We start from the raw sequence: 288,358 nt of genomic DNA, 5'->3' as shown, positions 1-288,358 counted from the left end.
TTCATATGACATGGGTTGATATAAATGCAATTAAGTTAAGGTACTGCAATAACAAGAACACTGGCACAAACAAGTTTGGGAAAGAAAACCACTGACTCTTGAATCAAGTTCAGGGTTGGACTACAGCAGGGCTGGCAAACCATTTCCTAAAGGGCTACATAGTAAATATTTGTCTCAGCTACTCAACTCTGCCTTGTAGCACAAAAGCAGCTGTAGGCTATAAGTAAACAAGTGAGTGTGGCTGTATTTCAATAAAACTTTATTCACAAAAACAAACAGCTGGCTCACAGACAAGAGTCTGACCATCCCTGGACTATAGCAGTGGTTCTCAAATATTAGCATGCATTAAAATCAATTGGAATTTTTGATTCAGTAGGTACAGCAAGACTTTTTTTTTTTTTTTTTTTTTTTGGTACAGCAAGACTTTTGCAAAGCCTAAGAATTTGTATTTCTAACAAATCCCTAGATGCTGCTGATACTGCTGGTCGAAGGACCACACCTTGGGAAACACCAGACTAGAGTTTAACTTATTACCTCTGGGTCTCCAGTATGCTGCGAGCAATGGTCGATATATTTAATGAAGGTGTTTTATCCCAGGTTCCCTTGAAAATTGAGCGTGAGGAAAAACATATTAGCTAATGCTTTGGGGAATGAAGAGGGAAAACCCAAAAATAAGGGGAAAAAGCAGTAATAGAGGAAATGAGAAAGCAAAAACATGGGGACGTGTTACTGTGCTGGCCACAGTCTCAGGACAAACACAGCTGGTTGCTCAATCGCGCCAGTTGTCTCCACGAAGCCTGTATAACTCCTATTTCTTGAAACAGTCCTTGATGAGGACGAAGGGCAAGAAATAGATCTGCTGCCTTCTTTCCTTCTTCCATATCTTATTGGTCAACAGCAGGGTCCAGCTTGTGTTCCTTGCTCCTCCGTGCAGCTGCAGATGTAACTGGAGTGGCCCCGTGTCCTCTCCCGCCACTGATCAGGGACAGGGGATGCCTTTTTATACCATCTCAGCCTGTACCTTAAAACCTCTGCCTCTTCTCACCCATTGAACGTAGCTATTCCCAAAATGTTATCTACACTTTGTAAAGGTGTTTTTACAGTGATGCCACCCATTCTCATGACTTCAAGCAGCACTGCTCTGTGAATTATTCAAATGACTATCTGTAGCCCTGATAACTTTCCCAAGTATATTATTAGCCAGAGCAAACCTCAGCATTTTGTCAGGCCCACATCACTTCTAAGGGAAACTGCCCTTGATGTTTAGGAGGTTATATTTTATGTCACATGAGCTTGCCACCTCTAGTCACAGCTGATGGAACAAAGGGCAGCACCTGACCCAAAGCAATCAATCCTTGGGCTGGCGGTGGCCTACGCCTTGTCCTGAAAAGAAAAGATGGGGTAATCAAGCAGATTCCTCCAAGGAATGTGAATATTAGATGCCCTGAAGCTGAGCAGTTGGCATCAGCTGTTGAAACTGAAAGGATCCAAAGAGATAAAGTCAAGATTACATCAACCCAAAGAGCAAGCTGAAGCGATGAAGGGAAAAGAAATGATGAGCAAGAAGAAAAAAAACCTGGCAATGCAGAAGGGAGAGGAGAGCAGAAGTACAAAGATGGGGAGGACAGTCTGGAGCACTCGGCCCAGTACCCACGAAGGCCAGTCACACCCCGTACACCATATGTGACTATTAGCTTTGCTTCCCTATGGGCACGGTCTCTATACTTATCCAAACGGCTTTCACTACTCTCCAGCAGGACACCCATCAGAACACATCATTCCCTAAATATAAACTGCCTCATGCTTTTGCTCATATGGTTTCCTCCGCCAGTGGTATCTTCCACCAAAACCCAAATGCCATCAATTGAAATTCTCCCCATCCTGATTAATGATGCTCCCTTCACTGTAACAACAGGAAGTAACTCCTCTCTGCCTCCCCTATGTTTTCATAAAATGGTTCTTATCAGGCACGTAAATCCCAAACATATTTATAACTTATATTTCTTAAAAATTGTAACATCCTTCAGGGCACAGACAAAATCTAAACATTTTTGACAAGCATGATGTCTCACACAATAGATTTTCAATTAATATTTGCTAAATATTTTATTAAGTAATTATATTAATTATTCTAATCCTTTTAGATATTAATTATATTCCTCCATACATCCCCAATACTATCCCATTTGATCATATTACTTATATGGTAACATGATTTGTCAGCACTGCTTTTTAGCACTTTAAATGTATTATATTATTTAGACCTCGTGATATAAGTACTATTATTGTACAATCCTCATTTTTTTGGCAAGGAAACTGAAGCACTTAGAGTTTAAATAACCTGGACAAGATAACACAGGAGCCCTGGGATTGGAGCCCAAGAAGCCAGGCACCAGCGTCTATACCTGTAGATACTATGCCATCATACCAGGTAGTAACCTAGGCTGCAATGAACAAAATATGGTCTTAGTTCACTTAAGAATTTGGGTCTGGTGTGAAACAGGGTACATTACTAACAGAGAGAAGACCCACAAGCCTAAATCAGATGAAATCTTTCAAATTTCAGCCTAAGTGCCAATAACCTGGTGATACACGCATGATACAGAAAGCAAAGACACAGATTAGAAGAGGCCCTGAGTCATAATTCTCCAGTTCCATACACAGAGGCGAGGGGAGCCCCACTGACCAGCTGCCCCCTAAAACCCAGTTCCTCTGGGGCTAGAGCAGTAGGAAACAATGTCTGAGTGGAGTAGATAACTGCAAAGTGTTTACTTTTTTTTCTTGTCAATAAGGATCAGAATATTATATCCAAATTTCCAACACCTTTTCATGTTTCCTTGGAAACAGTCCAGCCTAGGGAGGACTCAGGAGCAGCTGTGGACAGCAAATCACCTGGCACAGAGCAGTGTGCATAGAAATCTCTCCCACCACCCACCCTCCACACCTACTCCATCTTGGAGGGAGGATGGATACCCACACATGCATGACCATGAGCTCATCCTTCATTTTCTCCAAGTGCCTTGCTGACGATGCTGGAAACACCATCCAGCTGGTCAGCATGCTGTCAGAGCTCAGGCTCTGGAGTTGCCATTCTTGGGGTCAATCATAACTCTGCCCTTTACCAGCTCTTTAATCTGAAGTACACCATTTTATCCTTTCTGGCACTCAGTTTACATACTCATAAAATGCGGATAATAATCATACCTTTTTCAGTTGTGGGGACTGGACTTATACTAGTTAAATAATTCATTTTGTACAGCTCTTTTCTGGGACAGAAGAGGCTAATACGTGACAGCTATTTATTAAGTATCTAAAATGTCCAAGCTAACTCTGGTTGTATAAATTTGAACTTATTCAACTCCTCAAAGTTAGATTATTTATGTGTAAAGTAGAGATGACATCCACTGCTTATGGTGTAGGGAAACATTAAATGAAATCACATAAGTAAAACTATATCACTTGTTACCTGGTAGGCACTAAATTAATGTTAACTGACCCTAAATTCTTCTACACGTTTGCTCACAGACAAGACCTCCATGAAATTAGTCTACTCCTACCAATCTTTGTATCAAAGTCTCCAGTTTTGTACAGAAAATAAAAGTGTTTTGAATGAGTTTTCCTATTCTTGAGAGGCCTCCCAAAACAATGACTGCAATCTATGCAATAGGCTAGTCGAAAAAACTACTTACTGATCACTAATTTTTTACAAATATTTTGAGTCATAACTCAGTGCTACCAAAACTTTTTAAAATATCATCTGGCTAGATATTTCGTCTTATGTGTAGATCTCAAACAAAGAATTTAGAGCAAAAACTTTGAAGCAAAAGAAACTGAACAGTTAACAACTGGCGACTTGAAGATGGAGGGAAAAAAATCAGTGTTTGCTAACCAAGAGATACATCATTCTGCACAAAACTTCAGTTTGTCCTCAGAATATAAGGAAAAAAATTATCACCATGTTAGATTTTTAGACTTTGTTCATATTTAAACAAGCCCCACAATGTCCATTGATCTGCATTTAGACAAGGGCCAGCATCTGGGCGGAAATGAAGAGTCATGGAATAGTAAATTATATTTCCAAATTGCAAAACCTCTGTTCTTTGGGGCTCCAAACGAATACAGTGAGCAATTACATGCCCATCAGATGCTCAGATAATGGTAGATAACCAGAAATCAAGGAGATTAACTATTTTGTTGAATAAGATCAGACTCAGAAATTTATAAATGAAGGATAGAGATCAAGTCTTTGAAGAAATAAAAGAATACCATAAAAATCCTAAACCATTTAAAATATTTACGAATTTTTAGCTCTCTCTACAGGTACTTCAAGGTCATTTGAACAAAAACTAAAATAATGAAACTACAGCCTCAGTGTAAGAGCTTTATAGTATAAAACAGGATTTAAACGTGGGAACAACGATACCAAGACAGGAAGGTCATATTAAAACCCTACATAAAGGACAGCAGGGAAGTTGTGAGGGGAGAAGGAAGTGTGAAGTGTGGGAATTAATAACTATGCTTTTTCTCAGCCTCAAAGGCTCTGGCCTCAAAGTTAATTAGAAGATATAAAAATATAAAAATTCTTTGTGTATGGAACACACAGAGGCAAGATCAAAGCCTCCCGTGGGTCAGAAACAAAATCATTACAAACTGAATTTCTGGGCCATGATGCCTCCTGTCTTCCCAGCACAGAACCTCCTGTCACTGTCCACACCTTTGGACTCTTCCTTTAATATTCTCTTCAGGTGGAGAGCTCTCTTTTTCACCTTGGCCTCTGCATACGAGCAGCAACTTGTTTCAAAACTCAGAGTCAATGGTGATTTATGCATTGGCGGATATGCTAGAAGCCCTAACTCTGCACTGATCAAAATGCCTTGATGCTCCCCTTAGCTTGACTAAACCTCAGACAGGTTTCTTCCTGAATACAGGCCCCTGACCTCCCTTTTCTTACACCATTTACTTTAAAAAAAAACTTGTAAACACAAATTCTTTCTCTGCTCCTTTGAAATGTAGATAAATCTTCTTCCAGCCTCCTGCCAGTTTTATAACCCAGGAATTTCTTTTTCAAGGACCTGGAGGAGCATCTCTTTGAAATGTCATCATTAAGAAAAGATAGCACCCCTGTCTCCCAGTCTCTGTGGGAGGGGAGAAGACTAATTTGAAAAAGCGACAATTTGCCAACACAGATGGACTAATACCACTGACCAAACTTCCTTCTAATGCCCTCCAGTACTTTTCCAGTAGCTCACCTCAGAGCTTAAAAACCCTCTCACTTTTTGTTTCAGCAGAGTTGAGTTCACTCTCTCTCCCCTACTGCAATAGTCTAGAATAAAGTCTTCCTTGCCTGTTTAACTCTGGTGCAATTTTTCTTTGACATTGTACAGGATTTCTAATGAATCATTTTGAGGGCTTTTGTCCTAGTAAAAGATTCCACAATTAAGTAAAACAAAAAATATTTAAAATATATATGCAATAATATATTTCATGACAAAATTTTAAGAGACAATTACTTTAATAAATGTTTGAGAAAACTTACAATCATAGTGTAGCAGAGATGGTCAGTTGTCTATCAGAGAATAAAACAGTGTCCTGTCTGGAAAGCCAAGGGGTAGAGAAATTTTAGAAAGACAGAGTGGTCAACAGGGTCACATGTACAGAACTGTCCAGTAAGATAAGGCAGAAAATCACTGCTGGGTGATCTTTGCAAAAGTAATTCCAGTTAAATGGTGCCATTGAATATAATGCAGAAGAAAAAAGAAAGGAAAAAGAGGAATAAGGAAAACTAATGAGTTAATGATAAATCTAGTGTTTTTGTCCTCCGTCCCAAGCGTCTGAAGGATAGTGCCCAGAATATGACCCTCTCGTGGGTAAGCATAGCACACATTTCCAAATGTAGCACCTAATAATCAAAGTGCAATACTTTGTACTTTGTACTCTGCCTGCCAAGAATGTGTGCAAAGGACAGAGGTAACAAAACAATTGGTAAAATAGCTGAATGGGATGGAACTGGACATATCAAGAAAGGAACAGTGGCTTGGGTTATAGTGAAATTTTAACATATAACAGAGGAAAAAGGAAACTACTCAACTTTGTTGCTTACAAAGAGATTGATCTTCAGTGTGATACCATGGAACAGACATTGGCAAGAGAGAAATGAAGCTCATATTTGGTGAAGAGCTTGTTAGAGAATAGCTGAGAGTCAAATTCCTCTCGCCATGGAGCGACCCAACAGGAACCCACTGACGCTCCTATGGAGAGTACAAACGAACATTCTTGAAAAGTCACTAAAAGGAAACGTTGTGGAGAACACAAAGGTCTAATTTCAGAAAATGAGCAGACTTCAAAATATCACTCCACAAAGTAGTTTTTAAATACAAATAAATAAAGTTACCTTTACAGTGGAGAAAAACAAATTAAAATCACCAACAATGGGATAAATGATCATCACATGTCCCCTGATATAATACACTGAGCAGAACACATCCCCTATGTGGTATTTCTGCCAAAAATGTTTAATTAACCAGAATCTGATCATGAGGAAATGATCAGATGAACCCAAATTGAGAAACATTCTAAAAAATAACTGGATTGAACTCTTCAAAAATTTTCAATGTTGCAAAAGGTGCAAAAGGCAGGGTAACTTCCAGATTAGAGGAGACTAAAGAGGCATGAGAACTAAATGCAACATACCAGCCTTATTTGGATCTTGCTCTGAAGAACATCACTGTGATGATGGGGGAGATTTGAATATGAATTGAGTATCAGATAGCAGGTTGATGACAAATTTCTTGAGAGTGATAAACATAATGATAAAAAAGGTGCTTTGTGACTCTTCCTCATTCTCAGTTCCGCAAAAATTATACATATGTATATTATAGAGCATAATCTTAAGCAAGATTCTATTTAAAAATTAGTAAGAGCTTAGAAAAAGGAATCGTGTTTACTACAAGCCAGCTGCATGTTTACTAAATTAAGTTAGACTAATTTTTGAGAGCTTAGAAGACAAGATATTTCAGGGAAATGTAATAGGATTTATTTTTTCTTTTCAAAATTCAAAAAAGGCAATTAATGTCTATCTCGATATCATGTAGACAAACTAAAGAAATGTGAATTGAATGGTCATATGGCAAAGTGAATGCAATCTTATCTAAATGGGCATAATTCAGAGGGTTGACATCAGCCGGGAGGGAGCTCTCCAGTATTAAGATAAAGGATGCTAGCCATCAATTGGATAAGAACATGAATGGCACGCAAACGAAATTTGTTAGTGACATTGGCAAATATTCTCAGTGACACAGACACGAATCCCAAATATCCTGATGGACTAAATGGGTCAAAACCAACAAGATGATAATGAAAATTATTTTAAGTCCCATTATTATCAGTTAGTCATTATATGCATTTTGAACCTCTCTCAGGAACTGGGAATAGAAAGGTAAACAAAAAGGTCATAAACTCTTAATCTTGCATGAAAATTATGCATTTAAAATAATTTTGAGTGAGATAAGTTCATGAAGGTGGAAGCACAGAGCCTTGGAAGTATGGATTAGGGAGACCTAACATAGACAGAATATCAGGAAAGGCTGCCCACTTGACAACGTATACATGGAAAACATTAGGGTGTGCTGCAAATAACCAGTCAAATGGGAAGGCGTCACGCTAGAGGGGTGAGGGGAATTGGAGCAGGAAAAAGAACACTACACCAGCCTGGCAGAGGGAACAATTGTGTAAAAGCCCTACACAGATGTGGCCATGGCACAGTAACCAGCTGAGAGAAATCCAGTGTGGCTAGAGCACAGAAAGCAAGGGAACAGCCCCAAAGAAATGGAAGAAACAATCCTAACAGATGCATGAGTCGAAAAGGGTTACAGATCTAACTGACTCTCATTTCAATATGATTCAATAATGTAATGTAGTTCTTCAAAGGATACAATATCCAAGACAAGGGTGGTGAGGTCCTAGACTGTTCATTGCCAATCACACCCAACTTTAAATCTGTGCTTCGTTCAAACAAATTCAGAGCAATCTGTATGTTGGAGCCGATGGAAATCCCGACAAAGCACTGAAGGAATTGGAAAGAGGTCACCTAAAGAGAAGAAAAGGAAAGATTCCAGGAGGCATGATAACCATCTTCAAATATCCAAAGAGCCATCATATGAAACAGAAATAATAGCTGGTATGTATTTACCAAGAGTTAATGAATGGGCATCAGAACAATGCGTATTTAATTCAATCTTAGTTAGACTTTACTAATAGATCCTGGCTGGAGATGGAATGGCTGTCTGGAGAAAATGCTGAACCTCCCAGGCAAACTGATAAATAAGCAAAAAATTTATAGAGAGAATCCAAATCCTTGAACTAACTAATTAATAGGTCTTCTTCTAATCCTGATATTCCATAATTCTATGACAGTGCCATTTCCATTATATGGGCAACATATTAAAGAGCTATTCAGAATATTCTAGTAGGAAGAATTTGAATAGGACCAAGCTGATGAATTTATAGAAATAAAACCTATATCCAACATCTGTTCACAAAATTAAGACTGAATCTTAAAAGTAACTTAAAAAAATAAAACCTCGGGCTTCTCTCGTGGCACAGTGGTTAAGAATCCACCTGCCAATGCAGGGGACACGGGTTCGAGCCCTGGTCCGGGAAGATCCCACATGCCGCAGAGCAACTAAGCCCGTGCATCACAACTACTGAGACTGAGCTCTAGAATGTGTGAGCCACAACTACCGAAGCCCACGTGCCACAACTACTGAAGCCTGTGCGCCTAGAGTCCGTGCTCCGCAACAAGAGAAGCCAATGCAATGAGAAGCCCACGCACTGCAAAGAGTAGTCCCGGCTCACCGCAACCAGAGAAAAACCCACAAGCAGCAATGAAGACCCAACGCAGCCAGAAACAATAAATAAATTAAATTAAATAATAAATTTTAAAAAATAAAATCTCAAAATGTAAAATAAAGGCAAATCTCATTTTTGAGATGAAGGCAGCTGAATCATTAAATACTTGGACTTTGGAGTAGACCTGTGCGGCCCTGGGAAAATTCTTCAGCCTTTCTGCTTCTTAGTTCCTTATATACATAATAAAGATAATTTTTTAAAAAATACCTGGCTTATAGGATTATTGTGAGAGTTAGTGAGTCAACAAATTTGAAGTGCTCAGAACAGTGTCTGACACACAGTTAACCCTATAGAAACTTCTGATATCTGTGATCAATCTTAGTAGTTAGATAAGAGATCCTGGAGTCAGACAAGAGTTTACAAAACTTTGTGAGGAAGGGCTGGGGGAGCATGCTCTGGACCGAGTTTCAGGAGAGACACCAGTAGGACAATACCACACCACTGGTCCTCCATGGGAGTTGCTGTCTCTGCCACAATTTGGAATCAAGTGAATCAGGAAGCCACTGTCCCAACTACTAATCCCATGCCATTTCTGCTAGGATCTAGAAATCCAAAGCTGCTACCACATCTGTAGGCTTTCAGAACACATCACCAGACAATGGATGCTACACTCTACCTCTCTACAACCACCCTGTTATCACTGTTACATAACAACAAATGCCTCCACCGCAGACCCTGCAGAAGCAAAAGCATGTGGACTTCACCTCATGTCTGGATTCCAAATAGTATGGAGGCACATCAGTTCACACACAGACCTGAGTTATAAGGAAGTCTGAGAAATGTAGAATAAACTTTTCAGCTATAGCAGCAATTTAACATTTCTAAAAGGGAGAGAAAATGGAAATAAAAGTGCTAATCTATAATATCTATCATCCTATTTCTTATCACTAGGATAAGAATTAAATAGGATATAGTCCATATGCAGTACTTAGCCCTGAGTTTGGCAGACAGTAATCACTCAATAAATTACTAGTTGACTTCCATCATAAACATGGCTGAATAAGAATTATCTTTCCACATCTTATCATAAAAATCAAGAAAAAAAAAAAACAACTTAAAACTCTATTTTCAGTAAAACTAAAAGAAATTCATAATCTACTGACTCATAAACACATACATAAACCCTTTCAAAATTAGCAGAAATAAAACAAAAGCCACACAGGATGTCAGGCAGAAAGGAAATGCTAAGAGTGCTGACAGGGCACAATGATACAAATCCTATAAAGTATTGGGAAAAAATTAAAAAAAACAAAACTTCCTTAAAGTGAAACCACTGAAGCACAAAGGCTATATACCTGGTTTTTAAAAATGGGTGCGGAAGTAGAGGTGAGAAAGCTGACAAAATGAAGTCTCCTGGATGAGTTTTATTTCACTTTGAGAAACAGGGAAGAAGGCACCCCCCGTGATTCACTTTCAGGAACCACAGTTGTAGAAAGCAGTCCCCCTCTGTGAGCAGGGCAGAAGGGCGCCTTTGGAAGGCTACCAAGTACACATACCCACACCCACCCACCTCACCCCACATATACAGGCAGAGGTCCTAAACAGAAAGACAGTTCAGGAAAATTCAACTCATTCAATGAGTGATACATGAAATCAACATGAAAATAATATACGTAAAAAACATGAAGGAAAAAAAGTAAATTTTACCATTAGATGAAGAATATTTAATCAGAAAATGTAGTCAAAAAAGCAGATTAAAATGAAAACTAAATAATTTAACAAGAATTCAAAAAAGTAACACAGCAATCACCTGTTATGGGCTGAATTGCGTCCCCCTTAGCCCCCGCCAAATTCACACATAGAAGACCGAATTCCCAGTACCTCAGAATGTTACTGTATCTGGAGATAAGATCTTTAAAGTGGTAAAGCTAAATGAGGTCACTGGGGCGGGCCCTAATCCAATATGATGTCCTTATAAAAAGAAGATATAAAGACACAGACAACACAGAGGAAAGACTAGTGAAGACAGAGGGGGTAGATAGCCATCTATAAACTAAGGAAAGAGGCCTCAGAAGAAATCAACACCTTGATCTCAGAGTTCTAGCCTGAAGAAATGTGAGGAAGTAAATTTCAATTGTTTAAACCACTCAGTCTGTGGCACTTTGTTATGACAGCCCTAGCAAACTAACACATCACCTCTATGAAGAAAGATCACAAAGCAGAAATGCAAAACTCAGGTAGAAGAGTTACTTTTTAGGCAACAGAAGAAATTAAAATGTGAGCTGCCAGAATTCAGGAGATAAGTCGAAGGGAAGGGAAAAGCCATCAGTGGAACAACCAAAAATCACTGAAGAAATAAACGCTGTGGAAAACACTGTTAGGGACTTAAAGGACAGAAATAATAGAGTGAAAAAATGCACAGGAAATAAAGAAAACGTTTCAAAGGCCTAGAGGAAAAACGATTATGGAAAGTAATCAAAGCAAATGCAAAATATGCATAATTGGAGATGCTAAAGAATAATACTGAAACAATTCAAAAGAATAAATATTTAAGCACACAATTCAAGAAGAGTTTCCTGAATCTGCATACCAAAGGGTCCATCATGTGCCTGTCAGTATGGTTAACAACAAGACACATCCTGGTAAAGTTATTGTAGTATAAAGATAAAAACAGAATCTTAGAACAGCCAGGCATAAAGATTAAGTTGTTTACAAAGGGAAAAGTCACAAAGTGATCTCAAACGTCTCTACAGAAATATACAGTCCCAGAAGTGGGGCAATATGAAAATATATTCAAGAAAAGAAAGTGTAAGTCAAGGATTAAGTATGCAACCACTCATGGTAGCTTCAGATGCAAAGCTACAAACATTTGAACATGCAAGTATGCAAGGAGTATGATACTCATGGGTTCTTCTCCAGTACGCTGCTGGAAAACCAACTTTAGCCAACGAAGAAATACCTTGGGGAAGAAAAGGTAAAAGGACTGGCAGTGAGAATTGAACATAATTAATTATAAAACTAAGAACAGAACAAATGTGAAGATCAAGGTAATAAAAGAAATTGAAAATATTATATCTCCCCACAGTGTAGGAATCATACAACTATTTGGAGAAGAAAGAGGTTAATAGGTAGGATGTACAGGAAGATTATTATTTCACCTGTAGAGTTAATAGTCAAAGGATTTCAATAATATCATTAAAGTGATAAAATATAATCATAAGTTAGCAATACAAATATAAACACTAAGAAAATACTAATAATTAAAATTGAGTTGTAAAAAAGAGAAAGAAAATGGTAAAGGAAACATGGTTATATGCTGTAGAAATCAATAGCGATTGACTAAAGAAATATAAGACTAAGGCTATTATTATATAATAATTTAATTATAAAGATAACCACTAGGACAAAAATATAACCTCTAAATTCCATTTTAAAAAAACATACACACACACACAAACTAATAGACCAACAGGGAACACAGTTAAGACTTTAAAAACATTACAAAAACAGAAGATATTACATAAAATAATACGACACTACTAAGATCAAATACAACTTATGTGTCAAATCAGTAAATGTAAACAAGTTTAATTCTCTTAATAAAAAGGAAAAAAACCTTTTAACACTAGATCACAAAGGAACACCCAACTCTTGATTTTTATAAAAGATAAATTAAAACAAAGTGAGACGGAAAGATTGAAAAAAAACAGCAGGCAAAAGTATACTAGGAGATGAACTTCCAGTTGTGTCAGGGTGAAGTGGTCAGCAAATCATCTTCACACACACACACACACACACACACACACACACACACACAGTGCAAAGCTGGTCAAAATTGTCCAAAGCAACTATTATGGGACTCTGGAAATAGACCTAAAGCAGACAGCACATTATAAAGTAATTAATCTTGAAGAACTCCGATAAGAACAGAAAGAGGTCTATGGCCTTGTTGCCTGGGGTTAGTCACGTACCCAACCCCCAACTCAGCAGACAGGAGTGGTAGTCTTACCAGAGTAGGGATCGCTGGAAAACCAGCCACCCAAAAGGGCGCAATCTTTGTTTGGATTGCGGATGGGGGGAAGGGGTGACACATGGCTTTCTCACTAAAAATGATGGCCTCAGCAGGAAGCGATCAGGAAAAAACTACTTCTTTTCTAGCCTGAGATTGTGGTTACAGATGGGGTTAAGTGCTAACAAACGAGGGAGCTTCTAAACGGCTTTGAAAGCTCTCCATACATCCTTGGAATGCAAGACACATGCATGTGGTGGGGAATCCCAAGAAAGCCCAGTGGAAAAGAAAAAACCGAGACTTAAAACTCGCTGAATTTTGCACTTCCAACCTCAGCAGAGGGTTGAAGCCTTACAGGCTCACAAAGTGTTTGAGCCCAACCTCTGCCCAAGTCATTCACTGACCACTAAGCTATGAAGACATAGGAACAACCCTCATGAAGTTTAGCTAAAAAATACAAACAAAAATAGATAAACTGACCAGAGACTTTAGTGGCTACACACAATGGGGAAAACAAGATTCCACGGATTAAGTCCAGGTAATTTACCAAAAACATTATTTAAAAAAATCAGACTCCAGAGTTGTTACATAACATTAATTTAAATGTCCAGGATTCATTCAACCAAAAATTACAAGGCATGCAAAGAAACAAGAAAATGTGACCCATCCTCAGGGAAAAAAAATCATTTAATAAAAACTGACTCCAAGTGGACTGAGAGGTTGGATGCACCAGACAAAAAATTTCAAAGTATCTATTACAAATATGTTTGAAGAATTAAAATATGATTCCACAAAGAAGGATTCTCAATAGAGAAATAGAACCCATATTTTAAAAATGGAAATTTCAGGGTTGAAAAGTAGAATAACCCAAATGAAAAATTCACTATATGGGATCAATAGCAGATTGGAGATCAGAGAATAAAGCACAAGTAAACAACAGAATAATAAAAATTTCCCAGTCCAAAGAACAGAAAGGAAAACCACTGAAGGAAAATGAACAAAGCCTCAGAGAACTGAAGATCAAGGTTAAGCATCCCAACATATATGCAACGGGAAACCCAGAAATAGAAAAGAGATTAAAGGAACAGAAAAAATACTTGAAAAGTCGATGGCCTTCAACTTCTCAAATTTGATGGAAAACATTAATCTACACATCCAAGAAGGTCAACAAAATCCATGTAAGATAAACACAAACACAGCCACACGTAGACACATCATAATCAAACTGATGTGAGCCAAAGACAAAAAAAAATCTTGAAAGCAGGAAGAGAAAATCAACCTGTCATGTAGAGGGTGGAACAACATGAATAATGGCTGACTTCCATCAGACAGTATGGGACCAGAAGGCAGAGAGACCACATAATCAAAGTGCTAAAGGAGGAAAATCTATCAGCCAAGAATTCTATCTCCAGCAAAACTAACCTTGAAAAATGAATGTGAATAATGACATTCCCAGAACAAAATAAACATAATGTGAGATTTGTTGCAAGCAGAACTGCCCTACAAGATATACTAAAGGAAATACATCAGGCTTAGAGGAAATAATACCAGATAATAACTCCTGCCCACAGGAAGCAATGAAGAGCACTGGAAATGACATATATGTGAGTAAATACAAAAGAACAACCAGCCAGGAGAAACCTTAGCACCTGAATATCTGATGAGATTGAACCTGCAAGATTCCCCAAGAGCTACCTGAAGAGGCCGGTAATTCAACCCAGAAATGTAAGGGAGTTAATGTCCATGAGAGCACATCCCAACCAATGGGAAATGTGAGACAGAAGGAAGCAGGAAATAAATAGCTCACCTGTCTGCCCCCCTCACAAGGACTGTTCTGAGGTCTATAGCTGTAAATGCTGCCTCTCTTGCCAGCCCTGAAGAGCCAGTTGTGTTCTGGGGAAGCTTGTCTTACTTAGTAACACACCTCCTTGTATTTCTGCTGCTTCCTTCCCCACTTCACTTCCCTGTTTCCCTCATTTTTGCTTCTCTAGAATGACAACCCCCTCCAAATAAAGTCTCTTTTTTTATCTAAATCTAAGAGAGCTGGCCCTAGAAAGAGGGGCCCTAAAAAATCCAACACTCAGGATGGGATTTGGAGGGCTGAATTTGCAAGCTGTCTGGAAATAATAAGGAGCCATCTCTGGAAGTTAATGTGGTAATAATAATTATTATTACTATTAGTTGTTATTACCCATACCATGCTTTCTCACTTAACAATGTCTTTTAAATATCTTCAATATTAATATATAGGGAACTTTCTCATTCTAGTTTTTTGTTTCATTTTATTAACAGGAGTTAATTTCAAAATAACCAGAATTTTTATTTGTTTATCTATTTATTTATTTATTCATCCATCTAACAAACATTTACTGATTTCCCTCACTGTGTGCCAGGCACTGTGCTTAATATGAGAACTACCCAAATGGAAAAAAAAAAAACCAACTGCCTCCTGAAAAAAAAATGTCCTTATCTTCACAGACCTAACAGCATAGTAGGACTCTCCAATGGGATGACTGAAGCAATGATAATAATTCCTGGCATTCAATGGCACCACAATCTCTAACGTTTTACCTGTGGTTAATCGGGATGAGGTACAGGTGGAAAGTGAGGCACTGGGCTACTAGGGGGTTGCTGCTCTTAATGGGTCATCATGATAATGACAAGGATTGTGGAGAGAGAGTGCTGTCTGCTTTTAAAGGAATTGGAATCTTTGCCAAAAAAAAAAAAAAAAGAACCACAGTAGGTCCAGCAGTGCAAATAGTACAGACAATAAAAATGGAAAATAATAACAAAATCAGAAAAAAAGGCTCTTCCAACACATATACACACACATGTGTGCACATATAACAGGGGTTAGCTGATTCTAACACGAGGCAGTAACTTTGCCCATACATTTCAAGCCTCAAATGGATCCCAGCCTTCACTTCAGACTTCCATAACCTGCCACAAAGGAAAGAGAAGATTACTTAGAGTGCTCAGTACCACTACACGTTGTCCTGGCCTTCCAGAACCATGGAGAACAGATAAATTATTTAACTGGGTGGGTGTCTGGACCTACACACACACACACACACACACACACACAAACACAAACACATGTACACAATGGAAGTTCACCTGGGATTACAAGGGTGATAGTCAATACGTAACAACTCATAGCCATCAAAACTCTCACCACCTACAAAGTGCTTCCCAGATGAAAATTAACTTCACTGTTAATGTACTTCCTGCTTCAAGTTAACCTCTAAAAATCTCTTAGATTCCCAATAGTCAGAGTTACAGAAACTCTGTCCAACCGGAAGGAGTGGGCTGAGAGTCAGGGTCAGGATCGGAGCAGGCGGAAGAAAGGGAAGTCCAAGCTGATATCCTCCTGCTCCTCTTTCCTCCTTGAGCACTGCCTCTTCTGTAATTATGTTCCTCCTCTTTCCTTCAGCTCTAGGCATCATCCATTTCCCTAAGTGATGCCTTCAGTTCTCATTTTACTTTTGCTTCCCTTATTCTTCTTCACCTCAAAGATCTCACAGTCGGCTAAACAGGATTGTCCATGGAAAAGTTCCCTACCCAGACTGTCCTAGATTTAATGATGGAATCCAGGTATAAATATGCCAATTAAATTATGAGCAGAGGAGTGAAAGAGAAAATGGCTTCGGCCTAGAGGAGCAGAAAACAGATCCAGAAATTTTGCAAGGATGGTCTTTGTAGATTTAAGAGCTATATTTATTTATTTATTTTGGTTTTTTATTTTTAATTAATTTTTATTGGAGTATAGTCACTTTACAATGTTGTGTTAGCTTCCACTGCACAGCAAAATGAATCAGCCATAAAGAGTTATATTTATATGAACCTCAAAGTTATTTCCTACAATAGTTCCACAGATCATAACAAGCACTCTAAAAAATGAAGTAGCTGTTTTCTCATAGAAGAGCTATAACTTCCCAATATGGCTCTGGCTTCAGTTATTTATGTATTTAACCTGGGCTCTCTATAAATACTTGCTGAATGGTAAATGACTGGGTGAATGCTTGCAGTTTTGATTAGACAGATTATAGTAGTTGGTTCTTTCATGGCAGTTGAAAGAGATAACAATGTCGTTTTTAGTTATTTTAAGACTACATCACTGAAATTACTAATAGAGGAGTCTTCAAATATGATGTGTCAGAAGATTCCATGGAAGAATTGGGGTTAACTACTTTATTGAGGGCTTCCGCATCAGCGCTGGGTATGGCTGATGCTTAAAAATCAGAAAAGCAAAGGCGTGGACGGTTCTAGCCCTACTGTAGCCTCCATGACAATTCATACATACAACTTCCTCCTGGCTCCCCAAATAAACATACCTTATTCCTGAGCCTTCTGGGCTGGCCATTTTTCTCCTTTTTTCAGTTTTCTCTCCTCAAATGCATAGTTTACTTATTTCATTGTGAAAGTCTGCATCTTCTCTACCTTCTATCTTCTTAGGATCTTTGCTCTGCTCTAAGTCAGTCAAACATCTGTCCATCCTAATGGGGTTTTATTTTTATTATGCATTAATTGCATTAATGGCCCGAAGCTATGGGGTTTTGCTTAGGCCTCTGGCAGCTAGTCTTTCCCACGTAAGCTCTGGTGTGACTCCATGGTCAACAGGACTATTGGAAGCAAGACGTCCCTCTAACATAGTAAGAGGGCAATAACTGCATAGCACATGGATCCAAACGTCACACCATTCTACATGTAAAAATTCTGAGGAAAACACATACATCTAAACAAAAATTAAGAATGGATGGGACTTCCCTGCTGGCGCAGTGGTTAAGAATCTGCCTGCTAATGCAGGGGACATGGGTTCGAGCCCTGGTCCAGGAAGATCCCACATGCTGCGGAGCAACCAAGCCCATGCACCGCAACTACTGAGCCTGCGCTCTGAAGCCCATGAGCCACAACTGCTGAAGCCCACATGACTAGAGCCCGTGCTCCACAAGAGAAGCCACCGCAATGAGAAGCCCACACACCGCAACAAAGACTAGCCCCCACTCACCACAACTAGAGAAAGCCCATGCGTAGCAACAAAGACCCAACGCAGCCAAAAGTAAAGAAATTTTAAAAATTTGTTTAATTAAATAAAACTATTTTAAAAAAAGAGAATGGATTATAAAGCCTCATGCTAACAGTATAAAGTTTTACTTTTTGGGAAAATATCTGTAGATAAAATGTCTGTTGACAATAGACCCTGCCTTAGAAAACTTCAGTCTGCCAATGATCTACCAAAGATCTCTAACTTTTTTTTTCTATTTGACATCCATCACCACTCATAGTTATGAAAAAAATTTTTATTATAATAAGGATTTTTAAGATCTACTCTCTTAGCAACTTTCAAATATGCAATACGGTATTATTAACTATAGTCATCATGCTGTACATTACATCCCCAAAGACTTATAACTGGAACTTTGTACCTTTTGACCCCCTTCACCAGTGCACACTAGGAAGACAGAGATATGTAGTTCTCCAATGTTAACAGGACACCCGATATTTAGACTGAGAAAGAGTAGTAGGTTGTGTAGTAGGTAAGCATGCAAGCCTACACCCAGAACAAGGGATTGAATCCTAGCTCTGCCACTTACTTGGTGAAGTTGCTTAATTCTCTATGCCTCAGCTTCTCCAGCCATAAAATGGAGATACTAATAGCACCTACTTAAAAGTGTTTTTGTGCCATGTAAATGAATTAATACATGTACAGCAACTAGAACAGAGCATGGCACTCAATAATTATGGGAATCTGATTCCATTTAACAAACACTTATTAAGTATGTACTACAGAGCAGGCTCTGTGTGTTAGGAAATGGAAATATAATAATAAACAAGACACAACGTCTGTTCTCCAAAAGCTTGTAGTCTACTGGCTCCATAGGAGACCATTCTCATGTATTAAAATATCTAAACACCTGGCAATATGTCACAAACTCTATGACTATGCTCTAGGATAATCTGACCATGAAAAAAGGTGAGCTGAGATACTTTTCACAGAAAATCTTGAAAGCAAATGGGAAAATTGCAGTTATTATTTGGGGCCATCAATGAACTATATAATATTTCATTTAGACCAAAATGGCTTTCACCTGAGTCACTTGGAGAATTTTCTAAGTCCCTGCTTCCTGAGGCATGTATGAACCAAGCTCAGGGATTTAAACGCTACTTCTTTCCACTGCTGCCAAGCTCTCATTGCACCTAAACTTGCAAAAAACAGAATGCGATTGATATGTCAACCCAAAATTTGTGCAGGTATTGAAAAAAAGAGATAAAATTTCATATAATCTAGCCTCAATGGGAAAAATCCCTAGATTCAGACACAGATCCCTGTCTAACATAGTTATAGAAATAAAATTGCTAAGTTAAATTAGAGAGGATGACATGATTGAAACCTCTGAATCCAGCACTTCCCTCCTTGAAATTATAAAATTGTAATTATAAAAATGAAACCGACTCAAATCCATTTATCTTCAGGGATTGGTTTACACATCTCTTCATAACAGGCATACCAAATGATTACAGCAACTGAAGTTGAGACAAGGTAATATTAAATAGTCCTCCCACCTGAAATCTCCAGAGAGCTGAAAGAAATCTTGACCCTTTTCCATTTCTTTCAAATGTAATAATGTCCAAACTTGCTAAATGAGCCATAAACATTAGTATCTGAGGACCAGGTTAAAGAGAACACAAAATTTTAAAGAGAATAAATAAATTTGATATGACATGTTAGAAAGTCTCTTTCGTGGGAACTGTAAAAGCACATCCTCCTGCAGGACCAAGTCAGTGAGATGTTGTAACTGTGATGCTGCCACCAGCTCCAACCAGCTCGAACATTTCCTAAGGGAATTCAGTCAGCAGTAGAAATAGAGTCTGTAGCATAAAGGGAGAGTGTGGTGGCCTCAGGAGCAGAGAGGAAGGTGCACCTACCTCTCCAACATAAAGGGGTGGGAATCAAGAGAAACACTCAAGGGGACTGGGGATGAAGGAAGGACACCTGTTACTCCCAGGCTGAACATTTGCAGCACTGCCGAAGCCGGCTATCCCTCCCAGCTCTCTCATCACAGCAGAAAGCAGCATCTGGGTTCTTGAACAAACTTGCATGGACCCTCTGGAGTCTGGGCATATTTGAACACAGAGACACATGGATCCCCTTGTCTGGGAAATTGTGAAGTGAGGCAACAACCCATAACAACAAAACAGAAGCAGCATGCCTGACATGCCACAGTGTGTTGTGTATACAAGTACATATTATTATCATTTTTGTAGGTGGAAAGTTATTCAACACAATAGAAAAAAAAATGGGTTTCTCACGAGAATAAAGCAGTAGGCTTCACAAAGTGGGTCCAAATTCTCCTGGCGGGTAGCTCAACCCCGAAGTGAGGAAGGCTAGGGGAGGCCTTACAGCATACTGAAACTGCATCACATCTAGGTGTGACCACCACTCCTCTAACCCTAGCATGAGAGACCCAACATTTCTGGATACAAAACACTAACAGGACTCAGGCCATTAGGACACAATGGCAGCAACATACATTTTGGGTTAAACAAAACTAACCCACTAGACAGAAGGTGTTTTAAGGGCGATAGATGCCAGTCTAGACATCATAGGACAGCTGAATTCACTTTTAATGAGGTGCTCCTCATTATTCGGAGGAAAAATATGGATGCATTCTCTCCCATGAGGAAGGCAAGGAATGGGAATCAGCCTGAACATGACAAGGCTTTAGTGAAGGGGGTCAGGCTAACTCAACAAATAACGCTGGATAATGCTAAGACCCAGCATTGAGAAAGGGCTTGTATCCTGACCCACTAGAACCTCTTAACTGTTTCAATACAGATTGAGGCTGAAGTAGCCATGAGGCAATGGCCCTCCATTCAGCTGCTGAGATTTAAGGGGCACACCCAGAGGATCTTATGGATCTCCAAACCTAGGGAAGTTCTCTGGGGCAATTGTAATTTACATGGATGCACGCTCACTGCTCTTACCCCAAGAATAGATCAGAATAAGATATATCCCATGGTACATTTAGCAGGGACAGGAAATATTCTGAGTAACACTCATGTCCTCTCCACAGGAGGGAGTTGAGTTCGGCTATACAAGAGCACAAAATGGAAACGTGTCTCAGTACAGGACTTTGAACAGAGGTGAGGTAACTGGCTTTGTCCCCAGCTGACTTGGAACCCAGAAGTAACCAAACCATGGCCAGTTTTAATGATTCCTGCCCATGATAACATCTGGTATATGGGCAAGGGCCAATCTGTTGGGAAGACATAGAAAATATCTCTGTAATTCTTACTGACTAATTCTGTAATAAAACTAAATTGTACCATGACTATATTGCATTATGGTATAATACTGGCATTAACAGTAAGATTCAACTGCCTTATGTAAATAAGTTATATAATAATTCTCATATTGATCAAATATACAGGAAGATGGAGTTAAAGCCTCTTCAGAATGTAATACTGATGGAAAATGACTGAGGAAGAACTGGAAGCTAAGCCTCTGCTGATTTCTTTGCTAACTAGTTCTGCACAAGTTTATTACAAGGTACAAGTAACCAAATTAGTACAAATATATGAAAATGTATGTCATGTCATGCCTACACAGGATGAATTGGTTGCTTCTTTAAGTTTATCCCTACCCACACTGGATCCTCCAAATGTTAGGTATATTTATGCTAACAACTATTGCTATATCTGTTACATAAATGCTATCTAAATGTAGGTGCTCAGAAAAATATGAATACTTTAAGAACAGATCCTAGGTCAAGGGCTACGGGTCTGGAATTTGTGGGAAAGAGATAAATCAGCAGAGCTGGGTTACTCAAACCCTGCACATTCCCAAGAAATGCCTACTTCAGGATGGGCCCTTGGCCAGCTCCTGAGAATTAAGCTCTGAGCCTTTGGAATATTCTGCCTGATAAGAGTGCTTTTGTATGTCTGAAGCCTTGGGTCACCCAGTACCCATTTGCTCAGATAGTTTATGCTAACAGTGTGCTTTATGGTGAATGGCTATTTTTGCTCCGGGAGGCTGGAGTTCAAGTAGTCGAGGTCAGTCATGCCTATGTACTAAACCCTGATAAAAACTCTGGGCACCAAGGTGCAGGTGCACCTCCCTTGTGGGTACACTTTTCATGTGCTATCACACATCATTGCTGGGAGAATTAAGCACATCCATGTGATTTCCCTGGGAGAGGATACCTGGAAGCTTGCACCTGGTTTCTTCTGTATTTTGCCACATGTGCTTTGTTCCCTTTGCTTGTTTTAATCTGCATCCTTTCACTGTAATAAACTACAACCATGAGTATAATCACTTATTCTGATCCCTGTAAGTTCTTCTAGTGAAGCATGAAGCTTGAGAGTGGTCTTGGGGTCTCCCAACGTAAAGAGTAAGTAGGGAACAAAGGCTACGCGGCGGAGGTAGAATGTGAGCCGATACGTGAAAGATGGGTAGATATCCTAAGGAAGAACAGATAACGCAAAACAAGAGGCAAGTTGGACAGGTAGAAAGTCCTCTCCTGCAATTACGAATCTTGGAAGAAAATAAAGAATTTCATTTCACCTAGAAGTCTGTCTTATGGCTTCCTGGGAATCTCTTTATGACTACTTTCTAACCCTGGCAACAAATAATACAAAACTACATTTTTTATTTTCTAAATTATGTTCCGTAAGTTTGGAAGCTCATGAGGAACAACGCCCCAGTTCATTCATCCTCCCTAAAACAGCACTGAAACTTATTTCTATTTTGAATGTTGAAAAGTTGTGAATTTTGTCTTTCATGGAATCTTGTTCTTTTATTTTTACAGATGAAACCCATAAACACGGGCCTCTGTTGACTATCACTTTTTTTGAGAAAATTCACAAACTGTGCCACATGATAGAACATGTACTATAAAAAGTTATTCCACATTAGCTGTCACCAAAAGCATCTGAATTCCTTTTGTTCGGCCAAGGCTTTTTGCCAAGCAGCTAAAAATGTTCTATCATGGACACTTGATTTCCTAATAAAGCTTCTAGTTCATATCTATGAAAAAGCTGTGTAAATTATTTCCATTATCTGATCCAAGTTTTCCTGATGCTCTAATCATACCAAGTTCTACACCACAGAAAAAGCCTCCTTTGAGTGTTTCTTATCACCCCTGCCATTAGTCGTTTCTCTGACTGCCTCCTAGTTTGAAGAAATTCTTTCTTGGCTCTCTAGCTCCCCAGTCTAATACTCTGAGCTGTCAAAATGAAGACCTTCCAGAGATATTTCAGAAGGTTGTTTATTTTCTCTGAAACATCCGGCTATCTTCCCATAGATGTTTTTCTTCTGCATTAGATATGGAAAAATATAAAATAGGAGTGAAGGGGGAACGTAACACTATAGTAGGTAATCAACAGAAGAGTACTTCTCTTGAGAGAGTGCTGAGCTCAACCGATTCTGATTTGCTTTCTAGTTAAAATGTACCTCTCAAGGACCTAACAGTTCTCTTGAGTTCACAAAAGTAACAAGACTTGGAGGAACATAAGCCAGCTGGCTAAACAACAGACTGGAAACTCCAGAGCTATTAGTTCTCTTTCTTGTATTAAAATATTATAATCTGGCTCAAGTCCAACAACCTCCTTCTGCTTTTGTGTCCCCAGGTGTGAGATGGTGCCAGGACTAATAACCTATCTCACTGGGTTGCTTGAAAGATTATTAATAAGGGAAATTTCAAAGTGTTCTCCCAGCATAAAGCATTATACGAATGCTAAGTAAAAACACATGAATGATTTTTAAATACCATGGTGAAAGTGTGCTGTAGTAGAGACTCTCACATTTTGTGTTTACACTAGCAAGAATGATAATGTTGGCATATAGTCTTCGTGAAAGAGTCAGCCAAGGGCTTGTCTTGAATCTTCAAGCAAAGCAGTATGCCGTGGGTACTCTCAACTACAATCCGTCTCTCAGCCCAGCAGATACATTAAATTCATGTACGAATTAGTTGAAATGGAGTCAATTTTACCTGAGATTTTGCCTAATTGTGTGATTTGCTCTGTTCTTTAGGCACCTGGCACCTAACAGATTCTAATTTTAATATTCTAAAATCATCAGTAAGATTGCGTTACGCTTCAATTCCAAATGCCTTTAATCACGTGGTATAATCTGTCTCAACAATTTATTTTCTATTTTTAATAATTTTTGACTCTAAGGAATGAGTGAGAAGTAGCTTCTTTGCCCAACATTTATCTAGAGCTTCCTTCATGAGAAAGATATGAAACTTGAAATGAAGCAAGCAGAAGCAACTGCAGAAAACAAGAATCTGCCTCAAAAAAGAAATAAATAAAACCTAGTGAAAATATAGGATCAGATAATCTCTGTACAAGTCAAATTCTCCTTTAATGCCTCCTTCATAGTTTCTGAAACTTAACAAGTTCAGAAGGAGTTTGGTTCTGAACTATATCTTTACAGAGCATTGGGAATGATGCTCTCTTCAATCACACTCTTTAGAGTCCCTAAAATGACTCCATTCCATTCAGGGCTCAGTTTCCAAACTGCACCACTGAGGGCCTCAGCTGTGGTAGATAATCATGCGAACAATGTAAATGTAAAATTAAAAAGCAGCAAAGTGTCTGCACTCTTCCTGCTCTTTCTGCAGTTCCACCTCCTCCAAAAGGGGACATGTTCTGCTCATGCATCATTTACAACTCGCTGCAGGATCCAGAAAGTCAATAAAAGCTCCCACCCCAAAGGTGAAAAAAGGGAAACTGAATTCCCTCTAGTCTGTACACATGCACCAGTGCACACACACACACACACAGTATAAACATATTTGTTTAAACGTGAATATCTAAAAACAAAAATTGAAATTTAGTAAGAGAAGCAAGAATCTGAGCCAAAAGTGTAAGATTAACTATTACATTTCTGTCGAGGTTGGGGTACAGGAAGGATCCCATGGGGAAGAGGACACGGGTAGTAAGAAGAAAAAGGAGACAATTGGTGGGAGGCCTGTGAGCTCTTCATCCTGGATATAGTGCATCTGCCCAGAAAAGTTTGATGACACCTAAAAGCACAACTTAGCACTAATACAGAGTCCAATCCATTTTTGATATTTGGCTGCAGACAGCTTTCAAGCTCCACCAGCCCCTCTTCCACTTCTGCTCTACATCTAGGTAAGCTGGTAGGAAAGCCCAGATGCTCCTTCTCTGGTGCCAGCAAAAAGTTCAAGCATGCAATAAGCCCCAGCCCATGTGAGGGAAGCTTCACCTCAATCCCTGCCCCCAACCACAACTAAAGCCAAGCCAATCTCCTTTCCCTACTCTCTCACCCCATTTTCAGACCCGTTTGCAACCTCCCCTGTGCTCCCCAGAAAGCCTCAGTAGGTGAGTCATAGACCATTTCACACCCCCCTGGTGCACGTGTGGCATCATCAGTTACAACACCCGAACCAAACTTGGGGTGAATGGAAGAGTACACCCCGTCTCTGTGGGCGACCAGAACAAGCACCATCTAAGCTAAGCATGGTCGTTATTAGTTGGGTGAACTATTAGTAGTGTGAACTGAGGTTCGAGTCGTTTCTACTTCCGCTATTCAGTCCGGCATTTTATGTGTCAAGGACAAACCCATAACTAATGTTCCACAGCATCGTCCACGTAAAAGTGGTTGTAACCCTTTTTATCAGAAGTGACTGTGGGAATAAGGACCCTAATTTGTCTATGGGGATAGCACAAGTCCTTCAGTTCAAGCCCCCACTCAGATATCTAAAGCCTACTGGGCAGCCCAGCATTTTGGTACCAACTCCCCACACTGTAAAAACACAGGGAATAATGCATACAATAAAAGATTTGTTTTTTAAAATGAAAGTTTTAAATAAAATGTAAAACTAAGAAGTATTTTATCATATCATTCCACATCACAACCTACCATATAATATGTTCTGTACCAATTATTACATTATTTTTAAAGAATTGATGGACCTTGAGTAAACACAGAGATTATTTAGAGCTATTGAAAAAATCAAGGAAAATGAACTTTTATGAAAATCTCAATCTGTATAAAATCTAATAAAAGCAGAAAACACTGAAAAAGACCCAAGAGGAAATACTTATGAGACACACAGTAGTGCCTCCTGGACCTCCAGCTAAGAGTGTGTACAAAGAGGGGAGAATAAAAAGGCAGGGAGAAATTGGAAGGGCTGACCCCAGTGCTGTCTGTCCCCTCCTTGTGGAGGGCAAAGTTGCAGGCGTTACTGCCTTTTTCGAAAACCTGAGGTAATGGTGGTATTGAGTACATAAATCAGGATAGTAACACAGCTCATAGAGTTATAAGCATCATACAACTTTATGTACTGAAAGTGCTTCCTAAACCTGAACACTGCATAATTAAAAGTTCATCGTGACTGTGTCCATCTTTCCTACATCCTACACGAATCTCTTCAGAAGTCATGATAACTCAAGTCATAAGGGAAGTTTGGCTTGGTACAACTTCTTTTTACTACCTTTGCATTTGTCTTCTTGAATCCCTGTGCATGTTTGCAACAAGCAGATAAATGGAGCTAAAAACAATAAGTACAAAGTTTAAGGGCATCAATTTTAGCTAGCCATCAGAAAAGACTTTCTAATTAGAGGTGCTCTACAAGGAAACGGGCTTTCTCAGCAAAGGACTGAGCTTCCAGTCCCTGGAAATGCTCAAGTAGAAGCCATCTGCCGTGGGGCTGTAAACAGCATTTCTGCCCTGGGAGAAGGATTGGAATACTTGACTTGTGAGGTCCCCTTCCACTTCCATAATGTGATGATTGATTGATCACACGGAGAGAAAAACATGCTGTGAACTTGAAAATTATTTTGTCCTCTTAAAAAATTTTTTTGCAAAGCAAAAACTAACACACTATTGTAAAGCAATTATACTCCAATAAAGATGTTTACAAAAATTTTTTTTTTGCATCTCTTTTCCAAAATGACATTTCTAAGGAATGTGACGCTGATGGTCCCCTAGAGGAACACAAAGACAACTACCCAACCTTGATTTCTCCTCTCTAAAACATAATTTCTGATTAAGAGCTGGGGGTGGAGGGATGGTGGGGAAAACAAGGTAGGTAATAAACCTTACAGCACAGCTAGCATCATCAATCCACCAACAGCTACATACTGAGTAGCTATTATGTTGCAGGCATGGCAGGAGATAAAAGATGTGTCAAAGGTCCCTGGCTTCAATGTCCTAAAAATGTGTGGACAAATCAGACATTGAAAAGCAAATGATTATGAATAAATAAAAAGGTTGCAAATTAACTGCCAGGGACTAGGTCCAACTTGCATGCCTCATTTGGTCAACATACTGTTTTTAAAATTTTTTAATTGGAATGCCATTAGGCAGAATATGTACCTCACAATCACCATGTCACCACTCTTCCTCATATTACACAGGCCCAATTCACACATTTACATCAAATTCCTGACCCCTACAGGCAGTTGCATTTTTCACCTCCTAATGTACAATATAAATGATTAATAGCAGAAATATCATAACATGGTATGTATATGGTTACTTTTAAATAAATGTCACAAACATGAAAGACTAGAGGGGTTTAGAAGAGGAGAGCGGAAAGAAGAGGTAATGAATGACAGGAGTACAAGTTGGAGGTGGGGAAGCATGAATCATAATTGAGAAGATGTGTTGAGAACATGGAGACTAGAAGGAAGAGGTGAGGGTGAGAATTAAGATTTGATCACATTGTAGAAGGGTTGGAAAGCCAGGTCACATTAATCAGAAATCTTGACTGAAAGTGACAGAAACCCAAACCAAAATAGCTTTCTCAAAAACAGAAATTTATTTTTAAAAAAAAAAACTAGATATTTTTTGGCTTCCCCAATTGATAAGTAAAGGGTAAAGTTAAATTCAGATATGGCTGGATCCAAGAACTCAATGATATCAGCCCTTTTTCTCTCTTTCCTTTTCACTCTTCTCACTCTAGCAATCACTTCTGATGTTTTCTATGTATTGGGTTCTTTCTGTCTTATTGCAGATGGGCTATGACCAGGAGGCCAGGGATCTTGGCCTTTCAGGAGACTCAACTTCTCCAGTTTCACAACCCAGGAAAAAGAAAGAAACTCTCCAAAAATTCATTTATGGGTTCAAGGGAAGGACTCTGAGTCTGGGAAAATGGGTTCATGGATCATATGCTAACTATTGTGGTCAGAGGAAAGCAAGTCTCATAACAGTAATGATGTATGTGCACTGGACAGTCATAATAAAGGAAGGTGCTGAAATGGCTCGCCCAGGTGCTCTCAGGCTGTGGAAATCCACTGGAGGTTTTGTTTTGTTTTTTTGTGTGTGTGTGGTACGCGGGCCTCTCACTGTCGTGGCCTCTCCCATTGCGGAGCACAGGCTCCGGATGCGCAGGCTCAGCGGCCATGGCTCACGGGCCCAGCCGCTCTGCGGCACATGGGATCCTCCCCGACCGGGGCACGAACCCGCGTCCCCTGCATCGGCGGGTGGGTTCTCAACCACTGCGCCACCGGGGAAGCCCCCCACTGGAGGTTTTAAACCTCAAAACCACATGACCAAAATACTCTCTTAAGAAGTTTACATGATGAATTGGAGGGAGGGGAAAAGGAATATGGAGAAGTGAGTTAGGAGTCTCATCCAGGACCAAGGACATAAAGTTCAACTGAAACAGAGGACAATTAAAAATAGACAGATGCAAGAATTATTTAGGAATACAAATTAACAGAATAGGACTTCCCCAGTGGCTCAGTGGTTAAGAATCCACCTGCCAATGCAGGGAACACGGGTTCGAGCCCTGGTCCAGGAAGATCCCACATGTTGCAGAGCAACTAAGCCCATGCGCCACAACTACTGAGCCTGCACTCTAGAGCCCGTGAGCCACAACTACTGAGCCCGCGTGCCACAATTACTGAAGCCCATCTGCCTAGAGCCCATGCTCCGCAACAAGAGAAGCCACCGCAATGAGAAGCCCGCGCACCACAACGAAGAGTAGCCCCCACTCACCGCAACTAGAGAAAGTCCACATGCAGCAAGGAACACCCAATGCAGCCAAAAACAACTAAATAAATAAAATAAACTTCCATTAAAAAAATATTTTTAAAAATTAATATAATAAGGAAAATGATTGGATATGGGAGAGAGGTTTCAATTACAATTAATTAAATAAATATTCATAAGTGTCAGTTCTGTTTTAGATACTGGTTACACAGCAGACAAGACGTCTGCATCATACAGCCTGCACTCCTCTAAGGAATATGGAGGTGGAACATATAAACTGAGTAATAAGTAATATAATTTCAGTTCCTAATAAATGCTCTGAAGAAAAACAAAAATGTGTAGGTGGCATAAAGAGTGGTGAATGGAAGGTGCTATTTTATTTTATTTGTTTTTTTGTTTGTTTGTTTTTTGCAGTACGCGGGCCTCTCACTGCTGTGGCCTCTCCCGCTGCGGAGCACAGGCTCCGGACGCGCAGGCTCAGCGGCCATGGCTCACGGGCCCAGCCGCTCCGCGGCATGTGGGATCCTCCCGGACCGGGGCACGAACCCGCGTCCCCTGCACTGGCAGGCGGACCCTCAACCACTGCGCCACCAGGGAAGCCCCGAAGGTGCTATTTTAGATAAGGTAGTCTGAGAAGGTCTTTAAAGGAGGTGACAGTTATGCAGAAAGCTAAACTGTGAAAAGGAAGCAGCCACATAAGAACCTGGAAGAGAAGTGTTCAGGGAGAGGAACCAGCAAGTGAAAAGACTCCAGGACAGGAATCAGCTTGACTGAGAGCCAGAAAGAAGAGTGGACAAGGGCAGAATGAGAGGAGAGGAGATCAGCATCCGACAAGGGCCAGATTTGGTAGGGTCTCCTAAGCCATGGAAAGGAGATAGGATTTTATTCTAATTGCTATGGGATTTAGAGCAAGAGACATGATTTCATTTGGGCTTTACATAGACCACCCAGCTTGGGCCGTAGGCAAGAGTGAAGCAAGTTATCATGGTGGCCCAGACGAGGACATGGTGGCTTAGGCTGGGATGCTGGCAACAGAGATGGTGTTAGACAGTCAAAGAGATTCAACATGTTCTGCCTGAGTGAAATATAGCATTATTATGAAAAGAAAACTAGAAATGGTTGAAGAATTTTTTTCATACTTAAACCTGAATACATCTAGTACTCAGGCTATGTCTAAACCATTGGGTGATACTCCCTGTTCAAGAGCAAAGGCTCACGAGTGCTTCCTTCCAACTACATAGAGGGGGGAAACGTGTGCTTAAGAACTGCTTTTGCCTAAAAGTTTTAACCAACAGTGGAAGACTATTGACAATAGCTATTTCTGATATGGGAAAAGCCCTAAAGGATGCCCCAAAGAAAAAGAAAGGATGAGAAAGGAGTATAAAAAATAAATCAAGATGAAACTTTTAGAAGAATATTATTTCACAGAGGAATTCTTGAAAACGTCACAGAAAAAAAATGAGCTCCTTTGGCCTCTGGCTTTCATGAATTTTGTACAACAAAAAAGGCACGATTCCCTACCTCTTCTTCACTTTCTTCTTTCTATTAAATTTTTGGTGGTTTTTCAGAACAAAAAAATATTACAGAGACATTTCTGTATATAAAGAGTAAACGTCGGGCTTCCCTGGTGGCGCACTGGTTGAGAGTCCGCCTGCCGATGCAGGGGACACAGGTTCGTGCCCCGGTCCGGGAGGATCCCACATGCCGCGGAGTGGCTGGGCCCATGGGCCATGGCCGCTAAACCTGCATGTCTGGAGCCTGTGCTCTGTAACGGGAGAGGCCACAACAGTGAGAGGCCCGCGTACCACAAAAAAAAAAAAAAAGAGTAAACGTCTACAGATTTTCTGGAGGGGATTTTTGGCAGAATGTATAAAATAAAACATACTTATATGCTTTATTCATTCTACTAGTTAATTACAGAAATTTGTCCTATATAAACATAAATATGTAAAAATATTTCTGTAAAAAGGTATTAATTACATATATATTTTACCTGAGATATATATATTTAGTTAAGAATCTGAAATAATCTAAATAACTAATGACAAGGGATTGATATCAACACCATAGGTTAGTTTTCTGTATCCTTGTTGTGTTGGATTATAAACACATATGGGCAGGAGAGGAATCTGGAGAAATCTAACAGAAAGGCCCTTCTGGAGTTTCACTGGGTTAGGACTCTCACGGAAAAGGAAAATTTTTCATCTGGTACCTAGTTTATGACCTAGAGTGGGGTCACTGAATTGTGCAGTTCTGGCTTTGTCAGAAGAAATCCCTTGATCATTTGTTACTTCAGACCTCAAATTCCAGTACTGAAAGGCAAATAGCCAATAAAAAAAGAAAGAACCAGAAAATAAATTTTAAAATCCTGTGGAGCAATAGGTTCATCATTTTGGATTGAAGCCAGCAAATTAGCACCTTGAGAATGAAGATGTAGCAGTTCTGTCACCATATCTATTTACATTTTGATCTTGGAAACATCTGTATTTTGCAATGCTGCTTTTCTCAGGCATTCTTTGGCCCTACTAGATATCTATTGCTGTTTTGGTCCTTGACATGTCTAAAAGTTTTTAATCTCAGTCTTTATTCGGTTTAAAGAAGGGACCCCAGGGGCCACAACAAAGAGGATGCAAAGAACTAGTTGTCCCTGACTGCCTCCGTTTTATATTGAAAGAGAGAGAGAGAGAGAGAGACAGAGAGAGAAACAAAGGCGTGTAAAAATGAACAAGAACATTTTACAGTTACATCAGTGGCTGTCTGTGACACCAGCATCCTGTCTCCTTTGGGCCACCTCTGAATTATTTTTCACAATTAATGGGAGAACTGAAGAAACAAATGGCAGAAAATTTAAATTGCAGGTGCTAACCCTGAATACAATGCTTAAGGCAGAGAATTTAATCTGATGGCTTCATGTACAGAACCAAAATAGAAAGAAAACACCATGTGTTTATATTTTAATGATTTTCATTTTTAATTAGTGACTTCAAAGATTTTTAACAAACCTGAGTTTGGCCCTTCAAATACCATATAACATTAATTAGAGTCCAAATCCCTCCAGTATTTTAAATAATGCATTCAGGGCTTATTTCCCTTTGATTGACAAACATCTTAGTACCCTGTGACAAACTCCACTTTAGAACTTTTAAAAACACAAATGTGTTATAAATAAGATCTACATTTTGGTGACTCTGGTTTAAGATTTATTTAAAAGGTAACCACGTCCTCTTGGTTATGATGACATTTGTAGCACACTCATTTGGCAAAATGCTCCAGAGAGATCATTTATGTTTAACGAAACACAGTTGGTGCGATCAAAGCTGTATTTTAATGTCCTCATTTGCAGTATTTTCTCATGACATTGGCCTCTGCTTCGGACACTGAGAAAAAAGAAACACTCCACATCCTGTTTTTTTTCTGTTTCTTCTGACATTTAGTAGTGTGCCATGATTTCAAAATATGACTTTTCATTTCTTTACACATGATGGTGTAGGCTCTTGTCTGGAGACTTTTTACATCAGTGAGTTTCCCAGTCAAGAAAGAGTAAGAGGAAACTAACACTGCCATGGGAGTAGCCTCTGGGCCTGTCTAGGTGTTTGAAGGGAAATTTCCATCTTAATGACAGAAATGTATCCAATTCTTACATTAAAAGGAAGACTGGTGTAAAAGAGCCAAGTTCAGTGGGAACACAATCATCATTTAAGCTGTGTGAACAATTGCCACCAACATGATTGGTACACCACCAACGACCTCATTGGCTGAATAAACAATTACCCAAAGGTCATGTTGCTCCCACAGAATCATGATGGTCAAAACAATGAAAGTAATAGCCCAATGTGATAACAGTTTGACACTGAAACTCCCATAGCACCGCTTGAGAGAATTTAGTTTGAGAAATACAGTGGTGACTGACTGTGGCCATTAGCTTCTTCCTATTGTGTGAGATTAATTTGTGACTGAGATTTATTAGCCTAAAGGAGGCTGGGGTTGATGAGATTTTGCTGATATACTGCGTAGAACACAAATCAACTCAAAGAGAAAAGATGAAAAATTAAAATGATAAAGTTGCATTGCTAGCTTGTTGCTGAATTGAAGTGGCTTGTGTTGTGCTGTGCTGTGATGGGTAGAAATAAAATATGTACAAATTTATCTAGATGATCCTTCTGAAGAAATGAACTACAAAATGTTTTCCCTCTCTATTAACGTGTTAAGGAAATCTCCCAATTCTTTTTTGACAGTGATATTGAAGCAAAATGAAAAAGAAACCCATTCAGAATAAGCTCCAGAAGTGAAGCCAGCTATTTTCCATGGAAATAGGCATAAGGGTTAGCGTAGATAATTGAAATACGAGCATAATGTAAAAACAGCATTTTGTCTGTTAGGTGAAACCACAACTCCATATAATTTCTTTTTAACAGAACTGAAATAGAAAAATGAATTCAATTTTTTTAACCCACCAACTTCCCCTCTGATGGAGATTCTAATTATCAGTGAAATGCCTAAAAAATACATACAGACCAGAATATAAAAAAAGGAATAAAAAAAGCAAGGGCCATGACATTCATAAAGCACTAGAATATCAGCTCCACAAACACAGGGATCTTTAGCTCACAGACATGTTCTATGTGCCTGGGGTTGTACTGGCACATGAAAGGTGTCCAGTGGGTCTTTGCTGAACTAACAAAGTGCACACTCTTCTACTGCTGAGAACTGACCAGTTAGTGTGGATAAGACCACAAAACTTTCTTCACTTTGGAGAATCATCTGGCCAATAAATGTGTCACATGGAAATCTGGTGCTCTATGGAGTGTCCACCAGAATAGGACCCTGGATGGTGGACCACACCCCAAGTCTAGTGGGCATGGATTTTCCTTGAAGGCAGTGTGACTGGAGAAGTGACAATTCCCCCACACCCACCACCTCCAGAGTTGCAGGGCTTTCAGAGCTGGGAGACCTTCTCCCTCTGAAGCCCATGATGATATTCCAGGACTGTTCTACACCACCTCGATTCTTCAGTTCTTCAGTTACTCAAAGATGTAACACTGACCAGGTATTACAGGTCCTTCACAGAACTGAGCAAATGAGAGTCTAGCAAATGAGACATCATTGTCTTCTCCACCCTTCTTTTAACCTAGTATTCTCATGCAAGTGAAACAAGGTTCATATCAGCAAGAGGCCATAAGAGGGGAAAAAAAAAGCACAAAAAAAATTTTCAGGGAGATTTATAAAAGTGAAGGCAGGAACTGAGTGCATGTATGAGAATCCAGCTTTTGGAGGAGGCATGGGAAAGGTCTTTCTTGTACCAATGGGAATAATTTCCTCCCACTTCAGACTGCCCTCCACATGACCTTGACAGCAAACCAGCAGTCTCTATCCTCAAAGTGCGTTTACCTTCAATGCCCCAGGGAAAATTGTGACCTTAATCCTGAGAAGACTCTATCACCGTTTTAGTATCTATTTATTTCAGTTCTCCTCACAGGAGCCTGTGTTCCAAAGTGCACCCCGAACATTCTTCCCATTTCCTGAATGAAGACTCAGGTGGCATTATGGCCCTGCTCTCTCCCAAGACAGCCCCGATGACAACAGGGGTACCTAAGACCCTTCTCTGCATCAGTCTCTAGAAGGGCATCAAAGTCTCAAACTGCCCAAGACTAAAGAAGCTTCTCACCAACAGAGGAATGGCTAAGAGTGCCGGTTCTGGAAATTTATTAGCTGCGTGACCTTGGGCAAGTCACCTAATCATCGTGAGGCTTATTCTGTTCATATGTTAAGTGGAAATACAACAGGAACCCTTCTGAAGGTTTTTATGGTGATTAATTGTTAAGATACTTGGCACAAATAAAGTACTGATACATGCTACAACTTGGATGAGCCTTGAAAACATTAGGCTAAGTGAAAGACACCAGTCATAAAGGCCACACACTCTGATTCCATTCATATGAAGGTGCATTATACAGAAATCTGAACAGACAGAAAGTAGATTAGTGGTTGCTCAGGGCTGGTGGTTGGGATGGAGGGAGAGGATGGGATAGCTAAAGGGTACAGGATTTCTTTTGAGGTGATAAAAATGTTCTAAAATTGACTGTGGTGATGGTTGCACGTATCCAAGAAGAAACTAAAAACTGTTGAATTCTACACTTTAAATGGGAGAATTGTAAGTATATGAGTTATATTTCAATAAAGCTGTTTCTAAAAAGATACTTAGCACAGTGCCAGCCACATATCTAATATTTGAAAAAGTCAGTCATTATCATTTATTAATTCACTCAACAGATATTTATTAAGTTTCTAACATAACTCTGGCACTTCTAATATAACTCTGTTCTTGTTCTTGTTCTTCTTATCATTCGTATACCATTTTTACATTTGAAACTTTGCATGTGTGTGAAACATGCAAAGGTTTTAATAATGCAGGAAAAGCCCATAATGTTTTGTCTAATCTGCTTCCTTGAAAAGGTAAAATTAATTTAGATGAATAAAATGTTTTAGATGTAAAGTTTTTACCTGAGAAGTAGTCACTGAAATCCGGGAACCTTATAGGCACCTTGAGAATACCAACAAATAATGTCTTCATCTATTCAAAACTAGAGTTAATTTATTTATAGTCAACTTAGAAAGTTTTCTAAATGAGAAATACATAATTTAGTGACAGCAGAGCAGTTCTGTTTCTGTAGATTTTAGCATTTCATATTTAAAAACACAGAAATAAAATTCTGCATTGAATGGTTTAAGCCCAATAACAAACAAAATCTAAAAGCCATATTTGAATCTCAGAAGACATGAGACAATTATTCTAAGTAGCTCTACAAACTCCATCATCCTGCTGTATTTCCCATGACTTTCATAAAATAATCAAATTCTGCTTCCTCTTGCCCTTCTCTCCACCCGCAATCACTCTCACATCCATCTTCCACCAAAGACTGCAGGTAACGGGTAAAATTTGTAACCAAAAAAAATTAAAGAAAAGAGAAGGGAAAAAAGGGCTCTAAAAATCTGTGTCCAAATGGGAATTCTTTTACAAAAAACATTCGGATGTGCTTCGGCAAATGCAGAGATTTAAATGGTGCTGGGTTATTGCCAAGGTGGCACACATCCCTGCTCAAAGCTGGTTGTTTTAACCATAACTGGGGCCCTGAGCACAAAGGAGAACAAAGAAGCAAACTAAAAAGTCAAAGCAGCCAGCCGCCACATCTCCCCCTGTGAATCCTAACTCTATTTTTTATTTCAGATCAGATAGGCTGCTCACCAGAGCGCTCCCTCAACTTTCTAGTAAATTCTCAGAAGCCAGGGCCAAATGGAAAGCATTGAAGGCACCTGTAAAACCCAATTTCTCCCAGAGATTCACTGATACCTTGGCAGCTGCGGTCGGAACCCAGACGAAAAAGTAAGTCTGTGCTGGTGAAAGGTTTTTATGTTAAAATACTGCTCTCCGGGTGTCCTCGCTTTTTCCATAAACACTCCATGGGTTTGTCCCTTCACACTGTTTTCAAACCACCAAAAGCCACTGAAATAAGGAGGAAAATTGCCCTAAAAATATAGTATTCCAGGCAGTATTTTTTCCTTATGGACATATTCAGGATTCCTTCCCAAGCAGATTCTGAAGCAAAACAAAGTAAAGAAATTGAAAAGACTAAAAGAGTAGGAATTAACTCAAGGTCTATGGACAAACGTCCATGGGGTCACACTCATTTCTTTTCTCCCTGAACACATGGCTAACTTACTTTGCCTGCTATATTAATAACACAGTAAATTTAAATCATTAAAAAATTTTGAATTATTTATAGAAGAAAACTGATGGTTTCATTTTCATAGATAGACCAGTCTATATAAAACAAAATAATAATATAATAATAATAACAATAATAAGAGTGAGTTTTTCCTTCTATTAAGACAAATTTTTTTGATAAATTTCCTGTGTTACCAATATAATTATGTCCTTGTAAACAGAACTACATTTATCTTAATACACTTGTCAGGAATTCTTTTTTAATTGACGTATAGTTGACGTATAATATTATATAAATTACAGGTGTACAATATAGTGATTCACAATTTTTAAAGATAATACTCCATTTATAGTTATTATTAAATATTTGCTATATTCCACGTGTTGTACAATGTTCTTGACAAATGCCTTCTTCCTATGGTTTTAGCCTTATGATAGCTTGCTAGCTCAACCCTAAGTTTCTTGAGGAAAGTGACTGCTTTTTATTACTATTTATTTTTAATCCTCTTCCCTCACACAGTATCTGGCACATAGTATTCTTCAGAAATTGCTTCTGAAATAAGTGAATTATCATCTGAGTTACTGATGTATACTTGGCATCATTTTAGAGATCTATGATCAGTTAAGGCAACTTCTCTCAGAAAACGTCAGCTTAAACCATTACAAACTTTCATAGATTGATGCCCAAATTATGATTGAGAAGGAAGCTTTACTATGCTTCCCCTTTCACTAGGTCCTGACAGTCGCTGGGAAAGAGGAAAGTCATTGATGGTCATTTTATTCCATTTCAGCAAAATATTTCCTGTGACTTTGGGGGATTATAATGTGATAAGACTACTCTAGCTGGTCTGTTAACTTCCCTCAAAATTGTACTTGCCCACTATTTCCCATTTTACTCCCAGATCCAGAACCTCACTGTCAAAGGAACCCAGAACAGGGTAGATAGATATGCAAATACAGGCACTTCCTCTTTGCTTGCAATCGAAGCCGCTGGCAGTGAGCCTGGAATGAGTGAAGTGCGTGCCCAGGGCTCCTGACAATTGCCCACACTCTGTCTCTCTTTCTCTTTCACATGCTTCATTCTTTGCTTTCCGTTAAGGATATGTATTGACTTCGTGGAACCACTGCAGTGAGCTGTAAATGATGCTTATAATGAAAAATCCTTGCCTAGCACTCTGAAAGAGAACACAGCAACGCAGGGCAATCATTGCTGGGCAGTGATGGGTGTTGGAATATCACATTCATCAGTTTCACCGGCAAGACAGATGTACTGACTGGCAATATTTCAAGGTTGTGCAGCAAAAAATATTAACTAATATGTTAATCATATTCATTATTTGCTGTTTCTCCTGTCCCTATCATGGTAATCCTTTATTCTTTAAAGATTGGTGACTCTTTTGTCTGAATGCCCCAAATCCCATATCCCGAAAAGATGCACAAAAGGGTTTTGAGTGACTACTCTTCTGGAGGAATTATATTAAAATTTTGATTTCCACGGAGCTCTGTAGTTATTGCTACCATCCTTGTATTTCAACACTGAACTTCAAGTTATTGAAAAGACAATTTTTCTTCCAGTTTCTCTTTCTTTCTATTTCTCTCTTAAAAACAAACAAAATAGGGCTTCCCTGGTGGCGCAGTGGTTGAGAGTCCGCCTGCCGATGCAGGGCACACGGGTTCGTGCCCCGGTCCGGGAAGATCCCACATGCCGCGGAGCGGCTGGGCCCGTGAGCCACGGCCGCTGAGCCTGTGCGTCCGGAGCCTGTGCTCCGCAACGGGAGAGGCCACAGCAGTGAGAGGCCCGTGTAACGAAAAAACAAAACAAAACAAAAAACAAAACAAAAAAACAAAATAAACATGACTTGGCCTTTTCTGACAATGTCGGGAAGTACGATCTGAGTGACGAAGTCCAACTGAAAAAGGCACCTGATGGTGACAGAGAATCTGCGTGGCAAAGCCCGGTTTGAATGAGACTCGAGGTGCTCCCCAGGGCCCCGAGGCTCCTGCCCCATCCTCTACACCAACGGTGGAGGAACGTGCTGTCGCTGGATTTCACTTTCTCCGGGATGACCACACATAGTGCCCTGGAACGCTGAGCGCGCACTTCCGGTGGGAGCCTGACTCGCACCCACCAGCTGGTGTGTTAAGAGACGACCCCCGTTACTGAACAGCCCTGAGACAAGAAGGACAGGTGCAGCCAACAACCGCCGCAGGCTAACAGCCCAGGGCTCTTGCAGCTAGCTCTTCGTTGTCCTGCGGTCTGGTGAGCTGGAGCTCTGCAGGCTTGGGAAGAAGAGCTGGTTTTGTGATAAAAGCCTGCAGGTGCACATGCCAGCTCACCGCTGAGGGAGCAGGCGATCTCGTTGTCCCCCACGCTAGACAGAACTCACAAACGTACCAGTCACCTTGGGTTCATATTACCTGAGACTTGTCTTCCTGAAGACAGTACCTTCCTGTGATGCTCCAGTTTTCAATTACTTACTCTTCTCATGAACAGTCTGTCCAAACTGCAGCCCATTATTTGTTCTTAATTGACATTGCTATTCACTATATTAAGAAACAAACTTTCTAGAGGGCTTTTTTGGGCCTAATCCAACCACTAGAGCACATTTCCAAGTGAAGACAAAAATATTCTCTGTATGATACCTAAAGATTTGGCCGGTTTCATTGGGGGGAAAAAATTAGTGGACTGTGGTCTGGGGTCGTCGAAATGAAATAACTGGTTGACAGGATTTTGTTGTTGTTTGTTACTTTGGCTTGACACAGAGTATGAGTTATAGAAATGGTCACTCATTTTTTTCTATTTATGTCTAACTTTGACAGGTTTCCTGGAGTCTCCTGAATGGCATGCCGCATCTCCAGCCATCCTAGAGCATGCCTGCGTCTTCAGAGAAACCTACTTAAAACTGTGGTTAGAAAAATCTTACTTTTAACATATCTAATTGTAGAAATGTTATCATGTGGAGATCCATACAGGATGACTAGGATCCTTTTACATCCAAATCTCAGAGGATTCCTTGTGTTTATAATTTTTTAAATTGAAATAACTCCCTCAGTTTCCTATCACTGGATAAATTATAAAAATAATTCATATGTAATTTACAGATCTATATTTTTTCCAGAACTGCATTTCTAGAAATATGCTGCATCAATTTCTTACAAACTCAGTATGCTCATATTCTATTTAAGTCATCGCCTGGTTTATCTGCACTTCTCTATTTGTTTTACCCGTCTCACTAGCACTTCTGGGGTCCAACGCATCACTCACACTCTTCCACATTTAAGCCATACCAAGCTAAAGGGATGTTACCACCTCAAATGTTGTTTCCACGTATTGTACTTTCTCTTGAAAAAGAACCTTCTTTTGGTCACTCTACATGCCTCTTCTTTCCCTGATAATCTTGCCTGCTGGACTTGAAAATATTTTGCTGTGTGATACGTGGAGAGATGGGGTGTTGTTTTCGCTTCCTCCTGACACTTTTCCCAGGTGAACGGAATCTCCTCAGGAGCATTACGTTGGCTTTCTGCAGAAACCTGCTGCATGAAACACCTTCTATGACATCAATACTCTGCCCTCGTTTTTCTATTTCCTGAAGCTTTTTAAGGGTGATTTGAATGTTCTCACTCTAAATCCCTCAATTTCTGTCTTATAAGTACTAACCTTCTTTGACACTTCCTTGTGAAACTTTGCTGGTTTTCCCTGTAAGAAATTCAGCCTTTATCTCCCCACTGCATCGTCTCCCTTACCACATCCCTCTAGTTGCCTGTCTCTTCCTGCTTTCCAAAACATTTGTTCTCCTGCAGACATTCCTTTACGCAGGCAGGTAAAACAAGAAGTGGGCCCCCCAGTTATCACATTGCACTCCCCTAACAGAGAATCATACAAAATTCAGTAGCAACTCATCACTACTTGTAGCCTGTAGCAAAATGTGTCATTAAATTTGCCCAGATTTCCCATAGGGCTCAACATAAAATTTTCAAAAAACAAAATTAAATATGTGTTCTCTAATAATTGCTTGTGAATGTCCAATATTTTTTCTACATCTTTTTTCCAATTTCTATTTAATTTTGCCTCTTATATCACTCTAAACTGCATGCCCAAACTCTTACTATCCTTGCCCTGGTTGAAAGAATTTTCAATACTTTCCATTTTCTTACATTTTTAGGATTTATCTCTTTGAGGATCACACAGTCAGTTCTCCTGGCATAATTCTTACATTTCATATACTGACTCTTCTTTTTTCCTATTACTAATGGGACGTATGTTAATATGGGATTTAGGCTACCCAATACTTCTTTTCCACTTTTACAATCCATCAACCTTAAATGAGATAACTGGTTATCTCCCTGGCTTTTGCCTCTGAAAAAAATCCAGAATATGACAAGGGCTATAACACACCTCTAATTCTTGTAATTTTTTTCCTCTCTGCCGTTGAGAGTAAAGATGGATGCCTTTCACTTCTGTGTAGACTCTTCATACATTACAGTAACTTGGCTGGGACCCACAGCTTTGAGTGATCTTAAAGAAAAACTGTGTTTGCCGGATCCAAAAGTTGTTCTCAGTCTAAACCTAAAAGAATTCCTTCCTTTGGCACTTTCCCTTGTTTTTTTCCCTAAGACCAACATCAGTCATCTGTTTGCTGCCACATAAACAAGATCTGGAGAAGTGCTTAGAAACTTGTTTAACACTCTTTGGTATTGCCAAGCTTTACAGGAGACAGAATTTTCCCACAAATTCTGGGTCATCAGCATTGGAAATATCCATGAAATCACATTTTACTACCTGCCTTATCCTCCTTCTCTCTACAGATCATCTCACTTCCCTCCCGTGTGCCATGAAGAACTTTGAATGTTTGTTCTTCCCAGCTTCAAAAATGCAGAAAAAAACCATCTAAATTAGAATTGTTTGCCATCTCTAAGAACTTGATCATATTGCTAATTTGGAGCTGAGAGTAAATGATATTTCAAAAGACACTGTCAATAATGTTCTTTGCAGAACTGTTTCAATGGCAGGAAACTAACTGGCTTCCTTTAAAACATTCATACACACACACATACACACACACACACAAACACACACACACCCCTCCATACACTCAGATCCCCTTAGAACATTCTCTCTTGGTGATTATGCCTGTCCTCTAAGCCTAGAGTATCTGGGCTTGACTTTCTGAAGTAAGCTGGGTTTACCCAGTGAAAACAGTGGGGTGATGAGGAAAATCCCAAAAAGCGGGTGCCTCTCAAGAAAATGGAGTCAGGACAACAAGGTCCAGCTGACCCTCCTCTTATGGAGACTCTACCTCTTCCCCACTCTCAGAGCTTGAAGGTTTCTTTGCCATGAACTGCTTTACTTCTTTGGTCTTTCTTCCATCATTTCTCCACCACCTTTAATCTCAGAGTGTAGCTCTTCCTGCTCTGGAAACGGTTCTTAAAAGTACTTCATTATTCACATTACTAACTCTTTCAGCACCATTTAATCTATTTGTTTTCCTCTCCAGTCAAGCACCCCCTTCTCTGCTTTCAAATCAGATGGATTTGCCATTGCTTGACTTCTTTTCTTTCTCCATCAACTTCATCCTATATATAAATCTTCCTTTATTGCTCTTTGATTCCTGTTATTCATTCATGATCAATTTCTTCATTGCTTTCCTATACAAATAAATTTCTTCTTTGAAAGCCTTTAGTCTCATCCCGTCTTATAAACATCTGTCTCTCTTGCTGAATTAAGACATGTTCCACCCTTCTATGACTTTTAAAATAGAATTTCGGCTTATATTTTTAAATTTTAACATGTTCTAAAGTGAACTTATTCTTCTACCACAGATATTAACTAAATTTTCCAGATTCTTCAAATTAATTTGACTTTTATTTTTAAAATATAAGGAAAAATGCAGTATTCATTCAGAGGTTAGGAAATGTTTTTCAAAAACCCTTTATTTACTACCTATACCTAGTAGATACTGTACTAGATATTTGAGATAGTCAGATGATGGAAAGACCTACTGTCCACACCCTACTATGAAGCTAGATGTACAAAGAAACAACTGCATCCAGTGAAACACGATGGACCAGAGAGGTGGACCCAAGAGGTCTCCGTTAGTAGGAAGTGATCAAAGAGGTCTCAAAAGAAGAGGAGGTGAAGTGCTGAAGATGGAGCTGAAGTTTGCCAATCAGCTAGCCACAGAGAGAGTGGGAAAGTGGACAAGAGAGGGCCATCGGTGACTTAACTCTAACCCCAACCCTAGCCAGCCCATTCCTAGCCATAAACTTAATGCTACTGGCAAGCGTCACCAAACCACACGCCTAATTTCCTAGTGCGCAGGAACGCGCAGGCTGAGCGCTGCCCTTACCCCGCACCTGGCTAGCTCAGCCTCCGGCAGCTGCCCACCTACCTTACAGTTTCTGTAAAGGCATGCATGACTTTTCTTAGGTTCCTAAGGCTTCCCCCCTCTTCTTCTGTTTCTCCTCTCCTTTATTCTTATCTCGGGGATTAGGGTCCCATGTCCTACAGATTAATCATGCTCATTATCTTGGGTCTCCCACTCCCAGCTCATGACTGCCAAAGGTCTCTCTTTTCCTTTCTCCCATTGCTGACCTGTCCTTTCTGGAGCAGTGGATCCTCAGCTCCTTTGTTCAGCAGGAACTCTCTTACTGGCACTGTCCTTGACAGCTCTTCTGGCTCATCTTTATGGTATTCACTGCCCTTCCATGACTCTCTTCCCTCCCCATCAACCCTGTATTTTTTTTTCCCCTATTTTCTGTGGCCCCTAGTACTATCTCGCCTTCCACCTCTAGGTGGCGCTGTTGCATCGGTAAGGGCAGGTGGCACGAGCTCTGTCCTTTGCGGCTTCATTCCGGACTGCCCTCAGCTGCAGATAACACGCTTCTTCCTCACAAAGACTACACCATCTATATAAAGAGATCATTGCTGTGCCCTTGTGCGCCACACCTGAAAGACTTCTGCTAACAGTCTATTTACTGGAATAATTTCTTAAACTGCACCCATAATCCATTTGTCTTTGGACTCCGGTAAAATTAGTTAACCTCGCTAAGCCTCACTTTCCTCATCTATGGGGATAATAGTAGTAGACACCTTAAACTGTGATGATACAATTTAAATGATATAATGTATACAAATGTTAGGCACCATCTCTGTGCCACAGTAAACAAGCAATAAATGCTAGATATTATTATCATTGGTGTCATCGTCAGCATCATCAGCTCTGTCATATACAAACTGCAGTCCTTCTTTGTTCTGTAAGTGAAAAATTCCTGGAATGTCATTCTAATTCCCTCTTCCCTGGGGTTTGATTCTCTATCCCCAAATACTCTTTTTCTTTTCTAAAAATATCACCATCCCAAAAGAAGCCTCAATTGCTTCAATCTCACTGTTTTATTTCTGGAAAGAATGGTGAGAATTTTTAGTCCTAAACATGCTAAGTAAAATCACAACAAATTTCTCCTGAGTCCTGTCCCTTTTTCTCCTATAAGATCTCCAGAATAAATCCATATTCTCCATTGATCTAAAGCTCACATCAAACTTTTTATTGGGAAAAATTTGGTTTATTGAAAAGTATTTCCCTTGGGTTCATCCTAATTGAGCTGATAGTCAGGGTGCACAGCCATATAACCTCTTGTTGGACCGCTGTTCCCGCCCCTTGTTAAAAGAGTCCTTGCAACAAATGTACCTCTGATGCCATGTTTATGGTGCTCTCTTCCTCTTGCACAAACTTCCCAGATTTTCTCTACCTCTCTATTTATTCTATTCCTTTCTACCTATAATACATGAGAGGCAAAACAGACAAAGCATCCATTAGGAGTGCAATCATTCCCTTCCTTTTCCTCCTCATTCTCTTATTCCTCACCCTTCCTCACCCTCACCCAGCTCTTTCACATTCTGCTGTCTCCTCCTCTTCAAGTTCCCACTGTAATGGACTCTAATCTAGCTAAAAAGTCAGATCCAAAAGCCTCTGTTCCAAAACAGGGCACTCATGCAGACAACTGACCCCAAGAAGTTGTAAGCACAGGACCCACCGCAAGCTCTAACTGCCTTTGTCTACTCCTTAGGCCACTTCTGCAATTTTAGTAATATCTACAACCTCTTTCTGGTACATCTCTCACAGCTGAAACTGTTTTGAGCTCCTGACCACACTGGGAGGTAGTTTTATCAGATGTTAGATTTATAGATGAGAAAATGCAATCAAAAGAAAAGAAGAACTTTGCCTAAGTTCCATCTGATAATAGAAACAGCAATAAATTCATGATCCCACCACTTTTCCAGTAAGAAAAAAGGGGCCCTTTTCAAATATTCTCGGTGGGGTGGCTCAGTGCATGCTGCCCTCATGTGAAAAACATTCAATTTCCATTCTTTTGTCTCTCTCTCCCCTCTGTGTATCCCACACTGACAAAGCTTGCTCCTCCTTGCAAGAACAAGAATCAGACTGATTGGTTCTATAAAGTTGATTTGGTTCATGAATCCACATGAAAAGGAGAAATACCCTATATTCACATGGAGAGGAAAAATGGTGTGACTGGGCAAGTTCTTTCAACCCTCTCTACCTCAGTTTTCTCAATAATAAATGAGAGGGCTGAGTTCGACTGTCTCCAAGACCCCATGTATTGGAACATTCTGTGATATTATTATTTTAATAATGATACAAATGATACTGAAGACAATATTTCAATCTCCTTTCTTGACAAACATGATATTAAGTGGGATTTATCCTAGGGATGCAAGGATTCTTCAATGTATGCAAATCAATCAAAGTGATACACCACATTAACCAATTAAGGAATAAAAACCATATGATCATCTCAATAGATGCAGAAAACCTTTTCACAAAATTCAACACCCATTTATGATAAAAACTCTCCAGAAGATGGGCATAGAGGGAACCTATCTCAACATAATAAAGGCCATATATGACAAACCCACAGCAAGCATCATACTCAATGGTGAAAAACTGAAAGCATTTCCACTAAGATCAGGAACAGGGTTTCCCTGGTGGCGCAGTGATTGAGAGTCCACCTGCCGATGCAGGGGACACAGGTTTGTGCCCAGGGGTCCAGGAGGATCCCACGTGTCACGGAGCGGCTAGGCCTGTGAGCCATGGCCACTGAGCCTGCGCATCTGGAGCCTGTGCTCCGCAACGGGAGAGGCCACAACAGTGAGAGGCCCCTGTACCGCAAAAAAAAAAAAAAAAAAAAAAAAAAAAAATCAGGAACAAGACTAGGATGTCCACTCTCACCAGTCTTATTCAACATAGTTTTGGAAGTCCTAGCCAGCAATCAGAGAAGAAAAATAAATAAAAGGAATACAAATTAGAAAAGAAGAAGTAAAACTATCACTGTTTGCAGATGACATGATACTATACACAGAAAATCCTCAAGATGCCTCCAGAAAACTAGAACTAATCAACAAATTTGGTAAAGGTTCAGGATACAAAATTAATGCACAGAAATCTCTAGCATTCCCATCCACCAACAACAAAAAATCAGAAGGAGTAATTAAGGAAACACTCCCATTTACCACTGCAACAAAAAGAATAAAATACCTAGGAATAAACCTGCCAAAGGAGGTGAAAGAGTTGTACTCAGAAAACTATAAAACACTGATGAAAGAAATCAAAGATGACATAAACAGATGGAGAAATATAACACGTTCTTGGATGGGAAGAATCAATACTGTGAAATGACTATACCACCCAAAACAATCTACAGATTCAACGCAATCCCTATCAAACTAGGGATTTGATAGGGATTGCGTTGAATCTGTAGATTGTTTTTATTCAAATTCTTCACAGAATTAGAACAAAAAATTTTACAATTCGTATGGAAACACAAAAGACCCTGAATAGCCAAAGCAATCTTGAGAAACAAAAGAAGGAGCTGGAGGAATCAGGCTCCATGACTTCAGACTATACTACAAGGTCATCAGAACAGTATGGTACTGGCACAGAAACAGAAATATACATCAATGGTACAGGATAGAATGCCCAGAGACAAACCCACACACATATGAGCACCTAATTTTTGACAAAGGAGGCAAGAACATACAATGGAGAAAAGATAGCCTCTTCAATCAGTGGCACTCAGAAAACTGGACAGTTACAGGTAAAAGAATGAAATTAGAACATTAACTAACACCATACACAAAAATAAACTCAAAATGGATTAAAGACTTAAATGTAAGACCAGACACTATAAAACTCTTAGAGGAAAACATAGGAAAAACACTCTTTGACATAAACCACAGCAAGATCTTTTTTGACCCACCTCCTAGAGTAATGGAACTAAAAACAAAAATAAACAAATGGTACTTAATTAAACTTAAGAGCTTTTGCACAGCAAAGGAAACCATAAACAAGACAAAAAGACAACCCTCAAAAAGGGAGAAAATATTTGCAAATGAAACAACAGACAAAGAATTAAGCTCCAAAATATACAAACAGCTCATGGAGCCGAATAATCAAAAAAACAAACAATCCAGTTAAAAAATGGGTGGAAGACCTAAATAGACTTTTCACCAAGGAAGACATACAGATGGTCAAGAGACGCATGAAAAGATGCTCAACATCACTAATTATTAGAGAAATGCAAATCAAAACTACAATGAGGTATCACCTCACACCAGTTAGAATGGGCATCATCAAAAAATCTACAAACAGGGCTTCCCTGGTGGCGCAGTGGTTGAGAATCCGCCTGCCGATGCAGGGGACACGGGTTCGTGCCCTGGTCCGGGAAGATCCCACATGCCGCAGAGCGGCTGGGCCCGTGAGCCATGGCCGCTGAGCCTGCGCGTCCAGAGCCTGCGCTCCGCAATGGGAGAGGCCACAACAGTGAGAGGCCCGCGTACCACAAAAAAAAAAAAAAAAAAAAAATCTACAAACAATAAATGCTGGAAAAGGTGTGGAGAAAAGCGAACCCTCCTGCACTGTTGGTGGGAAGTAAATTGATACAACTATGGAGAACAGTATGGAGGTTCCTTAAAAAACTAAAAATGAACTACCATATGACCCATCAATCCCACTACTGGGCATATACTCTGAGAAAACCATAATTCAAAAAGAGACATGTACCACAATGTTCACTGCAGCACTATTTACAATAGCCAGAACATGGAACCAACCTAAATGTCCATTGACAGACGAATAGATAAAGATAAATATTTTTCATTAATAGGTAAATATTACTCAGCCATAAAAAGAAAAGAAATTGAGTTATTTGTAGTGAGGTGGATGGACCTAGAGTGAAGTCATACAGAGTGAAGTAAGTCAGAAAGAGAAAAACAAATACCATACACTAATGCATATATATGGAATCTAAAAAAAAGGTTCTGATGAACCTAGTTGCAGGGCAGGAATAAAGAGGTAGACATAGAAAATGGACTTGAGGACATAGGGTGGGAGGGCAAAGCTGGGGCGAAGTGAGAGTAGCATCGACATATATACATTACTGAATGTGAAATAGTTGGCTGGCGGGAAGCAGCAGCACAGCACAGGGAGATTGGCTTGGTGCTTTGCAGTGACCTAGAGGGGTAGGATAAGGAGGATGGGGGGGGGCTCAAGAGGGAGGGGATAGGGAGACGTGTATGCATATGGCTGATTCGCTTTGTTGTGCAACAGAAGCTAACACAGTATTGTGAAGCAATTATATTCCAATAAAGATCTATTTAAAAAAAAAAGAATGACACAGCCCAAAGACATGATATAAACTGATTAGAACCAAATGGGTCCAAGATGGCAGACAAGTCGACTTCCACTAGACCTTGAGCATCAGTAGACGCTCACTGTAACACATCAGCGAGCTAAATGACACGCCCACAGGCACCACGACAGTTCCAAGACACCAGAAGGATTAAAACGTGGGCGGTAGTCCAATTTGGGGGAAATCCCCGCCCCTTCCTGAAATAGATGGAATACTCCTTCCACTCATTAGCCTATAAAAACTGACAACCCCATACCCTGGTGCCTTTTCTCCCCTCTGAGGTGGCCCACACTCTTACCTGTGGAGTGTGTTTCTCTCTAAATAAATCCATTTCTTACCTATCAAAAAAAAAAAAGCATAGAAACACATGTATAACTCTTTTATTAATAATAGTGGGTCATCTTTAATGTATGCTTACTATGTGCCAAATTGTGTGTTAAACAATTTTTATGGGTTATCTAATTTAATCCTCATAAGAACCTTATGTAATTCTATTTATGCCCACTTTACAGATGAGGAAATGTAGGCACAAGAAGATTAAATAACTTGCTCAAGGTCACGGGCAAGTAGCCAAGCCAAGGTTCAAACTCAAACAGTGAGACTTCAAGGGCAGCCACCACATTCCACTGCTTTCACTTTCTTAACGCTTTTCAATGAAAGAAAAATATGTAATTAGTGACTATTAATTTTTTCAGATACAGCACTAATCCTCTAATTTAACTCATGTACAACTTTGCCTTTAGTAGGTTATCAATAAGCACTCTTAGACCTGTTACTTGCAATTATTTGTTGCGTAAGGACCTCAGAATAATGTCAAGAATAACAAATAGTTTTTACTTACAAAGGGGCTGGCAAATTGAGTTTCCTTCATCTGTAAAACCTCTCCACATAAAATTAGTCATCCTATTTTATACCTTATTTTTAGGCTGCTTTATGTTCTCTTAACATTTGGTGCAGTTGAATATCAAAAATCACAGCAATTCTATGTCTGGGGAGTTACTTACCAGAGGCTCATATTCAAATATTAATTTATAGTCCATGCTAATTTTAGGAATTAGTGCTTTTTTAAATAACATGCACCTTGCCAACTTTTAAAGGATTTGTTATGAATAAGGAGTGATCATTATGCATATGTGTCATGCTGAGTGTCCATGTGAGTTGAACAGTGAATATATTTTAAACATTTTTTTCTGCCATTTACTCTCTTCTTCGAAAAAGCATCAAAACTAAATGATAGGCCAAACCCATATGTTGCTAAAACACAGAAATCCCCACTCAGTTACTGAAAATTTATATTTTCTTACACGAAGATACAATGTTTAATATTATTACTACTATCATTTTTGAATTATTAAATCATCTCACATGACACTTGCAATACAAATAACAATAACGAAAGTAAAAAAGAAATCAAACACGTTCTTCCAAAAGACATGCCACTTGAAAGTGAACTATAAAAATGAAAAATTTTAAATGATTGTTTTGTTTCAGCAAAGCACAATTTGGGTGTCTCAGACAAGGTTATAAACACACACTATGATTTTTGTGCATTCATGCAGTGTTTCACAATGGGAGATGCTAGCGGCCCTTCTAGGAGTACTATCTGAGCGACTGCACAGAAAGCTTAATTTAAAACCACCAGCCTCTTCATTGTACACAGAATGACATAATCAAAGGACATACACTCTGCCTTCACACCGCTAAAGCCGTCACGAATATTATATTCAGGCCAAGATTTGGGATTTTATAACAAAACACATTTCTGTAGTTGAATCTTGGACATTACACAAACCATAACTCATGTAGTCTGGGACATCATGTACCCTAATATTTAATAATAAATCCAATATAGTAAGCATGCTGGTTATCCTTCTGTATTAGTTTTCTACTGATGCTATGACAAATTACCACAAGTTTAGGGACTTAAAACAGCACCAATTTATTATCTTACGGTTCTGGCGGTCAGAAGTCTCATGTGTCCCCGAGATAAAAATCAAGGTGTCAGCAGAGCTGTGCTCTCTGCAGGATCTCAGGGAAAATGTTTCCTTGCCTTTTTCAGCTTCTGGAGTCTACTCCCATTCCTTTGCTCTTGGCCCCTTCCACCATCTTCAAAGCCAGCAATGGCCAGTAGAGTCCCTCATATCACATTACTCTGCCTCTGCCTCTTCCGTCTCCCTTTTCTACTTTTAAGGTCACTTGTGATTACATTGAGCCCATCTGGATACCCCAGGATAATCCCCCTATTAAAATGTCAGCTGTTTAGCACACTGAATTTCCTTTGCCATGGAACCTAACATAGTCACAGGCTCTGGGGATTAGTGCTTGGACATCTTTGAGGGACCTTATTCTGTCCACCACACCTTCTAAAGAATTAAAAGGAAACCTTGATAAAATGTCCTGAAGTTCACATGAGAAGTTTTTTTCAGACCTCAGAGAGGAGACATATTCTAGGCATGAGGTTTTCCAGCTGTGCCAACCATCAGGTCCACCAAATTTTTGCATCTTCTCAGACATTTCTATAATCAGAAGTCATCTTCAACCCCAGACATGCTCTTTTTTCCAATGCCAATTAATAAGGGACACAGGAGAATTTTTGTAGTTTGCCTACCAAAATCCAGCACTAGCCAGGATCAATATTTTGCAATTCCTCATTTTCTCTGATGCCCCACATCAATTGTCTTTTATTCCATTCAGCAAATGATTATCTAATGCCAACAAAATGCCTGGCAGTGTGCTAGGTGCTGAAATATAAATACAAAGAGGAAAAACGCAAACCATACTCTTGAGGAGCTCACTGTGTGTATACTGCACATGCATATATGCATGCATGTGTGTACATGTATATGCAAGTGTGCCTATCTGTGTGCAGGTGTATATGTGGTTTGTGCTTACATGTGCATGTGCGTGTGTGGGAGAGAGAGAGAGTATTGTTGAGTGAGACCGGAGCATCCAGGACAGGCAGAAAAAACCCTTATTTCAATGTACTGTTGACACACACACACTATGATTCTTTTCTATCTCTACTTCCCTTTTCTGGTCCTGCTGCCACATGCCTGGTCCAGGCCATTATCACATCTTGCTTCAGCTACTGTGAGTCTCCCGGCTGGTCCCCATCCTTTCAGTCTCCCACCTCCAAAACGTTCCACACTCAAATATAAACACAGCTGTAGCTGTGTCACTCCCTGGCTCAAAAGTGACACCTTCTTCATTGTCTATGGGAAAAGATATACATTTCTCCACATGCTATCCAAGGCCCTCTGGGCTCCACCTGCGTTTCTCGTTTTATGTCCTCTTAATGTCATGCGTACTTGGGCTGACTGCAATCACAGCAGTCCCTCAAAATCATTCTGTGCTTTCCAAGGCCTCTCTCTACCTCTGACCATTGAAGGCCACTCTACCCTTTCCCCATATCCAAACATAATATCCATTCTTCAGAACCTAGACCTTCCATGGAACATTCTTCTGTCCCTTCTCCACTGAAAATAATCTCTCTACCTGGGGGCTCTGACAGCATTTCATTTTTTATTCTTTAATAAAAACTATCCATTTCTGCCTTAGATCTTTTACTTTGCTAAATATCAAGGCCCCTCTCCCAGATTATAACTTCCTGGAGAGGAGCCACTGGTTTTATGTCTCTTTGGAACATCTACAATAACTGGCACAGCACCTTGTCCATTGCAAGGACACTGTACTCAAGTTTGTCAGATTCCGCGTCATCTTCCAGAACGCTGTCACAAGCACTGAATGTTTCTATGGCTACTTCTCCTTGGAGGTGATGGTCGGTGGGTGCATTTTTCTCTATTATATTCACAAACACGGTGACACAGACAGGAATTGACAGACATCCACAGTGAGGGAACCAATTTCTTCTGAGAATGACTTAAAGTCACTGATTAACCTACAAATTCGAAGGCCAGAATGAATGTGTATGTTACACAAAAACAAAAGGTAACGCAGAACCTCAAATGGCCTTGTAAGTCGATCTAGAAGCATCACCTGATTTCTACATCAATGCTACAGAAAATAAAGAACGCATAGAACATATAGAATTAACAGGAATTCCTGATTTTGTGAATGTGCATTTGTGTCCAAAACAACCGTTTCATAATAAATATTTACGGTAAGACAGGCTATGAAGCCACGGAAGTGTTTTTAGTTGTCATTGTCATCAGTTCTACTACATAATTATCATCTCAAATCCAAAAATATCTTGAATGGGTAATACTGAATAATCTAGATCATGAAATTCCATTAGAAGGGTATTAGCTGACTCAAGAGACTAATTATAACAAGGTATTGAGCTGCTTATCCACTCTTCTCAATTGTAAAACCATAAACCACGCCGTATGGGCAGTGGCTGCCAATCAGGGTCATGTGGAACAGTGAAAAATAGCATCAAACAAGGTTCAGGCACCCCAGCTCTGTCATTAACTCTGTGACCTTGGGAGCCCTTAATAAAGATCACCCCATCGGAGAAAAGCAGATCCCTTCCTTAGAAAAATACAGCTATGCTAGCGGCTGACGCTGCTCATTCATAGAAAACACTCCTAAAACTGCAGAAACATTGCACACACACACACACATTCACTCACCTTTCTCAGACTAATACCTTCCTGCTTAATGGGCCAGTTTAGTACTACCATTAACCAGATGATTATAATCTGAGCAAATGTTATCCATCCATGTCCTAAATAACAGTAGCTGACAAAATTATCAAACTGCTTTCTCACCCATGGAGTTTATCAGACAGAGGTCAAGGCTAAAATTACTGTATTTATTTCCGAGTCTACCTTTTAATAATAATAATAATAAAATCATTACATGTTGTTTTTAAATTTCCAAGTCACCCGCCAATTATTTCATTTAATCCTAATAGCCCAGTAAAGTCAATGGGACACATTTTTGAAAGCAAGCATAACTGCCGTTCGTGGGCTTTCTGAGCACCTCCAACTAAGCTAAATTTGGGGAAACAAAAATGATTAAGACAAGGTTCCTGACTTCAGGTTGCTTTTGGTTAGTGGTAGAAACAAGACATTGTGTTCTAATTATTTCCTTATGCATCTTAGAAGTCCTAAGGGAGCACAAAGGAGGGGATTGTATTTCTACTGGAAAAAAGTGTGTGTGTGTGTATGTGTGTGTGCGCACAGCGGCAGAGGAGGGAGGGAGTTGGACAGAGAGAGATGTCAAAGATGGCTTCACTGAGAAGGTGACTTTGTCACTGGATTAACGTCCCTGTTCTATCTGTTCCTAGGAGAAGCTCTGAGTGTTACTGAATCTCTGTGTGCTTGAGATTCCTTCATCGATTAAATATAGATAACAGTGCTGAATTCATAGGGTTACCAGGAGGATGGACTGTTATAGCATACGGGAGAGCAATGTGTAAATATCAAAGCACCCAATATATACGGTATTATTATTTCCACCTGGCGGAGGCACCAACTAGGTCCACTCCAAAAGTGAATGGCTGGTCCAAGGTTGCTCCACCTCCTCTACCCAGTGCCAATGTCCCACTTCGGACTTTGGAGGTCCTTCCCTGAAACTGCCTGCTGCAACTCTGGAGCACATATAGAAAGCACTCATCCTATTAGCATTTTATGGGCCCTAAAATCATATTAACGTATTCATATAAGTAAACATTCCAACATCTGAAGACTCTTCTGTGAATTTTTGCCTCTAAATCCTAAGGGGATACTCTCCATAAAAGAAGGATCCAACAGAGCATTATAAGGGAGAAATCATGATAAGGAAAATCTTAAAAATTTAATACAGGGAAAAAACAGTATATACTTTTTTTAACAAAGGGTTTTGTTTGTTTTTTGTTTTTTGCGGTACGCGGGCCTCTCTCTCACTGTTGCGGCCTCCCCCGCTGCGGAGCACAGGCTTCGGACGCGCAAGCCCAGCAGCCATGGCTCACGGGCCCAGCCGCTCCGCGGCATGTGGGATCCTCCCGGACCGGGGCACGAACCCATGTCCCCTGCATCGGCAGGCGGACTCCCAACCACTGCGCCACCAGGGAAGCCCAACAAAGGGTTTTAAACTACCCAAAGTTTCAGAGAATAAAATACGGCAGATCCTCAACTGTTTTAAGTGATTTAACTGTGAACTTCAATAGAAAATATCTGAATAGAAATGTGCCTTGCATTTAACAGATACTCAACAACTGTTGAATTCAGAGATTTAACCTGGTCATTCTTACCCCTACATTTATAATAGTAAAAAATTTCCCCTCATATAACATCTATAAATCTTGTTTTAGGCCAATCTATTATAGTCCAATTTTCAGTTCTTCAAAGATAAAATTTTATTTAAATCTAATAGTCTCATCCATATATATAATTATTCCTCTCTTATTAATAATGTCTGGAAAATCTTAAGTAAAAAAAATGTATATTTATTGCACACTATGTACCAGACAATGTTTTGAGAGATGGAAATAGTCAGACATTCATGGGAATTTCACAAATAATAGCATTTACTGAATGTATCCATCTGTATTAGTCAGGGATCCCCAGAGAAACAGAGCCAGCAGGGGACAGATAATAAGGAATTGACTCATGCAGTTATGGAGGCTGGCAAGTCCAAAATCTGCAGAGCTGATGTCCCAGCTCCAAGCCCGTCAGGCAGGAGAATTCTCTTACTCAGGGGAGGGTCAACCATTTTGTTCTATTCAGGCCTTCAACTGATTGGATGAGGCCCACCCACACTGGGGAGGGCAGTCTGCTTTACTTAGTCAACCAATTTAAATGTTAATCTCATCCAAAAACATCCTCACAGAAACACCCAGTATAACGTTTGACCAGATATTGTAGCACCTTGTGGCCCAATCAAGTTGGCATGTAAAAATAACCATACCATCCAAAAAAACCCTCTTTTTTCCCCTCTAAATTTGGTAAGAAATTATCACCAAGGACAAGTCACTTCAACAAAACATCAACTGACTGGTTCTCTTTTTAGGTAAGGAGGCAGTAGAGGCTTCTGGTGACTTGAGGGCTCAAGCATATTAATTAGGCTGCTTTGGGTCAGAATTTGTCTCCACCACTTATGACCTATGTGACTTGGACACACGATTTACCTTTCTGAGCCTCACCTTCCTCATCTATTAAAATGATGGCTTCCCTGGTGGCACAGTGTTTAAGAATCCGCCTGCCAAGGCAGGGGACACGGGTTCAAGCCCTGGTGCGGGAAGATCCCACATGCTGCAGAGCAACTAAGCCCGTGTGCCACAACTACTGAGCCCGTGTGCCTAGAGCTGGCGCTTCACAAGAGAAGCCACCGCAATGAGAAGCCCGAGCACCGCAACGAAGAGTAGCCCTGCTCGCCACAACTAGAAAAAGCCCGTGCACAGCAACAAAGACCCAACACTGCCAAAATAAATAGATAAATAAATAAAATAAATTTATTAAAAATAAATTTATAAAGTCCCTTTTTTTTTTTTTTTTTTCTGCAGGCGCTTCCAGCGCTTTATATATAGTTCTCTCCCGGACAGAAGGACAGACAATGAGACCCGCACCGTCGGCCCGCATCATTAGTACCTTGGACACGGCACCAGGTCCAACCCAGTCCCTGGTACCCTTCCGGGAGAATTCTGGTCCGGCCTCAGATCAGCACCTCAGACAGCTCCCGGCCCAACCCGCCGGAAACAACCAAATAAATTAAAAGAAGTGGGGGTGGAGGGGGAAACAAAAACACCTAAGGATAAGGAAGAGGGGTGCCCCTCCCTCAGAGTAAGAAGAGTTTTCTGTCTCCTCCCACAAAATGGGGAAATAATAGTGTATATTGAACAGAGTAGTTGGAAAGATTAAACGAGGTGACTTGTCCAATGCATGTCACATACTAAGTAACTGGAAAACATTAGCTGCTCTAACATTAATAATTACTGTTATTACTGTGAGCTCCAATTCTAGGCCTTACTATTAAAATATGGCACAATTGCCTTAGCCAGGATATTTCTTTCTATTGGCATATGTGGGAATTCTATCAGTTACTCATACACACAGTTTTATCAGTTGTTTATGTACATAGATCATTTACTAACAATCAACTCAATCAAAATAACTTTCTGTATTTAGAAAATCGGTGGTGGGCGGGGGAAGGAAATCTTAAAACACCCGAAGATTATAGAGAGATTCGGATGCAGAAATTGGGCAAAGATTCCCCCTCTCCCACTGGCTAAACCCAAGTTGTAATCAATAACTGTGAAGGCCCTGGCATTCCAGGGTAGGAGGCAGGACAAGAGAGATCTTGCTCCTCCTGTCCACCTTATCTGCTTGACCCCAGACGGAGAAGCTTGGACCGTATTGGGAATTGCCTTCTAGAACTGCCCTGCCATAGTTACTGTGTGATTTGAGAGGCTCTCTCCATCCAAGTGTGCTCTCAGCTTCCTCCTCTGAAACTTCTGACCTTTAGGTACTTCTGCCCCATTCCTACTTCACCCAAAGGCTTAAAACTATGGTTTTGCTATGAGGACAAAGGAGGGCAATCTGAACATTTGGAGAAAGTCCTACAAGTAGATAACTGAGGTTTTCCTCTCCATTTGCCGACTCTCCCCACTCCTGTTGAAAAGTATTAGAGTTCTCAGCATCCTCAAGGTCAAAGTTAAACCCAGGTTGATACTCATCTCCCTTCCCACCCTGCTTGCCCATCTTTTACTGTTCACATCGACTGCCTCTTCCAGAATTCATAATCTATGCAGAATAAGTCATTTCAAGTTCAGGGGGAGTTTTGGGGGTAGAAGCGCCCCCTACGCCTGCTTACCCATTTCCTTTCCCCTCTCTCTCTCTTAACGTTTCCTTACTCTCTCAGCCAATAGAGAGGAGTTTAAACATGTAAATGCGGTTCTAAACTGCATTTAAAGAATTAACCCATTTTGCCCCTCACTGGTCTAAACCACAGGGTGCCAACCAGACGCTAATTGCTTTCTTCTGGTGGGGTTCCAGACTGCTCCTAGGAAGGAAGGAGCGCACACTCCTGGCACCAATTGGCTAATTCAATTTACTTCAACGGCATTAGCCTCTGTCAGAATATTCATGAGCAGGGGAATGAGGACCCGCGGCACAGGCAGGCGGCAGCCACTCGGGCTAAGGAAGGCGCGCGGGAGGGGAAGCGGACCGCGCGCTGTGCTCGGGGGACGGTGACCGCGACGAGCGGCTCTTCTCCTCGGCCGGGCGGAGCTCAGGGGACCGCGGCAGGGCGGGGCAGGGCATCGGCGGGGTTGGCGCGCCTGGCATCGCAGCTCAACTCCTGGCGACTGCGCGGAGACTTTGAGAAAGATCCGAAGGCAGAAAAGCTGTGACACTTTTGACGGAGTGGGTAGGGGGGTGGGGGGGGCGGGGGCAGCGCCGAGAGCGGGGACGAAGGGACCCAGCGGGACACGGCTGCCTGCTGGGGGAGGCAGCGATGTGAGCCGGACGTCTGCCCCGGAGGAGTCTGGACCGAACGTCCCCGGAGAATCGCGTGCCTGCCAGGTAAAGCGGAGAGCTCGGGTGGGGCCCCGCGCGTTTGTCCCTGGACTCCGAGCACTGGGCTGCGCAGGGCGCCGGAGCCCGTTCTCCCGGGAAGCTGACCCGGGCGCCGCGCGCGGTCCGGCTCCGCGCCGCTCTCTGCCCGCAACTACCCGCCGCCGCGGCCAGTTTGCGAGCGGGTCTGAGTTGGACTTGCTCGTACTTTGGGGGGAAGGGGATGTGAAGGTGCCTGGGCTGGGGAGCCGTTCTCTGAAAGCTAGAGCGCAGTGGGGCAGCCTGAGGGCGCGGCGCGCTGGCAGCCGGAGCTGAGCGCCCGGGTCACGGGGACCGGAGACCCAGGAGCGCGGCTCTGTGGGGCTCTTGACCCAGCCTTCGGCCTCGCTTGCCCCGGGGCGGCTGCGCCTCTCTCCAGCAGCGGGTGGGAGAGTGCTGGCCGCGTCCCCGGCTCGAGGATGCGCGCCGGGGACGGGGACCAGAGACCTAGGCTCCAGGGAGGATCGGGCGCCCGCGGGGCTGGTCCCAGTCCGCGCCTCGCGCGCCACGCACGCCCGAGTTCGTCCGTGGGAGGAGAATGTGGTGGTGACTCCTCGCGTCCCCGCCGCCTGCCGGACATCGCCAGCTCCTCGGATTTCCTGTCTCCGGGCCCTGACACTCCCAGGGAAAGCTCTGAATTGCGCGCGAGTTGTTTGGGCTTTGCTCCTTGTAGTTGCTGTGGAGGGACAGCCGGGGGTAAGGGGGCGGCGAGGGGTCAGATGGGGTGAAAGTTGCAGATTTGTAGAGGAAACAATATCGCGGAGCTGCAACGTGCCCTCATCAACAGGGAGAGACTGCGGGCTGGACTTACGCCGAAGCAAAAGCCTCTGCCTGGCTATCCACCTCGCGGCGGGGGGGAGGGGGGGAGGGTAGGGTGGAAGCTGGAACCTGGAGGGCAGCCCGGAGGCAGCGCCAGAGCTGTTTTTTTCTGCTCAGACCAGGCAGAGTCAAAGGGCTGGCAGCAGAGCACAGGGTGGGGGGGGTGGTCGCCTAGTAGATTCGGAGTGTACCGTGCCATTATTATTGCCCTTATTATTATTATTATTAATGCTGTTGTTACTGGCACGAATACCAGGAAGGATTTTTTTCTTCTGATTGTTATAGGTCTCCTGGAAACTAAGTCTGCCCCTCCCCCCCAAAATATGTCCCTTGACCGCACTCTAATCTCTGATGCTCCTCTCCACCAAGGAAAATTACTCCTCAGAGCTGTGGCGGAGCCAGGGACCCAGCTAAGGAATTGGATCTACCTAAGAACAACAGAAACAAAAAGTCGCAACTTCACAATGTGCTTGCACCAACGCTAAAGATGAATGTTCTATCTCTATGGGCTCCCCTTCCTCAGCCTCATCTGGCTCCGGAACGGTGGAGGTATTGCCAGTCTTGAACCCATACTTGACCCAGCTTTTTCTTTTCATGTATTTATACAATCTGTAAATTTATTTTTCTCTTGTCATGACCCTCGCAATCCCACTGGGCATGTTGCCTGGCAGGGGCAGACTCCAGTTCCCAACACCCGAGGCAGCCACAAGGGCACCTGCGGTCACCTCCTCTTGGCTTGGCCCTAGTCAGAGCTGCTCCAGGGTGCAGGCTTGGCCAGCTGATGACGCAGAAAACAGGGCAAGAGTGTGGGAGAACAGTGTGTCAGAGTTAAGCCAAGTACAGGAGATGAGGTCAAGCCTCCTTGCTGGCCACATCCCTTCCTGCCAGAGAAAAGAGAGAGACAAATGAAGAGCAAATGGGAAGTATTTTAAATCGGAACCAAGCTCTCAGAGTCTACTTTAGGCTGTTGCCATTGACTTTGGCATGACCTTTTCTTGCCAGTGCTTCTGATTTTCCCTGTTTGCCAATGCACGAGTAGCCATGCCTTTCTAATAGGACAGTTGTGGTGGTGAGATGATCTAATTTTGTATCCCAAAAATGCTTTGAGCATCCTGGGAAAGGACAGTCTATAAAATACTCAATTTTAATGTTTTGTGGAAAGTTTGCTACACTGCAGGTTACGGAGATACATTTTTAGCATGTGTGCCATGTGGCAGTGTAAAATTAAAATAGAAAAGGAAAGTACAAACATAAAAATGACAGCATTCTTGACTTTCTTGTGCATACTTGTAGAAAAAATTATCTTTCATTTGGGGAAAGTTGCCCAGGAATTTAATCAGTGTTTATACTACTGAAACGCCCCCTTCTACCTTTCTCCCCAGTAAAATTTTATGACCCAGTTCTCACAGGAAAGGCAATGGGAATGTAGTAAGTTCTGGGGGCTGAGAGGCAGGATGGAAGGGTTGTTAGGGGAACCATCACATAGGATTTGGAGACTGGAATGGGAAGAAAGATGCCATCATCCTTGCAGAGTGGGGAAATGTTCTTCTGGAAAAAAACAATTGAGCGGTATAGGGCAATAGACCCAGCACTGGCTGTTGTCTGCTCTCTATTTCAGGACTAGAACTTGATCAGATGTTCCAAAGAGGGCTAACCAAGGTGTTTTGCCCTCCTCCCTTTGGTAAAGGTATTGCCTTGCTCTTATCTTTCGATGGCTATTAACTTCTCTCTCCCTGCCTGTACAGTGCAATAGTTTCCCTTGCCTTTTCAAAGAGATTCAGATGTACTCTCTCAGTCCCTTATATATTTGTAAATATTCCCCAAGTTCTGAAGCTTCTCAGAGACGTGCAGCTGTTGGCAAATTTAAGTACATAGCTGGAAGTAATCAAGAGAGCCACTGAAAAGTGGGTATGTTTTCCCCTGGTGGAGAAGTTATTGAATGCCTTTTGAGCTAGAAAATTAGCAGTTTAGAAAAGCAGGGGGGATTTCCTTGACTTCCCTCTACTCATAAACCAGTAGTTGTATTTTTCTTTCCCTCATAGTAGTGAGCACTGTTTGGTTAAGCATTTTCTACAGTTTGGGACTTAAAATGGGGTTCTGCCTGATGGTGTTCTATGGAGAAAGGAAAAATGTAAAGAGATACGGAAGGAAGAGCTGCAGTAGCTAGAACATAAATCAGCCAGAATATATGGGGGGGTGATGAGAATAGGTCTTTTCAACCTTAAAAAAATATTCACTTTGGAAGAAAAAGAAGTCTGATTATTGGCAACCAAGGCTGAAACCAAGGCAGCTGATGCCGAGAGGAGCCAAAGGGCAGTTCTTCTTAGTTTAGAAACAGCAAGACAGCCTCTGCCAAAGATTGCTGTAAACACAGAATAAAGATTTCATTGTGGGCTGGTGTGACTAGAATAATTAGACAGTTAATTGTTCATTCTGATCTGGTGGTGTTGTAATCAGTAGGACAGAGCAGCGAAAATAAGAGCAAGGGGGAAATGGAAAAGTAACACATCACTTTTATCTTCATTTGTTTTACTCTGATGGTATTTAGGAAAATCCTGGTTAGGTTTTTTGTTTTTTTTTTTTAAAGTATATTCATATCCCCAGAACACTGAGAACACTGGCGATCTAAGATCCCTTGCTGCCATTTTTCCCGCTCTAGGTTCTACTCTGGTTATGGACAAAATTTCTCATCTTCTAAAATCAGCATGGGAAACTACAGTGGGAATGAGTGCCTTAGGTAACTCCAGTGTTAATTAATAGATTTATTATGTGCAAACCGTAGTGTCAGCTCAATCAAAATATATGCAAATAGCACTAGATTTTTGTGCTTCTCCAACACTTTTTTTCATAGACATATAAGGTTTAAGAAGTAAATATTCCATTTTTGACGTTTAATTATATTCTATTGTGAAATAAATTGCATAGTGATTAATCTTTCACATTTAATTGAAGAACTAGCCTCCTCTGTATTTTCATACTAATTTAGAGACAAAAGAAAATGTATTTTAAGTGATAAAGGTGATTTTAAGCAGCTGAGCATCTACAGTTATTACAGGCAGTAGACTGTGACTTACTGTTATTTACTAAAAGATGGCACTGTCATAAATCCCTTCTGAAATGACTTCTACAGTGAAGAAATGAGCAAGGGAATAGAGAGAATTAAGTACCTGGTGTCTGAGGTGGAGGAAAGGAAGAACCATGTATTCATTAAGTTCAAACCCTCCCTGAATCCCAATATTGACATAGAATATGGAGCAAATTCTCGTTATTTGAAATTTAAAAAGGAACATTTTTAAGTGTCGACATTAAGTATAATTGTTCTGGGAATAAAAGCACTATGTTACAAAGAAAGCACAATAAATTACATAAGGTCATAAAGTCTCATAAAGAGAAATACTTAGTTTCTCCAAGATATATTCATTTTGTCTCAGTTTAAGAGGTACAAAACTGTCCTTACTAACCTTTAGTTTCTTTTATCCATCAATGAATCAAAAGGGATTGCAAAGGAAGAAAACTTACTGAAGTGTTAAAAAAGCATAAGTGGTACAAAATTACGGAACTATCGAGTTCTCCGAAGACAGAATTCTACTTTACAAAATGCACTGTCTACAGAAATTAAAAATACAAAATCATATTGCCACATTAAATTATGGAAACAATCCATTTTAAAGAGAAATTTAGCCTTTTCTCATTTAATTGCTATTCATGGTTTGCTAAATAGTTTTTCAGAATAAACTGCCAATCTCCTGTTAACCAGGACTGTCTAGTTAAGAATATTCCTAATTACATATGGATTAACTTAATTTTAGAACCCTAAGAATATTCAAATCAAAGCATCACTCAAGTGCAGTGCAAAACAGAAATGGTCCAATTTGCCTCAAGGTATATATAATTATTTTTTAAGTTTAAGGAATCATAAAAGAACAAACATTTGGTGTGGGAGTACATCAATGAATAACCACAATAAAAGAGTAAGGAAAGCTATAAACTGTTAGATCTTTTAAATATATGCAAAGTAAAGTTATGGCAATACAGCTAATTTCTTCTTCCAAAGCAGTAAGGACTGGTCATGTAAATACCATGCAAAGTTCAAATGTCAAAGACATGCAGAGCATTGCCTGAAATGGGAGTATTTTTGCTATTTATAAGAATGTTTGACAATCTGATCAAAAGTTTAAAATTTATTCCAACAAATGCCATGACCACGTTAAGAGTAAAGAGGTATCTTACATGGAAGAGATATTTCTTTATAGCTCCATAGTTCCTAGCTGGAATCTTACACGTAGTAGATTCTCAATAAATATGTATTGATTTCATTCTTTATAAGGAAGATAAAATTGAATTAATGGAATTTCCAAGATAGATGAATTTATAATATGTCAAATAGTTGAATGGTCTTTGTTGCTTCAAATTCTTTCTCTCAACTGGCAAGATATGCCCGGGACCAGTAGTCATAATTATTGGCAATATTCTGGTCTGGGTATGAGGGAGGTAAAAAAAGAGGAAAAACTTAAAGGCTTTCCTTTTTTCTAGTTTTACCTAACTACTGAATGTGTTTATGTATACCTAAGTTGATAAAAATGCACAGTATCTCTTCGTAACAAAGATGGCATTTCACCAAATGGTTATTATTTACAAGAAGCCATCACCCAGATTCCACCTTTGAAGTACTATTAGACCGATTATGACTAAAAGGCTGCTATGGCAACTAATTAAAGGGTAGTTAATAAAATAATAATTTCATTCCAAGGCAATGGCTACCTCTGGTTGTCATAGAAGTTTGTTTGACATATGGCCAAATGGTCAAGCCCAATCATGCAACTGCAGCAGTGTTCAACCTCCCGCAGGAGGACAGAAACCTACAATATACTTACACTTATCTGCCCCTGCACCGGATCTACAACTAAAATAAGCTATGTTGACCTTCCATCAAAATGAAAAACAGGTGCCCATAAGGAACTGAAATGTCTATAGGTAAATCATCAGGCTGTTTTCTTTTTCTTTTAGGTCTGACCTTAGTTGAATGAACAAGATGGTCTTAGTGTTTTCCTAGAGAACAGAACATAGCGTAGTATGCTGGCATAATTGGGAGCTAACAGTCAAGAGAAAACCAGGCTAGAATTAGCATGAAGATTCAATTACCCCTTGTTCCCAGAGGCAGTTGTTTACCAGGATTGGTGCTAAGGTTGTGGTCAAAATAGGGTGGGAAGATGTGCAGTGCAGCTTGTTTGTTACCTAGCTGATATCCTTGGATGGAACCAAACTTTGGTTTCCACTTTCCATCAGTAAACTGAAACAGAGTTTATTAGATAGTAGCTGATGTAAATTGCTGGATACACATTTTAAGAGTACAGTTGAGCATAAGTATTTTAGATGTATTTATAAAAATTTGCGGTTAAAGATATTGTATACATAATATTTTTCTGAAGGAATAACGTATATTTTAGAACATATTCATTATTACTTTCTTTCATTTTATAAAGCTAATGACTTTGAATCCCTTATCAATTCCTAATATGGGGTTAATTTTCACATATTATAAATAATCAATGAACTTACCATAATTTGTTTTCAAAAACCAACAGAAGTAATTTCATTTAGCAATTTAATTAGAAATTGACTAAAGGAATTTCATTTAGATGTAATTTCTAAAGGCAACCAAATAGGTGTTTTTAATTTGAAAAATTATTAGCACTCTGATAAGAGTATCAAACAGATGGAAGTGAACACTCAATCTTCGCGTCTCATATCTTTTTCTATGCAAATGTTTTGAGTAGACATGTAGAAGGGGCAGTATCACCTACTTCCCACTTTTTAAGTTTGGGGGAAAACCAACTGAACATTACAGTCATCTCTGTGCCCACCGTTACACAGACCCAAAGGTTCCCTTATCTTCATTTTATTTGTATTTGTATGGACATATATACACTACCAAGCGTAAAATAGATAGCTAGTGGGAAGCAGCCGCATAGCACAGGGAGATCAGCTCGGTGCTCTGTGACCACCTAGAGGGGTGAGATAGGGAGGGTGGGAGGGAGGGAGACACAAGAGGGAGGGGATATGGGGATATATGTATGCATATGGCTGATTCACTTTGTTGTAAAGCAGAAACTAACACGCCATTGTAAAGCAATTATACTCCAATAAAGATGTTAAAAAAAAAAAGAAACAAGAAACAAGACAAGTTCCGGTATCTCTCTTTTTCAAATCACTTGATCCCCTGAATCAAAGGCCTCATCTGAAGTGTGCATTTGCAAAGGCGTCATCATCACATCATTGAAATAAGAAGCCACCCTTGAGAGCACTGTGTCTTGGAAGCTTTTCTTGGATATTAAATTAGACTCTAAATCTGTGCCATACTTTTTGCACAAACTGGCAAGAACTCCCAAGGATGCTCATCTTATAAATAAATATTAAATAAGATTTTTGTTATTATTTGCTATCGTTAATCTCACTACAAATTGTATTTAAAGCAAATAGAATATAGCAGTCAAAGCACATCTTCATTAAAGTTATAGTTTTGAAATGTTATAATTGTATCCTTAGGCTGTGCATTCATCTCAATAATACTGGGAACATTTATTCAGTCTAAAAATATGAGGCATACTCACATTTGGAAATAAAATCCTTGAGTAGTCATTAAAAAATTAATCCATTTAGCAGTTCAACACCTCAGTGTAATACTTCAGGCAGCTAAGCACAGAGGCTATCATCTAATTCATGGGGCTGGCGAACATTTGGAGATCAAATTGCTGAGGCTCGTTTCTTTAAACACAGGAAAACAACAGATTTCTTCATGATATAGAAATGCTGTCCATGTCTTCAGATACATCTATATAGTTCGCTTGTGTCGATTAAAATGTGTAGCATTCAGAGAGAAAGCAGAAAGGGCAATACAAATAACCACCATTTATTTAGTCCTTGTCTCTGTGCCAGACTCTGTGCTAAGTGCTTCAGATGCATGACCCCATTAATCTTCTTAGTGAAACCAGTATAGTTATCCACTTCATTTCGCAGATGCTGAAACTGAGGCATAGGATTAAGTGGTCACCCCAGGCAGATTTCAAGCCCAGGACTCTCTGGCTCCCAAGTTTGGAGTCCCAACCCCACACAGTTACACTGCTCTCCCTACAACAGGGTTTCTTAACCTTGGCACAAATGACATGTTGGGCCAGATAATTCTTAATTCTTGTGTGTGTGTGTGTGTGTGTGTGTGTTTTAACTTCACTGTTTTCTGTGGAGGTTTTTTTGTATTTATTTATTTTTAAACATCTTTATTGGAGTATAATTGCTTTACGATGGTGTGTTAGTTTCTACTTTATAACAAAGTGAATCAGTTATACATACACATATGTCCCCATGCTGCGGACCTGCCAGACGAAGAAGACCAAACCAACCAGAGCCAGAAGGGAAGGGGTAAGGAACTGAAACAGCGCCGACGAATGGGGTCAGAAGGACCAAGACAACTGATGGTTGCAGGGCAGATTTTATTGTGCTACAGCTGCAGGTTATATAGACTAGAAAAGGGAAGGTTGCCAGACGGTGGTTTACATTATCTAATGACTGTCTCAGCTCAAGGTTTACTTCCCTGGGAGAAAACCCATAAACCCAGAATCATCAAAAATAACCTGCACGTGCAGGGGGGAGACAGCTTTGCTTATCTCATTTCACATTCTTTCTGATCTCTGGGCCCTGGTGATTTATTTCCCATGGAATAGAACAAGGAGGGGAACAAGTAGGGACAGTCCCTTCGAGCAGCGGTGGAGCAGCAGTGGCATACCTGGCACGTCCGCAGCCTGCTCTCATGGCTGACAGCTTCCCACATCCCCATATCCCCTCCCTCCCTCTTGCGTCTCCCTCCCTCTCACCCTCCCTGTCCTACCCCTCTAGGTGGTCACAAAGCACAGTCATTCTTAATTCTTTATTGGAGGAGTGAAAAGGAGCTGTCCTGTGTGTTGTAGGACATTAGCAGCATCCTTGGTCTCTACCCACTAGATGCCAGTAGCATCCTCTCAGTCGTGAACACCAAAACTGTCTCCAGGCATTGTCACATGTCCCGGGGGGAGCAGCATCACCCCGATCAGGAGCCACGGCCACAGAGCAAAGTTCGACCTCCACGCATTGCTTATTTTGCACACATTTGCAACTTAAGGTTATAGGTCATTCATTTTCGAAATAATAATATAGGTATGTCTCATAGTTATGTTAGCCACATTATCGATTATTTGTTTTAAAAAAAATGAGACAAAACTTTGGGAGAAAAATTAAGTCAACATGCATTTATTAGTTGTTTATTACTTGTTTCCTTTGGAGCCCAAAGAGAGCCTTTGGATCAAAAGAGTGCCGTGATTATATTTTTGTACCAACGAAGATCAGTATAATGGTTGAAAAAGTTTTAAGCCATAGTACCCAGATGCCAATTAACGGATTGTCCAGTAGACTCCAGGTTCCAAGAGAACAGGGATGGGAACGCTCTTGTTCATCTTAATATCCCCTGAACCCAACAGTATACCTTGCACATAGTCAGTGCTCAATAAGTACTTCTTTAATAAATGACTGAAATTATGGTTAACCTAGTATAGGTTTCGGATGCTCTATCGCAGGCGTCTGTTTAGACTTGACAGGTATTACATTTTCCTTTAATTAGAGGCATTGATGTGCACCTGACAGTATGCTGACCATATTTATAACTTTAGTGAAACCAGAGGAATAGATAATATGTTACATGAAGAAATATGATCAAAAAGGCTGATTGGATGGGCTGTATCTAATAAGATGAAACTTACCGTGAACAATGCCAATGAGGAAAACAAACCATGTAGAGATCGAGTGGCCTGCCTAAGGCTTATCTCAGCTAAGGAAAAGCAGAGCTGGAACTCAAACTCAGGCCTCTTGAGACCCACATTTTCTAGGTATAAGTCGATCCTGTCTTTGCTTTGTCTTGGTCAGGGGCACCTGAGATGTCCTATTCTGTTCCATGCATCACGCTCTACCTGCATCATACCTATAGAAAATAGCCACTGGCCTCTGAGGGGCTCAAAAACATGCCTTTCAGATGAATGGCTGAAGGTCTTTAAAATGGCAGTCCTGACATAGAAAAGACTTAGAGGGGCCACAATAGTCATCTTCAAGTACCTGGAATATCTTCATGTGACAGAAAATAAATTTATTACACATTGTCATGGAGAACTGAACCAGGGCCCCTGAATGGAAACCATGGAGAAGCAAATGCTATTGCAGCATAATGATGAGCTTCCTAATGATGAATTGTCCTACACTGGAGGGAGCTCCCATGGGAAGTAGTGAGCTCTCAGTCCTCAGAGGGGAGCCTGCAGATGACTGGCCCATGGGAATTTGAGCCCAAACAGGTGGGAGAATGTACCAGACAGTCTCCAGCATTCCTTCTAGCCCTCAGTACATATGAATTCTTTCTTATAGGTTATTATTGACCTTGTAAATTACTATATGTAGTTCTGTTAATAAAGGCAAGATCTATGTTTTCTCTAATCTACTCTATTCAGAGTCATTGGAGTAAACAGAATAGAATGAGTAGGAGAGAGAATCTTACCACATGCCATAAAGAATAAGAATCACTTCCCACATGCCAAACACTGTGTAGAGCACGTCACCAGGATTATCCCATGTATTCCTGATAAGAACCTCATGAAGTGGGAACCTGTACAATCACTACTTTGTAACTGAGGAAACTGAATCACAGAGAAGGTACATAACTTGTCCAGGCTCACACAGCTAGTAATTCCAGCCTTACTACTTGAACCTGAGTCAGTCCAAAGTTACAAAGTCTGATTTATAACTACTGTAGCACGCCACCTCATCCTTTCAGAAGGAGTACACTATTTTGTTTGAAACGTTGGCAATTTCTAGAGTTTGAGACATGTGGCTAATTTAAACGCAAATATCTAAAACACCTTTCAAAGACTAAAATATGTCATTTAAAAAATTATTTGCTTTTTCTATTATCCATGATGTTGTTCCCTTCAAATAGTGCAATGCTACGAGTCAACTTTAAGTAAATAAGCAAATAGGGTTTTCGGGTTTGTTTGGGTTGTTTTTTAGATGTCTTTAGAAGAAAGATTGGTATTGGAATTTCAGACACTGTTCTGTAAATTAGCGAATTAGAACTCGGGTCTCCAGGCTGAAAGTACTAGTGTGAAAACGGGACTGTGAATTTCCATAAATGTGGAAATTCTAATGGTCAAGTTATTTGACCCAATTATATCATTAAAGATCATGCTCTCTTCTGATCACGATTATCTTGTTGGATGATCTTCTGTCTTACAATTATCTTATTGGATATTTCATAAAACCAAACTGATTTTAAAACTACTTTCTCTGCCTTTATTATTTTAGTGCCAAAATGATGGTGAAAAGCTCTAAAGCATTCCGCCAGAGAGCACTGGATTCAGCCCACTTGTAACTCAGATTTAGTTGAAGATAACTTCAACTTTGCAAATTAGATCTGGTGACTTCCTGTTCTGAGGCAGTGCTGCTTCATGCCCACGATTCCAGACAACAACTGGCTAAAGACTTAAAACACTCTTGTGCGTTTGCTTTCTAAACTTATTGTTACCCTAGTGCTTACATGACTTCAGCACTTATTGAAGTCCATAATTCTATATTTATCTTTCATGCAAAACATCAAGGCCATTGTAGGCAGGGGTCCCAGCACTTATAGAACTTAAAGTGGCATTTTAGGTAACTCTCTTCCGTGCAGCTGTTTTGCCAAAAGGAAGGAGGCTTCACTGAGCCCTGTGGCTTGCGGTGCCAAGAAGAGGATGATAGAAGTCTTCTGCTGATAATAAAATAGTCTTGTGCTGTATGTTCACAGCCCAGCAAGGCTCATGTCTAAAATAATTGCCTTGCTGAGCCTCTTACCATAACATATTCTCATCAGGGTGTCATTCTACCACGTCAAATTGGGGCTTGAAGAACATTTATATGACTTTGTGAAGTGGAATGGAGATTAGCGCACTGTTTTATTCACAAATTTCCCTGCAGGTTTTTACATTATTCCATAAAGGGAAACTCTTATAAATAAAAGAGTGTTCTCAATATACTTTATGTTGGGAAATATTCTAAATCAAGGACTAAGACGTCTCCTAAATGAACATGAGTCATGGGAAACATCTCTACAACTCAAAGAATTATGGAACAGAGAGTGAAACCATGAAACCATGTCTTCAATCATATGTGAGCTACCCAGAATGTAGGATCTTATAGGTTATTCAGGGGATTTGGACAGAAAAAAATTAGGAGGAACTGACCTGGGAAGGAGACATCAACAAGCACTGAAGAAGGTACCAGGCAAATGCTGCTGCCAGTACCTGACCCTGGACTTCAAGCTCCTTGAGTCAATGTGTGTCAAAAGCCAAATGGCATCAATCTGTACCCTCATTTACAGTTCTGAGAAGCATAGATGGCCTTAAGTCATGGCACCTTTAGAAGTCACTGGCTAAGGGATCTGAATAACTGGGCCAGGAGTAAAGGAAGTACAGAGGAGAAAAAGAGTGACTACAAAGGCATGGACTTATAATATCATAGGGTAGAGAGGAAATGTGTCATTTTAGGAGTTTGTTTCATTATAATATGCAGCCTTCAAGTTAAAAGAGATGTTACCTTCCCTTTCCTATCCCAACCCTACTACTATTCACATCCTACAGAAGATACCAAAGATAACTCTTGCACCTTTAAGAAAAAAGGAAAACTTTCATACATTTGGTGCTGGGTAAAATAAATATTTAAGCCAAATTAAAGACATCAAAAATAAGTGCATCGAAAAGTCACAGCCATATTGAACAATAAACAATTTATGGAAGGAGCCCAGAAAAATTGTTTTTGTTTTTTTTATAATAAATTGTTTTTTAAAATATTGAAAAGCATAGTCTCTGACTATGCATTTTATTTATGAGTGTAAGTAGAATTTTTCAAGGAACACAAAAATACTAAAATAAAATGTAAGTGTGACACATACATTTCTCTTTGAGGCTTGGCACAAAAGGGAAATCTAGGTAGATATGAGGTTAACTGCATAGTTTAATTCAATGACCATTAGCTACCCTAATTGAGAGAACAGGAGGTCAGGATTATGCGAAATTGTAAATGATTCAAAATCATTTATAGTTGACTAAAGAAGAGTTTTTGGCCTTTGACTTGAATACAGGTAAGCCTGGGGATCTAGCAATTCAGTTTTTAAAAAGATAAGGAAATCTCAACAGGAACACTGAAGATGATTTTTTTATGTATTCTTGAAGGAATAAATAAACTCATTTTACTTTAAAAAAATAAATAAATAAGCCTATATGGAAAAAAAAAAAAAAGATAAGGAAATCTCATAAGTGAAGTCTAGATGCCCAAGCTTAGACACTTCTCTTTTTCCCCCTCCTTTCTTAGCTCAGCTCCTCCCTACTTGTCCTGGGGTGCTTGTGGGCCATATTCACCAGACCTGAGCTGAGCTTACTTTCTGCTGAGTACGCCAGGTAACTGGATGGTTCACTGGTTGTATTCTTGCTCTTGCTTCCTATTCCCTTAGAGCTCCCGTGATTTTATAAATGTGTGGGTTGGAGGGCAAGAAATAGGAGGAGGTGCTGAGAGGGTTAACCCAGGAAGAGTTGCCCCAGTGACACAACCCCAAGTCTGACAGACCCCAGACTCTTTACCACTATCAAAAACACAAAAACAAAAACACCGTCTCTCTTAAATATTTCTCTGGTTCCAAGGCAAGTTGGAATACAAATTGTTTCAAAAGGATCCTGTGCATGCAAAGTGAACAGCTGTCAACAAAGCTATAATTAAGGAGATGAGATGCTGTCAATAAACTTGAAATAATGGTCTTCCTCGGAGCAGCCACAGTATGTCTTATCTCTTCTCTACCCTCTCCTCACATGGCCTCCCTCCAGGATAATCTAGAGTTTTCTCAATAACATTTAGAAGGGGAAACATAGCTTTTTAGAGACTTTGAGAAATTCCATAGACCATGTTTCTCTTCCTTTTCAGATGGACATGTTGCTAACGTTTCCTTAAAATTCACGGTGCATTTTTTTAGCCAATTATTATTATTTGTCATCCCTCCAGTGTTCTATGCATGTAAAGAACCCAATATAGTTTCATTAGCTGATGACTATAGCAATTAAGATACCTCCTGGGTGAAGAGAGTTTTGCCTTTGCAAATTAATTCCACATGTGCTAGTTCATGTTTTCAACACCATCTGCCAACAACCCTTCTCTTGGCTACAATCGATTTCATATTATTTCTTTGATCCACTGGAACATTTTAGGTCTCAACAAAAGTTTTTAAATGAAAATACAGAGCTTCCAAGCCAAAGAAGTCACTTTCCTTAATTTTCCTTCGGTCTCCTGTTTCTGCCACAGCCCTGCTCGTCACCCCCTCTTCTTGAAGAAACCACATTTTGGGGGACCTATGTCTGATCCTTTTTCCCAAAAGATGACTCAAAACTTATCTTCCTGAAGGAGACCACCATTAGCTATAGATTTTTCTGCCCCACCCCCAAGACTCTGTTGTTCTCCCCTACGCCAAATTACATTTCTGCACCACGTTTCATGCTGTTTTTACCAGTGATGGTTCTTGTCTCAAGTGTATATTTTCTCTCCCCCATAAGAGTCATAACTTCTTCAAAGGAGAGATGTGGTGTTTTCCTTTTCTACAGCACAGAGCTCCCTGCTCTGAACGGTGAGGGCTCATCAACACCAATGGCCTGGTGCTTTATGATATCCCTGAAACATTTTTTCTTTTCTACCTTGAAACATTCTCCTGTGCCAGCTCGATGCTGGGAATGTTCTAAGTCCACACTCCCCTCAGCTCATTGATCGACACAGCCACAGAAAGATGAGAACTCCAGAGGGTCATTGCCATTTCAGGAAAGGAGGAGCCGCAAGGGTAGAAGGTGAGGGGCACAAGAGTACAACTGGCACTAGGAGAGAAAAAGGAAAGTTAGGAAGGATGTTGAGAAGGAGCAGTAAAGTGGAATTGTGTGGAAAAGGGAAAGTTTTCAGCTTTTAAAAAATGCATGTGAATAATTACATTTACGTTTACTCCTTGGAAGACAGGTATAGCTTTGTGACACGCTGGTGAAAGAAAATTTATTTTTAAAATGCATGTGGGCTGTGCTTTAAAGGTTGAAGACTGCAAAAGTTGAAACATATGCTCTTTAGGCTTGGCTGTGAGAAACATCGGAATTACCAGAACAACTAGCCATGGTCTCCATCTCTGAATTCCAGGCACCAGGTGGCATTCTGGAAAATATGTTCTCTGTGTCCTACCAGGCAAAAAAATCTTCTGTTTGACCTTCACCATCTGCCTCCTACGAACAAATCCAACCCAAATCCAAAATGAGCAGGTGGATTTAGGTCCTGGAGATTGGCACTTCCCAGGGAAAACTGGAGAAATTTATTAACCATTAGCAGTTTGAAATACTCATTTACAAGTATTTCTCTGAATATGTCTTCCCAGGATGAGATGTCTGAATATGAGACATCCAGGAAAAAGGCTAATTTAGAAGGAATTTGAGTTCATAATGAGTGTTTCCTACAGATTCTGTAATGACTCCATTTGGTTTATGACCATGTAAAGAAGTATACCCTTTTCACTGTTGTTAGCATGCACTTTTTAGAGATTCGCTCCTACACAGTACAGTGACAATAATTTTTCCGTGGATATCTACAGATTCAGTACCTACAGGTTCTGCACCGAGAATTAGAACATGTTCATTCAAGGCACACCTCTCCAAACAAAGACTAAAAACCAAATGCAGCAACATCCCAAATAAGACCAAAGTGCTACATAAACTCCTAAATAGCCACATGCATGTGATAAAAGAAAATATCAAAATTGGATGTCTTGATCAATCTCACACCATAGCTTGCCACAATGTAATCTGGTTTATATCTTCACAAATGAACATGAGCTGATGATTTAAACGGATGACTAGAGAGTCAGGGCAAAGGTCACATATCAGACTGCTCAGGCTGCCATAACAAAATAGCACTGGCTGGGGGGTGAAAATGGAAGTCCAAGATCAGAGTGCCAGCAGAGTTGGTGTCTAGTGAGAGCTCTCCCTTGGAGACCTCTTCTTTGTGTGTGCATGCGTGTGTGTATGTGTCTAGAGACAGAGAGAAGTAGAGATAGAGATAGAGAAAAGTAGAGATAGAGATAGAGAGAGAGAAGGGAAGGGGAGGGGAGGGGAGAAGATGGGAGAGGAGGGGAGAGTTCCAATGTCTCTTCTTATAAGGACACTAATCCTATGGGATTAGGGCTCCACCCTTATGACCCCATTTAACCTACTTACTTCCTTATTCCAAATATAGCCACACTGGGTAGTTAGGGTTTCAACATATGAATCTGAGGCAGACATATACATTCAGTCCTTAAAAGTGACATTTTAACCAATAAAGCTTATTATTGTTCTGTCACATTTAGATTAACTCAAGCATTAAGGAATCCCTGAATGCTATTTGAACCCACTGAGTTTAAGTGACTTTCCCAGTGGTCACACAGTAGTTGACTAACCTGAGACTGGATTCCAGGACCACATGCCATTGGTCTTGCCAATACCATTCAGTGCCCCCTCCCCACTCCCTGCCAAAGTGCCTCTGTACTGCTTTATGTTCTCCATTCTACTGCTTTATGTTCTATCCCTTGTCATTTTTGTTTAAATTTCTAGCTTTAAATTATTGGTGGTCTCCATGCCGCTATTCTCGTCTTCTAGCAGGCCACTTAACTTTCTAATAAGACTGTACTCCTTTCAATAATCCCCTTGGTTCTAGAGCTGGACTCCCAGGCATCTCAAGCTGATATGTCAAGGTAGCTATGGAGTGGACAACTGAAGCTTGCTGTGCATTGGAAAGAGAAAGGGTGCAGTGTGAAGGCCCAAGGCCATTGCTGTAAGTAGTATTTAGGGTAATATCTGCTAGGTGCTATAACAAAAACACCAAATGTTAGTGATTTAACACAGTACTATTAACACAGTAATAGTCTATTTCTTACTCACATCACAGTTCAATTTCATGTCAGGTGGACCTTCTGAGTACTTTCTCTCCAAGCAGTGACTCAGAAACTCAGGCTGCTTGCATCTTGTAGCTCTGTCTCCCCTAGGGGGCAGAGAATTTTGCCCAAAGTTAGCAGAGAGGCAAAGACAAAGTGTGAAGGATGTTTCAGAATGTTTTCTAGTTAGTAATGAAAATGGTGATGCCACTTCCAGCTGCCTTTCTTTGGCCAGAACCCTGCCACAAAGATAACAGTTAGGGAGACTGGGAAATGGTACTCTTTCTGTGTGCCCAGGAAGAGGAAATGGTACTCATTAGCACTTGGTCAGTCTCTGACGTAGCTCACAACGCTTTCTTTACTACTAAGAAGGATTTTGGTGTTTAGGTGAACTCCCTGATTTGGTGGCACTGCAGAGGGGTAATTGTCAGTAATTCCACGTTACCTATACCATGAAATGCAAACTCCTTGATGACTCTCAGAAGATACAACATAGCAATGCTGTGTAATTATTAAGTGCATTGTCTCAGGAATCAGACAATCTGGGTACAGCTGATGCTCATGGTTCCAGGAACATACATCGAGAACCACTGACCACAACCCATCCCACATTCTGTGAATGGGGGTGTCCATCTCTCCATCTGATGATAAGCTCCTGCAGCATTGGTTGGAGGATTAGTCAATAGTGTTGGAGTCTGGTTGCTTTAAATCACTGTTCCTGACTCTCCCTGGACAAGTTACTTAAATTCCTGGACAAGTTAACTTCATCTTTCTGAGCAAGCTCACTCATTTGAAAACTGGGAGTAATAATGCCAATCTCCAAGGAATAATATTGAGTTATCTATATAAAGTATTTGCACCTTCACTAAAACACAGGAAACACAATACATGCTAACTGCAAATATTATCAGAAGGACATAGGGACTATGTGTAGTTTGCCTCTATACAATATCTAGCCAACAAAAATAGTATATTTTTCCATTTGTTTGTGTCATCTTTGATTTCTTTCATCAGCATCTTATAGTTTTAGTCTTTTGTTTCCTTAGGTAGGTTTATTCCTAGGTATTTTATTCTTTTTGATGTGATGGTAAATGGGATTGTTTCTTTACTTTCTCCTTCTGATCTTTCATTGTTAGTGTATAGAAATACAACAGATTTCTGTGTATTAACTTTGTATCCTGCACCTTTACCAAATTCATGGATGAGGTCTAGTAGTTTTCTGGTAGCATCTTTAGGATTTTCTATGTATGGTATCATGTTATCTGCAAACAGTGACAGTTTTACTTCTTCTTTTCCAGTTTAGATTCCGTTTATTTCTTTTTCTTCTCTGATTGCCATGGCTAGGACTTCCAAAATTATGTTGAATAAGAGTGGCAAGAGTGGACATCCTTGTCCTGTTCCTGATCTTAGAGGAAATGCTTTCAGCTTTTCAGCATTGGGTATGATGTTACCTGTACGTTTGTCATATATAGCCTTTATTATGTTGAGGTACGGTCTCTCTATTCCCACTTTCTGGAGAGTTTTTATGATATATGGGTGTTGAATTTTGTCGAAAGCTTTTTCTGCAACTATTGAGTTGATCATATGGTTTTTATTCTTCAATTTGTTGATGTAGTATATCATACTGATTGATTTACAGATTTTGAAAAATCCTTGCATCCCTTGGATAAATCCCACTTGATCATGGTGTATGATCCTTTTAGTGTATTGTTGGATTCAGATTGCTAGTATTTTGTGGAGGATTTTTGCGTCTATGTTCAGCAGTGATATGGGTCTGTAATTTTCTTTTTTTGTGGTGTCTTTGTCTGGTTTTGAAGAATCAACATTGTCAGAATGACTATACTGCCCAAGGAAATCTACAGACTCAATGCAATCCCTATCAAACTACCATTGGCATTTTTCACAGAACTAGAAGAAAAAAATCTTAAAATTTGTATGGAGACACAAAAGACCCCGAATAGCCAAAGCAATCTTGAGAAAGAAAAACGGAGCTGGAGGAATCAGGCTGTCTGACTTCAGACTATACTACAAGGCTACAGTCATCAAGAAAGTATGGTACTGACACAAAAACAGAAATATAGATCAATGGATCAGGATAGAAAGCCCAGAAATAAACCCATGAACCTATGGTCAATTAATCTGTGACAAAGGAGGCAAGACTATACAATGGAGGAAAGACGGTCTTTTCAATAAATGGTGCTGGGAAAACTGGGCAGTTACATGTAAAAAAAAAAATGAAATTAGAATATTCTTTAACACCATACACAAAAACAAACTCAAAATGGACTAAAGATCTAAATGTAAGACCAGATATTATAAAACTCTTGGAGGAAAACATAGGCAGGACACTCTTTGACATAAATCGCAGCAATATCTTTTCCAAGCTGTCTTCTAGAGTAATGGAAATAAAAACAAAAATAAATGAATGGGACCTAATTAAACCCAAAATATTTTTCACAGAAAAGGAAACCACAAGCAAAACAAAAACACAACCCACAGAATGGGAGAAAATATTTGCAAACGATGCAACCGACAAGGGATTAGTCTCCAAAATTTACGAACAGCTCATGTGACTCAATATCAAAAAAAACAAACAATGCAATCAAAAAATGGGCAGAAGACCTAAACAGACACTTCTCCAAAGAAGACATACAGATGGCCAAGAGGCACATGAAAAGATGTTCAACATCTCTAAGTATTAGAGAAATGCAAATCAAAACTACAATGAGATATCCCCTCACACCAGTCAGAATGGCCATCATCAAAAAATCTACAAATGCTGGAGAGGGTGTGGAGAAAAGGGAACCCTTCTACTCTGTTGGTGGGAATGTAAATTGGTACAGTCACTATAGAGAACAGTATGGAAGTTCCTTAAGAAACTAAAAATAGAGCTACCAAAAAAAAAAAAAAAATAGAGCTACCATATGATCTGGCAATCCCACTCCTAGGCATATATCTGGAGAAAAACATGGTTCAAAAAGATACATGCACCCCAGTGTTCATTGCAGCATTATTTACAATAGCCAAGACATGGAAGTAACCTAAATGTCCATCGACAGATGAATGGATAAAAAAGATGTGGTACATATACACAATGGAATATTACTCAGCCATTAAAAAGAATGAAATAATGCCATTTTGCAGCAACGTGGATGGACCTGGAGATTATCATAGTAAATGAAGTAAGTCAGATAGAAAGACAAATATCATATGATATTGCTTATATGAGGAATCTTTAAAAAAGATACAAATGAACTTATTTACAAAACAGAAACAGACTCACAGACTTAGGGGAGGAACTTATGGTTAGGGGGAAGGGTGGGGGGGAGGGATAGATTGGGATTTGGGGATTGACATGTACACACTGCTATATTTAAAACAGATTACCCATAAAGACCTACTGTATAGCACAGGGAGCTCTGCTCAATGTTCTGTAATAACCTAAATGGGAAAAGAATTTGAAAAAGAATAGATACATGTATATGTATAACTGAATTGCTTTGCTGTACACCTGAAACTAACACAACGTTGTTAATCAACTATGCTCCAATATAAAATAAAAATTGCTTTAAAAAACTGCAAAATTGAATTTTTAAAAAATGATTTTTTAGGTGGTATGGGTAGTTTAAAAAGCAGCCGTTTTGGAATGCCTAAATCTACGTACAAGCTGTGGACTTTGGCCAAGTAACTTGACATATCTTTCTTTAAAATACATTCCTATTATCTACGTCACAAGATTGAGGTCATGACTACCTACGTCATGAGATAACACATAAAAGCTTCTTAGCATAGTTCCTGTAACACAGTTGGTGCTCAATGCAGTTACCAAGTTCCACTCAAAATGGTTCTACAATGGAAAGTAATGTTTCAAACTATGTGAGTGAGAAAAAGCAATCTTAGACAGACATATTTTGGGAGAATTAAATGATTATAGTTTCAATCAGATGCTTATACCGGTGATTTTTTTTATCTTTGACCTTCAATCCCATCTGAGAACAGCTCCTCAATGCTTTTATTCAAATGATAATCACTATGCAAAAACTCAACATCTCTTCATTCGGGAACTTACAGTACCCATCTTAATAAACCACAATGAACTGAAGACGTGAAGAATAACTGGATAAACAGGCCTCTCTCTCCAGCTGTCAAGTCTGTTTGTGATAGCAACTGGTATTTCATTGTAAAAGATGCTAATTTCAATTGAGCTGTGGCAGTGTTGAGAGAAGCATAAAAGGAATTCTTGATTATCTATATCAGTAACTGTGGTCCCTGGGGATACACTTGGAAACTTCAGATCACATATGGCAAGAGTGCTGTGATAAAATATGCATCAATGAAGCTTCACGATTTATGATAATAAAGAAATGGATAGTTTTGTCCTCTATGATAACTATTTGTGGTATTTCTCTCTTTTTACTATTTCTGGAGGCTTTATAAATGACACTTGTACTAATTATTGTATCATTCTATACCTGGACCACCATTTCATTTCTGTAACTACCCTGTCAAATTCCTGGGGGCTTATTGTAATACTGTTTCAATAATAATGATTTTCCCAATCTAAATTTAAGAAATAGTAATTACCTTAGCTGCTGGACTGCATTAGCTGCCTCTCAGTGAAACAAACACTAATTATTTTTTCAACTTAAATATCACTGCTTGTTAGCATTAGCCAGACTACAGAGGAGAAGAGGGAGGTAGAAGTTCTCAGAAATGCACAGCATCATGGGAGGAAATGGGTGTAGGAGTGAAATCAGGGTAACCACTATTTTTTCTTGGGAATAAAGAATAAAAATTCTTTATTTTAAAATTATGTTCTTCCTATTTTGGGGGCCAGGGGGTGTTGCAATGTCCTTTCCTATCTTAAATAGTGATAATACCACATGCTTAGGTTGGGAAGAGTGTTTAATATCCTTACTTGGCAAAATTAAAACTTAGCAACTCTAACTCCTCCCTTTGCTGGTTTCGACCAGCCCTTGAAATCTCAAAATCTGGAAGCCAAATGGGACTCCTCCCTATAACATCCCAGCACAGTCTTCGGTGGCCAAGGGCTTACTCACCATTTTACAAGTTATCTGTTCCATTCATAGAAGTGCTCATTATTTACTCATTTTATTGATCCCAAATCTACCTTCATATTCCACAACCCTATCTCAGTCCTCCCATGCTACACAGAGTAATTCTCATCCCTTTTGCTATAACAGCTCTTCAAATACATAGAGAGAGGCAGCATGGTCTCCCAGTTGGCCTCCACTGAAGTAACTCTCATTTGCTGCCCATGGCTTTTACTCCATGGCTTTCTCACTTCCAATCACCTCCACGATGTGTGCATCTACAAAAGAAGGGTCTGATACATCCATTTAGAAACTTAGAAACATCCATTTAATTGTCTAGAGAACAAAGCCCAAAGTGTTTAGAGCAGCACTAGCATCTCCACCATGTGCTTCCAAACAAGCTTTCTCTCCCACAGCGTTCTCTATTGTACAACACACACCAGTACAAACGCTCTCTCCATTCCCATACTCTTTCTGACCCTGGGCCTCTGCTCATCGAAATGCTCATCTCTGTCTCTTTGACTACTTTTCAAAGCTCACCTCTTCCACAAAACCTTTTCAAATCCATAGGTTGGTATTCACTTCTCCATCCCCTGGGTTCCCTTAAAATGGGCGTTGTATTGCAATACCACCACTAGTGATTTTTTTACTTGTGTTCCTATTGGTTTCAGTAGGACATTACAAGATTTATAATTGTACAGACAACCTTACTTGCTTTTGAATACCCTATAGTGTCTACCACGGTGCTTTGCACATGGTTTAATGTTCATTAAAATGGTGTTCAGTTGAATTAAATGGTTCCTCAAATGCACACAAACTATCAAAAACCCTCTAGCCACTAGTCTCCAGTTTTCCAACCACAACCCCCACTGAGATCTCTCTTGATCTTGACCTATTCTGTCCAATACAGGAGCCACCAGACACATGTGGCTATTCAATTTTAAACTCGCATCAATGAAAGTTAAATGAAATTAAATCTTCCATTCCGCAGTCTTCCTAGGCACATTTCCAGAGCTCAATAGCCACATGTGCCTAGTAACTACCACACTGGGCAGCACAGATTTGGAACATTTCCATGACTGCAGACGGTTCTGTTGGAGACTGCAGGTCTGGGCACCATTCCTTGCTGTGTGACTCGCCGCATCACACTGTTGGCAAACAGCATGCAAGCCTCTGGCTAATTAGAAGCCCCAGATTTTTTTTAATGAACAGCTTTTAAGTTAAGGTCCCTTCATATTGTACTTAGATGATTACTTTTAGGGATCTAAAGGCAACCCCCTTCCCCTCATTAAACTCTAATACATTTTATATCTTCTGTTTTATCCCATCCATCTAGCTTATCGAGATATTCAATTTTTAACTCTGGCATCTTTTGAGATATCCTATCCTAAGTCTGAGTCACCTGCACATCTTTAAGTACTCCTGATTAAAGTGTTGTCTATAAATTGAGGGACTATATAATTTGCCATCCAAACCAGGACACTTTTCAGACTGAAGTGGAATGCTATAAAAATTATGCTGAGGCACAAGTATTAACTGGGACTATCCAAGGCTCACCGGGACGGATAGAACTTTGTCCATAAAAGATCACATCCAGAACTATTGCCCCATCACTAGATAACATCCCCCAGATTGACTGAGCTATTTTCAAAAATCTGGTAATATGTCGACTAAATTTTATATAATTTCAGACCATATTACTGCATTTAATTCGTGAGGCTATCATGAGAAGCAACAAATATCTTACTTAAGTTCAAATCATCTTACTGCTTTCAGCACTCAATAGATGGACCAATGCAGCAGTTTTTTAGTTCAGAAAAAGAAAACACAATACAAATGGAAATAAAATTTACGTATACATTATACAAATATGAGTAGAAAAAATGAGTTTACAAAATTTGGATATAGTATCTTTCTTATTGTTATATAAGGACTCCTTATTGTTATATATGGACTTTCTTATTGTTATATAAGAATGTTCACAAAAGTCTTCCTTGTACATGAAAAGCTCACAATGACTTGAAGCTCCATTTTAAGATTCCAACGAAAGGAAAGAATACATGTAGCAATTTTACTTGGGAAAGTTATTCAACATACATCACTTTATTTGTGAAAGTGTCAATTTGTAGGAAACCTACAGCTCCTAGTGGTCTTGAACTATCACCTGCCATTCATCTATGGCAACTGGGCCAACAAAATCCTTGTAAACTCTAAAACATAGAACATGAGCCCTTACTTTTTAAAAAAGGAAAGACAAAATCAAGTGCAGATGCTTAAAAAATGAAGATGATATTGTAGCACTGCCAAACCCATGTAAAAATAAAATAAAACAAAGATTTATGTGGAAGTCTGTTTTCATGGATTTTTATCTTCAGAAATACAAATAAATTTGGGCAAAAATCAGACCAAAAGTCCTATAAGTTAATGTAGCTAAAAATTAGATAAAGATCATAGTATAAGATTGAAAGAAAGAGATGAAAGAATAATATTAGACTGAAACCAGGAGACAGGGACCAAGTCTTGGCTCCACCTCTACCTAGCCCTGGAACCTTGGTCAAGTCCTTCCTGATCTCTGCACTTGTCTCTTCTTTCATCCAGGGAGCAATCTTTGTCCCTAGGGATGACTTGAGTGGGAGAAAGGAGTGACATGACTCCTCAAAGACTACACAGACAGACTGGAAGCCAAGAGTTCTCCAGCTTTAAAATTCTGTAATCCTAGATACAAGTTTAGAAGGAAATACTTAAGCTTCTCCTATTCATTGAAAATATAATTATCAATTATGATTGAAATAAACTCTTTCTGGAATTGTCATTTATTTCTTGAATCTCTACAATGTGTAGTAAGTGTATACCATCCACCTTCCACTTTTAAGACATTTTAAAGACACTCTATAATATTATCCTACTCATGTCTTCTGCTTATTTTTTCGTGTTTTTCTCATGTAGGTTATTTTTTCCTTAATCTTGAAATCAGATATTTGTAATTAGGCATTTATAAGTGAAATATTATTTCAATAAAATCTTACTTCTATTGACCTATCATAATAATACTAACATGAGGCATATATTATCTCTTAAGAAAATACTTATTTTCCTCTGCAGCCTAGATATATATGAAAAAAACAACTTTCTAATCCATAATTTGTGGGATTAATATATGTTATCATTTTATTTGAGGTCTTAATTCCCAAGCTCATAGCAATTCACAGGCAGTTAAGAAACCCAATTCGATCAATTTTCGAAGTTCCTTGTTTTTCATTAGGATGATCCTTAAGGCAGGTGGCCTTCAATTAGTTTGGCTGAAAGCTCTGGCTAATGTTTTAATGATCCCTAGCAAGGGAAACAAAAAAAGAGAAAAAAAAATAAGGAGATTTACAATGGTGAGGATAAGCTAGATCAGGCAGGGAGACAGAGTACATAACCACTGATTAACTCTCATCATTTAAACATCTGCAAGCCAAAAGGAGATATCCAAGTATCCCTGAACTGCTCACAAGTCCTTGAAGCATATGCTACAAAGAGTAGCCTCTAATCCTATATTCCCAGACACGCAGGAACCTGTCAAACAGCCTAGCTAATAATACTATTACAACATCTAATTTTTGAAGGTGTAACTATACCAAAATACTTGTCATAAAACAAATGGAAGGGACAACATCATCTCTTACTACAGCCTTCTAATTGTTCCCTCTGTTTCCATCTTGCCTCACTGCTGTCTAATTTATATACAGCAGATAGAATACTCTCCAAGAATAAACTAGATTATATCACTCTTTTGCTTAAAACTGTCTAAAGGCTTCCTGTTGCAATGAGAATAAAATGCAAAAGTATTTTCTGTGGCAAATAAACCCTACATGATCTGGCCCTCACCACTTATGCTTTTAGCTACATGAATTAAAAACCCAACTATAATGGCCTAAACACTGTAACACTTGGACAAGCAAGTGATGTAAGCACTTTACCCTTAACCAAGTAAGAGGTTTTTTTTTTTTTTCTCATGTAACAAAAAGTCTAGAGGTTGGCAGTGCAGGCCTGGTACAGCAGTTCAACGAAGTCATTAAGGAACCAAATTCTGACTTCCTGCTCTGCCATCCTTCGCATGTGGGCTTTTGTCCTCATAGTTACAAAACGGCTGCTCTATCTCCAGGCACTGTGTCTATATTCCAGGCAAGAAGGAAGAGAAACCGCAAAGAATGAAAGTACTGCATGCCAGCTGAGTCCGTCACTTTTTTTTTTCTTTTTCTTTTCTTTTTTTTTTTTTTCTGTGGTACGCAGGCCTCTCACTGCTGTGGCCTCTCCCGTTGCGGAGCACAGGCTCCGGACGCGCAGGCTCAGCGGCCATGGCTCACGGGCCCAGCCGCTCCGCGGCATGTGGGATCTTCCCAGACCTGGGCACAAACCCATGTATGTCCCCTGCATCAGCAGACAGACTCTCAACCACTGCGCCCCCAGGGAAGCCTGAGTCTGTCACTTTTAATGAGGAAAACAATCATTTTCCCAGAATGCCCACCCAGTAATCATCATCTTGTTTAGGACAATTTCACAAGGCTACTGCAACACAAGAAAATCAAGTGTTGTGGGATTTTTGTTACTTCATTTCCTAATCTCTTCACTCCATTCTCCATGCTCCAGCCATCCTAGCCTCTCTGTCTCTAAAATACCTCTTCCACATTCCTATCTCTTGATCTTAACACTTGTGGTTCCCTTTGCCTGACTGTTCTCCAAATGACTGCACGGGTCATACCTTCATATCATTCAGACCTCTACACTGAAGTCAACTCCTTCCGGCAGCTTGATCTGATCCCTCTAGCAAACATAGCTTTTACCCCATCTCCGGCTGCTCTCTTTCTCTTTATTTTGTTTTGTTTTTGTTGTTGGTATTACTTTATTTTCTTCATAGTATTTTTGTTATTTGAAATATTTTTTTGTTTTTGTTTTTGTACTTATTATCTACCCGCACTAGAACATAATCTCATAATTGTGAGGTTTTCTGTCTTTTGCCTGCTACATCCAGTGCCTTGAACATTGCCTAGCACAGGGTAGATGCTGAGTTAATAGTCTGATTCTGGCTTAACAAATGATCAGTGGTTTTCCTGACCTATCCTGAATTTTCAACCCTTCTCTTCACTGCATTCTTAGACACTCATCTTTGACTCTGAAATGAGTCATAGCATAATGCTGCTTGATTCTATCTGAATTTTTAAATTACATTTCATGTTTTCTTAAATTACTATATTGTTTAAGTTGGCTTTTGTAAGCATGATTTTCTTGGTCATAAAATGTATTTGAGAAAATTCTTTCCAATTGTTTTGTATATGCACTGGAACTTTGATTCTCCCGTCATTTATAAGCCTTCATTTACAAGCCTCTGCTTTTAATTATTCTAAATATTTGTGCCATGAACAATTCTTTCACATTTTCTGAGTGACTCTGTATTCTAGGGACTATTGGTCCTGCACCCTCTTCTGTCTTAAAGTCCAAGAGAATACACTACATAATTCTTCACAAACATCTCTAGATCCCTTATGAAGTAAACAGTTAAAACATTCAATTTCCACATCCTGCTGTCAAACAAATCTCTAAACCCTGGAATACAAATATGTTTGACTGTCTGATTTTTGTCCCTGATTCGAACTTGGTCGATATAATAAATGACTTTAATGTGAATTTTCTATTCTATCTCTTTTTTGCATCCCCCCATAATGCATTTTGCAGCATTACAGAAGGACTCAATTTTCCTTATCCCAAAGATTTAACACTTATTATGCGCAAAGCTTCTAAAGATTTTTTTGGTGTAGATTTTTCCTTTATATTCACTTGTCCCACTGCAGGGACAAAAAGCTAGGAGAGCAGGGGGAAAAAAAAGAAAAAGAAAAAATTGCACCAAGCTTAGAAATCTTTTTCCCTTTTCCTCATAGGCATAAATGAGAACCTTTCATAACCAATCTTCTAAGAATTCATGTTTCTTTTCACTCTAACTTCACTGAATAAGGGTGGGGAATATGGATTATCTGGGTAAAGCAGAAATAAAAATAGTGCTAAACTGAGATAGGTCCTTCTTGAGAAACCTGAGACGTAAATTTTTTTTTTTTAATCGTCCAGTTGTCCTAACCCTGGGGTTTCTTTCTAAAGAGACAAGAACATTCGGATATACTGAGAAGAATTAAACACGTGTGAAGACAAAGGCTGTTCCTTACAGGTGAACCAAAATTGATCTTTCTGGACATGGGTTCTAGTCACTGGTAATCAGGCATCATCCGTCATTACAGCTATTTCTCTGGCAGCGCCAACTCCATGGTAAGTGCTGGGCTGCCCTGTTGATGCCCTGAATTTAGTATCGGACCCTGGCTCCATCGCTATGCACATGCACAGAGTGACAACAGACACAGGCAGCTGTCCCTTGAGCAAGGTGAACTCTGCCAGAGATAATAGAATAATGGTTAACAACATCCCAAAGAAAGGAGTGCCTGTCAAATTTTAGAGGGTGCAAGAATCACCAAAAAGCTTGTTGAAAATGCAATCATTTTTTTCTTTTCACTCTACTCTCACTCAATAAGGGTGGCAGCACGGAAGCAGAAGTGAAAATGGTGGTGCTAAACTAAGATTGGCTATTCAATAGGCGGGATGTGGAACCTGGGCACGCACATTTAACAAGCACCCCAGGTAGTTTTGATATAGATGATCTGTAACCAACACTCTGAGAAAAGGTGCCCCAAACTATTTAAATGGGGAAAAGGGAGGGACATGGCTCATGCATGGAAAATTAAGCCTGTTCTCCAAATTTGATGATAATAGATGGGTGTATGAATAAATGAATGAATGAAATGCTTTATTCACTAACATTTATGAAGAGAATACAAAATGAAAGAAACAATGCTTGCCGTAGAAGTTCTCAGTCTCTTGAACGATGCACAAGCAGCCTCCACCCTCAGTAGCAAGCGTGTAATAGAGGAATGCAGAGCAGGGGCCATGGGGAGGAGGGCTAAGATTTATGGAGCAGGTAGCCTGTGCCAAGCATTTTGGAGACAGGTGCTTGGTGGCACTGAGTCAGGCCTCAGAAGAGAGAGAACATCTGAAGAATGAATAAGAATTTATCTGGTGATTAAGGTGGGAACGTTCCAGGGAGAAGGAGCAAAGAGTACCAATGCACATCCAGGCAAAAAAATCCAACACGTTTCCAACTCTGCTTGCCCCAGGGCTGGGTGCAGGCAGAGAAACGGCGGGAGACCATTTCCTTAAGCTGCCATCAAAACCATGAATGTTTTTCTACGTCCAAAACTCTCCCTTACCATGTCAGTTGCAACTTACAGAAATCACACTTATTTGCCACACTCACATTAGCAATGGAGAAGCTACCATGATTTGTGTCTCAGAATTTTCGAGCAAGTGTGCACGATAAATCTCAGTCTGGGCCCGTGGCACTAGATCATTAAGGTCTAAAGACAATTCATATGATTGTCATTCAGACTATTTCTCAGAATGTCTCTAACAAGCCCTGTATAGTGACTACAAGTGTTTCCATTAGTTTGCGAAAGCAAATCCCACTCACTTTTTCCCACTGCTTCGTGGTTATTACCCTTCTCCTTGGCTGGAAGCACGGTGGTAACAGAAGCCTATAGAAGAAGCTAAGGCGAAGGGGGTAAATATGTGTGCTTAAGGACATCCCCCAAGCATATTTAACAGATTCCAGCGTTGTCAGTCCTGTAGAATTGAATGAAATTTTTAAACTAAGGGGCAAATTGTCCTTCTAGAAGATTTTACAGGGTTTTTTTTTCTATTAGTACTTTTTTTCTTTTATCTATTTTTCAATTTACTTGACTTTTGTTTATGAATTTTATCATCTAAGTCAATTAGCCTCTTGAAATACCTGCATAAAGGAAAATCTAACAACCATTGAGCAGAAAGAAAGAGAAAGAAAAGAACAGAAAATAATATTAAATAAATAATATTGAATATTAATATTAAATAAATAATATTAAATATTAAATACAATACACTTATTGATCAGTCATTCATTGGTCACAGTAGTAAAACCAGAAGACTCATTAAAGGCCATCCAAATGGCAGCCAGCAATGGTTCATGACCACCTAAGTATAGAAATCGCGAGTGTTTATAAACATTTATAGCAATTTGACAGAGAAATATTTTGTGTATTAGCTCTAAAAATAAATTTTAAATTGGGGCTTGTATTTTCAATTTTTTTCCATTTCATTTTTCTATCGTCTCTTTCATTGTGTTATATCAAAGCATCAGAACACAATAGATTAGAAAATAAAAGCAACTGATCTAGCAGCACAGATAGTTCAAGATGCCCTAAGATAATCCTCAGACCTATAATAATAGTAATTACAATATTAATTTACAGTTGCACAGAGCTTTATGTTTTTCAAACATTCCCTTGGTCTTGAGTGCAACCTTTCTAATTGTTAATCTCCATTTTACAGAAGAAGAAATCCATCTCCAGAGGTTAAGTGAATCATTCAAAGGTCAGACAGCCAATCTGAGGTAGGCCTAGTACAAGGACCTGTGGCCCCTTACTCTAAGAAAGCTTTTTCTCTCTTTCCATAACTCAAAACCATCACTTTAAAAAAAAAAACGACATTTCAGAAAACTTAAGAAAATCTACCAACATGAGGAAGGAATATTTTTTTAAAATTTTAGGGCGTGGTTCAATTGTAGGGTTTAAGAATACTTTTCTATTTATGCATGACTTTCACGCCAGCAGAGATATTAAGTATCCATAACGTACACACCTCTCTTCCCATTACACAGAAGGGAAAAACAGAGACCTAAAAATACAGGTATCCCTGGCTTTTCAAAAGTTCTTTAAGCCATTTCACTTTTATGAAAGACCTACATTAGCATCTGTTTTCACTAACCTAAAAATATCCAAAGAGGATTTTTGCTTTTACAAAAAAAAGGTGAAAATCAGAAGTAGCATTCAGCATTTGTGTTGCAGCCAGCAGTTACAGAGGCATCATGCACCCTCAGCCGTCAGAACAGCACCACCAAGCTCCCTCCCCAGGAACTACACTCAGCATCTCAGCATCAAGCCGCAGTGGCTTTCAACTGTGTGAGCATCTGTGCTTTATCTCAATTTATTTTGCACATCTGCTGGCAGGATAAGTCTTAAGGTAATTGCTCCTCCGCTTTATGCCATTTCAGCTTACTAAAGGTTTCACAGGAACACTCTACTCTGGTATAGCAGGGGGCGGGCGGGGAGAACCTCTGTAAGTGCTATGTATCGATAAAGCCAAGGTTAGATGGATGCTGTATGTCTCCCAACCCTGTGTCCTTTCCACTTGTAAACACCGCCTCTTTCATTATTTACAGCACATATTTATTGAGCACCTACTGTGCACCAAGGGCTACCCTAGGTGTTAAGGATACAAACAAAAATTCCAACCCTCTAGTAGCTTACATTCTCATGGGGATGGACAAACGATAAATACAAAATAAGTCAACTAAATATGTTAGACAGTAATAAGCATTATGCAGATTAAAAGAGGAGGAAGAGGAGTGTGAGAGAGAGGGAAACAGCAATTTGAAGTAGAGTAATCATGGAAGACATCACAGAGTAATCTTTGCTCAAATATACATATAAATATAATATGTACATACATATATAATTTATCTATTCAGAGTTTCTCAAAATGTCATCAATTTTGACCAATGATGGAAGTGCATTAGGAGCAAAATCATAGTTCACCAGCCTTCACAGAAGGTAAAACCTTTGAGACAAGAGACTTTGAAGATGTGAATGCCCTGGAAAAGTTCTATGTCTTGTTCTTGCCTCGTCATGATCCAAGGGGCAGAAATGAAAGAAAGCAGATGCACCTTTTATGATTAATTAACGAGTGTTTATCCTGCTCCCCTAACATGCCCAGATCTGTGCTTGAATTGGGGAGAAAACAAAGATATGTGGCCTCCTCCCTCTTTGGGGAGTTTACAGTCCAGCTTGGGTGATCAGAAAGAACATACTTAAACCATTCCAAGAGTCATCTGGGATAAAGGTAAGCAGTAGTGGCTGTAAGACAGAGCAAGGCTGCCAGGCACATCCGGCAAGGTTTTTTACCAAAGCCCTGGGTTGGAATCTCTTTATTAAGTGGTGTACTTAAGTAAGTTACCTGTGTGCATTAATTTGGAGTCAGGCCTAATTATCTGGATCTTGAGGCCAAGATCCAAATTCTCGAACTAGGGAATTCTTCTCTCCGTCAAATAACAACGTAACAAGTAGGCTGTAATATCCTTTCCACTGTAGCTAATTTATAGGGGGCAGAACAGAATAGTATTTCTCAAAGTAAAGAATTAAGATTAGGAAAACATAAGAGACATCAGTAAAATAAAAACATAGCAGCCCTTAATGTATTATTTTAATTAACAAATGAAAAGGCATGCTTCAATACATTTCAACTACTTTCGTTCTTCTAGCTGAAAGACTGTAAATCTTGAATACTCATGTGGCTTAAGGTGATGCTTATTTTTCTGGGCTTGTGCTACATGTCACAGAGAGAATAACAACTTCTTGTGGATTTATGAAGAAGGTCTATAAAATTTTATTTTATCTTACTTAAATCAAGAGTCAGGGAATTTGTCCCACTGGATGGTAGTAACAGACTTTTATTACATCAAAGGTGGTAGTAGCTTACAGAGGAAAAATTGGCCTTCGATGGTATATAGCTTCATGATCTAAATGAAATGAGATGGATAGTCCTCCTCTGGGTGATTCTTTATTTTATTTTATTTTTGTTTTTGCGGTACGCGGGCCTCTCACTGCCGTGGCCTCTCCCGTTGCGGAGCACAGGCTCCGGACGCGCAGGCTTGGCGGCCATGGCTCACGGGCCCAGCCGCTCCGCGGCACGTGGGATCCTCCCGGACCGGGGCACGAACCCGTGTCCCCTGCATCGGCAGGCGGACTCTCAACCACTGCGCCACCAGGGGAGCCCCTTTATGTTGTTTTTTAAAACGAAAAGATAGAAAGAAAGAAGGAAAAGAAAGTACTAGTAAAGCTCATCTTCATACAAGGCAGTGTTATTGAGATTATACAGTGCAAGTGCCAAAGTGTGATTGTGTCAGAACGGCTTAGAACTGCACCTTTAAGTCCAACTCACAATGGTCAACTCTATAATTACTTTAAATTAATTAAAATGTCTTAAATTATATTTGTAACTTAACTATTAGGGGAAAAAACAAACCAACGAAAAAAACGTGATAAAGCTATGAGGACAGGAATGTCTGGGGAATGAGTCATTCTGAATAGCTAAGCAGGAGTTGACATTTTACATCCCTCTTTAATCTTTAAGCATCTAAACTATCTTTGTTATTTTAATTTGGATAGAAATCCCATTTCTTACTAGGGAAAGCCTGTGCTTCCATAGTATTTTGTCTCCACTTTCAGGGCACATAACCTTCTGTCTAGAAATTACTTCTTTTCACATCTGCCTGCCACCTCAGTACGTGGTACATAAGCTCCTCAGGAGCAGAAAGTATGTTTCATTCACCTTTGTTTAGCACAGAGGAAGTGATCAATAACCTTTGTGGAGTGAATCCGCAGTGCCATTACCATGACGACTGCAGTGCCTTCACAAAGATTCTCTCAGTGAAGAGTCAGACGCCATTTTGAACATCCATTATTGAGCTGGAGTACAAGACAGAGACTCCCTCGGGTTCTACTCAGGATTGCAGGACTGTTTGCCTCTAATAGCTGGTCCCACACGCTGTGCGTCTTTTAATCCCTATATCAAGTTTTGGAGTTTTAGCTATTTTTAATCTGCAGGGAAACCAGACCACCACACTTTTTTCAGATGCTTTGGCACAGTGATGGATTTCCAGTGATAGTCCCATGAGTAAAAAGGGTCCAGTGAGTAAAAATATGCGCTTTAATGAAAGAATTTTTTAAACTCTCTCCTGGCAACTCAGAATCACACACACCCCCACCTATTTTTTAAACTTATTTTTTGGTTCTCAAATATATATCAGAGAAAGGAGGTTGTTGATTACATAGTTGAGATGTTACATTTTCCGAACCTAAAAACTCCTGTAGTTATAGTCAGTTTACAGATTCCTGGAAATGGAGTTTCTTAGCAAGTAAATGTTTTCTTGGAACTCATGCTCTAAGCTACTTAAGTAGTGAAAGTCACACTTCAATGTGATACAATGTTGGACCACAGGCTAGATATCACAAATCTTCAACTCCTTACAAAATGGAATTGGCCTTGGAGGATTTATGTGTTTAATACTTATAAAGTATTTAAAACTCCTTAAGTAAAAACTTTCTGGTAGAAATATTGTTTTATTGTTACATTTATAACTTAAAAAACAAAACAACACTGCTTGAGACACTGCCCATTTTAAACCTCTTACAGTTTTCATGTACATGATCTAACTTGATCCTCACAGTGACCATTCAAAACTATAAATGACTGTGAGATCTGTATCAATGAATCTGTAATACTAAATTCTCAAATTTCATTTGGTTCTAAAACTAGCCTCCTGAATTTTCTTATCCTAGATATTATTCATTTCGTGTGTAAATGTCAGAGGCCAGAGAAAAATAAACCATTCTGCCATTTGGTATGAAGCAAGGAATCTAAACCAACATAATTAGTGTACTTAGCATTTATGGTAAGCACTTCAAATACTGAGGACGTTTTTTAAAGTTAGAAGGAAAGGGCTTCTGCTTCCCTTATGGCCTTCTTTTGACCATTTTAAGTTTCCTTAGACTTTATTAAAGTACATGAGTTATGTCATTAAGAAATTTTAAATTAATGTTTTAAATATGAATGTGGCATACGTTATTTCTCTAAGATACGCATCAAAGAACTGGACATGCCCATAGATTCTTGTGTTTTTTTTAATAACAGATATTTGATATTTTTTTAAAGAATGGCAACTGTCACTGCTGAGGGCCTGGGTTCGATCACTAGTCGGGAAACTAAGATCCTGCAAGCTGTGCGGCACGGCCAAAAAAACTTAAAAAAAAAAAAAGAATAGCAACTGGTATAGGTTACAACAATAATGGGAGTTGTATTTCTTAATTTTTAATGAAATTAGTCTATAATGAGTAGACAGCGTCTCTGATTTAGGCATGCCTTATTATAATTTTAAAGCTTTTGTTATACAGCTTTGTCTAGAAAAATGTGAATGCTATTTGGAAATTTATAACGTTGCTGCACACACACACACACACACACACACACACACACACACAACTTTTCATAATTTCTTTTTCTAATTTCATTTCCAATAGTGAAACAAAGCAGAAAGAGTGAAAAAAATCTCTTCTGGCATGCTTGTATTTTACCTGAAGATTATCTATTAACTGTTACTTTACACAATGCTAAATTACTGTGAAAAACTGTGGAATTACTGAAGAGGCTTGTGAGAATACAGGATGAATATATTAGGACTCAAACAGGTAAAATCAATTCCTAATTCTTAGTATACTAATGGCCATCTGTGGTGGGACTTGAGAGGTACATCAAGGATTGTAAAGTAATTTCAGAGAAGAAGAGAGGAATAAGAAAATGGGTCTATCGTGTGTCTTAGTATAAAGGGCTTCTCTAGCCTTTTTAGAAAAGGTGCACATTTTTAAAACATTTCCTGTTATGTACAGCAAGTGAACATCCTAAAAGAGTTTGCAATTCTTAAGAAATGACAAGAGAAGAGGCACGATGAGCTCCTTTAAAAATGTTTTACATGTTCTCCAAAATAGCAGACGGGGAAGAATGAGCAAGAGCCCAAAAGCTTTGAATCCACAAGAGACAAAACCAGAACAAAAGGAGGCCAAGCAGGATCCTAAGGAAATCAAATTTCACACTTAAGAGAAATTAAACTTATTCGCCGTGTAAGGTTTCTATGCTGCTGTAACAAATGACTACTTAGTGGCTTAAAACAGTGCACATTTACTATCTCACAGGTCTGTAGTTCAGAAGTCTAAATGGGTCTTGCTCGCCCAAAATAAAGGTGTCGGCAGAGCTGCCTTCATTCCTTTCTGGAGGCTCTATGATAGAATCCGTTTCCTGTCTTTTCCAGCTTCTAGAGGCTGCCTGCATTCTTGGTTCATGGCCCGTTCTATCTTCAAAGTCAGCAGTGGCTGGTCAAGTCTTCCCCACCTTGAATCACTCTATGACTCTTCTGCCTCTCTCTTCTGCATCTGAAGGAACTGAATTCGTTTGCAAGGGCTGCCATAACAAAGTACCACAGGCTGGTAACTAAAACGACAGAAATGTATTGTCTCCCAGTTCTGGAAGCCAGATGTCCAGGATCAAGGTGTTGGCAAAGTTTGTTCCTTTTGAGGGCCGTGAGGCGGATGACGTGAAGACACAGGGAGACAGGCCCATGCCTCTCTCCTCGGCTTGCAGATGAGTCCTCTCCCTGTGTCTTCACATCATCTTGCCTCTGTACCTGTGTCCAAATTTCCACTTTTTGTAAGGATACCAGTCGTATTCAATTAGAGCCCACTTCAATAACTTTATTTTAACTTGATTACCTCTGCAAAGGCCCTATTTCCAAAAAAGGTCATATTTTGAGGTAATGGGGGTTAGGACTTCAGCATATGAATTTGGGTGGGGCAGGGAGGATACAATTCAATCCGCAACAGGACCCTTGTGTTTACTATGGGCCTACGTGGGTATCCAGGATAATCATTTTATTTTAAGGCCAGCTGATTAACCACCTCAACTCCATCTGCTTCCTTAATTCCCCCTTTGCTATATATAATGTAACGTATTCAAATTCTGGGGATAAGGATGTGGACATCTTTGGCCAGGGAGTTGCGGTGGGGGGAGTTATTCTACTGATCATAATCACTTTCTCTTTTTTATTTAATGTCAAGTGTTTGTTAGGAAATCTGATATATTTGCTCTATGTTGATGCCTCAGATATTTTAAATAATTGATAATAGAAAGAACTGCTGTTTCAATGAGGAGTGAAGCAACTAGTAAAGATAATTAGAGCCAACATACATTTTTAGGGTTAAATAAGTGATTCTAGAAATTATAAAGATAGATGTAATATATATAATATTTTTTAAACAGTTAAAATTTTAAATATGTGTGGATATAGCAAAAAGTCCTAGAAGACTACTTTATGTTTTAGGTTAATACTATTACATCTAAAAACCAGATAATGTTAAAAAAAAATTTATTGTGCTAATATTACATATCTCTTAATAACAAATTAGTAACCAATTGCATTTAAAGTATAAGTTCACTGTGTAATAAACTTTACTTCCAGAACGTTCTTGTGGGGAAGAAGGCAAACCTTTCTTCAAATGTCAACAAGGAGGAAAAACTGATAACAAAGATGTGGAGTTCACACAAAGCCATCCTGGAAAAATAAAATAAAATAGGGACTAATTCTTTTCCAGGAAACAAGTAAGTTCCAAATTAGTTGGGAATTCTGTAAATTATGTTTTCCCATTCTATTAGTCCCACAGAAAAGCTGTGCCACACATTTAGTAATTTATAAGCCTAATTTATAATAATTCTACTGAAAATAAGTCATAAAATACAGGTAGTTCTTAGGACTTGAAAATGTTCTATAGAAACTATAATTTGTGGGTTGAATTCAAACAAAAAAGCAAGAGAAAAAAGTGAAGCAGCACCGCTTATTATGAAGGCCTACCAAGCATGAGATGGTACATATATTTCAAATAACAATGCTGTAAGGGTAGGTAGAATTTTTAAATGTGGAAACAGGCTCAGAGAAGCTGTATGATTTATCCAAGCTCAAATAACTTGTAGGGGCACAACTAGAATTCGAACTCAGGTTTGTTGACTGCAAAGCTCATGCTCAACTCCATGCCGCTTCCCTGAATCAGAAGAAAATATATTCTATGGATTTCTAATCTCTTTAGTTACAGGATAAACTTCTAATGTGAGTATATAACTCTTCACATAATATATATTCAAATTAAGTATTCTCTTTAAAAATATCCAGCTTATATGTTAGTGGTTATATGCTAAGTTTAGTAGTTTCAGGTAATATAGTTTAAAAGGGATATATGTCCTATGGTTTAAATTTTCATCTCCAAGAGATGTCTCTTAATTGTGAATTTGTGTAACTAAGGGTTTCTACTCTTATCAGGACAGTTAAAACTTTACAGAGTGCTTGTTCTGTTGTTTTGTTCTTTTGATTTTCTCAGTAAGTTCTTTGTGCTAAGGAAATAAAACACAAAGTCTCTCATCTTAAGTGTAGTGTATCTTATCTAAGGATGCCCTGAGATTGATAGGATGCTTGCTTCCTGGCATGTCCTTCTCCACAAGGTATTTGGAGTACTATTGATTTAGTAATTTCGATTGTTTTAAACTGCGTACATCTATGCTTCAGGTGCAGTTAAGTCTAATACCCTCTAAATGTAGGACAGTTTTCATAACTGATGTTATATGATCACCATATTACTTTTTTCTTCGCAATATTAGCTGCTCCAATAGTGCATCACCATCGAAAGTATCTTCTTTAAAATGTATAACTATTCAATAACAGATCAATTTTCAACTTGAAAACCATCATCAGGACATTCTTTTAAAATAACAGAGGAATCTTCTCCAATGAGAAAAATATTAGACAAGACAGGTAGCTCCAGCAGTAATTATTGATGGGTAATAAAATCTACTGAACAACAAAAACACCCTTTTTAATTCAACTCTATTTATAGGCCTATAATCTCATATCAGATCTTCTGGATTAAGAATGAATTTTAAGAACAAAAAATATTCATCAAAAAGAGACACCTTGCCTTGAATTTGTGTTTTCTAGGTTTGGGGGAAAAAAATGGGAATTAGTAACCTGCAATTAACTTTCTGTATTTGTGCACTTCTCATTAGTCAAAGTGCCTTCCACTGTAACCAATGAGACAGAGCAGAGGGCCAGTATTTCTTCATTAGTGCTGGTTGGCTTGTTCTGGGTTTTTGTTTCCTACTGAAAAAAAATTAACTGGTGATAATGAAATGGTTTCTGTCTTATTATAGGTGTTGTATAGTGAATCACTACAACCTTCGTCAGGATTGCCATCCGTATTATTGGAGCATGGCATTTACTGAATCGAGGAGGCTAGACTCAAGGAAATGAGGCCACACAGGTTGTGCAATCCATTTATACATGTGGATATAAAATATACATTTCCTTGGATATAAGGAGAAAAAAACCTTCTTTTTCTCTTTTCTAAAGAGAAAAATGAGGTATTTTCTTTCTTACCCATGCCCTATGTGTCATTATACAATAATGACTGACAGCTGCCCAGAGGGCTTAGGTTCAGGAAAGGCTAATAAATGGCCAAATGAAAATAGCTCATTAGGAGCTAGAAAGCAATGACTTTTTATATCCTACAGCTAAATTTGTGACAAATAAGATTATTGGCCTTACATTTTCCAAATGGTCTCCCTTCTTTCATTAAGGGATAGGAGTACACACTGCTGCAAGTCAACATGTCTAATAGATGATTCCAGTAGAGGATGCTGCCTGTAAACAGCATGGCTATTCAGAAATGTACTGACTACAAGAACAATATTTCAATTGTAGTCATTCCCTCCTCATACTTGAAGGTCATGTACTTAAAGTTCCCTGTGGGAATAAAATTGCAAGTTGAGAAACTATCACTGTAGATAAAAATGAGGCTGGAGGTCAGAGTCAGGAAAAAAAGTCTATAAGAGTCCTTACACTTTTCACTCACTAGATAGTTGTGCATGTGTAAAGATGTGTGTATATAAATAGTGCACACTAGATATAGTTAACAAAGATGTTTCACTTGTTTTAAAATTTCAAATAATGAGTATTATACTATTAATTTTCATTTGTCTTTCCTAGCTCTCCAGAATTTCTCAGGATCTCTTTTCCCCAAAATTTCAAAGTCCTAGATTTTGTTTTACTTTGCTGCACACACCCATGCTAAAACGTTTTCTATGTCTGTTGATCCATTAAAATGCTCAACTCATTTCTAATTTGATAATCCCTTATTAGTAAAATATTTTATAATAAAGTAGGATGTATTTCAATATGTAAATGTTCAGGAAAGACTTCACTAGAAGACCAAAAATGTCTCCTAAAATTTCCCAAGTGCTCCCAAAGGGATAATTACTCCCCAACAGGACTCTCTAATTTAGACCAGAGGCCCACTGCTTGTATTCATACACCCCACAAGCTTAAAATTGATTTTTCCATTTTTAAATGGTTGCAGTGGAAAAAAAAGAACAATATTCTCTGACATTAAAAAAATTATATGAAATCCAAACTTCAGTGTCCATAAATAAAGTTTTATTGGAACACAGCTACACTCACTCATTTATGGCTTGTGTATGGCTGCTTTTATGCTACAACTGCAGAGCTGAGTAGCTGTGATAGACTGACTGGCCTGCAAAGCCTAATGTACTTACTAACTGACCCTTTACAGAAAAGTTTGAGGTCCCCTGATTTAGACAGCAGTATCTTCCAATACATCAAGTCACATATTCTCAGCTCTGTCCATCATAAACACATGGCCAAATCAATCCCTCTTCATTCTAAGGCAGGACTTGACTTTGTCTTCTCTTCTTTTATCTCACCCCAACTCAACTCTGCTTTGGAGTTTGGGGGTTTTCTTTGTTTTTCTTTTGTTGTTTTGTGTGTTGTTTTAATTCTCTCCAGTAGGAATAACTTTTATTGTACATACAACCTATATATTCCTGACCCTAGCAGATTATACTTATTTTGTATCTAGTTACTATTGCATGAGACTCCTTCACCTAACTGCCAGAAATTAGACCCCATCATTTCTCAGACTGTTGCCCTCAAGAGCTCCCTAATGAACTTCTGTTCCACCACAGGGAGTGTCACTCTGCTGACCACGTTCCTTCCATGGTAACTGCTCTTCGAATTGTTGACTACTCTTCTCCTGGCTGCTCTTTCCAAAGCATGGGACAGACTCTGATTCCCCACTGCACAAATGAGATCAAGCCTTTAATAAAGGCTTAGGGATAACAGAAGAAAGTATAACACAAAACATAACTAAGAGTTGCTACTAGAATGACTATTTTAAAGCCTACCACCCTAAATCTGCTGGGACCAGAATCACCCATTTCCAGCAAATTACCACCCATCTCCTTGCCTTGGCATCTGGGGCCAAGTGAGCCCACGTCTGATGTGGAGGAAAATGTCTTCCCCAATCCAAAGCCCATTCATGTCTTAATCCATGTCTGGGGAGATGTCCTTACAACTTCAGATTTACGTCACTAGGTACCTATCCACACAAAGCAAGCACAGCTGAAAGGGTGCTATTTCCCTGGTCTATCCACTCTGGATATAACATCTTTTGTTATTATTTGTCAGTTTTGCCCACCCAATTTAGGTGATTTTAGCAATACTTAAAGAGGTTCTTTTAATGTGGACCCTTTATAAAGACAGCAAAAACATTAGGTTAGTTGAGAATGACTGAACCCCAAGTTTGGGATAAATACTGTATAATTTGGTAACAAATATTTATAAATATGTATAAATCAAGTCATATATAAATTGGTCATAAACCAATAAATATTTTCTCTAACTCTGTAGCCTCTTTTTTCAACAGGGAAGCAGTCTGACCTCAAATCAGACCCAGAGAAAGTAAGAAGGAGTTACCTATTGACCTAAGAGAAGTATCTGCTGAAAATATGAGTCATTTGATCATATAAGACCAATAAAATGCATATAAACATATTTTATTTTTTGACTTGAATTATGTCATCCATTGACTGAATATTTTTTAATATAATTAAGTTCTGGAATGCAGTTCTAGCTTGCAAATATTTTAAAAAGAAGCTTCATAATAGCACACTGGCATGTGCCTTCTGTCCCTAAAATAGAGTAGGGCCACCAATATTCTCTGTAGGCCCATCATGAGGTGTGAAACCAACTCACCTCCAAGTCTATTCCTGAAGATCCTGTTCATACATCAAATGAATGCATAGATCTATACACAGCAGTTTGTTCCTTATCCTGATTTTACTATCAAATGTATAAACGATACAAGGCAGCACTACTCAACTCTGTAAAAGCAGCATTTTTATAAACCAAACAGTTCCTTTCTAAAGAAAAAGAACTGGGGTTATATAGCCATGATGAATTTTTACATATACATTTTTATGAGACTTAGTTTACATTTGGATATAAAATATCATCATCTATTATTTTTCCATCAGAAAGTCCCTTTCCTCAAACTACCAGTAGTATTTTGGGTATTATCTAAGAGATAGATTTCTAGTATTAAATATGAAACACAAGGGACAGCTTCTTAGGTGTTGAAGCTCTTAAAAACTTCAAATTCTCTTAAAAACTGAAGTTTTCTAACCTGATCTTTCCTTTAAAAAGAATTGCCTCTTATTGGTTTTGTTATTAGCTGTTCTAATTCATTATTATTAAAATACCTACTCTGTGTGTGTGTGTGTGTGTGTGTGTGTGTGTGTGTGTGTGTATGTGTGTGTGAGAGAGAGAGACAGAAAGGCAGAGACAGAGATGAAAATGGAGACAAAGAAAGAGAGAATGAGAATAAGAAGAGAAAATAAACATGCTAAAAACCTTGAGCCTTGAACTTTACTGGTAAGAAAGGTTATTCTGCAGATGGTTTCTCTATGGGTAAAATACAGGTCTCAAATATCTCTTTGGAAGTTTAACTTTAACTTATTCACACATTTCTTTATATTACCAGCGAGCTATTTCAGGGTGTAACAGCACCCAAAAAGATCAGCAGAGAGATAATGGTTAGGAATAGGTGTATGCAAGCATGGAACTGGTTATTTATGGAGGAGAGGTATCAGAGGGGACAATGGCATAAACTTAGGGATTCCGCTAGTGTACCATTAACAAGGACTGTTAGCTGCTTTGGATAAAGACTAAGCTGATAAAACAGCAATAAAAATACAGAATAGAAGTTTACTTCTCTTTTGTAACGATTAGAAAGTAAGGCAGGACTGCTCCGTGAGGTCACTCAGACATGTGTTCCTTCCAACTTGGAACCCTTAGAATATACATAGTCAAAGTTCAGTTCCCCCCACATCCCTTTTCCAGTCTACGGTTCTCATAGGGAAAGTGGGAAAAGGAAATCTGCAACCAAGTAATTTCGTTCTAGGGAATTACTTGTAGAAGTCGCCTTTGGTACATCGATTTACATTTCACTGCAGAGAACTGAGTCTCGGGGACACATCTAGCTGCAAAGGAGTCTGCGGAATGTGTTATCTAGCGGGGCAATCATGTACCCAGATACACTCTATTACAAAGCAACAAGGGGAGAACAGCACTGGGTGAAAACCAGGTGCCTATTTGAGTACTTTATTATGGGTTCCCCAGTTACTGTCGTTCACCTGTTTTTTTTTAAACTGAAGTATAGTTGACTTACATTATTATATTAGTGTCACGTGTACAACACAGTGATTTGATCTTTTATAGATTATACTCCACTTAAAGTTATTATAAAACATGAGCTATATTCCTTGTGCTGTACATTCTATCCTTGTATCTTATTTTATTCCTAGTAGTTTGTACCTCTTAATTCCATCCCCTGTCTTGCCCTTCCCCGTACCCCTCTTTACCTGTTTGTACACTGTGGGGCAAAATTCCTCCTTTGAGGGAAAAAATTGTGTACTGGATCTCTGTTACTCTTCACCCCAGAGACCTGCACATATTACACCACTTACTATCTTTTGGATTAGACTGAGTCCCAGTCCCAACAAATAATGGGTTATTTAGTTCACATTTTTGAAATGTGAGGTCTCCCTTTAAGTAAAGGTCTGCCCAAGAAGGAGAAATGTGTACCTTTTGCCAAACTGAATATGTGTATGTGGAATCTATTCTACTCCTTTGATACCCCTGCCTTTCTTGCAGATTCTCAAGGGCCAGTAGAGCTCTCTTCACTTCAGAAAAGACTAAAATGCTAAATGGCAGATTGCCCACTACAGGTTCAATACACCAGGATCAGATTAAATACTTTTATAAGTATTCAAAGTTAAAACATAACACAATAGAACTATGACATGGCTTCATTGTCAAAATTATGTTGACTTTGGTTAGCTGACGTATTAGTCAGGGTTCTCCAGAGAAACCGAACCAATACGATATATATATATATATATATATATATATATATATATATATATATATATACATATATAGGCAGGTGAAGACCAATGTCAAAGCTCAAAGGCAGAGAGAATGAATCCCTCCTTACTCAGCCTTTTTGTTCTATTCAGGCCCTCAAGAAGAGTGGATGACAGCCCACATTGGGAAGGGCAATCTACTTTACCCAGTCCACTGATTCAAATGTTAGCTCATCCAGAAACACCCTCATAGACACACCCAGAATAATGTCTAACCAAATATCTGGGTACCCTGTAGCCCAGTCAAGTTAGCACATAAAATTAACCACCACTGCTGATGACTATCTTTATTCTCTTTAGCAAAAGCTCTGAATTAGATCAAGTATGACAAAAATATCAGGTAGAGTGCTTCCCTGGTGGCACAGTGGTTGAGTCCACCTGCCGATGCAGGGAACACGGGTTCGTGCCCCGGTCCGGGAAGATCCCACGTGCCGCAGAGCGGCTGGGCCCGTGAGCCACGGCTGCTGAGCCTGCGCGTCCGGAGCCTGTGCTCCGCAACGGGAGAGGCCACAACAGTGAGAGGCCCACGTATCGCACACACACACACACACAAAAATATCAGGTAGATAATGAGGAAAACAGTTTTGCTTTTTTTTTAAATTCTAAAGGACTGGCATTTGACACATTAGCTTAGGTGTGACTTGGGATATATTTTAAGGAAACAACCATACTCCAGGCACAATTAATATGAGACACTCAGGCTACTTACCAGGAATAGAATATATACTGCAAATAGTCTGAGAGAGAACATGCAGCAATTAAAGAAGATCTTGTGATAAATTTGGATAGTGGCCTTTTTCTCTCCCTCTCAGTAGTTTTCACATAATATTAAATACTTTCTGAGATACCTAGATAAATATGATATAAAATAAAAATTCAAGAATAACATCCACAGTTAGGTTTTTTTCCCTTTTAAAAACCGAATTTGCAAGATTTTAGGCTGTTTGTATCTCTTGAAATGATGTATAAAAATGATAATGACACAGACCGTAACACAATCAGATAATTCAGATAATTACAGCACAAGAGTGGATTTCTTTTATTTCAATTGGCTATTTTAATTGATCAGATAAGCCTAATAATCAAGCAATTTCTACTTAATTTGTGCTAGGCACATATAATTTCGGCAGCCTAGAAGCATCATTATGCTCCCTTTAAAAATTTGTTAAGGCTCTTTGGGAAACTGTAATGTCAAAATTTTAATGGCTTTATTGAGGGCACCAAATCTTAAAAGCATTAATAGAAAAATCCCCTCATAGTACTGCACTGGTTTCCTTGGCCTTAAGATATAGATAGAATACACAAACTTAGCAACCTTTCTCTTTCTATTCTTCAGGCTCACAGTATAGTTTAATAAGAGTAAGGAAAAACTTACAAAATATTCTTCAGGACCAAAGAGACAGAATGTCTATTATTAACTAATAGTTTTTGGTACTGGAAGATAGTTCCCAGTATGAAGCCCAAAGATATCAAAGTTTTTAGTGTTAATTAAGTAGCTAAGAAAACATCAGAGAGGAAACCTAGTCTGCAAAACTGGCCTTAAGATTTATAATCACCTCCCCCATCTAGTCTTAGTATATAAAGTGCTTATTGTTAGGGATGTTCTAATGTGAGTGACCAAGGGTTTTGCTTAAATGAGATAACTGCTACTTAAGAAGGCTGCCAAGATGGAGAAAGCAAGTAGGTTTGCTTTTCCTGATTGCATTTGAATTTCATTTTCATTTTAATGTCATGAACCAGTTGCAATCAGACTCCAGGCCTTGTTGGACCAAGGCAATGAGCAAAGTACTTCAAGGACTGCAGGCTCACAGTTGATACAAGCAAAGTATCCTTGTCAGGATTAATAATGCAGGCAGACAAGTGGATGTTTATTTTAGATCATTCATTCTGACAAGACTGTCGATTTGGAGCTGCTGCAACTGTTGAGTAAGGGAAGTACTGAAAGTGGCTGCAGGCAGAGAACACCCCTTAAGGGGGATTCTGGGGAGGAGGGTCAATATCCTGATGAAAAGTCTTCTTGGATTTATCCACAGTTAGCTTTGAGCTTGTAAAATCTAAAGTGAAATCAAAGTGTATTTCCAGGACTTGATGCAATAAAGAAGTAACCATGGCAATTGCCTGAACTGCATGGAGACTGAGGGAGGAAGTACAGTCTCAAACTTCATGTACATTAGAAATACCACAGGGCTTCCCTGGTGGTGCAGTGGTTGAGAGTCCGCCTGCCGATGCAGGGGACACGGGTTCGTGCCCCGGTCCAGGAAGATCCCACATGCTGTGGAGCAGCTGGGCCCGTGAGCCATGGCCACTGAGCCTGTGTGTCCGGAGCCTGTGCCCCGCAACGGGAGAGGCCACAACAGTGAGGCCCGCGTACAGCAAAAAAAAAAAAAAAAAAAAAAAAAAGAAATACCACAGAAAATTAAGTAGGAAAAGCCTTGGAAAAAGCAAAGTGTGTGAAGAAGAGATGACAAGATATTATTGGTTGCTTTGTTTGGTTCACACAAGTAGAAACTACAGTTAATTCATTTTTCCCTGTTTGAATTTCTGCAATATTTGTGGTAAGAATTAACAAGACTTGGGCTCAGGAAAAATCAACACAGAAGTACTTCTTGGTCAGTTAGTGGCACATATTGCTGAAGTAAGATAAATGGGTTCTGATTTTGAAGAGCAATTATTCTGCAGAAAGGATACAGCCGTCCCTCCCCTTACTGTGATGAACAATGTGTTTACTATAAAATGCTAATTAACCCTTAAAGTTATTAATGTAATTATTGTTCATCTAAGGACATAAATCTGACAGCCCCTGAGGACAAGGGCATTGCTCACTTAGAATAAGCAGGCTTAAAGCAGTTTTTGCTTCCCTATTTGCTTATTTTAAACTAAATCACTCTTCAAAGAAAGATGAAAATAAAATATCATCAAGTTGCCAGTCATTCAAAGAGGACAAAGATGCTTGGAGCTGAAATTCGAGGTTATGAGACACACTGACATTTGTGTTCACAAGTAAGGCATTATTTTTTAGGCCTAATAAGAGCAGATCATGGATTTAGAAGTATGTGCTATGAATGCCTGCCTCACTTAATCTCTGATAGGGCATCTTACTTTGAGTACGGTCTGGAAGAATCATTTGGGCAGGGAAGAAAATGAAAAATAGTATTGCTCTATTAAATAAATATAGAAGATTTTGAAAAGAGCCTGTTTATTTACATTTCTACGGAACTTCAAAGTTATGTGTCTCTAGGGCAATATTGCCAGCTTGTCCTCATTGCCTTCTTCAAATAGAGAGGTATCACTCTAGTTGTCTAGAGTAAATAAAATTTCCTTGCCACAAAGAGAAAAAGCATATTAGAAATTCGCCAGTCATGCTCAACACTCTTTAACTGAAAATGAGGTTTGTACTCCTCATTAGGATGGAAAGGAGTGGGCAGCCTCATTGCCCAAATTCCCAGCCCTTTTATTGTAAAAATTCTTCATATTGCATGTAACAGAAAATCCATGGCTTAAGCAAAAATAGAGAATGACTTTTCTTTTATAACCGGACACTCTGAAATATAACTAGCTTCAAGTATAGTTTGATCCAGAAGTTAACTGTGTATCAAGGCTCTCGCTGTTTTTCACTGTGGTTCTCACAACTGTGCCCTGCTCTGTGTGTTGTCTTTGTCCTCAGATGCACTCCCCTCAGCAGCAATACTGGCTGCAGCAGTTTTAGAAATCGGAGCCATATGTTAGATGGTCCAAAGAAAAAGAATGCTTTTAAGTCTCTTGGAAGAGCAAGGAAGTGGCTTGTAAGGAGGATGCCCCTGCAAAGGTCTACTTATGGCTTCCTGAGCCACACACTAAGTGCAACAGACTCTGTCACCTATCCAATAGTTATTACCACCTTCCTCCTTGGTAATAGAACCTCAATTTTGTTTAAGAATGGAGCAGCAATGTGCTCAGGGAAGTGGGCCACTTCTTCAGTCTTAAGGGATGAACCATAATTGGACTAAGTCAATCATGGTAATACTACTACTTTTTCCAGTGACTAGTTTAGGGCATGAGTGATTCTGGTCAACAGAATCTTTAGAGAAGTCTACTGGAAGCCTCTGGAAAAGATTTTCCTCTCTAATAATAGAGAGACATTTAGGTAGACATCTCTAATCTCTCTACCCTTCTTTGGATGTTAGTATATAAGGAAGTAATAGTTGGAGCTGTGGCAGCCATCTTGTGATTATGAGAATCTTAGAGAGGCTGATGCAGAAACTAACTTTGTTGAGTCATGGAAAAAACCTTGGAGCCACCCTATTCTAGAAATCTTTTTGTGGAGAGGGAAAATAACCTCCTGTTTCTTGTGACACTTTTAGTCAAATTTTCTGTTATTTGCTACCCAAAGCTTCCTAACAAAATCAATCCTGAGAAGTCAGGAGATGGATGTGGTGATGAGCTTAAGTCCTCCAGGCTTACCTACTGAGTGGTGGGTGGATTAGTCCTATTCAAAGAGCTCAGCTGAGGGCTTCCCTGGTGGCACAGTGGTTGGGAGTCCGCCTGCCGATGCAGGGGACGCGGGTTCATGCCCGGGTCCGGGAGGATCCCACATGCCGCAGAGCGGCTGGGCCCGTGAGCCATGGCCGCTGAGCCTGCGCGTCCGGAGCCTGTGCTCCGCTGCGGGAGAGGCCACAACAGTGAGAGGCCCACGTAACGCAAAGAAAAAAAAAAAAAAAAAAAAAAGCTCAGCTGAGAATGGAAAAGAGGAGTTCTCTAAAGGAAAATCTGAGTAATTTCAAGAAAGGCAAAGGGGAGAGAGGATGCAATCCACCTTCATCAAAAATACCATTCAAGTTGCTAATCAGGACCTCTGTTAACTGTAAAGATAATGAGATGATAGATCCTCATTTTCAGATGTCTGCCAAGCATTTCTTCCTAGATGTCCCACAAGTTCATTACACTCAAAATGTTTAAAATAAAACTCATCTTTCCCCTCAAAAGCTGTTCCATCTTTTACATTCCACATCTCAGGGTATAAAAATCTTTCACTAATTCAAATAAACTGGAAACTTCAAAGACATTCTTTTTTTTGTTTGTTTTGTTTTGTTTTTTGGCTGCACCTTGTGGCATGTGGGATCTTAGTTCCCTGACCAGGGATCAAACCCATGTCCCCTGCAGTGGAAGTGCAGAGTCCTAACCATTGGACCAACAGGGAAGTCCAAAAGATATTCCTGACTCTTCCTTCATCACCACCTCCTACTATGGTCGTAACTTCTGTTCCTTCCATATCCAAAATGTCTCTTGGCTTGGTCTCTTCCTCATTATTCCCATTTCCTTGCCTTAATCGATGTTTTATGCCCCATCACAATGGCTAGCTGGACTTCTAGGCTTTAGACACATCTAACCCCAATTCACCATCTCATTGCTATTAGAATTAAAAATACCATTGAATAATTTTAAAAACAACCCTTCAAAAATTTCTTATACTGTTCCTAATATAAAGCCCCTGACTACTTTGTTCCCTAAGTTCACACTTCCGAACATACTTCTAAATACACATAGTGATTAAGCTAACAATAAGCAAATTTACTTTCATAGAAATAATATTTGCTAAAGAAAATAGAGTAATACCTAGGGCAAAAGAATAGAATGAGAAAAGCAAGGGCTTTGGAGTCAGGAAGTCCTGGACCTGAATCTTAGCTTACTAGCTGAGTGAATTTGGTCAAGTCTCAACCTCTCGGAGTTCTACTTCCTGACTCTGTGAGTATGGGGAATATAGTCCCCACTTTAAGAGCTGGCAGGGGACTGAAATGAGGTAACAGAGGCTAAGTATTTAATGCAGAATGACAGTAGACACTCAACAAGTAACTATTATTGTTGTTCTTATTACTAGGCACTTACAAAATACTGGATTTTCTTCCTTATCCAGAGGAAGGCTATTGCAGAGATTTTTTTTTTTTTAATCCACAGATTCATGTACTAACGCTCACACACTTTTCACATAAAACAGCATACCAGGTTCTTACTCAGTGACAATGAGCAATTTTAATAAGCTTTTTTATTCTGATTTCCCAAGCCCAAATCCGATGAACAGTAGCAATTTGAAAGGCAGGAGAGTAAAAATGGAGAGAAATAGTAGATGACAGTAAGGAAGCTTAAAGAAATACCTTAACATACAGATTTAAGAACTCAAAGCGCACAGCAGCGGGGCAAATGTACTTTGCAACCCCAGAGGAAACCACCGTGAGAGGTGCAGAGAAAGAGCATTATGTGGTGGTTAAGAGCACAGTTTCTGGACTCTGCTGCATCGGTTTGAAGCTCAGCTCTACTGCGAGCTAGCTTATGGGCTCATCAAGTTTCTCAACCTCTCTGTGAAATGGAGACAATCATCGTACCTATGCCATAGAGTTGTATGTAAGTAAATGCAGAAGTAAATAACTAAATGCTCTAGGGCACTTAGAACAGTTCCAGACCCATAGCAAGTGACCACAGAAGCACAGCTTTTATTATTACAACATAGTACCATCAACAGTGCTTATTTGTAAGACTGAATCATCAAGTATTATCCCTGTATCGTCTGTTTTTAAAGAGCAATCACTTGAAAGGCAGGAGAGTGAAAATGGAGAGAAACAGTTGATGACAGCAAGGAAGCTTAAGCTTAATCACTTTCTCTTTGAGAACTGATGCAATCAAAAATGTTACGTTCTTAAACAGATATGGTGAGAAAATTTAGGTATCTGAAATATTTGTTATCTGCAATTCCACTGAGAGTAACAGAAAAATGACATATTACATTTAGATTCAGAATTTTTAAGTGAATGTTATTTTCAGTATATTAAAAGAAATCTTTTCTTCCACCATGCCTTCAGAATTGAAAAAAGAGAAAGGGAGAAAGTTCTTTTGAAAGGAGTTCTGCGCATAGCAGTGGGACAGCTCAGCCTAAGTGGAAGTTCCTGGGGTGAGGAAAACTTGGACACGATTCAGCTGTTTCTAAGTGATATAAAGACCCAGCTTTGCAGTTTGTGAAATTGCCAGATCTCTCTTGGAATAAGGCTTCCCTACCTTGCACACAAATGTGTCACAGATGTGTTTCTTCTCTTTACTGAAAAGAGACCACATAACAAATCTACTTATTCCTATTCCCTTAATCGAAAGAAGCAGGAGACAGTGGTTCTTTCATTTTTCTAAAAAATGAGTAAAAGCTGCTTACTAAATTTTTGTCAGTATATTGTCTCAAGCTAATAAGTATCTCTGCTTTAGAGATTTTTTTAAAATAGTAAATCACTCAGAAAATGTTGTGCTCAATTTTCAGTCTAAAAGCAGATTAAAATCATGTATCATCATCACTCATAACTTTTTCATTGTACCTCATCAGGAGAAAGAAAATAAGAGTTGTATTGATTAATGGTCCTAATTCAGTCTAATTTTGACAATAAGTTAATACAGTCGTCAATATTTCAATCTTTGTAATAAATCTTCTGAAGGTGGAAAGAAATGCCAGCCAGTGCCAAGAAAACGTAGGGTTAGTGCGCCCTCTCACAGTGTAGCACCTTTTCTCATTTAATCCCTCCCAATAACCCTTAGAGAATCTAAACAGAAGGGTTGCTAGGGCTTCGTGGTAAAGTAGACTGCCTGACATTATCCTTCAACTGCAGCTGTGTGGACTAAAAAAAATAGCTGACAGATAAGTCAATGAGATAATTTTATTTTCTTACGGAATCTTTTGGATTCTCTTAACATTTAGGGCTTAATTCCAAATAATAACCAATTGTTTAAGTAGGTAACTTCCAGCGGAGAATGGATTATTAAAAGCTCCCCATCAATATTTACTCTTGAAAAAACAACGAGAAGCAAATCAAATTTTGGAACATATAAAAATAACATTTTAGGGCTTCCCTGGTGGCGCAGTGGTTGAGAGTCCGCCTGCCGATGCAGGGGACACGGGTTCGTGCCCCGGTCCGGGAGGATCCCACATGCCGTGGAGCGGCTGGGCCCGTGAGCCATGGCCGCTGAGCCTGCGCGTCCGGAGCCTCTGCTCCGTAACGGGAGAGGCCACAGCAGTGAGAGGCCCGCGTACCGCAAAAAAATAAATAAATAAAACTAAAAATAAATAACATTCTACTGCAATCAAGTACTTTATCCCATCCATATAAGACTCTATTAGTAGACAAGAGATATATCCAATATGATTTGTTCAGTAAAAGAACAAAAGAAGTTTCATAAAATTCCCACCTTTTCCTAAGAACGGTGAAAATAATAGCCTCCTAAGCTCCAGGCTTTCTGCTGTGGTTGAGAATCATAATCGCTTTTAACCATCTCATCAACCCCATCCAGAAGATGGCATCACAGAACTCAATTTAAAACTCAAGACTTAGGGCTTCCCTGGTGGCGCAGTGGTTAAGAGTCCGCCTGCTGATGCAGGGGACACGGGTTTGTGCCCCGGTCCGGGAGGATCCCACATGCCGCGGAGCGGCTGGGCCCGTGAGCCATGGCCACTGAGCCTGCGTGTCCAGAGCCTGTGCCCCGCAACGGGAGAGGCCACAAAAATGAAAGGCCCGCGTCCGGCAAAAAAAACAACTCAAGGCTTAGAGACACTGAAGAATTTGTCTTATTTCCAAACCTGGGCTTTAATTCATCATAATATACTACTTATACTCTTAGTTAAAAAAGATTATAAGGCAACAGTCTTAATCTGATAAACTATATTTATCCTAAACCAACAGCCAATATCATACGAACGGCAAACAAGAAATCAATGCTTAAGAACCGTAAGACTGCACATGAAAGACATTAACAATTGATACAAAAAAACCCAAGTAGATACATATGTGGAAAAAATTATCAGCTTTACTAGTATGTGAAAGTGTAATTTTTGAAAGTGAGACACCCTTTATATTCACATTTATTTATTTTATTGGTCAAAATAGCAAACATTTCAAATATAATTCTTTAAGGATACACTGAAATAATTGTAGAAGGGCAAATGTCTCAACTTCTCTGGACAGAAATTTATCAATAAATATAGACTCAGACATTTCATATGCTTTGTTCAAATAATTCAAAACATTGTTCAAAACATTACATATTTACTAAGGAAATAATTAGAAATTTGAACAATTTATATGAAAAGCTATCCTTTGAAATGTTATATCTAACTTTGAAAAAATTGGAACCAGCCTAACTATTGAACAATAGAGGAATGGTTATATTAATTTTAGTTCATCCTTATTACAGAATATTAAGCTAACTCCTAAAATCCTGTTTGAATATTCAAAACTTAAAAACGATTTATATCAAAATATAAATAGCTAAAGCTAAATGAAAAAAAGGTAGCATAGTTTAAATATTATACAATCCTAATCACCTATTTATACAGTAATAGAAAATGACTAAAAGTAAATACATCAAAATGTTGACAATAGTTATCAACATAACTATTACGTTATGATAGCTATATGATTGATTTTGATCTACATTTTCATACGTTTCTGTATTTTTCAAAGTCCCTACAGGAAACTTGCATAAGTGTTATACTTTTTTTTTTGTTTTTTTTGTTTTTTGCGGTACGCGGGCCTCTCACTGTTGTGGCCTCTCCCGTTGCGGAGCACAGGCTCCGGACACGCAGGCTCAGCGGCCATGGCTCACGGGCCCAGCCGCTCCGCGGCATGTGGGATCCTCCCGGACCGGGGCACAAACTCTTGTCCCCTGCATCGGCAGGAGGACTCTCAACCACTGCGCCATCAGGGAAGCCCTATACTCCTTAAAAATGTTATTAAAAAAACATGATAGTCTCATATAATGGTATTCTATAGGTAAAAATTTCAAGACTGCCTCAATTTTTATCCACAAAGGGCTCCCGTATTAGTGACCTATTTTCATCGATACTTCTATTCAACTTTCACAAATAAAACAGCTCCTATCACATTGTTGATGCTCATAGAGTAAACGAACGCATGACCATCACTGTGGTCCCCTCAGCAAGCACACCTCTCCTGCTGTTCTGGAATCTGGCTTTTTTCTTTTTAAACATCTTTATTGGAGTATAATTGCTTTACAATGGTGTGTTAGCTTCTGCTGTATAACAAAGTGAATTGGCTATACATATACATATATCCCCATATCTCTTCCCTCTTGCGTCTCCCTCCCTCCCACCCTCCCCATCCCACCCCTCTAGGTGGTCACAAAGCACTGAGCTGATCTCCCTGTGCTATGCGGCTGCTTCCCACTAGCTATCTATTTTACATTTGGTAGTGTATATATGTCCATGCTACTCTCTCACTTTGTCACAGCTTACCCTTCCCCTCCCCATATCCTCAAGTCCATGCTCTAGTAAGTCTGTCTTTATTCCCATCTTACCCCTGGGTTCTTCATGACCTTTTTTTTTTTTTTCTTAGATTCCATATATATGTGTTAGCATTTGGTATTTGTTTTTCTCTTTCTGACTCACTTCACTCTGCATGACAGACTCTAGGTCCATCCACCTCACTACAAATAACTCAATTTCGTTTCTTTTTATGGCTGAGTAATATTCCATTGTATATATGTGCCACATCTTCTTTATCCATTCATCTGTTGATGGACACTTAGGTTGCTTCCATGTCCTTGCTATTGTAAATAGAGCTGCAATGAACATTTTGGTACGTGACTCTTTTCGAATTACGGTTTTCTCAGGGTATATGCCCAGTAGTGGGATTGCTGGGTCATATGGTAGTTCTATTTACGGTTTTTTAAGGAACCACCATACTGTTCTCCATAGTGGCTGTATCAATTTACATTCCCACCAACAGTGCAAGAGTCTTCCCTTTTCTCCACACTCTCTCCAGCATTTATTGTTTCTAGATTTTTTGATGATGGCCATTCTGACTGGTGTGAGATGATATCTCACTGCAGTTTTGATTTGCATTTCTCTAATGATTAATGATGTTGAGCATTCTTTCATGTGTTTGTTCGTAATCTGTATATCTTCTTTGGAGAAATGTCTATTTAGGTCTTCTGCCCATTTTTGGATTGGGTTGTTTGGTTTTTTTGTTATTGAGCTGCATGAGCTGCTTTTAAATTTTGGAGATTAATTCTTTGTCAATTGCTCCATTTGCAAATATTTTCTCCCATTCTAAGGGTTCTCTTTTGGTCTTGTTTATGGTTTCCTTTGCTGTGCAAAAGCTTTTAAGTTTCATTAGGTCCCATTTTTTTATTTTTGTTTTTATTTCCATTTCTCTAGGAGGTGGGTCAAAAAGGATATTGCTGTGATTTATGTCATAGAGTGTTCTGCCTACGTTTTCCTCTAAGAGTTTGATAGTGTCTGGCCTTACATTTAGGTCTTTAATCCATTTTGAGTTTATTTTTGTGTATGGTGTTAGGGAGTGTTCTAATTTCATACTTTTACATGTACTTAATTGTAGTACAAACTGTCAGTCCTGCCCAAAGAAGTAGGGAACAAGGAGTGGCAAGCCTGAGTTAAACAACTGCCAGGGTCTGCGCTTAAAGTGTAAGCAACCCACTCCTAAGTGTAATGATAAAACTGTCACTGAGTCCTGGGGTTCTTGTCCCCTATCACCTTCAGACCACTAACTATGAGAATCTATGGGGCAGGCTCCCCCTCTTTGGGATACATGTCCATTTGTTCAGTTCAAAGAAGAAGCAATTCTCACTTGACAAAAAGGTTGGAATTCCGTAAACTGCTAAATTTCTTCATGAGATTTCCAGAGTCAAGTGACTTCACGCAATAATTTCTAGGCAAGTTTGTCCATACTTTGAACAAATTCCCTCTTTATTCTAAATATCCATAGAATAATATATATATGCATAGACATCGACATAAATATGTCTTCCAGGTGCTGTACTGGAAATTGAGAGTCAGACAAGACAGAAAGGGATTTACAGTCTTCTAGCACCTTCCAGCATCAACAATGCCTACCCAACTAAATTCAACATTTATTTGTCCATGGTGGGGGGAACATTAGAATGAATTATTTCAGATTCTAAACATTGATTATATCAGGGCAATGGATCAATGAAATGATTCTTTTTCATTTTAACTTTTCATAATTTTTCCAAATTTTCTTTCATTGAGTATATATTACTTTTATAATGGAGAAAAAAACATTAAAATGCTTAATATTCTCTGCCCTTGCAGAAATTAACACCTGGCAAGGAGAGAGTTTTCAGACTAAGTATATGACAGTATAAAGAGTACTACCCTCACAATACAAAGTTTTGGGGAGCCCCAATGAGAGAAAAGATGAATTCTGTCCAGGAAGGAAGAGGAACCACACGTTGAGTGAACTTCACAGATGCAGCAGCTTCTGAAGCAGGCCTTGAAGTATGAGTAATATTTGTATCTGATGAAGAAGAACGTTCCAAGGAAGAAGTCAGCATGGAAAGCCTCAGACATGAAAGCCCAGAACATGCTAGGGAAAGGGCAGTTAATCTGGGGTCACAGCCCTTATTTGATGTGGCCGTCCCAACTGTCACCCTATCCCAACCCAATGTTCAATCTTGATTAACTTTTAATTCTTCAATACACATTTGGATTGTTTCTTATTTTAATATGTTTCACATTAAATGTGTCTATGTGTGTCATCTGTACCAATGTTAATATTATTTCAAAAGTGAAACTGATTTCAAACTTAAACAGATTTAAGTGTTCAGTCAATTCATTCGATTTGCATTTTAGATACTTCTCTTGAGAAATTATAATGGTTCCCCACAGCTCATTATTTCTTATCAATTTGATTAAAGGTTCTGTAACTTAGCTAACTCAGGTATAGAACAACATTTAGAAAAGCATATTTAACTGGTTTTATGACATATGTGAGGATGTGAACTATAATATAAGTATGCAGAATAGTTTCTGGCAGAAATCTTTTCAGACACTTCAACCAGAGACTCCACTTAATCAACATAAAGCCAGTTAGAGGAAATCATTTCACAGTGACAAAAGGAGTGTCCAAACAAGGAACAGAAGACTGGAGCTCTAATCCTAGTTCCTCTACTTACTAGCCATGAGATTACAGCAAGTGATAAAATCTGAACCTCAGTTTTCCCATTTGTGAAAGACATAATAATAAATACTATGTATTCCTTACTTCACAAGATTATTAAAATCACATCAGAATGTACATGTCAAAATAGATAACCAACAAGGACCTACTGTATAGCACAGAGAACTCTGCTCAATATTCTGTAATAATGAAATGGGAAAAGAATTTGAAAAAGAATAGATACATGTATATGTATAAAAATTAAATATTATGTTTTAAAAATGTACATGTCATTAGTTATGCAATTGTTAAAGACCTTAAAGATAATCTCATTAGGTTTCTAGATTTTGCTCCAAGAACACCACTCAGGGGCCCCTAACAAGATGTAGGAAGGGTGGAAACAGGATGAGAGGTATTGCTGCTGAATGGACAGTGTCCTCTCTCTCACACCCGCATTTTCAGCTGAGGAGTCCTAGATTATCTGCTTTACATACTGAGCTCCACAAAAGCTTCCATTTGAAGAAAATGCCCAATAGTTTCAAAGGATTGAAAACCACTGATTTATCCAACTGTCTCATATAACAATGAAAAAGTAAAACAGAGAGAAGCTAAATAACCACTCCGCCCCAGCTTTAAGTAACTATTATAAAGGGGCTGGGCAAATAATAAAATCCAAGCCTTCTGTTTCCAAGCCCAGTGCCTTTTATGACATACCACATGGAAGTGTTAAATAAATATGTGTACTGACACCAAAGTACTAAGAATCGGTACAAGTGTGTATAGGAGACATGACATCACCTGTACAGTATGAAAATTCTGTTCAGCAATATAGAACTATAGTTCATTCATTAACTTGCATATTTATTCAATAAATATTAAGTGTCAGATATGTGCCATTGTTCTAAGTACTGATTTCAACACTGTATACAATTCAATTTCAAAGAAGTTATGACGTCCAAGCTTAACACTGAAATACAACATTCCACTCTTTTATGGAATTGAATAATAGGTGGAGTATTATAAATTTAATTATTGCCCATACAAAAATACTCCTTTAATTTCAATAGTGAAATAAACACTAAGTTACTTGTATCTGGGCACACCTCACTGAATTTCCTCTTATTAATTTGCTCCTTCTATCAAAAGCTAACACTCCACTTGTGAAATACCTTCCATCTACTCTCACCTTCAAGGAATTGGAACATTCAGGCACCTCCCTTATCTTCTTTATATTTATTTTTCTCCCCTTCTGGTTACCATTCTGAAGGATGTAAATATGCTCTAATATCTCCCATATTGAAAACAAAACAAAACCCTTCTTTGCCCCCAGACCAACTGCCACCCAATTTCCTTTCTTTGTTTCAAAGCAAATATTTTTGGAAAGAGCTGTCTAAAGCCACGGTGTTTTTCCCATTCTTACCCCCGCCAGTATCTATAGTAGAAGGCAAGCTCCATTGTCTCTTCCCTCTAGTATGTGAGAGAAGGGATCCTGTTTGTTCACCAGCCCCAGCACTTGGAACATCACCTACCACATGCCTAACTCAGTAAATATTTGTAAAAATAAATCATCTAGAACCATACAGTGATTTAGTGAATTATGTATTACATAGCTTGCCAATTTCTCATATATTTCTGAAGGATGGCTCACAATATATGCTAAATCTTAACTGATCCCAAATTATATAAATTCCTTCAACCACTATTTGAAAAGATGTATAATGACCCATAATGCTAGAGTAAAGTTAATCTATAAATGAAATTTAATCCCTACCAAAATTGCAAAAAGGATAGTTTTTATATAACCAAGATAATTCTAAAATCCATTTTAAAGAACAAATATTTTTAAATAACTAGGAAGATCTGACGAAGAAGAATAATGTAGGTAAAATTGCACTATAAGATATAAAAACTGTTACAAAATAACAGTAATTAAAACAGCATGAATCTGGTACAGGAGGAGAACTCAGAAACAGATTACAGAGTTCAGAATTGAGCTCAAATATATTTGAGAATTTTGTAAATAAAAAAGATTGCACTTCAAATCAGGGAGGGACATAGTGGTTATTCGAGAAAAGGTCTTGGGACAACTGCCTACATACTTGCAAAATAAATAAGTAACCCTTCCTTACTCCTCACACTGAATTTGAAACAAATTCACAGTAGAAAATAAAGTACTGGAAAATAATTTTACAGCCTTGGAGTGAGGAAGGCCTTTTGAGTGTATCAACAAAACTAAAACCATAAAGAAAAACACTGACTGGAGACAAACTCAATGACAAACTTAAAAGTGAAAGAATGTATATGATAAAAACAACAACAAAAAAAACCCTAGAAAACACTGTCAATAAGATTAAAAGGCAAACAAAAAGCTAGCAAACATTTTTACATCACATATATGATAAAGGATTACAAAATCCTTGTTATCGTTAAATCAACTGGGAAAAGAACATTCCAATAGATAAATGGGCAAAGGAAATAGACAATTCACCAAAGAATAAATATAAATGGTCAGTAAACATTAAAAAGATAGCCAGTCTCATTACTAATCAAAAGAAGGTAAGTTAAAATATTAAATTTCCTTTACCTATTACCTTAGCCAGCTAAATTTAGAGTATGGGAACTACACTGGATTGGCAAGGGGATAGAAAACAGAACTCTTATGCACCTGTGACAGAGTAAACCAACACAAAGTTTGTGGGAGTTAGTCTGGTATCAAATGTAAAACATACAATAAGGGAATAGCCAGACAATTAATATATAAAGGGTATTCTTTGCAGAGTCATTTATAATTGAATAAAAGGCCATCAATAGATTATTGAAAATATCATTATCGATCCATACAAAGAACTACTATGGAGACCTACAGTTTTGAAATATAGAAAGATATCCATAATATGTCAAGTGGAAAATAAAAGATTACAGAGCTGTTCTACCTCCTAAATATTTCTGAATCAGTCCCCTTCTTTCATCTCCATCATTACTCTGGTGCAAGCGAACATCTTCTCTTTCCTGCACCCCCAGTTTCCTCTTGGGCCTTCCGCGGGTGGAATTTCCATGTGCAGCCATGCGGGTAGTTTTACAATGCTAGTATCTGATTATCTTACTCCTCGCTGAAAAAGTTCACTACCCTTTGCCTGATCTGAACCTCCTTATTCCTCTAGCTCTCTCTCTTGCCTCCCTCCCCCCTTGCTCTTGGTACCCCAACCCCCAGTGGCCTTCTTTCAGTTCTTCTGCTCCCCTAGATGCACTCTAACCTCAGTCCCTTGCACTTGTTCTCTGTCTGGAACCTTCTTGCCCACCCTGCACCACCCATCACCACATTATGTCTGTTGACACCTCTGCATCTTCCAACGCTCAGCACAGATGCCATTTCCTCAGGAAAGTCTTCCCAACCACAAAGCATAGACTGGAGCCCCCTTTATGTACCCTCATAGCTCTCTTTCTTTTTTCGTGATCACCTTATCACAGTTTGCAATTATATATTTGTGGATTACATCATAATGATCTATCTCCCTCCTCAGGCTGAGGACAAAAACAAGGACCATTTCTATTTTCTTCACTATTATGTATCACTGATACATATTAAACACAATTTAGAGACTGACATGTATCAGGCACTGAAATATCTTATAAGTGAAGGAAGGAAGGGAGGGCAAAAGGAAAGGAAAGAATAAGGATTTGGTACTCTGTTACTTGAAAATCAATAAGAACATCAAGACCCAAAATAACTTCTTGATTATTATTTTTAAAAATGAGTACATCCATCACAGATTTTTAACCATAAAAGCAATAAACAGTCACATCACCAAAGAAGATATACAGATGACAAATAAGCATATGAAGACATGTTCCATATCATATGTCATCAGGGAAATATAAATTAAAATAACGAGATACCACTACACACCTATTAAAATGACTGAAATCCAGAACACTGACAACACCAAATGCTGGCAAGGATCTAAAGCAACAGGAACTCTCTTTCCTGGTGAGAATGCAAAATGTACAACCATTTTGGAGGAAAGTTTGGTGATTTCTTACAAAACTAAATATACTCCTATCATACGATCTAGCAGTTGCCTTCCTTGGTATTTTTCCCCAGAAGATGAAAACTTAGGTCCACACAAAAACTGGCACACAGATGTTTATAATAGCTCTATTCGTAATTGACAAAGCTTGGAAACAACCATGATGTCCTTTAGTAACTGAATGGATAAACAAACTGTGTTACATCCAGACAATGGAATATTATCCAGTGCTAAAAGAAATTAGCTAACAAACCATGAACAGACATGAAGGAAACTTAAATGCATATTACTAAGTGAAAAAAGCCAATCTAAAAAGACTACATACTGTATGATCCCAACTACATGAATTCTGGAAAAGTCAAAACTATGGAGACAGTAAAAACATCAGTTGTTGTCAAGAGTTGGGGGGAGAGGGCTTCCCTGGTGGCGCAGTGGTTAAGAATCCGCCTGCCAATGCAGGGGACATGTGTGGCACACAAGCCTGTGTGCCACAACTACTGAGCCTGCGCTCTAGAGCCCGTGAGCCACAACTACTGAGCCCATGTGCCACAACTACTGAAGCCCACACGCCTAGAGCCCGTGCTCCACAAAAAGAGAAGCCATAGCAGTGAGAAGCCCACGCACTGCAACGAAGAGTAGCCCCCGCTCACCACAACTAGAGAAAGCCTGCACACAGCAATGAAAACCCAACGCAGCCAAAAACAAATGAATTTTTTAAAAAAAGAAGAGTTGCGGGGAGAGAGGGATGAATAGGCAGAGCACAAAGGATTTTAGAGCAGTAAAACTACTCTGTATCATACTATAATTGTGGATATATGCCATTATACATTTGTCCATATAATGCAAAGAGTGAACCATAACATAAACCAACATGGACTTTGGGAGATAATGATGCATCACTGTAGGTTCATCAATTATAACAAATACATCACTCTGGTGGGGAATGCTGATAAGAGCGGAGGCTGTGCAGTGTAGGGATAGGGGGTATATGGGAAATCTCTGGACTTTCTGCTTAATTTTGCTATGAACTTAAAAATGGTCTAAAAATAGTTCCTTAAAATAAGAAGTTTTTGTTTTTGTTTTTTACTATTTATTCTTCTCAAATCAGAGGATCAATGATGCATTGTCTGGTTATTGTTCCTCACTGCCATAAACAAGATGGACGATTCATCTCCTGTGGCAGGATCACTGTTTGCATCAAGTTTACAGGACCTCATGAATTCTGATGCCAAGAACCAGACCCATCTCTAACCCAGAGCCCTGATTTCCTAAGCATTGTCAATAACAAAGCCAGTTTTATTTTCCATTTGCTTACAGTAAATCAAAACTTCGATGTTGAATTGATGATTCCCGATTTCTACTTCTCAATCTGTCTTGCCATGGCCTTAAAATAATTCCACTTTCTTGGGGAAAGTTCATTATAAACCCAAAAGGGAAAGAACGATTTCCTCTTCATCCTCTCTTTTCCTAGGCTTTCCACACGACACACCACAAAGCCCATCAAATCCACCCCTGACCACCTATGAAACTCAGGGCAGACATTTTGCTCCCCATGATTATTAAGTTTCATTCCATGGATCCCAGTTCAACATTATATTTGTTAAATTTGAAATTGCAATAACCAATGTTTATCTGTCAACACAGTGAAGAATTCAGGCCTATTTGTAGAGCCCAGCCCATTTCTCCAAATTAGGTTTTTCTGATCTCACTTAGGAAAGTGAACGACATTAAGGGAGAAGACTATAGTGGTTGAAAGTGGCTTATGATTTTCTTTTTAAAGGATTCAAGAAATTCACTGTGTATTTTGGCATCAAATACATATTATATAAATTGTGTGTAACTATAGGCAGATTGGCACCTGTGGATAGTGGGTGGTTGAAGATTTACAGTCAATATTTAGTCAACAGCTCAGTCATTTTGTACTGGATATAAATGTCTGTGACTTCTTTTATACATTATTTTCCACGGTGCTCACAAGCTCATGTTATCTTTTTCTTGACCAGTTATACAAAATAATTTTTAAAATAATACATTTCAAAGACATTTGACATAACACAAAATAGGTCTGCAAGTGTGTTTATATACGTAGCGTAATTGAAAGAGCAGATTCACAGCTGGTAGACCTTCATCGGGTCATTCAACATTTCTGGAAGTGAGATTCCCTTACCTATATAATAAAAAATAAGCCACATGAACTCCAAGACCTCATTTGCCTTCTCAAATAATCTTTTAATTTATGTAAGAGCCTGCTTGTATCTCACTTACAACATTTATCAGATCCTACTTATGTTTTAGTTATCTGAGTTCTTCATACTCTATCCATTCCCCTTTACCTCCTCCAATTTCAGGTTCTTGAAGCCAGGGACTCTGTTTCATTCATCTGTATATTCCCTCTTCCAACTTGATAAATTAAAAAAAAAAAAATTCTCTGATCACAGCCTCCAATCCGTCCTGCTTACTTGTGCAAATGCTCTCGTAAAAATTCTACCACCTCCCATGACTTCCAATCCATAGATGCCACTCTCAGTACTCATCAATCTTCCCTTGTCTTCATTTGCCTCTAGCATTCTTCCTCTCCATGCCAGTACTCAACCAGGTTAACAATGCTGGATAAATTTATAAAGTCATATACATTGGTACAGTGGGTTCAACATTTTAAAATATTTCCCTCCCTCCCACTAGGTATCCATATAACAGTAAGGCTGTTCCTCTTAAATGTGTTAATAGGCAGTACTCTGTTGACCGTCACATAACTGGGTGTGTAAGTTGTTGTCTCTGGCTTCTGGTTCCCAGTCTAACCCCTAGTCATAGTCATTAACCGCAATGATAGATGTCTGTTTCAAGAGGCAAATGGGTACCCTCCAAGGCTTAGGTTCTTTCCTGAAACCCTGCTCCCCCTTACCAAACACCATTTTTGTCTTCATTGCCAGATATGGGATCTATTTATGGGGATATTCTATGACAAAATGTTCATTTCTTTTTACAAAAGCAACTCAAAAGAAATATTTAAAGGAGAATATGCATTTTCCCAATAATCTTAGAAACCATGCCCCTCTGAGTCCATGCACTAGCTTTGCAGTGAAGTCTGGTTCCCCACTCTCTCCACATACATAGTATCTTTACCCCTCTGTGTGTGTTTATGTGTGTATGTGGAAGGATACATCACTGGAAAATTAGGAGCAAGCACCATTGAAGGGATACTCAATTCATTTTTACCTTGATAGCCATTTCTTAGAGAGACTAAAGAAGAGTATGCTCACTATAGCTGGTACTGCGAAAAATGCCCTTTCTTTTCCTGAAATATTAGTTATTATCAACTAATAACTAATTATTAGTTCATTTAGAAAAATCACAGTCCAAATTAGGAGCTACAAAGATCATACTCAGAAACACACATATGGATCAACAGAACAGAATAGAGAGCCCAGAAATAAACCCACACACCTACGGTCAATTAATCTTTGACAAAGTAGGCAGGAATAAACAATGCGGAAAAGACAGTCTCTTTAGCAAGTGGTGTTGGGAAAGTTGGACAGCCGCATATAAAGCAGTGAAGTTAGAACACACCCTCACACCATACACAAAAATAAACTCAAATTGGCTTAAAAACTTAAATACAAGACATGACACCATAAAATTTCTAGGAGAGAACATAGGCAAAACATTCTCTGACATAAATTGTACCAATATTTTCTTAGGTCAGTCTTCCAAGGCAAGAGAAATAAAAGCAAAAATAAACAAATGGGACCTAATCAAACTTTTAAGCTTTTGCACAGCAAAGGAAACCATAAGCAAAACGAGAAAAGACAAGCTATAGACTGGAAGAAAATATTTGCGAATATTGCAAACGACAAGGGCTTAATTTCCAAAATATACAAACAGCTCATACAACTACAACAAAAAACACAAACAACCCAATCAAAGAATGGGCAGGAGACCTAAATAGACATTTCTCCAAAGAAGACATACAGATGGCCAATAGGCACATGAAAAGATGCTAGTCATCACGAATTATTAGAGAAATGCAAATCAAAACTACAATGAGGTACCACCTGACACCAGTCAGAATGGCCATCATTTTAAAAGTCTACAAATAGCAAATGCTGGAGAGGGTGTGGAGAAAAGGGAACCCTCCCACACTGTTGATGGGAAAGTAAATTGGTGCAGCCACCATGGAAAACAGTATGGAGGTTCTTCAAAAAAACTAGAAATAGAATTGCCATATGATCCAGCAATCCCACTCCTGGGCATAAAATCCAGAAAAAAAACTGTAATTTGAAAAGATAACATGCACCCCAATGCTCATAGCAGCACTATTTATAATAGCCAAGACATAGAAACAACCTAAATGTCCACTGACGGATGAATGGATAAAGAAGATTTGATATATATACACACACATAAAAAAGAATGAAATAATGCCATTTGCAGCAACATGGATGGACCTAGAGATTATCATGCTAAATGAAGTAAGTCAGAAAGAGAAAGACAAATACCATATGATATCACTTATATGTGGAATCTAAAATATGACACAAAAGAACTTATCTACGAAACAGAAACAGACTCACAGACATAGAGAACAGACTTGTGGTTGCCAAGGGGGTTGGGGGGTGGGTGGGGATGGATTGGGAGATTGGGATTAGCAGATCCGAACTATTATATATATAGAATGGATAAACAACAAGGCCCTACTGTATAGCACAGGATATATTCAATATCCTGTAATAAATGATAATGGAAAAGAATATATATGTATAACTGAATCACTTGGCTGTACAGCAGAAATTAACACATTGTAAATCAACTATATTTCAGTAAAATAAATTTTAAAAATCATATTCAGAACTCACCCTTTCTAGGTATTCTTCTAAAAATCAATAATTTAATTTACTAAAAATTTAAAACAAGTTTTTTAAGACTTCTAAGGGTACATTCACCTACTCTCTCTTTCTCCTGAAGACCACCTTGTTTTCTTCCCTGAAGGTTTAAAACATTCTCTTATACATTTTCAAACTCAGCCTCATCACAGTCCAGTGATATTTTCAAAATCAACAGTGACTTCTGAGAGTCAACCTCATTTCTGTTTGACAGTCCTCCCACAGTTTACACATTACCTTCAAATGACTTGGCTTTAGTTCTAGGGTTTGTACAAACTAGGGTTTGTAATTAACCCATGGTGTGACTATTTGATGCAGGTAAATTTTTACCAAACCTGGAAGGGGCCTCCACAAGAAGCAAGTAGGAGCCTCACTCCACAAACTCAGATGTGCAAGAGACCAGCTTTATTTTCCCATTATTCCACTTCCTTTCTGAGTCTCCATTCTGTGGGGTTAGTGGGCAGTGAATTCCCAGCAATCAGCAACTCCACTTTTCTGGAGGTTGGCCTAACTCTCTGAGGACAGGGGAGAGCTTTCATAGTAGCAAGACACTGATAAAGGGCATTTGCCATTCATCTACACGAAGCCTCCCAAGACATTCCCTTATGGCTGTCTGCATGATCCCGTCAAACCTGGCTGTTCTCTCCCCTATTTACATTCCTGGGGACCCAGGAACTGTCTGAGCTTTGGTACCACACTGGGGCACCAGAATCTCTGTGAAGCAATCCATGACCCCATTTGCCTAGCTCTAATTTACTGCCAGTTGTTGTTGCTTCTGTGGGCATCTACCCAGGATGCAGGAAACAGATCGCCCCCGATCTCAGCATCTTTGAGTTTCTTGATGGTTGGCTGTACCCCTAAGACTTTCTCTGGGACCCACCTACATCTCTGCCCTCCTTACTTCCCCTACATATACTTTCCCATCCCCATCCAAACTCCCCATATTCCAAGAAATATTTTTCTAATCTATAGAAAGCCCAGAGATAAACCCACACACCTATGGTCAACTAATCTATGACAAAGGAGGCAAGGATATACAATGGAGAAAAGACAGTCTCTTCAATAAGTGGTGCTGTGAAAACTGGACAGCTACATGTAAATGAATGAAATTAGAATACTCCCTAACACCATACACAAAAATAAACTCAAAATGGATTAAAGACCTAAATGTAAGACCGGACATTATAAAACTCTTAGAGGAAAACATAGGAAGAACACTCTTTGACATAAATCACAGCAAGATCTTTTTTGATCCATCTCCTAGAGTAATGGAAATAAAAACAAAAATAAACAAATGGGACCTAATGAAACATCAAAGCTTTTGCACAGCAAAGGAAACCATAAACAAGACGAAAAGACAACCCTCAGAATGGGAGAAAATATTCGCAAACGAATAAATGGACAAAGGATTAATCTCCAAAATATATAAACAGCTCATGCAGCTCAATATCAAAAAAACATACAACCCAATCCAAAAATGGGCAGAAGACCTAAATAGACATTTCTCCAAAGAAGACATACAGATGGCCAAGAAGCACATGAAAAGCTGCTCAACATCACTAATTATTAGAGAAATGCAAATCAAAACTACAATGAGGTATCACCTCACACCAGTTAGAATGGGCATCATCAGAAAATCTACAAACAACAAATGCTGCGGAGGGTGTGGAGAAAAGGGAACCCTCCTGCACTGTTGGTGGGCATGTAAATTGATACAGCCACTATGGAGAACAGTATGGAGGTTCCTTAAAAAACTAAAAATAGAATTATCATATGATCCAGCAATCCCACTACTGGGCATATACCCAGAGAAGACCATAATTCAAGAAGACACATACACCCAATGTTCATTGCAGCACTATTTACAAGAGCCAGGTCATGGAAGCAACCTAAATGCCCATCGACAGACAAATGGATAAAGAAATTGTGGTACATATATACAATGGAATATTACTCAGCCATAAAAAGGAACGAAATTGAGTCATTTGTTGAGACGTGGATGGATCTAGAGACTGTCATACAGAGTGAAGTAAGTCAGAAAGAGAAAAACAAATATCGTATATTAACACATGTATGTGGAACCTAGAAAAATGGTACAGATGAGCCGGTTTGCAGGGCAGAAGTTGAGACACAGATGTAGAGAACAAACATATGGACACCAAGGGGGGAAAACCACGGTGGGGTGGGGATGGTGGTGTGCTGAACTGGGCGATTGGGATTGACATGTATACACTGATGTGTATAAAGCTGATGACTAATAAGAACCTGCAGTATAAAAAAACAAACAAACATAAAAACAACTAATACTAAACTTTCTTTGGGTTATTTGTAAGGAAATATGTTAATATAAATGTTTCAGACATTACATGAAATTTCTAAAATTTCTAAAAATATGTTCTGGTATAATGTTATAAGTCATAAGTCTAGTTATTACTTTAAAATGTATATCTCAGAAATAACTAAAAATATATATATATATTTTTTCTCATCTAGAGGAATTGTTTTCTCTATCTCACGAAGTTTCTTCCAGGCATTTTGTCTGAAATCCTGTTCTGGCTCTCACTCGCCTCTTGAAGTGACAAGCACCCACCTGCATGCTCTAGCCTCCCTGGCCCCTATTGACTTTCTTAAGCACCCAACCTTCCCTTGGCCTGGATACTCTCTCAGTCCTGCATTTGGCTACCGCCTCCCCATCCTTCCTGCCTCAGTTTAAATGTCACCTCTTCAGTGAACTTTCCCTGATCACCCTATGCAGCCAGCCATTATCCTTTGTTACTGTTTGTTGCCTTCATAGACCTATCACAGCCCATTATTTTTTGTTTCTCTTTTGTTTACCTGTTTGTTGTCTGTATCCCCTCTGGACTGTAAGTTCTAGGACAGCAGAGACGATATCTGTCTTAAGGTTAAGAGCATGAACTTTGGAGCCAATGTGCCTGGGTTCTAATCTCAGCTCTATACTTACTAGCTGTGTGACCTTGGGCAAGTTACTCAACTTCTTTGTGACTCAGTTTCCTCATCTGTAAAATGTGGGAAACATAACTCATAGAGTTGTTATGACAATTAAATGAGTCAATACCTGGCACACAGTAAGTGCTATCAAGTGTTTATTAGACAAAGTATTGTACCTAATAATTGGTAAATGCCTAAATCATATGGGATGCTTAAACCAAATTTGTTGAATATAGAAATTAATAAAAGAATCAGTGAATGAATGAATGAATGAATACATACTACAAGTCCAAACACATATAGTCTTACATCTGTGACTCACTTGCCCTATTAGCTGAACCACAGTGCAACAAGATCAAGGTCATTTGCTTGAATCTTAAAAAGGGAAGCATAATTTATTGTTTCACAGCAACTAACTACATCTCTCAGCCTGTGTAGCTGCCTAGCAATTGAATACTGCTGTTTTCGTCTGGAATGCATAAATTCTGAATGAGTCAATGTTTGTTTGTCACAGTTAATATACAAATCATATACAGGACATATTTTATTTACTGTAGTTTCATAGTTTCACCTGCTTTATAAATGATAGCTCTCACTTTTAATCATCCTATGAAAACTGTGTAATTTTACCAACAATAATCCTAGAATCTGAGAAGAAAAATATAATAGCAACTTAATTCTGGTCTCCTTAAAATTATTTACATATGTATAAAATTAATAATTTTATTTAGAATTATTATATAATTTTATAATTTTAATACAAATTATTAAAAGTTTATAAAAATAATCTATAGGTACATATTTCCCTATATATCTGGTTATGTCCATCAAAATTCAAGTCAAGTATATGACTCAAGGACTAGTCCGTGGAAGTGTCTGAAAACCTTTCTGTTGATCCACATTTTGACATTGTTTTTAATGTCCAAAAAAAAGTAAAGGAAAAGCAAAAATATGTAAGAAGATACAAAGTGATAAAATGATCTTTAAAGATGAGTCATTACTATGAATTTAAGATAATCTCCACATCTAAAAGCACAAGCATTATTATTTTGTTTGCTTTGTGGGCTTCAAGGCTTCTGCTTATGTGCTTTTCTCTTTACTTTGCTTTTCCTCTGTCCATTCCAAGCCACTATAAAGGAGTCATTGGCATAAAGAGTTGGTCTATCACTGCCCAGTCAGAAGGAAGATTATTCTGGTATTAGAAAACAGAAATGAGTTTGAAGACTGTGCATACTACGGGAAAATCCAGCCGACGTAAGAATGTCCTAGGTGGCCAGCGCTCATCATCCAAGGAGGACAGGATGGTCCCCTGACTCCCTGATGAGGGGGAAAATTACTATTTTCCCAGACGCAATCCATTATCAGCGCTTGAGGAGAGCAGAGCTGTTATAGGTAAATACAAGTCCCTTAATCTGTTTGTTTATATAGTACAACTGAAATTTAGTCAAGCATGGGGAATATAAAACTTTTATCACAACTAATGGAATAAAGACATAGGTGGATGCATTTTGCAAGGACCAATCTATCAGTTCCTGACTCTTCAATCATTCAGTATTCACTGCTAATTCACGTTAGGTCCTCAGCTGCATTCCCAGAGCTCTGGCAATGTATCCACCCTACTGAGTAGAACATCTGAGAAATTTCCCCTGATTAATGTGCCTAACAACAAAATGTTCTACATCCCACCACTAATACATGACGTACTCAAGTAGCCTACTTTCTAACACTTACCTCTCTCTTGCTTTCCTTGGATGTCATGTCCCAATTTTAATATCTCTATGGATATAAGGTCATATATAGAAATGTTATCTCCCTGTTATACTCGATTTTGTGCCAATACCATGATTCATTTTATATAGGCAGCTCAATCTAGCACTTCCTCTCCAGCCTAAAATCTCATCGTGTTTTGTTCAGCTCACTGGATCAAAAATAATTGCCACATCATTTTCTCCACTGGAAAACATACTTACTACCATTATTTTTTTTTTCATGGAAATCAGCCTTTATCCTTTGCACAGTGCTGCTCATCTCTCCCACCAATGACTCTCTCCAGGCTACCCCTGCCTAAATTTTTTTTTATCATTCCAATAAACTGATATATTGGAATGGAAAAAATTTAGCTTCAGTCTCAGGGGTCAATTTATGATCATCTTAAATAAGTCTCTTTTTTCTTATTCTTTTTTATTTCTTTAATTTTTGGCTGCGTTGGGTACTCGTTGCTGCGTGCGGGCTTTCTCTAGTTGTGGCGAGCGGGGGCTACTCTTCGTTGCGGTGCACAGGCTTCTCATTGCGGTGGCTTCTCTTGTTGCGGAGCAGGGGCTCTAGGCGTGTGGGCTTCAGTAGTTGTGGCATGTGGGTTCAGTAGTTGTGGCTTGTGGGCTCTAGAGCGCAGGCTCAGTAGTTGTGGTGTACGGGCTTATTTGCTCCGCAGCATGTGGGATCTTCCCGGACCAGGGCTCGAACCCATGTCCCCTGCATCAGCAGGTGGATTCTTACCCACTGAGCCACCAGGGAAGCCCAAGCCTTTTTTTAATTGATCAGTCTACTGCAAATTGCATACTTCAGTTTACTCTGTAAGGAATACAGTTAAACTAAGGCAAAGCTGGTCATGACCCATGTATAATAAAATGAAAACAGTATCATCATTAAACACCAAATAAAGCCATTGATTCTGTGTATTATTCTGCCAGTTTTAATTGAATTGCATTTCCCCCCTTTTAGTTCTTAATTATGCAGTTCATGCTGAATCTTTATTTTTGTGCACAGAATGGAATAATGTTCTCTTCTTCCTTACCTTAGTGTCTAAAAATATAAGCCTATTGAGAACAGAAAAGTCTTTGTTGGTCTTATTTAAAGCAAAACACCTGCTTTTATCTTGGGAGCTGAATGTGTTGCTGTATGGAGGCTGTTACCAAGTGAGGGGACAATAGAGCTGCTTTCTGTTGCATGTCCTTCTCCCTGACCTGTGGTCTCAGCTCTTTCCAAATTCTATCAGAAGAAGAAAACCGTGACATCACATTACCCAGCCAAGAAGATCCAGGGGACCTCTCCAGCCTGCTAGTAAGCATTAACTCTATCTAGACTATCAAGTCTAGATAGTACAAAGTGAAGTAGATACTATTTAACATGGGGGTAGATATGGTTAGTAAGAAAATAATCTAAAAATTCATTCTTTTCTTCGGTTAACTTGTGGAAGATTTAAAGGCAAATGCCAGACTCTCTTCTCTGATATGTGCCACACAACTGAGATTATGTGCAAGTGAAAATGAACAACAGGAGATGGAATAAGCGTAGAAACCTAGATTTGAAGGAAAGCCTGTGATTACAGTGAAATTCCTTTAATTCAAAAGTGGTAAAGGGAACACAACCTCTACTCTTCTCTCTTCCCATGAGGTGTTGTCTATTTCTGAAGTGCTTCTGCCAGAGTAAAGTACATGCGTCACTCTCATACCAACACAGTTTTTATTTCTAAGACTCAATTCACAGGGGCCAGATGTTCTTGTCTAGAGGTATCAATGATAGCAAGTAATGGGCAAGTTATTTACCTTGGAGCATACAATAAAGGCAAAATTGTATATTTTCTGGTAGGACACTGTCCCAACAGAAACCTAGCTTGGTGAATATATCTCAGAATTGAGAATCAAGGGATGAACTGGAGTCAGTCTTTGACATCCCAATGACATTCAAAAGGAACTAAGTAAATAAAGACTGAAGACATCACCTCACACCGGTCAGAACGGCCATCATCACAAAATCAACAAACAATAAATGCTGGAGAGGGGGTAGAGAAAAGGGAACCTTCTTGCACTGTTGGTGGGAATGTACATTGATACAGCCACTATGGAGAACCGTATGGAGGTTTCTTAAAAAACTAAAAATAGAACTACCATGTGACCCAGCAATCCCACTACTGGGCATATACCCTGAGAAAACCATAATTCAAAAAGACACATGCAGGGACGTCCCTGGTGGCGCAGTAGTTAAGACTCTGCGCTCCCAATGCAGGGAGCCCGCGTTCAATACCTTGTCAGAGAACTAGATCCCACAGGCATGCCATAAGTAAGAGTTTGCATGCCACAACTAAGGAGCCCGTGTGCCACAACTAAGGAGCCCATGCGCCACAACTAAGGAGCCCATGAGTCGCAACTAAGAAGCCCGCCTGCCGAAACTAAGACCTGGCACAACCAAATACATAAATATTTTTTTAAAAAGACACATGCACCCCAATGTTCATTGCAGCACTATTTACAATAGCCAGGACATGGAAACAAACTAAATGTCCATCAACAGATGAATGGATAAAGAAGATGTGGTACATACATATATACAGTGGAATATTAGCCATAAAAAGGAATGAAATTGCGTCATCTGTAGAGACATGGATGGACCTAGGGACTGTCATACAGAGTGAAGTAAGTCAGAAAGAGAAAAACAAATATCGTATATTAACACATACATGTGGAATCTGAAAAAATTGGTACAGACGATCTTATTTACAAAGCAGAAATAGAGACACAGATGTAGAGAACAAACGTATGGATACCGAGGGGGAAAGGGGAGGGTGGGATGAATTGGGAGATTGGAATTGACATATATACACTGTTGATAATATGTATAAAATAGATAACTAATGGGAACCTACTGTATAGCTCAGGGAACTCTACTCAGTGCTCTGTGGTGACCTAAATGGGAAGGAAATCCAAAAAAGAGGGGATATATGTATATGTATAGCTGATTCACTTTGATGTACAGTAGAAACTAACACAACATTGTAAAGCAACTATATTCCAATAAAACTTTTTTAAAAAATAAAGACTGGAGGAATATTATCACAGTCTAGAAGCTCAGATGACCAGGGCCTGAGTCAAGGGAAGAGGAAGTGGCTGCCGTATCCTTGGACATATCCTGTTGAGGAATTGGCTTTCTGGGACTGAGAATATCTGTCATTGTTGAGGAACGGGGTCTCCCTGGAATTTCTCCTAGCTCTGGCATATCAGACTCTGCCAATCATGCGGCTGTATCACCAGTAGCCATGCTAATGGAGAAAGCTTTCTTGGAATGAGAAAAGGCACTAATTATTCTCATACTCGTTTTACCCATGTTGAAACTCATCTGCCAATAGTTCCTTGTATCATGTACTGCAAATCACTCTAATGAGCTTATTCCAATTCTATCTTTTTTATTCCCAACCTACCCTTTGATGGAAGAGAGGAGAGAAAGAAAAATGCCCAGTAAATGAAAAGGGGGCTGTAGGATATAGAACCCACATGCACTGAGTTCTTTCTATGTTACAGGTACTGTTTGATTTTTTTACATCAGTGACCAGTTTTGTTCGTTTTGGTTTTTTTTTAAACATCAGTGATCAGTTTTATTTAAATATCAATTAGGGTTAAAAGATTAAAAATGTCACTTAGATACTAGACAAATAAGCGTTAAATGTAAATTCAGAGCCATGGGTCTACATAGTTTATAACACTCCTGACTCTGATTCTATAGTAATAGGTAGATGGCAAGTCTATAAATAATTTTGTTGTTTTTTAACATCTTTATTGGAGTATAATTGCTTTGCAATGGTGTGTTAGTTTCTGCTTTAAAACAAAGTGTATCAGCTATATACATACACCTATATCCCCATATCTCCTCCCTCTTCTGTCTCCCTCCCACCCTCCCTAACCCACCCCTCTAGGTGGTTACAAACCACCCAGCTGATCTCCCTGTGCTATGCAGCTGCTTCCCATTAGCTATCTATTTTACATTTGGTAGTATACATAAGTCCATGACACTCTCTCACTTCATACCAGCTTACCCTTCCCACTCCTTGTGTCTTCAAGTCCATTCTCTACGTCTGTGTCTTTATTCCTGTCCTGCCCCTAGGTTCTTCAGAACCATTTTTTTTAAATTCCATATATATGTGTTAGCATATGGTATTTGTTTTTCTCTTTCTGACTCACTTCACTCTGTATGACAGACTCTAGGTCCATCCACCTCACTACAAGTAACTCAATTTTGTTTCTTTTTATGGCTGAGTAATATTCCACTGTATATATGTGTCACATCTTCTTTATCCATTCATCTGTAATAATGTTGATTTTTTATGTTCATTGTTCCTAAGGTTGTAAACTAATGCTCACACCACAGTAACATCTATTTCAAATCAATTTCCTGCAAATGCCTTTCACAACTATATTGTTTTTATTAAGAAATTAAAACACAGCATATTTGGGCAGTGTATTTTTTTTTGTTCCACACAAATTCACAGGGATCCAAAAAAGATTATAAAGGTGATAAAATTGTCATTTACAGAGACTCTCCTTCAGAAGTGTTTATGAAATTATTCTTTCACTATTCAAAATGGGAAATCATAAAACAAGGAGCCTATAACAAATCCTTGGCATAAATTCACATGAAGACTGCTTGCCAACATTTTAATTAAGGACAATAGGTTGGCTTATCAAATACAATTGAGAGAATATCGACCAAAGGTTGGTTTGTCTAAGGGGCAGTCAATGGAACATGAGATTCTAGGCACAGTCTCTCTCACATTTCCCCTTGACATCCTTCAGAAAGGAACATTCTCCTTCACCTGCCTTACAAGAACTGAAACGGTTAAATCAAAACACTCAGTTGGATCTGACAGCCAGGTTCTATGGAAGTATAGAACTTGGTGCTGAAGAAACTTTATGAAGGTAGTAATTCTATGCCTTTGGGGATCAAGTAGGGTTCCCGTGATGGAGGAGAGCTGATGCCTCCCACTGGCTGTAACTTGGCCCTCAACAAGGGTTCTGATAAGATTTGCTGAACTACTTCTGAGTGCAGAACAACACAGATTTACCCTGCCAGCAAACAGGAATAACGTCTTGAGATTTAAAAAAACAATATATTTTCAAGAAAAATGGAAATCAGCTGACAAAAATACCCTATGAAATACATCCCTTGATTCCTTAATGGCATCCTCTTTATAAGCCAGATTTTCTTATGCGCTAAACTGCTCCCTGATTGTAAATTAAGCTCTGTATAAATAACTTGCCTGATGGTATTCTAGTGATCTAAGGTTCATGTTTAACTATTAACAGGAAATAAGATTCCAGGTGCTGTGACCTGAGAAGAGTACCATTGGGGTACCACATAGCAAATTCTGTTTAAGTCTTATAATAAAGAAGTAACGTTTAAGCACTGGAAGAATGCAAGACAATGAAGAAACTGATGTGAAAAGAATTTATCCCCTGGGCTGGGGTATTTTATGTCTCAATATTGAAACTTGAACATTTTTTGCATCAGAAAAGTTATTCTTAGTTGTTGGCAGAGTAAATCCATGTTATCCTGCATTCTAAAGCAGTTCAGCTGAATCTAATTAGAACATCTGCAGATTTATGCAGCTTTCTGTATATTAAAGTCCCTACCCTTGTGAAATAAATATTTCTCCTCAATCCTTTATTTGTACCCATCTCAGTGTTAATCAGACTAATATGGTATAAATTTTAACAACCACTTTTATGATCCTAGGATGAATGGTACAATACAAGTCTAAAATATCAAGACCTTATAAATAGTGTCAGTGTGTACTGGATTTCAACGCCTTCCAACTCGCCATCAATTTTGGCTTAGAGAAAGGGAAACAATTATGAACTCAGTCATTTGTTTCTTGTTACTAGTTTTTCAGAGATTTTCGAGATGATCCATGCGTTTTGGGGATATTAAGGAGAACCTCTTTGGTCTTGGTTTCTCTTGATAGAGAATTCACTGACTCATGTAGGTAATTACACCAGAAAAAAAAAAAAAAAGGTCAATTTGTTTTTGCCACTTAAATAAATTACTCAGACTCATATAGAAAATGAGGTTTTTTTCTAGAGTTAACTTTAAAATAATCCAACCCTCTTGGGCAGCAAGTCCACTGCCTTTCTTGGGGAGCAAGGCGCCTAGATGCTATACTTCACATTAGGACTTTTTAAAAATCTTAACCAGCCTCTATGTCAGATCAGGCTAATCTCAAGGTCATGAGTAGTTTCTACCTTAGTGTTATAACACCTCAAGGTGTTTCCCATTAGTCTCAAGATAAAAATCAATTTGCATTTTCTCAGGCTGAGAAGCAGTGTAGTGAAAAGAGCCTAACCTGGAGTCAGATGGCCCTCTTGCAACTCCAGCTTTGTCACTGACCAGGTGTGAACCACTGGGCAGTAATCAGACTACCATGAAGCTCAAATTTTTCTTCGGTAAAATGGAGATAACACTTACCTTTGTATATGATTATAAGGATTAAATGAAATAATATGTGTAACAATACATGCTCAATAAGTAAGAGCGGAAATATAGAGATGGGGACCTGAAAAGGGAAGCGTGCAAAAAAGAGACAATTTTTAGGCAATTTTTAAAAAATCGTAACATTTGTTTAATTTTAAAAAGAAGGCACTGTCAACTCCTAACAGATTGTTTTAAACAAATTCCATCAGCTTCTTCAAGTCATGCTACAATTTAAAGCAATGATTCTCAAAGTGCTGCCGGGGCCAGCAATAGCAGCAACTCTTGGAAACGTCTTAGAAATGCAGATTCTTGGGTCCCACCCTGACCTACCAACTCAGAAACTTTGAGAATGGGCCCTAGCAACCTGTGTTGAGCCCTCCAGTGCATGCTCAAGTTTGAGGAACACTGTTTTCAGCCTTCCTTCAAATGTCAGTATAACCCCTAAAGCTTCCTCTATGAGGATGTGAAGATTCCCAGTAGCTTTGCTAAATGATCTAAATCCTCACTTCCTCCCTCTTGGCATTCCTCTCCTGCTCTTCATTCAGGACTAACGGATGTTCACACTGGCCAATTAGTCAGTGCTACAATTCAAATGGCCCCAGCTGTATCCAGAATTAACATGAAAAGTTTCCTAAAATATTTGAGTGGGTTTTTTAAAAAACATTGCAGATCTTCCTGTTTGAAAAACAAGCATTTGGACCTATTTTTATTCAAGTATGAGGTATATTCATGCATTGCATTCATGTGTTGCTTCCTCTATATAATTATTTTACATGTTCATCCAATACAAACACTGCTAAAAACTAGTTTGTTAAGACTTCTACAAGTTGAGATTATATCTGAGCTCAGTGCTAAAGAACGGAAGGAGTCGCTTAAACAAAGAGGTGGGGGAAGGTGGAGAATTTCAGGTGGAGGTTTGTTACAGCAAGCAACAGCTTGGTGTTTTTCAAAATGTGAAAGTAAGTCAATGGAGAAGTATTGGGAAAATATAATTTAAAACATATTTTTCTCCCAATCCAGGAAACCTCTCCACAAACATAGAAGAGAAAGAAAACAATTTTATTATTGAATCAGTGTTAAGCCAGAATGTGATACTCATCACAGCAATACACTAAGAGAGTATAAAGGCTGCAAAACATCTCACCCTTTCATAGAGCCAAGCAGATCAACCCTTTACAAACATGTTCTCAAGATAAACAATAACTAGTCAAGTAAGAGGACTTGACAGCACCACTTGCCACACACAGTTCTTCCTAAATTTACTTAGTAGTAAATTTAGGAAGAACTGTGTTAGCTAATTGGCTTTATCCAGAGGAAAAATTAACTTCTCTTTATGATAAGAGGTAGTTTCATAACTTGGAGCAAGGCACCACCAAAGTTAGGCTCCTACCCTCCCAGAGAAACTGGGCCGTGGAGGCTCCATCTTCCTGGATGATGCCATTTCAAAGAGACAGCAGAAAGAATTTAACAATTACAAGTTCTCTAAAGTAAATACTCTAAGAATAGAGAGTAGGAGGAAGTCTCTTCCCTTATTTTCAACAGGGAGAATTAAGCCTATTATTTTTCATTTGTATTCACCCTTGCAAGAGGCATGAATTAAAGTCCACAGAAGGGGCTTCCCTGGTGGTGTGGTGGTTAAGAATCTGCCTGCCAGTGTGGGGTACGTGGGTTTGAGCCCTGGTCTGGGAAGATCCCACATGCAGCAGAGCAACTAAGCCCGTGTGCCACAACTACTGAGCCTGCGCTCTAGAGCCCGCGAGCCACAACTACTGAGCCTACATGCCACAACTACTGAGCCTACATGCCACAACTACTAAAGCCCGCACACCTAGAGGCCGTGCTCTGCCATAAGAGAAGCCACTGCAATGAGAAGCCCACGCACCGCAACGAAGAGTAGCCCCTGCTCACCACAGCTAGAGAAAAGCCTGTGCGCAGCAACGAAGACCCAATGCAGCCAAAAAATAAATAAAATAAATAAAGTCCACAGGAGAGACTGGATTTTGCAGGGTCTTAGACTCTCAGAGAAACAGAACCCCACTGAAGGTCTGTGACATGATTTAATTTATATCTTTTTTTTTTTTTTTTTTTTTTGCGGTACACGGGCCTCTCACTGTTGTGGCCTCTCCGGTTGCAGAGCACAGGCTCCGGATGCGCAGGCTCAGCGGCCATGGCTCACGGGCCCAGCCACTCCACAGCATGTGGGATCCTCCTGGACCAGGGAACGAACCCGTACGAACCCGTGTCCCCTGCACTGGCAGGCAGACTCTCAACCACTGCGCCACCAGGGAAGCCCCCTAATTTATATCTTTAATGATACATTTAGCCTCCTTGATATGATATACTGAGAAGGGCAGGACATCACTTTTGTGATAATTCTTGCCAAAAATGCATAGCCTAAATCTAGCTGTAGAAGACAACAGACAAACCCAAATTGAGGGACAGTCTACAAAAGAACTGACCAGTACTTTTCAAAAATTCAAGGTCAAAAAAGACAAAGAAAGACTGAGGATGGAGACTTGACTACTAACTGTAATGTGGGATCCTGGATTGGATCCTAGACCAGAAACATTAGTGAGAAAACTGCTAAAAATTGAATAAAGTCTGTTACCTTAGTTAATAATATTGCATCAATGTTAATTCCCTTGTTTCCATAATTGGTTATGTAAGACATTAATGTTAGGGGAAGCTGGATGAAGGATATACGTGAACTCTCTGCACCATTTTTGGAACTTTTTTATAGGCCTAAAATTACTTCCAAATTAAATTTTTTTTATTTTAATATTTTTAAAATATCATTTAAGCTAGTGATATTTTGATTAGGGGAGTGGGGAAATGGTGGCAGCAAAGATGGAGAAAATTAGTAATCAAGGTGCATTTTTCAGACAGAACTGACAGTATTTGGAGACCTACTGAATGTGAGAACTGACAGTCAGGGATCATTTCTAGGAGTTTAGTGTGTAACTGTTGGGGTATGCCATTTGTTCAGATAGAGAGAACTAAGGGAGACAGAGGGTTATGGGCAAAATGATCTATAGTTCCAACCTCTCCTCTAAAATGTCATCTCATAATTCCAACTCCCAGTGAATGAGCAGAGGGCATTGATCAATGTTATAATGATCAATCAATGATTCTAATATTATTCCTCACAGAATTGGCTACAGACACTTCAAACCCCAGTTTAGACCTGTGTACGAAGTGCAACCTGCATGTGTAAGACTTGTTTCTTACCCATATTTAGCTTTGGATTCATTTTCTTCCTCTCTACTCCACCCAAATTACTCCTAAACCTTAGGCAGCAAACTAGCAAGAAATAAATAGATAACTAGAACCTTAGCTGAACCTTTTGGTCCTTTTATTTATCCAATTGTGGAAGCCAAAAGAAAATCACCACCTGTCTAATTTTTATTTAAAGAGTCCTACTGCAGCATGTGGACTTAGTTTTAACTAAACTTCACAAAATTGACAAGTGCAGATAAAAGAAAATAGTAGTAAGAAAAATGACATGCTCTGTGGTGACCTAAATGGGAAGGAAATCTAAAAAAGAGGGGATATATATATATATATATATATATATATATATATATATATATATGTATAACTGATTCACTTTGCTGTACAGCAGAAACACAACGTTGTAAAGCAACTATTCTCCAATTTTTAAAAAGTTAATAAAATAAAATAATAATTTTTTTTAAAAAAAGAAAAATGACAGAACTGACATTTCTAACCCTAGTATAGCTCTTCATCCACCACGTTAAAACTTAAAAGTAAGCACAATTAAATCGGATAAAGCAGTAACTTACTGCTCTGCATTTAAAAAAAAATAATTACAACCTACCCCTTCCCAGGTAAGGGTGCCTTTTTATGGAGACTATTACTACTTTTTACAAGACACTTATGCTATGCCTCCATAGCATTTTTTGCTCAGAAACATTTGAAGTGATTGCCTAGGAATTTTTAACGATACATGATTTTGTCACCAAAAACAATGTAAGTCTTCCTCACAGTTCTCAGCGTGGAGAAGTGATATTCAAAGCATTCTCACCTCCACTTCTACAAAGACTAAGACCTTTACTTTTAAAGAAATGGGCAACTGTTTCTGTCTTTGCTGGCCTGACCCTGGGGCAGACTCCTTCAGCATGAGTTCATGGCTGTCCTGGGGAAAGGACAGTGGCCTCAGGAGATGCTTTGAGGAAGCGTTTGGACTCCAAAGCCTCACTGCCTGGATTCACACTCTGGCTGGGCCACTTGCTAGCTATGTGGCCTTGGGCAAGTTTTCTATCTCCCTGAGCCCCAGTTTTTCATCAGAAAGCGGGGGTTCACATAATGCTTGCCTCATAGTGTTGCTGACAGGATTTAGTAAGTCAAGGAATAGAAAGCTTTTAGAACAGAGCAGAAAAAAGTTGGCTACTATTACCCTGTTTACCTAGAGGTAAGAAGTTCCTTAGTTCTTGGTTTCAGAATTGTCCTGCTCCTGGATAAACCATTATGTTCTCCTTAGTTAAGTCATGAGCTGTTACTAAAACATACAGATCCCCTAATATGAGCACATTAAACTGAACTGAAAATATTTTAAAAGAATTACAAAACTGAATAACTGTATGAGAAGATTTCAGCCTTACTAGTAATCAAAGATATGTTCAATAGTTTATTAGATACTGTTTGGCTATCAAGTTGGCTATTTAAAAAATATATATATATATAATATATGAAACACATATGTGCAAGTATTAGTAAGGTGAAATGAAATAAGTGTTTGCATTTACTGCTAGTAATGAGTGTAAACTGGTATGGCCTTCCTGGAGCCTTGAAACCATGCATAAAATCTGACCCAATAATTTTACTTGAGGAAGTAGGTAATGTTTTTTTCTTTCTTCCAAATGCAAAACACATTAAAGGGCTATAAAAATTAAAGCAGTATATTATTTGAATAAGAAACAGAATAGAGAAAAAATTGAAATAGATATGACTATTTAGTATCTTAAGTTGGTATTTGAAAGGAGTGGCAAAAGATGGTATGGAATAGAAATGATTTGGCAACAACTGGATATTCTTTGAGAAAGAAAGGAAGTTAGACCCTCCTCCTCATACCATTAAGCAAAAACTAATTTCAAATGGATTAAATATCTAAGCAGAATAGCCCTAGAAGAAAACATAGAAAACTATCTCATAAACTTCTTTTTAAAATTATTTTTCTATTTCTTTATTTTATTTCTTTTCTTTTTTTGGGGGGGGGGCTGTGTTGTGTCTTCATTGCTGCATGTGGGTTTTCTCTATTTAAATATTTTAAATATTATTACTCAGATATTTCTATATTTCTCTTCTAGGAAGATATATTATGTAAATACTCAACATGTACACAAAGATATATGTCCAAGGGTGATTATGGCAGTTTTGTTTATAATAGGGAAACAAACAAACAGGAATAGTTCAACAGTAAATCAACTGGGGAATATGGGATTCAGCTGAAAGGGGGTGTACAGTCAAAAAAAAATTTAATAGCAATAAATGAATAAAAATAACGTGTCATAACCAAGCTATTGCTTTAAAACTTACCGTTCATCTACAATGAAATACTTTAGTTTCATTAAAAATGACACTTTAGGGACCTTCCTCGTGGCACAGTGGTTAAGATTCTGCCTGCCAATGCAGGGGACACGGGTTCGAGCCCTGGTCCAGGAAGATTCCCCATGCCACGGAGCAACTAAGCCCGCGTGCCACAACTACTGAGCCTGTGCTCTAGAGCCTGTGAGACACAACTATTGAGCCCATGCGCCACAACTACTGAAGCCCACGCACCTAGAGCCTGTGCTGTGCAACGAGAAGCCACTGCAATGAGAAGCCTGCGCACCGCAACGAAGAGTAGCCCCCGCTCGTCGCAACTAGAGAAAGCCCATGCGCAGCAACAGACCCAACGCAGCCAAAAATAAATAAATAATTTTTTTTAAATGACACTTTAGAATATTTACTTAAATAGGAAAAGGTCCATGGCTTAGAGTGAGATTACAATATCACATGTTTAGTATGACCTATTTTTGCAACACATATACTCCAAAGGAAGGAACACATTAACAATGACATCTCTGGGTGAAGCAGGAAAAGGTGTTCCAAGGTAGTTTAATTTTTTCCCTTTATTTGTATTTTCCAATTTCTTCAATAATCACACCTGTCTTTTATAATTAGGGAAATAAAAGTTTAACGGGAACAACAAGATGAAGAATTGGGACAAGAAGAATTCCTGGAACTAAGGCAGAGTGCTTTATTTTCTTTCTCCCCAAACCTCAACCACCTAAAATGAAATGCTTTATGCTTATTTTGTACATCTAAATGCAAAATGTTTTCATTTCATCTCCAAAGCATCAATAATACCGTCCACACTCACATCTGTTAAACTGTTATGTTGGGGATTTTAGAATCTGTTATGGTGGGATCTATGAAGTCCACATTCTGCTGTCAATCTTAACACCAGGGGTTTTAGAAAGTAGCATGAATGAAATGTGCTAACCATAGCCTTGGGATACAATAATTTTACAAAACATGTTAATTTTTTTAACCAAAGAATTAATACACATTTCAGCTGCTATAATAAAAATATTCACTTTTCAACTTGAAAGCTCAGATGCAATGGGAAGAGAATATAATGCCTTGTAAGAAAATTTAAAGTTGTAAGATTGTGTGGCCACGCATAAAAACTCTGAAAAACTGTGGCCATCCAAGGATTGCTCTCTGAATGGGTCTTTTATACCAGTGAGTTGGCACAGTGAAAGATGCCCTGCATTGTTCTGACATCACACCAGGGTGAAAACACACATTTCTGTTGACATCAATACAATGCACTCCAATATATTTTTTATATCCTCTGTAGGTGTTCTGAAAGGACCCCATTGGTGGAAATGTTTTTTTAAAAAATTGCAGGAAAATCCCTGCAATGAATAGAGCACAAAAGCATTTCAATTTCCTAGGAAAAACTGGAGTCTACTTAGAAATGTAACAGTAACATTAAGCATACAAATAGAAAGAAATTTCAAAGGGAACATATAAAACACTTTTCCTGTGTCACAGTTCATTATGCAAACACTACACATCTTAGTATAATGTGGTATACTTCAGAAAATTAGTTTATCAGGAAACTTGTGCATAATAAAACTAAGCGGATCAAGAGAAACTTAATTTTGATGTAGACATGGTTTTATCTCTCCCTCAGCTCTTTTGCTCCCATGCTTCCTGATCTTAATCAAAATTATCTTTATTTGAATTCTTATAAATGAGTTTTCTTGTGGACTTTATAGCCCCTCTATCAAATTCCAGAAATCAAACTCTAAATTTTATCAGATGAAGGTGTGGATGGCAATATGGATAATATGGAAAGAAATTAAACCAGTGGGAAACCAGACAAATAAGGAACAGATGCAAAGTTTGGACTCCATGGGTCTTGGATATGGAATACTCAAGTGTAAGAAGAGCTCAGAATCTTGTTACATGCAGCTTGACTCAGAAACTGGAGAAGCACAAAAGAAGCTACTCACCAAAATCAATTCATCTCAGCCATATATATATATGTATCCGTCTCCTATGACTCTCACATTGGGCAAAACAATAGCCCCAAAAGAATTATAGCAATTAGGGTACTTAAACATTTGCTAGCTTAATTTGATGTTAATTATAGAAAGATATAGATAGATATTAAATGAAAATAGTATAATACAGTGTGCTTAAATTGATATGGGCTCCATTGAATAAAAGTGTCAAAATGAAGTGATTTAGGATTCTGTATGCTGTATCTGCTCTCTTGTATGAGCATATTCATATAGTACAATATCCATATAATAGTAATTCTGTCCTAAAACATGCAGAACACCCCACTCAAAGTAAAGGCACGAGTAAGAACGAAACCAGTCATTAATTAAAGCATTCTATTGAAAACAATTTGAGTTTTAATTTGCCAGAGAAGAGGAGGTAAGAAATTTTTTTTTTAATTTTTTAACTTGTGGTAAAATATAAATAAATATAAAATTGACCATTTTAACCATTTGTAAATGTACAGTTCGGCCACATTAAGTACATTCACGTCGTTGGGCTAACATTATCACCATTCATGTCCAGAGTTTTTTCATCTTCCCAAACTGAAATTCCACACTCATTAAACAATAACTACTCATAGTAAAAAATTTTAAATATAGGAAAAATATCAACAAATGTACAAAACATCATTTAGTTAAGTCAAACTTAGATTAAAGAAAATTGGTTTCAATGTGATGTTTCCCAAATGTAAAAACTCTTCTGTGATTTTTTTGCTATATTCTAGCACGTTTATTAACTAGTATTTTTATTAACTTCATATTTATTATCTGATTAGCTATTTATGCTTAACCCCCAGTACACTGGAAAAAATACTCATCACTGTTTATCATCTAGTCCAATGGATCCTTTTTATTTTTTTATGTGTTAAAGTCATTTTACAAATAAATTACAGAAGAATAAAGAGAAAATTTTAAAACTATTTAAAATTTCACAAGAATTTAAACATAAAAAACCTTATTTGATCACATAAATTTTGATGCACAAGCATCATAAAAGATGAAATACATGCTTTTTGTGAGTCTTGTCACAAAATATAGGCATATTGAAGTCCTTCCTAGTTGAACAACAAACTAGATGAGAATGACCTATTTTCTTTTGTGTCCTTAGAAATAAATTGTTCACTCAATGGTTTTTAAATTTGGGAAAATACATGCTAGACAGCTCCATCTGAAAACTAATAATCTCAAGTTTTGCTTATATGATCAATTTATGATCTGCCTCTTTGCATTTATCATTTGATTCATCCTATAATTTTGAACCAGTTTCCTCTATTTCTTCCCTTTGCCATTTTGAGCAGCAATGTAAAAATTCTGAATTCTCAAACTTTTCGATGAAAACTAAAAGCAGACCACAAAGATGATGTCTTCAGTCTTACACCATTCTTGAAACAATACTTTGGGCAACATAATAAGAAAGCTGAAGAATGATTTATTTTACTATTATATCATTTTCGGAGGACTTCAAATTTAGGGGATTCTATCATCCTTATTGATGAGTAATGATGAAATAATTCCTAAGATGATAAACTAGCACAATGTTCCAAGATATGAAAAGTAATGATAATAATAAGATCACTAAGATCTCATACCTTAGTGTTACAGAAGTGTTTAATGGACCCATACAGAAATTACAAGATTGAATGAGTTTTTTCCCTATTTAAAAGATATGGCAAATTTTCTCTTTGTTCTTTGGAAGGCTTTGAAGAAAGAATAAAAGTCATGAAGTACCAACTTACAAATAGCTAAACCTGTTCAAAAAATAAACTTCAAAACTAAAATTGGATCCAATGGATCCCAATGAAATAAATTACTGTAGAAGTAAACTCTGTATCACTAACATAATTAGAAAACCAATAATATTGATACTTGCTGTATCTGTTAGTACTGTGTTCCTTTATATAACCACTTAAACCAACAAATAAATCTCTCATGAAAAAGCAGTCAAGAGATAGCTATGGTAGTGCATTGGTTATCAGAGATCAGTATCCTTCTTATTTTTCTGCTTTGTCTTTCTTAGCATGAGTCCTTTGTTCTCAAGACTGTTTCATGATCTAATTCAACTGCTGTTGCTCCAGCCATCTCATCTATATGAGAAGCAAAGAATGGGGCTGGGGTAGAAAGTGTGCATCTCTCAGATCATCTCTCAGAATCAGCTCTCCTTAAGCATCCTTCCTGGATGTCACACATGGCACTTCTGCTCACCTCACTAGCCAGAACTAAGACACATGACCACACCTAGCTGCAAGGAAGGCTAGGCATTTTAGTCCTTCAGCTGGATATATTGCCACTACCAATAACAAAGAGCCTCCTTTAATAAAGAAGAAGGTAGTAATGAAAATAGGGTAGGTAACCAATATTTTGTGCCACAACTACCAAAACCCAGAAGGTAATCACAACCCACACAAGAAAAAATATTATAGATAGATAGATATTATTTTTTTTTTTTTTTAGATAGATATTATTGATAGCTGAAGTCCAAAGCCCAAAAACTTCTCTCACTTGGTTAAAAAGGGAAAATATCAAGTACTAGAAAAATGTTAGTGATTTTCTCCTCGACTTCAATCAGTACTGAAAAGGGCAATAACAATTTTCCACCAATGATTTGATTTAGTGATTCAGTATGATTAATGACACATTTATGTAACACTTAAAATCACCTCCTGAATGACCAGTAGTGTGCCTCCCACACTTTGGAAAAGTAAAAAACTGGTTGCTAGGTCAAGGAATTCTAAATTAGAATTTTGGAATTTATACCTCAACAGGTACTTAGACATTATCTACCCACAGAATCATAAACTCACAAAATTTAAAATTATTTTAGAAGTAATCTCTTCCCATTGAATAGGATGATTATTTTAAAAACATCTTTGGAGGCTAGTTATCTAAAACACTGTTTCAACTCTTCAAGGGCTGAACCATTGGAATGAAGATAGAGCCAAGAATTGGCAACCAATTCCATCTTAAAATCTTTCTAATCCTAAAAAATGCTTCCTTATACAATATTAAAATAAGCCTTCTAATACAACTTATCCTGTTTCCTCTCTGGAACTATATAGAAAAAGGAATTTAACCACTTTTCCATGTATAAATCCTCTAAAATTTTATTTATCTACTTTTATTCATTTATAACTTCCACTTATTCTTATTTAAAAGACCACTTGAATACATTTTTATGTAAAAATTAAAATTTATACAAATAAAGAGCCCCTTGACCCTCCCTGAATCCCACAGAGGGAAACATTATTATCAGCTTGTTATGAATTATTACAGATCTTTATCTCTTTATGCACATAGGGAAATGTATTGTTTTGTGGAGTTTTCCCATAAACTATAATACATACATATTATATACAACATTTTTTCACTTAATAAACCTTCATGATATTTTGCATGTCAGAATTTATGGATCTGCCTCCTTAATTTTAACCGCTGCATGGTATTCCATTGTTGTGTCAAGGTACAGCCTATGATAAATCTTTAGGATATTTCCAATTTGAGGCAATTAACAAAACTGCGAGGTAAAGAGCCTTGTAAATTTATTTGTATATGTACCTTTGTGCATATGCACTTGTGTACAAAATTTCTCTGAATCACCTACAAATGTGCATTTTTTAAAACTATACGTTTTAAAATGCGCATTTTTCAAAAATTGAGCATGCCAGGTTGGCATGCAACACAACTATACCATTTCAGACCCCAACAGATTATGAGAGTCTCCATGTCCTCACATTCTCACCAACACTGGATACGATCAGTATCTGGTGCCTTTTCCTAATCCAAAACAACCATTTTTTTTTTAAGTCATTTGCAATATTTCTAAAATCTTTTCTTTCCAAGCCTAGCCCTCCAGTTCCTTCAATCCTAGTTTTATAGGTTGTGGTTTTTACACCCTCCACTATCCTAGCTTGCCTCCTGGAGATGCTTCAGTTTATTACACCACTGGAGCTCTTCAAATGTATTTCCAAGAACTGATTATAATGGTATACAACTGTACTTTGATCTGACCTGTACACAAAATAGGACTGTTACCTATCTTCTTTCGAACTGGTAGGTCTTAATATTTTGTGAGTCACTATTCTCATTAAGAATCCAATAAAAAGTATGAACCTTTTCTCCTAAAAAAAAAAAAAAAGGTACACATACATGCAATATGCACACAATGTCAGAGGTTTCATGAAGATCCAAAGTTAATCATTTATTAATGCAGCTCCAAATCACATTTATATTTTAGTAGCCATATCACATTATTGTTGATTCACATTGAGTTTGCAGTCAACTAAATCTCAAGTCTAATTTACTTTATATATTTAACTACTGGAAAATTACATCTTTGTCCGCCTATATTTTTTATACTTTTTGAATTTAAGTGCTGAGCATCTGCATTATTCTTTTAATGTTTTATCTTTTCACTTTCTAGCTATTCTATCAGCCCATTGAGCTCTTTGTGAACTGTTTTAAGTCTGCTAATTTATGAATGTCTTCATTCATCTCAATGAAAATGATTTAAGTAGGAGCACAACATGCCATACAGCATCTCTCCAGAAGCTTTCAGTTTTTTTCAACAAATATTTTTTGAGTGACCACTGTGGTCCAGCCTCTGACGTAACTAAGCTGTGACCTAACACCTACCTGTCTCCCCCGCGAAAGATCCTAGTACAAATTCATCAACGTCTTGCTGAAATCCAGGTATAGTTTATGCATAGTATCACGCAGTCTACCAAATGAGTAACTTTAGGAACTGATATTAGCTAGCATTGCCCTGATTTGTTCGTATATTCTTTCACAAGATTTTTTGACCATATTCTAGGTAAGAGGTGCTGCCCCTGAGCTGGAACTACAATAGTGCACATGACAAAATGATGCCTCTCTTGCAGAGCTTATAGTCTGGTGAGCGATCACTGTGCTCATACTGGCTCCAAGTCCGCCACACCTCTTGCTGAGTGTTCCAAAGCTTCTATCGAATAATCCATTCTAAAAGTATGCCCACTATAAAAACAATGGGTCAGGGACTTTAACTTAATCTTTCCAAAAGTGAATAGCTAACTCATGATTAAGTTTGGCATAATTTGATCAACAGTAAGAGTGGTGAGTTACAAAAATGGTGTCTAAAAAAATATCAAGAATTTTTTGTAAGTAAATGAAGCGGAAAAGGACAACAGAGGACAGCAAGAAGATTACAACAAACTCAGAACACTGAAAAGTAGTGTAATATAATCTATTGAACTTGAAGATAAATTTCATTTAATGAAATTCATAGTATTCTCTCTTATTATCTTTGCAAATTCACTATCACCAGAGGCACATCCCCTACTTGCATATTCCAAAAAGGAAGTCCAGGATCTAAGTCTCTGAGTCTCTGGCAACCAACCTTAAAGATTTCACTGTTTAATCATGTAGTCCATATCTATGAAAATGCCCAGCTCTATTCCTAGATTTGTGGGTGTCTCAAAATTAACTATCATTAAGTATAGCTTCTTCAGGAGGGCACATGGTAACACAGAATTAACAATTCCACTGGAAAAGTTGAATTTGGTTTGTTTAGTGTCAATGAGCTTTTTTAAAGCAGTTTTCATCTGAATAGTCACAAATTCCATTTTCAGTAAAGTCCATATCATAAAACAAGCTCCTTTTCTAAGCTGCTTTAAAAAAATCTATATAAAACCACACTTACTGTGCTTAATATCTAAAATAACAAAAGAAGCATATTGATTTGGGATTAATATGGTTTTAAGACCATGTATTCATGACCTGAATCTGGATGTAACATAAAAAAAAAAAAAAAAAATTCATGAAGTGCATTGTTAAATTAACATCAGTAGTTCTTGAGCTCCATGGGATGGAAAAGTGATTTCCTACATAAGCTTAAAGCCATAATTAAACATATATTTCATTTTTCTTTTAAGAATATTCTTTTGAGCACATCTGATAACAGCTGCAGGGAAAGCAATTGGCAGTTTCCAGTCAAAAGGAAAACTACTGGTTCTTTATAAGCTACTTTATGGCTTTTCAAATTCTCTTTTTGTCTCTCCACCTCATGTTCCACTGCTTGATGTTATTTGTTGAATCAGAAATCAGTGTTTTGCTGGAAAAAATAATGTTGCTACAAGTGAAAAAAAATTAAACAGCCAAATTAATGAGAATTTCTCTAATTGCTTTCTAGTTAACCAGGCATTTCTGTTGACCCTTGCTCTGTGTCTGAGAAAAGCTGTTATTACAAGAAAACTACATAGTAATAACTGCAAATTACATTTTTTTAAAAACCCAAACTATTTCTATATCTCAGAGAAATATTACTACTCAGCATGGGAGCCAGGATTCTGAAAAAGACCATCACACTGTGAGCTTTTGATTACATGAGCTTTAATAGAAATTATTCATAGACTACACTATAAATAAGAATGAAAATATATATTTGTTATATGTTATATTTCTATGAATATGTAGTAAATATATAAATACATACATATGTATAAACATATGTCAAATATATGAATGTATTTCTAAATATATGTATTTTTATAAATAGCCATATTTCATAGGTATAACTAGTAAGTGTGAAGGGGCCTATAATTCATAAATAAAACTGCCCATGACTCATCTATTTAACATAAACTTATTCTATGAAACACTAGGGGAAATATGTTCCAATGACTATATTTTGCTCTTGATTGTTCTTTTGCACAGACAGCAACGTGTTTTTCTATTATTCTTGGTTACTTATTGTCCTGAGTCTATAAACATTAACAATTAGCAAAGGAGGAAATATTTTCTGTGAATTTAAAACATTTGCAACTCTTCTTTCCCTTCTAGGCAAGTTAACTTTCTCTGAAGCAGCAGGAGAGAAGAGAGGAAAAAAATTGTTAATTTTGTAACTTAGGGTAAGGCTTGTGAATAAGCAACCGGCTTACCTACTAACTAAAAACACAACTTTATAATTACCACCTGGTTTTATTGCTTCCTGTTCTTTCCCTTTATCCAACATCACAATAAGCATTAGCTACTACACATAATGGTTACCCACAGCATCCATCCTAAGCAAAATTATGAAATTGACAATCATGTTTTTACTTTAGAAAATATGTGAGTGAGCCAAAGCTTAGTAAGCTAGTCAGCTGTTAAAATTAAATCAAGCATGGAGGAAACGCAATGGCTTTGTCCAATGGGAGAAGTAGGAACAAGGGCAAATCCTGCGCAGGTCAAGAATCACATGAAGAGTGGGCCATGAAAGATGTAGTCAACAGACTCAGGCCAGCACCAAAGAAGCAGAGAATGAGTATTTAGAGCACAGGGAGAATAATTTTTGGAGGGGGCTGTATCCCCTTAGTGTCTCCCTTGTCAGCCCTGCCAGGGCAGAATCAATGACAGTGTTAATCATTAGATTCCAGAGCTTCTAAAATATCTCCCATTACTCCACAGTCCCTTTCCCTTTCTCTCCCTCCCCCTCCCCCTCCCCCTCCCCCTCTCTCCTTCCCTCCTGAAAACATCTTACTGAAAATGCAAGAGAAAACTGAGGATTATGTTTCTGAGAGGAAAGCCAAAATCCTCGAGATGCTCAGGTCAGACTGCAGGGTCTGTATTTACAATTTCCTCACCTTTTAAATTCAGATTTGTTCTCAGGCAGAGAAAGATGAACAGGAAGTGGTGGGAAGGTCCAGGAAAGATGCTGTCATTGCCCCAGAGAGTAGAAAGTGTAGTCCTCTACTCTCAGATGAGAGGAAGCTCGAAGGAAGGAGACAGAGAACGAGGAAGAAGGGGGCGCAGGACAGCTGGGGGGCAGTGGAATGAGGGGCGCCCCGCGCCTCCCTCACTGCCCCTCGGCCGGTGCTGCGCAGGTGACCCCAGCAAGGCCTGCCCCGCCCGGAGCACGTTCGCCCTGCCACTCACTGCACCGTCTGGGCCCCAACTTAAAATGGGAATACAGAGGAACTACTTCCCAGGGTGGCTGCCAGGATCAAACGAGTTAACATACAGAAAGCTCTTAGAAAAGGGCCTGGCACACAATAAGCCCTCACTAAATCATTTTATAAGAAATACAGCATGGCATACAAGAGGTCTAAAGACACAAAATTTCGAAAGGGTTTGAAGATGGTTTTTCAAAGCCTGGGCAAAGGAGAAGAACTATACGAGGAAAATGGCATTCTTTATCTTCTCGAAACACAGTATTTTTAATAGACCTAGAAAATGGGCGAGGGAGCAGTTTTTGTTTGCTTGTCTGCTTGTTTTGTTTTTTTGACCAAACATAAGTAAGACTCTCTAACCCCAGTCTCATAAGTAAATCAGTTCCTTCGTATGGGCAGAGTGTGAGGAAAATTAAAACATCTTGTCCACTGCCTCCCACTGTTCTTTCCATGACAGGTCAGTATCGCTTGTCCCACAAGGACTGGCTTAATGGCCTGCATCAGCAGCATACTGTGAGATTCATTTTCTTTGCAGGAAAGTCAGTCATCATTTTCATAAACATCTGCAGTCACGGCTCATCTTTGCTGCGGTGTTCCCTGTGACACATACTCGCTGTTTCATTAAGCAGCAGTCTTAACGAAAGACTGTCAGGACGTCGACCAGCCCTGCTGACCTCTGGGATGGCTCGAGCAGGGAAAAAGCCCCGAACACGGGAGAGCAATGATTTGGTCTGTGGTCACTTAGGCAGGGACCTGACGGAACCACAGTGATGAAACATGTTTTAAGAATAAACAGTGTGAAAGGGGCACAGAGCAAATTGGGGGTCAGAGCAGAGTGGGAGGAGAGCATCAAGAATTAGGAGAACAGTATTACTATTGGTACGAGGAGACTTGGGAAAAAGAGGCAACAGTGAGAAAGAAGAATCTGTTGAGATGTATGGGGATCTAGATCTCTCTTTGAGTAGCCATGTAACCTCAGGCAACTCTCTTCACTTCTCTGAGTCTGTTTTTCATCTGTAAAAATAACAGTGAGTATAACATTTACTATGTGGCAAGCCTTGTTCTAACTACCTTATATGTGTCAACTCATTCTATCATCACAACTATCGGATGAGGTAGGTACTAAAAATTTGTTATTATCCTAACCCATTCTACCGAAGAGGAAACTGGAGGAACAAAGATTAAGTAATTTGCCCAAAGTCACCCCCCTAGAAAGCAGAGGACCTAGAATTCCCACCCAGGTAGCCTAGCTCCGGGGCCCATGCACTCAACCACTATGCTACACTGCCTCTCTGAAGAGGTAGAGAACTGAACTACAAATGTGTCTCAAACTTTTCTTTGAAATGGACAAAAAGACAGACTTCTTTGTTTCTTTCATTTTCAACCCTTCATAAACCACTACTATTGTAATAGTAAAGTATTAGAAAAATGAGCACTGGATTGGATGTTCTTGCAATGTCAAATTACCATAAAAGTTTCTAAATGCACTCTATTTCTGTACTTTTATCACAGACCAGTTACAAATGGTTCCCAGACCAGCCTCAGTCCATTGACCATGTTACATGCAGCACTAAACTGACAGTCTCTAAATTCCAGCTCTGTGGTTCTAAGGGGCAAATTTTGAAACACTGTCCATGCTTCCCTCTTCTCTACAAAAACTCAATCCCAATACAGGTTAAAATCAAATCTAATAATAAAGTGGGCACCTAAAACAGTGCCCACGTTAGGTTAGAATCTTCCCTTCATTGACAAGCATTTGCTGAGCACCTGCTTCATTTCTGGTGTTGTATCAGGTGTCACAGACAGAAAGATAAAGATAGAGCCCCTTCCACAAACTCAGACTCTAGAAGGGAAGACAAAAACTACATTTTGGTGCTACAAGGCTGCCACAAGTGCTGATGACATTTAAAGCTATAAGAGCAAAAAGAAGAGATGTTCTTTCCTCTCTCACTTCAGCCCCTTTCGAGAAATAAATGGAATGAAAACTGTGATTCCCAAGCCATCCATTCTACCAGCTGAGTATAGCATGGGGAGGTGTCAGGGTGGCATAAAAATGGAATCTCCAGTCAAGTCACAGCATCAATTGGGCTTTGGCCTTTCCCATGCTACAGCAACCCTGGCCCTCTTCCTCCTTAATATTTCTACCAACGAGGTCTGGGTGCCCGCAAGATGTCTCATGTATACTCCATAACTACTCCCCTTGACACCCATGGGACATCATGGCTGTTTTCCTCCTACTTTGAGCTGGTTCACTGTGGTGATGTCTTCTCTTATGTATGTAGCTAAGTGATAGCTCAGCCACTGACCGCCACTAGAGTCTCCTGTGCTCAATAAGGAAGGGCCCACTATCTGGGTCAAGTTTTCCATTTCCTATCACCATGGAAGAACTCCATCAATGTCTCCATATCACAACTCTCCTAGAGTCTGTTTGTTCTTCCACTGTGCTTGCCTCATTTCTCTTGTACAGAACTGAAGTCTCAGTTCACAGGGTCCGGGTTGAAAGGACACCAACGGACTCTAGGTAGAATCACGCCTCTCAGACACTAGTGCAAGGCTCTCTGAGATGCGTACTTCACCTCTCCCTCTGAGATGAAATCATTCCAGTCTCCTTAGTTCTTTCAAGTAAAATGGACCCACCAGTCCTCAGACAGGCCTGATACAGGCTTAAGCTAGAACAACTGTTCAAGATTATGCTGGCAGCTCGACAATATGTCCCCTCTCCTTTCATTTTTAATGATCACCATTTGTCTATATGCCACGGTGATTCCAGGCTTCAATAAGCCTCCACAACACTACACCCAGTCATCTATTTAGAGCAGGCAGCAGTGGATTGTGTTATACGGGAATCTGGGGGGTGATGGGGCTTTTATCTGAATCTCTGGGCAATGTGGAGGTGTGCAGAGAATCACAAGCCTGTGACTTCTTTGCTATACACAGCAAACAAGGGAACTTTTTTGACAATCATCATGTGCTAGATTTTTAAATGCGAATTCACATATCTTTTGACATTTGTTTCTCCATTATTCTCCTTCCAAACACATACCATTGCACTGGGTGTTGATTCTGGAAATTTTGCAGAATACCTCCCACATCTTAGAGTCATATTTCCTCTCTCAGCTGTTCTAACTTACATAAAACTTGACTTTGGGATAAGATATGTTTTTTGTGTCTTGCCCTTTCAATTGTATATAACCTCCAAATAAACACCATTATTATGTTTGTTGTCTGAATAAATAGCAAGTCAATTCTATACATCAGGTGACTTCTGCTCGAAAGGGAAATCCCTGTTTTCAAATGCAGCCACAACTTAATTTTTTTTTTACCTTTTTTTCTGTATTTGACTTATCTTCTCCAAACCACCTGGAAGAAACACAGAGCACTCTTCCCTCCTCTCCTCTCCAGCACACCTGTTCGGCCTCTCCTCCCCTGATTCTCTCTAGCACAAAAGAGTTAAACCACCACGGCTATCCTTTCAAAGTCAGCAACGTGCCTATCACATCAAGAGCAGACAGAAGCTCTGGGGAGTTCATTATGAGAAGTAATTCTTCACTAAGCCCTTCTCAAATACACAGTGATGATTTACAGTTATTATTTCTTGTTTCAAATTATAGCTACCCTTCTCTCCCTTACTTCAGATTTATGTTCCTTTGTAGTTGATACTTTGAAAAAAAAAAAAAAAGACTCTAGAATCATTACACTTCAGCCCCTAAGTTTGTGTCACATATCATATGTGTAACTGTGAGGAAGCTGTAACTTCACAGGTGACCCACACTGGTGTGACAGCACAGGGCACCTGGAAGGATTCAATAATGACAGCAGAATTTTTGGCTCCCAATTTTGTCCCCTTATCCTAGGTAAGGTATCCTTTTTTTTTTATTTCCTTGCTTGTTTTTTAGGAAAATGCCTGAGCTGTTTTTACAGGTTGGTCATACTTACAAGCATAAATTTCACAGTACCTAGATTGTAAACTCTCTGGGAATAGCAGTATTTTTTTTTTTTCTTTCTTTCAAACAGTGATGGGTATAAAATGAGTTCTCAACAACTACCGGTCAGTTGTTTTCAAAGGTAAACCATGAACAATTCTCTTGGAAAATGTCAAGAAAACACATCTGATAAAGAACTGAATTTGTTGCATTCACCCACTAAATGTTTTGTATCGCCTTCATGGTCAGCTACAGGTCCCCAGGCAGGCTCTGATCAGAGGTGTTGCCTCTCACGTGAGTACGGGGTAAGATGAAGGCGACTGCGTCTGAATCTGTGAGCTGCCTCCCAGGTCTGCTGCTCTCCTCCCCACTGGGGAATCTGCTTCTGCTTTTCTTGCCTTTGTCCCTCTTGATTGGAGACTGGACTATTTGACCCTTTGACCAGTTTTGATACTTTTAAGGCTTCCGACACATTTTACTTAACTGCCTTCCACAAAGGAAGTGCACCAACACTCCCACCAACAGTGCAAGAGTGCCAATCTTCCAGCATTCTCACCAAAACTGAGCATAAGGCAATGGATGGCAGGTGGTAGAAATTTCTCACTGTTGGAATGAGAGGTTACAGATAAGCAAAGTGAGAAGTTAGACTGAACCACGCAATACCGGATGAGAATCAGAGACATAAGAATAGCTCATATTTAGCTTAATACAGACACAGATGGATATAGACACAGAAATAATTATATATATATATATATATATATATATATATATATATATACACTCATTAACATATACACATATATTTCCTGGCTCTGTCCCCTGGGAGGGCCAGAAGTAACAATACCCCAGTAGCATCGAGCATACCTAGGGCCCATATCTTGGTTTCTAATACCATTCACCAATAAAGTGAACCAGGAATCCTTGAAGAAATGGCCGATTAAGGGGCTGGGGCAGAAAACACACAAGATGAACCTGCAGCATCTTCTGGTGCCAGCAAGTAAGAACGTGCTCAGAAAACAAATGATGGGGGCATGTCAGAGACTCACAGGAGCCAGTCTGAAAGAGCCCCCAGTGGCTAACACTGGGACAATCTGAGCAATAAAATAAATAGCATAGTATTGAATTATAACCTGAAGTATGAGATAAATATCCATGAGTCCATACTAATAAAAATTAATGATTAAATAAGTAATTAAAAAGGGAGAAGAGACAAATCTCCATGCAGAAGAATTCCAAACAATTTATATAAATACTCCACCCTCAGCATGGTGGAACATAACTTCCCATTCCTTAATTGTGGGTTGCAAAGTAAGTTCCTTTCAAAGAGTACAGTATGGAAAGGGGGAGAAAGAGTCATTTATAGTGGAGAAGCCTGCAATACTACCTCAGCCAGGTGACCAAGGTTAACATCAACAGTGATAAGCTATGCTGATAGTATGTATACTGAATATGATGTGAGGAGAATGACACTTTACCTATACGATATTCTTCCCGCAAAACACATAATCCCTGTCTAATGAGGAAAACATTAGACAAACTGAGGGACATTCTACAAAATACCTGACCAGTACTTCTCAAAACCCAAGGTCATCAGAAGCAATGAAGTCTGAGAAACTAAGGGTACATGATGATTAAATATAATGTGATAGCCTGGATGGAATACAAGGACAGAAAGAGGACACTAGGTAAAACTTAAGAAAAGCCAAATGAAACCTGAACTTTAGTTAATAATAATGTATCAGTATTGATTCATTAGTTGTGACAAATGTACCATAGTAATATAACAGGAAACTGAGTACAGGTGAAACCATGCACCTCAGATTGGGACTTGAACCCATGTGCCAGGACTCGAACCCAGCCAAAACCCTGATTGGAACTCGAACCCACGTGGCCAGGACTCAAATCCAGCCAAAAGCCAGATCGGGACTTGAACCCACTCGGCTGGGCCTCGAACCCAGCCAATACCTTGATCGGGACTCAAGCCCGGCAAAAACCTACGGCCTTCCAACTGGGATCACACACCTGGTTTCAAGACTTAATGAAGCTCAGGTTCTTGATGTCTCATCGCAGAAAGAATTCCTTGAGAGACAAAGTGATAGGTAAGAAGTGGATTTATTTAGAGAGAAACACACTCCACAGACAGAGTGTGGGGCATCTCAGAAGGTGAGAAAGGCACCAGGGTATGGGGTTGTCAGTTCTTATAGGGCTGGGTAATTTCATAGGCTAATTCCAGCTATTTCAGGAAGGGGCTGGGATTTCCAGGAATTGGGCCACGGCCCACTTTTAGATCCTTATGGTCAGTCTTGGAACTGTTGTGGTGCCCGTGGGTGTGTCATTTAGCTTGCTGATGTGTTACAATGAGCATCTTGAGGCTCAAGGCCTACTGGAAGTCAACTTGTCCACCATCTTGGACCCATTTGGTTCTAATCCGTTTATGTCATGTTCCCGGGCTATGTCATCCTTTCAAAGGCTGTGCCCTGCCTCCTTCCACGTGTTTCACTGGGTATATGGTAACTCTCTGTAATATTCTTGCAATTTTTCTGTTAACCTAAAACTATTCTAAAATTAAAAGTTTATTACATGTTCTTTTTTAAAAGGCCTAGAAATTGCCTGGCATATATAAGCATTCAACATATGGTAGCTTCACTATTTTTTAAATGATTTTTGCCATTTTGAAAAGTAAAAGGAAACATTTTGTTGTTTTAATTTTAATTTCTTTGATTACTAATGAGGCTGGATTTTTTTTTAAGTTTTTCTTCTCTTCTTATATCCACGTCCTTTATCTGGTTCTGTAGGTTCTTGATTCTGCTGTTTATCTGGATTCTCTAGGGTGATCAAACCTCCCAGTTTATCAGGGACAGTCTTAATATATGTCTGCTGTCCCAGTTAATGATTAACGTGATCCCCTTTCATTTAGAAAGATAAATTATATGGTCACCAACTATGTCCTGCTGCTGCCCTCATGCATTTTGTGTGTTCTCACACATAACTGTACTACCATTCCAGATGCTAATCCTTACTCTGTCCCTTTCCACTGCCAGTGCCCAAAACATACCTTGACAATTACACAGGGTAAAATTGTTTGTAGCTAATAGTCTTCTGCCAAAATAACTCAAAACATTTTGCTAAATGACTAAGCTTTGTAGAAGATATGGTCTTCAATATAAATTACAACTCAGTTCAGTACTACAATACTCAAGTTTCCATAGCTGGAAAGAACACAGTGTTCTAAATGTGTGGGAGCCCCTTCCCTAAACCCTTGTGTTCTGAAGGACATTTTCCTCTGCTCCTGTCCTCTGTGCTGGACTGCATTCAGTGCCATTCCCAAGAGGAGGCATGATGGTACAGAGCTGTATACACACACCACCTTACAGCCAACTTAGGAAGACAGACTTCCTTCTCTCTCTTTCTTCCTTCCTCTCTTCCTCCCCCCCTTCCCTCCCCTTTTTCTTCCTTTCTTTTCTTATCTTACTTTCCCTTCATCTTTCCTTTCTCCCTTCACCTCCTGCTTTAATATGGAGGTTGTTTAAGGTTCAATTTATTTCCCTCCTTTATTTATTATGCAAATAAACTCATTGAAGAAAATTAGAAAATACAGATAAGCCAAAAGAAAAAAAAAATTCCACACCCACAGATAACATTTATTGACACTTTCATGTATCTTTCCCTATATCTGTTAGGGGCAGTGTATCAATGTACAGAGCACTGTTGGAGTCAAGAGCTTCCTGGCTCTCACACATACCGGCTGTGTGACTGTGAACAAGTTGCTTAACCTAAGTCTCAGTTTTCACATGTGTAAAATGGGGACAAATGATATATATTGTTAAAATATACTATATCATTATTTACGTAAGGATTAAACAAGATAATATATGTAAATCACTTAGGGCAGTGCCAAGAACAGAATGGATGCTCAGTGAATGGTAGGTGTTGCTAGTAACACCAATTTTTTCAAACATGAGATCATACCCACATTCTAAATTTGGTACCTGGTGTTTTGCTCAACAAAATACAAAACTCTTTATGATTAAATATAGATCTGCATTGTCATTTTTGATATTTCTTTGTGTTACATTTTTATTTTGAAATATAATGATGGAAAGTATATGTTAAAAAATAATTAATGAACATCGTATATTACCACTACTTTAGAAACTCCCTGAGGATTATAATTTCCTTCTGAATTATCACCATTCTCACACACAAAAACAGGGCCACTAAAAGTAAAAAGTCTGGGCCAATGATGTCTTTGGTAGCCCCTTGCTCTTATGAGCTCCAGATCCTCAGACCCAGATGCACCATCAGGGCCTGGGACTAAGCAAGAGGCTTAATGAGCTCCAAGGAACAACCTTGGAGTTGTATAGTATGGCTCAACAAAGTATGAATTTTGGATAGTGTTTTTGTAATTGTATTTGAGCAATTGCCTCTTTGGGGGGTTTATTGCTCTATTTGGGGGACTGTTGTTTGTTTGTCATTATTGTTTGTGTTGTTCAAGAGCAAGGATTCAGCTTGTATTGGCTTTCATAGTTGAGAAATAAGAAATCAGAAAACATAATTTCTGTTTACTCTTAGAAAACAGAACCTTAGAAACTACTTCAGGGGTAGAATCAATACAACACAAAGAACAAGTATTGAGTTCTCGAGTATTTGACTAGATTTTCCCTGGAGAAAAGTCTGGGAGGGCTAAATTTGGGGGGACACACATAGGCATATGTACTCTTTTAGAGCTCCAACATAATAGCAGTAATAGCCCTTTGCACTATGACATATGATATATTTCATAAGCAGTCCATATGTTTCTGAATACATTTTCATATAGCATTCTGTAAAAAACAATAAACATAATGTATATGAATCAGTTTAAGGAGGCTTCATGATACATAAATCTTCCTGTCAGTTAACTGGTCCATTTCATCTATTAGAAGTCCCTGACAAGGACAGGTAGTACATTCCCTGGCATTTCAGGCAATGATAAATACCTGTTGAACTGATTTTGAGGTAAACAGCTATAAAATATGGTATGGAACTCTGAATTTGGTTTATTGGTTACATGGAGAGTGTCTTCAAAGTATCCTTCAGCTTAAAGCACGTTTATTAGGGGCTTACTAAGCATGAGACATTGTAATAAGTGTTTTACATGCTCACCTCACTTCTCTGACAGACAGGAAAACTGAGGCCTTTAGAGGTCAGTCACCTGCCGAGGGACCACACAGCTAATAGGAGGCAGAGTGAGACTGACACACGAGCCCCACTTCTCTCCTTTGTGGTACTTGTCCTGGAGCCATCTATGCAGTGGTGCAGTGACACCAGGACCAAGTCCAGGCACCAGAATCAAACCCTCCTGAAGCTCATCAATTATTAAGTTAAGACTGATGAAAAGAATATAACACAAATCAAAGTCATAATGTATGTGGACATTTTGATCCATAAAGTGAATAGTAATTGAACTTATTCCAATTTTTGTACAATTTCACGGTTCTTTCAGAATACGTTCTCTCAGGTGTCTGAGATAAGGACTGAGAGAGAGAACACAGTACAGTTCCTATGTTTAAGCCCATTACTGTGACAGTGTCTGAGGACAGGACTCAAAGTCAAAATAATAATATAAAAGCAAAGGATTTTCACCATATTCCAGACAACTTTATATATATCTTCACAATTCTTAGAAGTAAGTATTTCTATCCTTTTTCTACAGAGCAGAAAATTAAGAAGCTTGCAGGAGAAAGATAGTTATGCAGGCCATCAAGCTGGGTTCACAGCCTGGCTCATTATACCATACTGCCTCCTGTGGTGCCACTATATACTACACACAGGCCAACCTCAGACAAAACTGTGACGTAGGCAGGATGCCCTCAGTACCTCCCGTTATCCCATACCCTGCTCTTTTCCCTCCTTTCAATGCACCCATTTCTCCCAGGTTCCCAAGAGACTCATCCTGTCCAGATTCTCCTTAGCAAAGAACACACAGTTCAGCCAGGGAAAGCAGGAGGGATGTCATTACCCAAGAACAAGGAAATAGGTAAAAATGGTTTTTTTTAATATACGTAACAGCTTTGTAGAGATATAATTTGCATGTCATATAATTCACCTGTTTAAAGTGGGTAGTCCAATGGTTTTTAACATATTCACAGAGTTGTGCAACCGTCGACACTATCAATTTTAGAACATTTTAAACACTCCCAAAAGAAATCCTGCACACGTTAGCCTCTCCATTTCCACATACCTCCTACACCAGCCCTAAGCAACTACTAATCTGCCTTCTGTACTTATAGATTTGCCTATTCTGGAGATTTTAAATAAATGGAATAATATAACATGTGGTGTTTTGTAGCACAGTGTTTTCAAGATTCATCCACGTTGTAGCACATATCAGTACTTCATTCCTTCTTATACTGAGTAACATTCCATTGTATGGATTTACCACACTTTGTTTTTCCAGTCATCAGTCGACCAACATTTGGGTTGTTTCCACCTTTTGACTATTATGAATAACACTGTTATGAACATTCATGTAAAAGTTTTTGTGAGGACATATGTTTTAAATTCTACTGAGAATATGCCTAGTAGTGGAATTGTTGAGTTAAATCTTTTGAGGAAATGACATGCTCTTTCTAAAGAAGCTGTACCATTTTCCATTCCCACTGGCAATGTACGAGGGCTCCAATTTCTCCATATTCTCATCAACACTTGTTATTGTCTGCCTTTTTATTCTGGCCATCCTAGGGAGTGTGAAGTGCAACTTATCTCATTGTGATTTTGATTTGCATTTCCCAATGACTAATGAAGTTCAGTTTTAGATACCTTGAATTTGAGATGCCTGGGAAACATCTAGAAAGCTTCTAAAAATGCAGCTTTAAGTTTAGTAGAAATTCTGAACTGGGGGTAGCTGCTGTATTTACACTTGGAAGTCATCAGTGTAATGATCTAAAAGAAAGCATTTCTATTTGTGGGATTTAGGCACTACAGCATTAAGTGGAAATTATTTGGAACATGGGATTCTCCCAAGAGTTACAAATTGCATCACATGAGTAACTACTAACTCTGTTCACACCCAACACTAGCCTTGGCTAAGGAAATTATAATCAGGCTCTTCCTGTTTTGTGTTATGTCTAGGGACTTTCTGATGGTGGGGAGGCTGTATAGCTAGGAATTAAACACCCTGCCTGTGGGTTTAAACCCTGACTTACACACTACATGCTGCTTGACTTGGGGACATTTTACTTACCCTCTCTAAGTCTGTTTCCTTTGCAGTAAATGAAGAGTAAACATGTATATCCACATCCTAAGGTTATTGTGAGGAATATAAAAGAAATAGAACGGGGCCTGGCACATAGTAGGCACTCAATAAATGAAGGCTGAATGACCGATTGAATGAATTCATTCGTTAATAGAAATCAATGAATGAACATGTGACTAGAAAGTACCTAGCACAGTGTCCTGCGCTCAGTTAAGTGTTCAACAGTTACTATTCATACTCAATACATGCAAGCAGTAAAAACTAATGTGCAGCAAGGGCAAACATTCCATTGCTACCAACATCCGTTGACCAGAACAAAATGTAAATGGTAGATGTCTTCATATGTTCTGCCCCATTGGCAGGCGGCTCCCTGTGGGCCTGTCAGACAGGCAGAATTCATGTCCACAGTCACTCAGCTCTTTCAGCTGAGGAAACATGATTTGTGAGCCACCGTGCTCATCATCCTCTTCCATCAGGCCATTTATGGCCCTTACAATTCCACTCCTGATGAGAATGCATAAAATATTCTTGGCCTTGTGTGCTTACTGTATAATGTACGGAACTTACAACGGACATTATTAAATAGTGTTAAATGAAGGGCTGAAGACGCGCACTAAAATGACCGCATGCTGAAAGGATTCGTTAACCCCACTGATGCCACAGCAGGTAACTGTCACATCTCCCTGATTTCTCCCTGCACAAAAATCATTGTTAAATGGTCCAAAGGGGCCATGCAGAAAGGAAGTTCTAGGTTAAGAGCATTGACCTCGGGGACAGAAGCCTGGGTTCAGATATTGGCTCTGGCATTCACATTACCTGGAGCAAGTCACTGTACTTCTCTGGACGTCAGTTTCAACTATAAAATGAGAGTTTGGACAATATAATGTCCAGGTTCCTTCCAAGCTTTGGCATTCTTTGAATCCATAAAGATATTCAGTGTAGAATTTACTTCTACTACTTTTTTTCCCCTCAGTGAATTCTCTATTCATTTTACCTGCACTGTGTTTCCAGGTTGGGTTGGATGAAACATTAAACACAAAGAATCTCAAGGAAGAATTGCCTAAATTGATTTTATTTGGCTCAGATACCCCAACCAAGTGTAGAAGAACTTGGGCAGTAGAGTGAAGTGCTGTGGATGACCACGAATAAATATTTTGAAGCTAGAAAGTGGGATCAATGGTATCTCAACAGGTGCACTTCAGCTCAGCTGACGGGTCACTACTGTTTCTACATTCAAACCCACTTATGTCTCTATTTCCACCCACTCCTTGTGCACTGGTCTCCCGCACTAGCTCTCTACCCTTTATTGCACTTCTGCCTGTTTCTCTTGCTTTCTTTCCCCTCAACTCCTCTGACATTGATTGGTCCCAAGGGACAGAACAGATTTCTTCCCTGGCATCATATGTGCCGAAGTGTGTGGACAGGGACAGGAAAAAGAGAGGGATTGACTCAGAGACGATAGGGGAAGTGGAGAATGGTTCTGGAGAGGGCCCTGACTCTCTCCAAAGCATATGTGCTCCTGCCACAGGTACCCCAACATATTTGACACAGGAAGACAGACAGACAGAGGTCGCCTTTAATGGACAAGTCCTTTGGGCAAACCAGCCAAAAACACAGAGAGTACTTCATTTTTTTTCAATATGTTATTTCAAATCAATTTTTTCTGATAAATGGTTATAGACACTGCATACTGGTATATATTCATTTTTAACAAAGAAAAATGATTTTTGACTGTCACACTTCCTAAATAATAAAGTGGCAGCGTGCAAGGGAAGACCTATCAATGAAAGAAGCAATGTTGACAGTCAACCACAAAAAGCCAAGTCTAGATTCTGAAACTCTCATAGAAGAGTGCAACATGCCATATATAATAGGGTTTAGAGCACTTTTCTGTGTAGTCTGTTATATACAAGATAGAATCCTGCATTTCTATAGGAGCATTAATTTATTCTCGTTTCATTGTTCCAATTCATTTTACAGTTCAATCTAAAAGGCATTTGAATAATTATAGTGCATATTAGCCTACACTCATATATATGACTTTTTGCTGGCTTCACAATTTCTTAGAGCAGAAGAAAGATATTTTCTTATTTTTACAACACTGTAAACCCAAGGAAACTTAAAAGTGGAGTAGATAAAATTATAAAACCAAGAGAAGGAGAAATATCACATAACCCCCAACTGTACTGAACATAAAGAGAAATAGGTGAGTTTACCAAGAAAAATGAAAATATTTTTCGCATATTCCTATTCCAGGTAATGTTTCCAAAAAAAACAAGTCTACAGTCACACTAGTATATTAACTGCCACCTGTCTTTAATAGGTTATTTTAGCTTTTACTGGGGCAAACTCTTTATTGCATTAATGAGTTTCATCAAGTATTTCAGAAAACAGTTTCCCCATTTTGCCTTCTGAATAATTCTCCCTGTGGTCAATTATTGTTCCTAATTTTTCATTTCTTTCCTATAATAAGATTACACATCATTTCCTTTGCCATGTGACTTCACAAAGCCCAGCAATATCAGTAAACTAAACTGCCACATTGACTTCTGGCTTAGATATGTGACTTTCTCTATCCAACAGAATGTTAGTGGGCACGATACAAACAAAGACTTTAAATTTGCTTGCATAAGTTGGCTTGACTCTTGTGTTTCTGCCATCTGTCATGAGGAAATCATGTCCTGGATAGCCCCTGATCCCAGAATGAAATATACATCAAAGAGTCCTAAACCCTACCATCAGCCTGAAACAGATATGAGGGAAATAAAAAAGAAAAATAAGTATTGTAAACCACTAAGATTTGGGAGTTGTTCGTTATATGGCTTTACTGCAGCCAAAGCTGATTGATACACTCCCTCTGTATCAGTTACCTATTGCCACAGTCATGCTGTGTAACAAAGCAACAAAAAAATATATGACTTATAATAACAACCACTCGTTGTTGCCAGTAACACTAAAACCATCTGGACAGTTCTGGTCTCAGCTGAGTTTGATGAAACTTACTCATGCCTCTGTATTCAGCTTCAAGCCAGCTAGGAACATTTTCTGATCTTGGCTACATTCTTCAACATATCTGAGAGCTTGGCTGAGACAGATGGGCTTATTCAGCTCTGCCTCACAAGGTCTCTCATCCTCTAGCAGACCAGGCTTGTTCTGAGCATACAAGGTATCCTGAGGCCTAGACTTTGAACTTCTTCTTGAGGCCACTGTCACTTCTGCTGCATTCTACTGACCAAAGCAGGTCACAAGACAACCCAGATTCAAAGTAGAGGAAGCCGACTCCACCTCTTAAGGAAAGAGCTGCAGTCACATTGCAGACGGTATAGATACAGGGAAGGTAGAACTTAAGAAAGAACCAAATTAAAGGCTGGAGCTCATCCAGGAATTGTCTTTTTGTTTTATTAGGTGAACCAAATAAGCAATAAATATAAACTCTGCACACAGAGGTATTCCATATATTGCACTGAAGATGGTGAAACAAAGAAACACTGAACGATTTTTGTGCCCATAAAATACAGTCATGCCGATAGCAATGGGATCTAGTACCTTTGGCAAAGCCACCTTCTTTTAAGCATTTAATAACACCCAACTTTGATTCCTCATTTATTGTGCGTCCCTTCAACATTCCCATATTCTGTTTATTCTGTAGAATATTTTACATTTTAATGGGAATGCTTTATTGTTCATTTATATACTTATATTCCCAAAGTATATGATCTAGACTGATTATAATGTGATTTTGAAGTCTTTTATGTAAACAACTCCACATTCTCTATTAAGCCATCTCCAATGAGGGTTCCTGTTTGTGTGGAGTTTACAAACTGTACTGTTTTTGTGTTCTCCCATCCACCATGCCTTGCTTAAAATTCTAAACTCAGCTGGCTTTAGATTGAGGAAGAGGTGACTCTCCACCCATTTTTCCTCCCATTCCTCTCATTTCAGGAGCCATAAAATCTTATAATATTTTGTATCAAGTAAACAAATAAAGACAAAGAAAATGCAAACAATACTCAGGAAGCACCAAGCAAAGTGCTGGTCATGGGGATTTGCCAGGTAGAGTATCTATCTTAGAACATCACAGTGGTTTTCCAGAACTTTACCCATGTCTGGCTAAATGAGGGCTACCCAAAATCAAGTGGTATGCAACACAAATACTCACTTATAATCTTCAATTTTAATTAATATACTTCATAAGGCACAGGAAAATATATTCAAGGCTTTAAACTGATGAAAAAATAGCATCAAGAAATCTGACTGAAACTAGAGACTATTGTGTGCTTTCAGAGACATCAGATCAAACACCATTTTGTAAAATTTGTAAGGATTAGAGGGAGCAGTGAAACGAGAATCTTTGTAACAAGAAGATCGCTGAACCATTAGAAAACCAAAAGGCACTTTCTAAAGCAGCACTTTGATATAACCTCCTCTCTTGAGAAGGTTAGTAGTAATTCATCTCTGAGCAGTTAGCAATGGTACGCAAGGCTGGCCTCTGAGACACCCTCTTACCCCTTGCCGATTTGCCCTCAGGTCTATGTATCTAATGGCTCCCCAGGTTCCGAGAAAAACAGTACTTAACAGATTGGAACTGTGACTTTGCTGTGCATGAAAGAACATATGCATATCACCTTTTCTCTCCCAATCTCAACAATGAGCAGGCTCGGTGCCATAAATTCTGAGTAACTTTATGATGGAGAGGGTACAAGAGAAGATGAATGGATGGAAGAATAAAGAAAGGAAGAGGAGGGGCATATTCTTAATCACACTCCAACCTAGTTCTTCTCCCTCCCAGGACTGAGCTACAATCTCATGACTGTTTCAGTGACCCCACCCCATGATTCTTAGGGGTTATGAAATCAAATGCCTCTAGGGAGTGGTAGACAACATAAATATACGAAGTGGGTTAAACGGGCCCACTGGTCTCCTTGAAGGTCCATGCCCTATATAAAAGAGACAGTCACTTCTCAGTTCCATCTGACTGTTGCCACGTAAGAATGTGGAACCCCCAAGACATGTGATGATGAAGGGACACAAAATAAAGGCGTGATTAAGAGGTTTTAGAAATAGGAAATTTTATGTGAAATCTTTCCATTTTAAAATGTTGAAAACAGTGGCAGGGCAAAGGAAAAAAAATCATTTATATATATATATATATATATATATATATATATATATATATATATATATATATATATCTGCAGGCCAGATGCAGCCACTTGGATCCCCAATTTGCAATATTCACTTTAGAACTGTGCTTCTCAAAGTGTGGCTCACAGATTGGCACCTGTCCACAAATTATTTCTTCCAATCTCCAGCAAGACAGGAAGCCAACACTAAACACTGTCTAGTTCAGCTGACGTCTTTTCCATAGTGAGATTTTCCTTACAGAAGACACAGGGCACTGATTTATATTCTGGCACAAGTTCCTTATCTCACTGTGGATGAAATTTTGGGGAGCACTACTCTAGAAAGGAACTTTCAGGGGCCCTTCTCATGACGCTATCTCAGCATTGAGAACCAGTACCTTGGCTCCTCGAGGCCCAGTACCCTGTGAGGGATGGGAAGGGGAAAGGAGGTAGAACTCCAGTAGGGTCTGGAAAATTGCTTGCGGAAGGCCCCAGACTAAGCCAGGGCATTAGGACCTGCCTGTACTCCAGTGCTTCCGAGTATACAATATGGGCAAGCAGCCCATCAGCCATCCAGAACCATTACTCTTTTCCTTCTCCCAGCATACCCAACACCTGTGCTCTCTCAGGCACCTAAGAGTTTGGGGCTCATAGTTGGGCGAGCTATATATTGCATGTTATGGATGTTCTTTCTAGTAGAACTTGTTCACTTGTTTATTGTCTATCTCCTCATTACTGCCACCCCCTCCCCAGCCTCACCGTACATTACAAGCTCCAGAAGGATAGGGTGTCTAGACCAGTGCCTAGTGCATAGCTGATTAACCTGTCTGAGGAAGTTCAGGAGAGATTCAGTCATTCACTAGAGGATTAGTGAATGACCTCACGTCCTGTGCAAGCTTATGTGTGTGGCTAATGTTACAGCATAGAACAGAGCTATGACCATGAGTTTATTGAATGACTGAGATTTAAATCTCCCTCTTCTTTACTTAAATTCCTAAAACTAAGCCTGCTTATCAGTCATACTACTTTTCTTTCAGCCTCTTGATCTCCCTTGTTCTCTCATAATTTCAGATCCATTATGTTGGAGTTTTGTGGCCTTTTCTAATATTTAGAAACTGATTATTTTTCTAATCTCCTTAGCCTATTTCCTCCTATTCTCAGTACTAGTAGAAGAAAGGGGTCACTCTAAATGCTTTTTGTAAGTCTTTATTCTACTCTCATCATTCAAAAGTTCCTTCTTTTGAAACATATCAATTATTGATATCATCCTTCCCAAAACTTCATCACCATCTTCTACTAGAACCTTCCTCCAACTGCCTCAAAGGCTTTGATGCTTGGCTCAGAATTTTCTAGTCTGCCCAACTCCTGCCAGTAGCCAAAAAAATTTCTGGGCTATAATAGTCATTATTATATTTACAATTATGATGTCTTCTATTTATTGAGTGCCTACCATGTGCTAGTCACTATGTTGTTTCTAATCTGTCTTACAGACACTGGTTCCAATCTATAACACCCCTAACAAGGTAGGTTTCATCCTCCATTTACACAAGAAGGATGTATGATTCAGAGAAGTTACATTACTTGCCAAAAATCATACAGTTAGCAACAGAACCAGAAGGTAAACACAAAATAACTGATGTCAAAGCCCAAGCTCCTTCCAAGCTTTCCTAACAATAACAAGGATGGCTACCATTTTCTGGATGACTATTACATAAGAGCCATTGCCTTTATACCGATTATTTCTAAATCACAAAACAATCCTCGAGGTCTATATCATTTTCACTTTAAAGATAGGAAAAGTGAGCCTCAGAAACGTTAAGTAACCTATTCCAAGTCACACTGGTGGTCAAAGATTTGAATTCAGATCACTCAAAGTGAAACATCTCTGTTGACTGCCTTGCTAAAACTCTATTCCAGTTTTCTGCACTGCATATAAACCACCCAGATTTAATGGCTTAAAACAATAATAGTCATGTATTTTCCTCTCAAATCTGCAAGTTAGGCAGGGCTCAGCAGGAAAGGCTCCTCTCTGCTACATGTGACATCAGCTGGGGTAGTTCAACCAAAGGTTTGAGGATCTGCTTCCCAATGGTTCACTTGCAGGACTGTCAAGTTGGTGCTGGATTTTGACTGGGAGCTCAGCCTGGGCTGAGGGTCATAGACCTAGTTGCCTCTCCATGTGGATCTCTCCACAAGGCCTATGCTTCCTCAAAACATAGTAGCTGGGTTCCAAAGACAAGCATTTCACAAGAGAGCCAGACAGAAGTTGTACCACCTTTGATGACCTAGTCCCAGAAGCCACATAGCATAATTTCACTGCATTTTGTTTGTTAGAAGTCAATCACAAAGCCTGGCTCATATTTAAGAGGAAGGGTATTAGACCACATCTCAAGGGAAGAATATCAAATAATCTGCAAAAATGTTACAAACTACCACACACACTTCTCCCACAATTTCTCACCAATTTCACCTCCATTCTGCTAACCTATCCATGAAAATAAAACCACATCAACTTACTCAGTATCACCAAAGAAAATATCAAACACAAGATTTTTGCCTCTGGTGCTCACCTTCTTTAAGTGTCCTGCTCTCACCTCTCTCACTACCTGCTCCTGAACTTGACCTTCTCCATCAAAAACTCTAATCCAGGACTTCCCTGGTGGCACAGTGGTTAAGAATCTTCCTGCCAATGCAGGGGACACAGGTTCAAGCCCTGGTCCAGGAAGACCCCACATGCCATGGAGCAACTAAGCCTGTGCGCCACAACTACTGAAGCCTGCACTCTAGATCCCGTGCTCCACAACAAGAGAAGCCACCGCAATGAGAAGCACGCGCACCGCAACAAAGAACAGCCCCCGCTCGCCACAACTAGAGAAAGCCCATGCGCAGCAACGAAGACCCAACACAACCAAAAATAAATAAATAAATAAGTTAAAGGGGGAAGAAAAAAAAACCACTAATCTCTTTCTCCGTATTCTTCAAGTCCTTCATCTCTCAGTTTGGGTTCCATGGTCATGAATTTCACTGCTGCCTTTTCTATCACCTTCACACTCTCTTCATTATCTATTCCCTTTTTATCACTTGTAGCCTGTCTCTCCCACAATTCCTCTCAAATTATTTACTCAGAAATTACCAAGTACCTCCTAATCATTACCTATTCTCATTTCTCACTCTCATTTCTGCATGATTCTATATGGTCCCTGTTCTGACTTTCTTTAAATTTCTCCCTTTTTTATATCCTGAGATATGTTTGTTCTTGCCTCAATTCACTTCACCTTAACACAGTAGCCTGAAACAAACTGACAGGAAGCCCAGTCCTCAAAGCAGATCAGAGTGTAAGCTATATGATGAATGATAGCACAGCAAAGCAAGTTGCCAAATATGTAGACCAAATAATCATGTTACCCCCACAAGGAGCAAGAGATTGAGATAAGAAGTCTTGCAACGGCCAACATTTCTGTCTGCACACAGGTATCTGCCCCCACCACTGGGGTCATGATTCACGGGAAAGCATTTTATCTCAGGAAGAATGTGCAGTAGTTCTAAACTTTTCTTGGGCCATGGAAGTTTTGAAGTATCTAATGAAAGCTCTAGACCCTCCCTTTGGAATAAAAATGGTTACAGAGAGACACAAATGTTTGAATACAGGGGCAAAGTTGCGGCATATTAGACTTATTGAATTTGAGGTGCCTATGGGACTCCAAAGTAGAGTTTGCCAGAAGACAGCTGAACATAAAGTGATTATGCTCAGAAGAGAAATTTAAAATGAACTAGAGATTGTGGAGGCAATACATATAGGTTAGCGAACACCATCGGATGGAGTTTATAGCCCCTAAGATATAAGTATGGTAGATTGCCACGTATGTTAAGGGTAGATTCTTGAGAAACCCTGGGAAGTCAAAGAGAAAGTAAAGTACATAAAGAGATTAATGAGGAGCAACCAGTGAGTGGGAAGGAAAACCTGGATGGTGTGGTTGCATAGATGTCAGAGAATTTCAAGAGGAAAGAAAGGGGTTTGTAACATTTAATACATTCATTAATTGCTTTTGTATTGTGGATTGAGAATACAGCAATGAAAAAAGTGAGCAAAATCCATGGGGTGAAGAGACAATTAGGCATTATGAGTGTGATGAGTTAAACCAACAATTCTCTTTTTAAATCTCAGTTCACATCATGACTTCAGCTTACTGTTCTCTGCTTTCGTACAAAGCCAGTCTGAAGCCATCTTACTGACTCTCTCACACACATAAGTCTACTCTTTGAGTCCCAGTGTGTTCATCCCAGTAACATTCTACCGCCTGCACTTATACTTCACTCCTGTCACTGCAACAGATGCCCTGAGCCGCCAATTTCTGCCCCTGGAAGCGCTCCTCTCAGCTGTCCTCTGTTATGCTATAGTGGACAAGGGCTCAAGGCTGGTTTAAATCCAAGCTCCACCACTTACGAGCTACATAACCCCGGACAAGTACTTCACCACTATGAATTTCAATTTTCTCATCTGTAAAATGAAAGTGATGCTACCTCCCTTCTATTGATATTGTGGGGCATTAAATCAGATAACATTTGTAAAGCACAGAACACAATGCTTGACTTAATGCTCATTAAATATCAAAAGGAAAAGGAAAAGAAAACTAGATATGTGTTTAGGACAATTCAACCTCCCTTGATTTAGAAGGGAGGCTATAGAAAGCCCATCCTTCACCCTGTGACACCAGTTAAGGGAACAATGGGAAACTGTGTATTTCAGAATAATTGTGAGAACCTCCTCCTCTCTCAAATACAGCAGAGAGGTCAAATAACAGAAGCCTAAAAAGTGTCGTGGACTGGGCAAGAACACCTTGGGTGAGTTTCAAAAGCCGTTTCAATCGATCAGAGAAGCAAAAGCCAGCTATCACTAGGTTGCAGAGTGAACGGGAAGTGAGAAAGTGAAAATGACATAAAGTTCGCTTTCGGGAAGTGTGGCTCTGGCAGGAAGTAGAGCGAGGCACTATTCAGTTATAATTAGCTAGTGCTCCTCTACAATCACCTGAACTTTCCCTGAGTAGAGCTGGGAAAGACCTAGTAGAGGTCTTTCCCTAGTAGAGCCAGGTCTTCTTGGCCTTATTTGAACAAAACCTCATATATTTTCTCTCAGATATAGAATGTATTAAGGTTGTTTTAAATATTCATCCTGGGGACTTCCCTGGTGGCGCAGTGGTTGGGAGTCCACCTGCCAATGCAGGGGACACGGGTTCGAGCCCTGGTCCGGGGGGAACCCACATGCCACGGAGCAACTGAGCCCGTGAGCCACAACTACTGAGACTGTGCTCTGGAGCCGGTGAGCCACAACTCCTGAGCCCACGTGCCAAACTACTGAAGCCCATGTGCCTAGAACCTGTGCTCCACAGCGGGAGAGGCCACAGCAATGAGAAGTCTGTGCACCACAGCGAAGAGTGGCCCCTGCTCTCCACAAGCAAAGAAAGCCTGCCCGTAGCAACGAAGACCCAATGCATCCATAAATAAATAAATAAATAAATTTATTTAAATAATAATAGTAATAAAATAAATAAATAAATATTCATCCTGTTCTAATCACCAGCTTTCTCTCTATCCTGCCAATTTGATGACATTTATGTATCAGGAGGAGTGGCTAAATCTCTTTCTGGGGGTGTTTAAGAAGTGGACAGACGTTATCCTTGAAAGGATTAAACTTTGGTTTATAGGACCTCTGAAGTCCCTTTCTCAATAGCAGAAGTTAATGCGCTTTGAGTTCCTCTATCTAAAATCAATTCTAAGTGCTCATATCAATCTCTCGACTGAGAAAGGACCCATATGTTCTTGCATACATTCCCTACCTGATATCAGATGTACACTCTGAATCCAGGTACTTAGGGAGGTTACTGATGGCTTTCAACTTCATTGCCCCATTTATACTTTGCTTTCTGCACCAAAAAAGTCAAGAGAACCATATTCACACAGCACTTTTCCCATCAAAGCCAAACATGAGTCTGAACCCCCCTCACATATCTTTAGCACTCAAACCAATAACGACCTCATTTAATTCCAGCACAGAACAATGTCTTTCACTTAAAATTAAAGTCTTGTCCACATAAAATTGAAATAAAGAATGCAGCCTTCCTGATGATAAGTAGAAAGTATAAAGGTGACTTATAAGGAGATAAATTTATTCTGTCAGGGAAGGAATAAAAACCTTTTGCTATTCACCTATGACTTGAACACTCCTAAGCAATGAGTTCTTCCCTTATTTGTAACTAAATATGAGGTGTCACTCAGCCTTCCTTTGCTGTCATGTGTTAAATTAAAATATATCATTAACACATACATCATTTCTGACCCTCACATGGTTAATGGCTCTGTACTAAAAGATCAGGCAGTGTGTTGACATCCGATAGGCATGCACACAAAATAATATACAAATGGATAGGTGGCAGGAACATGGCACTTTAAATTATTTAAAATAGCATAATTGTATCGCCTCCATTTACAGAGAATATCAAGTGAGGCAGTACAAATTGTTTTGAGTTAATGGAATAATAAAGAATTACAATGATCCAGTAGAGATTTCTGGAAATAAAATTATACACAAATATTTGTGTTGTTTAATACGACAGTCCAGATTTTGAAATAGGAACATATATTGGATAATTGAACAGAGAAAGGGCATTTTCTTCAATGAATCAAAATCAAGAGTCTTGCATTCAATCTTCTATTATCTAGTTACCAGATGTGACATGAGATAAATAAATTACATTGGCTATTCTCTCGAAGAAAACGTATTCAGGCTGTGTTTTTGTTACATTACTTCCAATGTAGATGCAACTAGCATTTGGTGAACACTTACTAGGTGTGAGTATTTTATTTAATTTAATCCCCACAACAAACCTTCCAGGTGTATTTTAGCATCATTGTCATCATCATCATCCCATTCTGCAGATAATGAGAATAATCAAAACTTGTTAAATACCAGGCACACATTTTAATTCATTTAATACAACGACTCTATGAGGTAGGTACAACTATTACCATCATCTCCATTATTACCATCATTCCCCCAGACAGAGAAACTAAACAACAGAACACTTAAGTAATTGGCTCAAAGTCGCCAGTGAGTAAAGAATACAGTCTATCCTGCCTCTCAGAAAGGACAACGAGGCTCAGAGCGGAAAGTTATCTCAATCAAGGTCACATAGCTAAAGAGAAATGAAACCGAAATTCAAACCTCTTTTTCTAAACTTTACTTTTAATTATGGGATTTTTCAAATAGATACGCAACTATAAAGAATGGTACTATGAACTCCAAGACTTTTAGTCCAAAGTCTAAAGTCTTTTTTCTAGAACATTTCATTTATGAGATGGATGTATTTATCACAACACTTTTTAAAGGAAAGAGTTTCAGTGTTATTTTTAATTTAAGAGGTAATACATGTTCATTATAAAACCATCTACACAGAATAGAAAGGTTTGCCTCTATAACTTGCTCAAATCCTTCCAGACTTTCTCTACACATATACATGCATGTATAGAGATATAATTATTTTTTACAAAATGGAATCATACTATATACACTTTTGTTTGTTTGGTTTGGGTTTTTTGTGTTTTTTTTTTTTTTTGCGGTACGCGGGCCTCTCACTGTTGTGGCCTCTCCCGTTGCGGAGCACAGGCTCCGGACGCGCAGGCTCAGCGGCCATGGCTCACGGGGGCCCAGCCGCTCCGCGGCACGCGGGATCCTCCTGGACCGGGGCACGAAACCGTGTTCCCTGCATCGTCAGGCAGACTCTCAACCACTGCGCCACCAGGGAAGCCCTATATACACTTTTAAAACCTGATGCTTTTTGCTCTTAAATTTACCATGAACATATTTCCCTTACAATGAACACTGATCTATAGCGTCATTCTTTTTTTTTTTTCTTTTAGATTGCTTTTTCCTTTTGTTTATTTAGATTAGTCTATTTCTCTCTATATTTACCTCATGGACTTTTGTCATTATAGCTTCATTCTTTATGTTTACGTTCACTCCATTATATCAATGAACCATCATTTACTTAACCAATCCCTTGTTGATGAATATTTATGTTTTTTCAATGCTTTGTTACCATAAAAACATTGTGGCAAATCTCCTATCTTACAGATCTTTATATGCTTGTAAAATTAATTCTTAGAAGTTCCTGCAACATAATAGGTACTCAATAAATGTGTTGAATTAATGGATGAATGAAAAGTGAAATGGCTTGATCAAAGAATTGGTAAATCTTATATGTTGTTATATATTGCTAAATTGCCCTCCAGAAAGGTAATTAATTCTGTTTCTGCATCTTATTTTTAAACTTTGTTTATAGTCTAAATATTTTAGTTTCATATATTTTACTTTGTGGTCCTGTCTTAGAGACAGTAATGTGTAGGATTAAGAGCCCAACAACTTCTGAAAGCCAACTGCCAAATTTTCAGGAATTTTGAGAATCAGTTGTAAAATGCAGCCATTATTTTAAAATTATATAAACTTACAATTAAATAAATTATATTTAAAACAAAAGCAATAAATACTCAAAGCACACTAATTCCTAGTTACTTTACTAAACGTTACTATTATCTATGCTTTTGAAGTCAGTTATGACTATCATATGCAGATAGTGGAAATAGCATACAGTGGTGTGCTACCCCACACCTCTTCCCACCTCCACATTTAGTGACATTGGTAGCTTAAAATTGGTCATGATAGGAGTATTTACACCATGGAAATCAGCAAGTGCTATAAATCAGGGCTTGATTTAATGTTGTAACTGAGTTTTTAGTTTAATAATTTATATGGGGATAAGAAGAAGTTTAATAAGCCACATATCAGATTTAATGACAATGCATTTATTGAGAAAAGAGTTAGCAGACTGAGATGCAACGCCATTTGTCAAATCATGGCTGAATATTGACTACAAATTCAAAATCAGAAAAAAAATCAAAAAAAGCATTCTGAAAAAAATCAATTGACTATATAGATTAACATTTATTTACAATAAAGAGTATTATGGATTTTTAATTTTTAAATTGTATGCTATGCATCCTCTAGATTTGTAAAATATATAATATTTATCTACATATATGTATATATATTTGCATACATTTTTTTCAAAGAGCTGATCAACATTTAATGGTACACTACTGTTTAGGGTTTATATTTTGAGAAACATTCTCTTTATAAAAGCTGAAATACCACATGTACTGTATTCTAAGTTCCTATGTGTAGCTGGCTATTTCTGAAATTTCTGTTCTCTTTCATTACGGCCTTAGTACTGTAAAGATTGAATTATTATAGTTTTAAAATGCATTTAGTATCTAAAAGGGCAAATACCACTCACCTCTTCTCTCACGCCACCCAGCTACACCAGATGAACTTAAAAACATCTCCCTCCCACGTAGTATTCCAGTAATATCTCCTCCTTTCATTCAGCTCTTATTTTATATTCATTGTTAGAATCTTATCATCTTCATATTTACACTACACATTTTTAGTCTTCAAAACTCTACATACTTTATATTACTGCTTTCATGTACCTTCTCTATGGGATTTTTTATATTTTCTTTTTAAAATATTATTATTTATCACAGATATTTTATCACTACGTAGAATTATAGCAAAACTCTTCCACCAAAAACCAAGTTAAAAAGAACAGTCGCAAACCATTTCCAACAAGAACGATGGCTAGGGGGCTTCCCTGGTGGCGCAGTGGTTGAGAATCCGCATGCCGATGCAGGGCACACGGGTTCGTGCCCTGGTCCGGGAAGATCCCACAGGCCGCGGAGCGGCTAGGCCTGTGAGCCATGGCCACTGAGCCTGCGCTTCCGGAGCCTGTGCTCCGCAACAGGAGAGGCCACAGCGGTGAGAGGCCTGCGTACCGCAAAAAAAAAAAAAAAAAAAAAGAATGATGTCTAGATCATTGTTCAATACCACAAAACACAAAGAAGACTCGGGAAACTGTCACAGGTTGAAGGAGATTAAGGAGACATGACGATTAAATGCAGTGTGGGATACTGGATTGAATCCTGGAATAGAAGATGGACATTAATGGAAAAATTGGAAAAATCTAAATAAAGTCTGTAGTTTAGTTAATTGAAAAGTATGACTGATGGGTAAAAGTTTTAATGGGACAGTTTGTAAGATAAAGGTTCTGGAGCCATTAATGAAATTATTTTTTGGAAAAGAGGTCAACTCTTCATATGTGAATATGCATAGTTAAATCATCTTACGATGACATGGTTTTTGAGTAATTTATTCCATGTTTTGAGTTTCTTCAATATGGCTAATTATAAAACCACTGGAAGTTCATATTGTTCTCTTAATAATGTTTTCTGACCACACTTTCGTCTTCTAAGAGATTCCACAAGCATACAATTATTTGCCAAATGTGGGAATGTGAAGATATTATGAGAACGGGAGTTAGACAAGCAAACAAAAAAACATAATTTACCATAAAGAACAACCACCATACAATTCTGTGCTAAATCGCATTGAAAAAATGACTATTTCATTTTACTTCAAATTAATATTTGTTATATATATTGAACAGTTAACATCATCTCCATGATGAGCACCCCTTTTAGAAAGAATTTTTAATAAGTTACTGAAAATGTTTTAACAGAGGCATTTAAGTTTAAATTCTGTACCCAGCTTCACTATAGAATTTCTCCTACGGAGTTCTAAAAAATGAACTCCCATGACTCTATCACTTAATAAGCTCACAGACTGGAGTGATCCCATTCCACAGTAAGTTGCCAACCTCAATCCTCTAACCTATAGTTTGGGTAGCCCCATTCCTCTTATTTGCTCCTAGGTAGGTATGAGATCCAAGGGACTGCTAAATAATAAATTTTAGCACAGTTGATGGTAACAGGCTCAAATTTTTTCCTTCCTCATTTCAGGTCATCAAATACAAAACATGACCTGGCCTAGATATTCTATGTTCTCCACATGGTTTGGTAGACACATGACAAGAAAGATCGAGCTATTTGGGTAGGAACTGAGTGCCTTCTAGAGTAAAACAAAACCAACACTGAAAACAGAGGAAGCTGAGGATTCTCCAGCCTCCTTGCCCCTTCCCCTTGTCTGTCCAATCAGGCCTGGAGCCTCCACTGCCATGGCCATCCACTGCCACTTCCTGGTCAGCGTCACACTGCTGCTGCCCCTCTTCTGTATGATGTATCTAATTTTAAAATGCAGATTCTCCAGTGAACAATCTGGGTCCTCAATTGACTCCTTTTATGAGCAAAGGAACTAGACTTCCTTCAAACACTTTTAAAACACACAGAGCACATCACAAGTGTTGAAACACCAGTGTCTTTCTGCTCTGTTATTTCCTCTGCCTCTGCATCTTCTCTCCATGACTACTTCTCCTTCCTTCTGTCTGCCTTGTTGTTGGTATGAGACCCCCTGCATTTGGTGCCTTCTCTCTTCTATAACCTCCTTTGCTCCTCCATCCTCTTTTAGCTTACCCTAAGTGGTTATTATATTGAACCAATATTTACTCTATATCAGAAGAGGGTTTTCCTTGGTTAAGGAGACTAGTGGAATATTCTAAATACCCATTTCCAAAAAGAAAGCCAAAATACCTTGAATTGTTCATGATTTATTTAGCCCTATTTATTAGGCCCATTCCTGCACTAGTCAGGAAGATAGCCTGACAAAGAGACATCTTGGAAAGTAACTCTTCTCCCATGAGGCCCATCATATCCCCCTCCCTTTCAGAGCCAGGCAGCTGGGTCTGAGCTCTGCCAGACGATAGGCAAGAAATTGTTCTCCTCAAACCTCTTTGATTCTGCATACATCAATATAGCCTCCCTCAGGGTTAGGGAATCAGGCTGAAAGGCTCATAATGTGTGCATCCTGTGATTCCTTTAGAAGCTGAAAAGAAGCTAAAGAGCCCGTACAAAGTAACTTAACTTGAAGGTAGACTGTGCTTAAGCGTCTGAGAGCAGAAGTCAGCCCTGCAATTGTATGTGAATTAATGAATGCAAATTAGCCTAGGATTTGTGTTTGTTGTGTGGGAAGGTGACGACAGAGTAAATCTTCTAAATTTAAGTATATTTTATGCTAATTGCATAAAGTAGCATAGATGTGTTGCTTTAAATCTCATCCACGGGAAGCTAGAATTGGGCTTGTTGATTTCTTGTATTATCCACTAAAAAGACTGCAGTCCTTGTTTGTATTTACTTGAGAAGCACAGATCTATTTCGAATAGCTTTACAACTTTAAGTGTTTTAAGAAACTTCTTTTTAATGCCATCTAGTTAATTGTACCATGATAGCTCCTAAGTGTAACATTATATCTATCAGTCTTAAGTGCCACTGGGGATATAATAGCTTGGGTCACAGTATTATAATCTCTTTTATTTAGAGCACTTGGAAACCTGAAAATTAAATATGCCTCAATATGTTATCATTCTGACTATTACTTACCTTAATGCTAAGTAAATACTAAAGAAACTATCACCTCTGGTAAAATTAAATTCTGAATTCTTTGATGGTAGAATATAGGTTCAATGTAGATACAAATCTTTCCTTGTTTTCCCTATCTCTACTCAGTTAAAAATGGCTTCTCTGTAATAGCAAGCTTCTGTGTGCACTGATTTTTGAACTCTCTATTAGTGCACTTAGTGGGGTAAAGAAATGGAATAAAGGGAAAGGTAAATGGTGAGATTACCTCCATGTGTGGGAGACATTTCTCAATGCTAAATCCTATATGCACTCAACATATATCAAGCCCAGAAATGGACAGGCTACAGGGGAGAGACTGAGCCAAGAAAGTGAGTCTGAAGCTAGATACTTCCAAAGTGGGCCACCCCTTGCCCCTCTAGATGTGGTTTACCAACTAGCAGCTCTTTACACCAACTAGGAGGTTTTTAGAAATGCAAAAGCTCAGACCCCACCCCAGGCTGACCTAATAAAATCTGCACAGTAACAAGACCCTCAGAGGATTCCTATGCACTTTCAAGTCGGAGTAGCCCTGTCTATACCTTGCCCAGAGCCTCCACTGGGAAGATGGGCAAGTCCGAAAGTCCGCCTTGATTAACCTCAGGAATTAAGTAGGAATACTCTAGTCACTCCCCTTAGCAGAGAATGGTGCTATAGAGACGATGGAAAGTAAAAAGGTTGTAAGTCTTTAAAAATTCAAATCAACCTTTGAGATCTGGTTGTAGGAGGCGGAGATACGGAAGAGAAGAAGTGTCACACCCTTAATTCCAACCAATGGTTGACACAAAAAGCTCTTGTTGGAACTATTTTACCCTCTTCTCTGTGTGATGTTATTGGATTTGATTTCCTTTCTTCTAAAGAAGGACACATTGGGGGAAAAATGACCTAAATACAGTATTCCATCCAGATGCTTTCAATTTGGCAGGCGGGAAGCAAGTTTTTACATAGAGACTGAGCTCACTGAAAGGAATTAAGAATTTTGAGCTGGAAATTCCAAAGGCATTTTTAAAGTCAAGAAACTGTTTAGGAAAAAATAAATACAAGTGACCTTGATGTAATTCTGCAATAATATTCACATCTCAGAGCCATTTCTGAGGCTCCTCTGGATACATATGTAACCAGTCTTCCTGGCATTGAGTTCAAAACAACAGACTTTAGGCAAATGACAAGAAGTGGGAGGTGTAGTAGGATCCAAACCACATCCAATTTAAGTGGAGGAGCTAATCACAGAAACCTCATGCAGGACAAGGAAGTCATAACATAAACGGGCAACCACCACCGCAAAGGCTGCACATACCCAGCTAATGGCGTCTCAGAATCGGCTGCTCTCTTTGCACTTTAACACAGTCCTGGACGTCCCACTCAGGGAAGACATCCATGGAAGTGACTGGCAGCTCCACCATCCTTTCCCGAAGGTGCTTCTCAGGATCAGGCTGACTCTGGTCTCAAAATAAATCTGATATTTTTGACATCCCTTGACCATATGTTGTATTTATTACATAAGCTGTTTTGCAGTTTCCTTTTTCCTTAGCCAGTTGTGTTTTCCTTATGTTTTTGCCATTTTGTTTTCAATAAGTAGAAATCCTAGACATCAGTAGCTACTAATGTCAAACATGTATTTCAATACTTTTTTCATTTATTTTTAAATAATTTACTGATTTAGGATTAAATATATCTTTCAGTATTTTTGAATCAGAATCTTATTTAGACTATATCAGGTAGTAAGTGCTAATGAATTATATCGCATTGTTATTTATATCTTTTTACTAAGATAATATAAAAGCAATTTTGGCATTTTGTGAAAAGGTAAATTTGAACCATAGTATATACAGATTATATAAAAATTATACAAGCGGCCTATACAAGTAGGGGATTTGAATTTAGTATTAATTCAGAAAATGTTTTAGTTTCTTTATAATGACCACACCATCTCAAACGGGAGTATACAAAACTAGTGAATTCAAAATTGGATCAAAATGATTACCAACTGTAGAAAAATAGCTAAGCATGGTATACTAGTTTCCTAGGCTGCCATAACAAAAGTACCATAAACTGGGTGGCTTAGAACAACAAAAATTTACCGTCTTACAGTTCTGGAAACTATAGTCCAAAGTCAGGATTTCGGCAGGGCCATGCTCCCTCCAAGCCATCAGGGGAGGATCCTTCCTTGCCTTCCAGCTTCTGGCAGCCCCAGGAGTTCCTTGGCTTTGGGGCAGGATCACTCCAACGTCCATCATCTCATGACCACCCTCCCACTGTGTCTCTGTCTTCCCCTCTTTTTATTAGGACATCAGTCATACTGGGTCAGGACTCACCCTAACAGCCTGATCTTAAATTGATTATATCTGCAAAGACCCTATTTCCAAATAAGGCCACTTTCATAGGTACCAGGGGCTAGGTTTTCAACATATCTTTTTTGGAGGGCACACAATTCAACCTATAACACGTGTCTAGCATTTTCTCAGTGATGGAATATAACCTGTAACATTACCAAAATGATAGTATTATTCTCTCTCTGATACAGAAATTATCATTTCTTTTTACTTGCCTTCTTCACAAAACAAAGGAACAGTTAGAAACCAAGCAACAGTTATTAATGTAACGTGTCCAACAAGTATGTGACAGAGGTTCTCTTAGAAAAGAGGAAAGGGCATCTAGGGCACGGCAATGAGAGCTGCTAATAGTAGGAGCTAATAACTCAAGATCCTTGAGATTTTCAAGTAAACCATCTACTTGGGTGGCTTATGGTTCAAGAAAACAAAGTAATAAGTTCAAAAGATTCATCCAAGGGAAGAGATAGAAGCCTGCCTAAACTAATTTACTCCATAAATATCATAAGTAACTTAGCATGACAATTCTTTGATACCAGCTGAATGTTTAGAAAACATAATTCACACTAAGTTATGTACCATTCATGATTTAACATACTGTAGTAAACAACTCTTTTTTGTTGTTACAATTCTGTGCCTGTATTTAAATACATCATTTTCTTCCCAGACTTACGACTTTCCCACCTTCCCCTTGGAGTACCACTTCCAGGGCCCCTTCCATTGTCTCTTTCCCCTCGTCCTGTCTGGGCTCCTTTTCTCTTCCTCTCAGGCACCCACAGGCACCTTCACGGGCACCCTCAGCACCACTCTCCTGGTTCTTGGCTTCCTCTAACCTCAACCCCAGCTCCCCGCTCCTATCAAAGTATCCTCAGTACACACCCATGCTCCTCAAACTCCAATGTGGGAGCTTGCAAAAATGCAGATGCCATTTAGTACATCTGGGGTGGGGTCTGCAATCCTGCATTTCTAACCAGCCCCTGGGTGATGCCCATGCGCTGTCCATGGACCACACTGCTAGTCTGTACCCCCTGACTGACTGTCCTCCAAGGCCTTCGGTATAAATAATCCCCACCACCTCCCCCCGTCGGGGCTCCCAAGGTCCCTTACTTCAAAATGATCTCTTACACTACCACCCGTCCATCTTCTCTCATCAGCTCCTGCTTCCTTAGGCATATCTCAGGTAAGCAAATGAATAAAACAACGCTACTAAAGAATAAATGGCTGATACACTCTCCTAACCCACCCTCCCCATCCTCCCAGGGGTTTTCTTTAGTGGTTTGTGTGAATCTCTAAATCAAGCAGTCTTCACCTGAAGTGTAAATACATTTTTCTGAGCAGTGGAGTCAAGATTGTTATCAGACTTTCAAAGAATTTCCTAATCCCATAAGATAAAAAGCCATAGTCTAAATAGTAAAAAGGTCAGGCACTATCAATAAACATGTTTTGAAGGGCATGAGAGGGGTAAAGGCGGAGAGGTCTCCTCTCAAAGCACAAGGCTTGCCTCTCTTCCTTTCCCTTTGTGTGGCTGTTCATGAGGGACGGGGAGAGAGCAGAGCTGGGGCTACAGCAGGGTTCCTACTCACATTCCCTCAAACTAAAGGAGGAGTTGCTTTGGGTTCTGCTTCCTTGTATTCAAACAAACTTCTGATCTGGAGGCTGGATCAGAAGAAGGCTGCCAGGTCAACTCCCAGCCCTTAGTAAAACTTGAAGGTAAGATCAATCAGATACCAAGGGGACAAGTTGTATCCTCACTGTGTCCAAGTGTGGCTAAGATTCCAGGGCCCAGGAAGTCCACACACCCAAACCTGGGAGAGGGCAAAGGTCCCCGAACCATCAGGAAAATGTGTGCCCCTGCCAAAGAAAAGAGAATCCTGGGTCTTCCAAAGGGCCTGGAAGTGTAACTTCTCCCTCCTTCACCCACATTGGACCCTGGAAATGCCTTGTTTAGCTACACATTAAATGAGATAACATATGTAAAGCACCCAGCATGGAGCCCAGCAGATATTAGGGATTCAATAAATAGTAGTTCCCTTCCCTATAAAAAGTAACACCAGCTGCCCTGTTTATGTGATTTGCTTGCTGTTATTACCATACAGCACAGTAAGAAGTGTGTGTGTAATTAAATATGTACCACTATGGTAATTCTGTTTTTAAATTTTATTGATAACATCATTATATGCTTTATGTAAGCTCAGAGTTTTTCTGCTTATGCAGCATGGTCATTGGTTCCTAACTTTCAAAAAAAAAAAAAAAATGCAAGAGAACATCTGAGGGAAGAACTGTTTAGTGGTATAACAAGGTAAAAAAAAAAGAAAGCTCATCTTCCGCAGCATGAGCTATCACTTGCCTCATTGTTCTTCCTGTTCTAACCCATTGGCACCCCTCAACTCTGATGCTCCCCACCAACCTCCCTCCTCTAGCCTCCACATAACACTCCCTCCGTTTTCCCTCATTACACTGCTAGCAAAGACCAGGCAATCCCCAGGAATATCCCCTTCCATCTGTTTCTGGAGGCTTTGAACTCACACACTGTTCAACCCAAGCAGTCTAGGAACACCAGCCATGGCAGGGTGTGTGCTACAGGAGCTGACAGCTGCCTGTCAAAACTATCCTCACCACAGAACCCCTGATCAAAACACTGGCTGGGAATGAATGTGGGCTGTGACTTGATGCCACAAGGGAGCTGAAAGCAACCACACCCATTGATCAATACCTGGGATTAGAGGGAAACATTAGCATCAGGGTGAAAAATAGCCAGACCTCTCCAACTTGAAAGCAGATATTAATGAACCAAGCACCGAGCTGAAGTTAAAGTTGAGGTTGTGGTGAAACCAGTTGGAACCCTCTGTCTTGTTCTGGACATGAAAATTCTTACTAAAAAAATCTATGGAGCCATTGAACATATTTGGAAAACCCTCAATGGTATTTATCACTGTATGACAACATCTTGATTCATCACTAACTTCAGGAAATGACAATATCCACAAATGGAATCAATTATTTCAAAATAAGCCTTGTAGGAGCAAACAACTTCAACTCCCAAGTAAATCCTTGAAAATATTTCAAACATGATCATCACAGGGCTCATTGGAAAGAAATTAGTTGGCCTGGTTGCCCACGAATATCCCCTGATACATTTTTTTAAGTGAAACTGAAAATAGGGTCAGTGTCAACAGGCACTGGGCACTCTTTACTTTCTACATGTGTATTCCTACAGCTACTAAAAAGAACAGCACCAAATCTATTAACTCTAGTCATTCTCTGGCCCCCTGGCCTCTGTCAATCATAACTTTGCATCCAGTGATTACAACTGCCACTTCTTACAAAGAATGGTCCCATTCCCATCTTCTAACTGTATGGACCCTTTGCTAGTAACATACACATTTCCCATCACATTGAAAAAAATAAAACAGAACTGGCAATAAGAATCCTGAAGTTGGTTAGAGTTGCCAGGTTTGCAAAAATAAATTGACATTTGATTTCTAAAACATTTTAAAACTTTCAAATTTTGGAAATAAAATGATTCTTAATTTTCAGGATGAATTAATGGTCTAGAATTTTTTTATCAAACCAGGTGAATTTTAATAACTCATTTTAAAAATGAACATTGAAATGAAACAAGAAGGTTAAACAGCATAGCAGACCAAAGCATCCAGAAAACAGAAGTGGATATTTGTGAGGGCAAAGTCAATAAAAACTATCCTCAGGAAGAGATATGGGAACATATGTATATGTATAACTCATTCACTTCGTTGTAAAGCAGAAACTAACACACTATTGTAAAACAGTTATACTCCAATAAAGATGTTAAAAAAATAATAAAGAACTGTTAGACAAAAACAAAAAAAAAAAACTATCCTCATTCTAATTCTACAGAAAACCTTAGGAACCCACTCAGATTCAGGGATCTGCCCTGGGAAGCAGGTGTACTTGTCACCTAAACAATATAAAGTTGAATGAAGCCATACTCCTGAGGAGAAGCAAATGACTTTTCACTGTTTGAAACACAGTCCAGCACTTTTTGGAATAAATACAAATGCAGGATTTACAATAGATAAGTAATTCTGAGTGATTCTCTACCACCTTCTTACAAAACAAGAAAATTCTACCTTAGTTATCCACAAATGTTCAAAGCTTATTTTCTAACATTTACAATAGAAACTTACTATTTCACTTAAATGCTGTTATCACAGAGAACTTCCTTAAAAATTAGTATTCGTAAATCTTCCCATGACCGCCATTTCTTCCAAGGCCATTCTTGTTATGACTCTACCTTCTGCAGTTCACCTTATTAATAAAGGTGTGTGAAACAATCTAGGGGTCAGGAGAGAGGAATAACTGTGAAAATCTTGCAACAATTTTTCCCTGAATCCACAACTTGAAGCCAGTCTTCCATGACATAGATATGACTCCTGCTGGTAAAGTTTTGGTCCAAGGGAACCAAAATTCTCTGAAGCTAGTTTTAAGAAAAAGAGAGAAATCAGTGCAGTTACACTGGTATCTCCCAGAATACGAGGGCAGGAAGCTCAGCCTAGCTTCTCGAGGGACAAAGGACAGGAGCTGGAAGGAAGAGCCTCTCTCCCCGTGCCCTCCCCTTAGGCGTCTCTCCATCCGACCTCCTCTGCACTGCCTCTGCAGAACGGAGCACCCCAGACATCCTTGCACATCCCAAGTCCGCACTGCCAGAAAACAGAACCTGCCTGGCCCAGCCTGACTCAGCTGGCCCCGCCTCTACTCCACGCAGCGTTGGCCTAAGGGAGAGGCAGAGTCCTCTGTTACAAATAAGGCTGTGGGGACCCATCCTTTGGGGGAGGGGGCATGTCGCAGACAAGACAGAAATATACTGCACAGATGCCCCAAAAAAAGTCTGGGACAGTTTCTAATAATATGCTACATACATAATGGATGAGTCTGCCATTGGGGAGACATGACGCTAAGATAGCCCCAGTCAGATTCTATCATTAAAATTATTTGCAAATTATTTTACTGGAAAATATGTTTCATATTTTTTTCTATATTTGGAAAGACTTATGCAGCTTAATTTTCCTTCCCCTCCTCTCGAGAATCTAACAATTTCCACATAATCACAATGAAAAAGCATGTTTGCAGCATTTCAGTCTGTTTATCCCCCCAGATATGTCAAAGAATAGTGTCCTTTTAACAAGCCAGGAGGAATTTTACATCCTTTTACTAACAAGCTTCCATTTCCCACTATCCACCAAACATAGGGTTTGCAACTTCAACATCTTCAGGGAAATCACCACTGCTGGCCAATAGTTGATATGAAATCCCAAGCTGGAAAGATTCATTCCCCCTCAAAAATGAAGGAAAATATCCAAATGATTATAAGAAAAGGCTAACATTATAGTTTACACCATAGGTGTATTGTTTCTTCTACTTTGGGAAAGAATTAAACTTTTAATGAGCACCTATTATGTTCCCCACACTATGCTCTGCCTGCTGTATACATGAGATGATTTCATCCTTAGAGCAACACTGCAACTCTGTGGACTGGGAAAAAAACTCTCAGAGCCTCAGAGAGATTAAATAATTTGCACCAAAAAAAAAAAAAAAAAAGGCACAGAAGTGGGATCTAAACCTGATTCTGCTCTGATCCCAAGGCCCATGGCGTTCCTTTCACTAGTGCTAACAGCTAGTATTTATGGAGCACCGACAGTGGGCCGAGGCCCAGTTCCCAGCGCTTCATGCATACTGACTATGCAGTAAATGTATTAACCAGCTACTATCGGCTCCACTTCCCAGATGTGAAAAGGGAAGCACAAAGAAGTTCAGTTTAAGCCTATAAACAGTAGAGCTAAGTTTAGGCCCCAGGCAATCCAGCTGCACGGCAGGTCAGGTTGCCTGCACTTGATTCTGTAGGCGGCACAGGGCCTTCTTGGTGACTGCTCTCATTATTGAGTCAATGTGCCTCAACTGCATCTGTGAAAGCAGCCATGATTCCATCACAGGGTCAAAGTGAAATCAGGTTAAAATTGCGTAGCTCGTCTTTTCACTGCATGTGTGGAGAACGGAAATGACAATCTTGGTAGCCAGGATTCTCAAATCCTTATTTCATCCTAAAACAGCTCTTCCTCCCTTTATCCCCTAAAGATTCAAGACATCAAGATATGCTAAGGGGCTTCCCTGGTGGCGCAGTGGTTGAGAGTCCGCCTGCCGGTGCAGGGAACGCGGGTTCGTGCCCCGGTCCGGGAAGATCCCACACGCCGCGGAGCGGCTGGGCCCGTGAGCCGTGGCCGCTGAGCCTGCGCGTCCGGAGCCTGTGCTCCGCAACGGGAGAGGCCACGGCAGTGAGAGGCCCGCGTACCGCAAAAAAATTAAAAAATAAATAAAAGATATGCTAAGGATGTTATAAGTGAGGGAACTCTCTTCATGACTAGTGTAGGTCTGTGAGTGTGTTTGGGGAGACGAAGGGCACAATATTAAAGAATACTGGTAGCTCTCTTCTAAGAATCTTCTTTTCCTTACCTCTCCTTTTAAGCATAAGCATATTTAGTCTCTCTTTGCTAGGAGACTTTTAATGGTCTGCTTAACTCTAGTATCTTTTTTTTCCCCTGCTTTCTCCATTAAAAGTCTTCCAATTTCAAACCGCTACAGCACCACAGGCTTAGATAATATAGTGTCATCCACTCCTCATACATTGTGTCCAGGGGACTCGCCTTACAGTAAGTGTCACTTCAGTTGCAGTAAGCTGGCCACAGGCCATGACCTATGGGGGCCCTTGTGGCCATTTATTGTGAACTATAGCTTGTGGGTGATGCTAATGAAGTTCTTCAAGAAGCCACACTTTCAAGACTTCATATTTTGCTGTGCCTCCTTTAAAACTGCTAATAAAAGACAGACGCATTCTTTATTCTGAATTTCTTCCTCCATTTTCTTCATCCCTTTCGGTTCAGGGGAAACCATTTCCATTCCTCCCACTACAACATATCCCTTCACGTCCACCAACACCCAAACACCTCCCCCCACAAACTGCGAAAAACCTAATGTGGTAACTGCCTCCAAATTTGGAGCTTTATATGCAACTGTTTACGACATTCACAAAACTGGAAAAGAACTGCAATAGCACTGTGCTTCTGGGAAGATGAAGCCAATTTCAGAATCCAATTTTCAAATGGAAATGCCATGTTTGTTTCACGTCAGCCTCTGCTTCAGATCAGAATGAAAAAAAAAAAAAAAAAAGAAAGAAAGAAAGAAAAGAAAACAGGAAAAAAAGCCAAACAAAGCAAAACCGTTGGTCTGGCTGGTTATTTCCCAGCAAAGCAGAGGGCAGATGGAAAGGCATTCAGTTAGCGCCATCTCGTCTAACCTCTAGCTGCTTTGGAAGCAGCTGAGCAAAGCTTAACCCCTGCTGAATGAGAATTCACACACACACACACGCACACGCACACACACACACACACTTCCAAATGTTTATTTAAATAATATTATTTTGAAAATATAGGCTGGGCTGTCGCATGGACAGGTAGTCTGGCTGCTCTAGCAGTACCGGTACACCAGGCCGGCGGCCCAGTTTGTCGAGCCATGCCTCCCGACCGCCCTGTAGCGACGACATGGTACACAGCCATGATTGTACATGTAACCCAACACGGTCTCTCATTAAGATGGAAGGATTTCTGGAAGTGAACCTGTGGCATTTTGTAGATTTAGAATTAACCTGTGGAGTGTGAATATATACAAAAGAGAGAAAATCACCTCTTCTATTGCAACTGTTTGCATTTACATATGTACATTATAGTTTCCAGCTGCCTACATACATGTGGTATTAATGATTAATAAAAACCTATAGTCACATATACATGTAAATATACAACAAACACAGAGAGGGATCTAGATGCACTGCCAGTGTCATATATGAAATATGTCAAATGACTCATAGAGATTCTGATTTTAAAAAAGTGTGTAGGAAAAAAATGTGATTGATTTTTAAATGGCTTTCTTTCCCCTGTACTCAGCTTTCTTACCAAAGACCATTTTTCTCATTGCTCTCTGGTGAAAACAATTTGAGTATTGCTTCCGCTGGTCTTCACCAGATGCAAAAAGAACACATGTGCCAAACAGTCACATGTATGTGTGCTCACCCCTGCTGGCTGCCTGTGCTGCTGGCTGCCTGTGTGGAAGTTCCACTAATCCCCCTGCCGACTGCTGTACATGCAGACAGTGTACACCGGGGTCCTCAGGCGTGTGGGGAGAATAAGGCTCGGTTAGCCTGGTGATTGTGATCGTGCGGGCGCATCTCATCATCCCTGTACACGATGTATCCCGTGATTGTCGTCTGCAACACGACTGGGTACTGGCTGTATCCAATCTGTTTCTAAACTATACTGTCATCGGTCAAAAATGGTCTTGTTCTCCCATTCCCTCCATTTTCCAACTGAAAAAGGAAAGGAACCGGTAAGCCTGAGCTCAATCTGTTCTGGCAATTATTGCAAAGTTCCTACTGTGAGGGAGGCCCTGCCCATCGGTGCGGAATGACACGTAGCCATCCAGGGTCCAGACAAAGGGAGACCCTGCTTTTCTCCAAGTGTATTCAGCCATGTATAGACATATTGGCCGAGATGCCTGCCCATTCACATCTTAATGGGAAAAAGAGAAAGAGAAGAACCCGATTTTTAAAAAAAGGAGAATGAAAGATTATCAAGTGACACCAGGCAACAAAACACGAACTTGGTTCAGAGGGAAGAAAGGAAACTATTTTGACCACAAGACAGTAAATCACTGATATAATGTAGATACATATGTTTTACTGCTATCCAGCTAAATTACGCTTTTATTACAGATAAAGGTTACTATAATAATCCTGAAATATGAAACTGAAGAAAGTTATCCCTGGAGGTTGGACTCTTCTATATTCTACTTCCTCTCTCTCTCTCTCTCTCTCTCTTCCCTTCACTAAGGGACACGTGCACATTAATTCGACCAAATGAAACTCTTAAGATAAAACACTACCAAGATGCATTCTAAAGAGTAATTTTTCTGAAACAAGTATGTAACTTTACTAAAAAACCAAAGTACCGGTTAAAACGGTGAAAAAATATATTACATTATGATGAAAAAGAGGTCATTTAAGAAAAGGCTGAAATAGCACTTCAATTTGAAATGGCATATGGAGGCTTTTATAACACTGAAAAAAAAGTGACTTTTTCTTAATATTTGTCCTTATTCTCTGCTCATGAATAGAAGGAAAATGTTTGAAGATAAGGTCACTTTAAATTCTAGGCCATGGCACATGTTCCTCTCTGGGGCCAAAAGCCCTCATCTTTTCCCTTTTCAACTATATCGAATGATAACTGTTCTACCGTCCAACACTCCGGTCTACTAGGAAAAGTTGACAAGCAATAATGTCAGTTACGTCTATGACATACCAGAAATCATTTCTCCAGCAAGTCACACATCTCAAAGAATAAGTAATGAAATGAACAGGAGAAAATTAAGCTAATTTTAAAATCTGTTATTAGTTGCTTCTCTTTACTCATAATGGAAGATAGGGGTAAAAATTACAGATTCAATAACAACAGGCACTTTTTCCATTACGAAGGATGGCTAATTCAATGGATGAATCATTAGAGAATGATCCCTCTGGCCTTATGGAACTCCAGACAAAGAAACCCAAAGGAAAAGTTTAAGATATAAAATATACCATAAAATTGTTGGGAAAAGTGAACTACAATCCCCAATGAAATGACCTCTCATGGCAATTAAGAGCCCGATTGTTAGAGCATTAACAGCCTCAGGCAAACTCAACAAGCCCATTCCTGGCTGCCGGTAATGACAGATTTCCTAGGGAGTATTATTTAATTAACAATAATTTGAAAGAGCAGCTCAGCTGAGATACTGCATTTACTTACTGGAAACACTAAGCAATGGTAAATGGAAAAGACGTGCAATTTGTTAGCCTTCCAATTATCTTCTGTTTCTGAAATGCATAAGTAGCTAATAGGTATTCGCCACCAGATATTTTCAGCTGTCTGTGAGACCAACATGTCCAAAGAACTTTAGCTCTTACTGTTCAAGGCTGCTAACAGTCTTTTGCCGTTTGATTCTGTTAAGAAATCCCCCAGGGCCTCAAATATTCAGGGATAGCATTCTTTGTCCTTCCCCCATCTAGACAAGGGCAACTGCCAGCCCCCCTTTCTTGTATACGCCAGGCTCCCTCCCACCCCCATACATCATTTGCCGCTAATCACCTAACATAAGTGACACCTTTTGTTCTCATTCCCTTCCCAAGTAGCTTTGGGTTGCATCAGCAATTTGGTAGCTGGCTGGTCTCACCTCCCCCCAGAGATGGACTCGACCCCGTGGCACTGGCAGAGAGGGATGAAGAGCCCTAGCCATGCGTAGCCTTCTCCCCTCAAAGTTACTGGACTAAATTCCCTACATCCGATGGCCTCCTTTAGAGCGGATTATAATTTAGTGACCAATTTCAAACTGGCAAAGGGAGGACCACTTTAAGTTGTTCTGACATACAATGGGAGCTGGCAGCATGAAGTGAACGCCACAACTAAAGTGACAAGCTCAGGAAAATGCAAAAATAGTGCACTCCGTGGAAGAAGGAGAAAAGTAAGTTATAAAACTTTTCATGTGAGCTGTTATTTCTATGACATATCGTCACAAAATTTGGTTTAAAATTGGTCCGTGGCGTAGAAAGATTGTCTTGGGAAATGAATGTGTCGATTTAGCTCCTGTGGGAGCCAAACAAAGCTAGCTAAGACAGTAACTCTAAATTATTATTGGGTGGCTGTTACTTGGAGTCACTTGTGTCCACTAAAATTCCTGCCAACAGAAAATCTTTATCTTGACTTGATTTCTGATAAGCTTAGAAATGAACACTACGTGTGGAACATGGTTACTAACCAAAACAAATTTCTGTTCATGACTTCTGAAAAGACAAATCTGAAATCCCAGCTAGTTAGCTCATGCTTATGTTTGGGAGCAGGTTAGGATGGGGTGTATACAGAGCACAGGCATCCACAGTGGATTAAGGTTGATTGCAGGAGCTAAAGATTTTTCTCTTTGAGTCTTTTGAATCCAAAGTAGCTTCTGCTCAAATAATATCAAAGGCATCTGATTATACACATCTCCCAGCAGGATTTTATCATAGGACATGCTTTACTGTGTACAGTATAATCAGACTGATATAATATGGCATCAGCCAGTGAATGTCTTGTTTTGAAACAACTTGTGGAAATAGATTTTTATCTCTTTCTTTAATCCTAATTTGATGCTATTAACAAATTCCATTATTTAAATCGACTATTAAGATTGGAATCAGTTTGATTTATCAGAATGAGTTTCCCATTAATAAGGCTTTCTTGTTACTCTCTATCTTTAGCTTTCACTTACTTTTAGTACTTTGAAGAAAAACATTTGCAAAATCTGTTTCCTTAACATGGATTAAAGCATATGCATTGTTTCCCGTTAAACTATCCTTAGCCTTAAAGTGTAAGAACAAACACTTTTAGAGTTTATATGGGTTTCTTTTAACGATACTTTACGGTATAGGAAAGACCAAAGGGATTATAGGAGAAAAATAATAAATTAAATTTTTCAAAGATACATAAGAGCATTTTCCATTCCAAAGAAACCCAATTCCTTTACTGACATAGAAAAAGAATATACAGGAATTTTAACGGCTAATGCAGTTTCCACTGGTAACATTTGAACATTTTGTGGCACTCCTATATGGTATTTAAATATCAGAAAGGGGGGAAAGTGTCAGCATAAAAGCAAGGGAGGCACACAATTTTTCCAGACAGAAGAGCTAACAATTCTATCTTGCCACAAATGTTACCTGAGATCAATGAGCAGGTCATTTTTAAAAATTCTTTTCTTTACTGATATTTTACAGCATGTAAAAGGAGAAATAGCTAGAATCAAGCATCATCATCAATTGATTGCTCTCTAGAGAAGGACCACAAATTCTTTCCACTGTATGCTTATAAATTCAACATTTCTCCTACACAAAAATGAGTGAAATGTTCTTCCTATGATGTAAAGTCAGCATTTGAAAATATCATTGACTTAAAGGACTTGTAAAAGACTTTATGGCCTTTCGCTTCCATCCCCAACTTTCGGCAGACCTAAACTTAAGTCAGTGGGAAACTTCTCCCCTGCAGTCTCCTGCCCCTATCTGCTCCCCACTGCCTCCCCCCCCCCCCAAAAAAAGGGCAGATTTCTTAATCTCCACAAACACTGTCCCAGTTTAAACTTCACTGTCAGAAAATCTGTCTTTGTTTAAATCTCTTCTGCTACTCAGGCCATGCTCCCTGCCCCTGATTCCTAGGAGATGCCTATCTTCAGTGAAGATGAATTTTTAAAATTTGGATGTTGTTATCGAGCTGAACTGTGGCTTTTTCTCCTCCAGCCTTAAAGATTTCTTTCCTCGGATACTGGAGGTTTCATCCTTAGGGTCTTGATGACTCCTCTGTACCTGCTCCAAGCTCCCATCTCACTCCCCGATCCTCTTTGAGTTGCAGCTCTCGGAAACTGACAAAGCTCTGGGGAAGATCCCAGTCCCACCTGGTGCTTCCTGGGGATCCTACTCTGTTAATATTGTCATACAAGTGCCAAGATTCTTTTTGAAATGAGAATGTTATATTGCTGAATCGTTGTTCACTTTTTATTTAATTCTATTCCATGTTTTATTATATTCCTGTTTGGTGCCGACACTGTGCTAATTCTGAAGATACAGAGGTGACAGTCACTACCCTCAGAGAATTCACAGGCTAGGGGGGAAAGCAGACCATGGGGGCTGTGCTGGCAGAATGGACAGAGCGGCAGGAGGGCACAAAAGGCAGGCCTGGTAATTAATAAATGCTCCCTGGAAGAGAGATTGCTAAGCAAAGAAGGGCCTGGGAAAGGCATTCATGTCTGAGCAAAAGCATGACAGTGTTCAAACATACAGTCTGTAGTTTATTTTGATGGACAAAAAAGTGAGGGGAGCAGGGATAGGAGATGAGCCTAGAATGGTAGCAGGAATCAGATCATGTAGATCCTTAAGTGCCTGTCAAGGAGTTCAGTTAAGAAATGAGGACCTACTAGAGACCTTTCAGCAGGTGAGTGGCCTGCTAAGATCCCTCTGGCTGATAAGAGAACAGATTAGAACAGGGACACCAGTTTTGAGGCTGCTGCAGTGGTGAAGATATGAAATTTAAAACACCAGAACTATGGCAAGTACAGCAGGAATGGAGAGGAAAGATGGATTTGAGAAAGACTTAGAAGGTAGAATTGGTAAAATTTGACAGGTCTAAGTAACCAGGTATGGGGAGTTGAGGACAGAAGGAATCTGACTTCTGAGTTTCTACTTGGATAGCTAGAAGTGCCATTCGTTCTCCAGGTTGGAAAAAAAAAGAGCAAGAGACTCAACAAAGAAAAAAGTTAGGAGTCAAACTGGGAAGAAATATCTACAATGACCCACCAATCTTACGTTTGTTCAGTGAGTTCTCATTTCCAGATGTTACTAGATTTTATTGTATTCATCATTGCTCTGTTTATATTCTAACACCTCTCCAAAAGAGTCACATGTCAAAAGCCAAGCTACATCCTTTACCACCATGATTTTCATTTGCTCGCTTCAGTAAAATCTCAGTGCTCAGTGACCATGACTTTAGATATCCTTAAAATTATGAATGAATATTAAACGCTTGATACAGAACTTACTCCTATATAATAGCACTTGCCAATGCACTAAAGTTCAGAATGATCCACTGATAACAATTCTCCAGACAGTACTGAACAGTAAGAACCATACCTTTTCATCTGTTATGCCTGAGTAAGACATAATCAAACGTTCTGTATGTACAGCTCACATAGAGCTCCCTCCTTTAGATGCACCCATCTCTGTACAACATATTCCAACCCTAAATGGAAATTAGGTCATTTGGACAGAATATGTTCTATATATGTTTTTTAAACCAAAGAATAATTATCCCCCCCACCACCAATCCCCTTCTAAATACAAAAACTTGCCTTTGCTATTCTGAGATTACAAAAGTTCTTCCATCTGAACTCAATGACCCTGAATGACCTGATTGACAATCCAGGTGTGGCAGACTGCGTTTCCTAAAAATGGCCACAATAATAGCTCCCATCCCACAGGCTCTTCTGGAGCTTTGCCGCTCCCCCATTAAGAGGTGGAGTCTCATTCCCTTCCCTTAGTGTGTGTGGACTTGCTAGTGGCTCATAACCAACAGAATGCGGCAGAAGTGAAGTGAGAGGATTTCCAGGCTGGGTCACGAACGGGGAAGTGGCTCCTGCTTTAAGAATGGGAGCATTAGCACCCAGTGGGAGCCCTGGCCTGAGAAATGCCACGCAGACCCACCCAGCTGACACACATCCAAATTCCTGACCCACGGAAACCACAAAAGCTAAGAAAATGCTGTTTTAAGCTACCCCGTTTTGAGGTGATTTGTTTCACAGCAATAGCTAGCCAGAAATCAGGAATTCGTGCCAAAATAATCCAGTACCACGTCAAATGATTGAAGATCAGAGGATCGGATCCCCCTTTCCTCACTGCATGAGACATTTGTGCCTCTTGATCCAGGTCTGAGACTAGCTAATGACCTTGATGCCAAAACTAGACTGGATTCTGATGAGCCTGAAAGGACTGAGACGATCCTGGATTCAAAACAATTCTCCCTCCTGAGAATGCTGGTCAATTCTGGATGACCCGACTTTGCTTGGAAGGACCTAGTTTTAGACCAGTTTGTCTTGGGCCATTTGGGGATCCCTTTTTTTATACATCACTTGTTAACATGGTAGAACTCCATAAAGAAGAATACAAACTTGGGTATATATTCAACAATCCTAACAGAGGCTAATGGGACTAGACTTTTGGGAAGTAGGGGGACTCTGTTCAGAGTCCAAATGAAGACCACCTCACATACTTGCTTGAAAGGTGATTCCAGTTACTGAGCTACAGAACACTACTGAAGAGCACTCAGGGAATAAAAATAGCCCAGAAAAATGAGGACATTTAACCAATCTATGCCCCATGATTGTATTACTATTATATAATTAGAGACAGGTTGCTGCTGCAACCTACAGATCAGATAACCACTCTTATCATATGTGTATGCCCAGCTGGTCATGGTCTGTTGGGGAGATCCAAGATACAAGTGATATCAAGGTGGAGAAGAGAATATTGAATCTCAGGCTTAGGGACAATGCTTTCTACAACTACCTTCTCAAAAGTTCATTGAGATCTATAGCTAGTGGACAACATCAGCCTAGGATCAGCTAATTCTAACATAACCTGACTTACTGTATTAGTTCATTTGAGGTATTTCTAGAGTAGATTTCTTCCTTTCTGATAAAACTGTGAAGTGGCTAAATTTTGTTTCTCCAATTGAAAGGTGCGTGGCAACATGTGTTAAGAAGTTGATAATAAATGGTGTTTTTCAGGACAGCTTTTAAACCAATTCTTGATCTTCTTTCAAAGGCAGAGTTCCATAGTGTCCCTTTGCATGGGATAGCATAATTTTTTAAATCATGTTGCTGGAAATCAAGATTAGTCTAGTTTTTGCTATAATAAAAATACTATAATAAATATAAATGCATTTAAATTCAAATAAAATATATATCATAATTCTTTCCTCAGGATCAAGTGCATATTCATTTTAAAGACACGACACATTGTAAAACTGCTTTCAAGAAAACTGTTGTCAGCCTACAATCCTTTCTGAAGTATACGAGAATGTGCAGTTCCCCACATTCTCAGAAACATTGCCGGCTTATTTTTTAATGTTTTTCAACTTAATTGGTTGAAAATGGCTTGTATCAACTTCAGCTAATTGTGAAAGTAAAATGTTTATCATATATTACAGGTCATGTTATTTCCTCTTTTATGAATTTCTCTTATTGTCATTTGATAATATTCTATTGTAATAACTCATTTTTAACACTGAACATAAAGATTCCTTAATATGCTAAGGATAATAAGCCTTTGTTTTCTCACTCATGCTGCCTAATATTTATACATAAAACTATAACAATTTCTAATAATTATTTAGTTCAATCTATCAACATTTTCCTTCACTACCCTTGATAATACTTTGGGAAGGTATTGTAAAAATAATATTCACCTACATCTTCTCTTAGTATCTTTTGTTTTGTTTTTCTGTGTGTTCTACTAACTTTCAAGGTTTATTGTTTCCCATTTGACTCTTCAATGAATGAAGAGCGGATGGGGAACGGTGAAGGAACAGGTGGAGGCTGACCCTGAAAAGAATTAGAGAAAAAAGATCGTATATCAGCCCCTTCCCCCCTCCCCTGAAATTAAGGAAGTAAAAAGCTAAACTACCAGAGATAACTTCATGGTCCTATCCCTTTAAGTAAACAACTAAAAAATATTACATAATTTTAGACCACTGTAATTTTTCAAATCTCAATTCCCTCATAATGTTTCCAAGCATCTCTACAAAGGATTCTTTCCATTACAACAAGTGATGCCAAGGTCTACAGCACTTCTGACATGTAAAGGTTTATTACATTTGGTGTCCAAAACCAAAAATATCATTTGTAAAATCTCACTGTTTCCTTGACTTCTGTTGCCTTTATACTAATTACACACCACTTAATACACTGCTGGTAAGAATAGATATTAAAATCAGCATGGAAAAATATTAATTAACTCAAAATAAAAGCCTCAGGACCTAGAAAGAATAATATCAAGCTGTTAAATACCTTTTATAGCTTAAAAATACGTTCACAGTTGATGTTTATTAAGCACCTAGTATGTGCCAAATACTACACTGGGTATCAAGGATACATGGATAAAAGACACTATCTGGACCTTCAAGGAGCTGACAGTATGGGGAAGAGAGAGACAAGTAAATAATTACAATACTGAATAATGAAAAGCCAAGACAGGAAATGCACAGGGTGCTTTGAGAAAAAGACAGACAGAAAGGGAAACATATAGGAAGTAAAATAAATAGATACATAAAAACATAACTTAATCTATAGTAATAGGTATGATAACCTGCGATACTCCTTTAAAGCAGATTATCATCCTCATCTTTGAGACTCAGGAAGGTTAAGGAGACACCCGTGTGCCACATACCGAGTGGCAGAGCTGGAAAGAGTCTTAACCACGGTGTCCTGATTCCAATTATGCACCATTCCTTCGAAGAGAGACTTTGTTTTTGAAAGCATGTACTAGAAGACAGGTTTCTCTTTTCCTTTAACAGAATAAATAATAAATATCAATGAGACTTTTGCTTCATTTTGTTTTGTTTTCCAGGGGTTTCTCTTTTCCTTTAACAGATTATCCAGTTGTCGTCTTTGTGTTCATCCTTTACACATTAGAAGAATGAAAGATAAAATGCCCACGACTCCACTATGAGAGTCAGTATTGTGTAAAAGGAATAACATGTGGGAACTGACAGGTCAAAAAAGTCCCTAGCTAAGTTGAAGTTCAAGTCAGCCACAGGAAGCCACTTTCAGCAGGCCCAGCCCCCAGCCACCCCCCCACCCCCGCAACATGGCGAGCCTGGATTCAGCATTCGGGCTCAAGGAGTGGCAAGAATTGCTCCAAGGGAGAGGAAGGAGTTCACATTCTTTATGCCCAAAGCTGCTTTGAAGTTTTGGACTAAAAAGAGAAGGAAAGTGCTCACCTCTTTAAATAATCAGGCATAGAAGAATGAATTTTTTATCCCTAAATCTAAAATCAAATTTATTACCTTGCCTCTAACTAGTGCCTCCTCTCAACTTCCTGCCGTCACCTAAGCATGGAAGTTTCCTTGTCGTCGTTTTCCTGCGCCCAACTTCTTTCATATCTAGTCAGTTTACAAGTGTTGGAGACTCTGCCTCAGGAGTTCAGATGTCTCACTGACCTGCTCCACCCCCATCCCTGGTTGAAGGTCTCCTTACCAGCTTCCCTGGACTCTCAGCTGAGTCCCTCACCCCTCTCCACTCCCCTCCAGCAACATAGCTAAACAGAGATTTGAACAAGTACATTGACATGCTTAAAACCCTTTAACTGCTCACTATGGACAATTAAATATATTCCAAACACTCCAGCCCAGCAATATTCAAAGCTCCCAGCTACTGGGTTTTGCCTGTATTTCCTGTCTTACCTCTCATTACCCTCCTGAATCGACCTCATTCTCCAGGCAAATTAAATTATTTTTCTCCCCCAGACAGGCCCTTTCCACCCTGCATCCACCTCTCTGCGCTTGCATTTTCTTTCACTTGGACGCCCTCCTTGTTATCCTGCAAGGCCTAGTTCGCATGCCACCTAAACATTTTCATCCCTGATAGAAATCAGTTCTCCTTCCCACCTGGTGTAGCAGTTTGTTTTTATGGGTCTTAGGGCCCTTATCACAAACAGATCCATGTTATAGTTAAGTCAGGTACAAAGCACGTGCTGCAGAGTCACTCCTGAGGAAGAATTCCAGTTCACCCCATGACTCGCTATGTGGCATTTGTCAATGGCTGTGGTGCAAATATTCATACCATGGCTGATTTCAAGGAGTTGGCAAGAGATGTGCAAGCCGGCTTTAGTGACAGACGGAAGAAGCTGACCCCAGCACACCAGTACTCATTCGTTTCTTTGTAAAATGGGAAAAGAATACCTTTCCATGGAATTCTTGTAAAGATTAAATGACAAAGAAAATGTATGTTACGTAACACAGCCTGGCATGGAGTAAACACTCCACGCCAGCTCTCCTGCGGTGACTGCTCCCGTCACTCCCACGGCTGCTGCAGCACCATCGTCACCACTGCTAGTAATGCTGTTATGCCTGAGCCTACTCCTACTACTATTTCCACTGCTCGGATTAATGGTGGCATCTGCCCCACTAAACTGCAAACTCCTTGAAGTAGGGAAGCACCTACTCGCTACTTTTCAAGCGCAGGGCTTTACCAAACACCGTGCTAAGAGCTTCATATATATTTTCTCCCTTAATTCTGACCATCACCCCATGAGAGTCTATAATTATCTCCAGTTTTTAGATGGTGAAATCAGATTGAAAGAGCTTAAGTCACTTGCTCAAGAGTGCACAGATAAGAAGTGGTAGGGCTAAAATTGAAACTAAGTTTTGTTTGGCTTCACGAACCATTCTTTGATTAAACATATTTGATGCTCAAGTATTTATCAAATTAATAAATTGTCTTAATTTTAGACAGCAAACTTAACATTTTCCCCCAAACTCTTCTTTCTATGGATTAATCTTTATGGTCCAGGGAAGACCACAGAATTGTCCTACCTGCCTAAAGTTCTGTACAAAGTCAAAGCTATAAGAGAAAACACTGAGTAGTGATTATTTGTAACTGCTTTTCTTTTTAACTTTTTATTTTGTATTGGAGTATAGTTGATTAACAATGCTGTGATAGTTTCAGGTGTACGTGTAACTTCTTATCAAAGAAGAATTTTAGCCAAAGAATTACATTTAAAACACATGCTTTTTTGTAATAAACAAGCACAAACTCAACATAATTATAAATGTCACGTTAGACTAGAAATTAATAAGCATGTGAGACAACTCTGAAAAATCAAAATTGATCATTCTTGCCTATGTGTAGTCAAAGAAAGTGCCCATGGACTGAAATGTAGTTTCATTAGCTTGATTAAAAGTGAAAACTGGAGGAAGGGCAAAGTAGGTCAAAAACCTCCTGACTCCTTTAGGATTAAAACATTTACTAGATACTAAGTATGTGTGAAAGGATCAGTAAGAATCTACTTGCCATTCTTGGAGGATATGGAAAGAAAGACAGGACACCTTCAATCGGAAAAATTGATTATAAAGAGAATGAAAAACAAAGAATTGGGCATGAACTCTAGCAAAAGGATTTCTAACGTGGAAATTCCTTTATTCGTGACCCAAGCTAGGGGATTTATAGCTAGAGGGTCAGTGTATATACAGGATACACAAAGCAGGTTTTATTATGGGACTGATCAGGTTTTTCAAAGCCAGCTCTTAATTACATAATTCAAGCTTTCTATCATTTTTTGTTTTATTCCTCTCACCCACATGTGGAGACACACACACTCACACACCCCTAGCCTTATATAAGACCATATATTGTTCCTAAAATCTTCATTTGAGCTGCCCTATACCTCCCCCTCAGCCACATCAACCCCACAGTTCCATTTTTGAATGTCTTAAAACAGCACTCCCTCTCTCCTAAACTAGTTTTGTGGTGGGAAGGAGAAGGAGAGCAAAAAGCACAAGTGGTGAGAAAGGGAGGATTTCTGAGGCTGATCCCAGCTTGAATGACCACCATAAGAGCTGAATCTTTAGGCTCAGGGTTTCCACAGCTTTTGAGGAACTTGGAGGAGCAGGAACACATAGAATAATAAATAATCAAAATTAGAATAAGCAAGAGTGGTGACTACCTTTTCTAAGAACTCTTCATGGAAATTAAGTATTCTGTTCTTCTTCTGTTTGATTTTTTGTTTCAAAAAAAAAAAAAAAAGGTAATACCATAATTCTTCAATTCTAGACACACCATCAATTTATTAACAGCTTCTCTGAGGGATGGGAGAGGAAATATGACCACATTAAATCTACATAATGATGTTAAGATATATCCCACTTCAGAAAGGTTAACTTCAGAGTTTGGGGCAGTGTCATGAGGCAGGTCAGGTGTGGAGTAGGTGAATGGAAGTGAGAGCACAGCCCAAATCCAGGAAATCTGGAACCTGAACAACCTCTTCTGGTTCTGTTGAGAGTCGGTCACCTCCACAGATGGCTAGCTTTGGGTAGACTGGGGAGTTGATGGCCACAAAAGAGGATTCGAGCTTCTACTCACTTAATGACTATCCATTTGAAAAGTGAGATGGAACATCTGTAGTAAATGAAAAAGACTTCGGGTCAGGGAACTATCTCATCTCCCAGCATACAAAACCATACTATACACCATTTCCAAAACAGAGCCCCACTGGCAAGCTTTCGTCAGTAGCACAGACATACACAGACAGATCCAGGAATGTTGAAAGTTTGTTTACAGAAGCACTGAAAATATTTTCTTCATGGGATTCCACAATGGGAATCTTGTTGTTTGTGAACTGTAGTCAAAAACACCATCAGCATATGAATTTTTCACTCCAATTTATACCTGGGACCACCTGTTCTCTGTGGATTCTATACTCCAATATGAAGGATTTGACTCTTAAGTAAAATGTGTTTATTCATATTTCTCAAGAGAGACCCTTGATTGGGAGGTGAGATAATGTTGTGACACTGAGCTGTGTTCTGACTGAATGTTGATGCACCTCGGGTACACGGTCATATCTCACTTTAATACCTAGGATCTTCACAAAGTTTTGTCTTTCTTTTTAAGTACATTTTTTGAAGCTCTTTTTATAAGTAAAAGTGATGGCATAAGAAGTTTAGCTGCCTAAAACCACAGCACCACAGCCTCCATTTACCTCTGTAAAGGTGTGAGTCTACAACAGAAAATTAAAACACCCTCCTGTTCACAGGGGGAGTCACTAGCAGAGGCGACTGACTTTCTCCTTCTGTAGAGATGTCATTTGAGCTTTACTGAGTAGTACTTTCATTGTCCATGGAAAGCTCAGGAAAACTGGAATAATGAAGAAAGAAATCAGAGGGAGACCATAAAAGCCCAGTTCATTTCAAGGAGAAAGCAGTAACCATCCCTTCCCCCTACATTTTAAATATCACAACAAATCTAAGTAACAAAATAAACAATTCACTGAGAGCACATTTTATGTACAACTTTAATTTCTTCCTACTGTGTTCATTACCAAGCTGTTTACTTTCTTCAGGCAGGATGGGGGGAGAAAAACTTTTAAAAGACTCATTTAACACACAAGTCAATGTCCACTAACGCAGTCTTCGTGTGGCATATGTGGTATTCCAAAGCGGACCTATGTGCACATGTACACATATATTAGCCTCTTCCTTAATAAGAACAACAGCAATTAGCCTACCTTCAAACACATCATCGCTATTCTTATTCCATAGGAAAAAAAAATGAATATGAGAACTATTTTATTTACAATAATCGCAGAATGGTTAGTATTTCTGACAGAACTGATTTTCCCCTCACTTGTATAAACAGCTCTAATTGTGAAAAGAATAATGTAACTATTGGATAACCCAGATTTTACTTCCTGAAAAGTTAGGCAGGGGGTATTTTCCATGCATTCTGCCATGAGAAAGCAGGAATAAAGTGCTTTCCAATCAGCTGTAGCTATCAAGTTATTTAACACAAAAGAGAGTTTACAGGCACGTCAGGCTTTGAAGTTTCAGGTGTATCAGGGGGAATGTGAAAGGGGCACATGGACCATCAGAGCTTTCACAGGATCACCAAGGACTCCGCAGGTCCTAGACATCCAAAAGCCACTTTTGTACGTGTCCCGTGAAAGGGAAGAACCTGAGAGGGCAGGAAAGAGAGATGAAAGCTGAGGCAACTGAACGGCCTACAAAATATTCATCACAAAGATTCCATAGAACGCCTTCTTTTTTTCCTGAGCTCTTCAGATCACACTTATAGGTAAAGATAGGAGGTTTTAATTGGCAAGAATGCATGTCTAGTTTGTAAGAGATGGGGGAATATAAGGGACAGTCTTAAAATTCCTCAAAATTTCCTCAAATCTCATTCTTTCCAGAAAATTTAACCAGTGGAAACAGGAGAGGAAACATTTGCACCCCCTCCACACACACACACACACACACACACACACACACACATGCACCTGCTCACTTAGAACTCAAAATCAAGATGCTAAAAGTGGACAGAGAAAATCATCAAAAATAATGCTTAGACAAAATGTCTACATACGAAACACAGATATTAAAGGAAATACACTGCAGTATATATTTTGAGTTCCATCTTTGATAAGTGTGACCCAAAAAGATAATTTTCTCTATTCTACAGTTTTCGAAGAGATAGTCCTTCAATGTTTCCTCATACAAAAATAAATAAATAAATAAAAGTTTGTTTATTATAGAATTGGGCTGGGCCAGATTTACTACCCAATAGCACTTACCATTGATGCAGAGACCTGTAAAATAACATATACACATTAGGCCCTTTCAGAATTTTGGTCCAAAAAGTGCCCACAAGATGTTTCAGGCTCAGCATCATCATTTTCACACATGACCCAGGTCATTGCTCCTTATGTGGCTGTTCAAATGTCCGTTGGCACCTTAAGTCATTTACAGAATATTTCCACCTGCATTATCCCAACAGGTCCTCACAGTCATCCTGTGAAGTAGGTGGGAGGACTACCATTCACTGCTTAACAGATGAGGAACAAAAATCCACAGAAGTGAACAAGTCAGAAGGGATGAAGGCAGAACCAGGAACCAAACCGTCTAGTGACCCCTAGTCTAGTGAACTTTGGGGAAATTACAGAAAGGTCTGTGTCTCACAACATATGGAATATTCCCATTGCGGTTACCAATCCCAGTATTCATTCTGGCGATACTTTTTTTTTTTTTAAGGTAATGCCTTTTAGTCCATCTTCTAGGTCCCTAAAACAGCATAGCTAATTCTCACCAATCTTTTTCATTAATTCATCTCAGGGTTAAGCTTCCTTTTTCCAGAATGTCTCCCCTTAGGGATCAGAGAAACATGAGCTGGGTTTCTGTTGATCAGGTCTAAAGAGAAAGGGAACAGCTAATACTTGGTGACCCCCCTTCTAGCAAACCATTGCTCTTTATTAACAAACACATTAGCCCAAATAAGGCACAGGTGCCTTGCTTTTACTTGACAATCAATCTGCCTTTAGATCTCTAACTGATAAGAGGCACAGCCTCCCATTCTGTTAGAGAAATTCTATAGTCTCCCCCAGCTTTTTCCTCTTTATCAGCTCTCATTGAAGTGATTTCTTATACAGAAATGAAATGGCATATTGTATGAAATGATTATATCTTTTTAATTCTTTTGTTCATTTGAACAGTATTTGAGAGGAAGCTAAAACGAGTTCTGATGATGACAGGTGGAAGGTGGTAATTGAGTTAGCAGCAATGCATTCATTTCAAACCACTTGCAGAAATGGAGCACTGCTTAGTTGCATAGGTCTGAAATCCCCAAATAAACACATTTGTTATGAGAAGATGACAGCAGTTCTCCACATTAACAGTGAAAGTATTAAGCCCACAGAAGACATTCTAGTTGTTTTGACAGAGTGGCTTGAGTGCTATGCCACCTCATTAAATCCAGCCACAGTAAAGGAAGAAAAGGTTGATGAGGTCATAGCCCAGGAGTGAGGTCACCAGCTAATCTGACCTCATAGCAACAAAAGAAGTTTGATGACAAGGTGTCCCCAGGGTAGAAGTCAGCATCCCTCTGCCTAAATGAGTCTTTCAGCTCAGAAAAAAAAATTGTTGGCTAGACTCTCTTAGCGTGCCCAGGGTAGCATGTGACTAATAGCACTTTAAAGTCTATTGTGAATGAAATAATGATTAACTGACCTTTCAAATCCTAGAAAGGTTACATTAGCAGCCACTATCAGTGCTTCAGAGCTGAAGCAGTAGAGTGTGAAACTCGAATTCCACCATGAGCTCAGAGAATGATTAAAGTCAGAAGTGATCCATGGCTGCTTATAAATGAAGTCCAAGAGTCCTAATATTATCAATAACATGGGGTAGACAAAATATAATTGTGGGTGGCAAAAAAGATAGTTCGATTTTGCTTTTAGTTTTCTAATGAAAGCAGTTGGGCTCATGAAAATATTAGTTATTAGCTGTAAATTTTGGAAATGAATACTATTTTTAAGAATGTAGGAGACTGTCTTATAAATATTTCAAAGAGCACACTATTAATTCAAGCCAATCAATAATACAGCATACCCCTCTAGTTACCAGTGAGAAGAAATTTATTCACTAGTTTTATTTCTTTCTGAAATCCATATTTAAAGGTTTGGGATTGACTATGTCAACATAAGTTGTCTTCTTTTTATCAAAATATTATTTATTACTCAAACATAAGTTGTCTTCTTTTTATCAAAATATTATTTATTACTCAAACACTTCTAAAGCAGTGTTATGACTCTAATTTGTTGAGTAGAAAAAACGAATATTTACTGACATTTCTTGAAAACTTTCTATAAGCCCACAGGAAAGAATTTGACATCATCACACTGTGTTTTCCTTAACTTGACAGGAAGTCAACTTCAAGTAGACTGACTTGAATCAGGACCTCATTTGGGAAGTATAAGTGTTCAATAAACTGCATTGTTTTTCTATTTGGAAAATACTCAAGTTCAGTGGGTTTATCATCCTGAACTTTACTTTCTGAAAACCTGGCAATCCCATGTGGACTTCTGGTAGAATGAGCAATGCAAAGAGCTGGCTTGGACTTGGCATGTCCTTGTACTTCTGGGGATTGATGGACCTTACAACCACTGTTCTCTCGGGCACACCAACACCGCCAGGCAAATTAGAAGCGTTCCTGTCAGACAAGCCACAGTCACACTCTCGGACAAAGAGGAGCTGGGTTTGGAACCAATTTTTTGTTCTGGAAGAATACACTGGAACTGACCCTTTGTATGTCGGCAAGGTAAGAACTGCCAAAGAAAAAGATAACTTATCAGAATATTGAATATTGACATTGAATAAGAATATGAATTGACAATGAAAGCTCAAATAGTCTAAGGCCTGAGAACAATTTTAACTAGAGGTATGTTACTTGACAGCTAGTTGAAATCTAATTTTTGCTGTGTCAGATACCGATCAGAAAGGAAAGATTTCTCTCCTTGTTCTTGCCTCTGTTCTGAGTGGGAAATACTAGGAATTGGATTTTTGCAGGAAAAGGCTTGGACCCTGTAAGAACCATTCAAGTATTCCCCAGAGGCAGCAGCAGCCTCAGGAATAATAGGATGGGGAAGAAATAAACTGCAAAATGCAAAGGGAGGAGTAGAGGGTTTTTTGGCTTTTTTTTTTTTTTTTTCAAAGCATTTCCACAGGTATTGCCTGAGGCCTAAATTTAATGGAAATAAAAAGAATAAAACATTCTTCATTTCAGAAGATCCTAGCTTGTGCTTCAGGACAGTTGGAGACAATCAATGAATATATTTATAAACTTTATACTCGAATTCCCTTGATTTATCTATCATCATTTCATTTTTAATCCGGGCTTTCTCCTGTGTTTACTTATTTTGGATGTTAATCAGAGACCATTTTGCAAAAGCAACCAAATGAGAGAAAATGGGAAACAAGGAACTAATTAGAAAATAAATAATTCATTCAAATAACAAATACTTGTTTAGCACAGAGGCTAAGAGTGTGGGTTTCAGAGTCAAATATATGTGGGTTCAAAACCCAGCTCTGCCAATTGCTTCCAGAGTGACTTCGGAGAACCACTTAATAAGAGAACCACGAAATAAGAGAACCACGACTTCTCAAGAGCTGTCTACATAAGCTCTTTCCTCAACTCCCACCCACTTCTCAACCCAGTTATCAGACTTCTGCCCTCACTCTGCACTAAAGTTGTCTTTTCAATGCTCCTAAGGACCTCCCCACCACCAGACCCGATGGTTCATTTTATGGAACCACCCAACAGCGGCCTTGGACACTGCTGCCCAGTCCCTGCTTCCTGACTCACATGCTTCTCTCAGCTTCATGACCTTCACAATCCCATTTTTCCTCCTTCCTTCTCAGCCTCTTTGCTGGTCCTCTCCCTCTGCCTGACCCCAACCATTGGTGGTCCTGTAAGCTTTGCCCTGGGTCTCTTCCCTATCCACACTCATTCCCTGGATGGATTCGTCATCCCTATGGTTTTAACCCCCACCCCCAAACCAATGAATTCAAAACCTCCACCTCTGGCTCAGACCACTCGTCTGAGGTTCAGACTTACAAACCCTACCGCTCCACATTTATGACTCAAAGGCGTCCCACGTGTAGCATATCCAGTAAAGAATTCTCTAAGTCCACCCTGTTAGACTCTCTCACCACCATTATTTTTTTCACGGCTCTAATCACAACCTACAATATCTAACTTATTTGTTTGTTTATACGTGTATCATCTGAAGCCCTAGACTAGACTATAAGCTCAGTGAGGACAAGGACACTGCTCCCATTTTATCCCAAGGCCTAACACAGTACCTGTCACACAGGCAGTGTTCAAACAGGTACTTATGAAATGAGTACCTCGTGGTGTAGTAAGGACTAAGTAATAAGTGAACACATGTAAAGAGCTTTAGCAGAGTACCAGGTCCAGAGGAAGATCTTAATCATCGTTACCCTGTAGTAGCTGCAGTCATCGTCACCGTCGCCGTTGTGGTAGCAGCAGCAGCAATAGTGTAGGGAGTCCCTTATGTGAATTAAGCAGCTCAGTAATGCATACTTAATGCATCTGCAAATCTCTTGGCCTCAAAACCTGTGAATTTCCTTTGACTTCTGCCTTTCCTTCTCTTCTTCCTGCATGCACAACCAGTCACCACATTCTGTCAACATCTCCTTGCCAGGTTCTCTCAGATTCACCTCATCCTCTCCAGGCTTTGGGATTACTGTGGTCCCTCTGTTCTTCATGATTAGATTAACTAAGCAGGTGCTGTACGGAGAATCTTCCCATTCCTCCCCCTAGGACTCAGGACATTTACCTCCTTGAAGCACCCTTTCCATCATGTCACTCTTTTGATTAAGAAAGCACTGTAGCTCTCCAGTGCGTATCAGAGCTCTTAGCATACAGTTCAAGGACTTGCAGAAAATGAGTCCTCCTCCCTTATCCAACCCTCCCCTAGGATCTCTCCAATCCTGTCCTGATCTCAGTCAAGCCGGGTCTCCTTACTGGCCCTGACACAACATACCACGTCACTCCCTACCCCAGATGAGTGCCCATGCTACCGTCATGCCAAGGACACACGGCCAGCTCCGCTCTGTTCAATCACATTCAAATCTCTCAGGGGCCCAGCTTAAAAGCCTTTTCCATCATGAATACATCTTCCACCTATTCAGAGTCCAAAGATCTCTAGCAACTTGATATATGTAAATCATTTCTTCCAACTCGACACACGTAGCTACCGCTAAAATAGGTGTATTCAGTCATTGTTTTGTGTATTTGTACAGTTTAGAGCCCTCCTCCCTTCTCCCAAAGATAGAAACTGAGATGCCATCCCTGGCCTTCCCTACATTTCCCTAACACTGAGTACCCAGCACAGAGCTGGACATACAAAAATGCAGAAAGACAAGAGTACCTGACACGTTTCTGGGCTACCACAGTACCACGTGTCAGTCATATTCTCATAAAGCAGATCATTTAATCATCATAAAAATGTTATGAGGTAAGTATAATTCACTACTTTTTGATAATTAGAGTAGGGAACAAGGCTCAGAGAGGTTACGTTCCTTGCCCTAAGTTACACAGAAGGCAACAGGAGATCTGAAACCGAAGCCATGGGCTTTCTTTTACACTGCCCTGCACGAGACCATGACTTTAGACCTAGCAGGGCTAGGTGAGACCAGGAATGTAACCAAGCCCGTCTCCCGAAGGTGGGAGCACACAGCTGTGCAGCGCCCTCTAGGACTCATGACTAGTGCTCACCCCTTCCTAATCACCCCAACCCAGGACACAGGACACCTCCACATCTCCACAGTCATCCTGTCCAACCAACACTCCAGCAAACAATGAAAGTTTTTACCCTGAATTGGGTATGTCACCTCCACGTGAAGAGATAATTTTGTATTCCCCTACCCAGGCACTTTTCCCCTTTACTTTCTTTTGAAAGAGAATCCATCCACCTTTCATTCCCTCTCTCCCAGGGGCATTTCAGCTTGTCACCTTGAGCTCTGGAAGATGTCTGTTTAGAGAGCTGGCCTGAGTATTTGCTTATTTCAGAAAGGAGTGTGGCAACAATTATCAGCTGTAATTGGTATGGCCTTATAAAATCCACACTGGGCTTTCCAGGGACAAGGCAGTGTCGCGTTAAAGCTAGATTATATTGACATATGCAAAGAGGGGGATGCAGAGAGCTTGTGCTTGTGCATGAATCTGTGGTCCCGAGTCATGCTGAGGTTGACAACTACACGGAAGCTGTCTAACCACAAATTGTAAGCACTTGCTGCATTCCTGGAACTATACGAGGCACCACGAAAGAGCAAAAGAAGTGAAAGTCACCCTTGTGTTTAACATTTTTTCATGATCTTCACGTACTTCCCATCATGCACTACTCCTTTGGCTCAAGATCTTACAGACTAAAGAATTGTTAGGTTAAGTAGACTATCCACCTGCCTGTCTAGGATAAGTACATAACCACGTGCTGCCAACTCCACTCCAGAAGCTCCTTACCTTCCTCCAAAGAGCTGGTGCTCAGTCACTGTCAGCTGAATTAAGTATGGATAAATATAAAACACATTTTTATTGCAGTGCCAATTTGCTGAGTGACTTAGAGAAAAGCTGTTAATATCTCTTCTTTTCAATTTTCACAACCAAATGTGTATTCTATGGCTGGTAAACCTAATATTAAATGCACAATACTGTGCTGGTTATTAAGCTAGTGTCTCAGCTCTGTATTCACCTTTCCATACTCCACTTTGTGATGCTGGGGCTGGAACTCCACAAACCACAGTTTCTCCTTTTCCAACCAGTTCCCACTGGGTTCTGAGAGTAGAATGCACTAGAGGGAGAACCAGAGGCAAGAGGAGGGAGAAGGGACTTGTTCCTTTTACCTGCAGCAGTTGATTCCAGTTTCTGGATCCTTTCCACACTCCCAGCCCCAGCCTCATCACACCCGCTGAGAAATATCAGCACCACTGGATGGCACCCCCTTCTCAGAAGTCTGAGTCTCAGTTCCGTGGGAGGTGGGCGCTGGGGGGCACCTCCTCTAAACTCCTGAAGCCCCAGCCTGACGGGGCAGCGCTCCCTTCTCAGAGGTCTCTAGCCCAGTCTCCTCCAAACGCCCAGATTCCAAGAGCCCCAACTTCTGCCCTCTGCTCCCCCAGCCAGAGGGGCACTAGCTGTTTCCTGGAGTTACTATCTCTCCTATGATACCTCAATGTGCCCTTTCTGCCTTTTCCATCCTTCATATTAAATTCTCTCTGCTAAAATGACTGGTGTGGGCTCTGTTCCCTGACTAGATCCTGAACCGATACAATTTCAGGTGACCCTTGAGCAACGTGGGGGTTAGGGGCACCAACCGTCGGCACCCCGGAAAATCCATTTTTAACTTTAAAGTCGGCCCTCTGTCTATATCCACAGTTCCTCCACAATCACCGTTTACTCTGTATCCGTGGTTCTGCATCCACAGATTCATGTGTAGTACTGTTTGCAGCATATACTATTGAAAAAAATCCACATATAAGTGCACCCTCGAGGTTCAAATCCATGTAGTTCAAGGGTCAACTGTATAGTCCCCAGAAACTAGTTCTGTGTGAGCAGATCCTGGCCCTTTTCATAGCTGGTACCCTTCCTGTTCATAGGAGGCCCTCCTTCTCTGTGGATGTCCTCCCCTCCGCTCCCCTCTTTCTTGCACATAAACACACACACACAAAGAAGGTACCTGAAAGGTGCCTGCCAGCTCTTTTAAGGCAAAGGTAATGTGGTTCCACTAAAAGCTTTAACCCTACTACTACACCCTATACCACTCATTCAATAAAATTTTATTGAGCATTTGCTACATGTGAGGACTCACACTAAGATGAAAGCCACACAGTTCCTGACTTCAAGGAACTCAACAGTCTAGAGAGTTCCTCCAATTCTTCTCTCAATACAAAAACAAAGATAACAGATCCAAGGTTCAGCTTAGACTCCACTGACATCAGACAGCCTAGCAGCTCCTGAGGCACCAGAACCTTCTCTACAGCAGCAAAGATTTCTAGCCTCCTGTTACTTATTAAGTACTCTCCATAGGCAGAGCACTTAAACTTGGCCTGTGATGATCACAAGTATGCTTAACTTTCTTAAGGTGCGTAGGACAAAACTTTTTAGATGACAAATAGAACACCTCAAAACAATCCTGGGTATTTTCTTTAACATCAGCTTCTATTCTCTTCTTCCTCTGGATAATCTGCCATGCCCTGAACTAACCTATTTCATTCTAAGTGTAAGTTCTATGCCACATGCCTTAAAACTACACGTATTTATATTTATATTTATATATGTATAGACATATATATGTAAACACACACAAATACATAAATTTTTTAAAAACCCTTAAACCCCTATCCTCCTCCTCCTAATTCCATTCCTCTGCCTGGGAACACAGTTCCAGATGGAATGGATTTTCATTTCTTTGTGGCCAGGTCCAAATAAAATGGCTTTCTACTCTACACAGTAAGAGCTAGGCACCTCTGATTTTTTAACTGCATAAACAGAAGATCTGGATTGCGATAAAAAATAATAATACTGTATATGGAATGAGGAAATGGGAGAACTTTATATTTTAAATAGAATTCTTTAAGTAGAAAAAAATCCACAGCTATTTTTTCGGTCAATTTTATTCTCTTACTTCCCTTCTCTAGGTAAGACACAGCTGAATTCCTCTAGGCAGCAAAATCGCTGCCTGTGTGATTTGGCCGTGAGTCAATTTGAGATCAGCTCAAAACCAGCCACAACCTCCAAACCCATCCTTGTCTGAGGATGTTGTGAATACACTTTCAGGTGTCTTCTTGGTGTCCGTGCCATTTAATCCTCAGACTAACATTGTCCCAGCAAAGCTTCAGGCAGCCTTCTCCAGCTTTTACCATTGGGCTTTGCATAACAAAAAGGCCAACAGGTTGGTTTTTTGCCGTCTCTGCTACACTCCTGAAGGTTTGAAGGGAGTACAGAGGAGCTGGGCATGTTAATACCCTTCTCTCTATGCACGTATATCATCATGGTAATTGGCCCCATTTATAGCTTTCCTATTATGGGAAAGACACTGTACTAGGTGCTTTACATACATCAATGAGCCCAACAAACCTTCACAGTAAGAATTAACATTGCCCTCTACATTTATAATATGAGGAACTTGAGAGTTATAGCGTTAAATAATTTGTCAAGGGCACTCAATTTATAACTGATACAGACAGTGTTCAGGCCAGATATACTTGCCTCTCTGGCCTAACCCTAACGCTGGCTGTTTTATAAACTGTATCTCATGAACTTCATCACTGAGCTATGCAAAGCGCTAACCACCCCAGCAACAACAGAGCTGGTGGTAGCTGACTAAATGTAACTAATTTTCTGTTGCCCCCTTAGAGAAGGACTATTATAAGATAGCACAAAATTCCAGGGTTCTTGCCATCTATATACATTGTCTATAATTAGGGATGCAGGAGTTCATTTCTAGGCTTAATATGAAGATAGTGCCCCTGGACTCATTTCGAGAGTCGTTACAAAGTAATTTGGGAGAACTATAGTTGGATGGATAAAAGCATGTCCCTAACAGAACCTTCCACATATAGATTTGAGTGATTCAGTTATGAGGCCAAGAACTGGTCCCACCAAAAGGAGAGATACACTGATACAAAGGATAATAACCAGCAGTAAAATTCCATTTTGATGCCTGAAACATAAACAAGCATAGTCTTACTGAGTGAAACTATGGAATTCAGAAAATTTCAAGAGCCCCTGGAAGTCATTTTGTATTTCCAGTACGGGAGCCACTGGTCTATTTATTAGCTATTTCATCAGCTTCTCAGCCAACTTGAATTGTCATAAAGTTTTTGAAATTCCAAAACTTAATTTATATCAACACTTATAAAATTTTTAAATGTTTAGCTTGTCCTTTTAAAAAAAAATTAAATGGAAAGGCTGGATTCCTTCTTATTAGACTTGCTCCTATTGTACACGTTAGGACCTTCACTTTCCAGAACTCCTGTTTTCTATACTGCTCAGGGAGAGGAACTTTAAAAACAGTACTAAGTTAAGGATACTGAATGGGATGTGGAGAAAATTTACTGATTCATCAACTTATATTTGCTCTTTGATGTTCAATGCATATTACTTCTCTGTAGACATTTTAAACATGAGTGAAAAAAAGTCTTTCTGTTTGAAAGGAAATCATAAATTTAGACCATACTGAAAAATCTATTTATTTTTGACACCTGTTCATATGTCGGTGCTTTTTTTCCTCAGCTTCATTCAGACATGGACAGGGGGGACGGATCCATCAAATACATCCTCTCTGGAGAAGGTGCAGGCATCGTGTTTACCATCGACGACACCACTGGAGACATCCACGCCATTCAGAGGCTTGACCGAGAGGAAAGGGCCCAGTACACTTTAAGGGCTCAAGCCCTGGACAGGCAGACGGGCAGGCCAATGGAGCCAGAGTCAGAGTTCATCATTAAAATCCAAGACATCAACGACAATGAGCCCAAGTTCCTGGATGGACCTTATGTCGCCACTGTGCCAGAAATGTCACCAGTGGGTAAGGTGGAGATTCACTGATTCTCACAAACAGCAGTTCTACTATAGAAGATCATCCTGTCTAAACGTGGAGAAGGACAGAATGTGCAGAACAGTTCACAAATCATAAAACTCTACCAAGCTACTTAGACAATGAAGTCAGCCATAGTATAAAATAGTAGTAATACTAAGCCTAGTATTGTTATTCAGTTCCGGTTCTTAAAAAGCAAAATAAAATATAGATGATAGATAATATTTGATTCATAAGGGAGAAGCATTTTGGTATTATCAAAAAGAGGAATGAAGGGCCCAAAGACTGTGTTGTCCTTACGAGTTACTAAGAATTTAAAACACAAGTAACTCCCATCCCCACTGAAGTACTTCTGTACTAAGTACTTACAACTTAGTACTAAGTACTTACTACTTAGTACTTCTGTACTAAGCAGTTATGGAAACCTGACCTAGAAAGAGGCCCTCCCAAGGAAGCAGACATAACATTTGCAAATGCTTTAAAACTGCCCATTCAGGATTGCATTCAGCCTTTAGCAATTCAACTTGAATAGGTTTCCACCATCTCTCTCCCTCAGGAACTTCTGTTATCCAGGTGACAGCCACAGATGCTGATGACCCAACCTATGGCAACAGTGCCCGGGTAATGTACAGCATCCTCCAGGGCCAGCCATATTTTTCTGTGGACTCCAAAACAGGTATGTGATGTAATACTTGAGTCAGAGGTGTTGATTTTATTCTCTAATAATTTGTAACTGCTATTTATGACAGACCCAACTCTCCTTTGCAAGAACTCTCCAGGGGGTATATGAACTAGAGAGGACTGTTATAAGCTTTGGGATTAAGAGACCAAGCTAGCACTGCCCTGGTGGGCAAGAGCAGCACAGTGCATAGACAGTGGATAAAGTCTGACTGGAGAGGCCCAAAGAACTGCCTACACAAAAGCATGCCTCCTCACTAACCTGCAAAAAATCCCATGGTGGTGTTTATTCCCAGGGAGTAAGGTCTTTTATAGTGCCAAGAAGATCTAAGAGGACTGGCATATTAACCTGGGCTTGCTACAGAGCTAGAATAATTGATTTTGAAACTAGGATGGACCTTAGGGGAATCATCCAGTCCATCACTCTTCACTTAAAGGATAAGGACATTGGGAACGGAGGCCTAACAAAGTACTTCTGGTTGTAGAGGTGGCCCCCTGACGTGTGGTCTGATGTCCTTCCCACCGAGCCACCCCGCACTAAGCAGAGAGCAAGGCCAGAATGAATGGATGAATGTGATGAGGGGCGAGAGAGCACAGAGCATGGAATGTGGCCCCCCAAAAAGGAGGTGCTAAGTGGGACACTCTAACAGGGAGGACAGCATAGAGAACTGGGTGGGTAAGGAGGTAAGGAGCAATGTGCTAGAAAAGAACATGTCAACAATCAACAAATCAATTTGGCTTTGGGATTTTTGTTTTGTTTTGTTTTCAGTTTTACCCAAGAGCTTTGACTACAGAATTTATGTTTTATCTATGAAGGACTCCCTTTAATACTTTCAAGTTGGGCAGAGCAATTATGATGATTATTATCTTGCACTTGTGCCAGACTTTCTCCCTTTTAAAATACATTCATAAATATTACCATATTTGAGCCTCCCAATAATCTTGCGAACTAGTGAAATATATGGAAGTGTTGTTATTCCCATTTCACATACCGGAAAATTGAGGACCGAAGAGTAATTAACACAAAACTTGAGTAAAGAAACTTACAGCCACAGAGGTAAAGTCAATGACAAACACTCAAAGTCATCCCTTTACAGAAAATAGAAAAAACACATTTCTATTAGCAACCTGGTATAATTTTTTTCCAGAAGTCCTCAGGGGAACCAGGCATTTGGAAAACTGTATCATAAAAGTAGAAAGTGAGGGAGTATACATTAGTAGGAGGAAAGAAAAAAGGTTGCAGTTAGGGACTTCCATAAAACAGTAACTTTAACCATTCTACAGATGGAGGGAGGGAGAGTGAGGGGGTGCCCACAGGGAGGAAATATACAAACAGGAAGAGGGTAATGTGTCCTTTACATCCCAAGAGGAACCTTACATTATTTTGACAGCCCCCAGGGGGCATCTATAGTGTTAAGGTCAAAAATACATGAAAAGATCATTATTGCCATGCCCACAGGCCATTTAAAAAAAGAAAATGCTAGATATTTCACTTTCGAATGTTGCTACTATAATGCAATATATATACATTATAGGAGTAAAATGGGGACAGGTTTGTGGTTCCCAGTTCCTTCCCTTGGCATGCAAAAGGTCTACTTAGCCAAGGGTCATGTTGTAAACTTGCAGTAAACAAGCCTTTAATCTTTGCCTAGAGAGCACAGAAGTCAACTTTTCTAAGTGGAAGGGTTCAAAGGAAGATAAAACGTTACCACACATCCTTGGCAGGATCAAAACAACACGTTTCACAGGATTCTGACTTAAACACCTCTTCCTAACTGAAACCATATCATCACACGGCAGTGCAGCTACCTACTGTCTGGGGGAGATCATCCTGTATGTGTGTTAAAAATAAACAACTCACAGAGCATCTTTCGTGTCTTAGCTCACGGAATGCACTGAAGCACAGAGGTAAGCAGAACCTAACAAAACAGAATGAACATAAAACAAAAGGAAAAGCAAATCTGAATTCCAACCCTGCTTACAATTACTGCGGAGGCAGAAGAAAGCAGACTAGGAATGAGTTGCCTAAAGAAGAGTCATTCACACTACAAGGGCTCTAGGGGCTGAATGAAGCAAGAAAGAGCTAAAGGAAAATTATCTAAAATCACAGATTTGCAGGCATATGAGGCTTTGTTTTCCAGACCCGAAGCCCGTTTTGTCTGGTGAGACAGAGCAGCCTGAAACTGTCTCAGACTGCCAATCCCCCAGTCCGGAGAAGCAATGCTGCCACCTCCTGTTCTTTCTCAGTAATGTTGCCAAAGGAAATCGGCCCGCGAAGCTCTGCCAGCTGGAATAGTTACTTATTCACCCTTTGTTTAAGCACAGCATTTTTTTGACACTGGGATTCTGACCTCAAATTTAATAAACATGATTCTGACCTCAAATTTAATAAAACATGTGACTTGCATCTCAATTCTAGCCATTAACAACGCCCAAGGAGAAGTCTAGAACCCAATCTTTAAAATGGAACTTGTGGTTTTGTTTTTAAAAACAAAGTCATTTCTATCCTGCAGGTGTAATTAGGACAGCACTCATGAACATGGACCGAGAAGCCAAAGAATACTATGAAGTGATTATCCAAGCCAAGGACATGGGAGGGCAGCTTGGCGGATTAGCTGGGACCACAACGGTCAACATCACCCTCTCAGATGTCAATGATAACCCACCCCGCTTTCCCCAGAGTGAGTACCTAACCAGTGAGAGTACAGGTCTCAAGCCAGAGGGATGCAGCTGTGACAGAGGTGAAAGAGAAAGACCTGAGTTCCTCTTTGAGTTCAATTATTCATGGATTCCTTTCTGACATTTATCATGCAATTCTCACATAACTATTTCCCTTCTAGATACCAACTTCCCATAGCACTAAACCAGTGTTTAAACTTTTTTTCTTGATTGCCATGTCCTGACCACTCCCCATGAAATTAAATATGAAGCAGTAAGATTTTGGGGGGTAGGGCTGAACTTTAGAGAGCCACAGACCATTGTAATATATAATAAATATCTAAGATTTTTTCACCTCTCCCCAACAAGAATCGATTTTTGCCCCCATTGCCCTTGTTGAGAATGCATGCAGGGAAACTGGGCCAAAGCTGGAGATGAACATAGTGACCCATCTGACCACCTTAACCAATCAATTCACAAGCAGGTACCAAGCACGTGCTTTGTAAGGGCCCTGGGCATGAGGGGCACAATATGCTTGAAACCCAGTCTCTGCCCCTGTGAAGCTTAAAGTCCACTTGGGGAGTACACACTCGATATTCATCAAAAGTTAACCAGGAAGCAGCATTTGCTGTGCCACTTGGTTGGTGTAGAGTGAAGCCTTCACAAGAAACCAAGATGAGTAAAGGCTTAATAAGGATGAGAGCTCAGCAGGGGATTGAAGACTATAAAGGATTCAAATAGGAAGAAAGGAAAACATTCCAGAAGGGGGAAGCTATTCATTCATTCAAAAAATATTTGCTTTGGGCAACATTCTGGATATGGGATATAAAGACCTAGAAATAAAGCTGCAAATGTAATTTTATGTTCAAAGATACCTAAAATGAAGACCTGCTCGTCAGTGTTTCAAATGTGTTATATTTCTAACGGAAGTCACTGCAAAGTTTTTGAGCAAGTGAGAGACATAAAGGAAGGCTAATTTGATAGCCGTGTACAGCACTAGTTGCTAGGGGTGGAGACTAGAAGCAGGAGAGTCTGTTAGGAGGCTTTTAGAGTGGTCCACATGTGAACTGATAAGGATGTAAGGAAACAGCGGAAGGGGTGGAATGGGGCAAATAAGAAAACATGGATTTCTGTCTCTTGATTTCCTGGCTAAGGGAAGATGGAATCAAAGATGACAGTGATGTTCTAAGTCTGGGTGACAGGGAGAAGAATTGTACTACTGATAGAAATAGAGGATACATAATGGAATTAGTGGCAGGGAAGGAGGAGAAAAATTCCAATTTGAATATGAAGTGACAGCAGGACAATCAGGTTGAAGGTCCTTAAGGAAGGTGGAACATAGAGCTATGACTGTGGAATGGAGCCCAGGAACGGAGATATGAATTTGAGAAGCAGATGCCTAAAAGGGAGCAGTTGGAGAAATGAGAGCAGCAGACACAATTCCAGGTGAAAGACTTAACCAGGGGAATCAGGTTAAACAACAACAGCTAAACTAAAAACCAGACCATCAGCTGAATAGCTACATTTTGAGTCAGTCAAACCAAGTAAGCCATCTATTTTATCTATGTAAATACAGGAAGAGAACTCAAATATTTACATACAACTGGTATCCATAAAGTCCCCCTGAGATTTTGTGAAACTAAAAGACAGTATATTAAATATTTCACAAGTGGGACAAATAAGTAGGTTACTTAGTTGAGTGGTTCTACAGTTCAGAATAGTAGTGCATCATGAAAACAGTTTATGAAATGCCATATGGATTCGCTCCTTAACTGCCTGGCTGACCCTGTGGGTTCCATCTTTATTATTTCATGAATGGCTCACACTGTGCACACTGTAGACTACAGATTCTTGAACATCCTTGATCCTATTTGGCTTTGTAATTTGACACTAGACAGTATCTCTGAGGCATAAAGGGAAGAACGAAGTTATTACACAGCTCACAGTATGTAGATCTAGACACACTGCAGCAAAGTTGTATTGTTACCTACCAGGGCTCTTGGCCTCCTTAATCAACAGAAATTGATCAGAGGCCAGGCAAGAAATTCAGGCAAGGCTTTACTGGGAACCCTGCTGCAGCAGCAGCGAGTGAGAACGAACAACAGTTTCCCTTGCTTGCTCCCTGAGCGGGGGTGAGCTCGCTCCTTATATGGGGTGAGGGTAGGGGTGTGTCCAGGGGTCGGGACAGAGGGGCGGCTGGGGAGGTCTGCCCACCACTTAGGTGGTGTTGTGTGCAGGGGGCAGGCGCAGTACCCTGCTTTTGCTCTGGGCCCTTCAAAAGTGGAAGTTGTGTTTTTTGGTCTCTTTGTATCTTTTGTCCAGAATTTGCCCCAACTGTGCATGCACCCAGTTATTTTTAGTCTCATATAGCTTCTCTGTCTTTTGTTGCTGGAGGAGAGGTGTGTCCAGGTGCAAGCACTGCAGCCCTGCAGCAAAGGGGCTTAGGCCCCAGCCTGTCTCAATGTCACCCCAAACACGGCAGCTTCACAGAAGCATAACACAATACAGTGATAACTGGGGTTTCAGTCCTACCCCACAAGGCAACATCTTAACACCATTCTAAAACACACACTTTGAGTTGTCATTTTTTTTAAAAATAACGAAGAACCTAGAATAGAGTGGAAACACAGATTATGTTGCACGGAAGACAAAATGGAAATGTATAAAAGTAATCTCTGTGTCTCTAAACATTGTTCACACATTATCTCTGCTTCCTCTAAAATAGTCATTATTTTTGGACTTTAAAAAAATTTTCTTTATCTCACCATTAGTTATTTCTCCTATTTGCTAAAACTAAGTTTAAATGATCTCATTATTCCAAAACCTACCTTGGATAAACTCCTCGGCATTATTAATCTTCTGATTCTTCATTCTAGTAACCCCACTTTCCTTCTTTTTCACAAATATTATCATAACTGATTAGGTGTGGTTGACACAATGACACACCTACTATTTTATATTGAACAAGCTCAATCACCTTTAATTAAACCAAATATAAGGGAATGTCAAAACCTCAGACTATTTATTTCTAATATAATGCATTATGTGTAGAAATTATATGTATATGTATATGTTTGTTTCAACACAGAACATACAGCTTTCCTGGAGAAAATTATTTGTTTTTCCCAAACATGTTCTGCAATAGAAAAGTCTAATCCATCAACAACTTTGGAAGTGAGTGTAAAGAGATCATGAAATCCAAGTGCCTCCAGTTTAGTACAGACATTAGCAATTTCCTGGCTCACACTGGCAAAGAACAGTCATCATTTCTCCTGTGCAGGGGAGGGTGCTGTGAGCTGGCTGGGTGCTGTCAGCCTCCCCAAATCTTTGTGAGACTCAAGCCATCACATCCCAGACTTCCCAGGTTCACATCCCCACAGCTTGCAATGCATATTACAATCAGAGAGACCGTGTACATATTGAAAATGTGATTGTTTGATTTAATATTTAGTCATTCACGTTATGATTGACAAAATAATGAAGAATGTCAAAAAGTTTAGCCCCAGATTAGGTAAGTTAATGAAAATACTACATCGTGGAGACAAAAATGAACTGAATTAGTGAATTCAGGATATCAAGTTGAAAAGGAGAACATTACTGGCTCTGAGTTTCTTACATATGTGAGAACTCTGGGGGCATTCTATTCTAGAAAAGAGAACAAGAAGCATCAAAGATCTGTCCGTGAAGAAGCTGCCAATGGGCAGTCCCAGGTGCACGGACAGACTGAAGCTGGTGGATTTTGTTCTCCATGGCTGGTCCTCCTTTGTAGATCACTGATCTCCATTAAATATGGGCAGGTGGTCATAGAGACAGGCATTCAGCATGATGGCCAGCCTACAAAGAAAATGTGGGCATTTGAAACGTAAACAGAGTAAATACATACTTTGTGACCACAATGTTTTTTCTGTTTTTCTCAGAAGTAATTAACATTTGGGGAAATGGTTCATTAGGAAGAAAAGATTGGAAAGCAAGGTATTGATGCTGCCTACCACTCTGAAGGTAGATTCACTGAGATGAGAAATGTTTTTGCTTTTGTCCTGTCCTACTCCTAGGATTATGATCAAGGTATTTTGGCACCTACTTATCAAACACCCAGTACAGGCTATGACCCAATAACATTTACTCAGCCTCTTTGGATCTCAGTTTTTTCATCTGTAAAACTCAAGTTTTAACTTTTGGACCATGAAAAAGATGTTTTGCACAGCATGGTGGACATAATGTGATACTGAAGAGGCTTTTTGGGGGTAGTAACAGATTACAAAAAATGCATGTTCTAACTCTTCTTCACAGAACATTATCAGATGAGTGTTTTGGAATCAGCTCCAGTTAGCTCTACTGTGGGAAGGGTGTTTGCCAAGGACTTGGATGAAGGAATTAATGCAGAGATGAAGTACACTATTGTGGATGGAGACGGTGCAGATGCGTTCGACATTAACACAGATCCCCATTTCCAAGTCGGCATCATAACTGTGAAGAAGGTAATCCAACTCCTTTTTCCAAATCATTTCAACGGAGGCTTTGAATGTGTATAAAATATTAGTAAGGACTGTTATATTATTGATATGTATAGCTTCAAATCCTCTGATACACTTTCCTATTATTAAGAAAAAAGCCTCTTACTCCTTTTGTTTACATGTAAACACTGGCTGTGTCATCATTTTACAGAAAGGGTACCAAGTCATGATAGAAATGTATTATAAATATGTCACTTCTCCTAGCTCACTACTTAGCCACTTTAAAAAACTGCTGTAGCTTAACTCCCTAAAGATGTTAATAACTTAACCAATATCTGCATTTGAATAACCTCATTTTTACCATAGTATACCATAACAACAATACAGCAAGCTATACTATTATTATTAATCAATATTTAACAGGCAGGGATTTTTAAATTGCTACTTAAAGACCTAAAGATGCTAATCAGACTTGGAAAGACTTTATCAAACACAGCTTCTGAGTGATGTTACCACTTGGAACTCCTTCATAGTAAGGAATTATAAGTTAATAAGTTTTCATAGTAAATTAATAAGTTTTCTGAATGTAAGCTATCAATTCTGTGGCATAAAGCACATATGGACATACTCAGCTGAAAGATAAAACCTAAAAATAATTGAAGTTTTAACATCCTAATAAATAAATCTGATAAAATACTTTAATTCAAAAAAGTATTGATTTCATCTGCCTTCTCCTCTATTTCAAATACAACTTAAAATCCAAGATATCTTAAATTATTTCTTCAACAAAGATCTGTTGAGTGCCTACCTATGTGCCAGGCACTGTTCTAGGCATTTAATGTAGAGAGTAAGTAAAACAACTGAAAACCTCTGCCCTCTTGAAGTTTACATTCTAGTAAGGGGAAGAAGACAATCAAACTAGCAAGTTAAGTCAATAAAGTTGTATATTAGAAAGTGAAAAGTGCTATGTGGGAGGGGGTGTAAAATAGAACACAGCAAGATCAGAAGAGCCAACATGACTTCAAATTTAATTGCATGCTTGTGACTGGCCTCACAGAGAAGTGACATTTATGCAAAGACTTGAAGTGGGCGGAGTCACAGCACAGAGTTGGGCAGGCTGACAATGCACGACCCTCGGAGGAGCCCTATAAATGACCTTCAGTGAGAGCCATAAATGGCAGCCCTGTAAACAAGGGAATGGACGTGGAAATACTGAGGAAAGTGTTCCAGACAAAGGAACAGCCAGTGCAAAGACCCAGAGGGGGAACTCTGCCTGGCTTGTTTCAAGAACAGCAAGGGGGTTTATAAGGCTGGAGAGGGAGACCAGAAGGAGATGAGGTCAGAAAAGTAACAAGGGGGACAGATTGTGTTAGGACCTTGTAGGCAGGTTAAGGACTTTGGGTTTTAATCTGACTAAAGTGGAGAACTGAAGGATTTTAACAGATGTGTGACATCACTGGACTTTTATTATGAAATAATTACTGTGTAAGCTGTGTTGAGAAAAGGCCATAAGGGGGCAAGAATGGAAACAGGGAGACCAGCTCAGAGGCTATTGCAATAATCAAGGTAAGAGATGATGATGGCTTGGTCTACGGTATTGGGAATGGATGTGGTGAGAACTGGTCAGAATCTGAATATATTCTGAAAGTAGAACCAACCATTTCCTAACAGATTGGATGAGGATATGAAAGAAAAAGAGGAGTCGGCTGAGCAACAAGAAGAATAGAGATGGCACTAAGTGATATGGGGAAATACTGGCATTCAGTTCTGAGCATGTTATGTTTGCAATGTCTACCAGACACCCAAGTGGAGATGTATAGATAGCAGTTGTTGGCTATAGGAGTCTGGAATTTGGAGAAGAGTTCTGGACTGAAAATATAAATTTGAGAGTCATAAATGGTACTTAAAGCAAATAAAAAATAATAATATTCCAAGGGATCGAGCACAGATGGAGAAGAGGGCAGTGATAAATCCTGTGGCAGCCCAACGTGACAAGGTCAGGGAGAGCAAAAACAAGCAAGGAGACTGAGGAGGAGACCAGGGAGGCAGAAGGAAGATCAGGAGAGTGTGGTGTCCTGGAAGGTATAAAGAAACTGTTTCCAAGAGAAGAGAGTGACTGCTGTAAGTGCTGCTAAAGGTCATATAAAAACACTGAAAATTAATCACAGACTTCAGGAACAGGGAGGTCATTGATGACCTTCACAAAAGCAACAAAGTCATAACTTAGAATGTGGCACAAGTTAATGAGTTAATAATAACTTTATTCTATGCTGTTCCATAGAGGTGAATTAACACTGCTTTAGAAGGGAAGAAGGGAAGAGTTCACTTGTTTGTCCTTATTTATTTAAGCTGCAATCAAGTACAACAAAAGAACAGATATATCCAGCACTCCTCCAACCAGAAATCTTTATTACCAGCACACAATGACCTCAAAACAGTGCAAAATGCTGACATTAGCTTTGGAACCATCATATAAATCTGGATGTAATTTAAATATTGCAGTTTATTTTACTCATATTCTTTGAGAACTAATAATACTTTATAAAAGGTGACTAGAATAATAATACCAAGTTGTTGTATGACATAAGATTAAGAACACTCCCCTATTATGTGGCATGCCTCAAGCTAAAAATTAATAACACATTGCCTATCATGACTGGTAACTACAAACAAGGTAAAAGCTCAAAGTTTGAGATAATTATTATCTCTTTAATGTAAAAATTATCTTTAAAGAATTAAGCAATCAGAAGAAGAGCTTTTGAGGTTCTCAATATATTTTGAATTTTATATTATATCTTAAATAATATATAATTCTAAATAATAAAATATTAATTTATGTCAAATTATTAGAATATATCTTAGACCTTACTATAAGCCATTAATTTAAAAAATATTAACTATTATAATTTTGTATATGATGAGATTAGTTAGGGTGGTATGGCAATAGACTGTATCTGAAAGGAACCTCAAAATGTCATTTCCCCAGCTCCCTTACCTGGAATAAAGATTAAACCTCATAAGACAGAACACGGTCTTTCACTGTCATTGCTAAAACTATATCCATGTTTAATCAAAATATGTATCAACTTTGCCAAAGTCATTTGGATTTCTCTTCTGAACTTATGAGGTGCCAGAAAATGGAATTTAAAAAGAGGTCAATAAGTTGAGTAGATGGACAAGTCAAATACAATAAATACTTTAGAGGCTATTGACTGCTCAATCTATACCTTTGGAACAACATTCACTCAGATGCTTGATCCACACCCATCCTCCTACTTTGTCATTAATAATGTCATGTAAAATTGAAAGGAATGTTCTGCTTTTGATTTATTTCCCTTAGGCCTATTATTTGTCTAAAAAAGCACACACTTTTTCAAAAAGAGAAATTAAGTGTAATTGATAGAATTGGGTCTTCATAAAACCACACTGATTACTACCCAGTACCTTGGGTCTTTTTTGGCTTTTAAGTAATCAATCGATTTTCAGTCTCTTAATTTAAATGCTTTTCAAAGATAACTTGAAACATACAATTTTCAGAATGTTCTTTATTCTATGAGCATGATCTTACATCTTCAGCATGTCTTCCATCTTCCAGCATACAATAAACAATTGTTTCAAGTCCACTATCCTCTTAGGCAGGCCACAAAGCAGAACTTTTGAATTTCATCAAACCTAATGTGCCATGAATTCTCATCACTGTTTTAGTGCTAATTTTTTTTAACATCTTTATTGGAGGATAATTGCTTTGCAATGGTGTGTTAGTTTCTGCTGCATAACAAAGTGAATCAGCTATACATATACATATATTCCCATATACTCTCCCTCTTGCGTCTCCCTCCCAATCTCCCTATCCCACCCTCTGGTGGTCACAATGCACCCAGCTGATCTCCCTGTGCTATGTGGCTGCTTCCCACTAGCTATTTTACATTTGGTAGTGTATATATGTCCATGCCCCTCTCTCACTTCGTCCCAGCTTACCCTTCCCCCTCCCCATGTCCCCAAGTCCATTCTCTACATCTGCATCTTTATTCCCGTCTTGCCCCTAGGTTCTTCAGAACCATTTTTTTTTGTAGATTCCATATGTATCTGTTAGCATACGGTACTTGTTTTTCTCTTTCTGACTTACTTCACTCTCTGTGAAAGACTCTCAGTTCATCCACCTCACTACAAATAACTCAATTTCGTTTCTCTTTTATGGCTAAGTAACAGTCCATTGTATATATGTGGCACATCTTCTTTATCCATTCATCTGTCAATGGACACTTAGGTTGTTTCCATGTCCTGGTTATTGTAAATAGTGCTGCAATGAACACTGTGGTACATGACTCTTTTTGAATTACGCTTTTCTCCAGGTATATGCCCAGTAGTGAGATTGCTGGGTCGTATCGTAGTTCTATTTTTAGTTTTTTAAGGAACCACCATACTGTTCTCCACAGTGGCTGTATCAATTTACATTCCCACCAACAGTGCAAGAGGGTTCCGTTTTCTCCACACCCTCTCCAGCATTTATTGCTTGTAGATTTTTTGAATCACAGTGCTAATTCTTCCAATCAAAGAACATGGTATATCTCTCCATCTTTCTGAATCATCTTTAATTTCCTTCATCAGTATCTTATAGTTTTCTGCATACAGGAATTTTGTCTCCTTAGGTAGGCTTATTCCTAGGTGTTTTATTCTTTCTGTTGCAATGGTAAATGGGAGTGTTTCCTTAATTTCTCTTTCAGATTTTTCATCATTAGTGTATAGGAATGCAAGAGATTTCTGTGCATTAATTTTGTATCCTGCTACTTTACCAAATGCACTGATTAGCTCTAGTAGTTTTCTGGGAGCATCTTTAGGATTCTCTATGTATAGTATCAAGTCATCTGCAAACAGTGACAGCTTTACTTCTTCTTTTCCAATTTGGATTCCTTTTATTTCTTTTTCTTCTCTGATTGGTGTGGCTAAAACTTCCAAAACTATCTTGAATAACAGCAGTGAGAGTGGGCAGCCTTGTCTTGTTCCTGATTTTAGTAGAAGTGGTTTCAGTTTTTCACCATTGAGAATGATGCTGGCTGTGGGTTTGTCATATATGGCCTTTCTTATGTTGAAGTAAGTTTCCTCTATGCCTACTTTCTGGAGGGTTTTTATCATAAATGGGTGTTGAATTTTGTCAAAAGCTTTTTCTGCATCTATTGAGATGATCATATGGTTTTTATTCTTCAATTTGTTAATATGGTGTATCACATTGACTGATTTGCATATACTGTAGAATCCTTGCATTCCTGGGATAAACCCCACTTGCTCATGGTGTATGATCCTTTTAATGTGCTGTTGGATTCTATTTGCTAGTATTTTGTTGAGGATTTTTGCATCTATGTTCATCAGTGGTATTGGCCTGTAGTTTTCTTTTTTTTGTGACATCTTTGTCTGGTTTTGGTATCAGGCTGATGGTGGCCTTGTAGAATGAGTTTGGGAGTGTTCCTCCCTCTGCCATATTTTGGAGGAGTTTGAGAAGGATAGGTGTTAGCTCTTCTCTAAATGTTTGATAGAATTCGCCTGTGAAGCCATCTGGTCCTGGGCTTTTTTTGTTGGAAGATTTTTAATCACAGTTTCAATTTCAGTGCTTCTGATTGGTCTGTTTATATTTTCTATTTCTTCCTGGTTCAGTCTCAGATGGTTGTGCTTTTCTAAGAATTTGTCCATTTCTTCCAGGTTGTCCATTTGATTGTCATATAGTTGCTTGTAGTAATCTCTCATATTCCTTTGTATTTCTGAAGTGTCAGTTGTTACTTCTTCTGTTTCATTCTATTGATTTAGTTTCCCTTTTGCCTTGATGCGTCTGGCTAACGGTTTATCAATTCTGTTTACCCTCTCAAAGAACCAGCTTTTAGTTTTATCGTTCTTTGCTATTGTTTCCTCCATTTCCTTTTCATTTATTTCTACTCTGATCTTTTTGATTTCTTTCCTTCTGCTAACTCTGGGGTTTTTTTGTTCTTCTTTCTCCAATTGCTTTAGGTGTCAGTTCAGGTTGTTTATTCGAGTTTTTTCTTGTTTCTTGAGACAGGATTGTATTGCTATGAACTTCCCTCTTAGAACTGCTTTTTCTGCATCCCATAGGTTTTGGGTCATCATGTTTTCATGGTCACTTGTTTCTAAGTATTTTTAATTTCCTCTTTGATTTCTTCAGTGATCTCTTGGTTATTTAGTAGTGTACTGTTTAGCCTTCAATGTGTTTGCATGTTTTACACTTTTTTTCCTGTAATTGATATCTACTCTTATAGCATTGTTGTAAGAAAAGATACTTGATACGATTTCAATTTTCTTAAATTTACCAAGGCTTGATTTGTGAACCAAGATATGATCTACCCTGGAGAACATTCCATGAGCACTTGAGAAGTGTATTCTGTTGTTTTTGGATGAAATGTCCTATAAATATCAATTAAATCCATCTTGTTTAATGTGTAATCTAAAGCTTGTGTTTCCTTATTTATTTTCGTTTTGGATGATCTGTCCGTTTGGTGAAGGTGGGGTGTTAAAGTCCCTTACTATGACTGTATTACTGTCAATTTCCCCTTTTACGGCTGGTACCATTTCCCTTATGTATTGAGGTGCTCCTGTGTAAGGTGCATAAATATTTACAATTGTTATATCTTCTTCTTGAATTGATCCCTTGATCATTATGTAGTGTCCTTCTTTGTCTCTTGTAACAGTCTTTATTTTAAATATTTTGTCTGATATAAGAATTGCTACTCCAGCTTTCTTTTGATTTCCATTTGCTTGGAATATCTTTTTCCAACTCCTCACTTTCAGTCTGTATGTGTCCCTGGGTCTGAAGTGGGTCTCTTGTAGACAACGTGTATACGGGTCTTGTTTTTGTATCCATTCAGCCTGTCTGTGTATTTTGGTTGGAGCATTTAATCCATTTACATTCAAGGTAATTATCGATATGTATGTTCCTATTACCATTTTCTTAATTGTTTTGGGTTTGTTATTGTAGGTCTTTTCCTTCTCTTGTGTTTACTGCCTAGAGAAGTTCCTTTAGCATTTGTTGTAAAGCTGGTTTGGTGGTGCTGAATCCTCTCAGCTTTTGCTTGTCTGTAAAGCTTTTAATTTCTCCATCGAATCTGAATGAGATCCTTGCTGGGTAGATAATCTTGGTTGTAGGTTTTTCCCTTTCATCACTTTAAATATGTCCTGCCACTCCTTTCTGGCTTGCAGAGTTTCTGCTGAAAGATCAGCTGTTAACCTCATGGGGATTCCCTTGTATGCTATTTGTTGCTTTTCCCTTGCTGCTTTTAATATTTTTTCTTTGTATTTAATTCTGATAGTTTGATTAATATGTGTCTTGGCGTGGTTCTCCTTGGATTTATCCTTTATGGGACTCTGCGCTTCCTGGACTTGACTATTTCCTTTCCCATATTAGGGAAGTTTTCAACTATAACCTCTTCAAATATTTTCTCAGTCCCTTTCTTTTTCTCTTCTTCTGAACCCCTATAATTCGAATGTTGGTGCGTTTAATGTTGTCCCAGAGGTCTCTGAGATTGTCCTCAATTCTCTTCATTCGTTTTTCTTTACTCTGCAGTAGTTATTTCCATTATCTTATCTTCCAGGTCACTTATCCGTCCTTCTGCCTCAGTTATTCTGCTACTGATACCTTCTAGAAAATTTTTAATTTCATTTATTGTGCTGTTCATCAGTTTGTTTGCCTTTAGTTCTTGTAGATCCTTGTTAAACATTTCTTGTATTTTCTCCATTCTATTTCTAAGATTTTGGATCATCTTTGCTATCATTAATCTGAATTCTTTTTCAGGTAGACTGCCTATTTCCTCTTCATTTGATTGGTCTGGTGGGTTTTCACCTTGCTCCTTCATCTGCTGTGTATTTCTCTGTCTTCTCATTTTGCTTAACTTACTGTGTTTGGGGTCTCCTTTTCACAGGCTGCAGGTTCGTAGTTCCCATTGTTTGGGGTTCTGACCCCAGTGGGTATGGTTGGTTCACTGGGTTGTGTAGGCTTCCTGGTGGAGGGGACTAGTGCCTGTTCTGATGGATGAGGCTGAATCTTGTCTTTCTGGTGGACAGTACAGCATCCAATGGCATGTTTTGCGGTGTCTGTGAACTTACTATTATGTTAGGCAGCCTCTCTGATAATGGGTGGGGTTGTGCTCCTGTCTTGCTAGTTGTTTGGCATAGGGTGTCCAGCACTGGAGCCTTCTGGTCACTGAGTGGAGCTGGGTCTTAGCGTTGAGATGGAGATCTCTAGCAGAGCTCTCGCCAATTGATATTATATGGGGCCAGTAGGTCTCTGGTGAACCAATGTCCTGAACTCGGTTCTCCCACCTCAGAGGCTCAGGCCTGACACCGGGCCGGAGCACCAAGACCCTGTCTGCCACACAGCTCAGAAGAAAAGGGAGAAATGAAAAAAATAATAAAGAAAGAAAAATAATAATAGTTACTAACATAAAAAATTTTAAAATACATATTATTAAAATAAAAAAGTAATTTAAAAAGAGAAAAAAGGAAGAGAGCAACCAAAACAATAAACAAATCCACCAATGATAATAAGCACTAAAAACTACACTAACAAAAAACGGACAGATAGAACCCTAGGACAAATGGTAAAAGTAAACCTATACAGACAAAATCACACAAAGAAGTATACACATACACACTCCCAAAAAGAGAAAAAGGGAAAAAAAATATGTATATATATAAAAAAAAAGGAAGAGAGCCACCAAGTCAATAAATAAATCTACCAGTGATAATAAGCTCTAAATACTAAACTAAGGTAAGCATAAAACTAGAAACAAATTAGATGCAGAAAGCAAATCCCAAGTCTACAGTTGCTCCCAAAGTCCACCGCCTCAGTTTTGGGATGATTCGTTGTCTATTCAGGTATTCCACAGATGCAGGGTACATCAAGTTGACTGTGGAGATTTAATGCGCTGCTCGTGAGGCTGCACAGAGAGATTTCCCTTTCTCATCTTTGTTCCCACAGCTCCTGGGGTTCAGCTTTGGATTTGGCCCCTCCTCTGCACGTAGGTCACCCTCTGGCATCTGTTCTTCACCCAGACAGGGGGGATTAAAGGAGTAGCTGATTCAGGGGCTCTGGCTCACTCAGGCCAGGGGGAGGGAGGGGTATGGAATGCACGGCAAGCCTGCGGTCGCAGAAGCCAAAATGTTGCAACAGCCTGAGGCAAGCCGTGTGTTCTCCCGGGGAAGTTGTCCCTAGATCACAGGACCCTGGCAGTGGCGGGCTGCACAGGCTCCCAGGATGGGGGGTGTGGAGAGTGACCTGTGCTCGCACACAGGATTCTTGGTTGCTGCGGCAGCAGGGTTAGCATTCCATGCCCGTCTCTGGGGTCCAAGCTGACAGCCACGGCTCGTGCCCATCTCTGGAGCTCATTTAGGCGGTGCTCTGAATCCCCTCTCCTCACGCACCCCAAAACAATGGTCTCTTGCCTCTTCGGCAGGTCCAGACTTTTTCCCGGACTCCCTCCCGGCTACCTGTGGTGCACTAGCCCCCTTCAGGCTGTGTTCACACAGCCAACCCGAGTCCTGTCCCTGGGATCTGACCTCCAAAGCCTAAGCCTCAGCTCCCAGCCCCCATCCACCCTGGCAGGTGAGCAGACAAGCCTCTCAGGCTGGTGAGTGCTGGTCGGCACTGATCCTCTGTGCTGCAATCTCTCCACTTTGCTCTCTGCACCCCTGTTGCCGCACTCTGCTCCGTGGCTCCAAAGCTTCCCTCCACACCCACCCACCCCCATCTCCGCCAGTGAAGGAGCTTCCTAGTGTGTGGAAACTTTTCCTACTTCACAGCTCCCTCCCAGAGGTGCAGGTCCCATCCCTATTCTTTTGTCTCTGTTTTTCTTTTTTTCTTTTGCCCTACCAAGGTACATGGGGAGTTTCTTGCCTTTTGGGAAGTCTGAGGTTTTCTGTCAGCATTCAGCAGGTGTTCTGTAGGAGTTGTTTGACATGTAGATATATTTTTGATGTATTTTTGGGGAGGAAAGTGATCTCCACATCTTACTCCTATGCCATCTTGAAGGTCCTCCTTTACACATTCCTCATCATTGTTTTATATGTCACTTAAAACACACACACACAAAAAAAAAAACCTCCTGCTAATTTGAAAGATACAATGGTTTCTCATTCCTTTGTTTGTAGTTACTGGAAAAGCCCTTGCAGACACAGACATTTTTGCTTCACTAGTATCAGATTTATTCTCTGCTATTGTTTCCATACCATTTTACCTACACAGCAACTTTTGTTTCAATGTTGAATCATAATACAATCTTTCTGAAGACATTTTAGAAGGCAGTAAAGTTCAACACATGTATTACCAACAAGTGCAGAACTCAACCAAAGTACAACATGAACTACTTTGACCAGGTTTGGCTAGAACAAATGTTGACAACTACATCCTACCTCTCATTGGGCCTACAGCAATTATAAGATGCTATCAATTGGAGAAGCAACCTTATTTCCAAAATGTCAAAATACAAAAAAAATGTGTATCTTTCAATCATTGAAATAGGGCAACGTAAAGTCTGTATATATCATCACTCAACTAGTATCAATACATGTTAATACACTGAAAAACTTTTGCACTACTCAGTGTAACAACATTTTTGGGTTTTAGGCCCTCCCTAGGTACTGGGGAATAAAAATCTGACTAAATCATAATCTTTGCCCTTTAGTATCATGAAGGCAACCAACACAGAAAGAAATATTTATAATACAAAATAAGAAGAGACATAATGGAAGTAAGACAAAGTGCTATGGGAAAAGAAGAGGGAATGATTAATGCTGCTTAGGGGAACTGCATTACTATTTTGTAACATAATTTTCATTACTCAATTTTCAAGGATATAATAACTTAATTTTTATGTGCTCCAACTCTAGGAAATTTCTTGAATTTAACTTGGGTTCTCAGACATTACTATTCTTTGATTTACTATTTAAATATGTAGAAACAAGTACAAAAACTTTTCTAGACAGAAATGTTAAACTCATATCAATTATGGGCAATTTAAAGTTTAGGGTATTTAAGGCAACTTTTCTTTAAATTTTAAATAATAAAATTATTTAAGGGAGACAATAATCTTAAATAATATAAAAATCACTAAGTAACTTATTTAAAAAGAAATTTTAACAATAATTAAAAACTCACTCTAGTCTTTCAACAGTGCTAGAAAAATTGGATTTCTGTACATAAAAATAAAAATAATAATAAAGAACCTTGATTCATAGCTACAAAAATAAACCCAAAATAGATGATTTACCAAAATGTGAAAAACTAAAACTATAAAATTTCTAGAAGAAAACAGAGAAGAAAGTCTTTGTGACCCTGATTAGGTAATTTTTTTAGATATGACACCAAAATCCCAATCTACAAAATAAAAAGTAATGAGACTTCATCAAAATTAAGAGTTTCTTTTCTTCACTGATAAAAGAGTGAAAAAATAAATCACAGATTGGGAGAAAATATTTGCAAATCACCTGTCTGATAAAAGACTTTAATATAAAATATATAAAGAACTCTTCAAGAAAATATAAAGACTGTCAACATCATTAGGTATTAGGGAAATGCAAATCAAAACCACAATGAGATATACCATTTCACACCCAGTAAGATGCTAAAACCAGAAAAACTGACAAAACCAAATAATGACAAGGATGTGGAGCAACCAGAACTCTCATACATTCCTGGTGGGAATGCTAAATGATACAGCCACTTTGAAAATTGGTTTGGAAGTTTCTTATAAAGTTTAAAATATACTTACCAAATAATCCTGTGATCCCACTCCTAGGTATTTACCCAAGTGAAATGAAAACCTATGTTCCCACAAAAACTTGTATACAAATGTTCATAGTAGCTTTATTCATAACCATCAGAAATTGGAAACAACTCAAACGTACCTCCAGTGGAGGATGGATAAACTGTGGTACATCCATAAAATGGAATACTACTTGACAATAAAAGGGACAAACTCCACATTCACAATGACATGAATGAGTCTCAAATGCATATGTTAAGTGAAAGAAACCAGACTCAAAAGACTACATACTGAATGACTGCATTTATATGACATTCTTGTAAAAGGGACACAAGATAGATCAGTGGGTGCCGGGGGGGTGGGATCTGACCACAAAAGAGATCAGCACATAATGGGGTGATGGAACTGTTCAATATCTTAATTATCATAGGAGACACATACATAACTGTATACATTTGTCAAAACCTACAAAAATTTACACTAAAAAAGATGAATTTTAATGTATGTAAGTTACATCTTAATTTTTACAAAATTCATACCAAATTAGAAAAATAAGTTAAAATTAAAGGAACAACATATTTTGCCTAGCTCAAACCTAACATAAACAATCAGTGTCCACTTTGGGTTACTTCTATGTAAGGAAAGAATTCTAGAAGAATACAATGTAATTTACCAGGAAAGATAAATGTCTGGACTTAAAAGAGTAGTATAAATAAAATAAACTGGTAAACCTATTCCTTCAAATTTATTGAAATCTGAGTGGCAGACTTCCCTGTTTATGAAAACCCTGCCTTCTGACTAAGAACTATGGACGCAGTTCAGCTGGTAGAAATGGCCACTTCGTTCAAATGGGAATGGTGGACTCCATGAAACGAAGAGTACAAAGTATGGTGCTAAGTAAATACAAGACAAGTGGTAAACCAACAACAGCAACAAAACAAACAAAAAACTTTTTGTTAGAGTTTGAAAATAACAAATTTAGTTAAAGCAATTCCTACTGCTGTTTGTTTCTCAAAAGCAAACCAGTTGCTTAGACACATGCCTCTTTCTAACATGAAATGTGCTGACATTCAGCACATTTTATGAAAAAGGGACAAATGAATGACATGTTTAGCTAGAAAAACTTGTCATTACCAAGTTGACATGTGACTTTTAAGCTTTAGTAACTGCTTCACTATCCTCTGTAATTATAGAATTGAGTTTCCATCATTTTTTATATTAATGATATTTTGAGGTAAGTGTTGCTTTAAACTTTTATACATTTTTGTCAGTTAAAAAAAAAAAAAAACACAAATGGATTATTCTTGAGATGGCATTCAAGTCCACTTTCTGCCCTAAAGTGCTATGTTTATTTTGACATAAAACATTCTGAAGGTGGAGATAGATCCAAAAAAGGAAACACCAAAAAAGTTATATTTTATGACATGGGGTTTTATTAGACCAAGTTAAACTTTTGGGGGTGAGCCTTGAATGAGGAATTTAAAAATCAAGAGCAGCATTTCTACTCTGACACAGCGTAACCACATCAGCTTAGGCCAGTCTGCTAGCTCACTGAATCTCAGTTTCTTTAACTGTAAAATGAGGCATTGGATTAGGTTTTTAAAAAAGATTGTCTATGATAAACTAAACACACAAATATTGATCTGACACAGTGCTTTGAGAACCTTTGTGAGGTGTTTATTGATAGTTTCTTGGAACAAAATCACTATTGCCTTTGTACTCAAGAATTGGGTTTTTTTAAAGGAAGAAAACAGAAAAGCCTAGGCCTCAGTTGTATGGATATGCTGAAATAGAACTCAAACTCTCTCTTAATTATCACGACACCTTTTCAAATGAACGAGCATTTCTAAAGATGACCATGCTGATTAAAGAGTAGACAAGTTAAGTCAGCCCTGCCCAGGGTACAGTGGCTTTCTTCATTAACAAACTGGCTTCCTTTAGCATCCTCCTTACTTTCTTAACCCAAATTGTTGAAACTGACATTAAGACCAAGAACCATGGAACGAAAGAAAAAATTCCCTTATTTTTCCTCTTGCCTCTTTTCCACCATTTTAATGTATTCGGGAATCTACCCACTAGCCAGCAGTATCATCCATCCTTTAGAACCCTGACGTATATGCTACTAACTAATCTATTTTCCTATCATTACTTTTCAGCCCCTGAGTTTTGAAACTAAGAAAAGCTACACCTTAAAAGTGGAAGGAGCCAATCCTCACCCAGAGATGCGTTTTCTGAACCTAGGCCCATTTCAGGACACAACCACAGTGCACATCAGTGTGGAAGATGTGGATGAGCCCCCTGTGTTTGAACCTGGCTTTTATTTTGTGGAGGTACCTGAAGATGTGGCAATTGGAACAACCATACAGATCATTTCTGCCAAGGATCCAGATGTGACCAACAACTCAATCAGGTTTTTCTACACATTTCACCTTATCCTTTTATCCTGGAATCTTCCCTTATACCTAATTTTCTAGCACTTTTTCTCTGCTTCTTCCATCTCTGGACACTCTCCTATTTCTTTAAATTCTTTTTTCTTAAATAACATGGACTTTTCACGTTATTTAGAAATGAAGTATCATTATGCCTACAACTCACTGTCAGCTGGTTCAGCAACACACATACACACCCCTCTCAATTCTCAATTGTGGCCTTATTGACATTTGGGGGTGGATAATTCTTTGTTTAGGAGGATGCCTGTTCAATGTATTGTACAATGTTTAGCAGCATCTCTGGCCTCTACCTACAAAATGCTAGTAGCACCCCCTGAGTTGTAACAATCTAAAAAGTCCCCAGATATTGCCAAACAGATACATAGATGTCAAAACATTAAAAATCACTGAATCTTAGTGGTGAATATAAAGGTGATTACTGTACATTCTTTTAATTTTTATGAACCTTTGACTTTTTTACTTTAAAAAATGGAAAAAATAACATATATAAACACATATTTCCATATACTATACAAAGAACAGACATAGAAACTATTACTGTTGTCAACAGCTTTGATACCATGTAGACTGGCTTTCTATTGCAAGCCCACATAACAGCCTCTCCAAAGTATGTTTTGAATATCAAGATTCCAACCTAGATGCTTCCCCCTCAGGAGGGGTAGAGGGCTGCCCTTTTAGCCATGGCCATCTCCTGTTGACTATGGAACCAAAGTGCAAACCACTGGTGGACAGATTGACACTTCAACCTTCCAGAGCAACTGCCAAGCCTTTGAAGCTTGACACAAAAGATTAGCATTCCAAGGCTGTTTGAAGCCATCTGTCACATTAATTGTTGAAAGCCACACAAATGGATCTAGGGCTTTAGTGCAGACAGCACATTTTAAACACACCCTGATTCATCAAAGGCTTTTTCTGCCAGCCGGTTACTTTCCTCACCTGGTGCCATTTTGTATTTAACGAAAATGTGCTTTTGCAGTTTAATAAAGATGGTTCTCTCCTGAGTTTAACTATACTGGGGGAAATGTGCTTCCTCTAACCAACTAGCAAACATTTTACATTTTCATGCATTAAAATGGCTAAAATTATTTTGCTTGAATTCAGATATTTGATTTTTAGAAGAAAACTAATCTTTATGAGCTATAACAATTTTATAGAAGTGATATTTCAACCTTAAGCTTTTTAAATGTATAACAGAAGTTAGTGGAATCATATTATCCCCAAAACAACAACACAAATGAAACCAATTCTATTATAAATTTATATTTGTAATATAAATATTACATTTATATCAGAAGCCAAGAATATATATCTATCTTCTGATTAATCTATTCAAATTAGAGACACTACTGTGGAAAAACTCTATAGAATAAAACTTTATGGAGGGGGCTTCCCTGGTGGCGCAGTGGTTGAGAGTCTGCCTGCCGATGCAGGGGACACGGGTTCGTGCCCCGGTCCGGGAGGATCCCACATGCCGCGGAGCGGCTGGGCCCGTGAGCCGTGGCCGTTGAGTCTGTGCGTCCGGAGCCTGTGCTCCGCAACGGGAGAGGCCACAGCAGTGAGAGGCCCGTGTACCGCAAAAAAAAAAAAAAAAAAAAAAACACTTTATGGAGGGAAAGTGCTTGAAATAAAACAAGCAGTTTGAAAAAAAATCAGATCTCATTTCTAAAAGAGTCAATCAGGGCTTCCCTGGTGGCGCAGTGGTTGAGAATCCGCCTGCCGATGCAGGGGACACGGGTTCGTGCCCCGGTCCGGGAGGATCCCACATGCCGCGGAGCGGCTGGGCCCGTGAGCCATGGCCGCTGAGCCTGCGCGTCCGGAGCCTGTGCTCCGCAACGGGAGAGGCCACAACAGTGAGAGGCCCGCGTACCACAAAAAAAAAATAAAATAAAAAAATAAATAAAAGAGTCAATCAGAATATCCAGTGAATGCTTCCACATATTCTTTCCAGATTCTGATTCTGGACTCCTACATGGTAAGCACTGGAAATATGATTTTGTCAGGAGTCACACTACTAAATGACAAACAAAAGAGACTGAAAGCAGTCAAGAAACAAGGAAATACACACACACACACCCCTAGAGTGAATATGCACTATTCAGGACTAAAGTCGTTATCTCAACACATATCTAGGAAGGAAGGAGAAACACCAGCAGGCCTAGATCCACTGCTGGCATGGAGCAAAATGAGGATAAAAAATGAGGGAATCCTGTCTGGCTAACAGAAAACGCTGCTTCAGATGATGAGCCACTGAAAACTGTCAGTTGGCTGGCATGGCACTGAGGCAATTAGCATCAGGGAAGTCTATAGTGGGGTGCCTGTGTAGTCCAATACATCCCAGTCAGGAGCAATCCAAGAGTGAACAGGAGGGAGGCATAGAGCAGGGTCCACTAGGCTTATTCTAGGGCAGGGTTCTAGGTCTTGAAAGAGAAACTGGCAAGAACAGGCAACAGCCACAGGCCTGGAGGTAACAAGATAAGCATTCAGGCACAGGGGATAAAGCAGAATTCCACTTATCATAACTAGAGATAATCGTCCCTCTGCATTTCGGTTGGAAAGAAGGAACAGAATTCATATTGTGAGACAGAGTCTCTGACCCTTTGTACTGTCCCACAGGAACAAAGAATGGTCTCTGTAGCCAAGCAGAACACCAGGGGTCCTGGATTCTGAGAAGGAAAAGCACCTAGAAGTGGAATCTCTGGCTATTACTTAATAAACCCATTTGGAAAGTACTTTCCTACATTATCTTTCGCCAAATTGCTTGTTTTCTCCTTATTTATCCTATAAAAGTTATTTTCTTTAAAAAATACTTTGAATATGCCATATGCTGCTTGTCTATCTTGTGCATTTTTGTTACAAATAAATGAGGTTCACATTCCTAAAAAGAAAATGCATATTAAATCACCCAGAAAACACATGAGGTTCAAATGCTATGGATAAACGGTCACTGAACTTTTTAAAAAGATTACCAGGACTTTTATAATCTCATTTCTAGAAAGTTTATGGTGTATTCAGGCATATAAGCTGGTCATCATTTATTAGTAAAGCCCCAAACTAAGTCTCCAGATTTAATTACATGTACATGAAAAATGCAATGTTTGGATCACCTAAATTTTTAATAAACGCTCAAGGAATTTCTAGCAAGCAGGAAACTGAACCATTATGCAACTGAAATAGGCTCCTGCTCACATGGAAACAGCTTGTCCTCCTGTGCCTTCCTAGAGTGTGTGTGGATTTAGGGAGCCTGTCCATGACACCCTACCTCCAAAATCACTCCTAAATTCAGAGAATGTCCTCAGCTAAGTAAACAAGCAGGGAGCTCAACGAACACCAGCTACTGTTCGCTGAAGGCAGTTTTGTATGTGTATGTTATGCCTATTCTGCCCACAGTACGTGAGAATATTATGGTTACAGAAAGGAAAACCAACTACGTAATTCACTAGTGTGTCCCAATTTCCTCATATTCTATCTGTATCTATGCCTTTAAATTTGTTCTCTTGACTCCTGAAAATTGGCCCAGTGTCCCATTCAGAGTAATGAATGCTATTATTGCCTCAATTCAGGCCCCGCTTGGGAAATGGAAGAGGAATTCCACTTGAGGGAGGCTTCTCTGAGGCAGGCTCGCAGTGTTTCCTCTCAGTGTGTCAGCGGGCAGTACTGTCATGGGTTCCATCAATTATTTCCATCACTCCCATCTCCCCTACCATCCGTGACATGCGCTATGGCGTTGTCGGTTTGAATGCAGGAAGCTGGTTCATCATAGGCTGCCTCTCCCCTCAGCATTATGCTTACAACTTGGAGAGCTGCCATCGGGGTTATGGCTCTGTGGGCTGAATGGTTGGCTTTTCTCCTGTTTGGGGAGCTGAAAGAAAAGACTGCCAGGAGCCAATCAGTATTTTTTTCTAAGATAAATTCAAATCTTAAAATAGCCAGTAAACTTTAAAACTAAATCACTAATTATACCAAAAACAAAACAAAACAAAACGCTCCAGTTAATTTTAAATTAACTTTGTAGGCATGTGTTTATTCTTTTTTTTTTTTTTTTTTTTTTTTTGTGGTACGCGGGCCTCTCACTGTTGTGGCCTCTCCCGTTGCGGAGCACAGGCTCCGGACGCGCAGGCTCAGCAGCCATGGCTCACGGGCCCAGCTGCTCCGTGGCATATGGGATCTTCCTGGACTGGGGCACGAACCTGTGCTCCCTGCATTGGCAGGCGGATTCTCAACCACTGCGCCACCAGGGAAGCCCATGTGTTTATTCTTTATTAAATAGTCAACTGTCGGTTATCATGGCTTAATCTACCTTCAAAAAAGAGTTAAGGCTTTGTTTCCTTAAGTAATCTCATACATTCCATATGCCTAGGTTTGATTCCCAGCCGTGCAACCTTGGGCAAATGTCCTAACCTTTCCATGCTCCAGTTTTCTCACCTGTAAAATGGGAATGATAACATTACCTACCTCATAGGTTTATTGTGGGAATTATATGAGTCAATACAGGTAAGATGTTTAGAGCAGTACCTGGCTACAGTAACAGGGTCAGAAGCAGAGGGAAGCATTACTTTACTTATTTAAATTTCCCAACACTTGGAGAGTTAGAACTGAAATGTTTCCAACTTCTCCAACCTTTAGTGGTCACCTTTCCCTTCCATTCCTAATTCTCTGAACAGTCATCCTGAATCTCTGCAGGAAAAAATAAATACTCGAAACAAAATGCTTTACCAAATAATACATATACTGGTATATACTGTATATATATATTTTTTAATATATTGAAACAAAAGTTTTACCATCAATATTTACCCTTACTGGAATACAGTCTGGCATACATATACATGTTCTTTCTACACTAGTCATTACCCACCGTATTTATTTCAAATTGAAAAACAATGCACTAAAGTAAAGAAACTACTTACTCCCATCAAATGGGCAGTATTTCCCAGTTTCAACAACTTTAAGATAGAGACTACAATTGCTGGCAGATTTTTTTTTTTTTTTTTTTTTTTTTTTTTTTTTTGGCATGCTACGCAGCTTGTGGGATCTTAGTTCCCTGACCAAGGATTGAACCCAGGTCCTCACAAGTGAAAGCCCGGACTCCTAACCACTGGACCACCAGGGAATTACGCTGGCAACTTTTTTTAAAATTAATTTTTACTGGATTAAAGTTGATTTACAATTAGTTTCAGGTTTACAGCAAAATGAATCAGTTATACATATACATATATCCACTCTTTTAGATTCTATTCCCATATAGGTCGTTAAAGAGTATTGAGTAGAGTTCCCTGTGCTATAGAGTAGGTTCTTATTAGTTAACTATTTTATATATAGTAGTTTGTATATGTCAATACCAATCTCCCAATGTATCCCTCCTCCCCGCTTCCTCCTTGATAACCGTAAGTTTGTTTTCTACATCTGTGACTCTGTTTTGAAAATAGGTTCGTTTGCACCTGCTGGCAACTTTAAATGGAATTTTGAACCCAGTGTTACAATAGCTTATATATATATATATATAATATATAAGAAATAGAATTATTTATATATAATTTACAGTATATTATATATTATATATACAATAGTTTATATATAAACACATGTATGTTTCAAATCTTACTGTTAGCTGCAAATTATTAGCTGTGTAACTGTATGAAAGTGACTTAACTTCTCTAAGTCCTAGTTTCCTGTTAGGTGAGATAATACCTACGTCCTAGACATGCTGTAGAATTTAAAAAGAAGCTATAGATAAATACAGCCCATCCTGAACTCTCCACAGACTGGCCTGTAACTTGCAACATAGTGCCTTTTAGAATTGCAGTTTCTCTGCTATCCTCGAGTAAACTCAAGTTCAGAAACCCCATTAAAGGCTATGGCTTAGTTTCCTCTTGCTCCTGTCTTTGCCACCCAACCAAATCCTAGAGCTTCCTCTGTGGCCCTGCATGGCATGTAGTGACTCCCCTCTGAGATCTAACAAATTTATGTGATTACCAGTTTAAACCCAAGAGGACCTTCAAGACGGCTGAGGGTAAGACGTGGAGATCACCTTCCTCCCCACAACTACATCAAAATACATCTACATGTGGAACAACTTCTACAGAACACCTACTGAATGCTGGCAGAAGACCTCAGACTTCCCAAAAGGCAAGAATTTCCACACACACCTGGCTGTATGGCTGACAGGGTCCTGGTGCTCTGGCTGGGTGTCAGGCCTGAGCCTCTGAGGTGGGAGAGCCGAGTTCAGGATACTGGACCACCAGAAACAATCCGGCCCCAGGTAATATCAATCGGCGAGAGCTCTCCCAGAGACCTCGGTCTCAATGTTATGACCCAGCTCCACTCAACAACCAGCAAGCTCCACTGCTGGACACCCAGTGCCAAACAACTAGCAAGACAGGAACACAACCCCACCCATTAGCAGAGAGGCTGTCTAAAATCATAATAAGTTCACAGACACCCCAAAACATACCACCAGACACGGTCCTGCCCACCAGAAAGAGAAGACCCAGCCTCATCCACCAGAACACAGGCACCAGACCCCTCCACCAGGAAGCCTACACAACCACTGAACCAACCTGACCCACTGGGGGCAGACACCAAAAAAACAGGAACTACAAACCTGGAGACCCCAAACACAGTAAGTTAAGCAAAATGAGAAGACAGAGAAATACACAGCAGATGAAGGAGCAAAGTAAAAACCCACCAGACCAAACAAATGAAGAGAAAATAGGCAGTATACCTGAAAAAGAATCAGAGTAATGAGACTAAAGGTGATCCAAAATCGTGGAAACAGAATGGAGAAAATACAAGAAACGTTTAACAAGGACCTAAAAGAACTACATAGCAAACACACAATGATGAATGACACAATAAATAAAATTAAAAACTCTCCAGAGGAATCAATAGCACAATAACTGAGGCAGAAGAACAGATAAGTGAACTGAAGATAAAATAGTGGAAATAACTATCACAGAGGAGAATAAAGAAAAAAGAATGAAAAGAATTGAGGACAGTCTCAGAGACCTCTGGAACAACATTAAATACCTCAACATTCGAATTATAGGGATCCCAGAAGAAGAGAAAAAGAAAGGGACTGAGAAAATATTTGAAGAGATTATAGTTGAAAACTTCCCTAATATGGGAAAGGAAATAGTCAATCAAGTCCAGGAAGCACAGAGAGTCCCATACAGGAAAAATCCAAGGAGAAACATGCCAAGATACATATTAATCGAACTATCAGAAATTATATACGAAGAAAAAATATTAAAAGGAACAAGGGAAAAGCAACAAATAACATACAAGGGAACCCCCATGAGGTTAACAGCTGATCTTTCAGCAGAAACTCTGCAAGCCAGAAAGGAGTGGCAAGACATATTTAAAGTGATGAAAGGGAAAACCTACAACCAAGATTATCTACCCAGCAAGGATCTCATTCAGATTCAACAGAGAAATTAAAAGCTTTACAGGGGCTTCTCTGGTGGCACAGTGGTTGAGAGTCCGCCTGCCGATGCAGGGGACGCAGGTTCATGCCCTGGTCCGGGAGGATCCCACATGCCGCAGAGCGGCTGGGCCCATAAGCCATGGCCGCTGAGCGTGCGTGTCCGGAACCTGTGCTCCGCAAAGGGAGAGGCCATAGCAGTGAGAAGCCCGTGTACCACAAAAAAAAAAAAAAAAAAAAAAAAAAGACACATCAAACAAGATGGACTTAACTGATATTCATAGAACATTCCATCCAAAAACAACAGAATACACTTTCTTCTTAAGTGCTCATGGAACATTCTCCAGGTTAGATCATATCTTGGGTCACAAATCAAACCTTGGTAAATTTAAGAAAATTGAAATCGTATCAAGTATCTTTTCTGACCAGAACGCTATGAGACTACATATCAATTACAGGAAAAAAAAACCCTAAATAATACGAACACATGGAGGATAAAGAATATGCTACTAAATAACCAAGAGAATACTGAAGAAATCAAAGAGAAAATCAAAAAGTACCTAGAAACAAATGACAATGAAAACACGATGACCCAAAACCTATGGGATGCAGTAAAAGCAGTTCTAAGACGGAATTTATAGCAATACAATCCTAACTCAAGAAACAAGAAAAATCTCAAATAAACAACCTAACCTTACACCTAAAGAAATTAGAGGAAGAAGAACAAAGAAACCCCAAAGTAGCAGAGGGAAAGAAATCCTAAAAGTCAGATCAGAAATAAAAGAAAAAGAAATGAAGGAAACCATAGCAAAGATCAATAAAACTAAAAGCTGGTTCTTTGAGAAGATAAACAAAATTGATAAATCATTAGCCAGACTCATGAAGAAAAAAAGGGGAAACACTCAAATCAACACAATTAGAAATGAAAAAGGAGAAGTAACAACGCACACTGCAGAAATACAAAAGATCATGAGAGATTACTACAAGGAACTGTATGACAATCAAATGGACAACCTGGAAGAAATGGACAAATTCTTAGTAAAGCGCAAACTTCCGAGACTAAACCAGGAAGAAACAGAAAATATAAACAGACCAATCAGAAGCACTGAAATTGAAACTGTGATTAAAAATCTTCCTACAAAAGCCCAAAACCAGATGGCTTCCCAGGCAAATTCTATCAAACATTTAGAGAAGAGCTAACACCTATCCCTCTTATACTCTCCAAAATATAGCAGAGGGAGGAACACTCCCAAACTCATTCTACAAGGCCACCATTACCTGATACCGAAACCAGACAAGGATGTTACAAAAAAAGAAAACTACAGGCCAATACCACTGATGAACATAGATGCAAAAATCCTCAACAAAATACTAGCAAATAAAATCCAATAGCACATTAAAAGGATCATACACCATGAGCAAGTGGGGTTTATCCCAGGAATGCAAGGATTCTATAGTATATGCAAATCAGTCAATGTGATACACCATATTAACAAACTGAAGGATAAAAACTATATGATCCGGCTTCCCTGGTGGTGCAGTGGTTGAGAGTCCGCCTGCCGATGCAGGGGACACGGGTTTGTGCCCCAGTCCGGGAGGATCCCACATGCTGTGGAGCGGCTGAGCCCATAAGCCATGGCTGCTGAGCCTGCGCGTCCGGAGCCTGTACTCCGCAACAGGAGAGGCCACAACAGTGAGAGGCCCGCATACCACAAAATATATATATATATATAATATATATATATATATATATATATATATATATATGTGATCATCTCAATACATGCCGAAAAAGCTTTTGACAAAATTCAACACCCATTTATGATAAAAACCCTCCAGAAAGTAGGCATAGGGGGAACCTACCTCAACATAATAAAGGCCATACGTGACAAACCCACAGCCAACACTGTTCTCAATGTTGAAAAACTGAAACCATTTCCACTAAGATCAGGAACAAGACAAGGTTGCCCCCTCCCATCACTATTATTCAACATACTTCTGGAATTTTTAGCCACAGCAATCAAAGAAGAAAATGAAATAAGAAAAATCCAAATCAGAAAAGAAGCAGTAAAACTGTCACTGTTTGCAGATGACATGATACTATACATAGAGAATCCTAAAGATGCTACCAGAAAACTACTAGAGCCAATCAATGAATCTGGTAAAGTAGCAGGATACAAAGTTAATGCACAGAAGTCTCTTGCTTTCCTATACACTAATGATGAAAAATCTGAAAGAGAAATCGGAGTGTTTCCCATTTACCACTGCAACAAAAAGAATAAAATACCTAGGAATAAACCTACCTAAGGAGACAAAAGACCTGTATGCAGAAAGTATAAGACACTGATGAAAGAAAGTAAAGATGATACAGACAGATGGAGAGATATACCATGTTCTAGGATTGGAAGAATCAACATTGTGAAAATGACTCTACTACCCAAAGCAATCTACAGATTCAATGCAATCCCTATCAAACTACCACTGGCAGTTATCACAGAACTAGAAAAAAAAATTGCACAAATTGTATGGAAACACAAAAGACCCCAAATAGCCAAAGCAATTTTGAGGAAGAAAAACAGAGCTGGAGGAATCAGACTCCTGGACTTCAGACTGTACTACAAAGCTACAGTAATCAAGACAGTATGGCACTGGCACAAAAACAGAAATATAGATCAATGGAACAGGATAGAAAGCCCAGAGATAAACCCACATACATATGGTCCCCTTATCTTTGATAAAGGATGCAAGAATATACAACAGAGAAAAGACAACCTCTTCAATAAGTGGTGCTGGGAAAACTGGACAGCTACATGTAAAAGAATGAAATTAGAACACTCCCTAACACCATACACCAAAATAAACTCAAAATGCATTAAAGATCTAAATGTAAGGCCAGATACTATAAAACTCTTTAGAGGAAAACACAGGCAGAACACTCTATGACATACATCACAGCAAGATCCTTTTTGACCCACCTCCTAGAGAAATGGAAATAAAAACAAAAATAAACAAATGGGACGCAACAAAACTTAAAAGCTTTTGCACAGCAAAGGAAAGCATTAACAAGACGAAAAGACAACCCTCTGAATGGGAGAAAATATTTGCAGATGAAGCAACTGACAAAGGATTAATCTCCAAAGTATACAAGCAGCTCATGCAGCTCAATATCAAAAAAACAAACAACCCAATCCAAAAATGGGCAGAAGACCTAAATAGACATTTGTCCAAAGAAGATATACAGATTGCCAACAAACACATGAAAGGATGCTCAACATCACTCATCATTAGAGTAATGCAAATCAAAACTACAATGAGGTATCACCTCACACCAGTCAGAATGGGCAGCATGAAAAAATCTACAAACAATAAATGCTGGAGATAGTGTGGAGAAAAGGGAACCCTCTTGCACTGCTGCTGGGAATGTAAATTGATACAGCCACTATGGAGAACAGTATGGAGGTTCCTTAAAAAACTACAAATGGAACTACCACATGACCCCGCAATCCCACTACTAGGCATATACCCTGAGAAAACCATAATTCAAAAAGAGTCATGTACCACAATGTTCACTGCAGCACTATTTACAATAACCAGGACATGGAAGCAACCTAAGTGTCCATCGACAGATGAATGGATAAAGAAGATGTGGCACATATATACAATGGAATAGTACTCAGCCATAGAAAGCAACAAAATTGAGTTATCTGTAGTGAGGTGGGTGGACCTAGAGTCTGTCATACAGAGTGAAGTAAGTAAGAAAGAGAAAAACAAATACCATACACTAACACATATACATGGAATCTAAAAAACAAAGTGGTTCTGAAGAACCTAAGAGTAGGACAGGAATAAAGATGCGGACGTAGAGAATGGACTTGAGGACATGGGGAGGGGTAAGAGTAAGCTGGGACAAAGTGAGAGAGGGGCATATACATATATACACTACCAAATGTAAAATAGATAGCTAGTGGGAAGCAAGCCGCATAGCACAGGGAGATCAGCTCGGTGCTCTGTGACCACCTAGAGGGGTGAGATAGGGAGGGTGGGAGGGAGACGCAAGAGGGAGGGGATATGGGGATATATGTATGCATATGGCTGATTCACTTTGTTGTACAGCAGAGGCTGGTACAGCATTGTAAAGCAACTGTACTTCAATAAAGATGTTAAAAATACATGTATGTTTTTTAAAAAGAAGCTATAAAATGCCTGGTATTCAATAAACGGCAGCGATCGTAACTACTGGCCATTACCAAGGACTACATAAGATTCTAAAGGATGGTTTTCAATCATGGCTACAGATCAAAATCCCTTATGGGTTTTAAACATACAGATGCCTGAGATTCCCTCCACACTTAGTGAATCTCCTAATATGGGCACCAGGTAAGACAACTTAGGTGAGATAATACAAAGGGTCAGACTGCCAAATCAGATTCAACAGGAATTACAGATCTTACCCAGTATCAAGGTAAATAAGGACTCAAAGGATATAAACAACAGCAAAATATGAGCTAAGCATTCTTTCCTTAGAGAGGTCTGAAACTGTCAGGTGTAGGTGCCTGTAACTATCCTTCTTTTTCCTGTATAAGGATGCATGTTGGTCCACACTGAATATGAAAAGTGTAAGCAAAGGATGAAGTGCAATGCTTGAACAGAAGGAGCCATTTTGATTATGGAACATCTGCTTTTTATACCCCATTAATTACATAGCTCACATGACATTTTCCAGCACGCTGTGCCCAATAAATTCATAAATTCCAGGCTTCTTTACAATAAGCAACCTAGACAGACCTCGTCCATCTTGCTAGTAACATTCCATAGGTAAGGACATCCCATCTAGCAAATACCGTTAGTGTGTTTGACAGCAGGTCAGTCATTAGTATGTTTACAAAAGACCTGATTCAAATCTTTCCTTCTCAATAGGTGATACAACTTACAGGAACCGGAATCACGTAACTATACCTTTTCCAGTTCCAATTTATTGTTTCTGGACTTATCTGAATAAAATTTGTTTTGAACAAAGAAATGTAGGGGCTGACATTCAGAGTGTCCCAAAAGTCTTAGGACAGTTTTAAGCTTTAAATAGCTGAAATTGATCTTTAAAAGGCATAAAACTACCCGTCTTTGGCACCCTGCTTTATTTCATTTTATAAATGAGGAAATTATAGCAGTAATAGTTTGTTGTTGTTTTGTGTTTGGGGTTTTCTTTTGGGGGGGGCAGGGAGGGTTTTTGGACAGATAAAACAGCATTGCAGTCTTCCAAGTGCCCACAACTGAGAACTATCCTGTTTCACATGGCATGCACTCAATTCTCTCATGTAATATGCCACAGTATGCTTATCCAAATAAAATGATGTGTGTAATCTCCGTTTTTGCAGATATTCCATTGACAGAAGCAGTGACCCTGGAAGATTCTTCTATGTTGACATTACAACAGGTGCCCTAATGACTGCGAGACCCCTTGACCGGGAAGAGTTTTCTTGGCATAATATCACTGTCCTTGCTATGGAAATGAGTAAGTAAAACAAAAAAACTGCTCTCCATATAGTGACAAAACAGAAGCACTGGAGAAAAGTGGAAGTTTCTAGAGCTTGTTGAAACAAAAATTATCTTCTTTATGGAAAGGAATGGAAATCCTGGTTTATGCAAGTGAATGAATGTATTTAGTTCAAATACTTATTGAGGATCGTCTATATACCTAATCCTGTGCTAGAGATAAAAACACTCAAACAAAACATGCAAAAAGCAGCACAAAAAATAGCATCCTTAAATCAAAGAGCTAGACCTCTATATGAAGAAAAGGGACAACTCCTGAGAACTCTAAGAGGCTTTCAATATTTAATAAGATTAGGAATGTACAAATAGTATAAAATATTATTACTGGATGAAAGGAAACATTTATAACATATCACCCTTATTACACACATACATATACGCATACATGCACTTAAGAATTTCAGACATCTTACAACAGATAGATTAACATAAACTTAAAAATAAAATTGAAAACTAACAAAAACTAAATTAACATATTTATTATAATCTCAACACAAATTAGATTATATCCTACTACATTCTATATTTTTCATAACACCTAGTGATGAGAAAGATTAAGGGAAATGACAAATACTAATATACTGGCAGAAGTATGTACAGCCATTCCTGAGAGCAATTTGGTTAACTAATCTATATTAAGATCCCCCAATATATTCATACTCTTTTTCTCAAGAATTCTCCTTTAATAATTATCTTAAGGAAATAATCATAAATATTAACAAAGATTTATGTACCCAAATGTCCACTGCATTGTTATTTTAAAATAGGGGGGAACTACCTAAATGTCTAATAATAGGAGTTTGATTAAATAAATTATGGTACAGCCACACAGTAAAATGAGACTATCATGTTGATATTAATACCCATGCTTTCAAAGTATATTTCAATGACACAGGATAATCTTGTCCTAAAATATTAAAGCTCTAAATTCAACTTTTTAATTTTTTTAAATTTCAGTGTGTGTGTGTGTGTGTGTGTGTGTGTGTGTGTGTGTGTGTGTGTGTGTATTGGAGAGTTTGGACACATGTAATAAAATACATAACGTATAATGGAGCTCTCTGGTGGTAGGACTATGGATCACATTTATTCTTATGTTTTTCTGAATTGTTCATTATTCCTTGTATAAACAAGCAACACCAAGTTACAATGAAAAAAATGTAAATATGGCAGCACTCTTGGTAACCAAGCAATAGATATATTCCGGGGAAAAACACAGTATAGACATTCTTGAGAGAGAAGAAAAAAAATGAACCAAAGAACAGGGCATTCTGAGGTTCAATACAATTATTTACTGAGCATAATTTCTGTGTCTTATGATTTCTATGTTGTCTTCTTGGGATAGTGGCCAAAACAGAAAAAGGCAGGAGGGGCACTAGCGGGGCTGTGAAATTATCTTCGTGTGCTAACACCAAGCAAAAGACAGACCAAAAGGACATATTTCCCCATAAGTGACTACGAGTAACTTCTCCTACCCCAGCCAAAGATACAGATTTGGCGTGTGTTTGATCCTATAATATCTCCCTTAGTCCACAGGTGGAAATAAATGTGCAGTGTTATCTGTAATCCCAATGAACAGCTTGAAACCTTCTGAAACAGTAATTCAAAGAACTGATTACAGGTTTTCCCACTATCCAAAAGTAAAGTGTTCCTATGAAACCTTTTGTAAGCCAAAATGTTGTAAAACGAAGAAGCAATTACATTAGGACACATCTTGCTAACGGATGAGCAACATAAAATGCGCACAGACACAGCTCAAAGACATGGCAGCTGGAGGCTGAGTAGAGTTCCTGGGGAAAGAGCCTGTTGGTGCCACGCTCACAGCTCAGGGTGCGACCTGCCTTCAACTCTAGAATCTGACGCATGAGCCAAGTGAGAGACTCAAAACCTCTTTTTAAGGTTCATTTCGTGCTACCTGCTCCCCCCGAGTCTCACCCCTCCCCTCAACCTCCTGATGCCACACACTCTCCAACACAAAACTCGTCCTGCCCGGGCTTATGCTCTGGCCACACTCTTAACAGGCAACCCCTGCATCCTTGTGTTGCTCTTTCCATGTACTTCATCCATTCCTTTAAAAACCAGAATGAGGAGGTAAATACCTATTCCAACAAAGAGCTGCTTTCTTGCATTTCTGAAGCCGCCTCACCTTTGGTTTTTGTTTGTTTCGTGTGTGCTTTTAGACAATCCTTCCCAGGTTGGAAGCGTTCCTGTCACAATCAAAGTCTTAGATGTGAATGACAATGCTCCGAAGTTCCCCAGATTCTATGAAGCTTTTGTCTGTGAGAATGCCAAAGCAGGGCAGGTAAGGCGGCCTGTAAGGATGCACCTTGGTTAACCCCCAACATGTGGAAACGACTGTTTCAGATAACCAGATCTGTCATCAAAGAAACTTAGGACTCCAGAAACTCAGTTTACAAAAGAGAGTCCCCAACTTCTGTATATCATGCTGCAACGGTTCATTTGTTAAGACAACTATTTCGAGCCTCCATTACATTTTATAATCTAAACAAGGTTGTGAATCAAGGTGGCTTACTCACCTGTGAAGCCAGGTAGTTACCCACCTTGTAACTGAACTGTATGGAACCAACTGCAGTTAACTAACATGTGCTCTGGGGTCCTGGAAATGAGGGACCATGGAGATGAAGATCGGGAGAAAAAAAGGAGTTTTTCCTCATTTTAGCACTCATCCTTGAAAGTGTTTGTAGTAAGGAAAGTTTAGTTTTTATATCTTCCTACCTCCCTTCCTTCTGGCAGCAAGTTTACAGACTGCCTGCCCTATTCTCAGAACACTTTGTTACCTAGAATTACCTACTCTCTCCCCTCCCTCAATTAAAACATCCACATTCTTAGTACCACTCATGTCATGTAAAGTTTTGAGAGGAAAGGCATCTGAAGGAACAAATTTCTACTTATTTGAAACAGTTTTAGTTTCATAATCTTCAGATATATCTGTGTATTTTTTGAAAGTCTGCTTTTAAACCTAAATGAATATTGGGTTGACTAAATCCCAAGTGGTGTAACTGAAAAACATCTCAACTGTGCTTGGAATGGACACGTTATTAATGTATGTGTCAGGCTGCTGCCCGCCCCATGCCCAGCCTTCCATACCTCAGATCACAGGCAATCTCTCCTCTTCTGCCCCTGCTTTTGTAAGACTCTTCAGTCCTCCCTAATGTATTTCCCCCGAGCATATTTTGTGGTCCTGTGGATTCCGGTTTGGGGACGTTGGGTGCACATGGCAAGGACACACGCTTTGGTAATTCAGGCTTTCCGGCTATAACACAGCTTTTGCTTCCACTTCTCTCACTCTCCTGCAACATCCCACTGCACAGACTCTCTCTATACAACCAAAACTTTTATTAGCTTCCTGAATTCACCAAAGATTGACTCAACACATCTTCACCATTCTACTCAGTCAAAGAAAAAGTGACTCCCTTGTTCCAGGGGGAAAAAAATGTGTCCTGTAGTCCTTCTCATCTAAATTATCTCATCCACTGATTCTTGAAACCCAGTGCAACGGTCTATAGCATGCCTAACTTTTTTTCAACAAGTCTAAGATAATTCTACTTCCATATCTATTGAATTTCTAGTCTAGAAAGACCTGAAATACTATGCAGCTAATAAAGTTACAATGAAGACTTTCCAACATAAAAAATGATCTCTGTTATTATAAGAAAGGAGGTATAGAAACTACAGGTACATGCTTGAAGTTACGTAAAACTGTATCTGCATGTGAACAAAAACTGGGAGGCAGGATGCAAAAATAGCAATAGTTATTGTGCTAAGGCAGTTGAGATTTGAGTGAAGGGATTTGGGACTTTATATTAATAATTTTTTTATTGTAACGTGACAATTTACTTATAATTGTAGAAACACCATATATAAATTTTTGTTTTATATTATATAAGATTATCATTATAATATGACAAGCATAATACTTTATCTTTTAATATGACAAGAAACTAATTTTTTAATCTGTAATATAAAGAGTAATAGTAGCACAATAAATTAAACCCCTCATTCCCCCAAAGTGAAACATTTCCTTTCTTAACGGGCTTCAGAATAGAAGAACAGGTTTTTTTAATATAAATTTATTTATTCATTCATTTATTTATTTTTGGCTGCATTGGGTCTTCGTTCCTGCGTATGGGCTTTCACTAGTTGCAGTGAGCAGGGGCTACTCTTCCTTGCGGTGCACGGGCTTCTCATTGCAGAGGCTTCTCTTGTTATGGAGCATGGGCTCTAGGCACGCAGGCTTCAGTAGCTGTGGCATGTGGGCTCAGTGGTTGTGGCTCGCGGGCTCTAGAGCACCGGCTCAGTAGTTGTGGCGCATGGGCTTTGTTGCTCTGCAGCATGTGGGATCTTCCTGGACCAGGGCTCGAACCTGTGTCCCCTGCACTGGCAAGAGGATTGTTAACCACTGCACCACCAGGAAAGTCCAGAAGGACAGGTTAATAGCATGTTACTACCTTCTCTTGTTTTTGCAGCACACAAGCACACCTCCCATTTCTACATTTCTATATACATCTTCTAATTGTCTATTATACAGTCCTTTGAAGCACAGTTTATCTGTGACTTCAAGTTCAGACCGTGAGCCACAAGTCTATCCTAGTCTGTCATATTTGTCATCTTTAGCCCAAGATACATAAACCCTACTCTTTGATTTTGGCTCTGGGACATGTTTTGAAGATTTTCAAAAGCACGCAGCTCAGTAGGTACTTCTGGTTTATGAAGAATCAGGCCTCCTTGTGTTAGATTTGTCAGACACTGTCGTTAGCTTTGTATCTGCCGAGTTGGGATGTGTGCTCTCCTCTTAGGGAGAAAGGAAGCCCAGAAAGAAATCAGACGACCTCATTGGTGCAGGCTGAGGGCGGCATGAAACCTGCTGAGCAGAATCTTGAATTGCCAGTGGGGCTGAAGATGAAATCAGACCTGCCAGGAGAGGGGAGGCCAGGAGAGCAGGCTCTGGTGCTCCCAACCTGTATCATAGCTCACCCATTCTTTAAAGCCCCGTAACCAACCCATCATATGCCTCAGGTCCCCACCTCACCAATATACATATATACAATTTCAGAGGTCAGATGTTCTGAAATGACTTTCTGTTTGCCAAGTTATACATAATCACCTATTTATAACATTCATGAAGAAACATGTCTTCACGTGTTTGGCACCACGCGCAAGATGGAATGTGCAGGATTTGTCTCGGCCGGAATGGGGCAGTGGGGTGACCCTCGTGTATGAGCAGCACTGACGCCAGGCCGGACTGCAGGGCAGATTTCTCTTCAGTGCTCTCCTGAGCCCTCTCCTTTATTGCAATTCCATCCCCCCGACCTTTAGATTCAACAGAGTCCCGCTGCCAGCTGGGTTCACCAGGAGGCATAAATGAGATGGAGTTCTGGTCTAAGATGTTTACTAAGGCATGCCCTTGGGGCCAATGCCCGTGGAAGGGAAGAACTTCTGCAAGACTGGGCAAAAGGAGAAGTGCATCTGCAGTGCAGACCCACTAACAGCCCTGGATGACTTCACAGAGTTCCGGGACTAGGGTTCTCCTGAGTTGAGATGGGATGGCCAGGCTTTATACTATTGCATCAGTCACTGGATATGGATTGTCCTGGAAGAATGTGGTGACTGTGGGTAGATGGCTCTCAGCAACTGAGGCAACCGCCAAAGAGACTGACAGGTGAAGGCATCAAGTCCTTCACTGAAGAGGGTCATGTTTACCAGCAAGCCCCTTGCTGGAAGCTTCCCCCTCTGTTATTTAATCTCCCGCATACTGTGAGGGTAGCATTACCTCCTTAATTTACAGGTGAAGAAAGAAAGACGAAGCAAGCCCACCTCAGCCCTCCAGCTGACCCTGAATGTTCCATTTTCCACCCTGTTACTAGCCAGCTTTTGACAGCAGGAGTGTGGCGTCTACAAGGCCAGGCCCGAGAGGGGTGGGGGGAGTCTGTGCCGTTGGTTGGCGGTAGAGCAAACACACAGGAAGGAGACCATGCCTTCGACATGGTCTATGTGTTCTATATGCCCCCAGTCTGCCAGCCAGTGTTTCAACTGTGTTATTTCTCACTGCTTTTTTTAGGAACTTTTCCATCCTGATCTTCATAACCTTCATGGTAACTTACTACTTTGAAAAACACGTGGAAAAGGCAAAATTTTGCCAAAGAGCTCAAGAGGAAGCCACCCCACCTCTTGCTCTCCTCAGCCCCAAACCTTGCTTCTGACTCCAGTCTGTTCTATAAAGCCCACCCTGGGGGTCTTGTGCTCTACACTTTGCCTAGCTCCCCTTCCTGCCAACAAAGAGTGACTGCTCTGCGACCCATCCCCTCACATCTGTTTTCCATTAAGCTGACACAATCAATGTAGTGTCTGCTTACTTCCCACTAGGTACTGGTCATTTTTAAATAGAGGCCTCTCAAAGATCGCAATCTGACCATGAAATATTAACCCAAATGTGAGGCTAAGAAGGTGAGGCGAGGGGACAAAAAAAACTGGGAAACAGGCAGGACCTTGTGGCATCCCAGAATTATTTCACTCAAAGTCTTCTGTTTCAACTGCCTAAAAAGGGCCAGACCTGGGGTGAGAATAGTGTGTTATGTCGATGTCTAACATCTGAGGCATTTAGGTACCATCTACCCTGTGCCTGTTAACACACTCAGGCCCAACAATAAGCCAAAATTCAATTCTGCGTTGTGTGATGGCACAGAGACTGCCGAGGGAAGTTTCAGGATGTCCTCATTAGGTCAAACAATCTACTACTGGATTTCAGGGTTTGGGATCACCCCCTGCCCTTGAAGCTTTTCTTCTGACTCTGACTCGCCTGGTGTCATGTCCCTCCCTCAGCTGATCCAGACAGTGAGCGCGGTGGACCGAGACGACCCACGCAATGGCCAGCACTTCTACTACAGCTTGGCTCCTGAGGCTGCTAACAACCCCAACTTCACCGTAAGGGACAACCGAGGTAATCAGTTGGCTACCGATGCTTTTCTACAGCGTGCGCTGGAAACTCTGGGTTACTGTACCACGCAAACAGTGTCAGAGGTCACCTGCTCTTTAATAGCACGAAAGACATTAATGTTAATCTGTATGGTCTTTTAAAGTTTTGTTTCAGAACATCAAAGACAAAGAACGTCCTCTGCTGATTCTGAAGCTTTTACTCAGTCAGTCAGTTCACTCAAACATTTGAGCACGGGCTCTGGGCCAGACGCTGTGGGAGGCACACAGGCTTCCTTCATCCCCACAGACAGCAGCCATGTTTGTATGTTCTTTAACTACAGGAAGAATCTGAAAAAGCTGACAGAAAAAGGCCCAAGGAGAAAAACCTGAGTGCACACTTCTAAGCAAGGATCAAGGGGGAAACAGTGAAAGCTCCCAGAACAAAAGGGAGACAAAGGCTAAGTAACCTTTGAGTTACTTAAGAGCAAAGGACAAATACAGGAACACAATGAGTAGTTCTGGCACCAAAACCACTTTATTATTTTGGGACGATTCAGAAAGAACAGTCAGGTGGGGTTCCCTATTCCAGAAAGTGCTTCCCTCTACCTCTTTGCTGGAATGGAATTATATACCCCTCTACTCCAGCTAAGGCATTCACAGACCTAGCACACTCTTCATTGGGCACAGATGGGAAAAGGAGGGGCTTCTGTACTCTGGCCAGAAGATTTTCAGAGAAAGGTCAGAGCAAGTGAAAACATAATTTAAATCTGTCAAGTGAACCCCTTATGTTGCTAACTCTGCTACCAACTAGCTGTTTGACCTTGGAGAGGGAGGGCATCACTTCTCTGGGCTGTGGTGGCCTCACTTTTATTCCAATTCTAAAGTGCTGTCACTTTAGAACAATCTAAACAAAGGGTAACAAAAAGTCATCATTTAGGTATACCTAGTCTTTGTCCAAAAATCAATTGTTTGGGACTTAAAGTATTAAATCCACCCCACACAATATTCTGCTATTAAAACTAGAGAATACCAAACCTGTTTTCTTCTAAATGGAAAGCATCCTTCCAAGTCATCCGTTTAGTCATCTACATAAAATCATCAAATCACTATGATAATTCTGAAAGGAAGAGTAATATAAATTATAACAACAGAAGTGTTACAATTAAATATCCTGATATTTTTTACTGGGTCAAATTTTGAATTATTCATTTATCTGCTTCACTTGGAAACCCCTCCTGCAAAAAGTTGTTTCAGACCCTTCAGGATAGCTTTTTTTTTTTGGCTGTGCCACAAGGCTTGCAGGATCTTAGTTCCCAGACCAGGGATCAAACTCAGGGCCCCTGCCCCTGCAGTGGAAGCATGGAGTCCTAACCATTGGACCACCAAGGAATTCCCTAGGATAGGTTTCATAGTAGAAACCCTGGGGAAAAAAATAATACATTATACTGTTTCTTCAAATTTTCAGCTAAGTGTCACTCTATTCCTCCACTCTGATATGTGTCTGAATCAATACAGAAACAATACACAGTAAAATGCTGCAAATGTCTTAACAACGACTTTGGGCACCGATGCATGGAACCAATACCTTAAAAAGATGGGCCCCTGGAACCTGATGACTATAAAAAGAAATGGCTCGTCTCTCAGAAGGTTTTTTTCAAAACATAAGTTGGAACATCTTCAATAGAAAGAACTCTTAACCTCCTCATGACAGTTGATCCCTCGAGTATCCTTTACTGAGGCTCATTAAAAAATTGACCAACATCTGACGTGGTGGATCTACTGTCAAGCCCTCCAACTCCCGTGCCCAAAACATGACATTCATTTACGAACACAACAGTGCACTATTTCAAGTAAAGCCTTTCTTAATCCCCAAAGCATTGTGAAAAGGATTGTCCATATACGTCACAGTTTCACACGCATTTTCCCATACTTTGCTTTATTTGATATTTATAATAACCCTTTAAGGTCTTAAGAAAGTTACTAATGCCTCTGATGATTCTCATTGTCTCATGTGATAGATAGATAAGGAAAGAAAGTAAATGGCCCATGGAATAGAAAGTGAGTATTAAAACTGGGACTGGAAGTTGAGACCTCCTGTTTTAGCCCCCCCCACACACACACACACAATTTTTATGTCACCTTGGATACTATTTCCAAATGGGTTATTCAAGCTCCATTTATAATATTCAACAAAATTTTGCAAGTGGCTAAATTTTGCCAGCTCCTCTGTAGGACTAGTCTCAGCAATGTGATGCTCTGATCTTTTTTCCTTAATCTTAAATAATTCTGAGATCAAGAAATCTATGATGCATAGTAGGCATAATGTAATACTTCTATGAAATTCAGCTCTTCTCCGGCTTTCTAAAAGTCTGATGAACTGCCCTTGATTAAAATGAAAAATAAAAAAGATTTCTGTTCGAGAAAAACTTTACTTCTCACAAAAACAAAACGAAACTGAAACTGTGAAGCAAAATTACTAGTATTTAGCTATTAAATCTGGAAAACAGAAAAGAAGATGCACTGTGTGGGGGGTGCAAATATGAATATAATCTTCAGGTTGGTAACCAACTGCTATCTTTCTCCACTGAGAAGGAAATAAGAGGGAAAAGGCCTGTACCAAAGTAGGAAGAGATTTCAATTAGCTGAACAATTTTCAACATTAATGTTACAAAACTAAGTAAGCGGTTACACAGCACAATGGAAGGAGTATGTATTTGGAGTCAAGAGACACAGTTCAAATCCCAGCTCTTCTACTAAATTAGTGACTTTGAACCAATTACATAATCTCTCTAGGCCTTAACTCTCACTGTAAAAGGGTGAGATTATCACTATCTCACCAAATGGTGGTAAAGATTAAAATGAGATACTGCATGTAAAGTCTAAATACCTTGCACATAAGCACTCAAAAAACAACTGCTCTCATGATAAAACAGGGGGAGGAGGAGGTGGAAAAGTTAATTAAGGAATTATGTATTAGTCAGAATAGGCTAGGTTAGGCTGCAGGAACAAACAACACCAAAATCTCAGTGGCTTAACGCAACTAAAGTTAATTTCTTGCTCACATAACGCTGACTGTGAGTCTGGTGACCAAGGACAGCTGTCCAGGTGTAGGCTGCCTGGCTCTCCATCTCAAATGCTCTTTCATATATTACAACAAGGCAAGAGAGCACAAGAATAACATAACAGCTATTACTGATACATGCTGCTGTCTAGAAGTGACACGAATCAGTTTTGCTCATTTCCATCATCTAAAGCAAATGATACAGGCATGCCCAAATTCAAGAGGGCAGAGAAGTATAATCCTTTATTATGTCCAGAAATATTGATATTGGTATGAATAATGTTTACTTTGGTTAGACTCTCAGAATCTTTTGTGAAGTTCTAGACTCTTCCCTGTGAAATGTGAAACACATCCAGAGGACCTTCCATATTGATGATGTTAGCTTTAAGAATCACTGATTATATGTCCTACCACATCTCTCAAACTTTTCCTCTGCTGAAAAAGATACCAGCTTTCCAGAAAATGTATCTGATTTATAAGTCAAACCCACTCAAGAAAACTTGAGAACATAGATTTAAAAAGATCCCAAAACATTACATTAGGCAAATATAAATACACACAGACACACACACACACACACACACACACACACACACACACACACACACACACACACACACACACACACACACACACCAGCTTTGTGGAAACATACCAAACAATTTTGCTAATCCCCTTTAAAACCGGGGGAAAAAACTAGTATTGAATTTTCACCAAATTCCTATTAATTGCTTAAACTTAGACCATCAATTAGTGGGAAACAGCAGGGTGTGTCATATGATTAGGGGATTTCAAATAAGCTTCGGCTAAATGAGCAGGTTCATCAGAAAGCACAGGAGTTGGTGACTGCATTTCAAAGGCATAAAAGAAAATAGCAGAAGACTTGAACTCCAGCCAAAGTGGCAAAAAAAAGCAATGTGCCGCAGCCACGTGGGCTCCTCAGCATTCTCTTCCTGGGAGCACAAAGCCGCACAGGGCCTTGGAAAGTTGCTGAGCTAGAACAAACAGGGGCCACAAGTCGCCAGTGACTGTTCATTTCTGTCAGGTTTCCCCAGGGACATTTCAGTTAGATCTGAAGTCTGACAGCTCGCCCTGGGCACTTTGTCACAAAGGGGAGAAAGACTCTCAAAAAAGGTCTCTCTTCTAGGCCTCAGGGTTTTCCCTAGAAGCAAGCAAAACTCTTGGTTTCTGAATCCAACTGCTGACCCCCAAACGCAACGGTGGCTGTAGCTAACCGCCTCCAGGCCATGATGTCCCTTCTCTCTCCTCCCCCACCCAGTTCCTGCCCCCTTGCTTTCCTCAATCCAAAAAGTTAATTCTCTTGTTGGTTCTTTCATTTTCCTCCTCCCTCTCCTTTTTCGATCCTGGAACCCCTGTCTTCTTCAGATAACACTGCCCGGATTCTAACTAGGAGGTCTGGCTTCCGGCAGCAGGAGCAGAGTGTCTTTTACCTGCCCATCCTGATATCGGACAACGGGCAGCCGGTGCTGAGCAGCACGGGCACGCTGACTATCCAGGTGTGCAGCTGTGACGACGATGGCCACGTCCTGTCCTGCAGCCCCGAGGCCTACATGCTCCCAGTCAGACTGAGCCGCGGCGCCCTCATCGCCATCCTGGCCTGCATCTTTGTCCTCTTAGGTGAGTCAGTGGCTCCTCTCCATTCTGTGGGGTCCTGCAAGTGCTTACTTAGGTACCATTCCGTTATCACCCTGACCCAGCTGGCCAGAACTGGCTTTCCACACTGTGCTTATTGAACAGGTGGGAGAGTAAGGCTGGGAAAAAGTAAAGAACTTGGAGACAGTCCCTTCCTTCAAGGAACTCATGGCCTCTGTGGCCAAATGAAAGCACATATATTTATCAAGCATCTACTGTAGGCCAGGCTGCCGTTCTAGGTGCTGGGATTAGTAAGACAGAAATGCCCCAGCCTTCACAGAGCTTAATTCAAAATAAAGCAAGTTCATTTTGACATCATAGAACCTATATAATAATTTTGGACAGGCTTTGATGATCACCTCTTCTAATCCCCTCATTCCAGATAAGTAATAGCTAAATCACAAATAGGTAGTGACGGGCCCAAGGCCAAATCTCAGTGGCAGAGCCAGGGCTGAAACACAGGCAGGCCCCGCATTGCACATCCCTGTATCTGAGCAGTACGGCCTTTCTCCCAAATGTTCACCCCCAGATTCAGGATGTGGTAAGTGTTACAGAGAAGGGAGAGGGACAGGGAGTCCTGAGAGGACAGGAGACAGGGGTGGGTGCCAGTTTAACTAGGGTGGCCAGGGAGGACCTCACTGACAAGATGACCTCTGAGCAGAGATCTGAAAACAGTGGCAGAGTGAACCACATGGATATCTGGGAGGGTAAGCTGTTTGGGGGCGTTAGCACGCCCCCTCCCTGGGTACCGTGGCCTCTAACCAGGGCCAGTTTGCCTCTACTTGTGAAATAAAGATGTGATGACAGGCCAGCCGGAGAGCACTACTGGGATAGGGGATCCTTCCTTCTTCATCTAAAGTCATACTGCAAAGCAGCTCCCTACTCCCTTGTACTAAGGCCATTCATGCCATTATCCTCAAAATCCACACTCAAAACAAACAGTAAAACATCTAAACCAATTCCTGAAACCAAAAACATATCTGTACATATCTCCCAACTCTTCTGACTGAAATAATTCACAGCATACTTATTTTGCTTAGAGAAAAACAGACTTAGTAGATAGTAATATTATTCAATATGGAAGAAATCCTAGGAAGCGAAAAGAGTAAAGCATTGAGGATTAAAATTAGAATTTAAGCCCTGATCCCAGCTTTACCTCCAAACCAAGAGACTGAGTCAGACCAAAGAAAGAAGGTCTAACTAAAATGTCAGTTGCTTGATTGAATTTCTAGTAGGTCTGTGGAATATGCTTCATGTAGTTCAGTGCTACATGAAGGGAAAAACAGTATAAAGAAGTAACCTTTCAAAGTCCTTGGATCACTGGATCAGAGAGGATTGTTACAGCTTCTGGTCCCTTTCCGTACTGACAAATAAAACCCTCCTGCAATTCCCTGAGTGTCCATAAGGTGGCATTGGGAGTCCTTGAGTGCATAACAGGACACCCTGCAAGAGGCCTTTGAAGAAACTTCCTCCTAGGAGAAATTTCCAGTCTGGCTGTCCTTACTTCTATCTTTGGAAAATGTCTACATTATAAGTTCACCCTAGCCCACAAACAGTAAAAGGAGCCACCACTTCAGGGAGACTGATTTAAAGAGGCTGGCACAAAGAGGCTCTCAAGTTAGAAGTGGTGTACAAGGGGCGATTTATTTTGTGCCTCCCAAACCCATTATGTCTTGCCTTTGGAATTGTGCAGAATAAACAGTTTTCAGGACCTAAACCGAGCAAAGCTGTCATAAAATCCTCAGAGTTTTAGGCACTTTCACTTCTAAGAGTGTACATCCCACATTAAATAAAATTCATAAAACTGAGTAAGACTGAACTGCAGTTGATTTGTCAAAGAAATACTACATTTTGTGGATAATTATATTAACACATTAATTTTGACTTTTTTCCATGTTTCAAATATGTATCTAGTTCCTAGAAAATCTCATAGGCCCTATGCACTGTGCCTATAGATCCTGAAGAATAAACATCCTTAGAACTGATTCTCTTCCGTCAGGGAAGCCCTTCAGCTGAATAGGATCATTTTTCCCAAAATTTGATTTTCAGGGGGTTATATAATACTCGATATTTAAATAAGATTACCTAAAAATAAGATACGTAGCAATCTTTATTTTTTTCAGAGTTCTATAAACTGCCTAATTCTATATCATCAGAATTCTTTCCAGTACAAACTCAAAGACTTTTCTAATATTGCTTCCCAGCATTTTCTGAAATACCACACCTAGCACTCCAGTGTCACCTGTGTGGAGGTTTTCCCAGGTCCCCAGGAAGAATTAACTGGCCCTGCTTCTGTATTCTCTGCAAAACTCTTGCAGCTCTATGACAGTCCTATCACCACCTGTTTCATATTAATCATTAATGTCTATTATCTCCTTAGATTGCATGCCTGTATAAACAGAAATCATGTCATATTCTACTGTTCCCGTTTTGCTTCAGATAATGTCTAAAAAATACTTGAGTTTAGTAACTCCTTACTGAATCCTACAAACACAGCAAGTTCACTCAGAATCCCATTTCTCCACCCTGCATCCATCCAAATCACACCCCCACCTCCAATGCCCAGTTCAAGCCCCCACTTCATTAAAGTCCTATTAGTCCATTTATCTGAAATCCCATAGTCCTCTAGTCTATGAGTTACGTTTTTGCACAGAGATAAAATACAAGAGGATATAATTGTTTCCTGTGTGTGCATTTTGTCACCCGAACTATTCAGGAAAATATCATGTATTAAGATCATGAACTGCAATTTACAAAAAGCACATTCCACATTCAAGTTTAAAAAACCATTACTGTTATTTTTTTAAGTTAGTCCATAATCTTACCGGGCATATGACTGACTGTACTCCATTCCCCCCCACCCCTTGGATAAACTGAGCTCTTATTTTGCAATGTTGTCAAGCTGTCACTGTTCACCAGCTGTAACAAAGCATGCTAGAAAAAAAAAAAATCAATAGCAGTTCTACAGCCAAAACCTCAACACACTTCCTGGAAAACATTTTTACTCACAGAGATAAATGGTTCAATGGGATTACCTCCATCTCTCCTTTAAACCCCAGTGAACGCATACTGGGGGGAAAAAAAACATATGTTGGGATAAAATTTCATCCAAACCTGCAAGGGCATATCTAACAGTGTGGTGCATCTTTGATAACATGATGAATTACGTAAAATGTCATTGCTCATTCCCTCTCTTCCATGAACATCCTTAGATCTAGAAAGTCACAACCTCCTCTCTAATGGAAGGCTTTTCTGAGGAATCTGAGTTAACTGGACAAAGATGGTCATTTATGCTCTCTGAGCCTAAGACTAAGACTTTGGCTCATATTTAACACATGTGTCTATACTCATATGAATTAATATATGATCACAATTGACCCTTGAACAATGGTGGGGTGGGGTTAGGGGCCCAGACCTGCCCTGAAGTTGTGAATAACTTATAGTCGGCCCTCAGTATCCACGGTTCAGCATTTGCGGCAACCAACTGCAGTAGTACTGCAGTATGTATTTATTTTTAAAAATCCACAGCTAAGTGGACCCCAGTAATTCAAACCCACGTTGTTCCAGGGTCCACTGCATATTTATAAAGTAGGATCCTATTGAGGGACTAATGTAAAAAAGCAGGATTCCACCTACAGAGTAAGGTTTTCACATTATAATGGAGAAACACGTATTCGTCCTTACGTAATCAGAAAACATGATCTGATCCTTAGCATACACTCCACGGCGAGCCATAGGGCTTCGTGCTTTGTTCATGAGCTGTTACACGGGGTGGCTGGGTGTACAAACGCACACACATTTCAAAGCGATAGGGTGTGTACAGAGCCTCTACATGCAACTTCTACTTAAACCACGTGGCATCATGTCACATAGGGTTCACTCGCCCACAGACTCTCCAACAGTGCAGAAGAGTCAGAAAAGGGTAGGCCCTGTGAGGTCACAAACCCAAACACTGCCCCAGCGCTCCCCACCCAGACAGCCCTTCCCCTACCTGTGTTACTCAAGAGCTCTGGTCTCGGCCCACACCGCCGAAGTTCTTCCGCCAACACCCGGTCCTCTGTGTTTCCGGCAGTGCTGGTGCTGCTCATCCTGTCCATGCGGAGGCACCGGAAGCAGCCGTACATCATCGACGACGAGGAGAACATCCACGAGAACATCGTCCGCTACGACGACGAGGGCGGCGGCGAGGAGGACACCGAGGCCTTCGACATCGCGGCCATGTGGAACCCACGGGAGGCGCAGGCGGGCGGCGCCTCCAAGACGCGGCAGGACATGCTGCCCGAGATCGAGAGCCTCTCCCGCTACGTGCCTCAGACGTGCGCCGTCAACAGCACCGTCCACAGCTACGTCCTGGCCAAACTCTACGAGGCCGACATGGACCTGTGGGCCGCACCCTTCGACTCCCTGCAGACGTACATGTTCGAGGGAGACGGCTCGGTCGCCGGCTCTCTGAGCTCCCTGCAGTCGGCCACTTCAGACTCGGAGCAGAGTTTCGACTTCCTGACGGACTGGGGGCCCCGCTTCCGGAAGCTGGCGGAGCTCTACGGGGCGTCGGAGGGGCCCGCGCCCCTGTGGTGACGGAAGCCGGGAGGCCGGCGCGCGGCCAAACCCGGCCGTTCTGGGGCGGAGGCTTCGCGGAACAGGAGCCGCCAACCGCAAGAGCAGGACTGTGCTGGAGAGTGAGGTTGCGGGGGGAGCAGGCGAGCGGAGCTCTCTCTGAATCAGCTTTACTTGGTTAGATTAAGTTAAATAATCAAAAGGAAACACAGGAAGAGGGGGGCAGAATCTCCAATGACCTTTTCTTCTTTTTAAATTTTTGTGATACTGTATTCAAAGGCGTGGAGTCCAAGGTTAAATATGGCGGGCGTGACTTTTCTTCGCCGTTCACTTTGGTCATTTTGCCACCTCAGAGAGGCTGTGCTTTTCAATGCAGAGGTGGCAGTTGAAAGCAAATAGAAAGTTCTACTCTCCTGTCCGTTTTTTGTTTCGTTTTATTTTTAATCGTGTTTTTTTCTCCATTTAAAAGTTTTGCTGGCTCATCACACTGCACAAACCAACCCCCATAAAAGAACACTGAAAAATTATTCCTCGGTGAAATTAACCTGCTTGTTCTGGGATGGATGGAATTTCTTTTAATCCTTTTAAGACAAGGTTAAGGCCTAATTGACTTTGCATGGGGGGTGGGCAGGGGGGTGGGAGAAGGAAGAGGCATTGACTTTAAGCTCAAGTTTAATGGCTGAACCAAGAGTTGTTGGCATTTCAGCAAATCCACCTCCATGGAGTTAGAGTGCTCTTGTTCTCTCAGCTCTTTAACTGTGCCCCTGCAAAATTATTCAGAAGGAAACCAGAAAATCTGCCTCTTTTGCACTGTAGATGTCTCTTCCATGTGCCAAATGGGAAGATTAGAGTCTACAAATGAAAGCCAAATAAAAAGAAGTATCTGATAAAAGCATGGGTTAGAGGGCTTTCCTAATCTGTGTGAGGTCAATTCAAGGGATGTTTACATACTGTAGATAACCTACTTGAACACAAATCAGTATTATAGAGAATAAATGGATGTAAGAAAATTACATGTATAAGTTTTGTATATTTGTTAATAATTTTGGTAATAAATATGATGTACTGCATCTCAGTACCTTAGCACCTCTTTTAATAAAAGTTAAATAGAAGGGAAAGTCTATTGCACGTGTGTTTAATTGCTGAGCAGGTAAGAGATGGTTTTGTGATCCTGACCTAGTCTCAGGTTCTTGGTGCTGGGGCTCATTCATAAAACAAAGACAACAGCACAGAAGTATGAGGCTGTGCATTCTATTTCGGTCACTGATCAGATGAACGTATGGTTTAAACTGTAAAGCTATAAAGCTTTTCATGAATATTCTTCATTTCCCCATCCCTTAAAAGAGGAAAGGATGGTTTTATAACATCAGCAATACAATAGTAAGTTTAGCCCATATTTTTTTTTGTTTTGTGAGGGTGTATTGCACACAGCCACCAATGAAGCAGGCCACTGTGCTACTTTCATCTCTGTTCTGTTGGCAAATCAAATATGTACCAAAAATATGTACAAATATGTACATCTTGTCAATACTGGATGAGCTTGCAGAACACTGGGGCCATATTTTACTCATGTTTCCTTTCCCCACAGTAGCTAAGAGTAGGTACTTAATAAGTGCTTAATGGGTACATGATGGAAGGGATCTCTTTCTTTGACATCGTATTATTAAAGGATATTTTGCACAGTTATCCTCACCATTGGGAACAAATTGTGAACAAAATAGTTTTCTGAGTGTCTTGGTTAAAGGTTCTCAAATTTTAATGTGGGTCAGAATCCCTTGGAACAGAATCACGTGTTAAAGTATAGCTTGTTGGGCCTTTACCCACAGTTTCTAATTCAGTTGATCTGGGGCAGTTTGCACTTCTAACAAGTTCCTGGGTGATGCTGTTGCTGGTCCAGGGACCACACTTTGAGAACCTTTAGTATATGGTCACGCTTTCTCAAATATAGAAAGATTAGATTGCACTGGGGCCTACCCCATCAGTAGAATAGTATTGTGAATCTCTTTTCCAGTAAAAAGGAGAGTTTGGCAGAAATGTGTGAGAAGGCTAATGGATGTCTGGGAACCAGCAGGATGTGCTTCACGCTTTATTACGTGGTACACTAATAGCCTGGCAAGTTCTCATCTTCAGCCTTCAGCATACTAACCCTTTCCTCCATGAAAGGCAGCTCTCATACATGCTCTTTGAGGGTAAAGTATGATATAAAAATAAATAAACTTAGCAAAGAAAAAACATGAACTTGAGTCCAAACTAGGCTTTACAACATACCAGTTATGTGAATGTGGACAAATTGACCATTGTAACATTCTTCTTTTCTGTCACTAGCCCTGAGGATAATTTTTTGACTAGCTCATTCCGTGTTCCTTGTTTTAAAAACTGGGAACAGCTGTTAACCACAGGGGATTATCATGCCCCACATCCTGCAAATGTGGTCCCCCATGATACTGGGCATGAAGTGATTAAGCAGAATCTCCTGGAGCTTCTGGTCCCTGGGAAGATGTTTAATGGTGTGATACAGGAAGTGTGAGAGAAGCACAGAATAGGAGATCCATTTCAACTCACACTCTAAGCTAATAGAGACTCTTCCCTCCAAATGAGTTTTAGAATTCCCTTCCCACTGCCACAGTTTACCACAAATGCTGGTTCATCTAAAAATAAAACATCATTACCACCAGACAGAATGCAGTGTGATCAGGTTAAAAAAGAGAGCTGTAAAATTATCCAGCCATTTATTTGTAAACAGGTAAAGCAGCTAGCCTTTAATTTATATGTTAGAGGGAAAAGGAACATCTGTGGAAATCAATTGATAAGACTCTGTCTGGAACTGTATTCTGAACAAGAACACAAGCAAAGATAAAGATTAGCAATGAATTTCCTAAATCATAAAAGCAGAATATCCCAACATGGCAGATAGCAAAGGCAAAGAAGGGAGTAGTTTGCACAAGAAAGAATCTATAAATCCTGAAAACAAATTCAAACAAGCCAAAATCAGTACAGGCACATTGACTATGCATTGTTACTAGTTTACTAGTGATGGAGAGCTAAACCTTGATGTCAGAATTCCCAGTATTTCCTTTCTAGCGCTGGAAATACATGAGCACAGGATACACTTTGCAAGCAGTTCTTTTCGCAGATGGACTCATTCTCAAATCCATTTGTCATCTTCATAATAAAGAACTTTCAAGTTATTTTTATGTGTAAATACCTGGATTTGGGAGGCTTCTGCTTGACCCTGAGGGTCAAGGTTCTGGTACAGGGAATGGACAAAATTAGATCAAGGAATCTTCTTTTTAAAATGACCTACTAATGAGACATATCTGTCTCTTGTGATTCATGTTGTGCAAAAATTGTGAGTACTAATTTATAGTATGTGTAATTAACTACAACATCGACCAAAAACACAATTTTTCTTAGATCTTTCCTCCTGGGACAGGAAGCTGCCAAATCCTACCCCATGTGTTTGTAAAGATTCCATATGACTGATGACGAGGCTGTTTCTTCCATTCCAACATTTTAGCCGCTGAGGCCACCTTCCTGGTACCCATGATGACAAAGGCTACTTTCCATCCCAGGAAACCTTAGACCACTTCTCTGAGAGGACACACTTCCAAAAGCTAGTAAAACTACCTATGAGTCTTTTCTTATTTTTCAGGAAGTTTGGATACTAGCTTTTCTTTTATTATTTCCACTTCTTCCCCTTCTTCATATCAACTGTTTTACCACCATTACTGCATAAAAAGACACTCAACTTAGTGGTGTAAAACGACAATCTTTTTTTAATTTTTCTGTTTCTTGTTTTGTTTTGGCTGCTTTGGGTCTTCATTGTTGCACGCAGGCTTTCACTAGTTGCAGCGAGCGGGGGCTGCTCTTCATTGCGGTGCGCGGGCTTCTCACTGTGGTGGCTTCTCTTGTTGTGCAGCACGGGCTCTAGGCAAACAGGCTTCAGTAGTTGTGGCTCATGGGCTCTAGAGCGCAGGCTCAGTAGTTGTCGCGCACAGGCTTAGTTGCTCTGCGGCATGTGGGATCTTCCCGGACCAGGGCTCGAACTCGTGTCCCCTGCATTGGCAGGCATATTCTTAACCACTGCACCACCAGGGAAGTCCCCAATCAGCTTTATTGTCTTTTCCTTTTTTCTACTCTGCCTCCTTCCTCTATTCCAGGAATCACTTTGGATTCCATTCACCATTTCTTTTCTCTCTTCCATTCCCCCTCCTCTCTATAGAATACATTCTTGTTTTATAGATATATTATTCTCCAAAATTCAGTTTTATCCCCACCACGCAGTACTTTCAGAAATAAATGAATATTTCATGAAAATACTCAGCAAAATATCCGATATATAAAAGGCACACAATATATTTTTATTGAAGTATAATTAATATACAATAAACTGCAGGTAAAGCACATTATTTAATGTTTTGGCATATGTATACACCCATGAAGCCATCTCCCCAATCAAGATAGTAAATATATGTTACCCTCAAGAGTTTTCTCATACCCTGCTGTAATACCTCTCTGCCATCCCTGCCAACCACCTCCCCCAACTGCAAGCAACCACCAATGTGCCTTCTATCACTGTAGATTTGTTTACATTTTCTAGAGTTTTATATAAATGTAATCATACAGAGTGTACTCTTTTTTGTGTGTGGAGGATGGGGGGAGGGGGGTCTGGCTTCTTTCACTCAGCATTATTAGTTTGAGTATCATACATGCCACTGTGTATATCGACAGTTCCTTGCTTTTTGTTGATAAGCAGTATTCCATTGTATAGATAAACCACAATTTGTTTATCCATTCATGTATTAGTTTGCTCATGCTACCAAAATAAAATACCATAAATTGGGCGGCTTAAATAACAGAAATTTATTTTCTCTTAGTTCTGGAAGCTGGAAGCCCAAGATCAGGATACCAGTATGGTCAGATTCCAGTAAGGACTCGCTTCCTGGTTTTCAAATGGCCACTTTCTCATTGTATCCTCACATGGTGGCAGGAGCAAGTGAGCTCTCTGGTGTCTGTTCTTATAAGGACACTAATCATATCAGGTTAGTGCCCCAGCCACGTAACCTCATTTAACCTTAGTTAATTACTTCCTTACTCCAAATACAGTCACATTAAAGGTTAGGGCTTCAGCATATGAATTTGGGGCATGGAGGGGGACACGATTCAGTCCATAACAATTCATATGTTGATGGACATTTTGATTGTTTGCAGCTTTTGGCTGTTACAAGTTAGGCTGCTAAGAACACTTGCATGTGAGTCTTTGTATGGACATATATTTTCTTTTCTCTTGGATAAATGCTTAGGAGTGGAATGGCTGGAGTCATATGGTAGGTATATGTTTTCAGTTCTTGTTTTGTTTTTTTTAAACTGCCAAACTATTTTCCAAAGTCTTTTTTACCATTTCAAATTGCCACCAGCAGTATATGAGTGTTCCATTTCCTCTTCACCTTCCCCAATACTTGGTATGGTCTGGGTTTTTTTCATTTTTGTCATTGTAATAGGAATGTTGTAGTATCTCGCAGTGGTTTTAGTTTGTAATATCCTAATAACTAATAATGCTGAGCATCTTTTCACATGCTTATTTGCTATCCACATACCTTCTTTGGTGGAGTACCCAGAGATATTGGCCCATTTTTAATTGTTTCATTATTGTTAAGTTTTGAGATTTCTTTTTATTTCCTGGATATGAGTCTTTATCAGGTACAGACTTTGTAAAGATTTTTATTCCAGTCTGTGGCTTGTCTTTTCATTCCCTTAACAATGTCTTTTGAAGGGCAGGAGTTTTTTTATTTTGATGAAATCCCAATTCATCAATTTGTTCTCTTGTATTGTGCTTTCAGTGTCATTTCTAAAAAAATCTTTGCCTACCCAAGGTCACAAATACTTTCTTCCATGTTTTTTTTCTAGAACTTTTGTGGTTTTAGGTTTTACATTAGGTCTATAAATCATTTGGGATTTATCTTTGTAGATTTTTAGGTATGAACTGAAGCTCTGTTTTTCTTTTCTCTTTTGGCATATGGATATCCAATTGTTCTAGAACCATTTATTGAAAAGGGCTATCAATTTTTTTACTGCATTGCCTTTGTTGTGAGTTGAATTCTGTCTGCCACAAAGATATGTTGAGGTCCCAACCCCCAGTACCTGTGAATGTGATCTTATTTGGAAATAGGATCTTTGTTTACAGATGTAATCAAATGGACTTGAGGTCATACTGGACCAATGATTGGTGTCTTTATAAGAAGAGAGAAATTTAGACACAGAAGCAGAGACACAGAGTGGAGAATGCCATGTGACAACTGAGGCAGACGATCGAAGAGATGCATCTACGAGCCAAGGAGTATTAAGGATTGTCAGCGACCACCAAAAGTTAGGGAGAGGCATGGGACAAATTCTCCCTCCAGAAGGAACCAACCCTGCCCACACTGTGAGTTCCGACTTCTAGCCTCCAGAAGTGTGAAAGAATACCTTTCTGTTGTTTTAAACCACCCAGTTTGTTCTGGCTGCCCTAGGAAACCAATAGAAGCCTTATATAATACATTTTTAAAGATCCATTTTAACATAAAAAATAACTCAGTATGAACCGTTTACATGTCCTTGTCACTTTGGCTGGATCTACAACACATCCACACACCAGGTTGCTTATTAATTAATTAACTAATTAGTGTGTTCGTTTTGCAGGATCTTTTTTTTATTTCGACTCAGCCTTTGCACATGGTTGGAGTGTATGGAGAGGGCTCTGAAGATGCCCTGCTGTCTGGCAGGTCGCAGGGAGCAAGCAGAACTCTCCAGCTGACTTGGCAGCCTGCGAGCAGCTCTCACAGTTGCAGGCAAGGGGGAGGGGAGAATGAATAACCAGATGGCTGAGAAGAGACACTTCTGTTCATGTGACCCCACTGATGTGGGCAGTGCAGAGAGGTTACAGAGAAAGCAGAGAAGGCAGGAGCTGCTGAACACGGCGCTAAGTGCCCATTGGTCCTCAGGCAGTACAGCAAAAGGACAGCATTCAGAGAGGTGTCCCCCACTTGCCCGCAATACGGAGCATATGTACCCTGGGCATGACTCTGCAAGTGAAGAGCTGCACAGCAGAGTGAAAGAATTAACCTTCAAAGAGCAGGCTGCGTGGTTTCCTTCTGTCCCTTGTACTTGATATTCCCCTGCTGCTCCAGGAAACAGATGCAATCCTCTGTGTTTCCCTGCCAGGCCCATATGCAGTGAAATTCACTCATCCTAATTGCTAGTCTTCACCAGCCTACTGGGTGGGGGGGGGACCAACGGTCTGCCCCCGTGTTTACCTCCAGGACTGGCTTCATCAACCTCAAATTTTTACATCTGGCAATGACTTCTTGGGACTGTGGCAATTGGACTATATGATGGTTGCTGTGCAATGAGATTCTTAAATGCAGGGCGTTACCTGAGGATGAACATTAATTACACCCAAGAGGGGACTCAGGGCCATATCAGCATGCTCCAGGTGGACGTCACTGCTGCTGAGCTGAAGCAAAGGGAAGGGGAAGGTCATGGCCAACTATTGAGCACCTACTGTATGCCGGCACAGTGCCAGGTGCTTTTACACTAATGATCACGTTGAAGACATGAGCAAAGCACAGACCTAAAACCAGAAAAGAACACAGAGCCATTTGTGAAACACTCACCTCAGATGTTGATACCATTGGCTCCTCTGGGAGCTATAACATGTAAGGAGCTCTGCACACATCCTTCACCATTGATGGTTGATATCCCGTCTACATCTTAAACCCTAGAGAACTGAATACTGGCCTTCACAGTAGGCAGTGAAATCAGGTAAGGACAGCTGACAAGCATCATCTGAGAAATAGGGAGTGATCATGCTTTTGAAATTCAGCCCTATGTGCTTTCCAGAAAGTACGTATATTTCACTATTGTGTGAATATTTTTTAAAAATAGATGTCGGGCTTCCCTGGTGGCACAGTGGTTGAGAGTCCGCCTTCCGATGCAGGGGACGTGGGTTCGTGCCCCGGTCCGGGAAGATCCCACATGCCGCGGAGCGGCTGGGCCCGTGAGCCGTGGCCGCTGAGCCTGCGCGTCCGGAGCCTGTGCTCCGCAACGGGAGAGGCCACAACAGTGAGAGGCCCGCGTACCGCAAAAAATAATAATAATAATAAAATAAAAATAAAAATAAAAACAGATGTCATTGGAGAGGACTTCATTATCAGGAACCTTACATAACCCAGGTTAATCTCCTCTCAAAGGAGCAGGAGGCTGTTTCCGGAGAACACTGGCACACTGCCATATTTACAGTGTGTCCCTTACCTACAAACTGGGTACAAATTCTCTGTAAACTCCAAGCCACTCATCACATCCAGATTCCCACATGGATCTAAGCATATGCCATGTACACCTCAGGCACAGTGGGCAAACAGATTATTTATGGGACTTGGCAGAGATGTCTTGATCAGGGTTTTTAGTCACAATCTTGGTGACAGCATCCACTGTGACAGTGAGCAGGTAAAGTGAATAATAATATATCCATCTTAGAAGGTCAGTTCCTGCTCATACTTCTAATTATTAAGTACATTATTGAGAGCCTCTCCGTAGTTTAGTTTCCTACTATGAAGGTAGGCTGTTCATTATTCAAAGTTGTTCTTTTGTTGCAGATGTAGAATAGAAAAAGTGGAAATTGCTCCAGTGCAATCCTTTTATCTTGAAACAAAAAAAAGGCACAGATTTTTGACTTCTTGAAATGGAAGGCTAGAGCTTATTTTTTCTCTTTCCGTTTCAGTGCCATCCTCATTGAGTCCATCAGTAAATCTTCAAGCTCCATTAAAATATAACTTGATTAGGGATCATCCTTTAGCATCATCCTAGTTGGTTTGTTTCCCTCCTGAATAAACACCTTCCTTTGAAGGAAAAGGAAATGATGGAACGTTCTCATTTTATCTCAAAGAGAAAAAGCAAAAAGACACTTGAAGCTGCAGAAATAAGAACTTAACAGCATAGACAGAAATCTCTTCTGTAGGGTCCCTCTAGCCAAAAGTAGACTAGATTTAAAAATGCCAACACAGGAGAAATGTGATCATCTAAATGAGGTTCACATAGATTCTATTACTTGGTCATCGTTGGCCAAGTTTTCTAATAAAGCCTAAATAGATAACTAGATAAATAGCAAGCTTAAGTAGATAGATATTTTTATAACTTCTATATTAACTAGCACACTTGGGAACCTAAATTATTGAATACTGATCATAAGACAATTCAAGGGATGACCATACATCCTTTGTCGCTCTATTCTAAGTCTTTGCTCATGAACAGCATTATTACACATGGCCGCGTTCTAAGAGTTTGCTCAGCATTGTATTCAGTTGTTTGGCCAAAGTTCCATCCTGCAGGGGAGAATTTGCCCTCTTGCAAACTGAAAAGAATGGTAATATCAACGGGTAATAACTCTGGAGCTGCAGAAATGTGCATCTCAGTGTGGTAGACATTGGGGCAGGTCACAAAGATTCCAATTACCCTCTGTCTAGGTACACATGGGTCTGAACTTCTCCATCAGGTTATGGTTGTATCTGACCATGTGACTGCGCTGAGCTAAGGAAACATAAGCAGGAGCCTTAATGGCCGATGTGGGATTTGCCGGTTCCTCGCCCCTTCCTGCTGCAGTGAACTTTGAAGTCTGTGCCAAATGGAACCTCTTTCTGCCTAGGTCTGAGTGACCGTATTAAATAGGGTCCTCCTGCCGGCCTGTAGCCTGAGCTGAAATGAGAGCTGTCACAGGACAGACACACCAACTTTCGTAGTGTTAAGTCACTGAGATTTTGGAGTTACTTATTACCACAGTATAATTTTGCCTATCCAGACTAATATGACAATGACAAAAACTGTTAACTTCCCTTAAGAAGAGGAATTAACCAACGGGTATGACTGGTATGCATGATGACTACTGATGCCTCCTCCAAAATACATGTGCCCTGGTTGTTTTTTACCATGAGTAAGAGTGGATTTTGTTGACCAATTCATCTTTTTTCCATTTCTTCTCAAAATTAACAGCACACATTTTTAAGATTAAAGAATAAAATAGCACTGTGCCCATAGATGGACACACACAGAGGGAATGTAGCCATGTGACTACAGACGCAGAGATCGGATCACGCAGCTACAGGCCAAGGAACGCCAAGTGATGTCACCAACCCCTGGAAGCTGGGAGACGAGCGTGAGCAGATACTGCCTCTGGACCCCCAAGAAGGAACCAGCCCTGCTGCCACCTTGATTGGGGACTTCCGGCCTCCAGAACTATGAAAGATTAAAGTCCTGATGTTTTATGTCACCCAGTTTTTGGTACTTTGTTATGGCAACACTAGGAAACTACTACAGTGACTTTTAACTATACTCCACCATTCCTCAGCCTGCCTGACATTTTTACCATGAGTCTTTACACGATGACCTGCACATTCCTGCATTTTAAACCTCGATGCTTTCTGAGACTCTTTCTGAGTTGAATAAAAGAGGTACAGGGCCTAAACTCTTCTTTAGCCAAATAATCCCTACCAAGATCAGAAGCAATATCTTGTTCATCTTCTCCCTCTCTCTTTTTTTTTTTTTTCTTATATTCACTTGTTTTGTTTTGTTTTTTGCAGTATGCGGGCCTCTCACTGTTGTGGCCTCTTCTGTTGTGGAGCACAGGCTCCGGACACGCAGGCTCAGCGGCCATGGCTCACGGGCCCAGCTGCTCCGCGGCATGTGGGATCTTCCTGGACCGGGGCACGAACCGGTGTCTCCTGCATCGGCAGGCGGCCTCTCAACCACTGCGCCACCAGGGAAGCCCCACTTGTTTGTTTTATTTTTCCTATTCCACACATAAGTGAAAACATACAGTATTTGTCCTTCTCTGTCTGACTTACTTCACTAGGTGTAATACCTTCCAGGTCCATCCAGGTTGTTGCAAATGGCAAAATTTCATTATTTTTTATGGCTGAGTAATATTCCATTATATATAGCACATCTTCTTTATCCATTCATCTGTTGATGAACACTTAGGTTGCTTCCAGGTCTTGACTATTATAAATAATACTACTAGGAATATTGGGGTGCTGGTATCTTTTCAAATTAGTGTTTTTGTTTTCTTCAGATATATACCCAGGAGTAGAATTACTGTATCCTATGGTAGATTTATTTTTAATGTTTTGAGGAAGCTCCATACTGTTCTCTATAGTGGCTGTACTAATTTACATTCCCACCAACAGTGCAAGAGGGTTTCCTTTTCTCCACACCCTCTCCAGCATGTAATGTTTGTAGATTTTTTGATGATAGCCATTCTGACTGGTGTGAGGTGGTACCTCACTGTAGTTTTGATTTGCATTTCTCTAATGATTAGTGATGTTGAGCATCCTTTCATGTGTTTGTTGGCGATCTGTATATCTTCCTTGGAGATATGTCTATTTAGGTTTTCTGCCCATTTTTGGATTGGGTTGTTTGTGTTTTTGATATTGAGTTGCATGAGCTGCTTGTATATTTTGGAGATTAATCCTTTGTCAGTTGCTTCCTTTGCAAATATGTTCTCCATTCTGAGGGTTGTCTTTTCATCTTGTTTATGGTTTCCTTTGCTGTGCAAAAGCTTTTAAATTTCATTAGGTCCCATTTGTTAATTCTTGTTTTTATTTCCATTTCTCTAGGAGGTGGGTCAAAAAGGATCTTGCTGTGACTTATGTCATAGAGTGTTCTGCCTATGTTTTCCTCTAAGAGTTTTATAGTGTCTGGCCTTACATATAGGTCTTTAATCCATTTTTAGTTTACTTTGTGTATGGTGTTAGGGAGTGTTCTAATTTCATTCTTTTACGTGTAGCTGTATTAGCTTGTATTTCTGATGTTTTTGTGGGGAGAAAGGTGATCTCCACGTCTTATTCCTCTGCTACCTTGAAGATCCCCTCTCTTGTTTATCTTCTAATCCCTCCTCTGACACCTTCTCAGAACTTGACACAGCACCTGGCCCACAACAAGGCCTCCACAATATTTATTTTAAAAAGTATAGGACAAACATTGGATATTATTCCTTTTCTTTCTGCACCTCTCATCTCATACTAAGCAGTGATTTAGGAAAACTGAATTACTAAGTCTGTGAGTGTTGGCTCACTTCATGGTCAATTACCTGACAATAAACTGGGTCACTTTGGTGGCCAATCAGTCCATCCATACATTGGTGCCAACTCTGCCATGGTCCATGAATGTCATTCGCATCGATGATTACATCAGAGCGACCAAAGGAACAGTCAACGACCAGAGCCAGACTTGGGGTGTTTGAAGTAATAGACCATCATTAATGAATGAGGACAAAACAAGAAACCTAAGACTTAAGAGGCAAAAATAAAAGTTAATCTGCAAAAGTGAGACTCCATGTGCATATAGCTGTGTCATCAATGACCATGTACACATACCACATCCCTCAACAGAATTTCTATTTATTCATTGGCTATTCACCTCAATGAGTTGGCACCAAGGTAAGGTATCTGCTGGTTTCCACATATACTCGACTTTCTTTCCAAGCATATGGCAAAGCCAAGTTGCTCATTTTGGCTGGAAAAAAAGTCCTAATTACCTAAGAACTAGCACATTTCACTCTTGTGAGGACTAAGTTTTACTGTATTAAAATGCAACCAAAACACAGATCTCTGTCTCACACACAAAGAAACCCAACTGAAGGTCTTCTCCCCAAATACTTAATGCCTGGGAGGTTCTCCAGTCAACTTTATCATTTGAAATCATATCCCTTACAGACAAATTAATCTTTTAGCATTAATCTTCCCAAGTTGTGGTGTTTGGGGGATGTTTTAATTAGCTCAGCTGCTTTATCATTCCTTTAAGTATCTGAAAGTATCTGTTAGCTTCCTACAGGTCTCAGGAAGATGGCCCCTTCCCTAGAAGTGGCTAGGAAACGTGTATTTGCTTTCAAAGTTCTACGGCTTTCTGAGACGAGCATTTCATCTTGTTATTTCTTTTCCACCACTAATCATTAAATGTTGAAGGCCTTAGCTAATTCTGGGTGCCCTAATCCACCGTAAATCTGAAACAAGGGAAAATCAACTGAAAGCTAGCCCGTGGATTTTCCTATACCCGGAACAGGAAGAGACTGGTCATAAAGATAAAGTAGTTGACTGTTCACATTGGGTTCCAGAAAAGGTCTCTAACTTCTCAGCATTTCCCCTACAGGTCCTTTCTCAAAATGCAAATAACCTGAGGGAGATAAACCCTCTTTATCAAGACATTTTTTTTTTCCATTGCAGCATTGATCAGGGCACAGAAGTGATGGAAAGTTTTGTAGAGCCAGGAAGAAAAGGGCTCTGATGGTGCCTAGGTCTATATATCCAGAATATAGAGGATATATTTCACATATTTTCACTATGTGAAAATGTTGGTGCCATGGGTGAAGGTGACACACTACGCCACCCCCAGTTATGGCTCTGAAGAACTAGGACATGAAAGAGAGGGATTTGGAGAATTCCCTGGTGGTCCACTGGTTAAGACTCTGTGCTTTCACTGTCAAGGGCCCAGGTTCAATCCCTGGTTGGGGAACAAAGATCCCAGAAACCACTTGGTGCAGCCGAAAGAAAAAAGAGAGAGAGGGGGGTTTGCGTGAGGGAGGGCATGCCTGGACCAGGAGGCGTAGATGCAGGTGAGAACAGGGTAGGGAGTCAGGGCCGTGAGGCGCTCTGGATATCTGGCTGGGAAAGAGCAGAGACAAGGCTCACCTCCCCACTCTTTGGAAGCTGGCTCTCACGCTGATTTTATTTCTGCATTCAGGATAGAGCACTTGAGAGGAGCTGGGGGAGAGAATGGCCAGCAGGAAGTCAAAACAGGGTATAAAGTGAGCAAAGCCAAAGATTATCCGTGTAAAATCCAGTGTTCCAAAACCTCCACAGTAACGTTTTAGGTCCGAGATCCACAACTACCCCCTCATCCTGGCCCACATCGTGGTGGATACGGCCACGTGTCATTTAGGAGTCTATGCCCCTAAGTAACAGAAAGGTATACTAACAGTGACCTAAGCAAAGATTCCTTTTTCTCACAAACAAGAACTCCCATGTTGCCTCAGTGACTCAGTGCTGCCAAGGTCAATATTGCTACAATTCTCAAGTTGCAAGATGGCAGCAATAGCCCCAAGGATCAGATCTTGCACTGGTTCAAGGGCAGGAAGCCGAAGACAGGGCCAGGACAGGTTCTCTTCTGGACCTTCCTCTTACCAGCGAGGAAAAACCTTTCCTGGAATGTCCCAGCAGACTTCTTATGGTCTTGTTCATCTATACTAACTACATGCCTTCCCTTAGACTAAGGACTGTGTCCGGACTACCTAAAGTTAAAGATGCCCATCTGATGTATAGATTTCTCCTGTTCCTTCCTATGGGCATGGAAGATGGGGGCGGTGCCTTTGGAGGCCTCTAACATCCATTGTTGATGAGATCCAAGGGTAGACCTTGGATCAAGGGTAGAGCTGCTGGATCAGAGCAGAGCCCTCAAGACCAGCACAAGCAGACCGCTGGGACTACAAGTAGGGCGCATCCACCCCGCATACGCATCCTCTCTAATTTTAGAAGCAAGAACTAGCCTTCCCAGAGGCTCCTTTGAAACCGTTAAGAAATCGTAATTAGACTTTGTACCTCTGCTAAGCCTTTCATCCCAGAAGCTTAGGGCACTTCCCTGCATGGTCTCATTAATCTTCACACCGTTCGAGGCAGCCAGCATCTATCGTCATCTTTATTTTCAGGATGAAGGAGCTGAAATGTAGGTACAGATTAATGACTTGCCCGATGTCATATGTTCAATGAGTCACCAGCCCGCTGGGGATAGGACCAAATTTGATGGAGCAAGATAGCTACCCCAACTCACTGAGGACCCTGGGTGAGAACGTGGAGGTCATTAACTTACCCAGATGGCATGAGCCCTGAAAGGTAGCCTGATGAAGAATGTCAGAGCTCTGGGCAAAGAGGCGAGAGGAGCAAGTCTGAGCTGTGACTCCCTGTCCAGGCAACCTTGGGCAAGTCACTTGCACTTTCTGAACATTTTTCTTATTTAAAAATAAGGATTGTACCCTGGTGGTCCAGTGGTTAGGACTCCGTGGTCTCACTGCCGAAGGCCTGGGTTCAACCCCTGGTCCGGGAACCAAGATCCCGCAAGCCACATGGTGCAGCTAATAAATAAATAAATAAAATTTTAAAAAATAAAAATAAGGATAGTAACATTCACCCCATCGAATTCACTCAGCTGTTCCGAAGGCAAAAGGAATGTTTCAAATGAAACCACGTGAGCTAGGACATTGTGTAAAATCTAAGTCCACTGAGGGAGTTGGTAGCACCAACATTTAAAATCGGCCTGTGCTCTTGGCTCACCACGACCGACAAAATCCTAACTTGCAATCGGACAGTCATACAGGACTCTCCCCAGATAACCAAGAAGTTCCTTTCTGCCATTGGATGTGCTACGAGCCTATTTTCAGCACATACTGTATGGCGTATGCAATGCCCCATGCATGCATAACTAGGATGTGACCTGTGTCCTCTAGGAAATACCGTCGGGAAGAGGAGGCAGGCAAATGAACCACTTACTTCACTGGCAGACAAAATGAAATAACACTTATGACAGATAAGGAGGCGAAACAGGGGAGGGTGGTATCCAGAGAAGGTCTGGGTCAGCCAGTGGGCTGGGAGGAGGTAGAGTGGGGAGAAGGGGGACAAAAGCCGAAACAGGAAAAATCCTTAGCTTTTTCTTTTCCTTCCCCAGCGTCCATCATTGTCCCGTCTGAGAAAGAGGAAGTCAAGGTGGCAGAGCAGCAGAGGTTGAAGGTTGGGTTTTGCCTTGTTTCCATCCGCAGGAAAGGGCATTTGCAGAGAAAACATTTCCTCCCTGCGCCCTGGGCGCGCCTCTCTCTACGGGCAGTCTTACTTTCGGCCACAGGAGGGCGCTTCTCCTCCTCCGTGGTCTCTTCCCTGCGGTCGGCGCCGCCCCGCCTCCCAGCTACGTCCCGCGGACGCGGGCTGTGCTTCCAACACCTGCAGCCTAGAAGCACTGCACCAGCAGGTGGGGAGCCTGGAAGACGGGGTCACAGCATGCCCAACTTCCAACATTTTATCTCTTTCAGACAAGCCAGGATAGATGTTCAAAAACAATTAGTCTCCCATCAGCAATGCATGCTATGAGGACAATAATGCCTAGAAAATTCTCAGGGAGTATTTTTGGAAGATTTTCTATTGAAGAGACAGAGGCTCAGATTCATCAGGAGGTGGAAATAATGTCTCTGGCCCTGTCAGCAGCGTCTCCCCCATTCCAGGTTTAAAATAGGGTGATAGGGAATTCCCTGGCTACCCAGTGGTTAGGGCTCCGTGCTTTTGCTGGGAAGGGCGTGGGTTCAATCCCTGGTTGGGGAAATAAGATCCCTCAGGCCTGTGCAGCGCGGCCAAAAGATGAATGAACGAATGAATTCTAAAATTAAAAATAGAAAAATAAAATAGGGTGATTGATAACTAATTGACATAGCAGGACCTTGTCCCTTCCCAGGGAGACAGCCAGTGCGGTGCTAAGGGGGCCCAATAAAGGAGAAGAAAGGGGCTTCCAGATCTGAGACACGACCAGAGAGGGAAAACAGTCACCTTTATTTATTTTTGTTTTAACAATTAATTGTTAAAATACCTGAAGGAAGGAAACTATTAGGGCTGGCTCTGCACCAGGCAAGAATTCCCAAATTGTGGTAACTTGGCTGCACCCCAAAGTCCCTTTGTTCTCTCCACACCCTCCTGTAAACATACCCACGCACCACCACCCTGTATTATTTGTCGCCAATGAATTAGAATGAAAGTTCTAAGATAAAGCAGGATGAAGCACTGACAGCCAATCAGGACCCTTTCACACAAAACTCCCCATTAGAATTAACGGAGGACTGGTTTTTTGGTTTGTCTGTTTTTGCCTCCTAAGAATACTAACTAATTCCATGATTTCTGGTTAAGCCACTGGATTGGAGTGGCTCTTTGGGTAGAAACAGCCTAAACTTTCCTAAACTCTGAGATGAACAAGAACTATCACAGCATGTAAAAACAAGAATAACCAGCATGCTAAAATTATCCCCTTCTCAGAAAGGAAGAGAAATATCTGATTAGGAAAAAGATTTGTAAAACAATCTAATAACTACACAGTAACACTCAAAATAGATCTTGAAGAGTCTGAGAGATGCTTGGGCTAAAATCCCATAACTTGCTCCAGAATATTTGTCTAGCTGCATGCCCAAAAAGGACTGTACATAGTCATAGGAGCTGTCAAAGGAGTGGATCACCATCTCCACCACCACCACCATCGGATGAGCGGTTTATTAGATAGAACACGTAGTTAAATGTTTCTAATCCTGATTTCTTTTCCCTTATCTTGCTGAGCCTGGGTCCTGATGTTTGGCGCTCTTGCTGGATCATGGATTGTGTTAGTATTACTGCAGACACGAAAGAAAACCTCCCTCCAGTCCCCTCCACACAGCAGAACACTATAGGAGAAATCTGAATCAGAGTGTAAGTAGGACATTGTTCTCATCTGTAAAATTGGGCGGAGTCCATCTATTTGGGGGGATATATCCACAGATGCTGTGGGCTAGTATGAAAGACAATGATTCCTGTAGTTTCTACAGTGGCCACACCTTTGCTGTAAGGTTTATGTCTCTGAAATCATATCAACACCACTCACTCCAAGGAGATTTGAGCTAAAAACAGTGAGGAAAACAAGATTGGATAATAAAGATTATGTGATAGTTTATTTTATGTGTCAGCTTTGCTAAGCTATGGTGCCCGGGAGTTTGGTCAAACACTAGCCTAGATGCTGCTGTGAAGATATTTTGTAGATGTAATTAAGATTTACAATCAGTTGACTTTAAGTAAAGGGGATTACCCTTGATAATGTGAGTGTGCCTCATCCAATCAGTTGAAGGTCTTAAGAACAAATACTGAGGTTTATTGGTGAAGGAATTCTGTCTCAAGACAGAAATACCAACTCTGACCTTTGTTTCCAGCATGCTGGTCTGCCCTACAGATTTCAGTCTTGCTGAGTGCCACAATGGAGCCAATTTCTTAAAAATAATTCCTTCTGTGTGTGTGTGTGTGGTATGTGTGTTTGTACACACTTTTGATTCTGTTTCTCTGGAGAACACTGACATACAGATTTCAAGTGAATCTTTAGTGTGTGTGTGTATTTGTGTGTGTGTTTGCTACCTGTAAATTAAAACAACGATGAGACATTCAGTAATGCCTTTTTACATGACATTACACATAACTTGGACTCCTGATTTGGTTTGGGTACCCAGTCCCTCCCTAACAGCCCACCCACCTCACTGGAAACTGACCTAACCCCCCCAACCCCACCCCCGAGCCCCCCTCAGGCGTAGTCCTGATTGGTCCAAGGCTGAGAGATCCCCTTGCCAATGATTGGTTCAGTGGGATCATGTGGCTTAGAAAGGGCCAATGAGATATGAGAAGAAGTTTGCTCCGGACGTCCTTTAAGGTTTGTTCTCATTCTTCTGAGAGACTTTACAGAAGCAGCCGTTCTCTCTGCTGTTGGAGGAGAATGAAACAGTACCTGGATTGCTATTGGCAATAACCCTTTGATGGGAAATAGCCTGAGTCCCTGACGATGCTGTTGAGCTGGATGGATCAGTCATCCCTAAAAGCCTAAACTGACTCTCGTCTTCCTTTAAAGTGAGCCAATACGTTTTCTACTGTGCAAGTGAGTTTGAGGTTTCTTGAGGCTTCTTGTTAGTTGCAACCAAAGGACCAAGTTTTCTTGCCTTTCGTTTTTTTACCTATAAACTGGAAGGACAGAACTAGATAATCTAAGATCTCCTTGAACGCTCAGTATTTGTAAATTGCACGTTTAGGCACTAGCACTAACCGTATTTATCAATTACTGTTTAGAGAATCTGAATATTACTGTAGGTTTCTAAATACGTCTTCACTGTTAGAAATAAGTTTGCTTCTAAATACATCTTCATTTTAGAAACACGAAAATGACATGAATTTTAAATTCTTATAGTGTAATTTGATGAATCTTTTTCAGCAGCCTTAACTCTAGTCAGCCACTGTCAGCAATAATAATTTTCACTAATTTTTTTCAATATGTAAAAACTCTAACAAATGAACAATAACTAGAAAAAGAGTCTAATAGGGAAACGGGGAAAGGATAAGAGCAAACAGTTCCCAGCAAAAGAAATGCAAATGAATCTTAAACCTATGAAGAGGTGTTCAACCTCCCCCATAGAGAAAGAAATGCAAATTAAAATGACAGTGAGATTGTTTTTTTTCACCTAAAAGATTGGCAAATTATAAAAAGTTTAATAACACACTATTGGAGAAGCTCTAAGAAGATAGCAACATTCATACCAATAATGGGAATTATCACTGAAGACCAGCAATTACAGGTAAGGGTGGAAATGGTACAACCTTCAAGAAAGGCAATTTGGCATTATCTGTCAAAATTACAAATCCATATACTCTTTGAGGTAACCATTCCCCTTCTAGATCTTTATCCTACATTATCTGTCAAAATTACAAATCCATATTCACTTTGGTGTAACCATTCCCCTTGTAGATCTTTATCCTACAGTTATAGTTTCCCATTTATAAAATGATATTATTTGTAATTGCAATAATTGGAAACCACTTAAATATGTATCAATAGAGAAAAGATCAAACTATCATAGGTGTTACAATAGAATAATTCCCAGCTGTTAAAGAAATGGGGCAGTTCTGTATGCAGTAAAATGGAATAATCTCTAAATTGTATTTTAAATAAAAAGAGTAAGAGGAAGAGCAATGAGAATTATATGCTGCCATTTGTATTTTTAAAAAAGAATAACGACATATGTTTTTGTATAGGGATAAACTAGGAGACTACAAAGGAAACTGGGAATTGTGGTTATATCTAGGGATTGCAACGCGGGAACTAGAACACGGGTGAGAGCCAGGTTAACTTTTCCCTGGATATCTTTTTAAAAAAATGTTAACATATGAATGTATATCAGTTATTTTAAAATTAATGAACTTGGAAGGAAAGTAAAGTTATTATTATAAATACATTTCCTGATTGGCTATTGATAGTCATTCTGAAGCTAAATTACAGCGCTAATGTTTTGCATAAATGATAATTAATGATCAGATACGAAACAATGATTTGATACATTTGTTCTCATTTCACTTTCTGTCTAAATAAAGGTAGTAGAAAAAGGATCAGGAATTAAGGAGAGGAAATCAATCTTATCCATAATATTTTAAAATCTGGTTTGCTAGGCATTTACTTTTCTGTGCCTTCTACCCCTAAAGTGCCGAAACTAGATTTCTTCTAACCCAGTGTCCTATGGTTCACTCACATCCAGTCATTTGACAAATATTTACTAAATATTGGTGTGCAGTCACTGGAGCCTCAAATGAGAATACAACCCAGACAACTGCTGTCTTAAGGAGCTCAGTCTTTTCACTATTGTCTTCCTTCCAGATGGGTAGAAAGACGGATGGTGTAATCAATAAACTGAGGGCTGCAGGTCCTAAAACGTGGAGAACCCACAAGCAGAAAAACCCACCAACTGGTAGAGAAGATAGTGAGCGTTCACGGCTAACACTATTGGTCCACAGAAAACCGTTCCAGAATAAACCTTTTCCACTCCGGGGTTTCAATGCCCCAGTAAATGCTTATTTTAGGGAGAAGAATAAGAAAGAAGGGAGGATGGGAATGACACAGAAAAGCATGAACCCAATTGACAAAATAATCCAGGAGAAATAACCTCTGAACCTGGGATTAATACCTTCATTAATTCATCCACTTGTCTACAAATGTTTACTGAGAGCCTTCCATGTGCCCGGCGGGGATCTAAGAGTCACAGATGAACCAAAAGCATCCCCCAGCTTGGGAAGCTAACATGCAAGAGGCAATAAATCACTAAATGTATATTGTACTGGTAGGAGGTGATAAATGTTAGGAGTAAAGTAGAGCAGGGTCGGGAGCTGGAGTAACAGGGCCGCCACGTTGGATGGCTGGTGAGGGAAATTCTCTCTGAGGAGATGCTGTTGGAGCAGAGAATTGAAGAAAGTGAGGAGCCATGTGGGAACCTGGGTGAAGTGTTTTCTAGGCAGAGGAAGGAGCCCTAGCATAGAAATGCACTGAGGAAGTGGAAGACTCCATAAGCAAGATGAGTGAATGTCCTCGTGGAGTTTAGAAAAACACAGCTGAGGAACAGTGTTGGTGTTTCTTCCAGAAAACACACCCAACAGTTATGTAACTCCACACAGACAGTCCTGGATCTTTAAAGAACAAACCAAATCTTATTTAGAGACAGGCGTAGGAATCTGCTCATGTGGGATGTTCTGACCGAGAATTGCTTCCCCCCACGCTCAAGGATCCTTGGTTTCCTTCTCAGAGAAGCAGGACACTAGGCTCCGTATCTTTTTTTTTTTTTTTTTTTTTTTTTGTGGTACGTGGGGCTCTCACTGTTGTGGCCTCTCCCGTTGTGGAGCACAGGATCCAGACGCGCAGGCTCAGCGGCCATGGCTCACGGGCCCAGCCGCTCCGCGGCATGTGGGATCTTCCCGGACTGGGGCACGAACCCGCGTCCCCTGCATCGGCAGGCGGACTCTCAACCACTGCGCCACCAGGGAAGCCCCTAGGCTCCGTATCTTGAGGTGAACTTCAAAATATAAAATGTCTTGGAAAGATAAGACACAGATTTGAATTCATACCAAAGTAAAAATAACATTATCTTATACTTCTGTGAGCAGTACAGGGGAGGACAGGAGGGTGTTGAAAAAATTAAACACATACAACATGAAAACTGGAAGCCCTCAGATCAAGCTTCAGCTGCTGTGCTATTTCCTCTCAGACAATCACCAAACGGAAATATTCTTTCTCCCTGGAGAGAAAAAAGGTATTTCTGTTAAGCTTCCATAGCTTGTTAGAAATATCCCTTAGGGACATACAACTCCATTTGGAGTCTAATTATGTATTCACCCAGTGGTGAATTTAGCTACCTGGGAAATACCCAGGAAGATAATGCCATTTGCAGACAGCTGCACTAGGGGATGACACATTGTAAATTAATCAATGTATTCTGTTTTATACAATTCCAACTCTGATAAATGTTGCAGGTATAATAGAACAAAAGCCCCAAATCTGAAACAACCTAAGGAACAGATGGAAGCGTGACTGGAATTCAAAGCATCACTGTGAACCCCTTGGTTAGACTTCACGGTGCTAAAACCTTCCCACAGTTGGTACCTAAGGGGCTTCATTTCCTGGTTGTAGACCGTGGAAGGAAGTCTCCATTTATTCCACAAAAGACGCAAGTGAGTAGATACTCTGTGCTAGGTACAGGGCTGCTAAGGAAAACTAGGACCTGCCTCTTCCCAGATGGGTCCACCCACTTGCGGCCATTAAGCAGAGTGGGACTAAGGCTGACTTCATGCTCACATTCAAGGTCCTCTACTACCTTGGTTTTATTTTCACAAAGAAACTGCCATTTAGGGGTTACTGGTCAATGTTGGACTCAGGAGAATTGGAGCCGACCTCTGTGTTCTAAATAAGTCTCTGGAGTGGCCC

General features: G+C 39.6%; 1 protein-coding gene across 1 annotated transcript; it reads left to right on the top strand.

Annotated features, from left to right (window-relative positions):
- Positions 1-57,157: 57,157 nt before the first annotated feature.
- Positions 57,158-266,904, top strand: CDH20 (cadherin 20). Its single transcript, XM_059039373.2, has 12 exons — positions 57,158-57,713; positions 206,423-206,818; positions 214,313-214,607; positions 215,173-215,292; positions 217,808-217,975; positions 222,243-222,430; positions 236,322-236,575; positions 249,408-249,544; positions 251,763-251,884; positions 256,423-256,540; positions 260,963-261,214; positions 265,302-266,904. Exons 2-12 carry the CDS (start codon positions 206,573-206,575, stop codon positions 265,805-265,807), a joined length of 2,406 nt encoding a protein of 801 aa, XP_058895356.1. The 5' UTR covers positions 57,158-57,713; positions 206,423-206,572; the 3' UTR covers positions 265,808-266,904.
- Positions 266,905-288,358: the final 21,454 nt, after the last annotated feature.

Source organism: Kogia breviceps, chromosome 15, assembly GCF_026419965.1.
Source record: "Kogia breviceps isolate mKogBre1 chromosome 15, mKogBre1 haplotype 1, whole genome shotgun sequence".
Lineage (NCBI taxonomy): Eukaryota > Metazoa > Chordata > Mammalia > Artiodactyla > Physeteridae > Kogia > Kogia breviceps.
This window is presented reverse-complemented; position numbering and strand designations above follow the sequence as displayed.

Bases quoted from the DNA above. Each gene is read 5' to 3' on its own strand.
- CDH20 (XM_059039373.2), top strand. From the start codon at position 206,573: ATGTGGACTTCTGGTAGAATGAGCAATGCAAAGAGCTGGCTTGGACTT. The intron at 217,976-222,242 runs GTGAGTACCTAA...TCTTCTTCACAG, and splicing joins CCCACCCCGCTTTCCCCAGA to AACATTATCAGATGAGTGTT. The intron at 222,431-236,321 runs GTAATCCAACTC...ATTACTTTTCAG, and splicing joins GCATCATAACTGTGAAGAAG to CCCCTGAGTTTTGAAACTAA.